The sequence below is a fragment of the Elgaria multicarinata genome, chromosome 2, assembly GCF_023053635.1.
Source record: "Elgaria multicarinata webbii isolate HBS135686 ecotype San Diego chromosome 2, rElgMul1.1.pri, whole genome shotgun sequence".
In the NCBI taxonomy this organism is placed as follows: Eukaryota; Metazoa; Chordata; class Lepidosauria; order Squamata; family Anguidae; genus Elgaria; species Elgaria multicarinata.
Genome location: NC_086172.1, coordinates 139,444,656 through 139,733,013, shown reverse-complemented (window position 1 = coordinate 139,733,013; position 288,358 = coordinate 139,444,656). Strand labels below are relative to the sequence as shown.

At 42.2% G+C, this 288,358-nt stretch overlaps 1 protein-coding gene across 1 annotated transcript; it reads left to right on the top strand.

The window, feature by feature from the left end:
* Positions 1–108,641: 108,641 nt before the first annotated feature.
* LOC134393441 (uncharacterized) lies at positions 108,642–269,509 on the top strand (the record flags this gene model as incomplete). The annotated part of the gene is given in 5 exon segments (XM_063118467.1): positions 108,642–108,771; positions 108,774–109,938; positions 110,071–110,872; positions 268,021–268,042; positions 269,187–269,509. Coding segments are annotated over 5 exon segments (2,442 nt in total), but the record flags the coding sequence as incomplete, so codon positions are not given.
* Between the last annotated feature and the right edge of the window lie 18,849 nt (positions 269,510–288,358).

Genomic DNA, 288,358 nt, shown 5'->3' with positions numbered 1-288,358 from the left:
AGGTAGCTGATTCCATTGTCGCACTGCTCTAACAGTCAGGAAGTTTTTCCTGATGTCCAGCCGGAATCTGGCTTCCTTTAACTTGAGCCCGTTATTCCGTGTCCTGCACTCTGGGAGGATCGAGAAGAGATCCTGGCCCTCCTCTGTGTGACAACCTTTTATGTATTTGAAGAGTGCTATCATGTCTCCCCTCAATCTTCTCTTCTCCAGGCTAAACATGCCCAGTTCTTTCAGTCTCTCTTCATAGGGCTTTTTTTCCAGACCCCTGATCATCCTGGTTGCCCTCCTCTGAACACGCTCCAGCTTGTCTGCGTCCTTCTTGAATTGTGGAGCCCAGAACTGGATGCAATACTCTAGATGAGGCCTAACCAGGGCCGAATAGAGAGGAACCAGTATCTCACGTGATTTGGAAGCTATACTTCTATTAATGCAGCCCAAAATAGCATTGGTCTTTCTTGCAGCCATATCGCACTGTTGGCTCATATTCAGCTTGTGATCTACAACAATTCCAAGATCTTTCTCGTTTGTAGTATTGCTGAGCCAAGTGTCCCCCATCTTGTAACTGTGCATTTGGTTTCTATTTCCTAAATGTAGAACTTGGCATTTATCCCTATTAAATTTCATTCTGTTGTTTTCAGCCCAGCACTCCAGCCTATCAAGATCACTTTGAAGTTTGTTTCTGTCTTCCAGAGTATTAGCTATCCCACCCAATTTTGTGTCATCTGCAAATTTGATCAGTGTTCCCTGCACCTCCTTGTCCAGATCATTAATAAAAATGTTGAAGAGCACTGGGCCCAGGACCGAGCCATGTGGTACCCTACTCGTTGCCTCTCCCCAGTTTGAGAAGGTTCCATTGATAAGTACTATGATTCTATGGACAAGCATCTGTCAGGTATGCTTTAGGATGGATTCCTGCATTGAGCAGGGGGTTGGACTCGATGGCCTTGTAAGCCCCTTCCAACTCTGCTATTCTATGATTCTATGATACTCTTTGAGTCCGATTCTGTAGCCAACTGTGAATCCACCTAATAGATGTTCCACCTAGCCCACTTTCAGCTAGTTTGTTAATCAGAATGTCATGTGGTACTTTGTCAAAAGCTTTGCTGAAGTCAAGATATATGACATCCACAGCATTCCCACAGTCCACAAGGGAGGTTATCCTATCAAAAAATGAGATCAAATTAGTCTGACAGGATTTGTTCCTGACAAATCCATGTTGGCTTCTAGTAATCACTGCATTGATTTCAAGGTGTTTACAGATTGACTTCTTTATAATCTGCTCCAGAATTTTCCCAGGGATGGATGTCAGACTGACTGGTCTGTAGTTCCCAGGTTCCTCCTTTTTGCCCTTTTTGAAGATAGGGACAACGTTAGCCCTCCTCCAGTCGTCCGGCACCTCACCCGTCTTCCATGATTTTGCAAAGATAATAGACAAAGGTTCTGAGAGTACTTCCGCTAGCTCCTTCATTACTCTTGGATGCAGTTCATCGGGCCCTGGAGATTTGAACTCATTCAAGGAAATTAGGTGTTCTTTGACCATTTGTTTATCAATCTCAACTGCAATCCTGCCCCCTCAACTTCTGCTTCACTTTTTCCAGGGGGGTCATAGACCCGCTTTTGGGAGAAGACCAAGGCAAAGTAGGAATTGAGCACTTCAGCCTTTTCTTTGTCGTCTGTTATCAATTTGCCATCCTCATTAAGCAGTTGAACCACCATTTCTTTCCTCTGTCTTTTACTACTCACGTATCTGAAGAAAGCCTTTTTATTGCTTTTAGCATCCCTCGCTAATCTCAGCTCATTCACAGCTTTAGCCTTCCTGACGCCATTTTGGCACTTCTGCGCCACTTGTCTGTACTCTTCTTTTGTAGCCTGGCCTTCCTTCCACTTCCTATATGTATCCCTTTTTGTTTTCAGGTCATCTCTAAGCTTTTTGTGGAGCCACATTGGTTTCCTCTGTTGTCTTCTATCTTTTCTCCTTGTTGGAATTGTTTGTAACTGTGCCTTTAAAATTTCCTTTCTTTAAATACTCCCACCCATCCTGCACTCCTTTTCTCATTAGGCTCACTTGCGATGGGACCTTACTTATCATAGTTCTGAATTTATTAAAATCGTCTTTCCTAAAATCCAGAGTACGTGTATGGCTACACTCAACTTTTGTCTCCTTCATAATCAAGAATTCAAGTATGACGTGGTCACTTTCCCCCAGAGTTCTTGTAACTGCCACTTTATCCACTAAGTCATCCCTATTGGTCAATATCAAGTCAAGGATTGCTGATCTTCTAGTTCCTTCCTCCACTTTCTGTAGGAGAAAGTTATCACCCATACATGTCAGGAATTTCTTGGAAGGGCCGCTTTTGGCAGTAATGGTCTCCCAACAGATATCAGGGTAATTGAAGTCCCCCATCACTACTACATCACACTTCCTTGAAACACTGGCAATTTGTTTCTCAAAAGTTCTCATCTTCTCCTTGATTGGGTGGTCGGTAGTAGACTCCGATCATCATGTTCTTTTTATTCCTTGCCCCATTTATTTTAATCCAAATGCTCTCGATGGGGCTCCCAGTCTGATCCGCCTGTATTTCTGTGCAGGGATAGGTATTTTTAACATATAGTGCAACTCCACCTCCCTTTCTATTTCTTCTGTTCTTTTTGTACAAGTTATATCCTTCAATTGCTATATTCCAGTCATGGTAGTCATCCCACCAAGTTTCAGTTTTACCTATCAAGTCATATTTGCCTTCATGTAATAAGAGTTCAAGTTCATTCTGTTTGTTTCCCATGTTCTTGGCATTAGTATATAGACCTCGAAGACCATGTGTTTTATTGTCTGGCTTTGTTCCTACATTGTTCCTACTATTTTGGGGCACTATTGGAGCTGTTCTCCGTACTGTGGTGCATTGGCCTTCATCCATTGTTGCCTCGAAGTTTATGTCTCCTGCCCCCGTAAGATTCAGTTGAAAGCCCTCCTGATCAAGTTCTTCATGCTGTGGCCGAACACATTATTTCCAGCCCTTGTGAGGTGCAACCCATCTCTTGCCAGCAGTCCATGTTCCAAGTAGCGTAGCCCGTTATACCAGAATTTTACTGGACAGCCCTTCAAAGTAAAGATGCCTTCAAACAGGGAACTGTCCCCTGTAATGTAGAGCACATGGTCACCATCATATAGAATCTTATTGCAGTATTGCAAAGATTAAAAACAATTAGTCACACATATGAAAACACTACTGAGAAGAGTCCAGGAGTAGGCAACTTTTGGGGGCCTGTGGGTACAATTGGCAATTTAAGAAACTGTCCTGGGCACTACCACAAAACGGCTGCCATGGGACATATGGCAAAGAACAAGTGACCTGCCCAAATGACTGGGAACATGGAGGCTGTTGCTGCATGCCTTTCATTTCTGCTTCTTTGCCAAGCGGTGAGCCACTGATGAAGCAGGTAGTGGCAGCTACAACTGGTCCCTCTCTCCACTAATGCTTGCTCCTTTGCACACTCTCTCTGAACCAAAGCGAGAGGTGGCAAGGCTGAAGAGAAAGGGCAAATTGGCAGGACTCTTCAGTGAATCCCCTGATGAGTTGTGAGGCCTTGGCAGGCGCTTGACCTGCCAACCCTTGACTCTGGCCTTGATATAGGCCTCTACGCCTGCATCACAGTTTAATTCCGGTGCAAGATGAAGGGGGGGGGGGCTCTAGGAAAGTTTTTAGGTACATTGCATGTACATAAATGAATTCAAAGATAAATCTCCCAAGGAGTTTTGGCTATTGGGCACTATAGAAATGTAATAAATACAATGAAAATGAAATGAAATATGGCTACTCATTTCTAAAGATCTTGCCAAAAAGCAGCCTGAAATTATCTAGCTCCAAAGGTTAAAAGGTAGGTTTTAAAATAGTCTATTTATACCATACTACGCAATATTCACCCCCAAACAATATAATTTACTTTTGTTTAGAGGCCACATGTTTTTCTTTTAAATAATCTTTTATTCTAAGAGTTGAAGGCTTTGAAGAGTGAATACATTAAATGCATATTTTTTTTCTTTTCTTTTTGCTCCAAACTTTGTTTTACTTGTACACATTCCTTTAAGATGTTACATTTATTGTATCATTGGGACTGAGCCGATCACCAGGAAAATGTTGTGATTGTTATGGCATGCTGTTTTGAAACGTAGACAAAATGCTTACCTGCTTCTAATACCATCCTTAATAGTAAGCATAAGAAGTTGTTTTAGTTGGGGAGGACGGGAAGGGATTCTATCTTAAAAAGCAAAGAGAGAAAGCATTGTGTGCAGGTCACAGCACGTTGCACACTTCCTTTTCACAGGAGTCATTTATCTGGCTATGTTTTGAAAATGTTCCAAGTTGTCTTTTTCTAACTATGCAGAACTTTGTCACTGAAACCGACACCATTGCTTTGCTCCTTGTTGCTGGCCTTTCTCCTTGTTGGGAAACTGAACTGAACTTGGCTCAGGTTACAGGTGATCTTTGGTGTCACGGGACGACAGAGGGAGGCAGCCCCAACAACATTAATGTGTTTTGCTTTTATTTAAAGCACACAGTAGGACAGCTATTTAAACAGCCTTAACTTGATTAACAAAGTGAGCCTATGCCCGTTTACTCACGGGAAAGTTCCACTGTGTTCAGTGGCACTTACTCCCACATAAATGTGAATAGGCTTGCATCCCTGATCCTCAAAACCATTAAGACCTTGCTTCACATAGTCGCAAACATATGAATTCCACACATTAACACTGGAATTTCTTACAGGGCCGACCCTACCATTAGCCAGACTATGGCCATAGCTAGATGGGGCGAAATCCCGGGGTGATCCCCAGGATCGTCTCTGTACATCCACATGACGCACAGGGGATCCCAGGATCAAGGAGGGATGATCCCGGGATCTCAACCACCCCTTTAGGCCTGGTTTTTCTGTGGTCTTGGGCTGAGCCTGAGACCACGGAATATGTGGCTGGATGCTGCAGTTTATCCCGGCTCCTCGTGGTTCCTTGCGAGGAGCTGGGACCCATGCTGCGCCCATCGGGGGGTGGGGTGCGGGGAGCGGGGAAAGTAATTATTTTTTTAAAAATCACTCACCTTTTGTGCACGAGCGTTCGTGCGCTGTTGGCCCTTTAACACACACCCCGCAAAATGGTGGGTGTGACACCTCTTTGTCTGGGGTCATCGCGCACCACGTGTTAATTGAGGGGGAGATCTCGTGATGAAAAAATCATGAGATCTTCACCCCTCCATCCTGCTAGACCACCAGGTGTAGTGAAGGCCACTGGCAGGAGTTGGGAGGCAGGGAATTGCAGAAAGGACAGAGTTGGGAGAACAGAGCTGAGTGTGCGTTGCAACCTACTCTGTACTCCCTAAACTTGCCTGCTGTGGTGTAGGATGCTGTCCCATCAGCAATGATGAACTAAGATTCAAATGTCAGTCTGGCAAGCTTTTCTTGGGCTTTCCCCAGCTTCCTACAGTTTTAACCTGTAGGATTCTAGTTGTTGAGGGGCATATGTCTTGTTCTGCATTTGGAAAAATATCCAAGTGCTGAGAAGTAGAAGATGATGCTTTGCAGTGGGAACGCAGGCAGCTTTGAGCAATACAAGTGAATGTGAGAATTTACTTGAGCCTGCAAACCTATGCATATTTACTTGGGAGTAAGTTGCTTTGAACTCAGTAAACATGCACAGAACTCCACTGTAAATCAGTCATAAGAACATAAGAAATGCCATGCTGGATCAGACCAAGGATCCATCTAGTCCAGCACTCTGTTCACACAGTGGCCAACCAGCTGTTGACCAGGGACCAACAAAGCAGGACACAGTGCAACAGCACCCTCCCACCCATGTTCCCCAGGAACTGGTGTATATAGGCTTACTGCCTTTCATATAGGAATTATACTGGTCCCCAAAAACGTATGTTGAAGAGAATAGTTGAAGAGAATAGTCATTTACATATTTATTCACATTCAGCCAGTGTAGGAAGGGATATGGTCATGGCAGGACCATACTTCTATCTACAGCAGGAATGGGAAACCTTAGGCCCCAGGGGTCAAATTTGACCAGTCCAACCCTTGGGGGTTCCCTAGATGGCCCTATCCCCTTTTCCATCCACTGAAGGTTAGTGGTTTCCCAGCTTTTTCCCATTCTAAAAGGCTGAAATGCCTCTCCTAAGGCTTGCCAGTTGTCACTAGAATCAGCCCATGGCAGAACATTTTGGTCCACAGATGTTCATACTGAAAGGAACGGGTCAAATACTGACATCCTGTTAGATTCAAACTTAGTCTTAAGGGGCATACAAAGCACTCCAAAATAGATTTGTGATAATAGCTTGCTTATCATGGATGGAGAATAACCAGGATGGTATTTCAGTCTAGATGGCAAATATACTGCAACCAGGACTCTGTCTGTAGGAGCTGCTGGAGACATTTGCTTCTGTGTGCAGCTACCCATTGTAACTGCAGTTTGAAACATTTTCCTGGCAGTGAAGGAAATTCGGGATCTGGACTTGTCTCTTCCACCCAAGCTGGCTACTGGGCCCTTCTGGATAGACTTCCTGATTGGGCTCAGACCTAGCATGGGCAACCAGGTCTTCCTAGTTTTGCTGCATCCTTGTGTGTTCCTCCCCTGACTCCTGGCTTGTTCCATCAGCTCTGACTCCTTGGGTCCTTCCTACTTCCTGGCTCACCTCTGACAGCTACTATATCTTAGCCCTGACATGGTTTTTGGGAAGTTCAAAGTGTATTTATTATTATGCTGAAGGACCACTTGTTTTCACTTTTAAAACAAAAGACATTTGCCAAAGAATTGTTCATTGTCCAGAGAAAGAGCTGCCAAAACATGAACAAGCACAGATCTTGGACTGGGTTAAAGAAGAGAGCACATGTGTTGCTTCTTGCATGGGCCCTACAAGATGATCATAGTATAACTATTCCATGTGAATCTGCCCTGTATGAGTTCACCAATTCTGTAGGTGATCCAACATGTGCTTGAGTGACAGGCCACAGGTAGAGTTGACGTTGCTCGGGATGCCAGGAGGAGGGGATTAATAATCACAACTTCAATAAACACTTAAAGATTGCATGTTATATTTTTATGATGTAAGTATGGCAAAGAATGGATTCAGACATTTTACAAGTGTGGAAAACAAGAAGCACAATGACCTCACACTTCCTTTTTTGCAACTCTGTGTAATGTTTGAAGCAAAAGCTAACACATCTGTCCAGCAGAGAGATGTGTCTACCCTCCTCATTTTTGTAGCTCACACCTTTTTCTGTGGGGAAGATGTGGGAGCCCCTGGTTTGGTGGAACTAGAACTGTGGAACTAGGAAGAAACCAGGAACTTATGAAATGCCCCAAACCATTCAAAGACAGCATGCCAATTTCTAATTTTAATTAGGCTTGACAAGTCACATGAGACCATAACTTTAAAGTGTCTTCACGCAGAAATGAAGAAAAGGGAAAGAAGGCAGGCCCATACTTTACTAGATGTTTACATAGGGCAGTATCCAATGTGACACAATTGCTAACATAAATTATACTGCACTAGCATAAAACTCCCTCTAGTGCAACGACAGTATTGCTTGCTGGCATGATAGGTTTCCTCCCAAAACCCATCACACCAGCAAAAGTCATTGGCACTGCACTAGAGGTCATTTACGCTAGTGCAGCATAATTTATGTTAGTGGTTGTGTCACATAGAATACTGCCCATAGCAAATAGCTATGCTAGCTTTACAAGGCACAAAGCATTATGACTTTGAATTAAGGAGACTGAACTATTATGGAAGTCGTGGTACCACTGTTGACCATCCCCCTTTCAAGGCTGCTGTTTCCCATTTTGGAACTTCTCAATGAGCCTACCCCTCAAAAGAACAACGGAGGCCCTCCTGCAAAATCCTAGTTGTCCATGATTAAAACTGAGTAGTGCTACAGTTAGAGTGGTCTTGAATGTTTGAACATTTGGACCAGGAGGAACTGGTTACACCAGCAGCTTAATTTTTTTAATTTCCAACATGTCTCTAGGGTGGTCATTTAGGCACTTTCAAAAAAGAGGACGAATGAGGGCACATATTTGCATAACGTTTAATAATTTAAATAGAAATACAATACATACGACCATAGCAGAGAACACTGTGACCAGATGACCAGTACACCTGCTCAAATAGCTAATTGTCCAGGTGCTAACTGTGGTTCGGCCCCTGCACTTTCTCCCTTCTTATGGTTCCTCATCTTTAAACGGGCTTTGAATCGGAAACCCCTTCAAATAGAGGACTGTCCTCTGACAGCCTTTCAAATACAGGACTGTATTCTGTAAAGTAAGGCCCATGGGCCACTGTATGAAACTGTATGTTCTCCTGAGGTGGAATAAGGTTTTTTTGTTTTTGACATGTATATACCACTGAGTACATACCAAATCCTGCAGCATCACCATTTTGATGCTAAAAAAATAAGTACAAATGTAGGACACTTCAGTCACACTTGCTTCTTCTCACCACCAGTTTGCATGTTCAAATTCATTTGCAGATTTGTACCCAATGATCAGGTCCAGAATAGAGGTGTGCAAGGTTTTGTTTGTTTGTTATTCCATTAATAGAACTTATTTTGTTTTGGTATTTGTATGTATGTATGTATGTATGAAATCAGATTTGTTTCATTATACAGTTGTTACAATCCCATTTGTTGGGTGGTTGACATTTTCATTTCCCAGAATATCTTGGACACTGTGTCATTCTGCAGTACTGGGGGGAATGGAAGTTGCCACAAAAATGGTGGCCGCTACTGGCAGCCATCATTGTCTTAGCAGACTGCGCCATAATGAAGCTATGTCCTGAGCATCCTGAAAACATAAAATGGAGATCACCAGGAGTGACTGCCAAAATCAGAGAAAGAAATGCTATACCAAACCTGACATGCATTTGGCAGGATTTTTTTTTCTTTTTTCTTGCAGAGAATAACTTCTTTTGATACTCCTCACAGCTTTGCTCCCCTTCTAAAAGTGAAACATCACAACAATTGGAAATTAAACAAGTATCAAACTTTTCAGATAAGTCATTCCATCTTATAAGTGAAACAGCTTTTAGTATAAAATCTTTGGGTCCGCCAAGCAACGGAGTGGAGATGTTTATTTTGCGCATGGGTTTTCAGAGGTGGAAAAATGTAATTAGAAGAAAAGTAGGAAAATGCGAGCTGTCTGAGGCATAAAGTGCAGCACTCAGAATAAGACAATTGCCTAAATTCCCTGATTGACAGATGGATGTCACATTAGATGAAAATGATAACAGATTTAGTGGACTGAAGAATAACTTCCTCTTGACGGTGCTCTGACCCTTGACCTAAAACCTGACTCCTGTTAGCTTCACTAACACAGGGTAATTGTCACAGGTGCAGGATAAAAGGAGCCTCTACAGCAGTACCAGTGGTTAGAGGCCTATTTCTTTTGATGACCACAAATGCACTGTTGAGATACAGTCCAGAAGTCCTGACCTTTGTTGGCCTTTCTAGACATTAAAATGTACCCCTGGGAAAGAGGAAACTGTGATTATATATATATATGTCTTGGCTTGGTTCTGGCTGGTGTAAAGAAATATTGAAACTGCGTAATAAGTAAGTATACAAACAGTGTAAAGTGATGGTAAAATAATGTATTTTCATTAACACAAAGCCCTGTTTTTCACACAATTGTAACACAGTTTTAATCGAGAACAGTACTGTGTGCTCAATAGAATTCATGGGTTTTTATAATTATTAGTAAACTATTACCATGTCATATGTTGGAGACGTGCACTGTTCGGAAATGATGCTGTTGTATTTATATGCTAATCACTAGCTTTTGAATAGAAGCAAGTGCTTTGAAATTTACTTAAATTTGGGAAAGGTAGAGGATTGTACCAGTACTTATAAATGACATGGTGACAACTGTGAGACTTCACAAAAGTTTATACCTCCTTCTGTTAGAAAATAAGAGTACATTTTATTCGCTTTCTTCAGCAACATGAATGGGAAATTCAGAAAACAAGAGAGCAACACAATGAGCTATGCAAATATTCTTTATAATAGATGAGTGAATATTACAGGAGAAAACTAAATGACTGTGTATCCCATTAGAGTAAAGTCTATGCAATAGCCTGCCAGTGTTGTTTTCTTTTGATGTGGAAGAATGAATATCATAAGGTGGGGGAAGAGTGAAATGATTGCACATCTCATTAAGCTAATGTTGATGGACTAAGTAACCTGTGTGTGTGTGTGTGTGTGTGTGTGTGTGTGCGATTTCAAACTGTTTTTACAGAAAGGTGGGGAGACAAGATCAAGTTCTTAAAGATCTGGTAACAAATGAAATGGTGCATTCAATTATTGTGTTTGTTGTTGGTGGAATATTGAAATCTTCCAAATATTGATTCACAAAATATGAAGCCACAGAAACAATGCACCAAACACAATAGAGTTGCTGGCATCAAATTTCTGCTGCACTCTGAGAGGCAGTCATGGAAAAGGCATGAATTACGCTAAAATTCGTTGAGGGTTCTTATTAAGGTCATAGGTCCTGCCCTTTGCTTATTATTCACCCACAAATTGCTCTGATGAGTAATATGACACTAAATTGGCATATACAAGCCTTAGGATAATTGCCCAAGGAAAATAAAATGATCAAGTTACCCTTTAAGGCTTTCTGTATAGGTAAGATGACTTCAGTCCACTGTGAAAGGTGCAGTCAAATCTACGTTTCTACTATGACATGCTTGCTTATGATTAAATCATGATAAATATACAGGATTATTTCCATGCAACGTATTGTCACGCAGACTTGCAATAATAATGCTCCCCTTCCCCCAGACTACCATCTTTTCAAATGTGATGAGATCATCAGGTAACAGTGTAAGATATGAAGGCTTTGCATGCTGTGTTGTCAGCACATTAAAAAAAAAGAAATTGCTGGGATAATTAACAACTACCTATTTGTCTGTGGGCTGCATTCATTACGCCGGCACAAATTGGAGGGCTCAAAAATCTGTGCAGTAAAAATTTACTCTTTGTTCAGGAAGTTCCCCTTGGATTTGAGGGAAATTCTGGTTTGCTGTGTCTATTGTAATTGTGACAGGCAGTTGACATGTCTCATAGTCTAAATGTAGTGGCAAGCAGGGGGTGGCACAAATCATGGAGAGGAAAAAAAACTGCCATTCACCCTTGTGCAAAGGAAAGGTGTTCTTCTTAGCATACTCCAACCTATGTTCAGTCTAGAATTGGGTCTCTGAGGTTGAAGGTCAAATCTGTGAGGTCAAAGCTATTTCTTGTCAATCTTCGTTCACTAATGACACATGAATTGGAAATTAGAACAAAGTAAGTAAAGCGAATAGCCAGAAGGTGAGTGTCTGTTTTATTACTCCGAAGAGCTGGGAAATCTGGCCAATTGTTGCCCTATGTGGCTTGAATGACAGTTGTTAAGTTGAAAAAGGGACAGTGTGATGGGAATGCCACTTTAAATCTCAATTACCTCCTCCACTCCAATCAGCTTGGTAGAGCTTTAATGAAGTGCAATTCTCTGTCCTTTTCCTCATACTTCTATCTCTAGAATAAGCCTCACATTCAAGTTTGACAGCAGTACAATCAGTTTTCCATTCATCACTGGCCCTGTTTTAACCCTGCTGAAAAAAGGCCTAATGTACGTAGCAGTGATGGCAATTAGGCAGAAAAGTAATATTAGAAACTGACAAAAGCCTGAGTCTTTTAGCATTACAGGTGTTTTTTTTAGCCCTTTCTAGACATAAAGGAATAGGCAGTGTTGTTAAGTTCCCTTCTTCATGCTTTTCTTAAGCTGAAAGTCCAGCATTTTCAAGATTCAATTAATTAGAGACGTGGCGAGCCAAAGAACAAGGTAAAAGCTATGTTCCTTCTAGCTGAAGATACACATAGTAATTGGCCCCTTATTAAAATGGATATCTTCTGGGTGTATGTTTAATAAGGTTGATAAAAGTCATCATTTCCTCATTAGGAGTCTGGGCTGAAATACCCTGTATGTGTTTATGTTTAGAAAAGATGAGAGAAGCAACATGAAAATATCCATCTTTTTTTTTTTTTAATGCAAGTCTTTAATCCAAAGAACTCTGGGAACCAGAGTTCTGAGATGGAGGGGGAATGGAAAAATATTTTATGTTTCAGTGTGTGTATTACAGAAGGATGGGGAGGTACTCAGGGTAAGCTCAGTTTTCTTGTTGTACCTGGGTGGGCACAATATAAATGCATTTGAGCTCTCTACCCTAGCCATGCCCTCAAATGTTACCATGAGGCTTTTTTTTTGGTAAGAAGGAAATGGCATTAGGGAGGAAAGGTTCCAAAGGACTTGTCCTCTAATATGAGGTATTATGCCTTGTATTTATGTGCCTATAATCTCTCCCCTCCTCCCTCCCCTCCTCCTTCCCTGTAACACGGCTGTACAACCTGCTATATGAAGTCTCGGGTGTTCATATTCAGAAGCAGGGTGCCCAAGCTTCTTGTTGTTGGGGTGTGTGTGTGTGTGTTGAAAGGGGTTATTTTTTACTGGGTTATATGTGCTTCCCTGACAGTTCTTTTTATGCCAATTTTGGAAAAATGTCAGTAAAGGTGTGTGTGTGTTTTGTTTTGTTTGATAGATGATTCCACGAGCACATGTGGTACTGGTGTAAGGATCTTGTTGAAGAGAATGAAAGCTTGGAGGGGGGGGGGAACCAGATGCAGCAATTAGGCGGTTCTTGCAGCTCATTGGGAATGTGACACAAGTGGGTGATAGTGGCTTTCACCTCTTCCACTCCCTTCTCTCCTGCCTTCTTCCTAGAACAATCCCTGTCAGAAACACTCTTTGAAAAAGGCTGCATTAGACAATGGCTCTTCACCCTTATTTTATGCTTTAAGTAGTGGAGCAGAATGCTGTAAGGGGCTGCAAACAAGGAGTAATCTGAGAAAGACGCACAGGCATTGTTATAACTGTGAAAACCAGAAGAACCCCTTTCAAAGCCGTGACTGAAAGTGCTATGAAGACCTTTAGTCCTTTGCACTCTCCCAATCACCAATTAGACAAACATTAACATCAATTAAGCTGTTATACAGCACAGGTTCCATATAATTACCTTAATGGGTTGACGCTTTCTTTAGCAGCAATTTCTTAAACAAACTTCATCTTTTGTGCAACAGGCTAAGAAAATTTTCAGCAGGGAGCATTTCCTTTTGTCACGTTTTCTAAAGAGACAGCTGAATTGTTCTATTTAACAACAAACACCTTCACTAAGGACCCTCGTCCTGTCCTCGTTCCCACCACATTTGACTACCAGGCTCAAAGCTTATTAAGCATCGGAGACAAAAAACACACACAAAAAACCTGACTAGCCAGGGGAGAGCAGACACATGCAGGGAGGGCAACGCACAAAGAGCCTGTGAGCCTGGCACTGGTTTGCAAGCAGACCCTAGGCGAAAGCACCAATTCAATGAGCCGCCTATTTAGTACCCAAAGAGCCAGATCCGTCTTGACTATCAGCACAAAAGAACATGCAATAGAAAAACAGGATCTTGCTCATAAAACAAGACAAATCTGTCTAATTTATTTGAGACCAGTAAGTGCTCATTAAATGCAAGCCACTCGGATTCTTCCTGTTCCTGTATCACCTAATTCTCTTAGACTCCTGACAATGGCAGGCTGATTTTTCCCCCTGTTTAACAAACATTCCGTTGAAATGTACTCAAATACGCAGCTCGATAAACTACCAGCCTTATATCACATCGTGTTTTATTTCATACTAAATCCACAGAGAGGATTTCTCTCTCTCTTTCTCCTTCCCCCTCCTTTTTAAGTGTTGGTGTGAAATTATTTAGGGAGAAGAAGGAGGCAAAAACAATTGTCAAAGAGCAGGCTTTTCAATTATATTTCAAGAGAAAGAATTAATAGCCGAAGGTGCCGGTGAAATGAAAAGAATTGCTTGTCCAGGATAGCGTGCGTGCGTGCTCGTGCGCGTCATGGTAATTCACATATCTATAAAAATTAAAGAGCAATGAACCGCTATCAAAAGCCCACAACAAATTAGGGGGGCAGGAATATATAACTGTCATACAAAGAAATGAAAAACGGTCATACCACTTCAAATGCTTTTTAAATGCCTTTGACTGCTTCTCTGCTACCTTGGAGCCAAGCCTGACTGATTGATCATAACAATATGGTAGCAAGCAGCCAATTCATTTTTTATATATAGAAGGTCATGGTCTGGGCTTTTAGTACCAGTGTTTAGACCATTTAATCTCACCCTGGTGAACTCCAAGCAGCCCTTTGGGTCAAAGGCTCAAGACTACAGAATTAAAAGACAACCATGAATGTAACGTGTTATCTTTAACCTTAGGCGATGGTCACCACTGGCCGAAGCCACAGAGGAATAGCCATTTGTATTCATTGGCCTGAAGTGACACATACTCATAGAAATACACTGATACAAACAAATGGGGGCAAGAGGTCATGGAGAATCAGTTGATACTTTGCCAATTTGGAAACTTAACAGCCATGCATATTTCTCCACAAATCACATCACTTGGCTAAAATTCACAGAATATTCCTCAGCATAAATAAAGTTAATTATATTTATCTTTAAAATACTTTTGATTTCTATGCAGCATGTTTGCTACTTTATTAGTTTTGAACAAATTAAATTATTTATTACTAATGAAGTATTTAAAACTTCATAAGGTTAATTGGATTTCTTTCCATGAGCAATCAGAAAAATCAAACATTTGTTTCTATTGTTTATCGATGTTACATTTCTTTATTATATATCATGGCCTTTGATCCACAATATACTACAATATAAAACTGCATATATCCTAGACTTGCTTCAACAAATTATATTATTTGTAATCACTGTGCAACAAAAATAACCTCAATGTTTATTTCCTTCTTTTAGGTTGAACAACAACGCTCGGGCAAGATCTATACCAAGGAGGATATAACACTTTGAAAACAGTTTGAAAGCAGTAGTCGTGGGACCAAACAGTTGTCAAAACTGTTATAAAGCATTAGTGTAGATCCTGCCTAGGTCTGTTTCTGCTCATTTGTACCCATCATTGCTTTGTGAACACCTGAGTGAACACTTGGGCCAGATTTACACCCAGCAGGATATAGCACTATGAAAGCTGTACGAAAGCAGTATAGAAAAGGCAGGAGCCACACTTCTGCTTTATAGCAGTATTGAAGAGCACTGACAACTGTTGGGGCCCATTGACACATACCATATACTGCTTTCATACCGCTACATCCTGCTTAGTGTGGCTCCTGCCTTTTATATACTGCTTTCATAGTGCTATATCCTGCTTGGTGTAGATTTGGCCTTGGTTTCCTTCTACAACCACCATGCCATGATCCAGAGATGTTTTCATTCTGCAGGCTACAGCACATTACAATGCACAAGGATCTTCCCATTCACTCTGCAAAACTATGTTGTTGGTGCTGCCAGTACTAATTTCCCCATGAGGGAGCGAGGGGGAGGGGAGATCCTGGATTTTGCCTCCGCACAGATACATACTTGATCAGTGCCTTCAAACCTTTCAACGCCAATGTTCTAATGTGTGGTGCATTGCAAGATACTCAGTTTAATTTCCCCCAAACAATACCCTTTTGAATGCATAGGATCCAGATGTATCATTGTGCAGAAAGAAAGAAAGAAAGAAAGAAAGAAAGAAAGAAAGAAAGTAAGAAAGACATTTCCAAGCGTGGTTCCCTCCTGCCCACTTTCATAAGGAACTTCATCTTCAGGTTCAAGCCCCAGCCAGCCATCTTCAGCATGGCTGGATGAAGCAGGTTGGGAGTTGCAGGCCTTTTTTCTGTTTAAACATGCATAAGATTGTGCCCTTACTGACATTAAATAAGGTCATCATATTAAGAAGGCAAATCCAATCAGATCATTTAAGGTTCTGATATAAGCTGGGGTCCAATGTGGTTTAACGTCACTTAGAATTTTTCTGTTATAAATGGCAGCCATTATAAATAGCAGGAAGGGGATTCATTGGGATTGGCCCATGGCATGCCAGGAGAGGCATTTTTTTTTCTTCTTCCGTTCTTCCTGCGGCACAGTACTCCTAAACAACATCACCCTGAAGCTGCTATGATCTCCAGGAGGAAAGTTTCCATTGGTACCAGTGGAAGCTTCCTTCCAGCATTAATAGCTGCATTAGGGGGGTGAAGATGGGGTTTCCAGCAGAGCCATGGTAGGGTTAACCCTATGTCTCGGCATACCATGGCCCAGATCTTGATAGGGAACTCTAGGAGCAGCAATTTACAGTGAAAACAATGCAACATCCAACCATGTATTTAACTTTACAATTTGTATGTACAGCCATTTGGACAGTGATCAAGAGGTTTTTTGGCAAACCCAAGATACAGGGTGCGTTCGGATGACACTTTAGTCCACTGAGTGTGAACAGTCCACTCCACAGATGACCATTTGCATGCTGCACTTGAGCAACATGGAGTAAAGTATGCACACTCTGTGGAGTAGTCATCTCCCCCCCCCCCCCCACACCTCTCCACTCTCCCCACCAAATCACGGTGCTGCTTCCTGCTTACTTTATCGGGGCACTGCCATTCTGTGGGGACAGGCAGAGGGGGGAGGAGAGTTGCAGTGCATGGTGATGCACCATGGTCATTGCCAGAGTGATAGTGGCTGCATCACCTCCCTTGTCATTGGAGGCGATGTGGCTGCCAGTTCTCACTACGGTGGCCATGCAGGGACAGGCAATGGGGACATTGCTCAGTGCTGACATATTCTTTGCCAACAGATGCCCTGACATGCAAGGAGACCATTCTGAAGCCTCTTGCTTCTGCAGCTGCCACATGCAGAGAAACATGTGCCACCCCTGCTGCAGAGGCTTCGGAATGGGCTCCTCACATGTCAGGGCATCAGATCCATCCACCATGAAGGACACATTGGCACTGAGCCATCTAATCCCCTTCCCCGTTGGGGCATGGCAATAGGGAAGTGGGCGGCTATAGCAACACTGCCCCCTTCCCTGTTGCCATGGCCCCAATGGGGAAGGAGGCACACTGCAGTGGTGCAAAGATCCAGCCTGTAGCTGTCATGAGCAGGATAGAGTCTTGTGCATCCCCTCCCCATTTGCTAGAACAGAAGGGGAATCCTTTGCTATATCAGGAGGGATGTAGGGATCAGATGCACAAGCATCCCTCCTGCCACAGCAAAGGATTCCCCTTCTGCTCTAGGGAATGGAGATGGGATATGCAAGAATCTCTCCTGCTCATGACAGCTACAGGATGAATTCTTGCACAACCACCACTGCCCCAATATCGGCAGATCGATTTCTCCCACAGTTTGATGTTACATGTCCAGCCGTGGGAGACATCCTTCACCCCCCCCACCTTGGGAACCATTTGGACATCAGCTCAAGGGGATGGAAGGGGCTCCTTCTATCCTCTCGAGACAATCTTCAGTTGGATCATGGGGGGGGGGCAAGGCACATAGACATCCCTGGGAACATTTGGATGCTGCAATTGGTGATGCCCCACCAAGGGATGGCATGTGCCCATCCCGGGAAGCATGTGGAGATCCCCTGATTGCTCGCCCCACCAAGGACAACTTGTTCGGTGGCAGGACTTTCTGCTGCTCCTGCCTTACAACTCTGTAAACATGGGAAATAATCCACGGAGCCCACAACATGACATGACAATCAATGGTTGTGCAAAGAAACAACTCTGCAAACCATTGGTTATCCCCATTGGTTATTTCATGGAAATAATTAACAGTGGCATGGTTTCCCCCCCCAACAGACGCCACATTAGTCAATGGGGGACTATTTAAGCAACGGTTGCTTAAATAGTCCACTGTTGACTAATGTGTTGTCTGAACTGAGCCACAGTTTCTCCAAACTGATGCTTGCATATATTCCTTTTTTGTTGCTGAAGGCATGTCTAGGATAGAGGGGCTCTGTTTCTTCATATCTCACTTTTGAATTTCACTGGTCAAATAGAGCCATTACATTGCAACCAAGAAGAAACATTTCCCTCAGAAAGGAGATGCTAGAACACTAGTTAACAATAGGATAGGAGCTTTTGAATGGGAAAAATGATAAAAAAGATTAAGGAGCGAAATACAAATGTAGAGGCTGCCTTTTATTATCAGGGGTGCACAGTCTGTGGTTCTGTGGTTGCACATCTGCCCTCAGCCCAAGATAAAAATTCCTTTGCAAGCAATCATTTCAGACGACTGGCAAGAATGATTTGTCCTTCTCCTGGCAGCCTTCTGGGCAGGGAGAGAGAGAGGGAGAGGGAGAGAGAGGGAAAAAACAATGGCAGAAAGAGTGAGGAGAGGTGGCTCTGACCGGCCACCATTGGCTTTGGCCCTGCCCACCTACCAACGGTACACAACCCTACAGTCTGCTCCAAAGGAATGTGGACCTCTGAAATTAATGTTCAATTCAGATCAGCCTCTCCGTATTACTGTCTTAGTACCAACTTCAAATAGCCAAGATGTGGAGAGAGGCCTATTAAATGAAAAAGCTAGCTCTTCTCCCAGACATTTAACAGCATACGTTGAGTTTTAACTGACCCAGAATAGTTGTTTTAAATGGATATTATCTAATCTGTTTTTATGCTTTTCAAGGTTTGAAATTTTTGTATATCGGTTTTTAATGTTCAGTATAATATTCTTTGTAAACCACCCAGAGAGCTTTGGCTATGGGGTGGTATATAAATGTAAATAATAATAATAACAACAACAATAATAGCAGCTGCCATCTTTCTGAACAGGAATGTCATGGCCTGAGATACTGCATGTCCCAAAAGCAATGGGACATGTATATTATCTGGGTCACCATTTTGATGTGTGGGAATGAGCAATGTGCTCTTTTAATAATTTGTCTTTAAACACACACACACATACTAAGAATGTGTGTATGTGTGAGAGAGAAATTATTACAGTTAAATACATTTACCTCTAACAGTTGTTTCTCTCTCTCTCTCTCTCTCTTTGTGTGTGTGTGTGTTTAAAGATAAACCATTAAAAGAGCCCATTTCTCATTTTCAATAGATATTCATAATATAGCAAATATCATTGGAAATGGTTATCAAAACAATATAACTTCATGCTAAGAAAAATGAGAAGAATAAAACAGACAATTGGCAAGATTTCAAAATGGCTAAAATTTAAAACTAGGGGGGAAATAATGAAGGTGCCTAAACAATAACTTTATTTATTTATCTATTCCTATACTGCCCAATAGCCAAAGCTATCTGGGCAGCTCACAAAAATTAAAACATTGGTGGCAGATGAACCTCCCTTAAATGTTGGTCCCAGATGAACCTCTTTTGGGAAGGAGGCTGTTCCATCAATGGGGTGCCATGGACAAAGAGGCCCTCTCTCACATTTAATATCCTTCACCTCTAACAAAGGGGGCAGAGAAATTGGACTCGGCTGACAATCTGAGAGTGCAAGTAGGATGCTATTTGAGAAGACACTCCTTCAGGTTCCTACATCCCAAGCAGTTTGAGGTTTTAAAAGTCAGTGCTAGCATATTTCATTTGCCTTTTAATTCCTTATTAGGATTTATTTATTTATTTATTTATTTATTTATTTATTTATTTATTTCATTTCATTTCATTTCATTTATATACCACCCCATAGGCGAAGCTCTCTGGGCAGTTTACATTTTAGTATTTATGGGAGGTGGTATTTATGTCTTATTAATTTTAATGCTATTACCTGACTGAGCTTTCAGGGCTAATGGCAGGTTACATTAAAAAGTAATAATAATTTTAAAATGGCTTCTTTTGTGCAAGTAAATGTATATCCCGAAAGCCTGAGGTAAAAAAAAAAATGCTCTCACAGATGCTTGAGCATTATAAGTGGCTAATGGCCACCATTGGTCTCCAGAATCAGACGTCTAAAACACGTCTGAATTCTGAAAAATAGTAAGGATTCTTAATTAAATTGGCTAAAATAGCAAGTGATTATGCAATATGAATTCTGTGCTCATTTCTGTCTAGGAATTGATTATATATCTATCTCTCTATATGTATGTATACACACACACACACACACACACACAATAGCTGTCGATCCTTCTCATAAATTAACACCACACTGCTTTAAATCCCATCATGATGCTCATATTTCATTCCCCCTCAATTAAGTCACATATGGACTGAGGCTCTCTCATTTATGTGGGCTGGAAATGGAATATTGCCATGCAAAATGGCACAAACGCTTCACATGGCACACCACCCTCCTTCAGCAGGAAAGGCCAATATATAAATGTATCATGAATAATCTTTGCCTCATCAAATTTAATAATGCAAAGCTGTCACTACACAAATGGCATTATTAGTGTGCTGTGCAAGAAGAAGGTATGTGAATGGAATACCTCAATTTGTTTAGCAATATCATCCTAGAAATCTGTACATCTGCAAAATATTACGCTATATTATGAGTACACAAGCAGCTCGCTGCAAATATGGGCCTCGAGCCTTTCAAATATCCAATTCCCAAAATGATTCTGAATTCCAGAATAAAAATTCCTTCAGTCAATATAAACATATATATGGCAAAGCCTAATGGGAGTAAAGGTAATGTGGGCATTTTCATACCCCTTTCAGAAATGAATATCAGTCAAGCATTGCAACAAGGAGATCTTCCCAATCTATTAAACTCTAAGTTGGTTCAGGTTTTCAATTAACTTTTGGTATTATATGATTGGTGGGGGAGGGGGGAAGAGGGAAGCACTGCAGGTGCCAAAAGAATATTTGCAGGCCTAACACATTTCAGTAATACTTCTTTGGTGGTGGTGGTGGTGGTGGTGGTGGTAATAAATAACATATATAGAGAATAGGATAATCAGAAAATGAAAATGAACACATAATACAATCTTTTGCTAAACAGAATTAAAGGAAAATTGTTTATTTGCTGCTATTATTATTATTATTATTATTATTATTATTATTATTATTATCATTATCATTTATATACCCCCCAAAGTCGAAGCTTTCTGGGCAGCTTTTAACAATTCTTCTGTTAAAAACTAACAGTATTGAATATATATCCAACACAAACAGAGTTTAAAGGACAAAACTTTTAAGAACGAATTGCCAAAATAGTAACACCAGCACAGCTCAATGTTTTTTTACCTCCCCCAGGGCAACATTTCTGATTTGCCTCATGTTTTACATGGACTAGTGATGGAGTAGGAGCTATTTATAGAGCAAAATCAGTGGGGAATGGGCACTGACAATTTAACTAAGGCCTGGGAGGACCTTTGTGGCAGGACAACCAACCCAGGATTCTCAGGCATAGGGTGTTTGTTTGCAGCACTCTTTAACAATAGTCTTGTTTGTTGAGTTGTTTTTATTATGTAAGTGTGTTGATAAAGTTGTGCCCTATTTAATCTCAGCTTGCTGCCCATCTCTTTCTTCCACCCAGCATCTCTGGTTCTATTACTGGGCCTAACAACATGGATGAAGAAGTATTTGTAGTTGTCTTACTACAAGCAATTGTCCTTCCTTTAGAATCAGAGCACTGGTTCTTTATCCATGTTCATTTAGAGCTCCCTCCTGCTGCATGGAGGCTGCTTATCTGTGAGCAACTCTTTAGTAGTTGGTATGTTTAAATGAACCATGTAGATTGGGGACAATCATGTGGTTGTGAGGGAAGAAGAAAGTTCCCAGAAATAAAGACACGGACACCATAGCTTTGGGGAAAATTAGGGCCTCTTTATTTACGCTTGGAGATTCTCACTCCAAGGAATCAAGTTGTTTTATCTACAGGCTCAAGCCTGTACCTCAGGGTGAGCAACTTGGTTGAAAAGCATGGTTGGGAATCCTGGTCCCCTTTCAACTACACTTGAGTGTTTGGTGAGACCTATCAGCGTCATCCCCACCCTGGCTGCAAAGCTGAGTAGATGAGGCAGAAGGTCTCAAAAGGTCTGCAAAGCTCACGAGGAGCAGGACCTCTGATTTGCCAATCACCGTAAAGGTGCCATGTTGCTCACCGTCCCTATTCTGCCTTCCACAATTCCCGCACAAACCCTGCCACAAAAAGGGGCCAAGCCTCTGCTTAGGCCTCTTTGCCCCCACCTGTCCTGAAGAATTCCGACAGGCCCATGGAAAGGTCCTGCAGGAAAATGTCATTTCCTGCATTGGAGAGGTACACCCAGTCTGCTCTGTCCATAGTAATCCTGGGATGAGGGATAGAGAATCCCTACTGGTCCTGAAGAAAGAGCCTAATCTCCCTATTAACTAGTTTAACTAGATTGACCACTGATCCTTGAGTTTCGTCAATACATCAGAGGTGATGGGCTTGCGGTGATCTGTTGTTGGAGGAGCCACTCTGTTCCACCCCTCGAGCATCTTTCTGAGCCTAAAGTCAGACGTGTTATCTATGCAGCCGTTGCTCTTAGAGAGGAAAGACAACCCCGCAAGCTTACCCCGAATGGTGCGCATTGATAATCCTTTCCTGTGTAAAACTACGCAAAATTCCATTAAATGTTCAACTGGCAATGGCCAGGCCTCTTGTAGTTGCTTTGACTTTCTAAATTCACCGAACTCCCTACCTGTATGCAAGTAGGCTGTTTGAGTGCTGGGTGCCAGAGACCTCATGATGGCTTCTGCTGCCTACCCTCTCCAAGATCCCAGAGCCATCTGGGCATGGGATCTGGGCTCGACCTGGCTGTAGTGGCCAATTTCTGGAATCTGGACATCTGGTTACGCAACAAAGCAATTCCATTATTCAGACCCGGAACATGTCTTGCATAAAAGGTAAGGTTAAATTGAAGGCAGCGTGATGTCATTGCCCGTACCATGCACATCACTTGTGGGTTCTTTGATGTCAATGTATTCACAATCCACACGGTGGCTAAGTTATCACACCACAAATGCACCATAGAGTCGGAAAGGAGCTCAGCCCATAGCCAAACTGCAACTATTATGGGGAACAGCTCCAGAAACGTTAGGTCATGACAAATCACACTATTTCTCCACCTCTGTGTCCACTGGCAAGCACACCAGCGTTCCTGGAATATGACACCAAATCCATGGGAACCTGAGGCATCCGAGTGAACCTGAAGCTGCGCCTCCAATAATGCATCCTGCCTCCAGAAAGACACCCTGTTATATTGTGCTAGAAATTCCTCCCATACTGCCAAATCCTCCTGGATTTCTGCAGTCACACAGATACGACGAAGGGGGCATTTTACCCCCTTCATGGCATTACATAAGCGTCTAATAAATGCCCGGCTCGGTGCAACTACCCTGCAAGCAAAATTTAAATGCTCAACCAACACCTGCAACTGTTTAAGGGTAATTTTCCTTGAAGATCGTGTCTGGGAAATTAACTTATGAAGTGAGCTCAATTTGTCCACTGGAAGGCTACATGCTTGTTTGTCAGAATCTAATTGTATGCCTAAAAATGTTAATTTAGTGTTCGGCCCTTCAGTTTTCTCCTTGGCTAGGGGAACACCCAATTCCCCAGTAAGATCCTCAAAGTCCGCCATAGCTCTCTGACACTGGTCAGATTGAGCCTCACCCACAAACAAGAAATCGTCTAAATAGTGGGCCGAACTACACGAACTACTACATGATGCCTCCAGGCCCATTCAAGAAAGGTGCTAAACTTTTCAAACACCGAACAGGAAGTGGCGCAGCCCATTGTTAAGGTGTGGTCCACAAAATACTGTCCTTGAAACGAAAACCCTAACAATTCGAAGTCGTTAGGATGCACAGGGAGAAGGCGGAAGGCAGACTTTATGTCACACTTCCCCATCAGTGCCCCCTTTCCACAGCATCCTACCATACGAATGGCGCTGTCAAAGGAGGTGTAGTGAACCGTGCAAAGTTCATGTGGGATGAAATCATTGACAGATCCCCCATTTGGGAATGACAAGTTGTGGATGAGGCGATATTCCCCCTGGGCCTTCTTAGGCACAATGCCCAGAGGGGATACTCTGAAGTTAGGCAGGGGAGGCTTTGCAAAGGGGCCCAACACCCTGTCTGCCTTCAACTCCTTATCAATCTTAGCCTTTGTCTCAGCTGCAAAATTGGCCACAGATACTTGGTTCCTAGCAAAGGTACATTCACGTTTTCCTAAAGGTATCCTAAAGCCATTGAACAGGAACAGCACGTCCTTCTTACGTGGATATAAATTAAGGATGAATGCCAACACATCCAGTTTAATTGGGCTGGGGCCCTTTTGGTGCAGGGCCTGCTCCATTAGGTTTCTTTCCTGCGAGGGATTCACGGAATCCTTTTGCTCCTTTAAATCTGGGACATCCCGTGAAAGGATGGGCACCACCACACAAGGAGGAGTTGTGTCGGAATCTACATGGATTCCTAGCGCACATTCCTCTAGAGCTGAACTCCCAGCATAACCGGCAGGGTTGAACTGCCTGCCCGGAAGGCCCGCATGTTAAAGTGGAAGCCGCTGGATGGGAAATTATGTGTCCGCTATCCACCCTTTCTCCTGTTATAGCCTTTGCTGGAGCCATGAACTGCATCCATAACTCAGGCTCCCTGATGTCCCATTGGATTTCAGGGTTGAATGCTGCTTTCAACCTGAAAGCCTCATCATAACCCAGCCAGGCAGCTCCTACATGTTCCATGTAAAAGCGAAATATGATGACTAAATATTTTGCTAGCACCACTCCCTTCTCTGGACACTTCTCCTGCACAATAGCCATAAATATTATGAATCCAGCCAGCCAATTATTCCAATTCCGGTCTATCTTTTGTTTCTTCTTCTTTTCCTGGTCCCTATCTTTTTCCTTATCTTTGTCCTTCTCCTCATCACGGAATAACAGGGAGAAAACATCAGTCTATGCCCCTTTCCAATTTTTTTCCTTCGTTGCTGGCAATAGGTAATAGCCTAATGGAATGGACAGCCTTTATACTCAGGCTCCCTCTCACCTTGCGTGGGCTGCGTGTGTGCCTGGCACACATGCAATTTGTGTTTGCTTCCTTTCTGGCTCCTCCCCCTCACAAAGGCTGGCCTGCACCCAAACCATTCCAGATGGGTGCAGATTTCATATCTTTTCCATAGAATTGATACTGTACTAGGAAGGGTGCAAAGAGTAGGGATGGGCAAATGTGTCCATTTTGTTTTCTCCTATATATTCCCACATTATTATTACTATTTTCTCCCACATTATTTTTTTTTTAAAAAAACTTTCTCTTCTGAATTTGATAAAGGACTTTGGAAATTTGAGTAAATTCTTAGCAAAACCAAAACAAAACAAAATCCTGCATGCAATAGGTATAGCTCCTGACCAAATTCAATAGGTATAGCTCCCAGCATGGAGAGAACCATGTTATACCTAACTGCCATATAGCTGTTAAAGATGAGGAGTGCTGTCAGGAAACAAAGAAAGATGTGTGGCAACCCTAATTCAGAAATAACATGGTTGAATACATAGGGATTGAAATCCAGACTTTTAAGAGCTAAGTACTCAAAGCCCTGGACCTGCATGGATGAACCTGTCAGTTTCAGGTTCCCCCACTTCTTACCATCATCATCTCAGGTACTTTTTATCCTAAATATGGAGAACTCCACAAATCTTGTTAAATTCTGATCAAAACTGAAATGAAATTCTCACCCATCCCTAGCTGAGATGCATGTGATTGGTGTCCCCGCTATGTAGCAGCTGCTCATGGATAGCTGACTTTTAACATTTAAGCAACACCCAAAGCATCAAGAAACGTAGGTAATGTTCTGATTGTATTAATGATTCACAATCCCGTTGTCAAGATAATTCTCTACATTCCCACCATTTATCTTTAGTTCTTATCAAGATAGCTTTATTTATGCATCACAATGCCACAAGCTTGTGGCATTTGGTGAACTAATCTATTTGCCACTGTAGCCCCTGCCCTGCCCTGGAAGCCATTGGGTGCACATGGCAGCAGCGCTAGACATCTGGGGCTTTGAAGTGGACCTGAAAAGGCTTCTCTTTCTCTGATCCTCTCTCAGGTTATGAAAGCAAAGGCCTTAGCCTTTGTTGCTGACATTTCCACCCACTTGCCTCAGTTTTAGTGCTTGCTACCGTGCTGGCCAATGAAGGCTTTTATCCATGTTCATAAGTGGCATCGGGGATGTGTGTGAGTGTGTGTATGAGAGAGGGGGGGGGGAAGTAGAGGTGAACCAATACCTCACAGCAATATGTATTGTCATGCATTTGCATGTTTAGTATTTCCACTATAAATTCTAGTTACAGGTGCTGGAGGCACTAGGCCGGATCAATAACAGGAATGTGGATAATAGGGGCAAGCAGCGGTGAGCTCTCTGCTCCTCAGCAGAGATTGCTTTAAGGTCTCTTGAGTGTCACTACACAGCCCAGACCTCGATGACTCTCATGCCTGCCACACATCCAGGTATTGGTTCACGCCTCAGGTAGGACTGTAATTGTTGCTGCTCCCATCAGTGTTTTCCCCAGCATTGGTTAAGTAGTGGTATTGGTCAGCCAGCAGGCTGTCCAATATCTGGATCTGTGCCCTATGCCAATGCCAAACTTGGTGTCCGTTTTGTGTCCATTTTGAACCCGACTTCCGTCTATGTGTATTTCCTGCTCCCCACCCTGCTCCATGCTGTGGGAACAATGAATTGCGTTGGCTTAATTATTAAGCTGTAATGTATGTTCAGTTTAATGTTAGGCTCCAAAATACTGCAATGACAGCTATTTCTGTCAGTGGTAGATCAAAAGAACAGTTAAAATAGTGAAGTCAGCATAAATGCATGTTAAATTCACTCCCAACAGTGGAACATAATTTTAAATAGTTATAGGTTGTGTTCTTTAAACACACACACACACACACTCACACACACACACTCACACTCCAATCAGCTACATTTCAAATAGAAAGGGAAGGGTGTTTTTTCTTTTTCTTTTCTTTTTAAAAATATATATTTTAAAGCTCCTTTCAGAACACTGCAATATTGTACAAAATTTACTGAGAACATCTTCTCTGCAAACCCCTTTGAAATGAATGGAAGCTGTGCATGAACACTGTGGGGCTCTTCAGTGACTCACACTCAATCCAGTCACTATGTGCCAAAGAATTCCCAACTGTTTGGTGTACAGAAACATTAACTTCCATCTAATGAAGAGTATGCTTGCCACTATTTATATTGTGCTTTTAATGATCCTAATTGCATTGTATATGCTTGTTTCATCATTGCTAAGTTTAGTTATTCTACACAATTGTCTGAGCAAAGAAATATGGATTTAAAGGTACCACTTTGTAACATCTGGCCCAAGGGGTGCTTCAGAGAACATGACTGTGACCATGTCACAACCATTAGCGGCCGTCTGAAAATCCATTGCTCTGCCAGGAGACACCCAGCAGAAGGAGTGTTGGAGGTGATCTTTGCCTCTCCGTCATCCTTTCTGATCCTTTTTTAAACTAGATTGCAATTGAGCACATCTAGTGGAGTCACAGGGACTAGGTAGGGAGTGAGACCTGGAAGGCTTCAGGATCCTGGAGATCTCTGACCTTGGGTGAGGAAGCCAATGCAGATCTTTCTGTTGGTACTGCAGGCGGCCATTCAGAGTCAGTGGTATCTAGTAGGGGTGTGATCCGCTCCGATTAGGAGCGTAGAAGCAGTAGTGGATTGGCCTGCTCTGCCTTACCCAGAGGCGGAGTAGGAGCGGACCGCGTGTGTATACCCCCATGAGGTGTCATGGTGCCAAACGTGAGGTTTCTAACTTGAACAGAAAAAAAGTTGTATAATTTTTTAGCTTTCAATGCAAGCCTATGGGGGGGGGGGAAATGGAGCTCCGGATCCGGAGCTCCGAGCGGAGCGGCCCGATCCGGAAAATGGCGGATCTGCAAGTGAAGCGGAGCGGGGGGTCCGTGCACACCCCTAGTATCTCTTACACTAAATGAAGCAGTTCTAGAAGGAAAAAATAGTGACTGACAGACATATGTGCTCACAAAATATTATTACAGAGAAAAGGGAGGAGCTGTGTATTGAGCTGGTTATGGATGCAGTTGAACTTGGAACTGGGGCAGTGGGAATGGGAGGTATCCCCTAAGCAGTCTAATATTAAGTCATTGGACAGCTCTCTCTGTGTTAATCTATGACCGTTTCTACACCTGCATTTTTTCCAGGGATCATTCCGGGATCATCCCTGTGCATGTAAATGACACATGGGGGATCTTGGGAGAAGGCAGGGATGACCCCTCCATTTCTGCGTAGAAAGGGCCTAGATCTTTCTATCCCACTATATTGAATGCTACCTTAGGCTGCAATCTTATACACACTTAACCTGGGAGTAAGTCCCATTAAACTTAATGGGACTTGCTTCTGAATAGACATCCAGTGATTGCACTGTTAATTGTATTCAGCCAGATTTTAATTAGAGATTAAATTAAATTAAACTAGAGATCAGGTTTTTAAAACATAGATAAAGAGAGAGAAATTTGCCTTGACCCTTTAAGATGGAGCAGACTATGAATCTATATAAAATCAAATAGAATAACATAGTCGTGGTCAAAAATGAGATGCAGTTAGGAATGCCATCAGAAGACAGACCAAATATTTTTTGCGATTGTTTAATGTCCCAAGCCCTGAATAAAAGGGCCTCTTGCTGATACCTCATCTGCATGGATTCCTTTTTGTTAGAATTCAAAGTGGCAGCACACCTCCCTCCCTGCCCCAATACTTTAATCAACTGTTGAAGCTTTGGTGAAAGCTCCAAAGTTTAATCCATTAAAAGCCATTCAGAACCAAAACAAACAAACAGAGGTTTAACCACTTCAGTGACAACAGGGCAGAACAAACAAGCAATCTCCTTAGGAAATCCGAGCAATTTGGGGATCAATAGCTTGCACTCTAGGCTCTGATGTGATGAAAGCTAGGAAATCTCTGCCCTAGGCTCTGTTTTGTTTTAAAAAAAATATTGGGCAAAGCAAATGTGATAAGTTAAGGGTGGCATCAGCCATGTAGTCCCAAAGGCAGACTTACGTACTGTCACTGCAAACAATGAAAACAAACTAATTCAAACATCACTTGAAGCTGAAAATGCTCTTTGTTTCTGCTTAATCGGCATGCTTAAAATACTTTTCCAGTTTCTTCTCAAGTGATTGGGGTTTTTTGTTAGTTTTTTCCCCAATTACTAGCAACGTGATACATATGCATGTATATATATGTCATAAAAACTACAAATGTTTCCATGAATGCAAAGCTGCGGTATTCTGCTGAATATTGTAAGTCTTCAATGAGATCCATTTAGGCCACTGTGTGAGTAATCAAATCTTCCATACATTTATATATGGAAGGAAGAAAAATAAACAATTCCCCTTCTTAAGACTAAAAGCTGTCTTTAAAACTATGCATTTGTATATTGTGCTTTGTGGGGTGGGAAATTATCTCACTCCTTTTAGAATGGCTAAAGCTTGAATCATACACATGAGATATTTAGTCTAGGATATATTAAGCCAGGGTGGGATTTGCTTTCTGGTTGTTGTTGTTTTAAATTACTATATACCTTTCAATTGTTCATAGGAACATAGGAACATAAGAACATGTTCATAGGAACATAGAAAGCTGCACTATACTGACTGAGATAATTGGTCCACTAAGCCCAATAGTGTCTACAGCATCTGGCAAATATGGCGCTCCAATATTTCAGGCAGGGATTTTTCCTCTCCTACCTGGAGATGCCAGGGAGTGAGCCTGGGTCCTTCTGCATGCAAACATGGGCTACCACTGAGCTGTGCCCTCTCCCCAGAACAGTTGACATTGGATCAGTCACACACTTGCAGTAAACTCATTGAAATCAATGAGACTTAAGTTAGTCATGACTAATTTAAATCCTATTGACTTCAATGTGCCTGTTCAGACAACACACTAAGGCCTTAGCTAGACCTACCTGATAGTCTGTGATGGAGGAGGGAAGATCTCATGTTGCGATTAACACAAGATCCCTCTTCCGTTTACACATGAGGTGTGACAACCTTAGGAAGAGAAGCGTCGTGCCTGCCATTTTTTAATTTTTAAAGGAAGAGGAGCACACGAAAGCTTGTGCGCTAAAGGTAGGTGCTTTTTTAAAAAATATTTTAATTTCCCCACTCCCCCCACCCTACCCCTGATGGGCGCAGAGCCGGGTCAAACCGTGGCAGTGGGCTACACATTCCGCTGTCTCAGGCTCAGCCCGAGACCGCTGAAAAAGCAGGCCCAAAGTGAAGGGCTTTATTCCAGGACAAGGGAGCGATCATCCCTCCTTGATCCCGGGATCCCCTGTGCATCATGTGGATAACACCAGGTCTAGCTAAGGCCTGAGCCATAGTTAGGCTGCTAACCCCTTTGCAGCAAATGGTTAGTGAGCATGTTTAAACCGTGGTTATGTAGCCACCATGGTTAGGAATGGTTCACACAACACGCTAAGCCATAATGTTTCGCTCAAAATGCTTAAACACCATGACTTAGTGTGTCTTCTGAACAGGGTCAATGTGTGTATTCTAAGTGTGCCTAAGTATAGCTCTAACCCATTGTGTTTCTGATATGCAAAAAAACCCTGACCATTTTTTTCTTCACAACCTCTTTGAGAGAAATCTGTATTTATTTCCAATGGACATAATAGGGAACTGAAGTGATATACCAAAGGGCTATTTCAAGAACACACATCTCAATGGGGGTGGGTGTTTGCACCAGGTCTACACAACGTCCACTCGATTACAATGGCTTGGTTCGGGTTCATTTTTTTTGTAATTTTGCCCTCCCCCCACCCGACTCCAATTCCTTAAAAGTATTTTAAATTGTGGCAAATTCTTTATCTCTATTCATTGTTTGTATTTTTTTATTTCAGTTTCACATTTACACATAATTATAAACCAAGTAGTTCAAGAGGAGTATTATTTATTATTTATACTGCAATGTCAGCTGATTTGTATTTTACCCATGAATTATCTAGAAGCATTAAATTATATACCTTCATAGGTAGTCAACAAGACTCTGTAGAGATTGCCCACAATGTGCCTACGAGTTAATTTGTTTACTGAAGATTTGTCGACTTTATTACATCCCCCCCCCAACACACACACAATACACTAGCTGGATTTGCTAAACGCTGGTTATATAATTTTTGTTTCAAAGAACAGTGAGAATCAGTGGGCCCATTTCTGGAGAGGGTGGGAGGAAATATTGTGTGCCACTGCAATTGAACCAAATAGCACTGGCCATCTGAAGTCTATAAAACTAAGTCAGAAGTGCTTTCAAACACATGTAGCTTGATTGTACATACCAAAAAGAAAAAAAAAAGTGGAACTTAATTTCGATTCATTAGGATGCTAGCTGCATAAGTGAGTTGACAGGCAAGCAGCCCGTGGGTGGCTGCACTGGCAGTGTGTGGGTTTGTATGGAAAACAAGTATGGCACTGTGAACAGTTTGTTTCAGCCTATAGGTACCTGTGTTTAACACATGTTAGGGATCTGGTGAAAACCTTGTCATATGCACCAATATACTGGAGCAAAATCAAACCACCTAGACTCGCCGATGTAGTTTAAGCAAGTGACAGACAATGTCAGTACTGCCGGAACAACAATTGGTACAGACGTCCTTCCCCCCTGGGAGCAATTTGTCCATATGACAAAAATATCCTCCCCAGCTTGGCATAAGGGCCCTTGGCTAACCGAGTGTGGTTCCACAACTGCTATCATTTAATGGGGAAGGAAATGATTGGCAGCTTTCATTATTAATTCAAAATGTGTTATTATATGCAAAATGTATTTTCTGAATCTTCAAACAAGAGCTGTTACATGAAAATAGAGGATTTTGCATATGTGTGAGTAGCAGAGCCTATACAGATTCTATTCTATACCCTACAAAGAACATGACACAAATGCTGATTCCTTCAAATCTGTTTCCCAATGGCTCAGAATTAACATTCCATGTATGTGTGCTATACTTCCCTTAATACTTCATTGAAGTAGTGGCTATGTATCTCTCAGGTATATACTCATTGTTTTAAGAAGAACCTTGTCAGAGATTAGTTCCAAGGCATTCTGTGTACAACACTTAAAGTACAAGCTTCGGTGGCAGTGAACCAAGGAACTTTTGAATGTTCTTTATGATTTTCAGTTCTTTATGATTTATTTTGCATTTGAACTGCTATCACAATGCACACTGGATGAAGTATTGTTGAAAGAGGTGAATATGGCCATTTCTACACCTGCCTCCCCCTGCACACACCCCCCCCCCCCCGGATCATCCCAGGATCATTCCTGTGCATCCAAACGACACACAGGGGATCCCAGGAGAAGGCAGGGACAATCCCTCCATTTTCCTGGGATAATTCTTAGGTGTAGAAAGGGCCTCTGTCCATGTACGTGTTGTATCAAATGTTACAGGCATCAATTCAGCACAAAGTGATGAGACGCTTGATGGGGAACATTTCAAGTAAAATAAATCTAGTGTTAGTCTCAAGTACTGAGTAGCTAGCTGATTTTCTGTGAATGTGTACAGAATATGATAAAAACATATAAACATTCCTTTATTTCAGGGAATCTATATATAGGATATACACTCCTTGGACATAAAGGATGCCTCTCTTTTTTAAAACAACAACAACAACAACCAAAAACAAAAGTTCTTGGCAATAGGAAGACAGACTTATCTCACAGGAAATCTTCATCAGAATTGGAAGAGGTGCTCCTCTTTTAGTGATCGTATAGGGATAGCAGCAAAAGTGATGCAAAACTGTTCATTTTGTGATCCTTGATTGGCTAAGATCATCTATGTCATCTGGATCTATGGAGAGGAAACATTGCCCTCAACTTGAATGGACAACTTTCACCCTTAGCAATGGCAACAAGTTGCTAAACCTGATTGGCTACATAGCATAGTGCCGTCATCATATCATTAGAAATGAAATAGGAAGAATTGGCCCCTGAAGCAACACCAAAGTTTAGGGGAGGGAGAAGTGGCTGTGAACAGTAATAAACAGCAATAAAAAGATGTAGGATTAAAGGGTTTGGGAGGGGACTGAGATTACTACTTTCAAGCTAGAAAGTGAACCTGAAAGACATTTATGTCAGCCTGATTCCACAGAGTTTCCAAGTTCTGAAATGTTGATCTGGCAACCCAAGAGGAATAAGGAACACAAGTGCTGTGTCATAGAAACATTAGGATTTTACTTATTTGGAATTATTTTAGGCCACCTTTAAGGATGCAACCCTACCAAGGGGATGAACAAAATAAAATAAAGAACAGTAAAAATCCATTAAAAATGACTATTACATAAAGGACCAGCTGCCCCAAAACACAAAGCACAAACTGCAAAGAAGGGGCTTGATGACTCCTCGATGAAAGCTTCTTCCAGAGTTGCAGCACCACCAGTGGAAAAGCCCACTCCCTCATACTTACCTGGCAGGTGAAAAGAATCCAACTCCTCTTTGAAGCACTACTGCAATTAACTAGCCCAAGTGAAGCAAGGATTGGACGCATAACTGTGAGTCACAAACTGTTTGCGTGAATGTGTGCCATCCAAGAATCTACATTGCAAATATCATCCTGACTCATTCCCAGAATTCTTTATGTTGAAGTCCTTATTCCTTTCCTTCTCTCTCTCTTGCTTCTTCTTATAATCTTTCTCCTCACTAGTTTCCCTTTGTTTCTGTATTCCCGTGTATAGTCCTGCTTCCTCTAGTGTGTGCTTCCTTGAGTTTTCTAGCTCTACACTTCTTAGCAAATATGTAAGCTCATCATCCATGTATTTTTATGCCCATTTCTCATAGCTCTTTGCAAATACATTATCCATAGAACAACTTTTTTAAAAAAAAATCATGGGATATTTTACAGCAATTATTGGTCAAATAATTTGTAACATGAGTGTAGAAATTCCAATACAATAAGTATTTGGGACTGATTGTTGTCTTGTAAATCACTCAGAGTCTAGTCCCCTATTAGTGCCGGATGGCAGAACTAAGTAATCCCCATTATCATGAATAGCGCTTAAACACACAAATCCCTCCCCTCCAGAGCCTCAAAGAATTGAAATTCATTGAAAAGAATTGCTTTTGCCATCAGGTTGTGCTTTTCTTTCTACACTGCTTTTGACCTATGAAAGATGAGGTAGAGCAACCTAATACTGATAGAAGGAAGAAAAGTCGTCTTATCCTACTTCCACTGAAGACAAGAGGATTTGAAGTTATGGAACACTGATTGCCATTAGAAGTTATTAGAACACTCTGAATTTTTCTCCCTTCTGGAATCTATATGCCTATATAACTCTCTATGTAATAATTAATATTAAAAAAAGAAAAGAAACAGTGACCAAAAGTGGAAGGAGATGTTTGTCCACCCTGAAATCAATATTACTGCTGCTCAAGTAGTTTTGATACGTTGTAGATTTCAGATGCTTCACTTCAAAGGATCCCAGATGGAACTCTGCCTTGCTGCATGCCAAGAAAAGGAAGTTTTACTTTAGTCCACAATGGCTTGATTGGCCTAGTGCAAAAGGTCACCAAAAACTACACATGCCTGCTTGGGGCCAGAGCTTAGCAGGGGGATCCTGCCAAGCAGGATTAAGAGATCTATTCTCTCTTCAGTATGCATGCATAACTCTCCCTAGCATCAAGGGCAGTTATGCATGCATGTTAAGAGAAGAATAGACCCCTAAGTGTGCAACAGGATCTTGCAATGTGTCAGACAGCTTGTTTGACAGGAGAAAACTCAAGTGAAAGAGTGATGAAAAACAAAACAAAAAAAATTTGCAGGGAAAAGAAAAACGCACAAGAGAAAAAGAAGAAAAACAAATATTTATTCCCCCCGCTCAGTTTAAATGACCTAATAGAAACATCATGTATCCTACCTGAAAAATATGAATGCTGACAGTGGATTCAACAATGGTATGGAAATCAGAAATGGACCTCCAGAGAGTATTATGAGAATGTATTCATATATTTCATGAGGAAATACGTGAATCTTTTCTCTCTCCATGTGGGTTCCTAATATTTTATAGTTGGAAAGGCTTCCTACAGTTCCTTTATTTGACTAAGGTGGTTCATGCTTTTGTGTGTGTGTTTAGATAGCCAATCTGATTCAAAGCTATTAGGCCAGGATGCAAAAACCCGCTTGCCCCAAAATTCTGAGAGTGCCTTGGACTGCAAGAAGATCAAACCAGTCCATACTCCAGGAAATAAAGCCAGACTGCTCACTTGAGGGAATGGTATTAAAGGCAAAACTGAAGTACTTTGGCCACATAATGAGAAGACAGGATACCCTGGAGAAGAGGCTGATGCTAGGGAAAGTGGAAGGCAAAAGGAAGAGGGGCCGACCAAGGGCAAGATGGATGGATGATATTCTGGAGGTGACAGACTTGACCTTGGGGAAGCTGGGGGTGGCAACAGCCGACAGAAAGCTCTGGCGTGGGCTGGTCCATGAAGTCACGAAGAGTCGGAAACGACTGAACGAATAAACAACAAAACAAAAGTCTTTAAACAGCTGATTTCCATGTCATTTACAAGCTGCTTTTGAAAATGCCCCCACCCCACCCCCACCCTGCCATTGGGGCTGATAGGAGTTAGTCCAAAATATCTGGAGAGCACCAAGTTGTGGACAGCTGGTGTTAGCAATAGAGGACCAGGGATCCTGTATCTTTAACAGTAGTATTGAAAAGGGAATTTCAGCAGATGTCAGTTAAAGCTGCAGGAGCCCTGCCCTCTTTTGTATCTGGTCACACTAGGCAGGGCTCCTGCAGCTTTAACTGTTGTGATGAAGAGGGAGTTTCACCAGGTGCTGCATGCATACAAATGACACCTGCTGAAATTTCTTTTTCTATACAACTGCTAAAGATGCAGGACCCCTGTCCTCCTTTCCATATGGTTATCCTAAACATATTATGTAGAACAGGTTTGTCTTAATTGTTGGTATTGCTGGTTTCACTGTTGGCTTTTATTGTTCTTAATTGATATTTTATTATGTTTTTGATTTTAGTATTTTAATTGTTTTTATGTATTCTGTTGTTATAAGACACCTTGTGAGGGTTTCCCCCATGCATCGGTAACCTTGTATTTAGATTACTGTAATGTGCTTAATGTGGGGCTACCCTTGTACTTGGTCTGCAGCTGGTGCACAATGCAGAGGGCAGGATGCTGAGTGGGGTGCCTTGCGGAGCACATTTTGCACCAGCATTGAAGCAACTGCACTGCCTACCTATCAGCTACCTAGCCAAGTTCAAGTTATATTGCTGCTGGCATATAAAGCCCTGAATAACTTGGGACCAAGTTATCCAGATGATTGCTGTCCCAGATAACCTGTAGATCACCACTTGGTGGCATTTTGGAAGTGGGACTTCTAAGCAAGGGTGTCCACCTTCTGGAATACCTTCCTCCTACTGTGGCATGTTTTAGGCACCTGTTAAAGACTTGTCTCTCTACACAAGCCTTTCCTGAATTATTGTGCTGACTAGTTAGTTTGTTGAGTACTTATTGCATCTTCAGTGTTGGTTTGAAATATTGAAGAACTATTTTGATGCATTTCCATTTTTGTTTTTGAAAACCCCTTAATTTTTTTAATTTTTTTTTAGAAATGCCAAGCAGTATATGTTGTTTCATCCAAACTGGGAATTGCATTGAGTTTTAACTATGGTTTATCCAAACAAACCAGGGTTAGAAACCACAGTTACACCATGTCTTGTTTGGTCAAACTACAGTTTAAGCTAACCACAATTTGCCCCAGTTCAGGATGAAACAACAAACTGTGATTAGTTGAAAAGTGAAGTGGCTACTAATGCTGCACTAGAGGAGGGGAGGAGCACATGACCCTGATGCTCATTTACATAGCATGAAACAATGGTTTGGGTTGCAATCGTATACTCAATGGGAGGATGTCCCAGGGGCCATAAAATGGAGTCAATCTCCCTCTTCAACTGCAGTGAGGGAGGTCTACAGATGCAAAGGGCAATCTGCCTTCTTGTTGTAGACATGAAGTCCTCTGCTGTCATTGCCATTGTGCTGTCAATTCTTTGACAGTGGTAATAACAAAAAAGGGGGTGTTCTGGGGGGTGTTACGGAAGTGGATCTGGGTGGATCTGCCAAATCCAAAGCCCTCCCATTCCCCTGACTTATCTCTAGAAAAGGGGGAAACATATGCCAGCCCTTATTTCCCTCCTCTCCCACCCCTTTCTGCTTTTGGTGATTCCTCCACCAGGGTTTCTCCATTTCACACCTTCCTTGGATTGCTGTGCTTGCCTCATGTCTCAGTGCAGCTACAGAATCCCAAAGACAGGGCCGGCTGTAGGATAAATAGCATCGTGGGTGAGGAGCACTTTCAACGCCACCCTGTTACTTTGTATAGTTCTTTATAGTAACTGTAGTTAGCAGCTTTTGATAGAATAAACAGTAGGGGTGTGCACAGACCCCCCGCTCCGCCCCACGGGCCGATCCGAAAATTTCAGATCGGCCCGCTCCGCTCCGCCCATACTCCGCTCCTCTTCGCCGCGGAGCTCCAGCTCCGAATCGGAGCTCCGCAGTGGAGGGGAGTGGTGCCAGGTAAGGCCGGGAGAGGAGGGTGGGGGGGGGTTACCGGGCCCTGCCGCCACCCGTGCGGCGACGGCGGCAGAGCCTGGTAAGGGACCAAGGGGGAGGGGGGGCCTTACCTGCCTCCGTCCGTGGTCCGTTGGCTTCTTCAATTGAGCCCGCGGTTCAACCAGGAAGTCTGGGCCGCAAGTGCGGCCCAGACTTCCTGGTTGAACCGCGGGCTCAACTGAAGAAGCCGACGGACTGCGGACGGAGGCAGGTAAGGGAGAGGAGGGGGTTTACCGGGCCCTGCCGCTGTCACCGCATGGGTGACAGTGACAGCGGCAGGGCCCGGTAAACCCCACTTACCTTTCCGGCGGAACTCCGGATCGAGGCCAAGGATCCGCCTTCACCTCGATCCTCTTCGCCACGCTCCGCCGGCCCCCCAATTCTCTTTGCCTCCGCCTTAAGGGGAGGCGAAGCCCCCCGCTCCGCTTCTAATTCGCCGGTCCGATTAGAAGCGGAGCACATCCCTAATAAACAGTGACAAGCTGTGGATAAAACTTGAACTCAAATATTGATCGATGACTATTTACACTCATCAGAATACTGCACTCTGATACACACATGGGAGTGAGGGTAGGATTGAATGGCCAGCTATCAGGCTTAATTTCAACTTCAAGGGGAGTGTGCCAGGGCTGTTTATTAGCCCCTCCCTTGTTTAATTAATATGTGAATGATGTAACACTGGAGCTTAAACAAACAGATTATTATCCAGTTACAGCTCTGTCCCATAAATTATCCATCCTGCTATATGCAGATGATATGGTTTTGCTGTCATATATTCTGATTAGTATGAAGTATTTACTAAAAGATTTTGGTGCAATTTGTCATAAGGAGCACCTTAGTGTAAATTATAACAAGATGGAAGTTGTGGTGTTTAGGGTATGCCCGCCAAAGCATTAATGGTATCTCGATATACAAATAATAGAGGAAGTGAGGCATTTTAATTACCTTGGGGTTTGATTCACTGACAGGGGTAATTGGTCCCATCATATGATGTCCTCTGCTTTGAAGACATCAAGATCCTCACAAGCAGTTTTGTGCTTTACTAGAACTAAAGAGGATAACATGATCACTCCTGCTTTGAGAGTTTTTAGAGGTAAAGTGCTCCCACAGCTGACTTCTGGGGGAGAGGTTTGACAAAAATAAACTATTTGGAAACCACCCAAAATAAATTTCTTAAAACATTGCTTGGCTTACTCTCCTCTACTCCAGAAGGCAATATTAGAGCTGAGAGTGGGACAATGCCGGTACAGTTTTATATTTTCGTAGCTATGTTCATGTTTTATTTTAAACTTTTTAATATGGATTATTTTAGGATACCTAAAAAATGTTTTTTAGAACAATTGAAATCTCACCAACAGACCACCTGGGTAGCGAACTGTGAACAGCAAATGTTATCTTTGGATTTAATGCCCCAGGTTCTCAAGGAATGGCCCTGAGATCAGATTCAGAGACACATAAAGAATAAAGCAGGTGAGTTTTATTCCCAACATGATCTGGAAGTAATTTTAAAATCATCAGTTTCCCCACACCTGTGTTTTTTCAAAATTAACTCATGGATTTGAGCGCTATCTACTGTACATGAGTTATCAGTAGCATCTTTTAGAAAGGCATTTCTGGCATGGTATTTTCAAATATTGCCTTCACAATATTTAGAATTGTAAAATACCTGTACAACAGAAGTTTTGTATATGTGGTGCTCAAGTAGTAGAGGGCCTCTTCCACTATTATATTGTTATCTGCATTCTGAACCTAGGACAAAGTTTATTTTAGGATATACTTGACAGTGATGATTTTATTTATTTATTACATTTATATCCTGCCTTTTTTCTTCCAAGGAACCCAAAGTGGCATACATAATCCTCCTCTCCATTTTATCCACACAACAACAACCCTGTGAGGTAGGTTGGGCTGAGAGTCTGTGACTGGCCCAAAGTCACCCAGTGGGTTTCCATGGCCAAGTGGGGACCAGAACTCGGATCGCGTGACTCCTAGTCCAACACCTTAGCCACTACACCATATTGGTCAAGTTAACGTGATATACTTGCTCTCTGATGCTGACAAATTTGTGACAGAGTTGCAAGTTTTGCAGTGGCTACCCAAAAGTTGAGACGAAGATTCATAGAGGTCAATACAGTGAACTATAATGATGAAATTTAACATGAAATTTTAATGTAGTATTAACCCATATACATTTATGGACTTCTAAATGTAAATTCTTGTTAGTGTCTCTTATTTTAATCCTTTGTATTAAAACTAACTTTTACATATATATGGGTACCTTCTAACGAAAACCTTTTGTTAGTATCTCTTTGTACTTTTAATCCTGTGTATTACAGAGTTTTTGTACACTTATTTGTATTGTTGGCATATGCATTTGTAAAGTTGATATGACTATGATGGTTGAAACAACAAATAAACCACTACTAGTAGCTGTAGTTCTTACAGTACTTGGTAATGTTGACTCAAACATTACCAAAGCAGAGTTGTGTTCTGCTTATTTTTAGAACAAACAGCATTACACTGGAAGTTGAAAAAGAAAATACTTTAAAGCTAATTGATAGAAGTTCATTGTTATAGTTGCTACCCAAACAACCTGTAAAACCTTGGGGTGGAGGTGGAAAAAAGTAAAGACACATTTTGCTTTCTTTTTCCTTAGTTGGATTTAGGCAGTACACTCAACAAACACGGAATCATCAAACTCAGCTTGGCACCTCCTTCACCTTGTCACCTAGGTAAGTGTCTACCTCGCCCACCTCTAAGACTAGCCCTGCTCAAAGAGCCAAGCACAGGGGATGGTCATACACTCTCTAAAAAGCAAAGCCAAGGAAAGCCTATTTCCCTCAGTATTTAACAAAACAGCTTGAGAGGGGTACCCAAGAACTGAAAAAAGAGAGAGTTCTTTTTAGCCATTCCTGAAAATTAATCACGTAGTTTTGCCTCCACTCGTGTTTAGAGCAAGAGTTGTGTCTACAGGTCTAGCTGTATACAGAGCTGCATCTAGACCAACATTCTGGCACATTTTCCAGTACTGAATGTCATGTATTTCCTGTTATGAAAGTCTTGCTTTTGCTGCTATTTTATTTTCTCTTGGTTTATATTTATTGATTCTGTCATTGAGTCAGGCCATAATTTTGTTGTTAGCTACTTTGCATTTCAGGGTATCACATGATGAGGGATACCACCAAAACTCTATATGAGGTCGTTCTTTGGTAAAATCTATTATGCCCATATTTTTATTGAGGTTGGATGGCTACCTAAAGAACTTGGATGGCTGCTAAAGCTTGGATGGATATCTAAGGATGCAACCCTATGTATGTTTAGACAGAGACTGTCTAAACATACAGTCTAAACATACAACAAACATACTGTTGTTGTTTAAAATGGATACTGTTTTATACTGTTGATTTTATATTTTTGATGGTTTTAAATTTTGTATACTTTTTAATGTTCACTGTTTAACTTTTGTAAACCACCCAGAGAGCTTCAGCTATGAGGTGGTATATACATTTAATCAATCAATCAATCAATCAATCAATAATTAAATAAGTCCTATGACTCTCAGCATTCCCCAGCCAGCCATGTTGCTGGGAGTTGTAGGAGTTTTTTTCTGTCTAAACATAGGATTCTGCCTTAAATATCTTGGATCTCAGTGCGATCCTCTGGAGCAGATTTGGAGAGTGCACATGGGAGAAGACCCATTCCACCAGCAGTATCCTTTCACTGGCAGAGTGACAGTTCTGGTCTAACCCAATGTATTTTTGAATGTTATTTTCATTAATGTATACATTTTGTATGTGTACTTTCTCCCTAAGATTGTACACAATTTTTGATTGCAAAATTCAGTGAAGTATGACTTTTGCAGGAGAAGCCATGGTATTGGTTTGAAAGTGGAATTAGTTACATTAACATTAAAATTACATTAACATTAAAACATAGAGACATCTCTCCCATCCCTAATGATGGATACCCTGAAACAAAGTGGAGATTGGGGGCAAAGTCATAACACTGGCAGTGAAAAAAAAAAGTATCTGAAATATATTAAAACCTATAATGATCATAATGCAGTTAAAGAAACCCCGGCATGTTTTCTTTTCTTTTCTTTCTCATTTTTTGCTGAGTTTCTCACGCGTAGCAAACATTTGGAGCTTGAGTTACTGAACATCTTTGAAAGGCCCCATGAAGTGTGAGAATTTCTGAAGGGAATCATTCCATCCAAGTGACTGAGAACATTCCAACTGTGGGGGGTGTCCTAGCCCTTCTTCCATGACCACCTGTTTCTTGGGATTATTTTTATTTGTTTGGGTGTTTTTTTAAACAAAAACTAAAAACTGTGCAAAAAATACAACTTTATTGAAGGCTTCAATTTTGGTAACATATCTTGCCGACCTTTCCCAGTTCTTGTGGAGTGGGGATTGTAGGTTTCTAGGCTACAATGAACTGCTGTTCTATCCTTTTCTCTGATTTTCAAATTAAGCAGTAACAACACCTAATTATTCCTATTAATTAAACTTTCCTCACTCTCTACTGACTCTGATTATTATTTTTGTGTGTGTGTATATATTTTTTTAAATAACTATCCTTGCACTTATGTCATAAAAAATTCTGCCTTTTTCCCTTTTATAATATTTGTATTCAAGACAAACAACAGGAGGTTGAATTCAGGCCATTTAAAAGAAACATCTGCTGACATTTATTCATATGCTACATGTTCCACTTTCATCATTGAATGTAATGATAAACACACATTCCAGTCAATAATGGCAGTTCCCAGCCAAGCTTTACAAATGGTCTCTTTAACACCTAAATTGACAGCTCGGGAGAATTTCAGATAGAAGCTAAATATGGTGCTTTTGGACACTCTTTTCCTAAGTCTAGAATGATTGGAAAGCATTAATGAGAATGTGCGTTGCATACAGGCAAAAACTTGACATGGATGGGTAAATGTTCCAGAACTTACTATTTTATATAGCTTTTTTAAAAAACAGACAAACATTGCACACCAATACACAGAGTATGGGGTAGAGTGCAGTATCTCGAATAAGGGAACATATGGTATTCTCTTAAAGAAAGAAATCTCTGTATATATTAAAATGAAATAAAAATCTGACATCTTATTTAAATGTTAGAAACAAATGTTGCACTTAAATAAAATCGTATTACTTTTTGTTGGCTCTTCACATTATAAAATAATGATGTGAACATAAGCAATAGGATGTTGAACAAAAATTAATTTCTTACCTGTATCCAATTTTGGTATTTCCTTCAAGACTTGTGGAAAATGTAATCAGTTCACACACCATTTAAAAATGAATAGCTTTATAAAGATCTAGCTTTTATGATGAGGATGAAATTAACTGATGTCCTAATTGGATCCCTTAAAAATGTTTTTTGGTACTGCAAATAATGACTTGTCTGAATTTTAATTGATATCCTTTTACATTTTAATACAGGTTGATTAACCTTCTTATAACTGAATCTTACAATAATTTCAAGTCAAGCATAAAAATCACAGCTTTTACCAAACTCCTTCATGTGTGAATAGTTTTTCCTTTCAAAATTCTGGCGTAGTTCAAAACGGGTCATTCACTATTTAACAAGTTTAAAAAAAACAAAACCCTACATGTTTAAAAATAATGAATGCAAAAAAATAATAATTATAGGATCACAAAGTTATCTTGCACAGTATAACAAAAACTATCAGTTGAGGAACACATATTACAGACCTGGAGCTCCCAGATCTGGAAACTTACTAAAATAATGTTAAAGTCATTACTTGAAATGAATTTTAATGCATGGTAAAGTAGCAATGCAGAGTTTTCTAATAATTTTATCTATCTTGGGTATCTACTTGCTAATGTACCAGGAGCTACTGATCATAGCAATCATTATGGATGTACGCTAAACTACTTGGTAAACAGTATAAATACCAATTAATGTGCTCTCATGTTGTTTTCTTTTTTCTTTTTTACACATTTACATCAAAAATTATTTCCAAGATCCTTGAAATTTGGAATGCACAACATGTATTCAGTGATATCAATGACTATCCAGGGAGTACAGCTAGAGTAATTGGCTCTTATAAATCAAATCCATAGTAACATTAAAGCAGAATAATTGCATTTTAAGGCAAAGTTAACAGGCTGGATCCCAATTTAGTCATACTCAGAGGAGACCTACTGAAATCAACAGGACTTAAGTTAGTCATGACCAATGATAGGTCTACTCTAAGTATGACAAAAGTCTGTATCCATAGCTACATTCCTCAATGCATATTTAAATGGGAGTATCTGAATTTAATCTGATTACTGTGCTTTTCAATTTAATTATTATTGGTAATCAATTTAACTGTTATTATCCCAATGTTCCATGCAGGGTAACATGTAAAGGTGAAGGGCAGCATGTAACCACCCACCCCACCCCGATCCTCCTGTACACTCAATTAGAGCATTCCATGTGGTTCAGCAGTTGAGGTGTGATTCTGTGCTTGGGATGAAAGATAAAATGCAATATAGCAAATTACATCATTGGGAAGTAACTCATGCTAGAGTTATACTTTCTACTTCCTTAGTGTGTGTGTGTTCAGACAACATATGCATGGTGACTGAGAATGCAAGGGGAAGGATTGGGATTGCATTGCTCCCTGTCATCCCATTCCTGATCTCCACACATTCCTAATTACTTCTGAACAGTGCATTAACAATGCCTGCAAATATGCAGGATGCAGTTCACATGTGCACAAACGTTGTTAAGACATTATGATCAATGTGCGGTCCTTGTAGAGGGGCCAGTGCAATTCTGATCCCTCCATAGCCACGATAATTCGCCATGTTGATGTTGTCCAAACAAGTCTTACGAAAGACGTTGTTTCCAAATTGCAATGTGCTGGCCAAACTTGACTTGATCGAATGAATGCATTGAATTCAATTACTATTTGAGATTCATTCTATGACCCAGAAGGACAAAGACATAGCAGAAGAAGAATATAGCTGATGCACCAAGTATGCCAGGTTTTGTGGCATGCATGCATGCTTTTAAGCACTCCGAGATGCTGAGGTCTGGACAGATAAATCAAGAGGAAAAGACATTTGGCTGTTTCCAATGGAGGCTTTGTCCAATTGGAAAGCACTTCCACTCAGCCTAGGTGAGGCAATGATTTTTGCTGTTTTCCCTTAACTTCTGCAGGCCTCTTTTTGATGTCCTGTAGTGTTCCAGTAAGTTTCCTACCCCTTTTCAGGGGGCACAGAAGGTTGCAGAAAGTAAGGTATCAGGATATCAGCAATCTAGTGCCCACTTTCTGCACTGGATCTTTGATTAAAGTTTGTACAACTTCATGAAGCAATCAGCTTGTGTAGTGTAATGTGCTAGAAAGCCAGAGAGTATATTTTGTGAAAAGTGAAAGATAACCTATTTCAAGGGCTCCTATCCTAACACTAGGACAGTATTAATACTTGGGTTGTGGTGTTCCTAATACTATTTCTAATGAGTTTTGGAAGAAAATGTCAGAAGCTTGACAGAAGTTTAACATTCAGATTGGAAAGTCTACATTTGACCTCACTGCTAGGGTTACAACTTTTGCTTTTTGTTGGTGCTGAGCCATTGCATTTTGCCTTCCACTTGAACTGAACAGTTTTTCATAGAGCTAAGGACAAAGCATTGTGCATGCACAGGAATAGCTTTTTAAAATACAATGTAAGTTGAAAGTAACTTTAAACAGGTACCCAGAGCTGCCCTTTTGAAGGGCTCTGTCTTTTCTTTTAAAAAAATGCATTACAACATCACATGATTGCAGTGTGGTTAATAAGCCAGAGTGGTTTCTTAACCTCCCTGCATGTGTCTGTTGCATGCCAGGCAGATTTACTTAATAACCCTTGCTGGCATAGCTTGTTGCAATGTCTGAAACTAGAGAAGGTGGATGATTCGGGTGGTTAACAAACCACCCAGAAACCCTAAACAGGCCGTATGTTACTGTGTGATTTGTTAACTACCACAACCATCCATGCTTGCTGGATTCAGACATCACAACAAGATGCACCAGTGAGGGTAATTATGTAAATCTGGTCAGCACACAAGTGGCAGAAGCAGGGCGGTTAACTAGGTTGACCATATGAAAAGGCGTTCGGGGCTCCTGTATTTTTAACAGTTGCATAGAAAAGGGAATTTCAGCAGGTGTCATTTGTATGCATGTCACACCTGGTGAAATTTCCTCTTCATCACCACAGTTAAAGCTGCAGGAGCTATACTAGAGTGACCAGATTTAAAAGAGGGCAGGGCACCTGCAGCTTTAACTGTTGTGATGAAGAGGAAATTTCACCAGGTTCTCCATATATACAAATGACACCTGCTGAAATTCCCTTTTCTATGCAACTGTTAAAGATACAGGAGCCCTGTCCTCCTTTTCATATGGTCACCTTAGGTTAACAAGCTGTCGTGGCTTATTAACCATCCTGTGATGTTGCGAACTGTGTCATGTATTTATCTTTCTGGTTAGCAATTAGACGGCGGAATTCTGGTTAGGCTTGTAAAAATCTGAATAGGTGGCAACTCATAATGGACAGCCTTGCAGATATTATTTGATTTTCGGGATTCAGCTCATTCAGTCTCATTTTCTGCATAAATTTGCCAGATAATTACATATTTCCCCAAATTTATGCAATTTTTTGCACATTTTTCTAATGTGTTCAATTCCCCCCATTACTTTTCATTGATATCATGTAACTTTGTATGGATGTTCCTTAAATATATGCATTTTGTTGACAAGCTCAGAAAAAATAAATAAATTTGGCTTGCATAATAGCTCGGAGCTGTGAATTTGCTAAAATTCTATTAAAATTGCAACAAATTAAATTTCTTAGATTAGTGGCAACCCTTCCTTATATCCACTATGAGAATTACACAGATAAAATATCACCTTCAAATTTAAAGTTAGCTTGTTCGGTTTTGCTGCTAGCTATCAACAACAACAACAAACTATCAGCTACAGTCATACACCAGATATTGGCATAGATCAGAGGAATCCTTTTTTTTTTTTGGTTCTAAATGGTTGGAGACTGGCAGTGCAATACTAGATATTTCTAGCTAGATTTAAGACCCATTGAGTTCAATGGGGCTTATTCCGATGTAAGCGGATATAGGATTGCAGGTAAGGAGAAAATTGAGAGCAGACTAAGAATTCTTATACATGCACAGTTATTAAGCCCCCCACCTGTCCCTCCTATGTGAGACCCTTTGAACTCTTCAATGAACATACATGGCAAGTCAGATTTGCAACAAAGCAGCAGTTCCTAGTGTGACCACTTCCTTTCAAACAAGAGTGGAAGTGAGGGGGAATTTGTTAGAGCTTCCCCCACACTTTGCTAGTGTTTTGTTCCAATTGGGATGTCTGTGTAACAAGTAACATTAAATGCATTGGGTTGTATCAAACACTGGCCAGCTGCCAGCAGAACACAAAACACTGGTGGAACAGTTTTCATCTCCCTCTGGCAGTCCTCCCTCCAGCATCCTTCACAACTGAACCAGAGAATTGTGGGAACATCCGGATCAGATTTGGTAGGGTGACCATATGAAAAAGACAGGACTCCTATATCTTTAACAGTTGTATTGAAAATGGAATTTCAGTAGGTGTAATTTGTATGAATGTAGCACCTGGTGAAATTTCCTCTTCATCACAACAGTTAAAGCTGCAGGAGCCCTGCCCACCGTGTCCAGATGCAATAGAGGGCAGGGCACCTGCAGCTTTAACTATTGTGATGAAGAGGGAATGTCACCAGGTGCTTCAGGCATACAAATGACACCTGCTGAAATTCCATTTTCAATACATCAGTAGAGGATACAGGAGCCCTGTCCACCTTTCCATATGGTCACCCTAAGATTTTGGGGGAGCACATTCAGGGGCTGCATGGTGAGGAGAGCAAGGGAAATCCCTATTGCATGAGCAGATGTCCACTTGCAAGATGTTGCATTTAGGCCATTGGGACTGTGCACCACTCATGATGCCCAGTCCTCAGGGTTGCTCTTTTAAAATAATTAACATTAGAACACTTACGTGCTGGGGCTCTTTCTACTGACATTCTAATAAATGTGCCTAGGTGAGGGGAGGAGTTTGCTGGCATAACACCACTCCTTCCCACATGTACATCCTTGTACCAACAAAGACTGGCACTGTCTCTACAGTGATGGCCATTTTGGCTAGTGCTGATACGGAGCTTTATGTTGCAACCCTAGACACACATATCTGGGAGTACGTCCCATTGAACTCTATGAAAGTTATGGCTGAGTTGACATGCATAAAACGACATTCTCAGGCTGCGATCCAATACACAATTACCTAGGTATATGTTCCATTAAATTCTATGACACTTCTGGTTAGTGTAACAGTCCGGGTGTGGGCAGCTGGGAGTGCAGACTGAGTGCCAGGACCCAGGAGAGCAAAGGTGTACAGAGACTACCACACACACAAGCTGTCTGGGATAGACCGGTTTACTTGTACAACCACGATGTGGCAGGAGCAAGAGGCAGGGGCAAGGTTCCAGCGGCAACCCGGTGGCGGAGACCAGAGTCCAACAGGGCCAGCAGTAGTAGGAAGTCCAGGGTCAAACAAGGGTCTAAAAGCAAGGTCCAACCTGAGTCCAGACAGGGCCAGAAGCAAGGGCATAGTCCAGTGCACAGTCAAAGGTCTGAATAAACAAGGCGGGGCAGAGGCAAGAGCAGTAGCATAGTCCAAAGAGCAGTCTGAGGTCAGGAACAAACAAGGGATAAGGAAGCAGGAGCCAAGTTCCACAGAAACAGTGTTGCTGTGGCAAAAGCTGGAGCCACAATGTTAGTCTTAAATAGCCCTGACTCTAGCTGCTCCCAGCGGCACTGAATTAACCTACCATGAACTGCTGCTGGCCAGGGCCTGAATTCTAACAGCACTCTGCAGCAGAGCAGCCCTTTGAGTGCAGGCCTGGGTCCTGTAAGCACTCAGCAATAGTACCGATCCTGACAGTTAGGCATGTATAGGATTGCACTGTAAATGCATGTTTTTTAATGGACACGAACTCATCCTGTTCATACCACTGTAAATTATTTTCCTTTATCATCCCCCAAGCTTCACTTACTTCTTGATTAAACACATTTCATCAATGTGAGGAGCTCAGAGTAGAAAAACTCAGGGTGCGTCCTGTTTTAGCTCCTGAATTGATTTAAATTGTTTTATATATTTTTCATGCCTTACATTTATTTATTTATTTATTTATTTATTAAATTTATATACCGCCCCATAGCTGAAGCTCTCTGGGTGGTTTACAAAAGTTAAAAACAGTGGACACTGAGGAAAAAAAGTATACAACCATCAAAAAATATAAGAACAACAGTATAAAACAGTATCCATTTTAAACAACAACAGTTCTGGGGTCTATTAAAAAACAAACAAACTTAGTATATGTTGTTAAATGTTGTTAAATGCCTGGGAGAAGAGAAAGGTCTTAACCTGGCACCAAAAAGATAACAATGTTGGCGCCAGGCAAGCCTCATCGGGGAGATCATTCCATAATTGGGGGGCCACCACTGAAAAGGCCCTCTCCCTTGTTTCCATCCTCCGAGCTTCCCTTGGTGTAGGCACTCAGAGGTGGACCTTAAATGTTGAGCGCAGTGTACGGGTAAGTTCATGCCAGGAGAGGCATTCCATCAGATATTGTGGTCCCAAGCCATGTAAGGCTTTATAGGTTAAAACCAGCACCTTGATTTATTTATTGATTTATTGATTTATTTACATTTATATACCGCCCCACAGCCGAAGCTCTCTGGGAGGTTTACAACAATTAAAAATAGTAAACATTAAACGTATACAAAAATTTAAAAAACATAAAAACAGTATAAAAACAACAGTATCCATTTAAAAACAACAATTCTGGGGTCCATTAAAAACAAACTTAATGTTGTTAAATGCTGTTAAAATGCCTGGGAGAAGAGAAAAGTCTTGACCTGGCACCGAAAAGATAACAACGTTGGCGCCAGGCGAGCCTCATCGGGAAGATCATTCCACAGTCGGGGGGCAACCACTGAGAAGGCCCTCTCCCTTGTTGCCATCCTCCGAGCTTCCCTCGGAGTAGGCACTCAGAGGAGGACCTTAGAGGTTGAGCGTAGTGTACGGGTAGGTTCATGTCGGGAGAGGCGTTCCATCAGGTATTGTGGTCCCAAGCCATGTAGGGCTTTATAGGTTAAGACCAGCACCTTGAATTGGGCTCGGAAACATATAGGCAGCCAATGCAAGCGGGCCAGAATCGGCGTTATATGCTCAAACCTCCTTGTTCCAGCTATCAATCTGGCCGCCGCATTTTGCACAAGCTGCAGCTTCCGGACCGTCTTCAAAGGCTGCCCCATGTAGAGGGCATTGCAGTAATCTAATTTGGAAGTTAGAAACGTATAGGAAACGTATAGGCAGCCAATGCAAGCAGGCCAGAATTGGTGTTATGCGTTCGAACCTTCTGATTCCAGTTATCAATCTGGCTGCTGCATTTTGCACAAGCTGCAGCTTCTGAACCATCTTCAAAGGCTTCCCAATATAGAGGGAATTGCAGTAATCTAATCTGGAGGTTACCAGAGCATGGATGACTGAAGCTAGGTGTTAAGGTTGCACCCAAGGAAGCCTCCTCAGATGAGGAGGAGGCAAACTTACAAGAAGTAGAGGGTGTTTCCTCCCCCACAGCTGGACCAGAGACCGGTGCACAGTTGGAAGGGAGTCGTGCAATGGAGGAGGATGCAGGTCCCGTGGAGGAGCCACGGGCCAGTTAGTCGCTTCCTCTGACTGTCTCTCCAGAGGCTGAGTCAGAGACGGAGGTGGTTCAACCACCCAGCCCCCACGAAAGGAGACGTAGGAAAAGGGCAGAACAAATGCAGGTGGTCAGGCGAAGTACGCGCCTGCAGAACAGGAAGGGAAAAGACGCCGACCTGTAGTAGGGGGTTGGGTCAAAGGGTGGAGGAATAAGGAACAGCTGGGATCTGGGTGGGGTCATGCTGGCAGGGCTAGAAAAGGGAAAAACTGACCACTGGTCCAGTGTAGCAAACACCTTTCGTTCCTCCAGTTACTATTGTGTCCCCACGCCTTGCCTCTTGACCGTGACTTTGGATTCCTGACCTGGACCGGCTTGATTGACTCCACTTGAATGTTTATCCCTGGCATTTTGGACGACTGACTTGGCTCTTGATATAGGATTGGACTTGACTTTCGCTTGCTCTTGGCTCCGTGACACCAGCGCCCTCTGTTTGGTTCTTTGACCCGGATCGGTAGGCTTGTGCTTTAGAACTTGTCTCTGGCTAGAACTATTGGACTCTATGTAAAGGACTGTGTTTCTCTTAAACAGCAGCAGTCCCCTCTTGCATTCTTGGCCAGAGATTTATGGCTGAGTAATTGGCAATAAAACACTAAAGCAATAAACCATTTAGCAGAAAGCTTTGACTCGCGGCTGGTCACTGGAAGAGTGTTTGCTGCCCCTAATATATATATATATATATATATATATATATATATATATATATATATATATTAGGGTGACCATATGAAAAGGAGGACAGGGCTCCTGTATCTTTAACAGTTGCATTGGAAAGGGAATTTCAGCAGGCGTCATTTGTATATATGGAGAACCTGGTGAAATTCCCTCTTCATCACCACAGTTAAAGCTGCAGGAGCTATACTAGAGAAGCTAGATTTCTAAGAGGGCAGGGCACCTGCAGCTTTAACTGGTGTGGTGAAGAGGAAATTCCACCAGGTTCTCCATATATACAAATGACACCTGCAGAAATTCCCTTTTCAATGCAACTGTTAAAGATACAGGAGCCCTGTCCTCCTTTTCATATGGTCACCCTAATATATATATATATATATACACACACATATACACACACACACACACACACACACACAAAATGGAGGCAGCGCTTGCAGATGAAAACCAAGTGTTAAGGCAGCAAATTAACCAACTGGCTGCTGTGGTGACGGCTTCGCAAACACAGCTATCGCAGGTACAGCAACAACCCCCTTCACCTCCTCCAGCTCTGGCACCTTCTCGTAAGTGTCCTATCGCCACACCGGAGAAGTTTGATGGCTCACCAGACAAATTTGCAGCCTTTCTGTCACAATGTGAGCTGTACATGCAGCTGCGGCCCCAGGACTTCCCTACAGCTCAAGTTCAGGTGGGGTTCGTGATAAGCCTACTGACAGATGCTGCAGCTAAATGAGCAACTGCTCTGCTATTGCAGAAGAGCCCACTACTCCAAGACTATGGGGAGTTTGTTAAAGAACTTCGGGCTGCATATGAGGACCCGCAAAAGGCAGAAACTGCCAATAGGATAATCCGGCGCCTCCACCAGGGCCAGGATACTGTTGCCACTTATGCCAGTGCATTCCAGTTACTAGCCCAGGATCTCACCTGGAACGAAGCAGCCTTGATGGACCAATTTCAGGAAGGGTTGCACGAGGAAGTCCTGGATGAACTGGCAAGAGTGGACCGGCCTGGGATTTTGAAGGAACTTATCCAGTTGTGTCTACGCATTGATGGGTGCCTAGAAAGTCATAGGGTGGCAAAATAATCCCTCACCCCCCCCCCGATCAGACACCCCTGTAGGTCATGGGCAACCAGCAGTCGTCCCTGCACCAAGTTCCCAGTTTGGGGAAGAGGAGCCTATGCAGCTGGGTGGGGCCTGACCCCACCTCTCGGTGCAAGAAAAGGAACGGCAGGGAGGCTTGTGCCTCTACTGTGGGCAGGAGGGGCATTTTGCTCGAACCTGCCCTGCCAAATGGCCACGACCCATGGTGTTGGGAAACCGGCAACCCCAGCCCTAAAGGGAGTCCTAGGACTGGGGCAGGGATGCAGCCCATCAGCTGAGACTCCAACTCACCACTCTTGTCAGCCACTGGCTCTGCCAGTGACTGTGTGTCAGCCAGACCAATGCCTGGTCCAGACCATGGCCATGGTGGATTCGGGGGCCTCCTGCACATTCATGGACATGGGCTTTGTGCAGCAGCAGGGGTTTCAAGTGTACCCACTTGCCATGCCCCTCAATATTGAGACGATTGATGGGAGGCCTTTGGCGTCGGGTTTGGTGATGCATGAGACCGAGCCCTTATGGATGGAGATCCAGGGACACTGGGAGCAGATTCGGTTTCTGGTGGCAGCCATAGCTCATTTTCCGGTGGTCCTTGCAATGACATAGTTGATGTTACATGACCCCCTCATCACATGGCCCCGGGGGGAGGTCATCTTTGCATCAGACTACTGCAGTTGTCATTGTTGGCCGGGGACAGTGAGTGCCATTCTCGAAGGGCCTCGGGAGGACCCGCTTGAGGGGCTGCCAGCCAAGTACTGGAACTTTGCAGATGTATTCAATAAAAAGGAGGCGGATCACTTGCCACCAATACGATTACACCATCGACTTGCTTCCTGGGACCCGGATACCGGCAGGCCGGATTTATGCCCTATCTGAACCAGAGTTGGCCGCCCTTCAAGACTTCCTGGAAAAGAACCTGAAACGGGGGTTCATTTGGCCATCGACATCCCCAGCAGCTGCACCTGTCCTCTTCGTGAAGACTGAGATGCTGTTAGTAGGTGACTCCGCTGACAGGATGGGGGGTGTTCTACCAGTTCTGGATGGGTTTGCACTCACCCTGAAGGAGCAGGTTCGTAGCTTGGGGGTTCTTTTAGATCCATCATTGTCACTTGAGGCTCAGGTGACCTCAGTGGCACGGAGTGCCTTCTACAAACTCCAGTTGGTGGCCCAGCTACGCCCCTATCTAGACAGGGATAACCTGGCTTCAGTTGTCCATGCTCTGGTAACCTCCAAGTTAGATTACTGCAATGCACTCTACGTAGGGCTACCTTTGAAGATGGTTCGGAAGCTGCAGCTCGTGCAAAATGCAGCGGCCAGATTGATTTCGGGAACCAGAAGGTTCGACCATATAACACCTGCTCTGGTCCGCTTGTACTGGCTGCCTGTATGTTTGTGAGCCCAATTCAAGGTGCTGGTTTTGACCTATAAAGCCTTACATGGCTTGGGACCACAATACCTCATGGAATGCCTCTCCCAACGTGAATATACCCAGTCACTACGTTCAACATCTAAGGTCCTCCTCCGGGTGCCTACTCCAAGAGAAGCTCGGAGTGTGGCAATGAGGGACAGGGCCTTTTCAGTGGTGGCCCCCAGACTATGGAATGATCTCCCTTATGAGGCTCGCCTGGCGCCAACGCTGCTATCTTTCTGGCGCCAGGTTAAGACTTTCCTCTTTGCCCAGGCATATGGCAGCACATCTTAATTACCCACGTTTTAGTTTTTTAATGGTTTTTAATGCTTTATGTGTGTATGTTCTGTGTTTTAGAATTTTAAATTTTGTATACTTGTTTTAATCTTAATTTTAGAATTTCTGTAAACTGCCCAGAGAGCCCTGGCTATGGGAGTGGTATATAAGTGCAATAAATAAATAAATAAATAAATAAATAAGAAGTGTGGTGAACTGAAGCTCTGTAACGACTTTAGAGCTCTTAACCACATTACATGCCAGAACTGCTACCCGCTGCCGCTCATCCCAGAACTCCTGGAACAGCTCCATCATGCCACCATCTACACCAAACTAGATCTATGGGGAGCATATAATTTGGTGCGTGTATGAGCGGGGGATGAGTGGAAGACAGCGTTTCAGACCAGGTACTGCCATTTTGAATATACAGTCATGCCCTTCGGATTGTGCAATGTGCCCACAATTTTTCAGCACTTTATGAATGATATATTCCAGGATTATCTAGGCCGTTTCGTCATTATCTACCTTGACGACATTTTAATTTATTCAGCTAGTCCCCGGGCTCACGAGTCTCATGTGCGAGCAGTGCTGCAAAGATTGTGGGAACACCATCTCTACACCAAATTGGAGAAATGTGCTTTTGATTTAGATATGGTGGACTTCCTGGGGCATCGGATATCACCTAAAGGCATAGACATGGACTCTGCGAAGGTGTTGGCCATCGAGTCCTGGCAACCTCCTCAGAATGTAAAGGAGGTTCAGCGATTTTTGGGGTTTGCCAATTATTACCGCCGTTTCATTCCTGAGTTTGCCCAAGTGGTGGCCCCAATCACGAACTTGCTATGCGGTCAAAAAAAGTTCCAGTGGGGTCCAGAAGCTCAGCAAGCATTTCAATGCCTGAAGGGCCGGTTCACTGCGAAACCCATCTTGCAGCACCCAAATCAGCAGACCCCATTTGTGGTGGAGGCAGATGCATCGGATGTGGCCGTTGGGGCAGTTTTATTGCAGAAGGTGTGGGAGGGGGAGACCCTTTTGCCTTGTGCATTTCATTCCCGCAAACTTACCCCGGCAGAGCAGAAATACACGATTTGGGAAAAGGAACTGCTTGCCATCAAGGATGCGTTTGAAACATGGCATCACCTGCTGGAGGGGGCCTAGTACCCTGTAGAAGTGCAGACGGATCACCAGAATCTGGAGCATTTACAAACAGCACAGAAACTGAATCAGCGTCAGATCCAGTGGGCTCTCTTTTTCTCACGTTTCCATTTCAAGGTGACATATATCCCCAGCTCTCAGAACCGGCAGGTGGATGCACTCTTCAGAAAACTGGAGCATGCAGATTCCAGGCAGGAGGATCCCGCTTCAACTGTGTTACGGCCTGAAAACTTCCTGGCAGCCCTATTGCCACCTACACTGCTTCCTCAACTGCAACAACAACAGGGGCAAGATCAGTTTGCACAAGTGCGTCTACAGGAAGTGGTCAGGGCAGGGGCAAAGAACTCATTGCCTTTTTCAGTGCGGGATGGCATCCTGCTACACTGAAACCAGATGTATATACCCTCAGGACCACTGTGGGCACAGATCATGCGCCAATGCCATGATAGTAGGCCAGCGGGACACTTTGGGCTGTACAAAACCCTTCATCTCTTGACCCAGGAGTTTTGGTGGCTGAGGGTGCATGCTGATGTGGAGTGGTACATACAGTCCTGTGCGACATGCCGCAGGGCGAAGCACCAGACAGGGAGGCCCACGGGGACTTGCCCTCATCGGAAGGGCATACCACCATTCTGGTGGTGGTGGACCTGTTCTCCAAAATGGCCCATTTTATACCATGCACGGGCACCCTGACAGCCAAGGCCTCTGCGGAATTGTTCATTCAGCACATATTCTGTTTGCATGGTTTGCCAGAGGGAATAGTTTTGGATAGAGGTTCTCAATTCACATCCCGTTTCTGGCAGAGCCTGTTTCAACTGCTGGAGGTGAAGTTGTACCTCTCCTCAGCTTTCCACCCACAGTCAGACGGGCAAATGGAGTGCACTAACGCCACCTTAGAGCAATGGGGGGGGGCTTCTATCCCTGGCGGAGTTTGCTTACAATAATTCGCCCCACGCATCCACACAGCAGACACCATTCTTTGCAAATTATGGGTATCACCCATCATTCTTTCCCTCATCAGTGGTCGCCTCCACAGTGCCAGCAGCAGATAACTTCATCCAGGAGCTGCAAGCAGTCCATGCCATGCTGTGGGAACAGTTGGATCGGGCGAAGGAGGCTTATAAGCAAGGGACGGACAGTAGGCGGCAGGAAGGGCCGGTATTGAAAGTGGGGGATCAAGCATGGCTCTCCACCTGGCACCTCCCAGTATCGCAACCCAGCTGGAAGTTGACACCCCGGTTTATTGGTCCATACCGGATCCTTGCCCAGATCAATCCAGTGGCATTTCACCTGCAACTTCCACCATCAATGCACGTCTATCCTGTGTTTCATCATGCATTGTTGGTACCGGTGGTACCAGGACACCCACTTAGAATCCAAAAGAGGCCATCACCTCCAGTGATGGTGGAAGGGGAAGAGGAATATGAGGTGGGAGGGATCCTGGATTCTCGATGTCGCAGGGGACGACTGCAGTACCTGGTGGACTGGAAAGGGTATGGGCCAGAGGAGCGGTCCTGGGAAAATGCTACTCAGGTTCATGCCCCAGACTTAGTCTGCCAGTTTCACCGCTAGTACCCAAGGAAACCACAGCCCCATGGTTTTTCAGGGGAGGACCTTGAGGGGGGGAATAGTGTTAGGGTTGCACCCGAGGAAGCCTCCTCAGATGAGGAGGAGGCAAACTTACAAGAAGTAGAGGGTGTTTCCTCCCCCACAGCTGGACTAGAGACCGGTGCACAGTTGGAAGGGAGTTGAGCAATGGAGGAGGATTCAGGTCCCATGGAGGAGCCACGGGCCAGTCAGTCGCTTCCTCTGCCTGTCTCTCCTGAGGCCGAGTCAGAGACGGAGGTGGTTCGACCACCCAGCCCCCTCAAAAGGAGACGTAGGAAAAGGGCAGAACAAATGCAGGTGGTCAGGCGAAGTATGCGCCTGCAGAACAGGCAGGGAAAAGACGCCGACCTGTAGTAGGGAATTGGGTCAAAGAGTGGAGGAATGAGGCACAGCTGTGATCTGGGTGGGGTCATGCTGGCAGGGCTAGAAAAGGGAAAAACTGACCGCTGGTCTGGTGTAGCAAGCACCTTTCGTTCCTCCGGTTGCTACTGTGTCCCCACGTCTTGCCTCTTGACTGTGACTTTGGATTCCTGACCTGGACCAGCTTGATTGACTCCGCTTGAATGTTTATCCCTGGCTTTTTGGATGACTGACTTGGCTCTTGATATAGGACTGGACTGGACTTTCGCTTGCTCTTGGCTCCGTGACACCAGCACCCTCTGTTTGGTTCTTTGACCCAGATCGGTAGGCTTGCGCTTCAGAACTTGTCTCTGGCTAGAACTATTGGACTCATTGAAAAGGACTGTGTTTCTCTTAAACAGCAGCAGTCCCCTCCTGCATTCTTGGCCAGAGATTTATGGCTGAGTAATTGGCAATAAAACACTAAAGCAATAAACCATTTAGCAGAAAGCTTTGACTCGCGGCTGGTCACTAGAAGAGTGTTTGCTGCCCCATATATATATATATATATATATATATATATATATATATACACACACACACACACACACACACACACACACACAAAATGGAGGCAGCGCTTGCAGATGAAAACCAAGTGTTAAGGCAGCAAATTAACCCTGTCTAGATAGGGGCGTAGCTGGGCCACCAAACATGGGAGATAGATAGCGATAGATCCATTGAGAGTGGTATGCAAATATTTGTAAAATAAATTAAAAATAATGTTCTTGAATGGCACACTTGTTCTTTTTAGCCCCTGATTAGAAGGAGAGGGGAGATGTAGCTGTTTGACATCGGTATGACATGTGATATTATTTGACATTGGTGTATCCCCACTTCCTCCTCTGGTAACACTGCCCTAGTAGTGAGCTATGGCACTTGGGCTTGTAGATGAGAAGGGATGAATGTGAATGAAGATACCAGCGGCTGCCACATGGAACTCCCTACCTCTAGATTAATGTATGTTTTCTAGCCAGAGGGTAATATAATAATATGCACTTCAATTGTTGCTAAATATATGCTTCCCACCCAACCTGAAAGTTTGGGTGGGAAAGCAACGGTTGTGGGTTGGGAGGGGCTGGAAAGGAGCAAGAACTCACGTGGCTCCGGGTGCGAGCCTCGTGTGCTTAGGGCGGCGCCGCGGCTATAAAAGCTGCACCGCCCGAGGCTCGGCCTCTTTTGGTTTTTCGGCTGCCTATCAGGCAGCACAGACGAGGAGGCTCTTCTTTGCAGCCAAAAACAAAGCAGTTTGGAGCGAAATCGGAGGCTTGGCTGCAGCACGGAGGCTCCTCTCATCCCAGCACGGCTTAAGTGGGCGGCAGCAGCGTTTACTCAGAAACAAAGCAGTTTGGAGCAAAGGGGGGAGGCTTGAAGGGCGCAGGGGATTGGGCGAGCTCTTCGCCCGGCCCTTACTAGCCTGGGCTACCCTGTAACACCAATGTTTTTCCCATCCTTTGGGGCGAACTTGCCAAAGTCACTCGTCCCTTTCTTTCCGGTCCCAGCCCCGTTTTTCTTCCAACACCCCCCCTATTGTTTACCACTCCTTTCCCTTATGTCCAGGGTTCATTTAACTCCCTACTTCTGGCCTTTTACCTCGTGCGTGGCCCACGTGGCCCATAAATTCACAGAAGAGTAAAAGAGCAGGGAAGCGCATCTGCCCTGCAGTATTGGGCATTTGTTTGAATGTTTAGAATCATCAATTTTGCTGAAGCTAAGTATGGCAGGGTTTATCGTTGTTTAGTAGTAGATAATTAGAAAGTTTAGTTTCACTTTTGGTTCCTTTTGTATTCTTTGCTTGTTTTACTAGCGTATTTCTGCTTGGGTTTCCATTTTAGCCTGATTTTAGGCTAGTAAATTTTAGCTTAACTTTTACTGCCTGGAATTAATTACATGCAGCTAAAATTATGAATTATAATTGTATTCTTTTAGTTGCACTTCTTGGTTGGCAATTTTAAGTCTGTGGATTGATATTTTAAACTGGTTATTATTGGCTATCTCATTAAATTTTACTTGGTTTAAATTAGGATTAAATTTAATTTATTATTATTATTATTATTATTTTGCTGTTACCATGCCTCCCAAGTAAGGTTGCGGGGGGAGTAGTGGAAAGGGCAAGGCACCTAGTTTGCCTGCAAAGCGCCCTATCCTAGTACCATTGTCATCGTCATCTGACGATGAAGAATCTTTTATTATTATTATTATTATTATTATTATTATTATTATTATTACTATTATTCATTTATAGCACCATCAATGTACAGGGTGCTGTACAGAGTAAAACAGTAAATAGCAAGACCCTGCCGCATAGGCTTACATTCTTGGTCCTTGGTTTTACAACACATTGCTGTTTTGGAAGCAAGACAATGCAGCCCTCAAACAACAACTGAAAGCAAGGTATACGAAATACAGGAGTAATAAGCAGAAGAGTAAAAGAGCTAGTGATTTATCTGTAGTTACTTTTTCAGAACAATCTTCTGTGGTGCAAGCAGCAGACGTCACACAAGACGAGTCAACTTCAGTGCAAGCTTTTGAGGCTTCCCAAGTTACAGAACCTGCAGCGGTGGCCATGTCCACCTTGGCATCATCTGCAAGTCCTCACGTAGTGAGTATCAGTGCACCACAGCAGGTCATACACGTCCACCAGTTGCACTTGGGGGAACGCCTCTGTGGGCCATGAGCCCATTCTGGCCTTTTCTAGACACATTGAGTTAGGAGATACACAGGAATTTGAAACCCCTCTGCAGGCAACCCCAGAAGCATGTGTGTCTGTTTGGCAACCCACACCCACTTCTACCAGGCAAGCAGTTTCTGAGACCCAGACATCTGCAACCCCTATTATTGAATGTGCTGCTCCTGTGCCAATTAGAGCTTTGTAAACTATACAAACTGATTTGGAAATCTATAAAGAGGAGCCAAAGTTTGATCCTTATTCCTCTGCAAAGGGTATAATATCCCTTATAGAGCAATTTCTACACCTATCGGATGTCATCTATTACATGCCACCAAAGAAAGATTTGGAAGGGTGATTTTTTTTTTTTTGATCTGTCTCTCTCTTAATTAGAGAGGAAGAACAGAAAGACAAAGTTAATAACAATGAGAGAAATCAGGAGCGCAGTAAGAAGAGAAAAGTTGAGAGAACCTAGGCCAATTAGTTGGCCGGATATATAATATTCATAAGAGTGGCTTTATTGAAGCACCACGAAAAGGCAACAGTGTTAATTAAATGTTTGGATATAATTTAGATGTTATACTGAATATGTATGCCCAGCATGGCTGGGGTAGGATGAGGCTTTTCAGATTGAAAGCCCAGTTTAACCCAGAAGTTAAATGGGACATGTAAGAGCCAGATTTATGGCTACAATTTATGACCCCAGCTAAACCTATCTCTGGCGAAAGAACGGATAGCGGGCATATTCTGTCACGCCCGGATGGGCCCTTTCAGCATAAAGGGCATGATGAGCAATCGGTTTAACCCCGATTATTGTGCGGGGAGTTTAACTCCAAGGGCACGTGTGCGCGGACACAGTGCAAGTTCAAGTATGAATGCTCTATTTGTGGTGGGGATCACCCATACTCTGGATGTCCCAAGATCAAAGACTCCAAGGGTGGAAGGGAATTATGCCCTAGTAACAAGCCCAATGTATCCAGCCCTGTTACAAAAGGGCCCCAGCCCAATTAAGACCCCGAACTATCCTTAGCTTTACGCGATTATATACCTCAGGATGTCGCGTCTTTTCTTTTCGAGAAGTTTAGGTTTGGCTTTAGAATTCCTTTTCAGGGTCCTCCGATCCCAGTTTCTAAGAATCAGGCTTCCATTAATTCAATGGAGGATCTGGTTCGAGGGGAGGGAATTCTAAAGGAAGTGATTGCTGGTAGGGTTTTAGACCCTTTTGCTCAACCTCCCTTGCCTCGTTCGAGGCTTTCTCACCTGGGCATTGTGCCCAAGAAATCCCCCGAGAGAATATCGATTAATTGCTGGATTTCAGTAAGCAGTCTTGCAGTCTGTCCAGAGATAAGCTAGAATATCTCAAAGACCTCGTAGAAACCATATCCAAGGCCCATAAGATCACTATGAGGCAACTTCAGGAGCTGATAGGCTACCTGAATTTTGCCTACAGAGTGATAGCACCTTGAAAGGCATCGTCCAGGCTATTGTACGATGCGATGAAAGGGGTCAAGCGACCCCTTCATCGCATACAGGTATTGGTTGAAATGAGAGCTGACCTGGTGGTATAGGCGTCTTTTTTGGAACCAATTCAATGGCATTCCTTTTCGAATGCTGACTTTCTTCTAGAAGTTCAGTTACAAGTGCACTCAGATGCGTCGGGGTCATATGGCTTCGGGGTGATCCTTAAGGAACGCTGGTGCGCTCAACAATGGCCAATGAGTTAGAGAGAAGAAGACCTTGCTGGAATTTTTCCTATTGTTATAGCAGTCTGGCAGTGGGCTGACCTCCTTTCCAATTCATCCATACACTTCGGTGTGATAACCAAACCACAGTGCAGGTTGTCAATTCTATTTTCCAAACAAGCGAGTAAGGAGACTAGTCAGAGCTTTTATGCTCCTTTACCTCCAGTTTAATATCACATTTTATGCAAGGCATGTTCCCGGGCTGGATAATAGAATCGCTGATGCCTTGTCGCGCAACCGGATTTCCGGGTTCCCGGAATTGGCCCCAGCAGATGGATAGTTTCCAGATCCCATGCCCAGACACTTGGGGGATCTTGGAGGGACGAAGCGTTGGAAGCCATGAACAGGTCTGTAGCCCCAGGTCCCAGAGCGCTACATGAGCGCGCAGGTAGAGAATTCCACGCTTTTTTGATCTTCTCAGATTTAGCAACTCAATGGCCTATTCCCATGGACCACATAATGCAGTTCCGCGTGGCTTCGCACAGTAGAGGCGTAGCCATCGGGACTTTGAAATGGAAATTGGCATTTTTTGTCATTTGAGGCTAAGACTATGCGGTTCAAGGGCACACAACTCGGACACTAGACTCAAGCGTACGCTTGAGGGCTGGGGCTGGAATTGCTCCAGCCCCTTCCGGCAAACGCAAGCCAAATAACCTCGATATACTGTTGGGACTACGTCAACAGTAGATAGCAATATGTTCATCACCTTATGAGCAGGATTTATTTCATGCCAGTGCCTTGATAATGTTTTTTAGTGTGTTCCGAGTTAGCAAGGTACTGGCATTCTCTATGAAGGACGTGTCTAACAAAGCTTTTCAAATTAAGGACATTCAATTCTTGGGGACAAGATTAGGATTGCCCTTAGGCAATCTAAGATGGATCAGAAAGCTAGAGGCTCTAGTATAATAGCATCTGCTAGATGTTTTGAAATTTGCCCAGTAGCAGCAATGAGAGCCTTGTTTACTAGAAGACTTGGCAGGGCTACCATTCTGACAGGTAGACAAGTCCCCAGTGACCAAGTTCCAGTTTTGGTCTGTAGACAAGAAGGCGTTACAGGCTACGGGACTGGATAATGGCCAATTTGGAACACACTCCTTCCAAATTGGAGCGGCAACTACAGCGGCAGTGGCCGGGATGCCTGAAACAAAGATTGGGGCCATAGGTAGATGGCGTTCCAGAGCCTTCAAGACCTATGTGCGTTACTAATTGGATGTGGAATTAATAGTTTTTCATTTCCACCAGATTTTGAGTCAAGATTTGAACCTCCCCTGATTCTAATGTGAACACAGTGTGGTGTTCTGGGCCAGTCGCAGAGCGTCTCAGACAGACATGGGTCTTTGCTGAGGCTTGGACTGGCAGCCGTCGTTCACTGGGTTGGACGGCGAGGTTGAGATGGGGAGGTCTATTTCATACAAGATTGGAACCTCCCCTGATTCTAATGTGAACACAGTGTGGTGTTCTGGGCCAGTCGCAGAGCATCTCAGCCAGACATGGGTCTTTGCTGAGGCTTGGACTGGCAGCCGTCGTTCACTGGGTTGGACGGCGAGGTTTGAGATGGGGAGGTCTATTTCATACTCTATCACAGTTTGAGGTTAAGTTTGGCTCTCTACAGGTGTTTGTGATTCACCTGGGAGGCAATGATTTAGGCCTTCTAAAAGGAAAGGCCCTGATTACACAGGCTGAAGAGGATTTTGAATATATTTGGAGACGATGGCCACTGTCATGGATCGTCTGGTCTTGCATGTTGCCTCGGCGCCATTGGCGTGAGGGACTTAATATTAAAGGTTTAAATAGGGCGGTTCACAAGGTGAACAGAGAAATTAGAGCGTTTTGTGGGGAAAGTGGGGATGGGTCATCCCGAACCCCGATATTGCACCGGACAGAACAGAGCTTTATAGGGCAGATGGAGTCCACCTTTCCGATGCAGGAAATGATAATTTCCTGCAGGATCTGAGTGTGGGACTGCGGGATTTTTTCCCTGGTTGGTGGGGGAAAGAGGACCTAAGCTGAGGCTTGGTCCCCTTTTGTGGCAGGAAGGTGCGGGAATCTAAACCTAAGACAGGGACGGTGAGCCCACTGGCACCCTTGGCGGTGAGCTGCATAGCCAGAGGACCTGCTCCTCGGGGTTGTGCGGCTTGCGAGTCAGGCTATGGCGTGCAGTTGGAGACCATACTGACTGCATCTACCCACTGTCCCTTATGGCAGTGGGCGGGGGGTGCAGTGGGATGGTCTCTCCACACTCTCAGAGTGTCGTACAGGCAGGGAGCCGGTGAAACGGCTTCTTGCCTGGAGAGTGGCTCGCCCTTTGGCAGGCAGTAGGCCTGAGCAGATGTGAGATTCCCGCACTGTCACACTCAGATCCGGGGAGGGTTGGATTAACAGAATTATTCAATAAAGAGGCCCTAGTTATACCCAATGCTCTGGTGTCTGTGTCTTCTTTCATGCGTCCTCCCTCACCCACAAATATGCTTCCCACCCAACCTGAAAGTTTGGGCGGGAAAGCAACGGTTGTGGGTTGGGAGGGGCTGGAAAGGAGCAAGAACTCACGTGGCTCCGGGTGCGAGCCTCGTGTGCTTAGGGCGGCGCCGCGGCTATAAAAGCTGCACCGCCCGAGGCTCGGCCTCTTTTGGTTTTTCGGCTCCCTCCCTCCCGCCCGTTCCTAGTTTGGGATTAGCCAGCTGCTCCTTTTGGAAGGAGGGTTAAGTAGGAATTTTTCCCACAATGTGGTTTTCGCCTACTTCATACTAGGAGCGTTAGGGCGATCTGGGATATAAGTAGGTTAATTTGTGAGCAGGAAGGTGCGGGAATCTAAACCTAAGACAGGGACGGTGAGCCCACTGGCACCCTTGGCGGTGAGCTGCATAGCCAGAGGACCTGCTCCTCGGGGTTGTGCGGCTTGCGAGTCAGGCTATGGCGTGCAGTTGGAGACCATACTGACTGCATCTACCCACTGTCCCTTATGGCAGTGGGCGGGGGGTGCAGTGGGATGGTCTCTCCACACTCTCAGAGTGTCGTACAGGCAGGGAGCCGGTGAAACGGCTTCTTGCCTGGAGAGTGGCTCGCCCTTTGGCAGGCAGTAGGCCTGAGCAGATGTGAGATTCCCGCACTGTCACACTCAGATCCGGGGAGGGTTGGATTAACAGAATTATTCAATAAAGAGGCCCTAGTTATACCCAATGCTCTGGTGTCTGTGTCTTCTTTCATGCGTCCTCCCTCACCCACAACAATCCAAAACCCACTCGCGTTCCCAAAGACTTTCTAAGACTGCCTTTTCCCAAAGGCGCCGGCCTGGATCCTAAGTTCTTTGGGAGAGGCCCTTCTTTTGAGACCATTGCCTTCAGAGGCACATTTGGTGATGATGCAAAAGAGGGTCTTCTAAGGTGGCTGCTCCTTGGTTGTGGAACTCCTTGCTAAGGGAGGCTAGGTTTGCTCCCTCTCTGCTATCCTTCTGCTGGCAGGCAAATACCTGTTGGTTCATGCAGGACTTTGGCATATAAGTAAGTCTGTTGGGTTGGATGCTGGTTTTACTCTGTTATTATTGTTGTTGTGTTTTTAATTGTTTTAATGTATTTTTTTATTATTGATTCTATCAAATTTAACTTGTGCCTGTAAACTGCCTTGAGTGCATTATTCTGTGTAGAAAAGCGGGTCCAAGCCAAGCAAATAAATAAATAAATAAGCAAAGAGCTTCATAAAATTATACATTGTTAAAGGAATGAAATTCTCCCCCTACTATTGCATCTTCTTTTTCATCTCCAGTCTTCCTTTCCCATCGGACATATTCACTGTTCCTCACTTTCCCCCTCATCTCCCCTATCTGCAGTTGGATGCTTGCATCAAAGTGGATTCTCTGTTCTGTTTGTTTCTACGTGTTGTTGTAGACATCAACAAAATCCTCCAAATTCTATGTTAAAACAACAACAACATTGATTAAATATATCTGAAAACCTGAGAAGGTTCACTGGGAAATTATTTGATGCTAATTTTGGAAGCAAAATTATTTCAGCTCTAACACTTTGTATGTATCTAGCACTTTTCTTCAAAGCAATTAACAAGCATTATAAACATGTTTGAGCCTGAGAAACAGTGGTTTGCCTACAGCTTAATAGGTTGCATTAGGAACAAACCTTTTGCCCATGTGCACAACCCCTTTCCTCCTCCCTCAACAGAATGAGCAGACCACGAAGCCTCTGATTAACCAAAGTATCCTGGTTCATCTGAACCTGGTGTGATTGCTTGCTCTCCAGATGGAGGATTGAAGGGCTGTATATGCAGTCAAAAGACTTATAATGGCCCAAACATGGCCAGTGAGTCTGTGAATGGAATTAGATCTGAATCTAAGATGTCTAGCTCATAGCTTGTGCTCTTAACCAATATGTTCCACCTGCTTTTAACTAGGGTGACCATATGGAAAGGAAGACAGGGCTCCTGTATCTTAAACAGTTGTATTGAACAGGGAATTTCAGCAGGTGTCATTTGTATGCATGTAGTACCTGGTGAAATTCCCTCTTCATCACAACAATTAAAGCTGCAGGAACTATACTAGAGTCACCAGATACAAAAGAGGGCAGGGTTCCTGCAGCTTTTACTGTTGTAATGAAGATGGAGTTTCACCAGGTGCTGCATGCATTCAAATTACACCTGCTGAAATTTCCATTGTTAAAGATATAGGAGTCCAGTCCTCCTTTTCATATGGTCACCCTATTTTAACAATCCACAGTGTTCCTCACAGCAACTTGAATTGCTACTTCCACTTGCCGAGAGTCTAAGAATCTGCTTCAAATGTATTTATGTGATTAGATGTAATGTAATTTGAATGAAGGTGTGGAGACAGATAAGTAAGATGTTAAAAGCTCAGAAAGAAATGGAAATTGATGCCGAAGTGGCTCTGAGAGCTGTTTTGTAGTCCCAGATTAGTCATAATGACAATACCTAACGGAATGCCTCTCCTGACATGAACCTACCTGTACACTATTCTCAACATCTAAAGTCCTCTTCCGGGTGCCTACTCCGAGGGAAGCTTGGAGGTTGGCAACAAGAGAGAGGGCCTTTTCAGTGGTGCCTCCCTAATTATGGAACAATCTCCCCGATGAGGCTCACCTGGTGCCAACATTGTTATCTTTTCGGTGCCAGGTCAAGACTTTTCTCTTCTCCCAGGCATTTAACAGCATATGCTGAATTTTAACTGACCCAGAATAGTTGTTTTTAGAAGTTGTATTGTTAGCTGATGTTCACTGGTGTTTCCAAGATGAAGAAAATAATTCTAGGATGAGTCGGGTTAAGTTGTCAATGTTATGATAAGGCCAGTGATGCCATGAAATATACATTATGCAATTGTTTAAGTCTGCTGTACTGGCTTTGTACATCTGGGTACACCATCTTTTCCTAATTTTTATTTTTTTAAAAAATCTGTCACTCTAAATAAAGTATTGTTGGCGTTCAAGATGATACTTGAATATAACACTCTTCTGTATTAGTGCTGTTCAATTCCAAGGACCTTGTACTACTCTGTGTAGGCTTCTAAATGTCATGGAATATGATGCTAAGCAACAAAGAGCAGAAACAAAGGCTTTTTCTACACCTACGGGTGTAGAGAGAGGGAGAGGGAGCGATCCCGGACTTACCTTCTTCCGGAATCGTCACCCTCAGTCTAAACGGGCCACAAAACATTAAGGGCATCACACCTGTCATGGCCGCCATTTCTTTTAAAGGGACAGAAAAGGTTAGAAAAAAGTCCCAATCCCACTCCCCACCCCACCCCTGAGGGCCCTAGACTCCCCCCATCCTGGCTCCTTCCCTCTGATGACCCCTGGTACTCACAGGGAAGAAAGAAGAAGCCAGGACGGGTGCCCACACTGCTCGTGGTCCTTGGGACTGCATGTAAAACCAGGATAATTGAGGTCTCAGATATCCTGGGGAAATGGAGGGATCATTCTTTCCTGATCCCAGGATCCCCTGTGCATCATTTGGACACACAGGGATGATCCTGGGATGATCCCTCCAAAAAACAATAGTGTAGAAAGGGCCAAGGAAAGTGCACAGGGGTGTTGTAGCAGTGTGCACAATCCACACAAATTACAGCCACAAACTGCTGTAAAGCTTTGCCCTCCCCGCTCCTGGAAAAAATCCAGTGGGCACCCATGGCTCCAAGTTCTGTAAAACAGTTCACAGCTGAACTTTCATTCCAGCTCTAGGGGAAGGAATGGGGAAGAAGACTGCCTGAGCCAGCTTGTAGATTCTATTGCTGCAGAGAGAGACAAAAGAAACTAAAATGAGTTTCTTTTGATCAGATCTTTACAGTGGATATCTGTATAATAAAATGGTAGGAGGGTCTATTATCTTTCCAGATATTTGGTCTTCTAAATGGCTTTAAGGGGTGTGTATAAATTCCTGGAGGAGGGGGCTGTCAATGGCTGCTAGTCCTGATGGCTATGTGCTACCTACAGTGTCAGTTGCTGGAAACATGGGTGGGAGGGTGCTGTGGCACCATGTCCTGCGTTTGGGTCCCTAGTTGACAGCTGGTTGGCCACTGTGTGAACAGAGTGCTGAACTAGATGGGGTCTTGATTCTGACCCAGCATGGCTCTTCTTATGTTCTTCTGTAAATCCCCCATAAGCCTTAACCTGACTTTTCTTTAAAGTTAAAATAATTATGACACCTTCAATTAATTTCACTTTTTAGCTTTATGTGATCCTGAACACCATGGAATCACTTCTGCATTCCTTTGTAGTGCAGTGGGTGGGTAGGGCTTCTATGTTGCCATCAAAGCCATTCTTGAGCTCTAATAATTGCTTCAGATTGCTTTCAGCTGCCTTATAGTTCTGTCTGTGAATTTCTCCCACATCACTATTGAGAACCTGTCCTCCTAACTACTTAACAAGGCACTCGGTCTATGCAAAAATGGTTTCTTTCTGGAGTTGTTTAAACCTTTTACACTGTATTTTGTATTTGTGTTTTTAACCTGTTGGTTGTTTATTATGGTTTTAATTTTTGTGAACCACCCAGAGAGCTTCGGCTATTGGGCAGTATAAAAATGTAATAAATAAATAAATAAATAAATAAATAATAAACTTCCATCAGCCTCTGTGGCACACATTCCTACTTCAACAATGCTCCCCTCAAAAGTTTGAGAATATGTATCTTACAACTGTAGGCAGCTATGATGTATTCTAATGCAGCCTCCCGGCAACCTGGTGCCCTCCAGATGTTTTGGACTTCTGTTGGATCCACCCCTGCCAGAATAGCACCTGGCCAGGAGTACTGGGACCTGTTATCCAAAATGTTTGAAGACTGCCAGTTTGGGAAGATTGTTCTAATAGATTTTTAACTTATCTCCTCCTTGGAATATTTCCCAATGATAGTTTACAAACTGCTGCCCCCCCCCCCCAAAGACTGGTTGTTAATGAAGAAAAAACAAACAAACCAAATATAACTGAATCTTGGTTCATGTCTTGGGTCAAAAGTGTGAAATCAGGGAAGCTTGTACCAAACAAACTTCACTCCTGACCCTTAAAACCAGTATCAATACATTATATTTTCCGAGGACAAACATTATCTTTGTGTGATTACTGCTATAGAGATAAGGCACATTATATGCTGAAGATAGAAGACATATCCCAGAAAATGTTGCTGCAAAAAAAGAAAGAAAAATGTATGGAAAGCTTTATGTACTGTATGTTGTTGACAATTTGATACCCAGCTCTTTTTCACTTTGGTATCTGAGTCATGTGATGCTATGCAAATACTGAACCAGTGCTTGGATTCAGTAATAGGCTGGATGGGGTCTAATAAACTGAATCCTGGCAAGAGGGAAGCACTTTGGGTAGATAGTATTTAACTTTAAAGCCCCAAATGGCTTGGGACACAAATATGTGAAGAAGCATCCTATTCATTTACAGATGCCCTTCTCTGAATGCCTTTCTTAGCAGAGGTAGTTTATGAACCAACAAAGGAGAGGGCCTTTTCTGTGGTGACATCACAACTTTGCAAAATAAGTATGTCTGGTGCCAACATTAAAATCTGTTCAGGGCCAGGATGAGACATGTTTATTTGCCAAGACATTTGCCTTTGCCTACCAGTTTTTTTTTAAAAAAATCATAATTGTGCACAAACGGTCTATCAAAATTCTCTATTTTATTTGTGGGCAGAGAAATTTGGAAGAGAATTTCACCAAATTCCTCCAGCCGGAGAGGAAATGCTCAACTGTTCTTCACAGGAAGAGTTCCTCATTGGCAGGGCTTATAGCACAGCTTCTTTCTTTTGGAGGTAAGGGGTTTTGGGGTATGTCTGTGTATGCTGAAACAACAACAACTGTGTGGGCAGGAAGGGACCCATTTTGCTTCCACTACAATGCAGGTGTGTGTGTGTGTGTGTGTGGGCAGTGCTGCACCTAGCTCCAGGGACGAGGTGGAGGTAGTGCGCTGTCAAAATTTGTCCTCCAATTTCCTGAAAGTTTTCTCCCCTATGAAAGGGTTTCTGCTGTACTGCCTCGTTCTCAGAGTCTTTTATCATTTATTTTTGTGATGTTTCTGAGCTTACCTAATCACTACTAGCCTCCCAAAAAAGCTGTATGGAAGAAATTACTTCATGATGCCTTCCACTGGGCTGTAATTGAAGTTTAAAATACCTGGGAGGCTACAGGCTGCTGGAGAGATAATTATACATGAAAAATAGGGCACTTGTGCCACCTTCTAAGTAAGGTCATCCCAAGAAACCCAAATCCAACCCATGAGAATTTCTCTGAAATTTATTCACCATTGAATTTCTTTTCAAAAACAATTTCTCTTCCATCAAATTGAATGAGAATGGTCATGATAGAAAGTGGGAGAAATTTTCAGCACAATGCTAGTTTTTTTATAATTTGATTTGTTTTAACTGTCATTGATGTTTTATTGTATTTATATACAATATATACTGTCTTGTGTGCCATTTTTGGGGGTAGAAATGTGGGGTACAAATCAAATAATAAAAAAAGACTGTTTAATTTATTCATGCCCTTGTAAATTATGCTGGAATGCATTTGAATGAAGCGTGATTTTAAAATAGTTAGAAAGAAGGAAGATGATTGATAGATAGACAGAGTACCTTATTTGACCAGCCCATTTGATCCTGATTCATTATGGCAAATATCAAAGTCTATTGATGCTGTAGTATTTGGTAAAAAGGTCCCTGCTTGAGCTTTATGTATGAAAGGGGGCAAATATGCTTTTAAATACTACTATTATTACTACTACTACTACTACTAATAATAATAATAAATTTAATTACCCTCCTCTCCCTCTGGATTGATGTGAGGAACAACACCAAACACAGTATAATACATAAAATTAGTTAAAAGAGCATATAAAACCAATACAATATTAAAATAACAATCACAGCATCTTAACATTCTTAGGTTTAAAATTCATCTGGGTAGACCTGCCGGAAGAGACTAGTCTTTACGGCTGTCTTAAACTCAGAGAGAGCTTTAAGCTGAAGAATCTCTTCCAGCAGGCCATTCCACAGTCTGAGGGTGGCAGAAGAAAAGGTCCTCTGGGTAACTGTTGCCAGCCTGATTGTTTGTTTGTTTGTTTGTTGTTTATTTGTTTAATCAACTTTACAGATGCAAAACTCTACAATGCAAAGAAGTAAAATACAAAAAGATAATAAAACGGTTTTCATTAGAACATGCCCACAAATATGTAAAAGTTCATTTTAATACAAAGAATTAAAATAAAAGACACTAAGAATTTACCTTAAAAGGTCCATAAATGTATAAAAGGTAATAATAATAATAATAATAATAATAATAATAATAATAATAATATTTCTTACCCGCCTCTCCAATTGGATCGAGGCGGGGAACAACAGCAAGCATAAAATACATAAAATACTGATTAAAAATATAGTATACAATGTTTTAAAATATCCTAAAAGCATCCTAAAAACATACTAAAAATATCTTAAAATTCTACTGGATAGGCCTGCCCGAAGAGATCAGTCTTGATAGCTTTCTTGAATGCTAAAAACTGTCAAGCTGACTAGTCTCCTGCAGCAGGCTTTTCCACAGTCTGGGAGCAGCAGAAGAGAAGGTCCTCTGGGCAATGGTTGTCAGCCTAGTCTTTGCTGACTGAAGTAGATTAACCTGTTGGTTGTTTTATTACGGTTTTAATTTTTGTGAACCGCCCAGAGAGCTTCAGCTATAGGGCGGAATAAAAATGTAATAAATAAATAAATAAATTCTTCCCAGAGACCTGAGTGTGCGAGGCGCATTGTACGGGAGAAGGCGATCCCGCAGGTAGCCTGGATCCAAACCATGTAGAGCTTTAAAGGTGATAACCAACACTTTATACTTCGCCTGGAAACTAATTGGCACCCAGTGAAAAGATTTTAGTACTGGTGTAATGTGATCACCCCTAGGTGTTCCAGTGACCAACCTGGCTGCCATATTTTGAACTAGTTGACGTTTCCGGACTAGGCACAAAGGTAGCCCTATGTAGAGTGCATTGCAGAAGTTGAACCTTGAAGTTACCAGCATGTGCACTACCGTCTTTAGGTCTTCCATCTCTAGGAAGGGGCGAAGCTAATAGTAGGCACTCCTTGCCATCACATCTATCTGGGCTGTCATTTGGAGCGATGGATCCAGAATCACCCCCAGGTTGTGAACACAGTCTTTCAGGGGGAGTGTAACCCCATCTAGAACTGGTTGACACACCTCCAAACCCAGGTTGTGGCCTTTGACAGCGAGCACCTCCGTCTTGTCTGGATTCAGCTTCAGTTTGTTTTTCCTCATCCAGCCCATTACCGCCTCCAAGCATTCATTCAGAGGAGACACACTATCCTTGGCTGACGCTGTTGACGAAGGCATAGGGAAATATATTTGGGTGTCATCAGCATACTGACAGCATCCCGCCCCATGCCTCCGGATGCTCTCTCCCAGCAGTTTCATGTAGATGTTGAACAGCATTAGGGATAGAATGGCACCTTGTAGTATGCCATTCAGCCGCTCCTTCTTTGAGGAGCAGCTATCCCCAAGCATCACCATCTGGAACTACCTGAGAGGTAGGACCAGAACCACTGGAGCACAGTACCCCCGATTCCCAATTCCCTCAGGCATTCCAGAAGGATACCATGGTCGATGGTATTGAAAGCCACTGAGAGGTCCAAAAGCAACAGCAGGGACACACTTGCCCTGTCAATACTCTTGCAAATATCATCCACTAAGGTGACCATAGTGGTCTCAACTCCATATCCTGTTCTGAAGCCAGTATGAAATGAGTCTAGAAAATCAGTATCATCCAAGACTGCTTGGAGTTGGGAGGCAACTGCCCTCTCAAGCATTTTGCCCCAAAATAGAAGATTTGATACTGCTCTGTAATTATTAGGGTCCAGGTGGTCCAGGGAGGGCTTTTTTAGTTGGCTCTTCTCTGAGAGATTTTATCTGTGAAATGATCATTAAAAGCATCACAGCAAACTATCGAAGGCTCTAAATTGGGTTCAGTGGGGGAAGTGTCCGAGTTAGACCTCTCACCACCCTGAACAGTTCTGCTGCATGCGAATTTGCAGATGCAATGTGTGCAGAAAGAAAGCTTTGTTCACTGCACATATTGCCACCCCATAGGAACGAAGATGTTCTCTATGTTGTGTCTTATCAGATATGAATTGAGTTTTCTGCCATCGGTGCTCTAGTCATCATCCTTCCTGCTTCAACTCCCTGAGATCTTCTGTATACCAGGGTGCCTGGTTAGAAGCAGGTTGGAGAGGATGTTTGGGAGTGATCATGTCAATAGCCCTATTAGGTCTTGATTCCATCTATTGACAAGGACTTCAAAGGATTGTGGATGATACCAGCCATAGAACCCTCTAAGGCTATCTGGAATTCAAGAGGATCCATCAGCCTTCAAGGGTGGACCAACTTAATAGGTCTGCCACCCCTGCAAGAGTGGATAGTAGCCATGATACTAACCCTAACCAGCAAATGATCTGTCCAAGATAACACAGAGGTATTTATCACCTCCACCCACAGATCCATCTGTTCAGAGCTGAAAACAGCATTGAGGGTGTGACCTGCGGAATGTGTGGGTCCAGAGACCAGTTGGGATAGGCCCATATTTGTCATGGATGCCATGAACTCCTGAGCGGCACCTGCCAAACTGGTCTTAAATGGGATGTTGAAGTCCAAAAGCCTGGGTGACTCCAACACCAACTCTGAGACCAGTTCTGTGAGCTCGGCCAGGGAATCTGATAGGTAGCAGGGTGGCCGGTACAGTAACAGAATCCCTAGTATATTCCTGGTTTTCAAACTCAGGTACACACACTCAGTGTGATTCAATTCCCAGACAGGAATTCTGGTCAGGTTGAGATTGTCTTTGTAGACCACATCTACTCTGCCCCTCCCCAGCCCACTTTCCCTCACCTGCTCACTAACACAGTATTATTATTATTTTTTTATTATTTATTTATATAGCACCATCAATGTACAGTACCCAGCTGGGAGGGTCTGGGCCCATGCCAGGTCGGCCTCCTCATTTATAAGGAAGTCATGGTGATATTTGTTTTGTTTTTAACCAACCTGGAATTGCATAGGAGCAAGGAGAGTGTCTGTGGGTGGCCTGGTTTGTTCTCCAAGATCCCCGGAAGGTAAGATAGGTGTTAAATATCTATCTCTCCTTCCCCTTTAATGGCACTTCATCCTGCCATTGCCATATCTCCCTCTGCCCTGAGCAACTCATATTTCCACCCCCTTTCCCTTACACATTATGCTTTATAATTACACAAGACAATACCCACAATAGCAAATACAATACAATACAATATCACACACACACACACACACACACACACACACACACACACACACACACACCAGTAGAGTCAGTCAGGGTCTGGATGCTATTTCATCTCTCTTGTACTTGCTGCCAGATCAGCAGACAGAAGACCTTCTAGGGATGACCGAATCCTGGTTTTCCTCTCTATCCAGCCAGCCTAGTCAGGGAAGATAGGCCAGCAGCAGTCCATCAGGCAGCAGCAGTCCAGGCGGAGGTGGTGGCAGCTGCCACAACCCCCCCCCCCCCACCTGGACAAAGGCCTCTCCCTTCCCCTTCAGGCATTGGCTCTCCCTGGCACCCTGAACCAGCCAGGATATATATCCCCCTCTCAGGAGGGGGACAGATGGAGTCAAGGGCTGGCTGAGCAACAGGTGGAAGCAGTCCCACCTGCAGACAGGCTGACCAGCAGGCAGGCAGAGACAGGGTGCAGCAGATGTTAACCAGAGTCCCTCCTGCCAGCACCTTGGGCTTCTGCAACTAAGTAGCCTCTTGCAGGGCCACACCTCTGGGAGCAACAAGTGGAGGCAGTCTTGCCTGCAGGCAGGCAGAGACTGGTAGGTGCTTACAGGGTGCAGCAGATATTTTGCTTATACTCTTTTGTTTGCAATTATGTGTTGTTTGACAATCTCAAGGAAGTTGCTGCATCTTAACTAACATTACAAACTGAGGAAAGATCATTTCCTTTACAGATGATTGCTTCCCTGTCGTTGGAAAATAATCAGATGCATGTATCTCCCTGAGAATATTTCATGTCTTCTAAATGGCTACAATTTACAGTGTGCTTTGGAAAGTCAGTGTTCTTTGAAGATGCCTTTAATTTAGTTGTTGCTAATTTATTCACACTAATACTGGGGGGGGGGGGCGTGGATACTGCAAAAAATTGCATAACAAAAAACCCTGCATATCTCTGTGTTTTAGCTGGCATGTGGTTCTCCACAGATGGTTTGGGGCTTACTTTGCTGCAAAACAGATGGGCCTCCACTGTCCCTTACCAATCAAAAGAGTACATGAAACGATAGTAATCTCTTCACCTTCTTCATGTCCTCCAATTCATGATATTAAAATTCCTGGAAATATGAGTATCACTTTCTATGGATACTGGAGGAATAATATAGGCAATCCCATGTTTTAGTCAAATTGTAGTGTGGATATGCCAGTTTAAAAATGGTTTGTACTTTTTCTATACAAATGGATAGACAATAAGCACTCATTATATTAAAATTTCTATGGGATCCGTTCCCCTTCTTGAGTTTAGAATGTGGCGGGAGTAGATACTAGAGTAAGAATCAGGGCCAAACTATACATTGTGCTAATCACGTAACATTTTATTTATTTATTAAAACATTTATATCCCACCCTATATCACAAGGATCTCAGGGCAGTGTACACATAAAATCATACACATGTAGCTGAGAATTGTGTTTTGTTTTGCTGTAGTGTAACTATATGCAGTCCATCTCATACTGGGACCAGTGCGCTCTGAGAGCCATTGGCTGGGTTCACAAAACATGTGGTTGAGCGTGGGTTGTTGTTGAAGCATGGTTGTTGTTGTTATTGCTGCTGCTGTTGTTGAACCATGGGTTTACATGTTGTTCAATCCCAGGACATTTTCCACAGGGTGGCTTGGTGTGGCTTATTTTTCTTGATTTTGGGGGGGGGGGCGTGGGGGCATTTGGCCTGTAAGATTAACATAAAGTGTCATTTGGCTCTCAGAAGAGGTTGTGGGTAAAGAGGGCTGTTTTATCCTATGGCACCCTACTGGACATTACATTAGGAAGTGAGGTGGCAGCAGTTGAATTCTTGTTTTGAGACAGCTTGAGATAACAATAAATGGTATGCAACAATGGTATTGAACATCAGACCTGTGGGCCAAACTGGCCCATTAGGGCCCCAAATTTGTCACAATCAGTTCTTCTGGGGTTCACCAGCTGATCACTCAACCTTTTTGGACTCAGTGGCACATTTGGAAAATGAGAAACAGTTGTGGGCACAAGCACAAAATGCCTAATCAATGGATCACAGCTTTGGCATCAACCTGTTGCATCTGTGAATCTTAAGTCATGTCTACACCATGCCTATATCCCGGTGTAGTCCTTGGATCATCCCTGTGCATCCACATGACACACAGGGGATCCTGGGGGCAACCTGGGACTAGCAAGAACTTACCCTGAGGTATCAGGAACTGCGGAAAACCTGACTTTTCTGCGGTTCCAGGACCATCCCACAGAGCACAGCTGTATGGCTGCTGCTCCTGGGTTGTCCTGTCCTCCCTGTGAGTAGCAGGCACTGTAAAATGGGCATGGAGCTGCACGGCGGCAGTCCATGCCCATCGGGGGTGGGGAGCAGGGTTGGGGATTCCCCCCTTACCTTTGGCACTGGAACGTGAATGCACTCCTCTCGTTGTTGTTGTTGTTGCTATAAGAAAAATGATGGCCGCGACATCTTTCTGGGACGTTGCATGGCCGTCTGGACACCCAGGGAAAATCATGCAAGCCAGTAAGTCTGTGATCCTCCCCTTACAGCCTTGTGGTATAGACATGCCCTTAGGCTGTGCCTTATTCAGTCTTTTGGACACTACAACATCTATTTAATGATGGATTGTCTTGATTCAGTGAATTGCTCACAGTGCAATACAGCTAACGTTTCTTTCAAACATATGTTTTGGCAATGCCCAGTTGCTTCTTTGGGGCGGTGTTGAGGGGGAGAGGTTATTACACAGATCTTATTCACTGATATACTTGCTCTTTTAAATTATTTGCCTGTTTTATGGAAATTAACAAATGGTCAGCATCAATGCATTCTCTGCTCCCTTTGACAGTTAAAAGACTGATATTACACCACTGGAAGGATATAATGCAGTGGATTGAGGACTTTATGACACTTACAATATTTGAATGGGTGGCATATTAGATACCACCTTCAAATGGCTACTTATTTTGATATTTGGTCCCCTCTTGTTGTAGCCTATGTATAATTGTTAGAAATTTACATGCATGTCATCTATATTCATTGCTATTGATATATACAAATCCATGTACGTAAATTAAAAAATTAAAAGATTATTTTTTTAATTTTTTTTGTGGGGGTGCCTGAGAGCACCATGTTATTGACCCCTTCACGGGCCCCATTGGAGGTGCCTGCAGGTGTCTATGGGCACCAATGGGGCAGTGCATTGGGGACCCCAGGCCTAACAACTATATTAGCTTGACAATTTTCACCAGGGTATCTCACTAATTTCATTAAACTAGGAATCTGTCTGTTTTGTTTTTCCACACATTTAATTTTCATTTTTTATCACATGTTCTTTCCATTCTGTTTATGAACAAGTTTATGAATTTTGGCTAGTTCTTATTAAAAAAAAACCTGAATAAAATTTTCACATGTTTGCACTGACAATGTGTAGCAGTAGTTAGTGATATTCTCAGCCAGATCCGGCCCTCCCATTAGTCAGAGTGAGGCCATCAATTCCAGTGGTGTAAGGGTGGTGGATCGCGGTGGCCAGCTCCATCCGCCATCTTCGTAGGCATGCACAACATGTTTCATTAGGGTGGGCACCTAGGGAATTTTTTTAAAAAAATGTTTTTAAAAGCGAACATTTATTGAATACTCACTCATAAAGGACATAATTTTATTCATTTATTAAACACTGTACATACTGATGCCTTACTCCACTTTTGGCTTGTCTGTCTATGGGAGGGCCATTGCAGGTGTGTGTGGTGGGGGAATAAGGAGATGCTCCTCAAGCCCCAGCATTGGTGGGACTTTGTGGTGACACTGGCCAGACCAGGGGCTTACAAGGTGATATTAGCCTTCAGGGGGCCTCCTTCTGGCCTCTTTGAAGCACGGCAAAGAGGCTCCCAATGGAGTGATTCCTTTTCACTCCTGTTGCTAGGAGCAATTGTTCTCTCTTAGAGGCAGTGGTTCTTCGGCGTCATGGTGGAGTAGCCAGAGGACCTTTCCTATTGCGTCTGGATCGCCCTCTGGATCCCTACTCAATGCCCCCCTCAATTTGGCGCATATTGCTTGAGACATTAGGGCATGCCTGGGCCTACCCGCACACCTTGTGCAAGCCTATGGCTTTCCTTCCTGCCACAGTTGTTTCTCCCTGCCTTGGCATGCCACCACCACTTGCTTTCCTTTGTTTTGTGTCAGTTCAGGGTCCTGGTGCACTCAGTTGCTGCAGCTGCTTTCAGTCTATCACGAGGAAAAGGGAGTCCTCGTGCTCAAGATGAGAACAGAAGAATAGAAGATAAGAAGAGCCACGCTTATCAGACCAAAGGTCCATCTGGTCCAGTATTCTGTTCACATAGTGGCTATACTTGTGGGATTCCAGCTGCCTGTGGGAGCCCCACAAGTAGGACATGTATGCAATAGCACCTCCTTATCATGTTCCTCAGCAACTGGTGTACATAGGCATCCTGCCTCTGATACTGGAGAATTGTGAGGAACTCCCAGAACAGAGAAGTTACATTTGTTCCCTGCCCCACTTGGTGGTTTGCCCACTACTGAGGTACCAATCTCTCGCACACTCTCTGCCTTCTCCCAAAATGTCAAAGCCCACCACCAGACAGTTGGCTTGTGGTCAGACATGGCACCTGGATTCCCCCCCCCCCATCTCCCCATGGATTGAAGCCGACTTCCCACAGGATTCTAGTGTTTTGTACTGTTTTTAAAAGGAAAAGGTCCCACAAGCTTCAAGTCTGTTGTCTTACACAACAACAACAGCAACAACAAACATATGTAACAAACATCGAAAAAATTGCTTTCTGCGTCAGCAGAAAAGACACCTGAAGGGTAATTCATTCCTCAAAGGGCGAAGTCTTAAACCAGTGCTGAGGAATAGGTAGTATATTGTAGTGCGTTGTATATGCCTGACACGTTGACACAACACACACTTTCAGATTCAGTATGCCCAGACTTCTGCCCCTCCCCCCTGCCCATTTCCTTTTCTTGAGAGTGAGCTTTCTTTTGAGAGTGAGGTTTCTTTCTTCATTCTACGAAATGAAGATAGTCATTTCAGGGCATTGCATTATGGTAATATCGCTGTGGTAATGGTTCATGAATTATACCAGCATACCATTTGTATTTTTTTGCTTTGAAAATTGCAATCCCAGTGCCATTTAACTTGGCTAATGATGTACATTTTTATGACGCACTGGCCTTGTGTAGGAAGGAATTGCATTTTGCTGCAACTAATATTGAGGAAAAAGAGACAAGTTTTTCAGTTCATTTTATGGTGACATTATTTTGTTGGATGCATAGTACACATAGTTCCCTCGATTCACCTGTCTTCACACTGACAGTTTTAAAATTTTTACTGAGCACATATTAAGGGAGACATGTTCTCTCTCTCTCTCTCTCTCTCCATCTATCTATCATTGCAGTTTATCTAGACATTAGTCTTCAATATGTTTTACAAATGTGATGCACTGTATGTACACGGGCTGCCTTTGGAGATGGTTTGGAAGCTGCAGCTTGTGAAAAGTGCAACAACCAGATAAAAGGGTCCAGGAGGTCTGAGTACACAACACCGGTTCTGACTTTCTGAGGCCATAGCTAGACCTAAGGTTTATCCCTGGATCATCCAGGGGTCAAACCTGTTCATCTAGGTGACATACAGGGGATCCAGTGCTCAGGCAGGGGCGAACCCTGGATGATTCCAGGATAAACCTTAGGTCTAGCAGTAGCCTGAGTAAACCTTTAGGAGGCACGAGGAATTACTAGAACACAAGAACAGCCATGTTGGATCAGACCAAAAGCCTATTCAGTCCAACATTCTCTTTGAACATTGACTAACCCAATGCCTATGGGAAGCCCACAAGTAGGCCATGAATACAGGAGCACCATCCTGCTTGTGTTCTCAGCAAATGATACATGGAGGCCTCTGATAATAAAGAAAATAAATTCAGCTTTATAGGATGAACTTCAGTTCTAGCATTAGGAGGGGGAGAAAACCTTCTCCTTTTCCACTTTTTGCATATGACACATAATTTTATGCATCTCAGCCCTAAACAAGACCACCAGCCTTTGGGTGGTATAGAAATATAATAAACAAACATTGCAACTTTCCTTATAGGGGAGTTGCTCTGGCCCCTGGATCATTTTAGTTGCCCGTTTCTGCACCTTTCCCAGCTTATATTTTTGAATTGTAGACACTACACCTTAGAACTGAATACACTAGACCATAGATTTTGCATAAGGCCATTAGGATATTGGCAATTTTATTTTTGGTTCCTTGTCTAGAGGAAACACTAGCTTGTCAAAGCCATGAGATCACTTTTTGGTCTGTTAGGTCGAAGAAAGAAGGCTGACTCTCGGAATTAACAGATCCATTGTTTCTGGTTCATGTCAGTTTCGCCTGTGTTCATAAACTTCTCCTGTCCCAGTTTCACATTGATCTGTGGATTTTTAAAGAAATTGATATTTAAATATACATTTTATTGTATTTTCTCACAACTACACATGCCTATGTTATCTCAAAGCATGCATTTTTATCCTAAAATATGCATTTTGTTTGTACATACCTAGGGTCTCCTACATAGGTCCCATGTGTCCATGGACATCTCACTTGGTGCCTGCCAGGCTCCTTGCCTTTCCTGGTTTTTATTTTATTTCTTAAGATTTTTTACATTAAAAAAATGTAGTACAGTATACTGCAAAGTAAAGTGCTGCTCTCCAGTGCCATCTTTACTGTGATTCAAAAGGCTGGGTTTGTGTTTTGGAGCTTAGCCCCTCCCCCTCCTTTGCCTATTGGGGCTGAAGGGCTGCTTAACACAAGGGTTCAGAGGCCCTTTCAGGCCTGGATGGGTGCAGGAAGGGAGGGAGGGAGGAAGGGAGGGAAAGCACACTTTTCTTTTAGCCTCACCAGTTTGCCTTCTGAGAAATGAGTATTTTGTGACCAGCCCTGCACTCCCCACCGCCCACCATGGTAGCTATTTTATGAATGGCTATCCTCCCAATGGTTGCTATTTTGTGAAAACACCCATGAAAGTCTCTCAAAATTCAAAATGTGCCCATTGACCCCAAGATTTTGTGGACCCCTGGCGTATACAGTGTCCAGATATCCATTCCCCCCCCCCGAACTTTGGAAATTCAGAACACTATGAAATCCGAAGATAACTGCATTCCAAACTACATTAGTCTGTACAAACAGTTTGGGACCAAGTTACTTGAAGGACCACCTTCACCCATATCAGCCTGCCTGCACTTTAAGAGCAGAAACAGAGGCCCTTCTTGTTTACTCACCCGTGAGAGAAACTAGGTGAGTGTCCACATGGGAGAGGCTCTTCTTATCAGTGGCCCCACACCTGTGGAACAAACTCCCATTGGAGGCTTTTAAGAAGGCCTTAAAAATGTTTTATTTTACCGTGGCCTTCTCATGATGAGTACTGTTGTTCTTGGTGATTTTAATGTTAGTTTTTATTGTTTTAACTGCTATTTTAGTTTTTGTAAATTATCCCAAACCAAAGGGAAACCTAACCCAAAATGCATGGAAATTAAACTTTTCAAAGTTTTTAGAAGTTGCTTCCCGGGGGAACTCTTACAACTCCTAATGTGACTAGTATAGAATACCTTTACTACAATGGTCAACGAGCTCGAGCAATTGTCCCCTTTTCCAACTGGACGAGTTTATGACTGCAGAGAGACTAATTTTTTTTTGGAGAGAGGAGTGCAAGTTATTAGGCTATTTGAAAATCTGGCCCAACCTCAGCTGTTACTCCCCTATCTTAAAAGCTGGCTACAAAAATCTGGGCTAGATGTCCCACATTGTAACAAGGATTTCATAATTTAAATTATGGCCCCAATGAGATCCAGGACTTTGCTGGAAATTTAAGTATGAACCAGCTAAGCAGCAGTGCCCAAGGGGTATCTGACGAACAGTTACCCCTGGAAGGAACCTCAAGCAAACATTACTTGCAAGTACCAGTGGAAATAAACCTATTGCCAACACCACTGTTTTGTGGGCCTGAAAGAAAAGTGCCAATGCCAGATGTGGAGAGATTCTCTGAAAGTGCCAACTCAGTGGAAGATTATCCTTCTCAAATCATTAAAAACACTAATCCTCTAGCAGTGAAGGAAGAATGGCTAGTCAACAGATTTCTGGAGAGTCACGAGCTGGGTAGCCCACTCAAAAAGAATCAACAATTACCTGAGAGCAAGGAGCGCGGGCTGAGGACTTCTGCACCATCAGGCAATAGTTGTGCTTTTTTAGGGCCACGAAGCCCTCTGGTCCCCTCAGGGTAATGCACAGACAAATGGAACAATGGTTACACATTCTGTCATGGAATATGGCAGGCTGGGGAAATAAGTTTGTTGATCCCGATTTCATCCCCAATTTACAAACATTTGATCTCTTGTGTCTTCAGGAAACCTGGCTTGGGGGTCTTGAAGATATGGTGTTGTGAGGAGGATGTGCCAGGTAAGGGGAACGCGGCCCAGACAATTAATGGCTGTGCCATGTTCCGGTCCTCCTTGCACCCGCAGGTTTGTTGGTTGCTCTATCAGCCAGCCCTCGGGCCTCCTGATGCTGCTCTTAAATGCCAAATCGGTGCATAATAAGATCTCCCTCATCCACGACTTAATTGTGGATGAGGCAGCCAATCTGGCATGTATAACCGAGACCTGGGTGGGTGAGCAGGGAGGAGTCAGTCTCTCCCAGCTATGCTCACCGGGGTACCTGGTTCAACATCAGGGTAGACCTGAGGGCCGGGGAGCGGGGGTGGGTGGGTTGCTGTAGTCTATAGGAATTCTATCTCCCTCTGCAGGCTCCCTGTCCATGTGACTACTGGTCTGGAGTGTTTGCACCTTGTGTTGGGTCATCGGGACAGATTAGGGATTCTGTTGGTGTACCGCCCACCCTGCTGCTCAACAGACTCCCTAGGTGAGCTGACGGAGATGGTCTCGGCTGCACTGCTGAGATCCCCCAGACTGTTGGTTCTGGGGGATGTCAACATTCATGCCGAGGGTGCCTTATCCGGGGTGGCTCAGGATTTCATGGTCTCCATGACAACCATGGGACTGTCCCAACATGTCATCAGCCCAACACATGTAGCGGGGCACACTCTTGACCTGGTTTTCACAACTGGACATGGAGATGGTGATATGGAAGTGGGGGATCTTACATCAGTCCCTTTGTCATGGTCGGATCACTGCTTGCTGAGGTTTAGACTTACAGCAGCTTTTCCTCTCTGCAAGGGTGGGGGACCTATTAAGATGGTCCGCCCCCGGAGACTAATGGATCCGGATGGTTTCCAAAGGGCTCTGGGGAGTTTTCCGGCTGATAGGGCTGGCTCTCCTGTCGAAACCCTGGTTGATCTGTGGAATGCAGAAATGACCCGGGCGGTTGACAGGATTGCTCCCGAGCGCCCTCTCCTGAGTAGAGCTCATACAGCTCCGTGGTATACCCCAGAGCTGAGAGCGATGAAACAAAATAGGAGAAGGCTTGAGGGCAGGTGGAGACGAACTCCTAGTGGATGCAATCAAATATTGGTAAGTGCCTATAGTAAGGCATATTCAGGGGCACTGAGGGCAGCAAAAAAACAACACTTTGCTGCCAATATTAAATCTTCAATTTGCCGCCCAGCGGAGCTTTTTAGAGTTGTCCGGGGGCTATTACATGCTGGTCCCAAGGACATGGTAGAACCATCTGAGGCCCGCTGAAATGAATTTGCTAGGCACTTCCAGAACAAAATCTTTTGCATCCGCCAGGACTTAGACTCCAGTGTTATAGCAGGTGAATCTAGTGAGGTGTCCAGAGTACAGTCTTGTCCTGTAATCTTGGATGAGTTTCAGTTGGTACAGCTCGAGGATGTGGACAAGGTGCTTGGACAGGTCCGCGCAACCATCTCTGTACTGGATCCTTGCCCCTCTTGGCTAATAAAAGCTAGTAGGGATGGAACAGCCGGCTGGGCCAAGGAAGTGATTAATGCCTCTCTACGAGAGGGAGTGGTCCCAGACCGTCTGAAAGAGGCGGTAGTGAGACCACTCCTGAAGAAAACTTCCTTGGACCTGGAAAATCTTAGTAACTACAGGCCGGTAGCAAATGTTCCATTCCTGGGCAAGGTCCTTGAGCAGGTGGTGGCGGGCCAGCTCCAGACACTCTTGGATGAGACTGATTATCTGGATCCATTTCAGTAGGGTTTCAGGCCTGGCTTTGGCACAGAAACAGCCTTGGCTGCCCTGTATGATGACCTAAGACAGGGGGAGTGTGACTCTGTTGATTCTCCTTGATCTCTCAGCGGCTTTCGATACCATCGACCATGGTATCCTTCTGGAACGTCTGGCTGAGTTGGGAGTGGGGGGCACTGCATTGCAGTGGTTCCGCTCCTACTTGGCAGGTCAGCTCCAGAAGGTGGTGCTTGGGGGACATTGCTCGGCCCTGTGGACTCTCCAGTATGGGGTTCCGCAGGGGTCGGTCTTGTCCCCCATGCTGTTTAACATGTACATGAAACCATTGGGTGCGGTCATCCAGAGTTTTGGAGTGCGCTGTCATCAGTACGCTGATGACACGCAGCTCTACTGCTCCTTTTCATCCTCATCAGGTGTAGCTGTGGATGTGCTGAACCGGTGCTTGGCTGCGACAACAGACTGGATGAGGGCTAATAAACTGAAACTCAGTCCAGACAAGACTGAGATGCTGCTGGTGGGTGGTTCCTCTGATCGGATGGGGGATGTTCAACCAGTTCTGGATGGGGTTGCACTCCCCCTGAAGGAGCAGGTTCATAGCTTGGGCGTTCTCCTAGAACCATCTTTGTCACTTGAGCCTCAGGTGGCCTCCGTGGCACGGAGTGCTTTCTACCAACTTCGGTTGGTGGCCCAGCTACGCCCCTATCTGGACAGGGATAACCTAGCTTCAGTTGTCCATACTTTGGTAACTTCCAAATTAGATTACTGCAATGCCCTCTACATGGGGCAGCCTTTGAAGACGGTCCGGAAGCTGCAGCTTGTGCAAAATGCTGTGGCCTGATTGATAGCTGGAATAGGGAGGTTTGAGCTTATAACACCAATTCTGGCCCACTTGCATTGGCTGCCTGTATGTTTCCGAGCCCAATTCAAGGTGCTGGTCTTAACCTATAAAGCCCTACATGGCTAGGGACCACAATACCTGATGGAACGCCTCTCCCGACATGAACCTACCCGTACACTGCGCTCAACATCTAAGGTCCTCCTCCGAGTGAAGCTCGGAGGATGGCAACAAGGGAGAGGGCCTTCTCAGTGGTTGCCCCCCCCCCCCGACTGTGGAATGATCTTCCCGATGAGGCTCGCCTGGCACCAACATTGTTATCTTTTTGGCACCAGGTCAAGACTTTTCTCTTCTCCCAGGCATTTTAACAGCATTTAACAACGTTAAGTTTGTTTTTAATGGACCCCAGAATTGTTGTTTTTAAATGGATACTGTTGTTTTTATACTGTTTTTATGTTTTTTAATTTTTGTATACTTTTAATGTTTACTATTTTTAATTGTTTAAACTGCCCAGAGAGCTTTAGCTGTGGGGCGGTATGTAAATGTAATAAAATAAATAAATAAATAAATAAATCTACAAGACTTTAAATTCCTTGCCCTGCTTGCTATTAAGATGGGCAGGTATGGTCGTGGAAGTGGAGGCATTGCAATTTTACTCTCAACGGATACACGTATGGATATAACAGATCTGGAACTGTCGGATAGTGGCTATATCCAGTCAGCCCTAGTCAAATCTTTTATGCATAACTCAGTGGTTTGTATGAATGTATATGTTCCCCCTAATTCTACTAGGCATAATGATAACCAACTTTGGCATGAATTGGATTGAGTACTTTATTTGGTTGAAGAAATTTTACCCAATGTGGAGATATTGTTATGTGGAGATTTTAACGCATGACTAGGAAGCAGCAATGAACAGATATGTAAGGTTTTGATGTTAGATGAAGGAATTAATGCTATGCCAGCTAGAAGTTCTTTTGACAAAGTCGTTAACAAAGCTGGGAAAATCTTGTTCTCCCTTATATACAAGCACCATTTATACTGTTTGAATGGAGGGCCTCTAGCTAAGACAGGGGGTCATTTTACCTATTTATCTGGGAGGGGGGCAGTGTGGTGGATGATATCTTTATGGCAGCGGGCCTCTATGCAAAAACTCACACTCTCCCCCTAGATGATCGCGCAGATAGTGACCACTTAGCATTGACAGCTGAGGTTGAATGACCAGGGGGTGGGAAACAGCTTACTGTTCAACATCCCCTACAGGCTACATGTATAGGTGAGAGACACCTCATATGGACCCCAATGTTGATGGAAGAAATAAAGCAGTTATTAGACAGCACGAATATGATGGAGATTAGGGATTTGATTATCAATAATCCTGATAATCCCCTGGGCCTACACCAGTCTTTAGTGGATAATATGCTGCCCTGCCTGGTAAGATCCGGACATTTAAGAACGAACCAACATGAATATTCATGGTTTGATGCCAAAGCCAGGAAAGCCAAGCAAGCTCTGGTAAAATTGGCTTGGTCCTTGAGGAGAGACAAATCAGAGGATAATACTGTAAGGCATCTGATACAGAGGGGAGAATATAAGATGTTATTGAGGTGGAAAAAAGTGAGCTTTGCAACCACCTTTTGGAAGGATTTAGGACAAGCTGCTACAGAACAAAATAGGAAACGATTCTGGCACATGGTGGCCAGGGGCCTAAACGTTTTTAAACCTGCAATAGCAGGACAAATCCCGATGGAAAGGTGAGTGAAACATTTTGGTAATCTGTTTTCAAGCCCAGATACAATTCTGTTGGCTCAAAGCGAACTGGAGGATGGTCTGTCCTTAGATGTACAGAATACCTGGCCCAGTTACAGAAAGGGAAATTATGAGTCTCATTGGTCAATTAACAAGCAGAAGGGCCCCAGGAGGGGACATGTTACCACCCGAAATTTTCCGCCTAAATCCATCTTGGTGGTGGCCAATCTTGGCAGCACTTTTCACATCAATTGACTTAACAGGTATTCTCCCAAGAGGTTGGACATCTAGTATGGTGGTCCCAATATATAAGAAAGGAAACCCGCAGGACCCTAATAACTACCGCCCGATAAGTTTGCTCGACGTCCCTGCCAAACTGTATGCGAGGCACCTATTGGAGAAATTAGAACAATGGGTTGAGGAGTTTCATATCCTCTCTTCATTGCAGGCTGGCTTCTGCAAGGGTCATAGCACAATTGACCAGTGCTTTGTCCTGAATTATCTAATACAAAAGTCTGCAAACAATCCACCAAGGAAGTTGTATGTTACCTTCGTAGACCTCTCCTCCGCTTTTGATTCTACAGACCGACAGAGGTTGTGAAATAAGCTGCAGGCTTTATCAATTGAGAAGCGCCTCCTCTTCCTCATACAGCGCCTATATTCCAATACAGACATTAAAATCTGGTATGGTATAGCAGGCTCCCTTTCTGATTCAGTCTTTACATCAAAAGGAGTCAAGCAAGGCTGCATTTTGGCCCCACTATTATTTAACCTTCATATTAATGATATAACCCAAACATTTTATGCTCCTACCTTTTTCCCTCTGACAATTGGAATGATGAAGGTCCCCGCCTTGCTTTATGCTGATGACATGGCCCTCATCTCATTAACTCTAGTTGGTATGAGGAGATTACTTACACAACTTGGAGTGTATTGCAAATGGGAGGGCCTAATCGTCAACTACAACAAGACTAAGGTTGTGGTATTTGCTAAGAGACGTGTTCGTCACAGATGGACCTTAGACGGACAAGTTATTGAACAGACTTGCTCTTTCAAATACTTGGGCCTTCATTTCTCGGAGAACACCTTGTGGCATGCCCACATTAAAGCAATTTCAACTTCCAGCAGTCAACCTTTTAAGCCCTATTAAAAAGCTGTATTATACAAAGGGACACCACTTAGTCGAACCTACAGTAAAGGTTTACGCTGCCAAGATAATAGCACATCTTTTGTACAGCGCACCTATATGGGGTGTCTACTATAAAAATGAATTAGAACCTATACAGAATATTTTCTTGCACACTCTCTTGGCAGTGGCACATAATATTCGCGGAGCACTATTAAGAACAGAAATAGGCCTTCCCTCCCTGAGAGCCCGGGTACATAAATCTGTTATTCTTTACATGAAAAAGCTCTGTCAGATGCCTGAACAACACCTGGCAAAACGTGCTTTTTGGATTTACAGGATAGGGATGGATGGATGCGCACTGGTAGAAGTTTGATGTCCTCCTACTCACCTCTCTTGGTCACAACCCTACATGATCTATCTATTTGCCAAATCCGTGATCTAATATTTAGTAATGACACTGGGATTGACCTTGAACACGTTAGAAAATGTAAGTTGGCCATATCCTAAGTTTAAGCAGGACCACAAAATGGCTTCATACCTCAAGGAATAAACTTTTTTCTCTGTCAGGCGAGCGTTCTCCCCCCATGCCCATGGACTTCAACAGATGCCCATGGAACTCTTGAAGGGGAGATATGGTAACTGTCCCATAAGTGAGCGTCTATGCATATGCAAAGCAGGCCAAGTTGAAGACCTGGTTCATTATGTCCTTCGCTGCCGCCTTTATAAATCACCATGGATTAAATTCATCCTTCCCTTCCTAAATTCTTTCGAAGGTCACACGGAGGAGTTTAAAATCAGGTGGTTGTTGGCAGATATGGACAACTTTGTAAGCTATAGGGTGGCCCTATTTGCCCTAGCAGCATTAAAGTTAAGGAAAGCTTTTGTGGAGAGTTTGGATTCTGACCTTAGGTAAAGTAGATAATAACACAAAGAGTATGGCATTGATTCAAGATGACGTGTTCTATCGCTGCCTTATTTAGCTTAATGTGTTAATTTATTTTATTGTTTTAACAGTTTTAAACAGATTAATGTTTTAATGTTCTTAATGTTTATGATGTTGTAATAGCCATTGGCTACAAACAATAAAAATGATTCTGATTCTGAGTACTGTTGTTCTTGGTGATTTTAACGTTAGTTTTTATTGTTTTAACTGCTATTTTACTTTGTATGTTTTTATTGCTTTTAATGTTTTAAACTGTTTTTATGTATTTTATTGTTGTAAGCCACCTTGTGAGGGCTTCTGCCCTGAAAAGTGGCCAAGAAATGTTTTAAATAAATAAATAAATAAATAGTATAGGAAGTGCAAATCCAGCTGGTTCACTTTGAAAGAGTGAATTAAATCCTTGAACCTCCCTAGTTGACATCCAAAGTTACACACCAATCAATGCACACTTTAAGACTGTTGCATAGAAAAACAATTGCCAGTTCAGTTCTTTGCATTGTCTAAATTAAGGATGCACAAGTGAGTAAATTACATTTGAATTGCTGTGTCTGAGAGTTAGATATTTTTTGGCATTTGGCATTTCTTTAAAAAAGTGTAATGTTAGGTTACATTTATATGTTATAGGGATATGATATTTTTACTCTGTAAATCACAAAAACAAAAACACACACAAAACATTCTGAATGTTTGTTGAAAACAAGCACAATTGACACAATTTTTTATATGCAGTTGTAAAATTGTATTTCAATTTGAAAATGGCATAGTGACATCTCAGAGTTGAAAATGTAACCACTATTAAAGTAAAATGTCATACAATTTCACTAACTCCCTAAAACAATTTCACTAACTTCCTCCCCATTCTCCAAACAATGTTAAAGATTTGTCTTGTGATTTACAACTCAACCCTATATATGTCTTCTCAATGGGACTTACTCCAGAGTAAATGGTTACAGGATTGCAGCCTTTGGCAATATTTTAAAACAAAGGGGTGTTTTGGGAGATATATTTCTACTAATGACACAAAAGTGTTTCAACAACACACTTTCAAAATTATTTCTCACTAAGAAAGTTTACCTAATCCTGTTTTATCTAAGAATACCTACACACTAATCTCCAGGGACAAATTTAATACTTTGTAACAAAGGGAATATATCCTTTTCAGTTGAATACAGGAATTGTTAGGATACCACATGAGGTATGAATAACATTATAATGCAGCCATTTATTTAATGAAATGGGGGAAAACACAGCTCCGGTTGCAGTGCAAAGATTAGGCCCTTTTTCCTTGGGTTAATTTTTTTGACCCATGCTATATCCCAGGACACCTATGTACTCTTATACTTGGGTCTCCTACCTCTTGTGAAGTAAACATTGAACAAATGTAGGTAAACTAAACATGTTGTTTTAATTGGAGATAGAAATTCTGTTTTAATTGAGTTACCGTGATAGATAGGAGCCAAATAGTAATAAATATCTTTGGCACAGAACACTAATAATTTTCCTGTACCATACCGGTTTATAGAAAGATTTCTCTATTCTTCATTTCACAACAATAAAGTGAAATAAATAGAGAAGAGAAAAATTATTTTATTTATTTATTTTTTTACTCACCAGTTCAAAAGCTGAACAAGTGTATGTACTAATTCCAAATTCAGGGTTCAACGAAGATGCCATTTTAAGTCCCTTGGAATTAATTTTGTCAATGTAAAAATGTATTTATCACAGGAAATACAAAAGCACAGACCAGACATTTTTGTGTAGGGCATGTTTAATCAGAAGCAATTGGAACTTAGTCCCAAGTAACTGTGTATAGGATTGCAGCCTTACGGCACAATCCTATATGTCTGATCAGAAGTAATACCATGGAGTTCAATGGAACATTTTCAGGTAAGTATATATAGGATTGCAGCTGATACCCACATACCTGAAAGTAAGCCCAATTTAATTCAATGAGACTTACTTCTGAGTAGAAATGTATTTATTTGTGATACTTGAATACTGCTTAATATAATACAATCCCTAAGTGGTTCACATATAAACATGAATCCAATTGCACTGTCCATACTCTTTCTTTAGAGCTGGCTAAGGCAACAGTCTATCACCTTAAATTGTTGAAGTTATGGGGGAAATGCTAATTTTAAAATAAATGTATATTGTTGATTACATGTTACATCTGTCCATTTCTCCTAATAGCCTCCTATTTAAGGAAAAAATTGTTTGACATTATTGTAAACACCCTTACCTTTTGGGAAATCCAAAAGATTCTGGAAAATTTACACTCAGTAGTACCACTGACAGAGAGAAAGAGAAGCTGAACTTCTCTTGGTTGTATGTGGGAATGAGAGGAGAGGGTTCAATCCCTGGGACCCGGAGGAGGCTAGTCTTAGTTACATAGTACAAAATCATGGTTTAGTGTTACGTTGAAATGAGGCCAATATCTATGCTACATGTTAGGTGTTTTACTCTTCAGACACAGTGACTGAGTATGATTGATCGCCTGTATCCACAAATATATGTATATGTTTATATTCCTGCTTAATTTCTTTGTGGAGATTTACCAATTGCCATTCCTTCATGCCACTTTGGGCTGCGGCATCTTTGTGGTCAGGCAGGATGGTGGAAAGGGCATGGGAAAGGCAAGAACCGAGGCAGGTGTAGGCATGCTCAGTGGTGGCTCATTTTTGACTGGATGTTCTTGCTCGTATTAATTTTGTTTGAGAAAAAAAGTTGATATTTGCAATGCCCATGTGCTTTTAAATTATATTCCTACAATGTAGGGACTAAGCGATGGGCAGCAAAAGTGGATCCTGAGAACTCTTATAGTCACAGAGACGTAGGGTGCAATGCTGTGCATGTTTAGAGTTCTACAACTTTTCAGGTATATGGACTGCTTAAATTAATGCATATAGTTTAGGTAAGAGTGCTGGATTTCTGTTAATGTCATTGTGAATTAACAGTCTCGTTGTTGTTGTTTCTTTGCTGTTCTTATATTTGCAAGTTAAAAATTAAAGTAAAATTCCCAGGCAGGCAAATTAAAGTTGCACTTCCCCAAGCCACCCATCTTTTATCATTGTCTTGGTACCACAGCTTTCCAGCCTGCAGTTTACAATTTAGGAATAACTTTTTGCTTTGGGGCCAAGTAAGCATTTTTGCCAGTTGTTCAGGTTGGCCTACTGTGACAGGTTCCCCAACCCCACCCCATGGCTTTACACTGTCCACTGGGGTTAGAAGGGTGACTGTGAGAGATGGGAAGTGTGTGTCTAAATCTTCTGATATGTGAGAGAGCATCTTTCCCTATATATGCCTGCCTGAGACTTGAGATCTGTTGGAGGAGCCCTCCTCCGCATCCCACCAACACAAGACATATGCTAGGGGGTTTGTTGTGGCACCCCTAGTGTGGCACCCCAAGTGTGGAATGCCCTCCCCTTGGAGGCCTGACTGGTGCTAACACTGACTTTATTCTGGCACCAAATAGAGACATAGCTTTTTAACAAAGCCTTTGATGGCTAAATTCACCAAGTTTGCACATTGTTTTAACTGTCTTAATTGGTTTCACTGCTTTTAAATTCTAGCTTGATTGATGGTTTAATTTGTTTTCAGTTGGGTATATTTATTGTTTTATATTGTTTGTATAATTTTATCTGTACTCCACCCTGAGATCCTAGTGATATAGGGCAGGATACAAATGTTTTAATAATAGCTAAATATGTTGTTTGGTCATAAGGACAGGGCTACATCAGAAAAATAACACAGACAGGAGAACCTCATTGAATACTCTAAGGCCGTTGCTAGATGAGGCGTTAGCGCGGTGTGAGGCCCGGTTTCCCTCCTGTGCATCCAGATGATGCATAGGGGAATCCGGGGTCAGGCTGTGCTAAAACCTCCCTTAAACCGGCATAAGCGAATTCGCTTATGGCTCGGTTTTTCTGCAGTCCCGGCCTGAGGCCGGGGCTGCAGAACATCTAGCAGGGTCCGTGGCTTTTTGCGGCTGCTTGCTTACTCGCGAGTAGCCAGGAGAAGCCACAGACTGGGCACAGCGCTCATATGAGCGCTGTGCCCATCGGGCCGGGGGGGATCCTGAGGGGGGGGAGATAGGGTCTGCGGGGGAAGGCCGGACCCAGCAGGAGAGAGGGGGGGAGAAGAGCGGGGGACAGGGCATCGGGGATGGCAAGGGGGCGGGAGAAGAAGAGCGGGGGACAGGGCATCGGGGATGGCAAGGGGGCGGGAGAAGATGAGCAGGGGACAGGGCATCGGGGATGGCAAGGGGGCGGGAGAAGAAGAGCGGGGGACAGGGCATTGGGCATGGGGGGAGGACAGCCAAGCGAGCGGGCAGGGGGGGCATCAGGAATTGTGGAGGGGGGGCAGGGGGAGCAGGGGGGCTTTTTTTTTTTTTTTTTTTAAAAAAAACCACTTACCTTCTCCGGCAGCTCTCCAGCGCACATGGCCCCTTTAACTAAAAAAGAAATGGCCAACGCCACGGGGCTTCCCGTTGCCCCTTCGCGTCTTACGTGTAGAAGCCGGCGATGGGGCGCGCTAGCTTTGGCATGCCGGCGCCCCTCCTCCCTGCTGGCTTATCCGGCAGGTCTAGCAAGGCCCTATGTAGGGCTGTGCAAGTTTCAGTTTGGGATTCAGAATTCCGAAGCATGGCGGCCATTTTGTGTAGAGCCCTAGTGTGAAGGGAGAGAAAAGTCCTACAACTTCCAGAGTAGCATCGTCTTCTCATTGGCAATAACGGACTAAGCCTCTGCAGACTGAGTGGTGATGTAGCATTTAGTGAATAATAGTTTTTCTAGTTTGAGCAATGATGTGGAATTTAGAAACAGAAAGTTAAGAAAACTACACACCCTCTTTAGTCTGAGCAATACCAAAACACAACCCACTTCATGCAAATTGCACCCCAAAAAACAACCTACTTTTTAATGAAATGTCATAAATGCATGGAATTCTTGGAAAAGAGAGAGAAAAAGAGAAAAGACATCACCACTCAATCTGCAAAGGTGTAGTCCATTATTGAAAATGAGAAGATAATGCTGCTCTCTGATTGGCTGCAATGCGTGCTGGGAATTGTAGGAATTTCTCTCTCTGTGTGCACAAAATGGCAGATTCTACTTCAGAATTCCCAGTCTGAAGCTTGAACAGCCCTACTCTGAAGCACATTTAAAGTAATGGGGTTTTCCGAAGACATGTCACAGGGTTGTGGAACCCAGGTAGGCAGGGTACAGAACCCCTTTGGGGACAACTTGTCTCACCCACTGTCAAGGGAATCAGGGGTAAGTGACTCAGGAAGTACTCCCTGAACAACTGAAGAGATTTGGCCAGTTGGAAAGGGTAGTAGTTATACTACAATTCATGGCCAAGTATAGTTACTAGATGGAACCTGCATTAGTATTGTCTCATACAGTTTAATGATTGTTAAATCTTCCTGTGATATTAAATAAAGTAGTTAACCTAATGGCACTTGTCTTGTTATTCCTCATCTGGTTGCAATAAGTTGAAATGTCTGTATTTCACTCATTGGTTCAAGTCCATTTATCGTAGAGTAGGCTATATTCTCCCAGACAGGAAAGCAAAATAAAGAACTAACCTTGTTGCTGCTGACACTAAGAAGTGTTTCTAGGTACCTGATGAAAGATGAGAGTTTAAACTTAAAACAGCAATCTTCTTTATCTTGTGGAACTTTGGTTAATAGTGTTGACTGAGTTTAAGCCAATGGTTGTCTGCCTCACTCAGTAAAGAATGTTGGCATAGATGAGATGCAGAAATGAGACATACTCTCTACAGTTATGTATTAATCTTATAAGGAAGTAAGGCTTGGAAATGAATAATTGACTGTGCTTAATATATCGCAGCTTAATATATCACAGCTGAATGGAAATGCCCACAATTTGTGCACGGGTGTATTTATTTGAATATTTATTTGGACTCCCTGTCTTTCCCTCTCTATGTCACAAGGCAATTTACGATCTAAAACTAGAGCTGTCAAATAGCTAAAGAACATTTATTTCATCATTTGTTTCTTGGCTGACAGAATAATGAATAAAACAGAGCATTTGTATGATGCTTTGAAGAATTTAAAGCACCACACATGTATTATATTGTAATGCTTACAACAACCATTGGTTCTGCCATTTGATCCTGCCATGTGCTCATCAGAAGCCACCCATCATTTTGATTTTCCCACAGTGCCCCCAGAACATCTGACATGGCTAATTTGAAACCCTGCAAGAAAATTAACATGGTGAATTGCTTCCCTGCCACTAGACAAGGCCATGGTCAAGGGTGTAAGTGAGCTATGGGCAGGCTATTTATGAGTATAACAATGTCCATATTACAGTTGCGGGGTGGGGGTGGGGGGATGAAAACTGAGAGGGAGTCTCATGCCTAAGATCACCATGTGTGTTCATGCATGGTAATGGTCCCCAGAGACTAAAACTGGGGACTTCCTGATGGTAAAATTGCATATTGTTAAATCCTTAAGGGCACAATCCTATGCATGTTTAGACAGGAAAAAAAACCCTACAACTCTGCTGGTTAGATGGGGCAAGCTGGGAGCTGTAGGACTGATTGCACCCTAATAGGCTTTTTGAGATATTGAAGGCAGGGAGAAATAACTTACAATTTAATAAAATAAAATCAATATGTATTATTAGAAGGAAAGGACAACTAGAGCCAAACTAGCCTGATTACAGCACTCTTGGGTGCCCTACCATGGAAGGACTGGCTTCTCAGTAGTAGTAGTAGCAGCAGCTCCCCAACTACAGAATGCTTTCTCCAGAAACTGGAATCATTTCAGTAGGGCAGTGGTGAGGATTTGTCTTCATCTCTGTTTTGGTAAGGATATACCAAAAACCTGTGAAATTCCATATATATATATATATATATATATATATATATATATATGGGGTAGGGAAGAAACTGAGATTTTGAAAAACAACAACAATCAACAAGTGTAGGAGAAACTGAAACAATGTCCATCCAGACCCAGGGCTTTGAGTGGTTTCTCTGGGTTTGAATCCCTGGGTTTGTATCCCTGTGCATGCATCCATGTTAGTGCTTAAGTAGGGTTGCCACCTCTTTTTTCTGACAGAGTCATCCTCTTAGCAATTATTTGGTAGGCAGGTACATCATGGTCCTGTCCACACTGGAAATAGAGTATCGCTGGTGCTGATGGGCTAGAATTTTGTTTCAGTTCATTTTTGATAAGAATTCACCCAAATTAGCAAACGTCTTCCTAATTGGCAGCGAAAATTTGAATGCAAGAGAATGCAAAGCTGACAGATTCAGCCATTCCTATATTTCAGTACCAGGCAAAGGTTTTCTTCTTTTTCCAGACTTTTAAATCTGACTTGCTTGTTCTCTGCTGGTCATTATGCTATTTGTTTAAATTCTGTTGTGTGGTTTTGAAAATGCTTTTACTGTAATTTTGATTCTTTGTAAGCCACCATGGGAACTCACGTAAAGGTGGGGTAAAACACACACCCTATAATACACAAACAAAGTCTGCAAACAAGTTGTAGTCTGACTAATTAATTTTGCAGTTACATATCTATCAATGGAAAGAGAAACTCTTTCCTGGGGAGGGGGTGTTAATATACATCTTAAAGGGGCATTTAAAATAGGATGCACACAAACTCAATGAAAAGTTAGTGAAATGAATGAAAATGTATAGTGTACTTCAGCTTTTCCTAACCCTAGCATTTTCATATACCTGTAACATTCTTGCTTTGAGAGTCCTGGTTACTGTTTGTAAGGAGGCAGGAATTTAATGAATGATAAAGAAGAGACACAACCCCTTCTAATAAAGGAACATTTACCATGAATGACTTATACAAAGCCACTTCAAAAAAAACTTCAAATCCAAGACTTCTAGAGGAATTTTGACCTTCTCCTTCCAAGTAACCAACTTAGGCAAAGGTCCTAATGAATAGATAAATTTTACATTTGCCCTAGGAGGTCAAAACCTTTATTCTGCCAGAAACTGAATTCCAGTGGCCTAAGTTCTTTACTAGGAATGTATTTGCCTTTTGACATCAGAGTTCAAGCCAAAGTCTATCTGAAAGAAACATCCCGACTCATCCTAACTACATCTTGAAGAAAGTGATTAATTATAAGGTGGTCAGGGGAATTGCCCATGCCATGTCTTCATTTATTAACGTCAAAGTCTTTTAATTGCAGTAGTAGTAGTCATATTGACTTTAAGTGCAGCCAAGGATCACAGCTGCAGTGCTTTCAACATGAACTGCCATCTACTGAAGTTCTGGAGCTCATGCATCTCATTACTACCAGTTCCATCTAATGTCTTCCCCATACGCTATATTCTATGTACACCTAATTCAGCAACTCAAGCTTCCGTTAGGGATGAGAGAACCAGCAAGGCTCAAAGTCATTGGTCTGCCTCATTCCCATTTATTATTACAAGGCCTTCCCCCTCCCCAACTTCAAACAGGAAAAGTATGCATTTGGGTTCACTTTTTTTTTTTAAAAAAAGATCATGCCGAAATATACTCATATCCATTCACTAAAGCATAACAATGCACTTTCCCCACCCCCCCAAACTGCACATTTTGAAAGTGCACATTTTATTTACAATATGCATTTTATGAATGAGCATCGCAAACTTGAGAATGTATAAACTTTGCCTGCAAAATGTGCTTGCATTCACAGGTGCAGATGGGGCAAATTCTGGTCATAAACAAATGGAAATTAAATTCTTGAACATCCCTGCAGGGATATGTTACGTTCAAGCACATAGAATATCCCCTCTGTGAGTGTGAGTGTTTGAGCATAGCAGGAGAGCTGGTTATAGTAGAAGATGTAATTTCAAGACCTCCCTCCCCATCCCACTTTTCTCATGTGTCATGTCTTTTAGAGTCGAACTACATGTTTTAGAGTCAAACTACATGTTACACTAATTACATATTGTGTTGCTGAGTTCTAGTTTCTTTTTACTGTAGAGTACCATGTGCCTGAGCCTGACTCAGATCAAGACCACTGTACACCATAAGGAGAGGATTAAACCTTTCTCTCTCCACTGACAGCAATGGGGGCTTTTTTCTTTTTAATCCAACATCCCTGGGAGGGGATTTTTGAGAAACAAAGGGTTTGAGGGGAAGGTTTAATCCTCCCCTCATGATGTATGGTCATAATCTCGATCAGGGCCACACACTTACTGTAGAGTAAAAAAGAAAGATAAGTCTTAGCTTCATGAACATGTAATTTGAACCGTAGATGTGTGTAATAAACTCTGGGAGTCATTTTGCCTAAAGAGAATTGTAAAGTGCTTTAAACAAATGGACAAAGTCAAACAGAAATGGAACAATCCGTGGGATAGTATTCTCAATGAGATCCAGCATAGTGAAGTGCTGAACACGTTGGATTAGGACTGAGGGAACTGAGGTTCAAATCCCTACAAAAGTCACTGGATGACTTTGAGCTGGTCACTCTCTCTCAGGCTAACCTACCTTACAAGAGATTATTTTGAGGTAAATACGGGGAAGGGGAGAACCATGTCTGGTGCTCCCTTAAAATAAGGGATGGGGTATAAACTAACTAACTGCTGAGTTCTGCAGGAATTGTCTTTAAAAACAACAATACCCTCTTCCCATCTATTTTTTTCTGTTTATAGAAATGTGGCCCTATGGCTTATGTTCAAAGGAATGCTACATTTTGAAGGAGCTTTGTTCTATTTCCAGTAACACCCCTCTGCATTCTCCAAAATATCCCTTCCGAAGAGGGCTACTCCCCTGGAACCACTTTGAAGGGGGGCGGGGCGGCGGCATTTGCAGCTAGTAGGGAAATTGGCAATGCTGTTTGCTTTGTGTATGCAGATGCCTTTCTCTCTCACACAGGATATTAGTAGATCTGCACATCTGCAATCAAGGGAACTCTGATCCTTCTAAAATATTCCATCTTCTAAGCAGTCAAAGCAACGTGAAAAGATTTCACAAGTGCATTGGCAATGTAATTTGGGGGTTCAATCTGTCAGCCTCACGGGCACGGATTAGATACAGTCTGTGATGAAGGCCAAAATTCCTCTGTGACTTCAGCTGCAATTGTTCTAATTCCTGGGAGCCAGAGGGGAATAGTTTTTTAAAAAAATATTTTTATTTTAAAGGTGATTAAAAGTAGCAAAGCTTCCCCTCTCTTAGAGCTGATTCAGCACTGTTTGCACAGCCCCAATCCAAGGATCAAAATTACGCATGCTGGATTAGAAGAGTTAGCTATCGAAACTGCTGAATTTGCAATTTTTGTGTGGGCATGCATTTCTCAAACCAGCAGAGAGGTCCGTAGTCACTGTTTGGTCTCTGTATGCTGAACGAAACAACTAATGGGAGAAGGGCCAGAGGTCAGTGGTAGCAGGGCCAGCCCAAGACACTTTGATGCCTGGGGCGAAGGACAAAATGGCGTGCCTTCCCATTCCATGTACACAATCTGTCTGAAGATGAATCCATCTTCAACCCTATGATAAGGCAAGGTAAAATGAACATACTACTAGCAAACAGATTATGTAGTCCAACAAAACATTTCAACACATTCATAATTAAATTCACACTGCAAGATTATGAGAGTTCCAGTGAGGAGGGAGAAAATAACTTTCATTACTTTTTATTAAAGTATAAATTTTATTCACATTTTTCCTGTGTTACAGGCTCTGCAACTGCTTATTTATCTATTTTGCTATTTCAAAAGTTGTTTTTCTATGTATTCTCCATGGGGTTAAGATTCTATGATTTATTTTTCTCAGCATAAATGAGCATTTAATTTTTGCCAGGAATATTTTTATCAGTTCTATGGATTTAATTCTTCACCCACCGTGGCACTCTGCAGTTCTATTGTCTATAGTAAAAAGGGTACATAACGGAATATGACTTCAACACGAACATAAAGTGGCATATAAACATGCAAGAATGTACCAAGTATCTTGCTGGAACAGACTAAAGGCCTATGTAGCTCAGCATTTTGTTCACCAGCAGCAAGCCAGTGCAGTGTCATGGTTAGAGTGTTGAACTAGAGTCAGGAAATCCAGGTTCTAGTCCCCGGTCAGCCATAGAAGCTCACTGGGTGACTTTGGGACAATCACAGACTCTCAGCCCAGCCTAAGAACATAAAAAGTGCATACTGGATCAGACAAAGGATGTATCTAGTCCAGCACTCCATTCACACAGTGGCCAAACAGCTGTCAAGCAGGAACCCACAAGCAGGACATGGGTGCAACAGCACCCTCCTGCACATGTTCCTTAGCAACTGGTGTATACAGGCTTGCTGCCTCACAGGTTTGTTGTTGTGAGGCTAAAATGGAGAAGATGGAGGATTATGTACACTGCCTTGAGTTCCTTGGAGGAAAAAAAGCGGGATATAAATGCAATAAATAAATAAATAAATAAATAAATACTTGCAGACAATCCTAAGTATATCATGTTCAGCCAGAGCCATATTCAGTTTAGATGGATTTGAAGGACATGTACTTCATTTTTGATAAATCCCAAATCTCTCCAGAGTGGTTGGTGCGGATTCAGGATTTGTCTGAAGCAAATGCACACACCCAATTTGTAGTATTCCTATGTTAGTGATGCAAGTTTATTGAACCATCAACTTAATTTGGCCTAGATCAATACTTGACTGACTATAAAAAAGTTCAATGTGTAGCCGAAAACAGCAAAGTATACAACTCTGTATATAGCTATAGCCTGATAAGTAATTCAACAGCAAGTGTCATCAATGACAGAAACAGAATGTGTTCAGTACTTGGAGAAGTATCTTCTTTCTTACAACAGACTTAAAATGCAAGATGCATTATACCTGTAATGTGCTTCAAATCACATCACATAGAAATTTCAATTAGCATGAAGATTTGATAATCAGTAACACAGACATATGTATATCACACTTTATTGCTCGTCTAGTTTCATGCTTATATAAAAATTAACAGAAAACTTCAGCTTAGGGGAAAATTAGCAATTTTAAAACAAACAAAGTAGGAAAGTGCTCTCCTGAGACTTCATTAAGGCTTTATACATGGTTAGCACAATTAGGCTAGATGAAATCAATATATTATTTACATTGCTTTGCTCAAAGAATTATTATGCTCTATTATTTCAACAATGAAATGCAATTAATAATTTGTCAGATCATTTTTCATGTTTTATTTGAAAATGTTTCAGCATATTTTAGCATATCATTTTTTTTAGAGTAGCAAAAATACTCTAATGTATAACATTAATAAACGGTGATAGACTTTACTATAAATATTGCATCTGTTGCCAAGTTAAGTTACATACAAAACAGAACATTGCAAACAGAAGTTCAGTCATTCTTCTGGTAGTACAGACATGTGCCTTCTGCATTATTTTAAGATATCTTTGCACTCTCTGAACCCTGCACACTAATAGATTAGAGTAGAGGCATCTTGTTTTTACATCACAAGTTTGCTGTGCATTAGAAATTAGCCCCATATTTAGTAGAGGTTAAGGAAGTATGGGAGACCTGTTGAGCACCACTGTTTTTCACTGACAAAAGTAAACCAAACTGCTAACAATCTAAAACACTGTTGTTGGTTTCGGAGAAGCTGTCAAGGAAGTCTAGTTCTCACGCTCAGTGATCCAACAATCCAGTATGTGCAGAGAAGTGGCGTTTGACACCCCTGCCCTGAGGACGATCTATATTTGGGGAGCTGTATACATAGTTTCAGGCATGGACTAAGTTTCCATGATTCCTTCTCCCCCCAAAAAACCAGAGGGATGGAAGAATCACACAAACTAGACCTATGGTTGTAAGCAGATGAGAGCACCAACCTTACATGTACCTTGCTTGTGCAGTGGGGGAAAGGGCACATATGAGCCAGAGATCCTTATCTAGATTAATATGTGAACTGGTCTGAAGATGCAGTATGTGGTGTTGACCACGAATTTGGATGGCTTTAAAAGGGTGTTGGATAAATTCCTGGAGGAGAAGGCTATCAATGGCTACTAGCCCCGATTACTAAGTGCAACCTCCAATAACAGAGGCAATAAGCCTGTATACACTAGTTGCTGGGGGACATAGGTGGGAGGGTGCTGTTGCACTGTGTACTGCTTGTGTGACCCTGGTCAACATCTGGTTGGCCACTGTGTGAACAGAGTGCTGGACTACATGAACCCTTGGTCTGATCCAGCATGGTTCTTCTTATGTTCTTACGACAGAATGAAGCCCACTTCCTCCTGCTGGCCCGCAGCTCTGAAGGAGAGGCAGTATTTGCGGGGCCCTCCCTGGGGTCTGGCAGGCAGCTAGCATGATATGTGCCTGCAAGGGGGGCTGGGGAGAGAGCCAGCGTGGTGGAGTGGCTAGGGTGTTGAACTGGTAGACAGGAGATCTGGGCTCCCGTTCCTACTGGGCCATGAAGCTCACTGGGTGACTTTGGGCCAGTCACAGACTCACAGCCCAACCTACCTTGCAGGTTTGTTGTTGTGAGGATAAAATGGAGAAGAGAAGGATTATGTAAAAATAAATAAATAAATAAAGTTATTTATGGCCCAGCACCCAGTGCATTTTATTTATTTATTTATTTTCTATACTGTCCAATAGCCACATCTCTCTGGGTGGTTCACAAACTCTTTAGACAGTTCATTCTTCTGGTAGTACAGACATGTGTTGTCTGCATTATTTTAAGGTATCTTTGCATTCTCTGAAACCTGCACATTAATAAACTAGGGTAGAGGCATTTTGAATTATCAGCACCCTCCCTGGAGTAAGCTCAATATGGATGCTAGCTGGTTGCATTAGGCATTTTTCTCCAGGATCCAAACTGTCCTGGAGCCTGGGTAGCAACTGACCCTGTTTAGGGGGTGCCATGGTTAAATAGGTGGGGTGATCAGAACTGACATGTGGTACAGGTAGGTTACCTAGGGACTCAATGATCTGGTAAGCATCTGGAGGTACCTGTAAGGTGAGAGGGGAATTAACAGCACTTGCCTCAAAGAACTGTGGGACTCAGTGCAGGAGGAAACCTCCAGTATGGATCACATACCAAGAGTCTTGGGACTTGAGGGGTAGCTATTCAGGAGAGCATCCCTCAACACGTATAGGTGTGGATGGAGGGCAAAGGCAGGCAAAGAGTTGTTCCTGGGTTCAGGACTGGTCCCACAACATGCTGGGATCATAAATTTCCTTAACTTATGAAATATAAAAATGAAGACAGAGAGAAAAATACACTGAATTTATATCTAATTATTGACAGAGGGTCAATAATTACAGACAAACTTTACAGACAAAAATATAGATGAAATCCATCGGCTGGTTCGAGTTTTCTTTATAGTTCTTCATAATAAGCAAATTATATTTAGTCTCTTTTCCATAATTTAAGGAATGGCTTTGATAAATATTGATGCGTATGTCCCTGATTTATCTATAAAATAAAATCATGCTGTATGTTATAAAAATCAGGCATTTTGAATTTGCCTATAGCTGATTTCAGTTGTTACATCAATTTTTCTGCCAAGGCTATTTGCCAAAGCTCTGTGTACCAAGATTTCAATGTTAGGAGTTTTGCAGTTTCCGAACTTTTAGCTATTATCTTGCATGAACACAATTAATTACTTAAATGCCATTTTGGCATTTTGTTCTTTCCATATTATTAAGAGAGATGATGTCGATGTAGCATATATAGTTTGATGTGTAATGTTGCTATTTCTGAGAATATCATGTTACAAAACTGAAACACAACAGGACATGACCAATGCCTTGAATATTTGCTGATTACAATTTCTCCAACATTTTGTAGTGTTTATATTTGTTGTACTTTCCAGACACAGTGGTGTGATATTCCATTGGTATAACAATTTTAATGAATTCTTCTCAAGGTTTGTTGATACAGTTGTCTTTGAGTCATCCATAATTTATCTCTTAAGTTTTGCTCTGTTGTCATCCCAACATTATCTTCCCATACAATTTTCAGTCCATCTGACATATTTGTATTTATTTCAATAAGATGTGAATAAATTTTAGTGACTCTTGCTAAGAATTTAGTAAGACCTGCACAGTTAGAACAGTGTTTATTGTGTTTTGTTTATTGTGTTTCATTTTATTTTAAATATTTCTTGGCTGCCTTTAGGGCAGGAACTCTCCCAAGGCAGTGGGAGGGAGAGATGTAGTATCAAAACACAGAAAAACACTGTAAAAACAGGAGCTAACATTCTACAAATAGCAAGTATGAACATAAAATAAAATTTACAACAGCTAACTGTAGCCACAACCCAGTCCAGTAAAACAAGGCCAGAGCAAACTAGTACAAAGGTAATGCATTTTCAGGGTCTTCTTAAAAGCCTGCAGTGATGAGGCCTGGCAGACATCCTAAGGTTTACCCCAGGGTCGTCCCTGCTTGCTCCCGGGATATCCTGTGTGTCATTTACATGAACAGGGATGACACCTGGACAATCCTGGGATAAACCTTAGGTAGAGTGACCACATGAAAAGGAGGACAAGGCTTCTGTATCTTTAACAGTTGTATTGAGAAAAGGGAATTTCAGCAGGTGTCATTTGTATATATGGAGAACCTGGTGAAATTTCCTCTTCATCACAACAGTTAAAGCTGCAGGTGCCCTGCCCTCTTTTAAATCTGGTCACAGTATAGCTGCAGTATAGCTTTAACTGTTGTGATGAAGAGGAAATTTCACCAGGTGCAACATGCCTACAAAAGGCACCTTCTGAAATTCCCTTTTCTATGCAACTGTTAAAGATACAGGAGCCCTGTCCTCCTTTTCATATGGTCACCCTACCTTAGGTCTAGCTAAGGCCCCAATGGCAATTTATTCCAAAGGTGTGGAGTCACTATGGAAAAGGTCCTCTCTCACATGGTTGCCCAGTAACTACTCTTACTGGTGGGAAATGAGAAGGGCCTCTTTTGCTGATATGGGAGATGGTAGCCCTTAAAGTAATTTGGTCCCAAACATTTAAAGGTCAAAACCAGCACTTTAAATTGGGCTCAGAAACACACTTGTAACACACATATGTGTTATCTGATTGAATTGCCTTGCCCCTACCAATACTCAGGCAGCCACATTCTGCACCAGCTGAAGTTTCTGGACCATCTTCGAAGGCAGCCCCATGTGCAGTGCATTACAGTAGTCTAGCCTGGATATCATTAGTGCATGGATAACTGAGGCGAGGTCTGTCCTTTCCAGATGGGACCACAACTAACCAAAGAATTAATATGAGATGAAGGCAGACCAGTGAAGAGCAGGTTGTAATAGTCATGATGAAAAATAAGAATGAATAAGAGGCTTGGCAGAAGAGACAAATAAAAATGGTCAGATCCTGGTGTGAGGGAACTGGCTGTCATTTCCGGTTATGACCTTAATGAAGGCCGTGTTCTTTGCGCATGCCTGAAGTCCGAGGCAGACATTCCTACCGAACAGGTTTGAACCGGTTGTGCTATGCTGTCAAGATGCGCACGCAATTCCTTTGTGTAAAAGTGTGGGCGTTTCCTCTGCATGAGGGGCGTGTATAAAAAGCCCCTCCTCCCAGTCCCCAGGGCAGCTGCCCGTGGACTCATCCCGGGCTGCTGTTTCGCTAGCGAATAAAGCTATCTGTTTGGACAAGAACATTGGTGTGGACTCCGGTTTCTCCGTGTGGGCTCCAGTTTTTCCGTAACATTCCTGGCGCCCGAACGTGGGGCCGCTTCCTTCAACAAGGAAACCTCACGGAGTATTGGACAGCCTGCCAGGGAGATTTCCCCCACTCCAGCTTGCCTCCTCGCAGCTCCCCCCCAGGCGTCCGCCGACACTCATCGGGAGCGCGCCATCAGCTTGCCTTCGGCTTCGCTGATGCCTGGTGATCTGGAGACGGACCAACCTGAGGGGGCGGCGTGGACGCAGCTGAACCTCTGTGGAAGTTTTGCTACAGATACCTTTCTAACCGGCGCCGGAACTTCAAACAGGCAAGTAACAATGAGCTCTCTGTAATCTGTTTCTGTTCTGTTCAGCCAGCTCCCAGGAGCTGAAGGAGGGGCTGGATCAACCCCTCAGAAGCCGGAATGTTTCTCTCTGTAATCTGTTTCTGTTCTGTTCAGCCGGCTCCCAGGAGCTGAAGGAGGGGCTGGATCAACCCCTCAGAAGCCGGAAGGTTTCTCTGTTTTCTGTTTCTCTGCTGGGCTGGATTTGGGAAAGAGGGTGTTGTCTCTGTGTAATTGGTGTGTGAATGGCAGCCTGATTTCCATAGTTGGCCGTTGGATCCATCAGTCCTCTGGTGCCATTTGGTACCTGGAAATTCCGGCAACGTGGGCTGGCAGCGTGTGATTGTGAACCTATTGTTTCACCAGCTGACTCCCCCACTACCGATAGCCAGTTGGTTCCCCATCTACCCACCTGATTTGTCTGTCTGTCTGGTGAATTTAGAAAGTTAGGATGGGGGGAGGTTCTTCCACTCCATTAGATCTCATGGTAGAGCATTTTGCACAAGTTTTTGATACTTCACAGTGTAATGTTCAAACCATGACTTATAAGTGCCATTGGACTTGGCCGAGCCTAGGCCCCCTTGTGGCCTGGCCGCCACAAGGCACCTTTTCTGAATCCTATATTACCAGAATATATAATTTAGCTATAGTAGAAGGGGGGCCTCTGACTCCAGAAGATATCCCATACATTGAAGGGTGGCTGAAAGTGGCTAAGCTCCCCCCACCATGGGCGAAAAAGATGGTTGAAAAGGTAGCCCTAATAATGATGAACCAGGCGAAGAAAGATAAAAGAATCCAACCCCACCGCCTGAAGCAGCTCACTTACACTGCTTCAAAGGACAAACCAATCATACCTTGTCCTCCAGAAGAACTGCCGCCGCCTTATGTTTCGCCTACGGTGCCCCAGATGAGGCCCCCACCAACAATGCCCACTGTTCAGTTCCGCTACTACAGAAAAGTTGGTGTTGTGTTAAAGTGAAAAAAAAAATTGTCAGTTTATGTTTTCCACCCGGCCCAAGTGAAAAGAGAACGTTTTTTTTGTTTCCCTCCTACGGATCCCCCTTCGCCTCCTCCCTAGTGGTTTTTTTTTGCTTCTCTATGCTTAGCAGCTAGAGATAAGCAGTTTTGTTTCAGTAAAAGTTTTGTTCTCAGTGGAAGTAGTCCAAAGATTTTGAAGACTTTGTGTATTTTGTCTTTCACTAACCTCAGATAATTAGAAATGTAGAACCCCATTTCACGGAAGAAATGTCTTCCATAGCTTTGAAGATTCACTGCCTGAGTTAAAAAGCTCCTTGTAAGCACAAATAGTTTTGCCAACCATTGTGCCAAGATGGGAGAAAGAAAAAGTATGTTGCTAAATGCCAGAAGTATGTAAAAGTATGTGAATACAAGACGTAAAGAAAGATAAGAAGTTGAAACATAGGGGAGGAAGAAAAAGAAAAAAAAAGGAAAGTGTTTGAAGGTTAGTGTACGTGGCATGGTTTTTGACCAGAAGGAAAAGGGGGGTGAAGAAGCCCTGCCTTGAAAAAGTTAGTGAATGGACAATCTTGCGTCCTCTGCTGACGAAGATTGGAAATACTGAATTGCTATATTTTTGTGTGTGTTTTGAACGTTGTGTTCTGAAAATTGCCCAGTGGCTTTTTTTGGGGGGGGGGCAGAGATATTCTAACTTTGGCCTAATAGAACTTTTGAAATGCTTTGAGCCCTGAGCCTGGGCCCTAAATGCAACTACAATTGAAATCTAAAAGCACCCCTGTGTTCTTGCATCAGTATCCTTTGAAATTAGAAGCCAGAAGAAGAACACAGCTATTGCTTTTTAAAAATGGACTTGTGAAATGATTAAAGCAATTAAAAACTCCAGCTTGCATTACTGTGTTTGCAATACCAGCCTCAAGCGTGCTGTGCCAAAAACGTGGCACAGACCAGTGGAGTACAGTGGAAGAAGCTGACACCTGAACCCCACCTGCCAGTCCAGATATGAGATCAACCTCCTTGTGGACCCAAGGCTTGCCTCATTGAATCCTGCCACGTTGATACCTGAACTACAAAGAAGAAGTTCCAGAGCATGACTTGAAGTCTTGCAACTTGGCACCAAACCTCGCCCAGACCTATACGATGACCTCGAGTTGTTTACTGATGGATCCAGCTACAATTGTACAACAAGCAGCTGAACTCGTAGTATGCACAGAAGCCCTGATGCTTGTTTCAGGCAAAAGACTATATTTACTGATTCAAAATATCACATGGACAGATTTGGAAAGAAAGAAGATTTGTGACTGCCTATAGAGCAGTGACCCATGGAGAATTAACAGTTGATCTGTTAGAAGCCCTGATGTTGCCAAAAGAATTGGCTAATTTGTCTACAAACAGCTGCCATAATTGGAGCTAGCCCATTTCTCAGTATTTGAATCCACCTTATGCATAAGAAGACTTGGAATTAGCACAATAACTCAAAGTTTTCAAGAACCCAGAAAGATGGGATTTGTTACCCCTGATGTGCCAAGAATCATCATGACCTCCCTGTTTAAAGACCAGGTGTTTAAAGACCTCACAAGATGGACATTGATCAGACTCTTCAATGACTGAAAGACTTTTTTTTTGAGAACCATGATCAGCCAAGGAATATAAATGCTCAGTGAATTGTTTTTACTGGCTTCATTTGTAAATGCATCAAAAGAAAAGCCCCTGCAGACATGGACTTGTTACCTTTTTTTTTTTTTTTAAGAATCCAGAACACCATCGCCCTGCTCAGACATCTGGAGACTGCAGGTTACCGTGCTAGTCAAGCCAAAGCCCAAATCTGCAAACAAGAAGTGACATATCTGGGCTTTATCATCAAGAAGAACACTCAACTTTTAGCTGCCAGCAGGACCCAGGCAATCAATTGTATACCCCAGCCCCGGAACAAAAAGAATTACGAGTTTTCCTGGGCATGGCAGGGTACTGCCAGATCTGGATCCTGAACTACGCTGCCCTGACACAGTCCCTCTATGAACTCTTGAAACAGAAAGTCCCTGAATCCGGGACCCTAGACTGGACATCTAAAGCAAAAGAGAGCCTCCGGAATCTTAAATCAGCCCTTACCAGTCCACCCGCTCTAGGACTACCTGATATCAGCAAGCCCTTCCACCTCTATGTAGACGAAAAGAAGGGCACAGCCGTGGGCGTTCTGACCCAGAGAGTGGGTTCGTGGAATCGGCCTGTAGCATACCTAAGCAAGAATACTGATCCTGTGAGCAGAGGTTGGCCAGGATGTCTCCGATGTATCGCCGCCGCATGCCTGCCCTTAACTGAAGCCATTAAACTTACCTATGGGCAGCACATAGAAATCACTGCCTCACACTCCATGAAAGCTCTGCTGGAAACCCACGGACCAAAGTGGATGACCAACTCCCGACTTGTCAAATACCGAGCACTGCTGTGTGAGAACCCTAACGTGCAAGTGAATGACTGCGTAGCCCTGAACCCTGCGACTCTGATGCGCTTGCCTGAGCCAGTTATACATGATTGCCAAGAAATAATGGACACCGTCCATTCTAGCAGACCCGACCTAAAAGACAGCCCTGTGCCTGGCAGCATCGTCCTTTTCACTGATGGAAGCAGTTTTGTCCAGCACGGTGTCAGAAAGGCGGGTTACGCCATAGTAACAGAAGATGAGGTCCTAATCGCTGAAGCGCTTCCACCTGGCACGTCCGCTCAGAAAGCTGAACTCTTAGCTTTAATCGCTGCACTAGAATGGGGAAGAGAAAAGAAGATCACGGTCTACACAGATTCAAAATATGCATTTCTTACTCTCCAAGTACACGGAGCATTGTACCGAGAGCGAGGGTTCCTCACAGCCGAAGGAAGAGAAATAGCACATTCACAAGAGATCCAGAGGCTCTTACAAGCTGTATGGCTACCAGAGAAGGTTGCGGTGATTCACTGCAGAGCACACACCGGGAAATCTAACCCAATTGCTCGAGGGAACCAGAGGGCGGATCAGGCTGCCAAAGACGCCGCCAACCAGCCAGTACGAGAAACAAGCCACGCCCTCTTGATTTCCCTGCCACCTCTTGCCATGACGCCTCCGTATAGCCAAGAAGAAGAGAAAGAAGCTGAAGAACATAAATACAGAAAAGAAAAAGGCTTCTACATTTTGCCGGACGGCCGAGTTTGGGTGCCAGAACGTCTTGCCAGAACTGCGGTGTACCACATGCACAGACAATGCCATCTAGGCAAAGAAGCCCTTCGGCATCTGATCGAAAAGACCATGTACATAGACAAGTTAGCCACCCACTGCATGGAAGCTTCCAAAAGATGTGTCACCTGTGCACGAAATAACCCAAAGAAAGGACCTGTGCTTCCCCCAGGCCAGATACTCCGAGGCAGCCGACCCTTTCAAGTTATGCAAATTGACTTCACCCACATGCCGCCAGCTGGAGGCTACAAGGTCGCCCTCGTAGCCGTATGCACGTTCTCGGGATGGGTAGAAGCATGGCCAGTCAGATCAGAAGGGGCAAGAGAAGTAGCGAAACACCTGATCCAAGACCTCATCCCTCGCTATGGCCTGCCCCAGCAGCTGAACTCTGACAATGGACCAGCTTTCCAAGCCGAGCTCACTGAAAAACTTAGCAAAGCACTTCATATAGACTGGAAGCTACACTGTGCTTGGAGACCGCAGAGCAGCGGGGCAGTAGAAAGAGCCAACCAGACCCTGAAACTACACCTTCGCAAAATGTGCGCAGAAACACACTCTAAATGGACTCAGATGCTCCCTGTTGCCTTGCTCCACATGAGGTGCACCCCCCGAAGTAACGGGCTGACTCCATATGAACTAGTCTATGCCAGGCCTCCGCCGCTGCCAGCTACAGTCGAGACCCTGCCACTTCGTGGCGAGATCAACCTTAATCGGATTCTAAAAGAACTGAATCAGACAGTGCTAGAAATGAGCCAGCATACTGAACAGACTCCCTTAGGAATAGTTATCCCTGTTCATGGCTTCAAGCCTGGGGATGAAGTCTGGGTAAAGAGTTATAAAGAAAGCCTGTTAGGGAAGACATGGGACGGGCCATATACCATTATACTGACTACTCCTACTGCTTTAAAGGTCCAAGGGAATTCCAGTTGGATTCATTGGAGCCGAGCAAAATTAGCCGCACCCGAGAGATGGCAGGCCACGAAAGGTGCGGGCCTAAAGCTCACCCTGAGGAAACAGCCCTCACCGCTGGACGCGACGGGAGAAGACTCCTCGGGACCGGCAACCGAGGGAGCGAAATAACTGGGGGCGCTGCATCCCCTCTCAACCTGGAAAGAAGAGGTGGACACCGCCCGAAGCATGTTCTGCCTATTTTGCTCTTCCTTTTGACCCTGAGCATATCATCCCAGAAGTCAAAACTTGATCTCTGCTCCTCTTGTATACAAACAGTGAAACTGCATAACCAAATCAAACAGACTATTATATATCAGAGTAAATTGCAGTGTACTGAGACCAAAACGTCTTGCACTTTCCGTAATGTTTCTTTCTCAGTATGTTCACTGAATAACAAAGTCACATGTTTTGATCCCAGAGAAAATCCTGTTAAATGGCACTTAGAGGTCAGAGATGCTAACAAGCAGGGTACACTATTGCAGAAAATACCCCTTAGAACCCCAAATTCTCCAGCTTCTGTGATCATAGACCCTTGCAAGATCTCCCACTGGCCAGATCAGTGTGGGGATCTCAGCTGGGAGAAGACATACATGCACGAAGACAAATATATATGTCCCTCCACAGACCCGATGCGGTCTACCATCCCCAAACAAGCCAATTGCGATAACAGCTGTCCTTATTGGAACTGTGTATGGTGGGCCACTTATTCAACAACACCCCCCCTCGGTAAAATCCACGCCTCCTTAACCAAAGTGCCAGTCCTCAGTAACTGCAAGGCACAACAGTGCAACTTGGTGAATTTTACCGTTTTTAACCCACAACAGTTCGTGACCACTTTTGGGAACCAATTCGGGCTCCGCATCCATGGACGGGGAGCAGATCCCCTGGGGCGGATTTACCTAAAACTCGCTCAGTTTGTAGAAACAGGCCACACCATACAAGAGCACTTCTTCCAAGACTTTTGGAAAGAAGTCGAACAGCCTTTTGAAGTGCCAGAGATAGCGCGCAACCTCTTTGTCACTTTTGCAGAAACTGTCGCTGCAACGCTGAATGTATCAAATTGTTATGTATGTGGAGGAACCAACCTAGGAGACCAATGGCCTTGGGAAGCCCAAGAATACAATGTCAGCCAGCCGTATAATGAGACCACTGACCCCAACCCCCATAGTCAGTGGATGCTGACAGACACCCTAATTGGAAGGTGGTGCATCCAAAGAATATCTTCCGGGGCTCCCAAGATCGGAGAAACCCCGTGTCAGACCATTACCACGCTGAACCAAACTATCTTGTCCTATTGACCAAATCAAACCGTCATACCTCCTAATCGCCCATGGCCAAGCTCACTTCAGGCCAGGGCTTAGGCTCATGGTTCAATTAGTTTGGTGGGCTAAAAGAGATGATCAGTATTGTTGTTATAAGAATTATGTTATGCTTGCTGTTACCCTGTCTTATGCCAATGATTATACAAAGTTTGAAGGACATGATAGAGCAAATTGCAGATAAACGTACTGCAGTGCATCTAATGGCCTTGCAGGATTACAGGCCAGTCCCTGTCAATGATGACAATCTAGGATAATGATAGCACTCTGTGCCTTCGCTAAGAGTGTATCAAAGGGGGGAATGTGAGGGAACTGGCTGTCATTTCCGGTTATGACCTTAATGAAGGCCGTGTTCTTTGCGCATGCCTGAAGTCCGAGGCAGACATTCCTACCGAACAGGTTTGAACCGGTTGTGCTATGCTGTCAAGATGCGCACGCAATTCCTTTGTGTAAAAGTGTGGGCGTTTCCTCTGCATGAGGGGCGTGTATAAAAAGCCCCTCCTCCCAGTCCCCAGGGCAGCTGCCCGTGGACTCATCCCGGGCTGCTGTTTCGCTAGCGAATAAAGCTATCTGTTTGGACAAGAACATTGGTGTGGACTCCGGTTTCTCCGTGTGGGCTCCAGTTTTTCCGTAACACTGGCAATATTATATAAGAAAAAATGACCCAACTTAGCTGCAGCCTCAATATAAGGAGCAAAGGAAACAGAAGAATTGAAAATGAAGCTAAGATTACGTGCTTCCTAAACCGGATGGAGAGTAACATTATTAACAGTAATGGAAAATGAAAATTGGGGAGAGAACTTGGGAGAAAAAAACAAGCAATTTTGTCTTTGCCATATTGAGTTTCAAATAATAATGAAACATCTAAGCTGTGATATCCAATAGGCATGCCAAAATGTGATCTTGAACATCAGAAGAAAGTTCTGGGGATGAAAAATATAATTGTTTTTCATTGGAATACAAATGATATTGGAGGCCATGAGATCAAATAGGACAACAGTGGACCCAAACTGAGCCCTGTGGAAACCCACCTAAAAGGAGAAAGGAAGAAGACTTTAGCTTTTAGCCTACATGTTAAATGACTGACCCAAGAGGTAAGAAGTAAACCAGTTATAAATGGAATTGCAAAATCAAAGGTCATGAAGGGAATCCAGTAAAAGATAATGATCAACCATGTGAAAGGCCTCCAGAAAGGTCCAGAAGAATAAAAATGGAGTAGATCTTTAGATTTGGCAGTAAGAACATCTTTGAAAGAACTGTCTCAGTGGAATGTAAGGGACAGAAAACATTTTGAAAAGAATATAAAATGGAGTTATAGAAAGAAGGTTGAGGCAACGTGAATAAAGTTTCAGGACTTTCAAAACAAAAGTCTACAAAGAAACAGGATGGTATTTAGAAAGAGAGACCACTTCAAGAGAACACATTTGGAGAATAGGCAAAACCATAGCATGGTTTAAAGACAAAAGAAACGATCGAGAAGACAAGGAAAGATTGATAATATGAATCAAGAAAGGGAAGATAACAGGACTAACATTGACTAAGGGAGAGTTTATCTCTGGATCTTTCTCCTGATGTTCACGATCGTATCTCGGCATGTCTTTCAGATATCTCAGCTTGGTTGCTTCATCGTCGTTTGAAACTTAATATGGAAAAGACTGAATTGCTTGTTTTTCCTCCTAAACCTTCCCCTCATCTCTCATTCTCTCTTACTGTCAATGATGTTACACTTACTCCAGTCAAGGAAGCTCGTAGTCTTGGCTTTATATTTGATTCCTCGCTCTCCTTTATTCCTCATATTGAGGCAGTAGCTAAATCCTGTCGTTTTTTCCTGTATAATATTGCCAGGATTCGATCATTTTTGTCTGTCTCTTCTTCCAAGACTCTTGTTCATGCGTTGGTTATTTCTCGGTTGGACTACTGCAACCTTCTTCTCACTGGCCTTCCTTCTTCTCACATCAGTTCGTTGGTTTCTGTTCACCACTCTGCTGCTAAGATCATCTTCTTGGCTCGCCGCTCTGACCATGTAACTCCACTTCTGAAATCTCTTCATTGGCTTCCAATTTACTTCAGAATCCAATATAAACTTCTCCTGTTGACCTACAAAGCTTTTCACTATCTAGCTCCTTCCTATCTCTCCTCTCTCATCTCACACTATTGCCCCGCTCGTGCTCTTCGCTCCTCTGATGCCATGTTTCTCGCCTGCCCAAGGGCCTCTACTTCCCTTGCTCGGCTTCGTCCATTTTCTTCTGCTGCCCCTTATGCCTGGAATGCTCTACCAGAACATTTGAGAACTACAAGTTCAACCGCAGCTTTTAAAGCTCAGCTAAAAACTTTTCTTTTTCCTAAAGCTTTTAAAACTTGATTTTGTTCTGACTTTATACTGTTAGTTCACCCTACCCAGTGCCTGTTTACCCTACCCTGTGCCTGTTTGCTTTCTCTTCCCCTCCTTATTGTTTTATTATGGTTTTATTAGAATGTAAGCCTATGCGGCAGGGTCTTGCTATTTACTGTTTTACTCTGTACAGCACCATGTACATTGATGGTGCTATATAAATAAATAAATAATAATAATAATAGTTTACACCAGCCATTTATTGTATCACTAATGGGGCACATGGTGTTCACCTGCTCCCATGGTGAACTTGTCTCCACCTCTCAATTTTCCCAGAATAGCCCTGACTGCTTTTGTCATGGTTTTTCTAGTTCTCTCGTTTCTCTCGTGGTGTGCCCCACCCCTTGCAAGGTAGTTGTGATTCACCATGAGTTCCAGGCTCAGCGAACAGCCAATCAGCTGTGCATGGGTATCGGAGGTGTGCAGGAGTGGACCTGTTTGCCATTGCCACATGTTTTGGATGTGTGTCGGTGTGTTTTACTGCTGATTGTGTGTGTGTGTGTTTTAAAATACAAACATATCTCTGAGCAGGAGTACATATTCCATGGAGTTCCTCCCCCCCCCCCCACACACCATGTGTTGCTGCATGTCTGTGCTCGTGCACATGCCTCACAAGTCAGTAAAAAATAAATCTCTGCCCCATAGCCATGTCATCTGCCCAACACTACCCACTTCTGCTGATCCACATGCACAAGCAGCATAATGGGGCAAATGTGATCCCGCAACGACACTCCTGAAATTGCAGTCCACATCAGTGCTGCGTGCCCCATGAGTGCTGATCATGGAAGCCTAGAACATTTGGAAGCATCCCTCTTCCATGCTGAAATGCATGCAGGTGCAGATTAGCCCTAAGAGACAAGAAGGGATGGGATCAAGAGAACAAGTACAAGGATTCGATGAAAACAATACTCTAGATAATTCATCAAACGAGACAAACGAGAACATAGAAAAAGTAGCAGAAGGAACCAGCATTTAAAGAGCAGGTAATGGAAGAGGGGCAGAAGCAGAAGTATCAGAATGAATATTTTGAATTTTGGTATTAAAGAAGGAAGCAAAGTCATGAGCAGAAAGAGAAGGAGGGAGAGAAAAAGAAGGAGCAGGGGGATAACTTCTTTCCACCCCTGATATAGGTAGATATCACAGTGCCATGCCTCCAATCACATTAAGCTACATAATGATATCACAAGGCAAAATTGGAATGAAAGAAATGCTTCCTGACTTTACTGAACAGTTTTGCCCCCATTCACAGACATCCCTGAAGAATCAAGGCTGCAAGAAAAGCAAATGCTATTTTGGGCTGCATTAATAGAAGTATAGCTTCCAAATCATGTGAGGTACTGGTTCCTCTGCATTCGGCCCTGGTTAGGCCTCATCTAGAGTATTGCATCCAGTTCTGGGCTCCACAATTCAAGAAGGACGCAGACAAGCTGGAGCGTGTTCAGAGGAGGGCAACCAGGATGATCAGGGGTCTGGAAAAAAAGCCCTATGAAGAGAGACTGAAAGAACTGGGCATGTTTAGCCTGGAGAAGAGAAGAGTGAAGGGAGACATGATAGCACTCTTCAAATACTTAAAAGGTTGTCACACAGAGGAGGGCCAGGATCTCTTCTCGATCCTCCCAGAGTGCAGGACACGGAATAACGGGCTGAAGTTACAGGAAGCCAGATTCCAGCTGGACATCAGGAAAAACTTCCTGACTGTTAGAGCAGTACAACAATGGAATCAGTTACCTAGGGAGGTTGTGGGCTCTCCCACACTAGAGGCCTTCAAGAGGCAGCTGGACAACCATCTGTCAGGGATGCTTTAGGGTGGATTCCTGCATTGAGCAGGGGGGTGGACTCGATGGCCTTGTAGGCCCCTTCCAACTCTGCTATTCTATGATTCTATGATTCTATGATCATCAGATGAGGAGTGTTAGGTTTCATGGATGTGCTTGTGTATGATGCTTTGTACATGCTCCTGGGACTGTATCTGGAATAAACTCATCATGCCTTAGTCCAATTGAAAGGAACAGGACTCAAATTAGTTTAATTGGAGAGAGGGAGAGTAAAATTTAAAAGGCCTGACAGGCTTAACTAAGGGTCGTAAATAGATCCATGGTCAAAAACAGACAGGGTTCATGGTTTGGAGCAGCAAACAAGGATCATTTGGGCCAGACAGAGGCAGGTAATCTAAGACAATCAGAGGTCAGAGGTCTAAGACAGAAAACAGGAGCTAGTCTTCTTCACACATGCTGCTCAGGCTGAGAAGCAAGTTAACGCCGGGGCTGGTACACCAAAATGGCCCTTGTGGTCAACTGACTAGAAAGCTTAAGAAGACGAGCTCAATAGTGCTATATCCTGGGGCGAACCCCGGGGTCGTCCCTGTGCGTCCACATGACGCACAGGGGATCCCGGGATCAGGGAGCGATTATCCCTGCCCTCCCCTTTGGGCCTGGTTTTTCCACGGTCCCAGGCTGAGCCCGAGACTGTGGAACGTGTGGCCCATTTCCGCGGAGCTAGGAGACGTGCACGGGGCGGGGGTGCAGCACTCCTCAGGAGTGCTGCGCCCATCAGGGTTAGAGTGGGGGGAGTGGGGAAACCAATTTTTTAAAAAAACATCACCTTCAGCGCACAAGTGTTTGTGCACTCTGTGCCCTTTAAAAAATAAAAAATGGCCAGTGCAACACCTGTCTTCCTGAGGTCGTCGCACCTTACGTGTAAATGGGGGCAACATCTCGTGTTAATTCCAACACAAGAGCTCCCCTCCTCTGCCACGGACTTTCAGGTAGGTCTAGCTAAGGCCAGAGTTTTGCAGTATTGAATAGAAATAAGCACAATAACTTGGTAATAGGTTGACTATGGAGAGCAAAATAGAAGGAGGACTTAAAATTAAAACCAAAGTTTCATGCCTAGCTGATAGGGAAAATGCAGACCCTGAGCTCCATCAGATGGGGGAAAATCACGCTTCCCTACCGTTGCTTCTCTGCTCCCGTTTTCATTGCTTGATACTTCCTCTTTCAAAAGAGGAAGTAAACAATGTGCACGTGGCCCATTCAGTGGGCTCTTCTGATTGCGCTGCTTCTCTTGCATACAGCAGGAGATAGCAGCATCTTCTGTTTTAAAAAATATATCGGACTTTCTGGGTGTTTTTTTGTGGTGTGAGGAAGGCCAATGATCAAGTAATGAAACACTCGTCTGATGGAGCTCACTGTCAGTGGAAACAGACTAATCGAGGAGAAAGGCAGTTTGGAAGCAAAGATGAGAAATTCAGCTTTGGACATATTGAGTTTGAGAAAGTGATGAGGCATCCAAGTAGAAATACCGGGCAAGCAATAAGTAACTAAATACAAATAAACGTAGAAAAATTACCTTCAAAGTATCAACTATGGGTTTTTGAATCAATTGCCTCTTTTACCATTTTTTCCCTTTCATCACACTTATTTTTCTTCTTCAATTTGTGTTTTAGTAATGATCTGAGAAAAAAGATATATTGCTATGGGAAACCTAAAAGCTTTTTAGTGAATGATGAAAGTCAAAAAATTGGATTGACAAGTGAACATGTACACTCACCATGTGTCCTGATTTATATCCTTGTTTAACTAACAAATTGGGTTGTCAAAAGAATGGCAGGAAAATCCTATCTAAACATCAATCAGCACAAAGCAATTAATTGGGCGTCGGATGGAACATTAGCACAATTTCAGTACATGCCTGCACATATTATAGATACAATATAATCTCTACTGACATGAAGTTACATGAGGTACAACATTATGACAAAGGTTTTTTTTTTTAAAAAAAGGAGAATTTACATATACATTAATATATTTAGGGTTTTAATTAATATCTTCTAATATTAGTTAAAGTTTAAAGTTTAGGAATATTAAGGCAAACCAAATAAATAAATAAATTAAAACCATTTTTTCTACATTTACTGAGTACTGGATATTTGACCCTTGCTCATTAGGGATGGGAGAACTAGGGATTTTTGCGTGCACTGAGATTTTCTAAAGTCCATTTTGAAGCTTGATTCACCTTGTTCCAGTTTTCATTTATTACCTTTTTTTCTTTTTTGTTCAAGTGGGGCAAAGTGCACATTTTGAATGGGGAAAGTGTGCATTCCTGTGCACATTTCATAAAAGTGTGTATGTTTCCCCCATTGACAACTCCTGTAAATCTCTATACTCAATAGGCAGGGAATGCTGTTAATAACAGGAGTTCCTCCTATTTGTAAAATGGTTGTTTTGCATAAAAAATGGGAGATGAGACAAGACTAGAAGTGGACCACATGGGAAGGAAAGAAAGGGAAAGAACATTGGATATATCTAGAAAATCCTGTGCATGTGTGTGCATGTTTTAAACCATGTCCTTCCAAAACTAGTTGTGACTGACGGCTGTAGCACATGCTTTCTCCCCAAAGGATTCTAATCTGCAAGATAAATGTTGATTGGACATAAGGACATCACAGGGAGGAAGTTCACTGAAATAAGCAGTAACATCATTTAAATATGCGGTAACTCCAAATCAACCTGAAACTCAGTTCTCAACTAGGGTGACCATATGGAAAGGAGGACAGGGCTCCTGTATCCTTAACAGTTGTATAGAAAAGGGAATTTCAGCAGGTGTCATTTGTATGCATTCAGAACTTGGTGAAATTCCCTCTGCAGCTTTAACTGTTGTAAAGAGGGAATTTCACCAGGTGTTGCAGGCATACAAATGACACCTGCTGAAATTCCCTTTTCTAAACCACTGTTAAAGATATATGAGCCCTGTCCTTCTTTCCATATAAACGCCCTAGCTCATCAAGACCAATATTTTCACACTTTAGTCTGTCCAATGTGCATAACCACACAAAGGCTGTGTTAGTTTTGGGCACCCATGGACCAAGCGGCACTGGAAGGCATCTCTCCATCTGCAACATCTCCTTACCCATCTGTACTCAACTGGATTTAGTTAGGGTGACCATATGAAAAGGAGGACAGGGCTCCTATATCTTTAACAGTTGCATAGAAAAGGGAATTTCAGCAGGTGTCATTTGTATATATGGAGAGGAAGTAAGGAAAGGAACCTCTCGGGCAAGCACTGAGTCATTACTGACTCTTGGAGGGACGCCAGCTTTCGTTGACTTTTTCTTGGCAGGCCTTATAGCGGGGTGGTTTGCCGTTGCCTTCCCCGGCCGTTATTACCTTTCCCCCAGCTAACTGGGTATTTATTTTTACCGATCTCGGGAGGATGGAAGGCTGAGTCGACCCGAGCTGGCTGCCTGAAACCAGCTTCCGCTGGGATCGAACTCAGGCCGTGGGGAGAGTTTCAGCTGCAGAAACTGCTGCTTTACTGCTCTGTGCCACACGAGGCTCTTATATATGGAGAACCTGGTGAAATTTCCTCTTCATCACAACAGTTAAAGCTGCAGGAGCTATACTAGAGTGACCAGATTTAAAAGAGGGCAGGGCACTTGAAGCTTTAACTGTTGTGATAAAGAGGAAATTTCACCAGGTTCTCCATATATACAAATGACAGCTGCTGAAATTCCCTTTTCAATACAACTGTTAAAGATACAGGAGCCCTGTCCTCCTTTTCATATGGTCACCCTAATTTAGAGCTAAAGAGGGACTTTATGAAGGATTACACAAAACTGTTGCTTGGATACACTTTAATGGGTTGGGTTAATGAACAGTCACATAGTGGCTGACACATTTTGCCTTACATACACCAGTGAGAGTGAGACCAAAGGCAACAGATAGCTGATCAGATCAGCAGATCTGATCATTCCACCACCTTAAGCCAGAATGCATGCCTTTACTCACTGTGCTGTGGTGAATTTTGTTCTTTCCTCATAATTGCCATACATCAAAAGAAAAAGAGCTGGCAAGTAACTAGTAGCCAGCACTTATGTGCAAAAGAGGGCCAGCCCTACCATTAGGCAGAGTGAGGCAGCTGTGTCAAGTAGCAGGTCTAGGGTATCATGAAATGGCAGCAAATCGATAGTAATTCATTTTATTCCTTTTTTTAATTATTATTACCAGGAAGGGAATGAAGTGCTTGTGGGAATTTTTTCTGCCTCAATTGCCAAAGTAACTTGGCTGGCTGTAGGAACCTTGTACCTTGACTTGGATGGCTGAGGGAACATACATAGATGAATCTGTCAGTTTCAGTTTATCTCCATTTCTCATTTCCCCACTCTTCAGTTCAGTTTATCCAAACCCTGAGAGTTTTTTCAATCTTAAGTTCAGTTCACCTCAAATTGTGAGAATTTTTCGTAAGGGTTTGCATAAAACATGTAGATATTTTTCTCTCTTTTCCCCTCTTTTCCATTTTATTGTGAATTTAACAAAACAAAACAGAAAACATATTGTGAAAATAAAAATGAAAAAGAACAGAAAATTACATTCATAGAAATATCAATATTCCATCAAGTACAACATTCTTTTTAAAAGGGGTTGGGGGATTATGCATAAATTTCAAGAAAAACAGACCATATATCCATATATTTATCTGCTCACGAGTGCCGCCTATATACCACCCATTCAAATGTTGATAACATTGTTAAATTATCAGTCCATGTATTATGGGAGGTGAACATTTATCTTTCAAGTGTACTAATATCATTCTTTTGACTTTCATAAGAGCTCAGAAAATCCATTTGCACTGCCTATTGGTTAATTTCCAAGGAACCAGTAAATAGTTTAAGATGACATACACATCATTCAATATAAAAGAATGTTCCAATACAAAATATTGGAATATTTGGAAGAGGTCCATATTATGACCTCTTCCCCAAAGGAGGCGACTATTGGGCATTGCCAAAACATATGAATAAAAGAAGCATGAGGTGCATTACGTTTCCAACAATTATGCAGATTAGAAAAGCCCTAGTTAAAAAAGCATTGTGGAATCCAATAGACAAGAAACAAGATTTGTTTGCTGACTAAGGCGTAGCCTAAGATCCATAGAAACCTCAAGCACAGATGCTAAAACAACAATCCATTGATTAGGTGAAATAGGATGCTCCAATTCTCCATTCCTGTCTTAGACCCTGGGTATCATATTTATTTACTGATAATAAGTATTTATATACATGGATCGTGGGTCGATATGCCTGTTCAACTGCTATAAGTGTTTCCAGTAACAATGGGACCTCTGAGGCTCTAAAAGCAGCTGGACCAAAGCTGCATTTCAACACGTTTGCAGCTGAAAGTATTGCCATTCAGCCATAGTGGGCAAATTGTATTTAGCACGTAGCTCAGGAAATGTCAAAAACTCATAGTCCAAACTCACTAATTGAGCCAAAGTAAAATTCATCCTGTCTGTCCATGTCCTCCTCAAAAGCATTATCTTTCCAATTTTTGAATTTGGATAATTGACCTGATACTATATGCCACACCTCTCTAACAGCCAAAATTGTGAGAGAGGCTTTATCTGTTCTAATATGTTGAGGGCCTAGTGCCATCCATTTGGGAAGAGGGTCCAAACAGAAGGATTCCAGAACTGACCAAGGTAGAAATTCTAATCGGTCTGGGAAAGTCCAAAATTTGGTGCAAATCAAAAAATAGTCCTGATGGTATAGAAAAAAGTCTGGAAAACTAAACCCAACTTCGTTAATTGGAAGCTGCATCCATTTCAAAAATATTCATGGTGGGGAAGAACCCTAGAAAAAATTACAAAACGAAGCATTATGTTTTTGAAAGTAATTGCCAGGTATTTGTAGAGGAATCCCATGTATAACATAAACCATTCAAGGCATGATATTCAACTTTAGCATGTTAACTTTACCCCCATAAACTCAGCTTTAATGGTGCCAATCTGTGTTGTCTCATGCAAACTCATTAATCAACTTATTCAAGTTTATTTTAATCAATTAAGATATATCTCTGGGAAGAAGTAGGTAATAAAATCAGGGTACCATCGAAATTGCCCAGTAGTGAAAACACTGAGAGAGATATTATCTCCAATTGGCATCAACTCAGACTTTGACTAGTTGAATAACCAGACAAATCACCAAAAGTATTAATCAATTTCATCAAAGCTGGAATATTGTAGATGTCTGGAGTTTAGAAATAAACAATGAAAGATCATCAGCATAAGAATAATTTTAAATTCTTAACCAGTTTGCACAAAAATATGAATACTACTATTCTGTCTAATTGCACAAGCCAGGGGTTCCAAACGTAAATCAAATATCAGTGGGGTAAGTGGACATCCTTTTCTGATACCTTGCCCAAGCACAAAAAAAGCTGACAACCACTTGTTGTCATCACTCTCACTCTTAGTGTTGAATACAAAATTCTAACCCATTTCAAAAATTCCACCTGAAAACCAAAATTACTCAATGTATTATTAAGGCCTTCTCAGCATCCAAAGAGACAATAGCTGTCTGGTCAGTTCTTTCTGAATTTAAAGCTTTCAGATCAGCCACTAACCTCAAATTAACACACCCACCCACCCACCTATGTTTAATAAATTCTACCTGATCTGGTCAGACCAATGTTTTAATGACTTGTTGCAATCTATCAACTATTGCAGTTAGTATTTTAATATCAATGATTATTAGCAAAATAGGTTAGTAATTAACACAATGTGTGGTCCTTGCTAGGCTTAGGAATGACTGTAATGCAAGCATCATTTAATGATGAAGGAACAGAACCTGATTCGAACACATATTTGTAAAGCTGATAAAGCTTTGGAGCTGAAAGACTAGAAAATGTTTTATACAACTCAGTTGGAAACCCTTATTTATAATTGCTTTCATAATTTCTTTGAATCTCAGTGGAGCCATAAGACACTGCCTTTGTGAAGAATCTAAGCATGGGAGGTTAACCTGAGCAAAAAAAGCATTCATTTCCTGGTCCGATATCTTGTTACCCTTACTATACATCTCCATGTAAAATCTTAAAAATTGTAAAATGATATCTATGTGAGAAATATGTATCATGTTATTCTCACCTTTAATTGCACAGATAATATTTCAATGCTTTTGATGTTTAAGATGATGTGCCAAGATTTTATTGGGGCATTCCCATTTTCCCAGTATGCCTGTCACAAGCAAGTCAGGGCAAATTCCGCCTTCTGCGAAAGAATATTATTCAACTCATATTTAACATTCTGCAGCTCCTGATACAATTGTGCCTATGGGTTAATGGCAAACTGGGTTATAATAAATTTCAACTTCTTATTTAAAAACACCTGTTGCACTTTTCTAAGTTTTTTGTTATACCAAGTGTAGGCAATAATTCAAACCCCAATAAAAGCTTTCCTGGCCTCCCATTCCATAGTACAAGAACTGGTGGTGTCCTCATTAATATTAAAATACTCTGACAATTCAGCAGAGATCTGAGATTTAAACATCTCATTCCAAAGAGGAGCATTGAAACTCCAGAGGCCGGGAGGCCTAGGCAGATCAGAGAACTGTAACTCCAAACATACTGGGGCATGGTCTGAAACTACCAATATATCAAACTTGCAAGCCTTTATTTGCTGCAGCAAAGAAGTAGAAACCAGAAAATTATCTAGTCAAAAGTGATTATGATGTACCGGTGAAATAAAAATGTACTCTCTATCACCAGGATACAACGTTCTCGAAACATCAAACCAAATTCAGCCAATAACACTGTTTGGGTCTTGGGAGCGGGCATACTCCTATCCAGCAAAGGATCTAATGTCTCTTTAAAATCCCTGCCCACAATCAGATAATCATAAACCATATCAACTAGGGGTGTGCTCTCCGCCCCAGAATTATCTGGTAACCGCAAACATCCATGGAGCATTCAATCTTCCAGAGCAGAGATTGGCTGCTTCCAAACCCATCATTTAATATCAGAGACGTGCCCGATCGGAGCTTCTAATATCTCTGAAATTATCCAACTGTTTTTCAGGCATCAATGGTCTCTCTCTCTCTCTCTCTCTCTCTCTCTCTCTCTCTCTCTCTCTGTGTGTGTGTGTGTGTGTGTGAATTGAATATCTCCATATTTGGAAGACACTGGACTCATCTACACCTATGAGAGTACAGGGAGGGAGGGAGAAGGATCATGGACTTACCTGCTTTGGAGATCCTACCCCAGCATCTAGATGGCCGTGCGACATCCCGGAAGGGAAGAGGGTCATTGCAGCCACCATTTTTTTTAATTAGGAGGAGCTGGTAGCGCAACTGCACTCTAGTGCTTGTAATTTTAAAAAACAACAAAAACATTTCAGCTGTTCCCCACCCACTCCCAATGGGAAAGGACTGCCCCTGTGTAGCTCCATGCTTGGTTTAAGAGCCCCACAACTTGCGTGGAGGAAGGGAGAAACCAGCAGCAGGTGCCATATCATCCATAATCCTTGGTATGGTCCTGTGACCGTAGGCAAAATCAAGATCTCGGTTATCCTGGGAAAATGGAGGGGTCGTCGCTGCTTGCCCCTGGGGATCCCCTGGACATAATTTGGATGCACAGGGATGATCAAGGGATGACCCTGGGATAAAAGTATGGTGTAGAAATCCCCACTGAGTGAAGTGAAGGGTGGCTTTGATATTGATATCTGTGGCTAACCAATTAGGAATTGCCACAGCACTGTCAGTGAACGGGTTCTCCTCCAATCACAGTGTTCGGGGGAGTTGTAAACAATAACTGGCTGGTGATTCTGACCATGGGGGACGGGAAGAGAAGGAGCACGTTTCTGCTCAGAATCATAGAAGACAATCATCCACATTTCCACAGTGTGAAAGTGCTGCTGGGCTGGCATCATAAGTGAGAAAGCTTCTACCCTTGAGTCAAGCACATGCAGGCTCTTTATTTCAGTTCAGCTATTACTTCTGTTGGCTGGCTGGGCTTCCAGTGCAGGGGGTGGGGGATCCATCCAATAGATCAGGAGGGCACTATGTTGGAGAAGCCTGGAGTAGAAACTTCGACCAGCAGCAGTGGAGCTCTGCAACAGCAAAGTAAAAGATAAAAGGTCCCTCCATAAATGTGCAGGGGTAGATTAACACGTGTGTGTGTGTGCGTGCGTGTGTGTTTATGGGGGATAATGGTTTGAGGGGGGAAATTTAAAAATTCTTTAAAAATCAAGGCATGAATGGATCTGATACAAACTTGGCATGCCTAAAGCGCTATGTAAGAGCTATCATTGTGCCAAGTTTCATCTCCTTATCTTTAAAAATGAAGGATCTGTAAGCATTTGATAATTTCCATTGACTAGAGCGGTTATCCGAAAATGGGCGTTCTCTGATGGGTAATCTGATGGGGCAGAGTAAGGGGAGCCACACTGAAATTGGGGCACAGAATTGCCTCAATGGAGCTCTGGCTTGAATTTTGAGCTGGAGAAAACCCACTTTGCACACCCCTAATATCAACTAGTTTACTAAAACTTTCATGAAACATAGCAGGAGAATCTGGCCAGATCTGTACAGCACCATGTACATTGATGGTGCTATATAAATAAATAAATAAATAAATAATAATAATAATAATAATAATAATAATAATCTACTCCAAGCAGGATATTACACTTTGAAAACGGTATATGTAATGTGTCCTGGACCTGAACAGTTATCAAAAGAATTATAAATCATTATAAAGCAGTAGTGTAGATCTTCCCTCTGTTTTTGGCCCATATACATTAATCACAGCAATTACTTCATCTGTATCTTTCCTAACCAAAATTAAAAAGCAACCATCAGGATCAATAACCATCTATTGCAATGAAAAATAAAGCCATTTATGGATTAAAATCCCTACCCTTTAGACTGCTTTGAAGTATCTCTTAGACAGTGGCGGCACTAGAAAAAAAATTCAGGGGGGGTGCACAGCAGGGGCAAAGTATATTTCTGGGTGGGCAGGGCTGTGCCCCACATATTAAGGACTTCGAAGAAAAATAACGGTATATCTCACACTATAACTGCCATCCTAACCATATATTCTGAAATAAAACATATATTGATTTAGTTTTTTTAATATAGCATGTATTAGCTAGATTCAAATTGCAGTAAGGAAAAAGGCTTTCAAACAAGGTAGTCAGTATATAAGCATTACCTTGACATACAGATTAAACAGAAAGAACACTTTAGAAAACAGTTACTTTTCAACCAGTGCAGGTAGAACCAGGAAGGTAGACTCTTAGTGTAAGGAAAGTAAGAGAAAACGGTGCACCTAGGAAACCCAATGTATGTTGTTGTGTGGTTATATAATGCCTATTTTCTTTGATATGTTCTTTATAAGCATCACTTAATTGCACTTAAAACTGAGCCTCCTTTGGATTTTTTTTTTTTTGGTAACTCTCCCATGCCACCTTACAGGCTTTGTGGACTGCACTTCTGTTATGAAGCTTCAATCCTGAATCATTAGCAGTAGCTTTTTTCGAGTTGTTGTACCCTTTGTGAGTAAATGGATTTTCAGCAGTGCAGGGATCTTTTCCAGAAAATGGCGACAAGCAAAGCAAAACACAGCATTTTGTATTACACTGTATTCTAACCAAGAATAGCATTTGTACCATGTTGTTTATTCGTTCAGTCACTTCCGACTCTTCGTGACTTCATGGACCAGCCCACGCCAGAGCTTTCTGTCGGCTGTCGCCACCCCTAGCTCCCCCAAGGTCAAGTCTGTCACCTCCAGAATATCATCCATCCATCTTGCCCTTGGTCGGCCCCTCTTCCTTTTGCCTTCCACTTTCCCTAGCATCAGTCTCTTCTCCAGGGTATCGTGTCTTCTCATTATGTGGCCAAAGTACTTCAGTTTTGCCCTTAATACCATTCCCTCAAGTGAGCAGTCTGGCTTTATTTCCTGGAGTATGGACTGGTTGGATCTTCTTGCAGTCCAAGGCACTCTCAGAATTTTCCTCCAACACCACAGTTCAAAAGCATCTATCTTCCTTCACTCAGCTTTCCTTATGGTCCAGCTCTTGCAGCCATAGGTTACTACGGGGGAATACCATTGCTTTAACTATGCGGACCTTTGTTGTCAGGGTGGTGTCTCTGCTCTTAACTATTTTATCAAGATTTGTCATTGCTCTCCTCCCAAGAAGTAAACGTCTTCTGATTTCCTGTCTGCAGTCAGCGTCTGCAGTAATCTTTGGGCCCAGAAATACAAAGTCTATCACTGCCTCCACGTTTTCTCCCTCTATTTGCCAGTTATCAATCAAGCTGGTTGCCATAATCTTGGTTTTTTTGAGGTTCAACTGCAACCCAGCTTTTGCACTTTCTTCTTTCACCTTTGTCACCTTTGTACCATGCTGGGTTGAAATATCTCCATGATGATTGGCCATATTTTGTTGATGGATAACTTTTTAGCACTGGCTAAATTGGACTTTCTTCTTGAAACTGTACAATGTCACTTGGACCAGGTAACTTTTTTTTTTTTTAACAAAGGGAGGCATTAGCATCTGGCAAAGCTGAAACACTTTCGTCTTCAGAACTATCTATTTCAGAAATATCAGGCTCACTACTACTGCCAGATAATTCCTCCTCCCAGTGAAGTTCTGGTTCAGTTAGTCTTTCCAAGGAACCCTGTGTTTCTGTGACATCAGACTTTTTCCTGAGTTTTGCTTGGCTTGTGAAGTAGTAGTCTAAAGATCCAAAAGACAATGTTTTCGAAGATGATGCTCCTGATGAAGCTGGGTGGGGTTTTTTTTTATTACAATCTATTGCCTTTGTAACATGTAATAAAAGAAATAAGAGGCATTGAATATGGTGGGATTAATTGATGAGCAAACATTGTGAGTAAATTCTCACAATTTACTCTTGCACTGTGAGTGAATTCTCCCCACCCGCCCCCCATTCGTGTACTAATTCTCTGAGGAGAAAAAGGAAGATGTGGAGAAGGTACAGATTAATTCTTTCCTCCCCCTCTCATTTTTCCTGGCCTACTGTAATGAGACAAAAAGAAAGAGATCCATGGAATAACCAGTGTTCTTCTAGCTGGCTGGCTGCTGGTGCTGGAGTATAGTTTGGAGAACTGCCAAGAATAAGTATAGGCATCAGGGGTTTTAAGTGTGATGCAGTTATGAGTTCCCCCATCCCAAACCTCAGTTACCTAACCCTAATTGCTGGGGCAGAAAGTGGGTTCACTGCACACAGAGCCAAGGGGGGTCACCTCCCTCCCAGAAACCTCTCCAGAATAACACAGAGAAAGCTGTTTGTGGCAAAGCCGACTTATTGAAGCAAGGGGAGGTGGGAAAGGAACAAGCCCATTTCACACACAGGCAAACTGAGCCAGGAGGCCAATAAGAGTCAATTACTGCAAGAGAGAGTGAGTTTGGGTTGCATAATTGCAGCACACTAAGTTCCCAGAGCCAATAGAGAATAGGCTTTTTAAAAAAAGTGTCTTAAAACACACACACACCAATTTATCCAGGGTATGTCACAGCACAGAGAAAGGCATTTATAGACAAGCCTACTTCTCCAACATTTAAATTAAATGCAGATGGGAGACCAGGAAACCCATTTCACACACAGATAAACTGAGGCAGCAGGTATATAGGAGTCAATGGGTGCAAGTGTGAGAGTTTGGGTTACATAATCACATGTTTAAAGGGGAAAAATGTGCTCTATCAAACAGGAGGAATTTAGCCACGAATATGTATAAACCTGCAACATGAAAAGCAAAAAGATTTTTTTTTTAAACCATGTGTTCACAATATAATTGAGATGAATTATGCAGAAAAACAAAATGGATTCTAGGCCCAAACAAACACACACACACACACACACACCAAGCCCAAATAGATTTTTACACAACATGGCAGCCCAGATTTAAATGCATTCCCTATTCAGTCACAACCCCAAGAAAATATTTTTACATGAATGTGATGGGAATGGGTTTTGTTAAAACAAAAGTATTTGTGCTAAGGAAAATGATCCCCTACCCACCCAGAAATGAACAAAGGAGATCAGCAACCAACAGTAGCAAGAAACATTATAAAAAAATAGCAATAAGATCATGTCAGGATGACGATGACGATAGTGTTATTCTTGAAGATGCCTGACCCCGCCCCACCCCGCTCAGACTGAGCTGGCCAGATAGGCAAAGGTTAAACAGCAAACAGTAAAACTTTAGCAGAACTGGGCAAAACAGGCTGATACCAAAAAGCAACATGCCCCAAAACACACACACACACAAAAACAAACACCACCCAACAACAACCAATATATATAAAGGCAATGTGCTGAATATTAAAACCCCCAAAAGCTTTTTGCAACCAGCACAGAAATATTCTACCAACCAGATTCAATTCACAAAAAGGCAAAGGTGGGGTAAATAAAATGTTCCTCAGTGCAGATTTCAATAGCGTATTGAGCATTTTCCTGACAAACAATATTAGGAAGTGCTTTTATAAGGGACAGCAATAATATAAATGGAATGCTAGATTGTTAGCAGACTGTCTTAAGGGAATGAAATGATATCAGTAACTTAAAAGAAAAGAAGAATAATCTTTTAAAATATACCTAATTTAAAAAGGGCACAGTTGGCGGCCACAGGGAAAGCAGAGGCAGCAACCTGGGCCGGTTACTCGTTATCCCATCCTTGTTCCTTCCTCCTCTTCCTTGCTATTTTCTCTTCAGTTGGATCTTGCTCCTGCAGGAAAAGGAGCAAGCAAAAAAGGCGTCGGCAGTGTCTGCTTACTGAGGCTGCTTAGCTTGGCCTGCCTGGCACGAGGTGCTCGCTCTCCTCTTCACTCTTGCGCAGTTGCTCCTTCCTAACCTTCCCACCCTGTCCCACCTCTCTCTAAAACAAGACCCTTCTTCCAGATAATTAATCACCATGACAACGAGGCTTCAAAGCCTCTGCCCAAGTAGTCGCGTAGCAGTGAGCTGACCAAGCAGCCTTGGAACTGGCTCTGGAACTGGATCAAACCCTTGTCCCCACTGCCGCTGACTTCTTGGCCATCCCAGAATGCAGGCAATTATAACAGGAGTCCAAAAAGTGGGGTGGCAACTGGGGTGGCAAGCTCCTTGTTTGGGGGGGCGCTTGCCCCCCTCCACCACCACCCTTGGAACCGCCACTGCTTAGATCAACCTCACCAACCACTCCTTTCTTAGCAGGTACTCATCTTCAGCCATCATGTGAGATTCTTGTAAAAATGCCACATCAACATTTAGCTTCTTTTATCTTTGGAAAGCACTCTTTTCTGCTTCTTTGCATTTTGGAGCCCCTTGGCGTTCCATGTTAAGCATCGAACAAAAGCAAGCTTATTATTTGCCCCTCCCCATAAACAAATCATACCAGTTTTGCAGGGATTACCTATATTTAAATGACAAACTGTGTAAATCCTCAGAACAGTACATAATGGACTGCAAAAGTCAAAAATACGCAAGCTAGTTTTTATCTTGCCCAAATAATAAAATAATTTAAAAATCTAACATAAAAAAACCCAAGATGAAAAAAATCACAATTTCTTAAAAAAATAATGCATTCTTGAATGCAATCTTGCCCAACGCACTCATTTTTGCAAGCAGTTCACATAATATAATGCATTCTGAACACTATGTCCACTGATGTATGCACTTTTTGTGTGATTTTTTTTAAAAAAATGGAGAACTCTTTTGCAAAATCCAGAGAAATGAATGCTTTGAATGTCCAAAATTAGGTAAGTTTGCATTAAAAGGTGAACCTAATTAATTTCTTTACCGCCCCTAAGTGGGGCGCAAAATTGGTTTTCTGCCTCAGGCACCAAAATGTCTTGGACTGGCCCAGGCAGAAGAGCAAGTTAGGATAGATAGGGGCAACATGTCTCCTTCACAGATAAGATACAAAGGCATCATTGAAAGATTTCCTGCAACTGGTTTCTATGAAGGAAAAACACAACGAGGGACTAGGTTAATAGAGTAGATCATCAAAAAGAAAAGAAACAAACACTTTCCCACCTCCTTGTTTCCTAACTGCAGCGTGGCGTCATTTCTTTTCCGCGTACATTCTATCTCTGGATCTTATTCCATGTGGGGAAAAGCAATTGACATGCAAAATCTCTCCTCCTGCGGAGCACTAGTGGCACATATCACTGTGCTGCAATGCAAGTGCAATGTGTCTGGCATACAGGTGTTCCAGTTTGTATTTGCGCCAGGTAACCTGCAAACATGCCATGTAGGAAAGAAGGGAGGGGATAACCACAGTATGTTTTTGTACGGGAGAAGAGAGAAGGACATGGATCCTCCCCAGTGTTTCTTTCTTCAGCCTTATCCTTTGCCAATTAGCATAACAGATGTATGATCTGGGAAGTCTTCCAGATTCAGTTTTAAGAAATTAAACACTGAAGATTGGTTATATTAGGAAGGAGGATTTTGCTCAGTTACAATGTCATAAAGAATACTGAAGATCCATCCTGAGCAAGTTGAGAACTTGGGTAATCACTCCTAAAGGATACAGCAGAAATGTTGGCCTATAAACATATGTCTTTAAACCTGTAAATCTGCTAGCTATTCTGTAGGAATCTGAGTGTGCAAGCAATAAAGGAGGTGTCTGTACATGGCATTGGGGGTCAGCAAGTACTGTCTGAATTTCAGCTTTCAGCACACCACAAAGGAAGTAGCTGTGAGACTGAAGACTGGAGTGCATGGAGTCAGGGTCTGTCTGTCTGTCTGTCTGTCTATCTATATCTGTCTATCTATCTATCTATCTATCTGAGATAACCCAACAAGCATGGGAGAAGCTTTTGGAAATTGGTAATGCTTGGAACACCGTCATTGTTCATTACAGAGCGGTTGATTTTGAAGGGCTATCTGATTACTGTATACCTGGGCAATCTAACCCAGGTCTCCTCTCTCTCTCTCTCTCTCTCTCTCTCTCTCTCTCTCTCTTTTCCTGTCCTGTTGCTCAGTGTTCTCCTGAAAGTGATTTAAAAATAGGGGGCAAAGGAGAGGTCACAGAGGAGATTTGTGTGTGTGTGTGTGTGTGTGTGTGTGTGTGTGTGTGTGTGTGTGTGTAATATTTTAGGCCACTTTTAAGGGTAAAAGGATAAATAGATGGATATATTCGAATGACATAAAGAACACATGAAGAAATCATATACATGTTAATTCAGAAGTAAGTCTATTTGGCTATAATGGACTTTATTCACAGATTAGAGAGGGGCAGTAAAGTACAACGGACTCTGGTTACAGGTTTATTCTGCCCCGTAAAGAGATTATGCAGGCCTGACTACTCATACAGGATTCTTATGCAAAAGTGAGATGATTCCTTCCAATTCACTCACATGACCTACTCATGCTGGGCCTTCTGGATTGTCTCTTAAAAACACACAACTGGTATAGGATTGCTATTTTTGTCTATATTTTTATCCCCCAAACCTAGAACATTCCTATTTGTATGCTGCCAGGTGCTTTTGGGATTAATAGAGACATTCTTCAAGCAGTCTTGTTTCAACCATATCCTTGGTAAACGAGAACAAACTACAGCTTGCTCTTCAATGGAGTAATAAAAATTAAATTTGTCATTTAAAACCAGTAGGTATTCCTATGCTTAAAAATGACACAGTAGAGAGCTAGGGCATATAATATTTTGTTTCTGATAATATGGAAGGCATCCCAGATGTTCAAGTTGTATGTGTGTGTTTTTGTTTTTTCTTTGTTTTGTTTTTACAATAGTTGAAAATGCTGAGCTTGACCTGACTTTCTGCTGAGAATCAGGTAAATAAAGAACACACTGTTTACAGACTGTTTTCTTGTAGAGTTGCTTTCCACAATCTGGTGCCCTCCAGATGTTTTGGATTACAACTCCCAGAATTGCTGACCATTGGTCATGCTGGCTTGGGCAGGTGGGGTTAAAATCCCAAACATCTGGAGAACATCAAGTTGGGAAGGTTGTTCTAGAGGATCATTATCAAAATTTCCCTATATTGCAGTGTTGCCACTGTTGTTACTTCTAGACCAAGTTGCTTTGCAGATAACTATTCATTGGTAATCACTGAATCATTTATCGAAATACATTGAGTTCTGATATGTCCAACAAGATAACAAGTTGAAAATTCCAGAGTTATTTGTGTTCGTCTATATGGAATTCTGTCCCCATATCAGCTTCATGTCTGCCAGAATGTGTGCTCATACTTCCTTCTTTAGCAAATGAGTCAGTTGTCAGCAGGAGGGTACATGTTTCCTTGATTGGCTCTAAAAATTTAAATATGTTATTAATTAATGCATATATTAGGTAAGAAATAATCCTTCCAAGGAATGATGGAAGCACCCTTGTTCAAGCCCCTGAATGCTTGGCTGTCAGCCATGATACCACTTTTCCCAGAGAGAAAATGAGTCCAGAATTAATTCTGTACATTTTCAGTGCAGCTCCTAATATTTATATATTATAGGTATATACTACCCATTATCTCTCTAGTATGTTGAGATCTGGATTCCTATTGGTAGAATAGCATTTTGCCTTCATTTGTATTGATCAGTATCGACTTCCTGTTTATTGGGTGGGAGAGTCCATGTTGACACTATGCCCAAAGACTCCCAGTGGCTTTCTCTACCAGTATGTTGACTGAAATATAGTAAGGTCAAATATGCTCAATATCAGCACATCTTTTTAATGTTTGAATACAGCTTGAACTCTTTGGAGCACTGGGAATGAAACTCCCATCTTCAACTCAGCATGTGATCTCTAAAGATATATATTTTACATTTTCTCTCTTGAAAGGGTAATCGATCCATTATTCTGCAGTGAGAGTTAACATGCCTTTCAAGTACAGAAATTTGCAAGTTTAAGCATAGCTACTACAACAGTCTTGTTTATTGCTTTTTTATTTTTGCACAGCTATTGCTGTAATGACACTGAGAAAATATGTCTGTTTATTGCAGACCAAATAGTTTCCTTAAAACATTCTAAACACATGCAAAAGTTCATGATGCATAATGATTTGACTGTTTTTCTAGGTAGGTGTTCTGTATTTCAGAGGATCCATATGTGTCACAAACAGTGAACAATCAGGAACACGCACTGATTATGATATGATTCTTTTTTGGCAGACTCTTGCTGTTGCTCTGGCAGAACTGCACTGATGTATTAGTCATTTGCATAGAAAAGATCCTAGTGCATGACAGTCATTTATTTGTGGTGCCATCTGCACTTTATTATTATTATTTTTAAGTAACATTTCAGAGTAAAATGTGCCTGCAGTTTATGGATACTTCTTGATTTGGATAGAATCCTATTACTTTTCAACAGTATTTGAATAAAATAACAGACTCATTATGGCAGTGTGTACAAGAAGTAAAGCTTAAGCATTAATTAGGAGAAGGGAGGGTGCTAGAGGAAATGTTGCCATTATCCCATGGATCTCTGAAAAAAAGATCATGCAAAGTTATCTGATAATGGGTTGCAATATCTTTACTTCTCCTTTTTCTTTCCCTTCTCCCATGAAAACTGTGTTTATTTGTCTTCTTTCTAGTAACCATAGTGTTTCACTCACCCAAACCCCAATCTACTTTTTAACTGCCACCACTGTCTATTAATTCTCAGATGCTTGTTTATGCCACCAAACTACTCTGCTTTGCTCCTAGGTATCTCTCATTACCTCCACATTGGGTGGGTGGGTTGGTCGGTCTGCCTGCCTGCCTGCCTGCCTGCCTGCCTGCCTGCCTGCCTTCCTATCTAGGCATAAATGTGGTAGGAGGTCCCCTTGTTCTCTTCTCCCCTGCAGCCCTTCACATACCTTCCAGATTTTGTGGGGGTGGGGGATCAGTGGGAGGGAGAACTGGTTCAACCAGCACTTTCTTTTCCACTGGTGGTCCTTCAGGGTTGGTTTATTCCACTTTACCACCCACACATGGAAACTCAAGAAGGATTACAATTCAATAATGCACGCAACAACAGCAGCAGCAACAACAGCAACAACACAAGCAGCTAATTGCCAAGACACTCTTCATCTACCAGCTAGCAGCATATTTTAATTTCTTAATTCAGTGCAATTTTATAAAGCCCTCTTGAATAACTCGGCTTTCACCCTCTTCCTAAAAATGGAAAAGGTTGAATTTACCTGGAGAGGACATTCCAAAATCTCAAAATCTCTACTCTCATGGTATTAATCTCATGAAATTTAGAGCAAGGCATCTCTACCAGATCACAAATCCCAGTTGGTGTGTATGTGTTTTCTCTAAAGTATTCTGGTCCTAAGGCTTGAATGGTAACTAATTTTCAGCCCCTTTAATTGTGTCCATAAACTAACTCAAAGCCAGATCTACATAAGCCAGATCTTATGAACTTCGGTGATTCATTCCTGATGGAAACCTGTCAGCCACAGATTTCAAAAGAATTTATTAATTATTGCTAATGTCTATAACTGCCTTCAGCAATGGAATTTGTTCAGTTCAGGACCTTCAGAAATACTTCTTCAGAGTTCTCAAAACAATATTACCAAAACAGCAAATTGAACCAATGTTTGAATGACACCACACAGTGAGATAATGCTGCAAATGATGTGTAGGTGGGACATCAACACATCTACTTGTTTAGACTATTTGTACATTGTAGGAAATCTGATTTTAGTAACTGAAGTGGAAAGTATTACATTATGCTGCTAACAAATTCTACCACATTAGAATGGTATATGAAACAGAACAGAAAATTACTTACTCATGATAAGCTCATAATAAGAAATGAAATCCATCTTCTTAAATCTCATTATTTTGATGGGTATGCTAATAATGAGCCGAGTTCCCCACTTAATGGGGAGCAGTGAATTGTGAGGCACGCTGGCCGGCAGCGAAGGGAGAAAGGCTGGTAAAGAGCGGCAGCACAGGCCCAGCAGCAGCATCTCCTTCCCAGGTGGGGACTGTTGAGCCAATTGGCGTGATGACAGGGTGGGGCCAAAAAGGAAGACCCAGCAGAGTGAGATCTCTCCTTTGTTCTGCCTCCACTTCAACTTGAGGTTCCCAAAGGCAGACCTCCCATGCAGTTTCTGGATTGCAGTTTCTGACTTCCCCACTCACCCACTCCAGCTAGTAAGATGTCTTGCAGTGGCAGAAGAAGTCTAGGAAGGCCTACTTAATAGGGCTGGGAAGGAATTTTATCTGCACACCAATTGGCAAAGAATGAGCAGAATTTTTGCCTTCCCCATTGCAAGATTAATTCCATTGCAAATAAGTTGAATGGGACTATCAGTAAATTCTTTGTGGATGCTTCATTTTATAACATTTCTCACAATTTATGTAGGTATGATAGGCAGTGGGTTGGATCCATTGGTGAGGGGGAGCAGGATTGGGCTCCCTGCTCCCCCATGATGAGGATTCCCATAAGAGATCTCAGGGATGTGACGCCAAGACCAGACCAGCATGGGCGCTTCGAGCTGGCCCTGTCCATGGTGGTCACAAGGGGTTCACATTAGCGGTCTGTGCCTTGGTGTGCCCCTGGCCCTTCCAACCACCACCAGTGCTCCTGGCATGCAGCCCAGAGGAATCAGTAAACAGACGGGTGGGCTGATTACAGGATCCACACCCTATGCCACCAACAAGCCTATTCAAGTGAGTCAATAAAGTTGTGTCCAATTGATTGTCCCAGCTATGCCTGTGTGTCCATTTGTTCTCATCCCTTCTCTAGCCGGACCCAATTAAGTGCTGCCCACATAATTGCATTTTGATGCCAACAAAATGCAATTTTGTCTGTCACTTGAATCACTCAACTAAGTACTGCAACAAAATTAGTTGAGAATTATTAGATGCTATCAATATTGATAATTCACAAGAGTCTTCTTTATAAGAGTTTGATAATGTTTTCTTGAACTGACACCTTGGAAATTATATCAAAATCAAGATAAAATTGACCTGTCCAAAAAGATAATGCTTAACTATAGGTTCTGGGTCTAAAAAATGAGGTAATGTATATAGTGAGTAAAAAAAGAGATGCATAAGAATCAAACACCTTAAAGTTCTCCATACTTTACAGACCTCCTCCTTCCCTAATCTCATCTCTGTGGTGTCTCTATTTATTGGAGCAGCCTTGAAATTGTCCACATCCAGAGATCTACACCTTCTGAGTACAATTGAATAGACATTTTCTGGATATATAGGAATGCACATTTGGATGTCAACCATCCACAATGCTTTGCTCTCAATAGGATTTGCATTCAGCAGTGCATCTGATCCACCATTTGGCTCCAACTAGTCATGTGTAACAACACACAACAAGAGCTAGATCAGGAGGATGAATATATTGCCATGTAGTACTGATGGGCAATGAAACAACAATGCAGTGAGGAGAGAAATGCAGTGTCATCCTGGTTTTCCCATACAATGGGAATGTGTTCCTTCTCGTTCCATTATGAAGACAGAGTTACATGTAATTTACAATATGGTGCCATGATATACCACATGATCCCTTACTGACTAGACTCACACAGTGTAGAACTTTTAATTTCTTTAAAAAAAAATGGTGCCAGTGCATGAGCAGATTGGAAAACAATCGCTGCAAATAGGTACAAAATGTGAGAAAGAGTGGAAAGTATGTCTTTATCACAGACTTTCCTTACCACTCCCCAGACAATTTTTGCTTCAAAAATAGGACCACATAAAAATCCATTGCATTTAAAATATTTTAAGTCTTTCAGACTTCAGGAACAGTGAAGGTTACAATTCAAATAAATAAATAAATAAATAAATTCAGTTTTTAATGGGATCTATTTCTGACTACTTTGATGCTTTCACCTTATAAAAATACAGTCTTTTTTCCATGCAATTTCTGTGGCTTAGTTTTATGCTCATCTGCCAAGACGTACTAATTTCTTATGACATACATTTTTCTACTTGTTATTATAACAATAATAGAGAGGATCTCAGAGGGCATTTAAAAATGAATCAAGTCAAAATAGAACCATATTGGGCAGCATAAATCTCTGCAACTTTAAATTAGTGATAAGGAAACCCAGCTCATAAAAATTCAAACAGCATTTTGTAAAACGATTATAAAGCTAGAAGGTTGGGAGTTAGACAGAGAACCCACACAGTAGGAGAGTACAAATGAACACCTACGCAGATGGCGGCTACGAGAACAGAACAGCCACCCTGATATATAATAGAGCGATGCAAAATGAAGTGTCGATTGTAAGTGGTGCTTAACTTTATTAAGCCAAGAGAACTCTATTACTGAAAGTCTGTAGCTAACAAAGAGAAATTACTTTGTTGTAATCATGTTCATGAGCTGTCTTAGGTAGGCAAAGGCTTGTTGTTCATTTCAATTAAACTGTAGCCTTTAAAATGTTAATTAGATGTTACAACCACATGCAATATTGAAGAACCTTCCATTCTTCTTCTTTTTTAAAGTTTCAACTGTTTTCCTGTAAACATTAATTAATTTATTTTGTGGTATTCATAAGCTGCTTTTCCCCTGGATAATAATCACTCATAATCATCACATCAACCATGAAATAAAATAAAATAAAGTAAAATCTTAAAATTCAAGAAACATTTTTCTAAACAATATTAATCAAAATATATGAAATACATGGCTACTGGATAAAACCATATATTAAAGGCAGAAAAACAATTAGCTAAACAAAAGCCTAATCTTGAGAGCCCTAAATAGGGATATTTTAAATTGCCTTCTACATAAAATTTAAAGGAGGGTACTTCAACTTAGGATTTAGTTATTTCCATAACTAAAATGGGAATGTTAATTGCATTAACACAATTAATGTTACATATCTATTCTAGCCCACAAATGCAAATGCCCCCCTCTGCAAATGTTCCACTGTAGCTCCTGTCCCCCATATCTTTGGGCATGTCTATACGGGTCCTTATTCTGGTGATCATCCTGGGATCATCCCTTTGTGTCCACATGATACACAGGGGATCCCAGGGGCATGGAGGGATGATCCTTCCATTTCCCCAGGATAAATGGGATGGCTTTTTTAGCTTGAGACTGCAGGAGGTGTAGGCGGCCATCCCGACTTTATCCAATCTCCTTGCGAGTAAATGCGAGGGGGCGGGTTAGGGCACAGGGCACAGACCTCCATGCCCATCGGGGGTTTGTCATCTTTTCATTGGAGTGCAGGTGTACACCTCTCTCTCATTTTTTTTTAAAATGGCAGCTGCACCATCCTTCCAGCATGTCGCGCAGCTGTCTGGACACCCAAGAAGGATCGTGGAAGCCGGTAAGTCCATGATCCTCCCCCTACAACCTTGTGGTGTAGACATGCCCTATATCTCAAATTGCCCTCCATAGTCCTAACCGCATTGCTGCAACTCCATTCTTATGCCCAGCGCAGACATTCCTACAGAATGGCCTACTCATGAGCATTCTTCACAAAGTTGCCCCCATACACTGACTAAATACATTCAGGGAGAGGTTTTTTAAATTTTATTTATTTATTACATTTATATCATGCCTTCTTTCCTCCAAGGAACCCAACGTGGTGTACATAATCCTCCTCCTTCTCTCCATTTTATCCTCACAACAACCCTGAGAGGTAGATTGGGCTGAGAGTCTGTGACTGGCTTAGTGAGCTTCCATGGCCAAGTGGGGACTAGAACCTGGATCTCCTGACTCCCAGTCCAAGACTCTAACAACTACACCACACTGGCTCTTCCCCTGCCAATTTCATCATCCCAGCATTTAACGCAATGCTTGCCAAGGGAAATTTATTTCAGGAATTCTGAAGAGGAATTGTACAGCTTATGGATCGAAGGCTATGGATGTACAGCTGAAAAGGCTTTTTCTGTGTATACTCTTCCATTAGGAAAGAGAATGTAATTTTTAAAATAAATAAATAAATCATGACACATTGTTAACTGTTTTTCCAATTTGATGGAGCAGTGGGGATGCAGTGGGGGAAATTCAGTGTTGGGCACACTTTATTTTAGCTGCGTTTCTTCCCTGCTTTTCCTTTGCCATACATACTGTTTAAACTATTTCCATGGAAAAAATGGCTTGGTCAAACCAGTGGCAGTATAATGACAGAAACTGTTTAAAATGCATATAAGATGCATTTAATCTATTAAGATGACAAAAGCATACTCCAACGGCAATATTGATACTAGTGCTGAGAACAAATTCAACCAGTCCACTCTCAAAAATAGTTATATTTCTCCCCCACCCTGCATTCAAGCTCTTAACAGCCCAGACACTCAAGAAAACCTTTGGATGACAGTCCATGTTTGTTGACTTGCAGTAGGAATCTAACAACCCAGACATCTACCATGAACATGACTGAAACAAAGTGATTGCAACAGTCTGTATTCATTTTAAATCCTGAATTCTCATGATGCAAAGAGGATTCAGCTTGAGGCAGTTTGATAGTTAAGAAAATAATACTTATCAGTTGTAGCCATAGAGCATTCCACCCAAAGATGAGATTTTACAATCCCTCCAACTACTAGCTAGAGCTATCCAAATTAGCTTCTATTGTCTTCTTTTAAAAATCTAGTATACCACCTAAAATTATCTTCAGCTTTGTTCAAACTGTCTAGTTTGAGGTTCATCAGACAAGCATTTTATCATACGCTCGCTACTGCCCACTTACGGATGTGTGTGCATCCTTTAGATGACAACGTCCACGTCCCAAGCACTTCCCGCTCCTCTCGCTCATTTTTCCATAGCAAAATAGACACATTTTAATCCGGCTTCTTAAAAAAAACAAAAAAATATGGAATGTGCCATTGTTTTCTGCTGTGTGCAGGAAAAGCAGAGCAATAAAAACAGCCTCTGAATGGATCACGTGGCCTTTGTTTATTTCTTTTTACCCCTCCAGGAAGGGTGAAGAAGTGCAGAGAAGCGATGGTAAGGAAACATGATTTCCCCCATGTGATGGCGCTCTTTCCCCCCTTATTTCTGTGTTCCACTCACCAAAGAACCTGTGTGCTTTGCATAAGGGTTGAAATAGATCCATGCAACATTTTAAAAAAATGGGGGATCAATCATTGTTTCTTTGTTTCTTCATCCCAAGAATCCTAGGGACAGCCCTACGTGTAATCTGAACCCATCACAGCACCTAGTACAGCCTACCTTGGATGTCTACTTGCTACATCTTCCTGCATTTCAACTTAAGACTGTAACTAAATGCAAAATCAGCGGCTTCAACATCACCCAGCTCCCCCCACTTCCGAAGACACAAACTTTGTTTACCATCTAGCCTGATGAAAGAATTCAGCAGAAATCAAAAACTTGCCCTGTTTGGTGATATTTTGGCTGGCCTGCTAAAAGGTTTACCACATATGGATTTTAGAGCATTTTAGAGCATTTCTATCATGTCCCCCCTTACTTACTTTACATTCTAATCTTACATTCGGACTTTTTCTCATAGGGGAGTTGCTTGAGCTGTCTAATCATTTTAGTTGCCTATTTCTGTAGCTTTTTAAGCTCTACAATATTCTTTTTGAGATATGGTGACCCAAACTATACACAGTATTCAAAGATCCAGAGGGGTTAGTCATGTTAGGCCCTTTCTACACCTAAGAGTTATCCGAGAAAAATGGAGGGATCGTCCCTGCCTGCTCCTGGGATCCCCTGTGCAGTATTTGGATGCACAGGAACGATCTCGGGATATAGGGCTGGTGTAGACATGCCCCAAGTCTGTTGCAGCAAGAGCAACAAAGTCTTGTGGCACCTTAACAAATTTATTCCGGCATAAGCTTTCTTAGGCCTTAGCTAGACCTACTGTAAAGTCTGGGGGGGGAGGGGAGATCTCGCATTGTAAATAACATGAGATCTCACCCCCGTTTACACGTAAGGCGCAACGACCTCAAGAAGAAAGGCGTCGCACCTGCCATTTTTAATTTTTTTTAAAGGGCCGGCAGCGCACAAGCGCTCGAGTGACACAAAGTAAGTTTTTTTTAATTGATTTCCCTGCTCCCCACCCCACCCTAGCCCTGATGGGTGCAGCTTCCAGCTCTGCGCGAGCCGTGGCAACGGGCCACACCTTCCGTGGTCCCGGGACCATGGAGAAGCGGGCCCAAAGTGTAGGGCTGTATCCTGGGGCCAGGAAGGGATGATCCCTCCCTGATCCCAGGATCTCCTGTCCGCCATCTGGATGCACAGGGATGATCCCGGGGTTCGCCCTGGGATAAAGGCTGGTCTAACTAAGGCTATAGGCCTTAGCTAGACCTAAGGATTATCCCAGGCAAATGGAGGGGTTGTCCCTGTCTGCTCCTGGTATCCCCTGTGTGTCATTTGGATGTACAGGAATGATCCCGGGATATAGGCCTGGTCTAGCCATGGCCTTGGACAATATTGACTTTTCAGATTCAATGAGGTTTGAATAGGCTGAAGGCTTGGAGACTTCTGTGAAAGGAGGGACAGCCTTCTTTTGATGTTAGTAGAAATTGTGTTGCCCCTTGTAAAAGAATATCAAGCAGCACATGTCGTCTATTTGTAAACTTGTTCTTAAGGTGTGGACTATATTGAAGCCAAAGAGAAGAGATTAAACAGAAATATGACACTGGATGGAAGAAGAAAACTCCCCAAATAATGGGTATCTCACTATGAACCAATCTCTGGACCAGCCTTCCTTAACCTAGGGCCCTTCAGATAGTTCGATCAAAATAAATAAATAAACAATCCCCCACATCCCTCATCAAAGACACCTGAGCAGATTTGGCAGTCGTGAGATAACAGGAGAAGTCCTCTTATGGATTGGTAACTGGTTAAAGAATAGAAAGCAGTGATAAAGAATAACTGTTGAGTTCTTGCAATGGGGGAATGTAAACAGGGGAGTCCCCCAAGAATCTGTACTGGGGCTGGTGCTTGTTGACTTGTTTATAAAATATCTGGTAGTAGGGGGTTAGCAGTGAGGTGGCATGTTTTGTGGATTACCCCAATCTGGGGAGGGGGGCTGGGGTTTAAAACAATAAGGCACAGTGAAAGCTCCAAAATGATCTCTCCATATTAGGAGAATAATTATTACAATGGAACATGCAATTCAGTATAAATAAGTGTAAAATGGTGCACACTGAAGCAAAACATCCTAAATTCACATAAACAGTAATGGGACGAACTGTCCATATACACTCATGGGGTGTCCTGGTGGTGAGTGACCAGGAACAGGGTCTTGGGGTTGTTGTGAAAATGTTGTGTATATATTCTGTTTCAAGCCTCTAGGGGGCTTCTGCTGTCTCTGTGAATATCAGTGCAGAACAAAGCAAGTAGGCAAGAAAGCAACAGATCTGCGTAATAAAGAAGTTGCTATAGTGCTGTGTCCAGAAGTTAGGAATGGGATACACAGATATTGCAATGGTGATGAACGTGGTATTGACTCGTATTGTCATTTTAAATGCTTAAATGTTTTAATATTGGAATATATTTAATACATTTTTAACTTTGTATATTTCTATTTATAGGTTTTTAATGTATATGTTTAAATTTTGTAATGCCACCTTGAGGCCCAGCATTGGACAAAAGGCAGGATATAAATGTAATAATAATAATAATAATAATAATAATAATAATAATAATAATAATAATAATAATACTTCTGTAACTGGAATAAGAGCAATCAGGAAAACAGCTGGTAAGTGTGAAACTGGTCTGGTTGGATTATGCAGTAGGCCTGAAGCTTTGTTATAAAGACTAGGCCGAAGCTCAGGCCTAGAGCCGGAGAGTTAGGGAGGCCTGTGAGGTGCAATCTCACAAAATTTACATTTTCAAAATGGGATCTCAGAGCATGTATATGGACACTTTGTTAATACTGTAGAAAACTGGTCCATATATGTGTAACATCTTGAGCAATAAACCACCCCCATGGCCTGTCATATGTTTCAAGGTCCTGGCTGCAGTAGTATCCCATTTCTCCCAGTGGCTGACAGCTGTTATCTTCTCCAATGTTACCACGAAGAGGGTGGACAGGAAGATTGTCCTCACCCTGTGGCGTCATTCTGAAGCCAGTTAGCCTATAAGTGGCACTTTGTGCCCTCACTTTGGGGGGTGGGAGTGTGAGGGAACCGGCTGTCATTCCGGTTATGACCTTACCTCGGAGTAAATGAACCCCGTGCCCCTTTGCGCATGCCTGAGGTCTGAGGCAGACATTCCTGCCCAACAGGTTTGAACAGGTTCTGCCATGCTGCTATAGGTGCGCACGCAATTCCTTTGTGTAAAATGTATGCGCGCGCACGTTCCCTTTGTACGGGGCGTGCGTTCCCTTTGTATGAGGGGCGTGTATAAAAAGCCCCTCCTCCCAGTCCCCAGGGCAGCTGCCCGTGGACTCATCCCGTGCTGCTGTTTCGCTAGCGAATAAAGCTATCTGTTTGAACAAGAACTTTGGTGTGGACTCCAGTTTCTCCATGTGGGCTCCAGTTTTTCCGTAACAGGAGGGGAGAAGGTGGCAACAACCAGCTGCCAGGAGTCTCAAGAGTTCCAGTGAAAAGTTCAACTCCCCTTGTGCTCCCCAAATCCCTGAAATTGACTTCCCAACTTCATGCTCTGTGAATGAGGTGGCAAAATTTGTGAGAATTCAGCTGAGCTTTACAATTGGCCAGAATGCCTGAGAGCAAAGAGAGACCTAAATCAGAGTGACCATATGAAAAGGAGGACAGGGCTCCTGTATCCTGTAACAGTTGCATTGAAAAGAAAATTTCAGCAGGTGTCATTTGTATATATGGGGAAACTGGGGAAATTTCCTCTTCATCACAACAGTTAAAGCTGCAGGTGCCCTGCCCTCTTTTAAATCTGGTCACTCTAGTATAGATCCTGCACGTTTAACTGTTGTGATGAAGAGGGAATTTCACCAGGTTCTCCATATATACAAATGATACCTGCTGAAATTCCCTTTTCTATGCAACTGTTAAAGATACAGGAGCCCTGTCCTCCTTTTCATATGTTCAGCCTACATGCATACACTTCCATGGGCAGAGGCTCAGTGGAGCCATTCAGGTGAATCCATGAAAACAAGAATCGGGAAGAGCAAGGATGGATGAATCTGTTTCTCCCACTTTCCATTTTTTAAAATTCTCAACTTCTTTCCATCTCATTTATGAAGAAATTTGTGTAAGTTCTTATCAAATAATGAACCAAAAGCAATTGTCTCCCATCCCTATGGGAGAGCACATGAGACCCCATTTCCCCTCCTCTGTACATTTATCAGAACATGTAAAAAGGGCTAATCTAGGGTGACCATATGTGGAGGATGAGGCTTCTCTATCTTTAACAGTTGTATAGAAAAGGGAATTTCAGCAGGTGTCATTTGTATGCATGCAGAACCTGGTGAATTTTTTTCTGCATCACAACAATTACAACTGCAGGATCCCTGCCTACAGTGTCCAGAAACAATAGAGGGCAGGGCTCCTGCAGCTTTAACTGTTGTGATGAAGAGGGAATGTCAGCAGGTGCTTCTTGCATACAAATGACACCTGCTGAAATTCCCTTTTCAATACAACAGTTAAAGATACAGAAGCCTTGTCCTCCTCTTCATATGTTCACCCTAGCTAATCTAACAAATATTGTGAAGTGATTGGGCGTATGTGAGTCACCTGATCTCTGACTCTCTCAATAGCACCTCAAGCCTCCTGTGAACTAAGTGACTCTTAGCAGGTAATTAAGTAACTGAGCTATTCTAAGTATTATATGGCAACCGCCACCTCAATATCTTGGTGTTTTGCAGACATCTTTGAAGCTGAAAGAAAAGTCATTGTGCTACTTTTCTCTTTGAAGCAGCTTCAGCTGAGCACTCTTGATTTGTGGAATGTAGGATACAGTTACAGTAACAACGCTCAAGATTTAGCTTTCACTCACATTTCAGGTGACTAAATTTCTTGTCAACTCTTCTACATTTCTTCACGATAATCCTATTTTATTTTATTTTAATTTGTAAGAAGTGCTAATTTCTTCTTCAAACCTTTAGAATGGCTTAAATCACACTGGCACTGTGTGTTTATCTCCTGAGGAACTCTCCCCCCACCCCTGCCAAATAAGGATAGGTAAACTAAAGTTTCTGTTGTTGGTCTTATACATGCTAGCTATGTTAATTTGAGATGTGGGAAGGCTTTAAATCCAGACACATACACACATTATTATTATTAATAATAAACAGGGTAAAATATTATGTCAGTCCCAAGACAATGAATGAGGGTAGGGTGGGGAGCTAATATAAAATGTACACACTTGCCAGCTAGCTTAGCTGGGAACCTTTTTTCCCCCTGTTGATATTGTTTGCATATATTTCTCTTATTACCCAAGCATGTTGTTCTTCAGTTGTTTTTAAATCTATCTCCTCCTTCATCCCTGAAGGGTGTTTTTTTTTTAAGAGTAATCTTTTTTTTCTTCCCTTTTTTTTTTTTTGGTCCAGCTGTATTTCCAGCATACGTTATTTCTTTAATGCTGTCACTTCTCTACAAGTGACTATTAGCCTTTTAAAGGAGTCGTATTTCAAGGATCAGGTGGGAAAGACAGAAGTGTTGGATGCACCTCGCTGCACTGCTGTTCATCCTCAACACTTTGTACAATGTGAGAATGTTTAATAATTCCTACCCAGGCTAGAGATAAAAATCTTGAGTGTCACATCACAAGCGACAGTGCTGGTGTGAGATTTGCAGTAAAACAATATTCCAGCTGTAGCTATCATTTACAGAAATAAAATAGCAGCATAGAGGCTGGGCGGGAAGGGGTGGAGAGCATGGAAAGATAAACATTTTTAGTCGTATAGTAACATTTATGTCAATTCTAATATTAATGGAGCTACCAAAATGCATGTGCTTAACAAAGCATTAAGAATGTAAGGGATCTTATGGCATAGCTCACCTTTTAAGATGTTTTCGAGATCTACTTTTCTTTTTCAACTTATCCAATTAAATGTCTAACTTCTAGTGACATCCAATCCAGGCAAATCACCAAATATAAATAAGCATTCCCCCCTCTTCCAAAATAAAGTACATGGCAACTGTGGGGACAGGAGGCCCTATTTTTCTCCCATTAATCACCAGAAACTTCACACGCATGGAAGGTCTCAGGGGAGATTTCTGGCTGGGAAAAAGATCCTCCCAGCTCCGTTTTAATCAGCCCATCCCATCTGTAATGGCTTTAGAAAATTGTTAATGACATAAAGTGACAGTCGAAGGGCTTTTTGCTCTGTCAGTATAGAGTTTCTATGAGATCTCTAACAAACTACTGCACACAGGCCTCAAAGCTTCTGGAAAATGATCTGGATTACTGAGGAATAAATTTGATATGTCAGCAATCACAACCAGGAACCAAAAAAGAAAAAGCATTCCTTAATGCTGTTCTTTCAAGCTATGAAGGAAAATACTAAGATTTACCTGGCTTAAAGACAAAACATATAAGAGTGCTGCTAATGCTCAGAATATAGGGCAGTTTTATAGAATCTTTAAAGTATACACACATCTGAATAAGAAGTTAAGAACAGATACATAAACAAACCTTTAATAAATCTGCATTACATTTAGGGACTGGCAAATCTGTCAGTTTCAGATTATTTTACTTTCTTATTTTTCCAGTCTTACATTTGGTCCATCATGAATTTTGAAATCTTTTACCATCTTAAATTCAGTTCATTCCAAATGGTGAGATTTCTTTTAAAAGGTGCATGAAATTTGTACAGATCTCTGTGTACATTTCTCTATGGAATTTTGCCTAATGTACACATTTCTTGCAAGCAATTTCCTACCGTAATGTATTTTTAACATTATTTTCACTAAAATATGCATTTATGCATGTTCTTTCCCTTAATATATGCATTTTTGTACAGAGTTTTTGTTTGGAGACCTCAATTGCAAAATTCAAAAAAGTGTAAATTTTAAAGGAAAACGGAGTTTCCATCTGCACATTTGTTTTAAAGTGTGCAATTAGATAAGTTCGTATTAAAATGCAAACCAAACAAATCTCTCCCCAATCCTTACTTTTTGGTTTGTGGGTATCTTTAAGATCACACTCTACTAATTACAATTAACATGCAACAGCACTCTAATGAGTACTGCTGTTTACTAATTTCAATATTCATGGAATGTTCCAATATAAATATGAATCCAAACTTTTCTGACCAGGCAACAATCCCATAATTAACTTTGAAAAAAATTAAATTTGGATGCCAATAATACTAATAATCAGCTCATCCATTTCTAATACATTGTACTTCAATTATTTAATGTACAGAATTGAGAATAATGTTAAGAACCATTGCAGTTCGAAGCACAATTCAATATAGCACTGAAAGATCAAATAGCATAATAACACTCCTGCTATTTTATAAGCTATTAAGTTGAATTCAAGACACAGTTACAATGGAAAAAATTAAATGACTTTAGTGAACTTGCTCATTTATCAGTGAGATCAGTATCTGGCTAACTGCTCTTAGCTTAGTGGGTATATTTGCATCTGTGCATTTGAATTGCTTAGAAGGATTGGATAATAGGTATGTAAATGGAAATTTGCCCAAATTCTGTTCTGCAGAATGAAACAAACTCTTTCCCCTTTTTCAGTTTCCAGAAAATTTGCTCTGTTAATCAAAAACAGTGCAACACATGAAACATTTCCATGAACATAAAGTTAGACAAAATGAAGCTATTCTGCTGAAATGAGGGCTTTAGATATGCAATATGGCTTTTTCATATATGGAAATCAGCTGCACATTTTCTACATGTGATCCATCCCACATCTTGATGTGAACCAGGCCACAGCATCTGCAAAGTGTTGCAGTAATTGTAGTGAGTCTGTGCATGTCGCTATTCTGGGGTTAGGATGACCATATTAAAAGGAGGACAGGGCTCCTGTATCTTTAACAGTTGTATTGAAAGGGGAAGTTCAGCAGGTGTCAGTTGTATATATGGAGAATCTGGTGAAATTTCCTCTTCATCACACTGGTTAAAGCTGCAGGTGCCCTGCCCTCTTTTAAATCTGGTCAATCTAGTATAGCTCCCACAGCTTTAACTACTGTGATGAAGAGGGAATTTCACCAGGTTCTCCATATGTACAAATGACACCTGCTGAAATTCCCTTTTCTATGCAACTCTTAAAGATACAGGAGCCCTGTCCTCCTTTTCATATGGTCACCCTATCTACATTGGGTCTCTTCCATAAGGCCTGGGACACAACTGATGCAGTCCTGTTCTCATTAAGGATTCTCCATATAACTGTATACATAGGAGGGATCCCTGTGTTGCTTCCATGCCAATCCAAATATGTGTAAAAACTTCTGCCCACAAGGATGAGAATGTGTTTAGCAACTCTGCCATAGCAATCAAGTTGATGGGTCAGGTGACACTTGCATGATTGCTGACTGTGATATCAGAGGCACCGATGGAAGGTGAGTAGAAGGCTTTACAGGTACATGGAACATCAATGGAGCAAGCAACTGCATAGGTGGAAACCATCTCACTACTTGAGATGCATGTTAAGGGGTGATGGATTAGTCATTTGATATGTCAGAGGACTGATGCAAACTTAAAGACACACATCTGAAGTTCAGGGACTTGGAGAGCTGAACAGTGCATATGATACCCAAATCAGTTATCCCTAAATGCTGTTAAAGAAAGTTACCTCATTATTGCAATAGACATTTAATTATGGTGAGCCTGTCTACACTGATAGTCAGGAAAATGGGCATTTGTTTTTAGGAAAGAATGAATTATGTGTAACACAAGTTGTCACTAAATTAGTAAAACACTGGGTTGTATTTACTAAGCATGACGCACCATAAAACTGAGGCCCAGTAATAGGTTAACCATGTAAGGCTTGGATCCAGACATACTCACTTAGTAGACCTACTGAAGTCAATGGAACAAGTAATTCATGACTATTTCAACTCCCAGTGATTTCAGTAGGTCTATTCTAAGCATGACTAAGTTTGGATCCAACCCTAGGGACTTCCAGGGGACATATATCTCTTGTTTCTTGCATCAGGCCTTTAGGAGGCAGAGAGGACACAGTCAAGATCAAAATGTATCTATTTTCTTATCGCACAAGAAAGGAGCAGGAGCCATGTTCAAAAGCAAGAACACACCTGAAGCTGAGCAAGCAGGAAAGGCTGATTGAATAAACTCAAAAAAATTGAAGGGGCTGCCTATATTTTTGTACCATTACCACATGTGACTTCTGGACATGTGGAGAACATGGCTTAAGAACAGGTCCATGTTGTTCTGGACAGGTCTTTCAGCATAGGACCTTCATATCCTTGGATCTGCCATGTCATGTCATAAATTCCAGGCCCAGGAAGAATGCAGAGCTATTCCAGAACTCACAGAGGTAGCTCCAGGAAGTTCCTGTTATTAACCACAGAAATAATGTATAGCAGCCTCCCCAACTTGGTGTCCTCCAGATGTGTTGGACTACAGCTCCATGCTGGCTGGGAGATACTGGGAGTTATCATCAAACACATCTGGAGAATACTTGGTTGGGAAAGGCTGCTGTACAGAGAAAGAGTGAAAAGGGAATTTTCAGTTTTCGAATCAGTGAACTTTTCAGAACAGTACTATCGGTCATAGGCATTCCATTTTTTTTCAGTGTATGGTCTAATGCGAAGGTGTGTAATCCCATCCTTGCCTTCTCCCAAAGCACAGTGATTGCCCCCTCTTGCTAAAATGAAGGTAAGCCATCCCTGATTCAACCCTCCTCCTTCCCCTTTCTCCCTCGTTTACAGAAATGAAAACAAAATATGCTATTTTGGGAAACATAGCCAAATTGCCAACCAAGCCTTCTGCAGGGTCCAGATTCAGTTCTGGACACTTCAGAGGGGAGCCTACTTCACTCCAGGAAGCACCAGAAATTTGTTTGTTTATTTATTTACAACATATGTCTATTGCTCCACATCTAAACAGAATGCCAATAAAAACATGGCTGGTCAGTTAAGGAATGCTTCCTGGAACAGAACTGCTTCCAGGAGGCTCCGGAAGCAACATAGTGTCGGTGCCTGCTGATGTCCAGGGGCAGGGAGTTCTAAAGAAAGGGACCACCATGCTGAAGGCTTTTTTCCTGATTGACTCCAATTGGGCCATAGGTCCACATGGAACCACCAGGAGCATGTCCTCTGATGACTCAGTGACCCAGCAGGTTGGTAAGGGAGAAGGCACTCTCTCAAGAAATGCTCCAAAGAGGGGTAATTTGTGTAGCATACGGGATTTGTCCAAATCTGCAGCACATCCCTACACCTTGCCATTGAAAGAGGTAGGTGGGTGAGGTGGGCGGGTCTGTAAGAACATTAAGCATTCATAATGTAGAAATAGAAAACCCGTCCAATGGAAAACAAACTGGCCTCAGACCCTTCTTCCTGATGTGCTAGGTTTATTTTTAATTTGTTGTAAGATTTTTATGCAGTGGAGCATTCAAAAATGGCACATCCCACCTGCAGACTGAAGTGATTCTTTCTACTCTACCACCTCAGGATTAGGTCTAGGTGTTAGTTTTGGTGTGATCAGATGAAGCCAAATACACATGCTTAATTCTTCCACTGAAGAATTAAGTGCCATTGAGTGCTATTTTGGGGTAGAAAGATGGGGTGCAAATCAAATAAAGAAATGACACTTAAAAGTTTGTAGCTGTATCTGGCCCTTATTTATTTATTTAAAAAGTATGCGTCATTTCTCTATTAAAATACCCAAAGTGATGTACAGTGGTTAAAAAAATACAAAACCAAAATGGCCATACATATTGCAATATTACTTAGAAACAGCATGCTTCCTGAATGCGGTAACTTCATCCCTGGAAATGTATCTTTAACAGGAAAGCAATATTAGAAACAAAAGACCAAAACAATGCTTCTGTCCCACCTGCTATGACTAGAATATATTTGGAAATAGATTTTGCACTTGAACATTGAATATGATCAATTTCTTTATCAGCAGTACTTCTCTTGGCCATTTTCCTAAATTACATATTCCATTGCAAAAATTATATTCCATTGCTAAGGCATTAGTCACTATCCACAGTTTGTATTTATATACCAAAAGGGTTTCTTTTGTATGCCATTTAGCTGGACTACTAAAATGCCTTAGGGATAATTAAGTCAATTCTTGAAAGTCTGTATCTGTTCTATTTAAAAAGGTATCCTCTGCATAGAAATGAAGGTGCTTAGGAAATAAAGCTAACATTTATAGTAGGGGTGTGCACGGACCCCCCGCTCCGCTTCACTTCCAGATTCACGATTTTCGGATCAGGCCGCTTCGCCCCGCCCCCGCTCTGCCCATGTCCGCTCCGCTCGGAGCTCCGGATCCGGATCGGAGCTCCGTTTCCCCCCCCCATAGGCTTGCATTGAAAGCTAAAAAAGTAAACAACTTTTTTTCTGTTCAAGTTAGAAACCTCACGTTTGGCACCATGACACCTCATGGGGGTATACACATGCACGCCAAATTTCAAGGGAATCCCATCATCCCCTGATTTTTGGGGAATTTTTGAAAATCGGGCCCCCCATTCACACCCCTTTCCATAGCTCCGTCAATTTGCACGCTAAAAATCTCAAACTTGCCACCATGAGAGCTTATCCAGGGACACACACGCACGCCCAGATTCAAGGCAGTCCCATCATCCCCTGATTTTTGGCGCGGCTCTAACCTCTAACGCACCACCCATAACCCTAATTCACACCCCTTTCGATAGCTCTGTCAATTTGCACGTTAGAAACCTCAAACTTGGCACCATGATAGCTTATCCATGTGTCCATATGGACGCCAAGTTTCAAGGTAATCCCATCATCCCCTGATTTTTGGGGAATTTTTGAAAATCGGGCACCCCATTCAGACCCCTTGGGATAGCTCCGTCAATTTGCATGTTAGAAATTGACATGCAAAACTCGGCACCATGATAGCTTATCCATGTGTCCACATGGATGCCTAGACTCAAGGCAATCCCATCATCCCCTGATTTTTGGCGTGGCTTAACTCACCCCAAATTGTCCCATTCTACAACTATGTCAATTTGCATGTTAGAAACCTCAAACTCAGCACCATGATAGCTTATCCACGTGTCCACATGGACGCCAAGTTTCAAGGCAATCCCATCATCCCCTGATTTTTGGGGAATTTATGAAAATCGGGCACCCCATTCACACCCCTTTTCATAGCTCCGTCAATTTACACGTTAGAAACCTCAAACTTGGCACCATGAAAGCTTATCCATGTGTCCACATGGATGCCCAGACTCAAGGCAATCCCATCATCCCCTGATTTTTGGCGCGGCTTAAACTTTTTAACTCACCCCAAATCAAGTCCCATTCTACAACTACGTCAATTTGCACGTCAGAAACCTATCCTTTGGTCCCATGACAGATTACCCATGTGTCCCCATGGACGTCAAGTTTCAAGGCAATCCCATCATCCCCTGATGTTAGGGGAAGTTTTGAAAATCGGGCACTCCAGTATGTCAGGGATTTAAAGTTGCAATGCAGACAGCTCAATGGGGCCAGTTCAAAGGAAATCCCAACATGCCACGAGATAACCCTAAATCTTCTTCCACATTTGAAAAATGGATTATTGAACTTGATAAAGTCTAAGTGAGCGCAGGAAGGACTTCTCCCCGAGTCAAAGCAAGACACATACACCATCCTTGCAAGGCGGGAAGGGGAGAAGGGAGGGAAGGCAGGCAGGCAGGCAGGCAGCATGCATTGTAGTACCGCAAGGATGGCTTGAGCACTAACGCATAGCAAACCAACCCGTAAGCGGGCGCAAGGAGCAAGTGAGGCAAAGATGGCTGGTTGTTTCTTTCTAAGCCAGCAGTTACGCATTGAGGGGCACAGAGGAGCAAGCGTGCCGGAGGGTGCTGGGCACGAACGGCAAAGCCCATCTCCCAGGCACCAGGCGGGCAGAGAGGCAGGCAGAGCAGGCGAGGAGTCAGTCCTGGCAGATGCCCCACCACAGCAGCACCCCGGGGGAGGCGGGCAGACAGGCAGGCAGGCAGGCAGCGGGCATTTCTGGGGGCACAAGGAAGTGAGGCCAGGATGGCTGGTTTCTAAGACAGCACTGCAGTTAGTCATGCATTGCAAACACAAACCATCCCAGCGAGTCGGTCACCGAGGAGGAGGACAGGCTAGCAGAGGGGCAGGCAGAGTGACATGTCATAGATCTAGTATTGGGGAGGAGTCAGTCCCGGCAGATGCCCCACCACAGTAGCACCCTGGGTGGGCGTTGGAAAACGCCATCTTGTGGGTCCATACTTCCCCCACCCCATGTCCTGCAGAGTTGCCTGCCTAACCCTTGTGGGGATGGGAGATGGAGAGCTTAGAGTGGCAGTGCCAGCAGCAGCAGCAGCAGCAGCAGCAGCAGCCTTCGGCTTTCCCCTGGAACCAGTCGCCTTGCCCACCTCTTTCCCCAGCAAGATCGCCTGGTGCTGCCTCTGAAGATGCATCTTCATGCTGCTGGTTCCATAATGCCCTCTAGATGAACCCCTGCTTAGGGTGAGTTTGCAGTGGCGACAGACAGCAAAGCGGGGATCCGCTCCCAACTCAAAGTGGTCCCACACTATACTTGTCTTTCGCTTCCGTGGTGACACCACCAATTTCCCGCCTGAGCTCTCTGGTGTTGCCACAGAAACAGGGGTGGCAGCGGAAGAGGTGTGGGATGAGACTGGGGAGAGAGCCTCGGCCTGTTGCTGCTCCTCCTCAGCACCCACCACCTCCTCCTCCTCCTCCTGCCCCTCCACTGTGCTGAGAAGAACCTCGTCTAGGAGGTCTGGAGACAGGTCCATCAGCGGGCTCGTGGGCTCAAAGGATAATGAAGGAGTTGGGGATACTCCTCCTCCTCCTCCTCTAATGGCACTGCTGCTCCCACCCTCAAAAAGAGAACGCCGGGCACAAGTTGCAGAAGAGAGTGCCTCTGCCTGCTCCTTCTCCTGCTTCTGTTGCGGAGCAGCCAGCCAAGGAGTTGCCCGTTTGATTTTCACAGCAGGAGAGGCAGCCTGCTTACTGGTGCCAGCCTGACCCTTGCCTTGACCACTGCTTTCAGCATGCCCCGCCACAGACATGCGCCTGCTCCCTCTTCTCATGATGATATTACTAATAATAATATCTATAAGAATATACTAATATTCTACTACTAATATGTATAAGAATAAAATATTAATACTAATAATAATATGTATAAGAATATATACTACTACTAATATGTATAAGAATAAAATATTAATACTAATAATAGTATGTATAAGAATATATGTATAAGAATATAAGAATATGTATTAGAAAATTACTGTATGTAGGGAAATGGGACAAGAAGTGTGTGTATGCTTTGCCCAAACAGGATTTGAAATGCTCAATCAGTGGCTGTTGCACTTCACAAACAGTGCACTGCACACACAGCACGCTCACACAATCACACAGTCACACACAGAGTCCAAGTAACAGAGAAAAGAAATAGAGAATAATTTTTTTTTTGTATTTTTTTGTATTTTTTGGTATATAGAAGGAAGGAAGATGAAACACAGTCAGGCTTTAAGAGAGGGGAGGGGGGGACAACCAAACAAACAAACAAACACTCACTCCAAAGTTTAAAAATAAAGTTTATATTAAATCAAAGTAAGGGAAAAACACAGAGCAAACTAAGCTAAAAGTCAGAAAGAAGCAAACAAACACACACACACGTGCCAAGCTAAATCCTAATCTATCTCCAAAGTCCAAACACAGCAGCATTACCTATAACTAATTCCTCTCTCCACGAACGCCAACCCACAAAGAGACACAAAGCAGAAAGCTCTGAGGGTGCCTCTGCCTTAGTCCCCCCCTCCAACGCTGGGATTGGAGGATGCTTCATGAGGTGATCAATTCTCATCAGGATTGGGAGTTGAATGTGCCTGTCATCGCTTCAAAACAAAAAACCAAAAAAAACCCAAACCGCCGGTTTACCGCGCTGTCCCTGTTTGTTGACCCAATTTTTAAAAAATTCTAGCGCGCGACCCGCATGACGCAGAGAAGTGAGAGTAGTCTCAAAATGACTCCCATCCACGACTGTCTAAGCACAAGAATTTTCAGAACGATAGCTTAAAAAACAACCCAGTTATCCCCGATTCTTTTCCACAATGCAATCCTATGGGCGAAAACCGCCGTTTGATCCGCGCTGTCCCTGTTTGTTGACCCGATTTTTTAAAAAATATAGCACGCGACCCGCACGACGCAGAGAGGTGAGAGTAGTCTCAAAATGACCCCCATCCACGACTGTCTAAGCACAAGAATTTTCAGAACGATAGCTTCAAAAACAACCCAGTTATCTATGGGCGAAATGTTTCAAGATGGCGATCGGAGCGCTCCGCGGAAAGAGAAGCGCTCTGAAAATGGTCGCTTCTCTTCGCCTTGCTTCTAGGGGTCCGCGGTCCGCTTCTACTCTGCCTCTGGGCAAGGCGGAGCAGGCCAATTCGCTCCTGCTTCTGCGCTTCTAATAGGAGCGGAGCACATGCCTAATTTATAGTGGGGAGAATGAGTATAAGACATACGTTTAATTCAAATAAAGATTTCTGTTTCTTTTCTATGCCCATTTCACAAGGACATTTTTCTGTGGTCATCTTGTTATCCTATTTTCCCCCCTTTTACATAATTATTTGGTTCACTTCTCTCAACTACTTGTGTCACTTTGCCAGGAAAACTTTATGCTGTTTTATTCCATGTAATGCTAACAACTGTTTTTTTCCTGGCAGGTCCCTATAATTAACTCTTCTTAACAACTTACTTATTTCCCCTCTATTAAGCAACAGGCTAACCTTCCTCAACTTGATGCTTTCCACATATTTTGGACTGCAACTCCCAGCATTCCTGACTGGCTGGTCCTGATGAAAGTTAGAGTCCAAAACATCTGGAGGGTGCTGGGCTGTGGAAAGGCTGCAACAGACTCAAGAGTTGCTAAGTTGACTCATGAGCATAACACCCCCTACCCACTTTTGCTAAAGATTGACTGGAAAGGGGAGATTCCAGAAGTGGAGACAGCATCAGGCCTTACAGAAGCCCTATTCAAGTGTTTGCTTGAATGTACTGGGACACCTCTTCCATCTCCGTGTGTGCCGGCCCTGTCCCTTCTGTTCAGAACTTGCTATGCTGAACTGGTAAGTTCCCCTTTAGAGAATATCATTACTGGGAAGTCAGTCAGCAAAATAGCAGTACTGAAAGTTTGTACAGTTTTCAAGCTTCACTCCTTGTGCTATAATGATTTCATTGCACAGGATGGGCAAAGCTGTTTCTTTTCTTTCTTTCTTTTTGTCCTTTGATGAAGTGTGATTTTTCTTTTATGCTTTTGATAGTTAAATACATGTTTACAAAGGTCCTTCAATTATGTTCTCTAGGAACTTAATATTCAAGGACAAAAACAGTGAGGCAGATTGTCAGTACCATTTTGGATTTGCATTGCTTAAATTCTAATTTCAGAAGAAACAAAACACTTATTGCATAAGAGAAACAGACAAATCCTAAGTTTCACTATGTCTGGTCAATATCTCTCCACAGGTGGGCATTGCTCTAGTAGAGTAGGAAATAAGAGAATTTGGTTAATATGTTTCTCCAGTCCTATGAAATACTTAATTCTAATGTCTGTTTGGTGGATGTAATCAGTACAATTGCTTTCATTTATCTTTTTAGTCGTTGGGACAACCTTCCCCAACCTTGCATTCTCCTGATGTTTTGGACTACAATTCCTATCATCCATGACCATAGGCCATGTTGAGTGGGACTGATAAGAGTTGTAGTCCAAAACATCTGGAAAGCAGGAGTTAGTGAAGGCTGCTTTAGAATATGCTTTGATGATGATGATGATGATGATGGTGGTGGTGGTGGTGATGTATGAAGGACTTTCTCAAAGGCAATCCTGGTAAATATAGGTGTAGTGTAGTGGTTAAAAGACTGCACAATGAATCAGGAGATTCCTGGTTCAAATCTCACCTCTGCCATGAAGTATTTGGTGGCTGTATTTCGGGAGACACAAATCTATTAGTTTCAGTTTCTCATTTTTCCAAACTTAACTTCGGTTCATCTTGAACTTTGAGAATTTCTCCAGTTTTAGGTTTGCTTTGTCCTGAACATTGAGGGTTTTTTTTGTATGTATGAAAATTCATAAGCATTTTTGTATGCATTTTTTTCTTGATACATGCATTTTTTTGGCAAGCTTTTTCCTTAATATGATGTATTTTGAATGCTATTTTCCCTTATATACAGATTTTGTATGTGTTTTTTTATTGGAGAACTCAACTGTAAAATTTGGAGAAGTGTGAATATAACTGAGTTTTAGTTCACATAGTGGTTTGAAAGTGTGAAATTATGTAATTTACGGCACAATACTATACATACTTAGAGGGAAAATGTCCTACAACTCCCAGCATCCCTCTACCCAGCACTATACAAATGTTAAGTAAAAAAATTCATGCTAAATGTATGACAAAAGCATTCCCTGCTAATAACATTTGCTCTACGGCAAAAATTCTGTAGGAGGCAGAATGATATAATTTAAGTCAAAGGGTAATTTTTCAGCTGCAACAACAAGACATATTGTGGCATATTCCATTTAGCTGAAGGGAAATATAACTGAGGGCAATATCAGTTTTATTTTATTTTTTATGCATGAAGGAATTGTACTCCAGTTTCCTTGTTTGTGTTAAATAGTGAATTTTAGGAAACAATGGCTAGATCTACACCAAGCAGGATATGACACGTTGAAAATGATTTGAAAACTGTATGTGGAGTGTGTCCTGGTCCCCAACAGTTGTCACTACTGTTATAAACCATTTTAAAGCAGTAGTGTAGATCCTGCCAAAGTTTCTCCTTTAGTAAATACATTTGCTCTGACAGCTAAAGATCAGAAAACAACCTTGCTGTTCAAACTGAGGACCCTATCCAGCAAGGGCAATGTGAGCAGAGAGCTCTCCTAGGGCCCTTTGTGTGTGTGTGTGTGGTCAATATAATTTGTGAGTCGGAAGTTCTTTGACCTAGTAGCATCACTCTCTGGTACCTCTAAAGCTCCAAGGTACAATTTGGATGCCATCTTGTTCTTGCTAGAGTCAATAGCAAAACTCACTTTCTGTTAAAGTGAATCTAAGGCCTTAGCTAGACTTACTTCATAGTCCGCGACGGAAGAGGGAAGATCTCGTGTTGTGATTAACGTGAGATCCCTCCTCCATTTAAAAGTGAGCCATGATGACCTCAGGAACAGAGGCGTCACGTCCGCCATTTTTTAGTTTTAAACCTTGTGCGCTAAAGGTAGTTTAAAAAAACCAACAACTAAAGGTAGTTTAAAAAAAACAACCAATTTCCCCACTTCCCCACACCCTACCCCTGATGGGTGCAGTGCTCCCAGCTCCGTGCGAGGAGTCGCATGGAGCTGGGTCAAACCACAGCAATGGGCCACACATTCCCTGGTCTCGGGCTCAGCCTGGGACCATGGAAAAAGCGGTCCCAAAGGGGAGGGCGAGATCCCAGGGCAAGGGAGATTCATCCCTCCCTGATCCCAGGATCCCCTGTGCGTCATTATTATTATTATTATTATTATTATTATTATTATTATTATTATTATTATTTATTTATTTATATAGCACCATCAATGTACATGGTGCTCTACAGATTACACAGTAAATAGCAAGACCCTGCCGCGTAGGCTTACAATCTAATAAAGTTGTAGTAAACAATAAGGAGGGAAAGAGAATGCGAACAGGCACAGGGAAGTGTAAACAGGCACTGGGTAGGGTGAAGCTAAACAGTATAGAGTGAGAACAAACTCAATATTTAAAAGCTATAGGGAACAGAAAGGTTTTTAGCTGAGTTTTGAAAGCTGTGATTGAGTTTGTAGCACAGGGATGATTCCGGTGTTCACCCCGGGATTTCGCCCGGTCTAGCTAAGGCCTAAGTTATTTCGTTCTTGTTAAAACTGTAGTTCCAAGTGATGCCTGAAATGGCCCATAGAACAGTTCTGGAATAATGTTGAAGTTCCAGATGCTTTCATGGGAATTACTATGTGTTTGTGGGAATCACTTTTTTTTTTTTAGTTGATGGATCTGAATGTAATTCTTGCAGGAGGACTTGTTCCTTTTTGACCCATTCCCTTACACGTGTGTATAGATATATGGATGCATTAACAATAGAGTAATTTCAAAATATATTTAGTGCTAAATGTTTTGGCTTCTGTCTTCATCAGTAGCTGTTATGTTAAATGGATACGTAGAGGAGCAGTTTGGAATGCTGAGGGATGAAAATTCCTAAGAAAAGAAAAAGAAAAAGAAATCCAGAGGTGTGAGTGTTAAAAAGCTTATGTATATTTTGGATAGAAGTGTCATCTGACCTATTCCCATTTGAATGGGTCACTTTGAAATAACATCTTTTTTATTTTATTTTTGTTAGCTGCAGTTGTTGTTTTTGAAGATTTTAGGATCACTACCTATACCACCACCTCCTCCTCCTCCTCCTTCTTCAACTAAATAGTGGAAAGCAGGCCCTATACTAAATGGGCAAACTGTACCGGCTAGCCTTGTCAGACTTTACTCTTGTGTGCCAAGAGCAATCATTATTAGGTAATGAAAGAGTGTATAAGAAAGTAGTCGATTATTTATGATAGAAACAAAATGAAACTAATGGGACAAGATTTGAAAGCTGTGATGCATGAAAGGTACTATAGAAGCAGCTTTGGCACCATGACAAATAAAGAGAAAGGCTCAGTGGGAAGCAACAGTGTGAACACGACTACCAAGAAGAAAGAATACATGTACCGACCAAATCCTCGCCATCTGGTGTTTATTTAATACACAATGAAGGTCAAATGGCTACTGATCCTTTCTGCCTTAGTCCACTGACTACAAGAATGGAAGGAATCAATGGGTTTATCAATATGTCTGGAAATACTTCACCATATGATCTGATGGAGTTAATATTATTGGATCAGCATTCACATTAATATTTCAAATGAGGAACTAAGACTTGAAGGAAGGAAAAGTTTGCAGAAAAGATGCATCGCAACTTATTGCATAGTTGTAAAAGAAATTATACAACTGGATCTTTCCTAACCTACCTATGCTTAAAAGGAAGATATATATATTTTATTGCTAACAAGCATATTTACTCATGCCAGCATTTCTTTTTAAATCCCCATCCTTAGTTTTTCTTTCCCTTCTTTTCTTTCCACTAAATTGATTACACACCTATTTTATATAATTATTCCACTGGGATACATTAACTTTGGGTGAAATATGTTTATTAGGCATTATATGTAAACAGCATACGCTATGAGTAAATCTTATGTATATTTAACAGTATTATTTTACATAACATTCTGTTTCCTGCAGCTTCTCCCAGTTGTATACTCTCAGGAAAGGCACTATTCTGTAATGAACATGATGAAATCAAATTTATCAAGCATTGCATGGGAGTTGCACCTGCAGAGTAGAGGAGATCTATCTATCTATCTATCTATCTATCTATCTATCTATCTATCTATCTATCTATCTTAAAAAGGGGGGCACACAGATCTTGCAGTGCCTTTATTGGTCTTGTTTTGCACAGGAATAGAGGAAAGAATTAGATAAATAAAGGGCCAAAATAAACATTATTTTAAATCTGTGTCTAGCAGTTATCTCCCCCCCTCCCCGTCTTCATTTTTGCTCTAAATGAAGCACAGGGCCTCCAATCCAGACCAGGATCCTAGTCTGGGGAGAGGGTACAGAGCTTTTAAAATCTGGATTGGGTCTACTGAGTAAAGAAAAAATGGTGAAGGAAGAGACATAGCTGTTAGACAAGGATTTAAAGTAATGTCTGTTTGGGCCCTAATGGACTTCTTTTAAGAAGAAAGGAGATGTTAGGGGTGCAAACCTATGCTCCCAGGGAGGGCATCTCAGGGGCCAGTGGATACTACAGAATTCCTCCTCTTTGGGCAGAGAGGGGGGTTCTCCTGCAGAGCTTCCACCACCATAGCTGCCCTGCCAGGTTTGTTCTGCCACCAGTCATGGCAAATACGGGGTGTTCTGGGCATGTGTCAGAGGTAGATCAGGGGAGGCTTTGAATCTGCTGGATCCAAAGTCCCCTCATTCCTGGACATGTTCACTATCTCCATCTCATTGGAGGCAATCTCATTGGAGAAATCTTGAACAAATTAAAGAAGTGGGGGAGGGGAGGAAAAAGTCACTCCTCTCCACCTTCCACCCAGAAAGGGCTTAGGATGTGGCAGTTCTTTTGCCTTGGATTCTTCATCTGCCCCCGCCCCTAAAAACCATAAATCTAACCCCCAAATGTAGGGGAATGTTGGGAAAAGAACTTAAATTTACATTGGGAGAATGTAAATTTAATATTTTGCTGTAGGCATATTCAGAACCCATAACAAAACACTGCAGTGTGGAGCGTTTCCTCTTACAGTTAGTTAGATTTGTCCTTCTCCATTATGCTCCATTTAATTCCCAGGTTTCCCTTCCCCTTACCCCATTTATTTAGCATCCCATGGCTACTGAACATACTTAGGCCCTAGCTAGACCTAAGGTTTATCCCGGGATCGTCCCGGGGTCATCCCTGCCTGCTCCCAGGATCCTCCCGGATCCCTGTGTGTTACATGAACAGGGATGACCCCGGGATGATCCCGGGATAAACCTTCAGTCTAGCTAAAGCCTCAGTCTTCATTAGGCTGTTTAGGGGGTTCCCTCTCAGTTTTGGAGGGGGGTTCACCCTAAAGTTATTGGTTTTTGTTGTTGTTGTTTTACTTCTATAAACCTTGAAGTTCCCCCCGAGTGTGGTGATATCTCATGCCTTCCCCCGTACAATCTGCCCCACACACTCAGGTCCTCTGGAAAGAATTTACTCCAGTCAGCAAAAACTAGGCTGACAACCGTTACTCAGAGGACCTTCTCTTCTGCTGCTCCCAGACTGTGGAATGGCCTGCCGGGAGAGATTTGTCAACTTAATAGTCTTGCCAAGTTTAAGAAAGCCTTAAAGACTGATCTCTTCCAGCAGGCCTACCCATATTTTTTTAACATGTCCAATTGTTACTTAAATATTGTATCAGTTTATATGTTTTTAATCGGTTTTATGCATGGTGATTTTGTATTTAATGTGATTTATGGTGATTTTGTATTTAATGCCTTGATCCAGAGGGAGAGGCAGGTAAGAAATAAATATTTTCTTCTGTTCTGTTCTATTCTATTTGACTACATGAGCAATGGCACTCACAACAGAACATTGGAAATAGAGGGAAATAGAAATGAGATCACATGGAAAAAGCTCAAAGTGAACAGTATTGTGTGTATGGTTGGGGGAAAGAGGTGTGGTCAACAGGGACACCCCAGGGGGACAGATTGGCACCGCAGGAGTGTTGGATTTAGCCCCTGGACCAGAGGTTCTCCACCTCTGACATATGGGGACAACCCACAATGATTTCCATGACAGTTATGAAACAACATGATTGAGGTGGGCAAAGTAACACAATAATGAAACTTTTTAGTATCACATGAAAGCAGAGCTATGCAAAATACCTATAACAGATCAATGGTCACAGATAGTGGTCCCTGAGCAGAGGAATCCATGATCTGACATCAGAAGTATTCTTTGGAAGGGCTAAGCTTACTTTTTAATTATTTTTCAATGTATATAGCCCAAATCATCCTGCATAGTTAGCCATTCAGAAAGATTAATCAGATACCAATACCATATGTGTTTTTCCAGAATTTTGGTAAAAGTTTAACCACTCAAAGTTAAGCCGACTTCGTTTTCAGTCATTTCAGACCACAGCTACTGATACCAATGTTTTTTATAAAACAACCACTTGCTAAGAGTAAAAATGGGCTATCAGAGCAATATATCAAGTCACCTATTCATGATCATGGGAATCATTTTGAACACAGAGAGAAACAGAGAGATAATGGCCTTAGCTAGACCTACCTTTTGTTCCGTGAGCGAGGAGGGGAGATCTCGCGTTGGGATTAACACGAGATCTCTCCCATTTACAGGTAAGGCACGACATCCTCAGGAAGAGAAGTGTTGCACCTGCCATTTTTTATTTTTAAAACGACAGCAGTGCACAAACACTTGTGCGCTGAAGGTAAGTTTTTAAAAAAAATTAATTTGGTTTCCCCGCTCCCCCCACCCTAACCCCAATGGGTACAGTGCTCCTGGCTCCGTGCGAGTAATTGCACGGAGCTGGGTCAAGCTGCAGCAACAGGCCACATGTTCCGCAGTCCGTGACCGCAGAAAAAGCGGGCCCAAAGTGTAGGGCTGTATCCAGGGGCAAGGGAGGGATGATCCCGGAATCTGATCCCTGATCCTGGAATCTCCTGTGCATCATGTGGATGCACAGGGACAATCTCGGGGTTCGCCCTGGGATATAGCCTGGTCTAGCTAAGGCCAGAGAAACAGAATCAAAAGTGGGGAGAGCCAGAATCTGTGCTGAGTGTCCACCCTTCCAAACTGCATGTCTGCAAGGGTGCCCCCCCCCAAAAGAAGAGGAAACGCATCGCCAAAAAAAGGACAGAATAGGAAAGAGATTGAAATACAATCTGCACATGTTATTTTTTAAAAATGGACATTTGGAAATAAATGCTATTTAAACACAATACATCTCACAGAGATGTGTATCTGGATTGTGCCTTTTCAGACTACAAATGAGCGCTTTCTGTGGGGAAACTAGCATAGTTGGGAGAAGGCTATTATGTTGAAGATATCATACCATCCAATCATGTGAATTCTGCCCCCACCTCCGGCAGTCTGAAGTGGTATAGCCCTGATGAAAATTTATGTTTTGATGAGGACTAGGCCTATGTTTCTGCCTGAGCTCAACATGGCGTATACCTGCAACAAGTGCAAGCTGGTGGCACTTTTGGAAGAAAAAGTGAGAGGACTTGAGCAGCGAGTGTCCACCCTCCAAGGAATAAGAGAAGTCGAGGAGTTCTTAGACCGAACGGTGGAACTGCAAAAGCAACAAGAAGCACATGAGATTGAAGAACAACAGCCAGCTGAAGCAGAAGTGGAGTATACTGAGGGGAGGGAAGCCAATGAAGAGGAAACTCCCTGGAAAAGAGTGACAGTTAGGAGCAGAAGAATTAGAAGGCATTCTGCACCAGTGGAGCCATTGGAGTTAAGCAACCGCTTTCAGCTTCTGGAGAATGAGACTGAAGGACAGTTTGCAGAGGAGGAAGTACAGGAGACACCATGCAACAGTGACCAAGAGGCAGAAGGTAGGTCAACCAAGAAGAAAAGAGTAGTTGTTGTGGAAGACTCCCTGCTGCGTGGGATTGAAACCCAAGTATGTCGTGAAGACCCATGGACTCACCAGGTGTGCTGTCTCCCTGGAGCACAGATTAGAGATGTGACTGAAGGGTTACCGAAGCTCATAAAGCCCATGGACACATACCCCTTTCTTCTCATCCATGTGGGAACAAATGATGTCACCAAGCAGAGCTACGAAGAAATCATTTCAGACTTTGAAGTTCTGGGAAGGAAACTGAAGAACTTTGGGGCCCAGGTAGTTTTCTCATCCATCCTTCCGGTTCTTGGAAGAGGATTAGAAAGGGAAAGAAAAATACTCTGGATGAACGACTGGCTTCGAAGGTGGTGCCGTCATGAGAGTTTTGGATTCTGGGACCACAGGCTACGCTACTTGGAACATGGATTGCTGGCAAGGGATGGGTTGCACCTCACAAGGGCTGGAAAGAATGATTTCGGCCATAGCATTAAGAACTTGATCAGGAGGGCTTTAAACTGAATCTTACGGGGTGGGAGACGTAAATTTTGAGGCAACAATGGATGAAGGCCAATGCACCACAGTACAGAGAACAGCTCCAACAGTGTCCCAAAATAGTGTCTGCAACAATGTAGGAACAAAGCCAGACTATAAAACACATGGTCTTCGATGTCTATATACTAATGCCCAGAGCATGGGAAACAAACAGAATGAACTTGAACTCTTATTACATGAAGGCAAATACGACTTGATAGGTATAACTGAAACTTGGTGGGATGACTCCCATGACAGGAATATAAAGCAATTGAAGGATATAACTTGTTCAAAAAGAACAGAAGAAATAGAAAGGGAGGTGGAGTTTCACTATATGTTAAAAATACCTATCCCTGCACAGAAATACAGGCGGATGAGATTGGGAGCCCCGTCGAGAGCGTCTGGATTAAAATAAATGGGGCTAGGAATAAAAAGAATATGATAATCGGAGTCTACTACCGACCACCCAATCAAGGAGAAGACGAGGACGAAACTTTTGAGAAACAAATTGCCAGCGTTTCAAGGAAGTGTGATGTAGTAGTGATGGGGGACTTCAATTACCCTGATATCTGTTGGGAGACCATTACTGCCAAAAGCGGCCCTTCCAAGAAATTCCTGACATGTATGGGTGATAACTTTCTCCTACAGAAAGTGGTGGAAGGAACTAGAGGATCAGCAATCCTTGACTTGTTATTGACCAATAGGGATGACTTAGTGGATAAAGTGGCAGTTACGGGAACTCTGGGGGAAAGTGACCACGTCATACTTGAATTCTTGATTATGAAGGAGACAAAAGTCGAGCGTAGCCATACACGTACTCTGGATTTTAGGAAAGCTGATTTTAATAAACTCAGAACTATAATAAGTAAGGTCCCGTGGCAAGGGAGCCTAATGAGAAAAGGAGTGCAGGATGGGTGGGAGTATTTAAAAAAGGAAATTTTAAAGGCACAGTTACAAACAATTCCAACAAGGAGAAAAGATAGAAGACAACAGAGGAAACCAATGTGGCTCCACAAAAAGCTTAGAGATGACCTGAAAACAAAAAGGGATACATATAGTAAGTGGAAGGAAGGCCAGGCTACAAAAGAAGAGTACAGACAAGTGGCGCAGAAGTACCGAAATGGCATCAGGAAGGCTAAAGCTGTGAATGAGCTGAGATTAGCGAGGGATGCTAAAAGCAATAAAAAGGCTTTCTTCAGATACGTGAGTAGTAAAAGACAGAGGAAAGAAATGGTGGTTCAACTGCTTAACGAGGATGGCAAATTGATAACAGACGACAAAGAAAAGGCTGAAGTGCTCAATTCCTACTTTGCCTCGGTCTTCTCCCAAAAGCGGGTCTATGACGCCCCTGGAAAAAGTGAAGCAGAAGTTGAGGGGGCAGGATTGCAGTTTGAGATTGATAAACAAATGGTCAAAGAACACCTAATTTCCTTGAATGAGTTTAAATCTCCAGGGCCCAATGAACTGCATCCAAGAGTAATGAAGGAGCTAGCAGAAGAACTCTCAGAACCTTTGTCTATTATCTTTGCAAAATCATGGAAGACGGGTGAGGTGCCGGACGACTGGAGGAGGGCTAACGTTGTCCCTATCTTCAAAAAGGAGGAACCTGGGAACTACAGACCAGTCAGTCTGACATCCATCCCTGGGAAAATTCTGGAGCAGATTGTAAAGAAGTCAATCTGTAAACCCCTTATTTATTTATTTATTTATTTATTACATTTCTATACCGCCCAATAGCCGGAGCTCTCTGGGCGGTTCACAAAAATTAAAATCAATGCAGTGAAATCTTGAAATCTATACAGTGATTACTAGAAGCCAACATGGATTTGTCAGGAACAAATCCTGTCAGACTAATTTGATCTCATTTTTTGATAGGATAACCTCCCTTGTGAACTGTGGGAATGCTGTGGACGTCATATATCTTGACTTCAGCAAAGCTTTTGACAAAGTACCACATGACATTCTGATTAACAAACTAGCTAAATGTGGGCTAGATGGAACAACTATTAGGTGGATCCACAGTTGGCTACAGAATCGGACTCAAAGAGTACTTATCAATGGAACCTTCTCAAACTGGGGAGAGGCAACGAGTGGGGTTCTGCAGGGCTCAGTCCTGGGCCCAATGCTCTTCAACATTTTTATTAATGATTTGGACGAGGAGGTGCAGGGAACGCTGATCAAATTTGCAGATGACACAAAATTGGGTGGGATAGCTAATACCCTGGAAGACAGAAACAAACTTCAAAGTGATCTTGATAGGCTGGAGTGCTGGGCTGAAAACAACAGAATGAAATTGAATAGGGATAAATGCCAAGTTCTACATTTAGGGAATAGAAACCAAATGCACAGTTACAAGATGGGGGACACTTGGCTCAGCAATACTACAAACGAGAAAGATCTTGGAATTGTTGTAGATCGCAAGCTGAATATGAGCCAACAGTGCAATATGGCTGCAAGAAAGGCAAATGCTATTTTGGGCTGCATTAATAGAAGTATAGCTTCCAAATCACATGAGGTACTGGTTCCTCTCTATTCGGCCCTGGTAGAGTATTGTGTCCAGTTCTGGGCTCCACAATTCAAGAAGGATGCAGACAAGCTGGAGCGTGTTCAGAAGAGGGCAACCAGGATGATCAGGTGTCTAGAAACAAAGCCCTATGAAGAGAGACTGAAAGAACTGGGCATGTTTAGCCTGAAGAAGAGAAGATTGAGGGGAGATATGATAGCACTCTTCAAATACTTAAAAGGTTGTCACACAGAGGAGGGCCAGGATCTCTTCTCGATCCTCCCAGAGTGCAGGACACGGAATAACGGGCTCAAGTTAAAGGAAGCCAGATTCCAGCTGGACATCAGGAAAAACTTCCTGACTGTTAGAGCAGTGCAACGGTGGAATCAGTTACCTAGGGAGGTTGTGGGCTCTCCCACACTAGAGGCCTTCAAGAGGCAGCTGGACAACCATCTGTCAGGGATGCTTTAGGGTGGATTCCTGCATTGAGCAGGGGGTTGGACTCGATGGCCTTGTAGGCCCCTTCCAACTCTGCTATTCTATGATTCTATGATTCTATGCCTCCACCACAGAAGAGCTTATTAAGCTTCTAAAGAGCACAGTTTATAGATAGGTTACAGAGCACAGCCCAGTTTTTAAAAGGCTATTTGTCACACCTAAGCTTGGTTTAAAGGTTTTTTGCAAGTTTATTTTAATAATACCAGGTTTTCCTGAAAATTACAATATCTGCTTGTCGCTTTTATAATAAAACTTGGAGGTACCATAGAGTAGGGGTGAGCAGACTTCAGGCTTGTGAGATCTACATTATTATTATCATCATCATCATCATCATCATCATCATCATCATCCTGTGATCCACCAACCAGACCCAAGTGCAAAATTGTGGCTCCAGCAGGCAAGTTTACACAAAGAATTAAGGATCAGGGTCTATAAGGGCATGTGCTCAGGCCAGGACTCCATGATGATCAGTACCAAAACTCACAAGTCCTTTCACACACAGATCCACTGCTGTTTTCCCCAAGTGCACTTTTTCAGCAACCTAATTATTTTGGTTGGGGAAAAAATAGCTTTTTAGTTGTCTCTATTGTTAGACAATTGTGAGTCAGAACTCTTTGTGACACTACTGCAGAAAGTCATCAAGAGAACTATGAGTAGATCCTTCTGCTCACCCCTAGCATAGAGGATTAGAGGCAACTATTCCTTGCAGACAGGTCTGAACTAAATATTCAGATGTCAGGAAATGCTGGAGTAGTGGAGGGTGGTTGTGTTGAAGCTCCTATTCTATGAGTGTAGCTTGCCCATCGGTATTAGGGACTGGATAATAAATGTGGCCCTTTTGAGGGATGGTTCTTTGTCCAAATGGTAGGCCAAGGATCTCTTTGTACCTGACTTCCATCGTCTATATTCGTCCCATCACTACTGGGCTTGGTAGCTTTTTAATGCCTCAGATTGAATCCTAATTCATGAACTAAGGAGACATATTTAGAAATACAAAATCAAGTTTTAGCTAGAGGCTGAAAACTTGTTCTCAATCCTCCTCTCTCTCTCTATATCCCTTTCTCCCCCTCCCATACTAATATGTGGTAGGAGGCTTCTTTTTATTCTTTTTTCTTTTCTCCCTTAAACTAGCTTATTTTTTTAGGAAAAAATGTAGAATTAATTGTAGCACTTCTATTACTGACAAAAATAGGGGGAACAATGTAGCTGACATTAGAGTGAAAAGAATACATTGCTCTTTGTTATGTAAGAACTTCAAGTTATGTGAGTGATTCAGGAAGGTGAAGTATGTCAGACTGTAGGCAATGGTGAAATACTATGTCAGGTTTTGCCAGTAACTGACACTGAAAAAACATGAAATTAATACTTGTCAGAGGAAAGCTATTTTCTGTATGTTGACATTTATTTAAAATACTTCAAGAACGTTCCATGTTTATATTTAATGTTGATACCCTGTTATTACTCATAGGATCCCAAAGAGTCGAGGAAACTTGTGATAGACCAAAATATGTGCCCATGCTGTCCCAAGATCTGTCATGGATATTGATGAAATAGCTGATGTGGACGTGGGTGGACGTGGTCCAGAAAGAAGACTCATACATACTTAATAAACAATTTATTTATTTATTTATTTATTACATTTCTATACCGCCCAATAGCTGGAGCTCCCTGGGCGGTTCACACCTTATTCACAATAAGTTAATAAGGCTGCAATCTTGTACGCAAACACTCGGGAGTAAGTTCCATTGAACGCAAGGACCTGCTCAGACGACAACTAACACATTGCAGATCGCTCAAAAATGTGATTCACAGTGGGTTAGTGTATCGTGTGTTCCCCTCCCCCATGATGACTGAAATATCCACGCCTAGGCATCCACTGTGGTTACGGTGACATCTTATGTGAACTCTGTGGCTTAAAGCACGGTGCTCCACTGGGGTAATTGTAATCTGCTGATCACGCTAGTCATGGTTTTCCTCCCCCTCCATGGATCATTTACCCTCCCTCCTCCTGTCATCATGTGAATGGGGCCAAAGTAGACATGTGCTGGATTGTCAGTAGTAAATCCAGTGCTGCTGCAAAATGCATTTTCCCCTAAAACCCAAACCAATATTCCAAAGTTTGTGCCTTCACTCTCTGAAAATGCATTGGTGAACATGAATGGCACAAAATTCATCCATCTTCTTGTCAGTCTGAGATTTGGTTTTGGACTAGAGAAAACATATTTTTTTGTGATTGCATTACATTTAAATTCAGATTTCTAGATGCTAGTGTTTTGAGATAACCCTGATAAGATGCCTTTGACTAAGATGTTACGGGCAGACAAATTGTCTTAGGGTAGGTTCATATATCATTAAATTCCTCCATCACACGCATTGGTATGCCACTACATGGGGAAAGCTTAGTATGAACCATGGCAGTGAGGTGGCAGTGATCTCCATGATTGTAGCCACAGTCAAGAACAGTTACAGGGTCATTCTACTTAGAGCGAATGTTTTATACCCACTTTTTCAGACATGGCTGTAGGAATCCCCATGTAAAACTGGATGGAGGAATTTAGCAGTTAAAGACTGGATGGACATTATCTGCAATTCTCAAGATTAGCCAAGAACTCCATATTTACTATGGATGTGCATTGGATTGGGAAAAGTACAAAGCTCAAGCTGTTTGGTCCTGAAGTGAAGAGGGCTTACCTCTGAAGACAACAGAACTGAAGCCACTCCAGGATGCTTCATTATTGACTTATTTTCAAATACAATGCATGATCGTAGACTTCAGCCATTTCTACACCTGCCCTTTTCCCCAGGATTGTCCCAGGATCATCCCTGTGCATCCAAATGATACACAGGGGATCCTGGGAGCAGGCAGGGATGATCCCTCCATTTTCCTTGGATAATCCTTAGGTGCAGAAAGGTCAGTCATGTCTCCAAATAGCATCTTTGATTTCATTTTTTCTAAACACTGATGAGTGGGGGGAAGGGAGTCCAACTGAGTGACTTCTAATTCCAGGTCCACCTTCTAATTCTAGGACACATTTTACCACTGCTTTGACAGAGGAAAGGATGGGGCTGTGAGATGGCCATTCTTCCAATGCCACCATACTTTTCTATGAAAAAGCCTTACACTGGTTTTCAAATATCATTAACTCCCTAACCCTTGCCCCTACCCTATTGAAACTTCAAAGGTTTTTTTTTTCTATTGATCACAACAAGGAACATAGGAGGTAAGTATGCCCTATTTTAGAAACCAGCAACATATCAAAGCTGCTCTTGTGCAAAAGTCCCTGTGGCTATCATTCTGAAATTTTCAACCTTGGCCCAGGGGCATCTAACTATCCCTGCAATTTCCATCCAATTCTGCCAAGAAAAAAAAAGTTATTGGCAATTGGCACATAACAGAAAACCCCCTGCAGTTATTTTTCTAACATTGGGCAAGCATAATCCCTTCCTCAGGGGTACTATGCCTCCAACTATCATCCAAGTATGACCAAAGAAAAAGGGAGTTACATTCATTTTTTTATTTCTCAGTCAATGGGAAGCATGAAGCCCCAGTTTTCTGTTATCTTGACTTGGGTTTGGTACCACATTGAAGCAGATTGACTCTGAGGGCCTTGCTAGACCTGGCCGGATAAGCCGGCAGAGAGGCGGGGCGATGGCGCGCTAACTTCCAACTCTTTGTGACTTCATGGACCAGCCCACACCAAAGCTTTATGTCGGCCGTTGCCACCCCTAGCTCCCCCAAGTGAATTGGGGTCTGAGTCCAGGCAGGGAGTTAGGACTCTCTTCTACTATTTACTAATAAGCCAGAACTGAAGAAGAACATGTAATATAATGCCCCTGGTCATTCCAACATATTTATGGAACCCTCTTTCTAGCGTAGGGTGATCTGAAACAAGCCTAAGGATTTTCTAAGCTACTTTTCCTTAGCTATGGTTTTTTTGTGTCAAAGCTAAGCGGCTGGAGTTTGGGTTGAAAGCTTATTAATTGGCTATGTTTTACACTGAATTGGCTAAGTCAAGTGAGGTCATTTGGCATTCTATTTGTTTGATTGAACTTCTTTTTTATGCAATAACTCCCCATTGATCCTTGAGATACTGAAAATAAATCAGATTATTAAAGCAGCAGCATAAATATCAAATAGAGTTGTGTACAAATGGCCTCTCAAAATTCTCTACCCTATTTGTAGGGACAGAAATTGGAGGAACAATTTCACTAAATTTTTCCAGGGGTAAGGAAAATTCTGCAATAGTTTCTCACAGGTGGGGCTTACCAATGGAAGTATTTCACACACCGCATAGTTAAACTATGGAATTCACTTCCACAAGATGGAGAGATTTGGATGGCTTTAGATAGGGACTGGACAAATTGATGGAGGGGCAGCGGGAAGGCAGCCACCATCACCCACCCACCTTAAAAGGTGAAGAGTATTTTGAGAAAAGTCTGCAAAGTGCCTTATTATTTCTAGGGGGTGGGTAAGAAAAAAAAAATCTCAGGACTTCTGAGAAAAATAGCTCCTGAGAAATTTTGGCTCAGCTCTAGTTGTTATTCTTCAGGGTTCAGCACCTTCCAGGGTATCTTCCAAATGTTAAATTTATGAGGGGTGATTATGGATATGTCTTATTTCTAATGTAGAGGTGCTTATAATACCACCACTTTGCTGAAAGCCCTGAGGCAGATGTGAAGAAAACAGTCCAGTTCCAAGGATGAGATGGAGGTAGTGCTGTTCCAAATTCAGTTCTCAAATTATTCCCTAAATGTTTTCTTCCTCCATGTATGAGGCTTCCATTTTTCTGCCCCATTCGCAGGGTATTTAATAATTTATTTTGCATTTATTTGTGTGGTGTTCTTGACCTGATCACTGTGAGGTAATTGAGGGTGCTGTCTCTGTGTCTTTTTCTTTGAATTATACCTCTCTACATTTCTCTGCAGCTTCCCAGGCTGCCTGCATTTCTTGATCTGAAAGGTCTCTATGGGAGGAATTACCTCATAAATTACCTCATTAAGTCTTTCCCTTGACTTTAATTGAAGTTCAGGAAGTCGAGGAGGCTACAGGCTGCAAGAAAGGTGATCCTACAATGAAGGTCAGGGCATTCGTGCACACTCCTCAGCCACCTCCTACATAAGTAAGCACAAGAACCCTGAACCCAACCCATGAGATGGTTTGTTCTGAAGTGTTGGTATTCTAATTTCTTTTTGAAAGCAATTTCTTTCTATCAAATGAGAACAGTAAAAATATATATGGGGGAACAAGTTTTGGCACAGCATCAGTATCTCTCTTCTCCAAAGGAAACACCCTCCAATGGCTGCCCTAAATTTTCCACTGCTCAGGAAAGAGGACTCAAAAGTGCATGAGACACTCCTGAATTTTCTCTTCCACAGTTTAGCTGCCACTGATAAAGCTAGTGTTCAAATCCTTGAAATAAATGCTGGAGATGAAATTTGCAAATTCAACTTTGCATTGAACTCTTCACTACAAGTTTATTTGTAGAAACCATAGATTATTACAAAAAGTTTAAATAGAGATAGGTCATCACCTTTACAGTTGACAAAAACGGAATTTAAGCATTGAGCTCTTGCAGAAGGCACTGTTTCCACAATGTAGCCCTGTAAGGAAGATAACCTCTTTTTGCTTTTATCTAGCTAAAGCAGTTTCCTGTGTCTTTCCCCCTCCATCCTCTTTTGTTTACTTCCACTTGGCAAGTTGTGCTAATTTGCATGATAAGATACAGCCATATTTTAAAAGACCAAAAGGCCACACACTAGATTTGCTTATTTTGCATAATTTATTCTGCTACTTAGGGCCAAAACAGACATTATTTTAAATTTTTATCTATAAGCTATCTTATTTCTTTTTTTATTCTACACCAGGTGCAGGGGGGCTGATTTGGTTCTTAAAAATCTCCCCTACCCCCACCCCAGATCGGATCCTAATCTGGATTGGGGGCCTTGTGACTACACTAGAGTAAAAAGGGGGGAAAGAAAGAAAAGAAAAAGACATAGCAGCTAAATACAGATTTAAAGTAATACCTGCTTTGGCCATGAGACCCAGATTTTTGAAGAAATTGCTAATATTTGACAGGGAGTGGGAGAAGGGAAGAACAGGGTATGTCAAAGGGGAAGAGAGAGGTTACAAACTGAGAAGTCAAGGACCAGTATTTGTGGAGCATCCTCTTCCTGAGAACCTAGAAATAATTGAGATTTTCAGTATCTTTGATTCACTATTAAACATCATATCTGAGGGGTTATTCTTCAGTGCATGAAAAATATATATTCCTGAACATAATCTTAATATCAGGGGTGGGCAACTGGTGGCCCTCTAGCTGTTTTGGGCTACAACTTCCACCAACCCTAGCCACCATAGTCAGTGGTGAGGAATGATGGGAGTTGTAGGCCAAAACTTTTGGAGTCACAAGTTGCCAACCACTGATCTTCCACAACCAGCTGCCCTTCAGATGTGTTGGACTACAGCTCCGAGCATGCTGGTCCAATGAGTCTTTGGGGATGCCTGAGGAGGGAGGAACCTCAATCCGTGCGTGGATTTGGGCTAGAATTTCTTTTATTCCTATTATTCTATGAATAATGTACATGTGACAACATTGTTTTAGTGTGCTTTCAGGTAATTGTTTCTTCCAAGACCTTTAATCTCTAAGTCTAAATTAAAAACAATGTGCTCTGGTACCATTTAATTTATCCATACAACATAATAGAGTAACTTTACTATATTCTTTTTTCCTTGTTAGTATTGCATGTCTCTCTCAAGTCCATACCTCCTTTACATGATACATTTCATCCCACAGAAAGTGTCCAGCTTCCCTTGCACTAAATACAGTGGTAGTCAGACACAAGTGGGGAAATACTACCAGTCACCACTGATCATGTGGAGTGACCATTAAATGTCTGGTTGATTATTCAAATTTGAGTAGCATAAATGCTGCAACATTTATGGGCGAAAAAGTGCTTTTAGGTAATCCACATTAGCGATTATCACACCAGATTCTTCTTACATCCCCCCTTTATCCTATCAGAAAGAGAGATTACTTAAATGAGGATTCTAAAGGGTTTCCATCCTCATTTATGAAGACATAAATGATACACACACGCGTACATACGCGCCAAGGCTTTTTACTTAAATGTACCTTTTAAATTTACCCTCATCCAGTAATACTGCAGGTAATGCTGTCTTCAAATGTTTAACATAAATGCTGTTTTTGGTGTCCAGTGCAGTAAGGAAATCATTCAAAGAGAGATTTTGAAAGAACTGAGTTTCTTCATTTTGGTTTTGATGCATAACCATGCAGTTCTAAATTATAGATTTGTAGTACTCTCCTCAGGAACATATGAGTAATAGTTTGGATTTTCTGAGAGATTAGCACAGCATGGCAAGATATGTATCAAGGGTGATAAAACTAAGCCATCTTGGAATGACATGCGAGCAGAACATCTTATCCTCAGCAGAAGTGACATCCAAAATGAAGGGACAAAAAGGTTCTTTTTCCTTCCAGGTTCGAATTTTAACTGGTTGTCTTTCCAAAGATACTTTAAAACAACTAAAATGTATTTGGCCTTGACACACCAAACAAAGGTGTTGGGCGTGGGGCAAGTTTCATGCTATTCATATTGTACAACATAATGGGGCAGTTTGCATGCTCAAACAAGCCACCATGGCTCAAATAAGCCATGGTGGCTTGTTTTAATGATAGCATGTGTCAGCCACCACTTCCTAATTACCCACCCAGACATGGCTTGTTGTGTTGTCCGAACTTGGGCAGCATAGCTTATTTGAGAGGGGAACAACCCTCAAATAACCCTATAATTTGAGGATTGTTTCCCCTTCAAAAACATCATGCCATCCAGATTTGGATGACACAATAAGCCACGACTAGGAGGCTAATTAGGGAAATAGCGTCTGGCATGTGCCTACAAGTCATGGTGGCTTAATTTGATCATGGAAAGTTGGTCAATATATAAAGGTATTTTGGTAGTGGGTAGGTTATCTCCAGCTTGGTCAATATAAAAATGGCCTAGTTGCTCTCTGCTTCTGTTTTTACCTATTTTATTTATTTATTTATTTATTACATTTTTATACCGCCCAATAGCCGAAGCTACCTATCAAGAAACCTGTGTGTTTCACTTCTGTGTTTGAGTAAATGGCTGGATTTTATATTTTTACAATGGAGATTTACCATGGTTTGTTTGTTTTCTCTTCCCACCAACCCTTGGCAGGGTCCCAGATATAAGATGAAGCCATCTCAATAACTGATAGAGCCTCATTTGAATGTCACCCCTCCTACTTTCTGTCTTAAGTCTATAACAAAATATAGACTCTATGGCTTTAACAGCAGTCACTTTTATCTCCCCCTGACCTTTTTCTTTCTTTCTTTCTTTTGGGGGCTTTGATTACCATCTTGCCTGATGAAGAGTTCTGAAGAACTCAAAAGCTTGCACCATATTTGGTGATGTTGGAGTTGGCTTAATAAAGGTAGTATGCCAATATGGATTTTAGCATTTTGCTTTTTGAATTTCTCTTCACTTTTAATTTCATTTACATCAGTCATCCTTCTGATAGCTGTTTCCTTCCACAATAAAGGCAACATGGCACCCTACTTTACAGATGATCCCAACATATTCCATGTCCTTCTGTGCCACTCTCCAAGGAAAAGTTTCCAGAGTATGTGGTGCACTGCTCTATACCCCCCCACTCCATGAACCCCTTTTCTCTTCTTTAGCCCCTGGTGTAGGTGAGGAAATATGCCCAAGATTTGCTTTGGTGTGCCTGGGTATTGGCACATCATCAGGAGCAGTATTTCATAATAAACATAGGTGTTGCCAATGTGTAAATGAGTTGAGCCTCACTGTGCTGGTGTGTCCAGTTATGAGGAAATTATTATAATCATTATCATTATTATTATTATTGATAAGGCTAGACTTACAAGACCAAAATGAAACTATTCTAAGACATTTTCACAGTCACCCAACTAGAGTAAATGTTTTTGGTGCACTACACCAATACAATTATTGTGGGTTTTGCTCATCGTTTCACTTCACTTTCTATTCCATCCTTGGTTTGAACTTTCATCTGTCAGCACTTCAAATAATAATAATAATAATAATAATAATAATAATAATAATAATAATAATAATAACAACAACAACAATAATTTTAGCTATTTATAATCCTACCTTTTAAAAAAACTGAATTGGCTTACAGAAGAAAAACAACAAATAAATAATAAAACTACACATAATTAAAAGCATAACAAACAAAATAAGACAAGTAAAGACATACCAGTGTAATAATATATACAGGAACTGATAGAAAAAGCATTCATTTTAAGAAAAGCTTTGTGAACAAGCAGGAAGAGAAGGGTGTGGAGGAGTTTCCTAAAAAGGGAATTTCACATTTGTGGAGCTCCTATCCAAAAGGCCCTGTTCCTGTCACTTAGGATTTTGAGACGGACTACTAATAGGTATGCCAGTCATTCCCCCCGCCCCCATTTGGTATGATGACATTATTTGGACATTGCAGCACAGTGCTGGTCTTCATGAAACTAGGAATTGGGACTAGGGGCAGTGTATGAAGTTGAACATGGAAAATCCAACTTAAAATTCCTATTCTGCCTTGAAGCCCATTAGATACCCTTGCCCAAGTTGATGTTTCTCAGTTTAATTTACTACAGAAAACAGAAACGGATAAAAATCACCTTGCGTGTTGGAGGAGGAACCAGAAAATAAAACACAGACACAAAAGATGGGTTCAACTTGGGCCTCTTTATTTATAACTTGGTAGCAGCATCCCTCCCAGGATCTCCATGTGACTGTGTGGGAATTAATTCCTGACTCAGGCCCCTAGGCCTGTCATGGGCAAGCCACACTCCAAGATAGAAGCCGGTTCCCCGGCTCCTATCTTGTCCGTCACTTTGTAAGTGTGGGGAGACCACCACATTTCACCCCCGCTCACTGCCATAACGACAGCAAGTAGATGAAACTTGAGGGTCTCCAAAGGCACACCATATCCTGACACGTGAGCCGCAGAGCCCTGCGGAGCAGGCCGTCTGGATATGCCAGTCACCGAAAGGGGTGCCAATGTGCTTACCATCCCTATCCAAACTATAGAATTCCCGCACATCCCTGCCACGAATTAACCACGAATTTATTCACCCCTCCTCCTAATACCTCCAGTATGGAGTAGGCAAAAAACCCCGCGGGGGAAAAATTCCTACTCAGCCCCCCTCCAAAGGGAGCGACTGGCTAATCCCATACTAGAAGAGGGAGGGAGGGTGGGTCAGCGACCCGAAAAAGAGGCCGAGGTCTGGTGCGGGCTGCTTATATAGAGCAGCCCCACCCAAGAGCCACACGTGACCGTGTACCCTATGAGAGGGGAGCATTTTATTGCTCCTCCCCAAACGCAACGGCCGGCCTTCCCACCCATACTTAGGCTGGGCGTTGGCTGGGTTTTTGCTAAAAATGCAACAGATACATCACATCTAAAAAAAAACAGATCTGGGCAAGCCTTGTTTTCTCGCTGGATGATATTTCCTGTCACTGCAAACAGACAGGGAGACGGAATGCACTAATGGCACCTTGGAATAGTACCTGTGGTGTTATGTTAACTACCAACAAGGTAACTGGAGGGAGTTACTGCCTTTGTCAGAGTTTGTATTTAATAATACCATTCACTCCTCCACCCAGAAGATATATTTTAATGAAAACTACAGGTATCATTAGGGTGACCATATGGAAAGGAGGGCAGGGCTCCTGTATCTTATCCGGAGATGTGGACTGAGGTGTCATCAATATGCGGATGATACCCAGCTCTACCTTTCCTTTTCATCAAATCCAGGTGAGGCAGTGGCTGTTCTGAACCAGTGCCTGGGCACGGTAATGGACTGGATGAGGACTAACAAACTGAGACTCAATCCAGACAAGATGGAGGTACTGTTAGCGGGCGGTTCATCTGTCCGGCGAGGTGATGTTTTCCCTGTCTTGGACGGGGTTGCACTCTCCCTAAAGGATTGGGGCCGTAGTTTGGGGGTGCTCTTGGATCCAGAACTGTCACTTGAGGCACAGGTGAACTCATAGCCAAAGAGCACCTTTTATCAGCTTAGGTTGATATACCAACTACGCCCTTATCTGGACAGAGATAGCCTAGCTACAGTTATCCATGCTCTGATAACCTCTCGTTTGGATTACTGCAATGCGTTATACATGGGGCTGCCTTTGAAAACGGTCCGGAAGCTTCAGCTGGTACAAAACAGGGCAGCCCATTTACTAACAGGGACTGGCCGGCGAGATCACATTACGCCAGTCCTCTTACAACTTCATTGGCTGCCAGTCCAGGTCCAGGCTCAATTCAAAGTACTGGTATTGACATTTAAAGCCCTAAATGGTTTGGGGCCAGGTTATTTGAAGGAACGCCTCCTCCCATATGTACTTGCCCGGACGTTAAGATCATCTACAGGGGCCCTTCTCCGTGAGCCCCTGCCAAAGGAAGTGAGGCAGGTGGCTACTAGGAGCAGGGCTTTCTCCGCTGTGGCACCCCAGTTGTGGAATGAGCTCCCCAGAGAGGTCTGCCAGGCTCCTACACTGTACTCCTTTCGTCGCCAGCTGAAGACCTTTTTATTCTCTCTGTATTTTAACACTTAATTTTAACTTAACTTAACATGTTGGTTGTTTTATTATGGTTTTAATTTTTGTGAACCGCCCAGAGAGCTTTGGCTATTGGGCGGTATAAAAATGTAATAAATAAATAAATAAATAAATAAATCTTTAATCGTAGTTTAGAAAAGAGAATTTCAGCAGGTGCCATTTTTATGCATGTAGCACCTGGTGAAATTCCTTTTTCATCACAACAGTTAAAGCTGCAGGAGCCCTGACCTCTTTTGTGTCTGGTTACTCTAGCAATAATAATAATAATAATAATAATAATAATAATAATAATAATAATAATAATTTATTTCTTACCCACCTCTCTGTTTGGATCGAGGTGGGGAACAACAGTAAGTATAAAATACATAAACTTTAGCAGCTTTAACTGTTGTGGTGAACAGGGAATTTCACCAGGTGCTGCATGCATACAAATGTCACCTGCTGAAATTCCCTTCTCTATACAACTGTTAAAGATACAGGAGCCCTGTCATCCTTTCCATATGGTCACCCTAGGTATCATCCATTGTTCTTACTGTATCTCCCCAGAGAACCTGCAGCAACAGCCGGAGAGGCTAAACAGACTTACAAACATTTCACAGATTAGAAGTGTCAGCTGCAATGGTTCCCACTGCAGTTTGGGAACCAGGTATAGCTGTCATCTCACCACCTCCCACCATACCGGCCAAGCTGTAGGTTGGATGCCCAGTTTCTGGGTCCCCTTTGTATAACTGCTCAGATCAATCCAGTTGCCTTTCAGTTGCAGTTACCTCCTTCCACGTGGATCCATCCTGTATTCCATTGGTCCCTCACCTATTCTGAGGCCCCTCAGATCTGCTATTACCAGTGCTTGTGGATGGGAAGAAAGAATAACTGGTGACACAGATATTGGACTCTCATTTCAGCATAGGTACCTTCAATACCTCATTGATTGGAAGGGGTAAAGGTCAGAGGAGTGTTTTTGCGAAGATGCTGGTGATATTCATGCCCCATCTCTGGTCTGCTGCTTCAGCATTCAAGGGAAACAGGCACTCCACCTGTGCAGCGGGGGAGGACTAGTTTCATATCCCTGTTGGAATATTCCACAGAAAAGGAAGAACCGGAGGACCAGGAACCCCCTGCAACCAGCAATGCTCAGGACCAGGAGGACCCTGGGCCCTTGGGGCTGACTACCATGAGGAGAACAAGGAACCTGTCGCAGAGTTAGAGGCAGAGAAACCCCCTAGCCCTTGGGGGAAATGCCAACAGAAAAGACAGGAACTCAGAAGAAGTACTAGACTGAGCCGCAGACCTCCTTGTAAGAAAAGGTCTACTCACACAAAAACAGGCTTGCTCACAAGGAGGACCTTTTCAGTTGCAGTCACTAGCAGCTTACAGCTGAAGCTTGGTTGTGGCTCTGACAGCCTGTGCATGAAAATAGCATTGTAAAGCTGAGACCTAACTAAAGACCCTGTTCAGACGACCTGCTAACCCACAGTGATTAAGCATTTTGAGCTAAATACTATGGCTTAGCATGTCATGTGTGAACTATTCCTAATCATGGTGGCTACATAGCCATGGTTTCAACACACTCACTAACCATTTTCTGCAAAAGACTATGGCCTTTGCTAGACCAGGGGTTATACTGGGCTGATACCCGGGAATGCCCCTGTGCATCCAGATGATGCACAGGGGATCCTGAGCTCAGGGAGGGATCAACCCTCCCTGGCCTCAGGATAAAGCCCTACACTTTGGGCCCACCTTGGGCCCACGAGCATGTGGCCTGTTTCCGCGGCTTTTCCCAGCTCCATGCGATTACTAGCGAGTAGCCAGGAGCTGCGCATGGGGCACAGTGCTGCACCCATCGGGACTAGGGTGGGGGAAGCAGGGATTTATTTATTTATTTTAAAAAAACACCTTACCTCGCTGCTCATCCTCTCGTGCAGGATGTTTTTTAAACGTGTTTTTTTTAAAAAAAATGGTGGGCGCTCAACGGCTCTTTTCTTGAGCTCGTCGCAACTCGCGTGTAAACAAGGGCGAAATCTCGCATTATTCATAATGCGAGATCTCCCCTCCTCTCCCCCGGATTTTCACTTAGGTCTAGCAAAGGCCTTAGTGGCCTAACCATGGCTTAGCGTGTTGTCCGAACAGGTCCTGACTCCTTCTGCCTGCTCCTTGTCTTCTGTGTTGCCTTGTGACCTTGTTGCCTGTGACCTGGACTGTTGAGACCTTGCCTTTTCCCTGATCCTTGTTTGTGCTGAACAGCTTGGAACACTTGGACCTTTGAACATGCAACAGCTAGGCTCAGAGTTGGGAAACAGCCTCTTCCAGCCTGTGGAGGCTTGGGTTCCCTCCATAGGCCCCACCGGTGTGCTCTGCTTGTTTTTCACCCTCTATGAGTGGGCAAGGTGAGGGATGAGTGAGGCCAGAGACACACTAGGCTGGTGCTTTCAGGAGTTTGCTTGGCCTGCCAAGTGTGAAAGGTGAGCAAAGAGCAGGATGTCTTTCCTATCGAAAGCACTGGAAAGCTGGTGTTACCAGAGAATGGATGACATCAGGAGTGGGGCCCTAACTATGACATCACAGGTGAGCTCCCACATCCTTATAGTTTCCAGCCTGTGGGGAGTCTAGGTGGCTATCAGTTGACCAAAACCTTTATGATTCCCCACCCCTGCCATTGGCCAATGATAACAATGAGTTCTCCAGCAGTGTCTTCTGAAATCTCCTCTCCAAGAAGGATCAGAGCCACTGTAAGATAGTGCCAACCAAGCAGTCCAGAATGATAGTACCATCTATGGTATCAAAAGCTGCAGAGCAATTCAGCAGAGCCAACAGGGACACACTACCCCTTTCCAAGCAGTCTCTGTCCCATAAGCTAGGGTGACCATATGAAAAGGAGGACAGGGCTCCTGTATCTTTAACAGTTGCATAGAAAAGGGAATTTCAGCAGGTGTCATTTGTATATATGGAGAACCTGGTGAAATTCCCTCTTCATCACAACAGTTAAAGCTACAGGAGCTATACTAGACTGACCAGATTTAAAAGGGGGCAGGGCACCTGTAGCTTCAACTGTTGTGAGGAAGAGGAAATTTCACCAGGTTCCTCATATATACAAATGACACCTGCTGAAATTCCATTTTCAATACAACTGTTAAAGATACAGGAGCCCTGTCCTCCTTTTCATATGGTCACCCTACAATAAAACTATTTCAGAAAAGTTTATCAACCCTCATAGAAAAAAAATGTGTATTTAGAAGGCAAACTTAGCTTAACTCATCTGTGAATCAAATTTTGACTCAATCCAGAATTTTCTAAGAATGTCTAAGAAAGTATTTCATATTTAAATAATAGCAATATGTTTAAAAATAGCAAGATACAGGGCTATTTTGGAAAACACAATATATGTTATTAATTTTAAAAATTATAGATATAGGTAAGATTTCTTTTTCTATAAAGAAATGCTAATCTTTAATTTCCAATCCTGCTGCTTGTGCATTTATGAATGTAATGCACTCACTTTTTTATCATCTTCACCCTAGAAGCTGAGAATAGTTTCCTTTTAGAGTTCCTGAACTGACAAAAATGCCTTTAAAATGGGTAATTAGTGACAAGTGACTAAGAAGGACCTGGTGCTGAGAAGTCGGGCCTAAGCCTCTTGAAGAGTCTTCATATAAACAAGTCAGACCACATCACTCATTATTCCTCTTTTGTTTACTGGGAGAAAAGTTCAAACAATTTAATGAGAGGATTACCCATACTTCAACTCTATTGAAAAAGATTAATTGATATTTTCCTGTTAGGGGTTTAACCACTTGGATTTGGCCTCATATCCCCTATTGTTATTGATGCTGTGATCAGTGGAGCAAAGTTGCTCAAAGGTTAGACAAACTTTGCAGCATAAATTACATGAACTAATTTATGTTAACATCCAAAGGAATGCTCTGAACGGCTCTCTGAGTATGGCATTTAAACAGCGAGAAAAAGGAAGATCCTTTGCTAGCTGAGATCTGTTAGAAGCCTGCATTTATATTAGAATAGTCAGTGCCATATTTATTACAGTGGAGGGGGGATGAATCTTTTAAAATAATATCACATGAACATAGTGAACACATTGCATGGCGATTAGCATCCAGCACCTTTAAATATACTTGCCTGGTGCACAGCCTTACAAATTCTTTTTTAACTGTGTGCGTTGAGGACATATGGCTGCATATTTGGATAACCCTATTTGCATTTTTCAAATGTGTAATATTTTTAACCACTCATTTGGCTTTTGCTTTCAGAAAAGTAGACAGCTAGTGTAACCATTTTGAAGAGGCAGTTTACTTAATTCTTTTCAAAGGACAAGAAGTAGACGGTATTTGTGTTCATAAATCATTTTAGCTTAGATGTTTGTGTTTTTACGTCAGGAAATGTAAACTGATAGCATGATTTAGATAAAGTATGAAGGAGAAGAGCAAAGATTCTCCAAATTGGAGACAGCAGAGACAGCACAGGATGTACCAAAATGAAGAGTCTCTCTCCCCCCCCCCACAAATAATATAGTACAAATGTAACTGAATTTTTTATTCCTATGCATAAACTATAATCTGGAAAGACTGTTGGACAAATGTGTAAAGTGTGAAATAATTTGGGAGAGTAGTAAGATCATAAATAACAAACCTATAGATTTCTATCCTTAAAGCATTTCTATCCTCAAAACATCTCACAATTTTTACAAAGTGGGACAAGGTACTGACATTTTAAAAGTGACGATTTCTAAAAGAAATGGAAAAAACGATAAAATAATTACTTTTAGTGCTTGAGGAAAATAACTAGCAAATCAATATTTATTTTTTTAAATATTTATATCCCACCCTCCATTACCAAATCATAGGGCACTGTAAAATTCATTAAAATGGCAATTCAAATAACAATCTTAAAATTTAAAAAAAAAATCAACAAATGCCTGGATAAAGAGATATGTTATTAGGCAGATCTCCTGCTCAAAAATCCTTAAGTTCCATGATAGCTCAGTCATGAAGCTTAAATATATTACAATTTAGATATTTGTGAAACAAGGGCATAATACATTTCTTGCATGTTCAGTTTTTGTTCTTCCCAATTGGTGACATTTTACAAGTGTGATCAATGATATCTGCTACTTTATCGTAATCATGCAAGGTATACATGTTCCTTGCACTATATGCTAAAATATGCAATAGTTAGTAATATTGTGCACACATTGGGACATATTGGAGATATATTTGGACATATTGCGGGCATATTTGAATATTTCAGTGTCTTTTTAATTGACACGGTATAAGTGTACTTGATTTTCTTCAAAAATCTTCAATCTGCTGCAAGGATATTTTAATGCATGTATTGATGATTATATGTTCATTTTGGCAAAAGGCTTCAGATTAATTAGCAACAGATCGACAATGGAACAAAAGCAAATACAAACATGTGTGCTTCTTCTGATCCTGAACATGGACAACTTTTATTGACCTTAATCTGAGCAAAGGTAGTTAACCTTATTGATTAATTTGAGCCCATGGAAATGGAATGAAAACTGTTTTACCGCAAGACACTAAAGCATGATCCTTGTGTCCGTTCTTTCAGCCTTCTGAACTTAAAAGCACAGCTTAACATTGACCATATTGATCCTCCTAAATAGTTCTGCTATAATAAATATTACATTCTAACTGCAAGTCTCCACAGTCATATTAGGTGATTGGAGAATGGAGCTGTAATCAGAGAAAGTTCTGTGAAAGATAATCTTTCTTTATTCTCCTCCACTGAGGCAGAGATAGGAACCAAGGGACAGCAGTAATTGCTGTCGTTGCTCTTATAAAATCTCTTTCCTCAGTGACCAAGTACCACAGCTAAACAATTTAGCATTTATCCTTTTGAAGGCAGACGTTTTCAGAAATGTACATAAATGCAATTAACTTCAATAGGATTCTTAGTTCCAACCTTTCTAATCAGAACATATATATATATATATATATATATATATATATATATATATATAGTGCATGTAACAAATCTTCCCTTTAAAAGGACAAAGCGACTCATATAAATTGTCTGTATGACTCCATTTCATATAGAATAATCTATACAAATCCATACAGCATTTTCTGTGGTGGTGGGGTGGACGGGAAATTAGATACTGCTAAGTTATTTAGAAAGGTCATCAGATGACTTGTAATTCTCCTCTCTTGTTACTTTAGCTTTTTTCCTCCTCAGGTTTGCAATAACCTTCTTATTAATATCATCCACAATATAAGCATGTATAAGAAGATAGTTAATAAGCTGTAGGATTTCCAAGTGGCAACAGAGTCATGTACTCTAGCAGAGTTTTTTTAAACACACACACACACACACACACGACACACACATCAACAACAACATGCAATTACGTCTTCCTATTTAAAGGCAAGGATTAAACAGAAGGAATACAAGACTTAAACAAAGCAGAAGACAGATGTCCAGAAATTGTCATTAGCTACAGCACACAGATTGTGATTAAATTTTAATGTGGCGTTTAACTTAAGTAAAGATTTTTGCTTATCAGTGGGAAAGAAGCCTAGGGAAAATATTGTTATTGATTTCATTGCTTTAAACGTAACCGATCCTTTAAGTAATTTTTCTTGGTTTCAGTGTCACTTTTGAAATGTCTGCTTGGACTGCAGGAGTCATTAGAGGGCATGTTCATTTAAAATTCTGCATCTAATGCATAAATTGTTCTCCAGTGTCCTCCAAGTTCTATCTATAGAAAACAAAACAAAGCATTTAATCCACTGAGTAACAGCAACACACAATTGTGCATGGTAGGTTATATGAATTGAATGGGACTAGAAATTTCATGATTAATTTCAGGGGTTTCTTTGTGTGTGTTTATTAGTGTTCTGTATATGAGATGAGAAAAATATACCATCTGCATTATATCTATGAAGATTGTAATGACTATTTTAAATAAACTGATCTGGAGAAAGACAGGGAACGCAATAATCTTACATCTATTCTATTTTACCAGGATATTTTTTAAAAAGAAAAGAAACATATTTTAGCTTTCCGATCAAGTATGCATTCAGTATTGTTTGATGAAAAAAATGGCTGTTAATTATGGAGCTATTAGAGACACTATCATGTTCTGATATTTCATAAAATTGGAACTGTAAGTTAAGATGGGTTAGAAGAGCTAATTCAGTTTAGCTTTAACTTATTAGAGTAGATTCCTGCATTGAGCAGGGGGCTGGACTCGATGGCCTTATAGGCCCCTTCCAACTCTGCTATTCTGTGATTCGCATCACTGAACAAATAGAAATGTTAGCCAAAATCCTGAATAACCATGTTGACACCCAATGAAATCAGTTGGATTATGGCTGTTGTGGATGGAATTCACTTTATTATAATATAATAATATAATGACATACTTTAAGATAGATAGATAGATATAGATAGATAAATCAAATACTTTATCTACATAACTAGATTCTGAAGATCTGATGGAATATTAAAACAAGGACATTGGCTCAGGTTTTAACAGTGGTTTCTTTCCCCCACAATGCATGCCAGGGAGATTTGCATAATTACCCTCACTGGTGCAGCTTACCATGTCATATGAACTAGGGATATGGTCCCCTTCTAATCAGACCGGCGAATTAGAAGCGGAGCGGAGGGCTTCGCCTGCCCTTAAGGTGGAGGCGAAGAGGATTGGGGGGCCGGCGGAGCGTGGCAAAGAGGATGGAGGTGAAGGCGGATCCTTCGCCATGATCTGGAGCTCCACCGGAAAGGTAAGTGGGGTTTACTGGGCCCTGCTGCTGTCGCTGTCGCCCATGCGGCGATGGCGGCAGGGCCCGGTAACCCCCCCCCGCTCTCCTCTCCCTTACCTGCCTCCGTCCGCAGTCCGTCGGCTTCTTCAATTGGCAGTATTGCACCAAGGGATCCTTGTTTGAATTGCACATTGCTGGTGATCAGGGCTGGACCAAGATGCTTTGCTCCCAATGGACAATGGCTCCTCCTCCCTCAAGTCATTGTACATAGTACCCTGCTCCTGTTATTTTGGCACACAAGGCAGAACATCCCAGAAGCAACCCCCCACTTCTTTGGAAGTAAAATCCAACATTAATGCATTTAGAGTGCAGTTCTAGAGGATTAATGCTCTCCAGACATAGGGCTCCAATCTTGGAGTCCATCATTTGTCGTATGCTCTGCCAGCCAGTGCCAGGCACAGCAGGAAGAGGAGCAGAGGCTTTTATAGACCCCTGTTCTTGGTATTTTGAGCTGGGCAGCCTCTGAGCCTCTCCAGCTCATCCACTCACCAGGGGGCAGGTCTGGGAGATGGAGAGCCTCATGGGCCTTGCAGGACCACACATCTTTCCATCCCCCCTCCCTGCCTACCAGAATGCCTCCCTTTCAGTCTCTGACCTCTTCTCAGAAGCCATTGTGGTGCTTTCTGCAGGGGCTGGGATGGCTTGGTGGTGCAGAAGGGGTGGTGGTGGAATCTTCTGTCAGATTTCCCCCTCCAGAGGTTGTAGCTGTGTCTACAGCCTTTGGAAGAGAAATCTGCTATATTACTCTCTGAATAACTAACAAATATTTGTTAGTTAACAAATTATGTTAAATTGTCCTGTGGATAAGTGGTTGCCGAGTCCATGAGTTAGGCTTATTGTGTGTCCTGGATAGGGTTACACTCCATCTGAAAGAATAGATCCACAACCTGAAGTTACTCCTGTATCTATTTCTGTCACAGGAGGCCCAAGTAGCCTTCTATCAGCTTGACCTACTACTCCAACTATGGCTTCTCCTGGACAGCCTGGGCACAGTGATATAGGTGATAGTAATCTCAGTAAGGATGCTGTGAGTGCCTGACTAGGACTGGGAGACTGGCAGACACACCCCCCCGCCGCATTCTCCCCTCCCCAACCCAGTTGGGTGCTCCTTTCATGTGCGCAGACTCCCACCTGAGCATTCACAAGGCCCCAGTGAGTATTTGGAAGCAGCCTGCCAAAATTGTACACTTCCCTTTTCCTGCATAACAGGAGAATTATTCAATTTCCGGAGCCTCTGTAAATTGTGTATGCCCCCTTCTACCCATGCCAATGGCAGCCTTAAAGGGCCCATTTGCTACTGGGCCAGATATAAGGTTTTGTTATTGGTATATAGGGCCCTAAGCAAGCTAGGATCAAGATATCTGAAAGTCATCTCCTTTACTAGCCTGCCCAGTCACTGAGGGCATTGGCTGAGATGCTCCTAGTAGTCCCACGTGGACCGGCAGTCTGTATAAAGTCTGCTCAGAGTACAGCTTTTAGTGTACTGGCTCCCTTTCTGTGGAATTCCCTGCCAGTTGATTTCAGTCAGGTGCCAACTTTGCTTTGTTTTTGGAGACAGCTAATGCATTTTTATTTAAACAAGCTTTCACCAAATGACTAGCCATGGTTTTATTGGTAAAACTTGGTTTAAAATATTTGTATTCTTTTGTATTTCGACTGGTTTTTTTTTTTTTTACTGTTTACTGCACAGGAATCTCTTTCAGCCCAGAGGAGTTTATACATTTTGTAAATAAATCAACAGAATTTGATGCCTTTTCATGAAATGAAAAAAAATGGCTGCTTGAGGGGCACCTCATTCTGCCTAGTGACAGGGCTGAACTTACGTGGCGATCTCTTGATGTAGTGTGCCTGCCACTTTAGAGAAACCCCTTCTGCCAAGGAAGCTGTGGTATAGGATGGGGTGGGAATGAACAAGAATGTAGCAACCACATGAACATGCAATATCCAGTCAGGTCCCGGGGTAAGTGACAGGAAGGTCCTGGGAAGTTACTGTTAAAGAGATCTGAGGTAACTCCTCCACCAGATCTTCTTTTCCTCTATGTTAGTGCAAACACCACATGGCGATGTCAGCTATGTGAATTTAATGGAATTAGAAGTTTCATTTTACGGTATACAAACTCTTCCGCTGGAGGAAGAAATGACCAAGCCTATTATTCTATTCTATGTATTTGAATGCACTCTGAGTCAGAAGTATTATAAATCATATTTTGTTTATATTACTTAATGTTCATTGAATATTCATATTCATATTACAGGGCTGGTACTGCAAACTCTGACTGAAAGCAGGACCCAAACTTTTTAAACTATTGAAGAGAGCTGTTTCTCTAAACTATTTGAGAAGCTTCCATCCACAGTTTCAGGTTCCCAGTTAACTTTTTCCAGGGCCCACCAATTTTAAAGGCAAGTCTGGAAATGATGACTTGTCCCATTGCAGCTACTGCTAGACCTGGTCAATGCCCTGACACAGAGCAGGACCAAGGGTTCCCAAAGAACCTTAGAGGGTTTAACTTTACGATAAATGAATCTTTTATTTGATGTTAGGATTTAAATGTGTCCATGCCAGATAGGGGAGAGACACATGATCCACAGTGGAATCAAATGGGTTTCTGTGAATCCAATCTGCCAATTCCACATTGCACCAGCTTTTCTCAAGTTACACAGATCCTGCGGTTTTTATAAAAAAAAACTTTCAGAATTTTATGCAAATTTAATCATAGAAATATATAATATAAAAACACTGGCCAAATTTTCCCATTTTCTTCATAGGATAAAACATGAAAATGTGCATTTGGGGAGGGAGTTTGCACACTTGGGGGCACACATTTTTGCAAGTGCAAATTTGCACAAATTCAGGAAATTGGGGAAAAAACACACCTGACTCTATGAATGAAAGAAAGGCACATGACCCTAACCCAATGCAGGCAGAACAGATTTTACTGAACCCATACATCCCTAACAGTGGTAGAAACCTATTTTGGATCATTGATGCCAGCAGCCTCAGCAGAAAATATACCTAACAACTGAAACTAGGGTGGCCATGACCTCAATTTTCTGTCCATCTATTTGAGGGGCTATCAGAGGACTGTCTATTTGAAGATGGTCTCTGTTTTAAGAGCTTCCTGGTTTACAGATAGAAAACCATTAGAAGGAAAAGCCAGGATCTTTGAAGTTGCACATCCAAAGTTAGCACCTGGACAGCAGACTGAGCTGGCACTCAGGTCATCTGGTTATTCCCCTCTATAGTAAAACATTTTGAATTTATATTTAACTTATAGAAATTATTTACACAAATACATTACCATGTGCTAATTTTACTCAAGTCTATGGCCTCTTTTGATAATACATTTCCTCTTCTTTGGTGATGTGTCAGTGGCCAACCTAGATGAGAGGCACATTTGGGATGGGAATCATTGAATCAAAGTGCTTTTAAGACATACACACCCACACCCACACCGCAAACAAACATATACACATGATTGGATGTAAAGTTACAAACTTCAGGAGTTTCACAAAGCTTAGAATTTTACCAGCTTTATGCCCCTCAAGAGATATAGTGCACTGCTTTCCTTATCTGGCTTACAAGGTATCCCAGGAGTGTCACAGGCCTTCAGGCACGAAAGCTAAATCCTGACGCAACATCTCACAACTTCATCCTGTTGCTTCTATCACTGTCCATCTCCTTTCAAATCTCATTGCACAGAATAATATAGAAGAGTCAGTTCCTTTTATCCACTCTTAGGCTCATCATTCCTCTTTCCTCCCTCTCTCAAAGCATTGTTTCATATATGCCCAAATGGATTCTTCTTCCATTTGTCTATATAGAGGTCTCAGAAATTCACCAGAACACTTATGCCCAGCTGATTCCCTTTCTATCTTATACTATTAAACTCATGCAAAAGCTTAGGAATCTCTCTGTCCTTCCTGATTCTGCTGAATACATGGGAATGAGCTACGATTTTATTATTGTACAATAGGCGATATGACATTTCTGCTTCCATGTAATGCTGCAATAATGCCTTCTGACATTCTTTTAAGAAGGAGCCTGCAATGGACATTGATCTTACAAAGAAAAACGTTATCTTACATTTAATATTGGGATGTCCACACATTTTTAGTCTCATGGCAAATCATAAACAAACAAACAAACAAATAAAAAATAGGGAGCAGATATGTATGTGGAATAGTTCAGTTGGTAACATGTAGCTTTAATCTGAATATGATCTAATATATAAAATTTTTGTTTCCAAGCCCTGGATTACAAAATTCGTGGAAATTATCTCTCCTTCATAAGGGTATTCAGACCATCCATATTTAAGAGCTAGAATGACCTTCTGAAGTTTGTTCTTGTGTAATTGTTGGCTCTGGAACCATCACTGCTGTACTGTCTGCTTCCACATGGTTATCTAGCCATCTGGATAATGTGTCAACATTAATGTTCCACACCCCCGGATTTCTGTGCTTGCCAGTGAAGTCAAAGTCTTCAATTGCGACAGCCCACCTGCGTTAGCATTCATCCAGTGTTAAGCAATTCCAGTGATTGACACTTGCACCTTCACCATTATCACTGCTGAACTGTTTTGAAGGTTCTTTAGGGGTTTAAAAGAAGGTCAGTATTTGGATTTCTTTTGTAGGAACGTAAAATAGGTTGAAGGCTTTTGTCGTCGAAACAGATTGGAATGTACAGGGTTTCTAAGCTTTATAGAAATCTTGCTGGCTAAAATGGCTTCTTTAGAGGCATGGGGCAGGGTATGAATTCTAAAAAAAACTACTAAAATAAATAAAAAGGTAGTGCCTCACAGTAGCAAAATTTGTTTTTAGTCCTGCCAGCCAATACTATCATTATTCCAGTGGTATTATTCCACTAATATCACTGTTGTTATTTCAGTGAGCCCATTGAAGGTTATATCAAATTAATAGAAAAAGCACCACAAATGAAAAGGGGAGATGTTTAGCTTCTTCAAACAAGTATCAAACAAGTTGGTAAACAGTAAGAGATTAGCAATGTCTACATACTTGTACTACGTACTTGTTTGTGCTTGTACATTTTCTATGTACAAGCGCAAACATGCTTTCTTCTAGGGTTCTGCTCAGTTAATGTACCCAATTGTTCACATATCAGAGTCCCTTGTTTTGCTGTTGCTCAGCATCTTGATATTGTGGGTTATACATATGCACATTTCCTCTCACTTCTTGTGCAAGGGATTCCTCCTCCCCCATTCATTTCCCTAGGTCCCCACTGAGTGAAAGATAACAAAATTCATGCAAACAGTGATGACAGTTGCCATCTGTGTTCTATTACCAATGAAAGGTATCTCTTCTCTTTCCTCTCATCTAACCAAGCTGGTTACTGCCAAGATCCCAAATGATGAACGTTGGGCCTGCCAGTGCTCTGATAGATGACCATAAGGGGCTAGCTTCCACAAGCTCTTAAGAGCTCTATCTATTTGTAAGACATTGAAGAACTCAAGACAATTCCTCAAATTTATGAATGGGAACTGATAAGGAATTGTCTGTGCTGAAATTGGACCACAGCAACCTCACCCTCCCATTGGTCCTTTGTTTCATAAAGCTGTATGTTTGCAACAGATCATACCTGTTGCTTGCTTATGCAGATTTGGAACATGCCTTAAATAGTATTATATTTATTTCCTGGACAACATGTTCTAGCTTGCTTCCTATTTAGACTAAACCATCTTCTGCCAGAATTGTCCCATCTTCTAGTCCATCTCTCTCTGTTCTTGACTGCATCTTTGAAATGAATTAGCCCTATTCATGCATTCCTGGAAGCATGTTTAAACACATGAGGAAGGAGAGCATTCTAGGCCCAGGCCCTTCTGTTATTGCTCTTGTCACACTTTACTCTGGATGGTGACTACATAAAAAGTAGATCTTTATCCATGGAGGCTCTCCACGTGATGCTAATGCTGAACACTGATTCTCCACATGTACAGAGTGATGAGAGTAACAATGGAAGGGGCAGGGCTGGAGTGCTGTTTCTCCTCGTGTGTGTAAATATGCTTCCAGGAATGTCTGAATAGGGCTACTATGGGTTTAGAAATCAGACGCTAAATACCACCCACCCAGCCTCAAGTAGGTAAGTTCTCTTAGGATCCTGTCAAAGGAGAGCTCTGAGGATGGGAATTTGCTCCGCCGAAGGCACTCTCCATAGTAATGAGCCCAGTAGTGCTTACAGAGGTGGACCCCAGCGACAGTGTGGCCTCTGTCCCTAGTTCCAGAGAAGATAGTTTCCTATGCCTTTCTCGTTTTCTACCAAAACCACCATCTTATATTGAATAGCATTTCATCTATCAGGACATGAAGATATTGTGTGGTTTGAGATGCAAGAATTTTGTTTACAAGTATCATTTATGTACAGCAAAATGTGTATATCACAACCCTTCTAATTTATACCATGAACAATGTATGTGGTAAGACCCTGGAACAGGTAGGACCTTGAGGACATTTTAAAATCTAACTATACATCAGAATATAACATATGCTTAATTGCCATCACAATCGTGATTTCCATATGATGCCGCAGTTAAGGAGGGTTTCTCCTTAGTGGCAACATGTTCCTATTCATTCCTTATAACCTTCATGAAACCAGAAAGGTGCTAAGAACATTGAGTTTGGATATGTCTCTAATTTCTTATTTCTAGCAGATCACTTTGTTATTCTAATTTGTTTTATTATAAGAATTCTGCAGTATAACAATATTAGTGATAACACCACATGATATACCACCAGTGTTGTCAACTCCTGCTGAGAATATGCACTAGTAAAGCACCTCATTAGTTCCTAGCAACAGTTCTCACTGAATGGTCTGAAGGAGGTACATTATATAGCAACCCACAGCTAAGCAAAAGAGTCTGGTCAGTGCTTGAATGGGAGAACATCTGGAGTTCCTCTATATGCAGCCTTGAGCTCAGTGAAAGTAAGGTGGGATATAAATGTTGTTGTTTTTTAATTATCCTGGTAAATGGAAACTAATTTCAAAAGGTTATCATTCATAAGAACATAAGAAGAGCCATGCTGGATCAGGACATGGTCCATCTAGTCTAGCATCCTGTTCACACAGTTGCCAACCAGCTGTTGACCCACAAGCAGGAAACAAGTGCAATAGCACCCTCCCACCCAAGTTCCTCACAACTGGTGTACCCAGACTCAGAAAGGTAAGTCCAGCCTTTTAGGCCTCCCTATTTGTGAGGACTTCCTTATGCTGTTACACCTGAGGAGCCTGGTTCCTTTGGGCCTTGAGGTATGTGCAATGTTGCAGGGTAGTGGCGTATCCCTGCAGTGAGTTTGGTAACAAGGGCCAAATGTAAGGTTCATACCTCACCCGTTCTTCAACAGTTAGACTGGTTGTGCATAGTACGGATGTGCACTGCTTCGGGTCCAAACCCCAAATCCAAACCTTTACAGCCATCATAGTTTACAACCATAAATCTAGGAAACGGCAGAACCCTCATCTTTGTTTAAAATGGCAGCCCCTATTGAGGATGGGCTAGCTTAGGTAAGAACCATGGGTGGGTGGGGGCAGCGGTTCTGGGTTAGGGGGATGAGCGGGGAGGAAAGGGAGTTCAATGGTATCCTGGTCAGTCTCACTCCCAGCTTTCCTGACCAGCTGCTTGGTGGCTGCCCAGGAACCCGCAATGGCCAACCCACATCAGGTGTCCGGATTTCACATCAGATCTGGACCTGAAGCGGGTTGGCCTGTTTTGACAGCAGATAAAGAAGACCATTATTTTGTTGTTGTTGCTGTTAATAATAATAATAAAAATCATCATCATCATATCAAGTATTTTAGACTATATTTAATCCTTAATTTGAATTGGGGTTTATTTTATGATGTTGTCTTAACTGAATTTTCTAAGCCACTCTGAGCATGTTTTATTCGAAGGGCAGCATGACATAGACATACAATAATTAATAAATAATCTCTACCTATAAAGCGGAAAGTATGTGTGTGTCACGTATGTCCCAAAATGTTTTCCCACTTCCACATATGGTACTGCCTTAATGCTGTTCACCCAGTCAGGTCTTTGTGTACATGGATCAGAAAAAAATCTAAAAACATGAATTTTGGTGGTTTAAGTATTTTTAAAGAATTTAATAAAAACCTAGATTTACACTTACAACTCCCAGCATGCCTTGGGCAGAACTCCCAGCGTGCCTTGGGTATGAAGCCAGACTTTCTGGCCTTTGGAGGCCATTGTGAAACCTAAAGTCAGTCAACCCAATTCCACATAAAAGGAAACAATCCACATAAATGAGCTGCATCTATTTGTGGTGCCTCCTCCCACCTGCCATGTGTGGTTTTAAAATAATAACTAGATACAACAGTGTGTCTTTGAGAGGCTGAACTCTGGACATGCTCAAAGGGGCACCCCATCCTAATATCGGTTTTGTCAGAAACTGAGGGAAGCACATGAACAGCCTTCACCGTTAAGAGGGAGGGAGGGAGGGAGGGAAGGAGAAAAGGGAAGCACTCTGTCAAGGAGCAGCATCAGCCACGAGAGGAGAAAAGCGCCTCTCAGAGGACATGGGCACCTGAGGGCCGCCAAAGGCATGCTGGGAGGTGTAGTACTGGCATCACTGTCTCTCAGTCCTAACTTGGCCCCCACTAACTGACTTTCCCCAACTGCCACTAACTCCGCCCACCATTCCATTCTAGCCTTAGCTGTCAGTCATTGCTCTTCTGTTTCAATACTAAAGTCAGGCTTTTACATGAAAATCATAAACTTTATTCAGTAACTCTTGTGTCTGTAGGGTTAGTGGTGGGGGAGAAACCCACAGCATAAAAAAATCATATCAAGTTAAAAGGCCTTGGAATAATAATAATAATAATAATAATAATAATAATAATAATAATAATAATAATAATAAAAATTCACTTGGCACTTAAAAGCCATTAATGCAGTCACTAGGCAAGCTTGCCTGGGAAAAAAATCCATAAACAGTGCTACAACTAAGAAGGGCCACTCTCCCATCACACCTCAGATGTGTTCAAAGATGAATACGTTATTCAGGGAGCTAGGTTTGCACCTATAACTCCCAGCATGTACTGGAAGGGAGGGGAAATCTATCAGGCTTTGGCAGCCATCATCTAGAAGTACCTCGCCATCCTGGGCCCGAAGGGAGAGCGCCTGGGGCCGGCTGGAGCAGAAGGGAAGGAGGTTGCAGCTCTGGGCCCATCACCAATGTCAATGACCAAGCTACCCGTGAGTCAGTCAGCCAGCTTCCTCAGAGAGAGAAAGAGAGGGGTGGGGGATGGGGAAGAAACTAATTTAATTTGTTTTAAAGTTACCTAACAGGCCTAGGACTGGCTTACCTTGCAGGGCTGTCGTGAGGGTGAGAGAGGAAAAAAGAAATGAATTTAAATTGTTTAAAGGTTAACTCACAGGCCTAGCACTGCCTGCTACTTTAGGGGGTCCAAGTAGAAACTTGAAATTTGGCACGCTGATAGGTCTGGATGTACAATGTACCAGAAAAATCTAAAAACAATACATTTTGGATTTTAAGTATTTTTTAAAGAATTTAATAAAAAAATGAGGCTTATGGGTACAACTTCCAGCATGCCTTGGGTGGAACTCCCAAGAGTCTTCTCTTGCCACCGAACTATGACTTATGGTCATTACCAGTACAAATTGCTATTATTCATTCAGGACATTCCACAAATAAAATTTCTTCAGCAGGAGATATTGAAAACTGCTTTATGATATTGAAAACTGCTTTATGTTACAAACACTATTCACGGACCCGAGCAACGCCGGGCATATCAGCTAGTAAGTAAATAAATGACCGGTGCTTTTATCGTCGTGCATAGCAAACTATGGCAGATATTTCTTATGCCTTTTTTTTACTATAATGAAATCATGTACCATGATTGAGGGCCTTGCTAGACCTACCTGAAAATCCGGTGGGGAGTCGGGGCAACGGCGTGCTGCAACTAGCGCGCCGTCACCCTTTTCTAGACGTCAACACGCGACAGGGCAAGGGAAAGCCCCGTCACGTGCTCCGGGTTTTCTCCAGTTAAAGGGCCATGTGCGCAGGAGCGCACCGCCAGAAAAGGTAGGTGTTTTTTTAAAAAAATAAAGGCTCCCCCGCTCCCCCTGCCCCTGATTCCCCCCCCCACAATGCCTGATGCCCCCCTGCCTGCTCGCTCGGCCGTCCTCTCCCCGCTCGCCAGGCCCTGTCCCCGTCTGCCATGCCCGTCCCCATCCTTCTTCCCCCCCATCCGCCATGCCCATCCCCAGCCTTCTTCCCCCCCGTCCCCGATGCCCATCCCCTCTCGTCATGCCCTGTCCCCGTCCACCAGGCCTGGCCCCGCTCGTCATACCCTGTCCCCGTCCGCCAGGCCTGGCCCCGCTCGTCATACCCTGTCCCCGTCCGCCAGGCCTGGCCCCGCTCGTCATACCCTGTCCCCGTCCGCCAGGCCTGGCCCCGCTCGTCATGCCCTGTCCCCGTCCGCCAGGCCTGGCCCTGCTCATCATGCCCTGTCCCCGTCCCCGATGTCTGTCCTTCTCCCTCCTCTCTCCTGCCCGGTCCGGTCTTTCCCCCGGCCCCCATCTCCTCCCCCCGTGATTCCCCCCTGGCCCGATGGGCACAGCACTCCAGGAGTGCTGTGCCCAGTCTGTGGCTTCTCCCGGCTACTTGTGAGTAAGTGAGCAGCCGGGAAAAGCCACAGAAGTTGATAGACTTTCCACAGCCCCGGCCTCAGGCCAGGGCTGTGGAAAAACCGGGCCATAAGCGAATCCGCTTATCCCGGGTTAAGGGAGGTGTTAGTATGGCCTGACCCCAGAATCCCCTGTGCGTCATCTGGATGCACAGGAGGGAGACCGGGCCTCACACCGTGCTAACGCCTCGTCTAGCAATGGCCTGACTCTTCTGGAACTATGTTCATGATAAATGAAGAAAAGGTATATCAATCACCAGCCCTATTCCTTTAGCACCTGTAGTACTGGATATGCGCCCCAGACTCAATGATCAGGCAGAGCTTTCTCCTGAGCAAGCCCTACTGTGGGTAAGCCGAAATGGGGCTTGCGTATCAGAATTTCCAGCTCAGTTGTGGGATATATATATTAGATCTCCAGCCCTTCTTTTCTCACTGATGGTCATGCACTTTTCTTCACCGCTATACCTAAATCATTTTTCCTTGCCACACAACAGGATTCTTCTCCATTTCCTATAAGGCTGTATGACTAAATGATCATTATGCAATATGAGAGAATGTGTTTTTTTTTACTATGAGGGATCAAGCTGGTTAGAGCTTTGAAAGCAATCTGTGTTTTTATATTATTTTAACTATATTGCTAAAGGATGCCCAACAGCATATATTTGCTAGGCAGCTCACAAAGAGCGTCATCAGACGAGTGTTTTATAGCACGCTCATTACTGGCCACTCACAGATGTTCATGGGTCCTTTTGACAATGCCGTCCACCTCCTGCATGTCTCCCACTCCTGCTCTTTTTTATGTCAAAAAATAAGACCCGGAAAACCTTTTCTTTTTTTTTACTATAATGAAACGTGCTGCCATTCCCTGCTATGTGCAGGAGAAGCAGCAAGATAAAAACGCCCATTGAATGGGGCACGTGGTCGTTGCTTGCTTCCTCTTTCTTCCCTGTGTGAAGAAAGAGGAAGGTGTTCATCCCTATTGCGGGACAGAAACAAGAGCAAAGCAACAGTAGGGAAATATGATTCCCCACCCCCACCCCTGTCTGATGAGACTCAAAGATTTTAAAGGAATACAACATAATTTTAAAAGACAATATCGAAACTAAGTAGTAGCACCATCAAATATTTCCACTGGCAAAGAAAAATGAAATTCAGGCAGAAAAATGAAATTCAGGCAGAAAAATGAAATTCAGCCAAATTGCTGCAAATATGTAGCAATTTGGCTGAAACTAAGTAGGACTAGATTTGGTCAAGGCCTCGATGGGAGGCTGCCCACAGTCTTACATATGCCGTTTTAAGATCCCACAGTAAAGCAATACATCAATGTAATAAATATAAATAAACATGTTCTCAAATCCAGTTTGGGTGTATCTTCATAGAGCAAAGAACAGGTTCCCTTTCCATCTTCATCAGCCAGTGTGTGTAGCATTTTGGATTAGGGCTGGGGAGACTCAGATTCAAATCCCACATGGCAATGAAGTTCTCCGGGTTACCTTGAGCCAGTCACTAACTCTCGGCCTAACTTACAGGATTCTTGTGAAAACAAAATGGGGGTGGGGTACCACGTACACTACCTTTCAGAACCTTGGAGACAAGGCGGGATATAACTGAAATAAACAAAATAAGATTAAAAATTATAATCAAAATCTGCCATTTGAGAGCCCAATTATTTTTAAAATCACTTTTTAAAAAGCCTGGGTAAATAAAACCCCTCTGGCTCTAAAAAGTTTATAACAAAGGCACCACACCAAGCCTCTCTGGTGGGGCTATTCCATATCTGACGTGCCACTCCTGGGAAGGCCCTCTCCCTGGTAGCCACCTGCCTCACTTCACTTGGCAGGGTCACTTGGAGCAGAACATCTTAAAGTTCAGGTATGTATATGTGAAAGAAGATGATATTTCAAGTAACCTATTTCCATGCCCTTAAAGACTGTAAAGCTGAAGGCCAGCACTTGAATTGAGCCTCAAAATGGATTGGGAGCCAGTGCAGCTCACAAAGCACTGGTGTGATATGATAAAAATGCCCAGCCTCAGGGTCCTTATTTTGGACTGACTGCAGCTTCTGGACAGGTTTCAAAGGTGGGTCCACATACAATGCATCACAGTAGTCTGAACGGGAGGTTACTAGAGCATGAGTAACTGTGAACAGCCTAGCTATGGTCACAGCTGGCATATCAACCAAAGCTGATAAAAGGCACTTAAGAACATAGCTATGCTGGATCAGAAAAATACTCTATCTAGTCCAGCTTCTGTTCACACAATGTCCAAACAGCTACCTGTGGGAAATCCACCATTAAGACATGAATGCAATAGCAACCTCTTGCTCATGTTACCAACATACTGCCACTGATACTGGAGGAAGCATATAACTATCATGAGTAGTACCCATTGATATTTGTCTAATAACCCTTTAAAGCTATCCAAATTGGTGCCATCACTACATCCTATGATAGCGGATTTCATAGTTTAAATGTGCACTGTGTGAAGAAATGCTTCCTTTTATCTCCCATCAATAAGTTTCGTGGGATGACCCCAAGTTCTAGCATTATGAGACAGGGAGAAAAATGTCTCCTTATCCACTTTCTCCACACCATGCATAGTTTCCCCCCCTACATTGTAACTTTTCCTCATTGGGGAATTACTCCAGCCCTTTAACAATTTGCTTGCCCTTTTCTGCACCTTTTCTAATACTCTTTTAGCTGCAATGACCAGAATTGTACACAGTATTCCAAGTGTGGTCACACTGTAGATTTGTATAAGGGGAATGTTATCTTGGCAGTTTTAGTTTTGATTCCTTTCCTAATTATTCCCAACATGGAATTTGCCTTTTTCACAGCAGCTGTACACTGGATCAACATTTTCACTGAGCTGTCTGCCACAACCCCACAATCTCTTTCTTGATCATTGCTACTGGCTCAGATCCCATCAGTTTAAATATGAAGTTGGGATTTTTTCAGGTCACAATTGCCACCTGAGCTTCTAGTGACAATACAAGAATCAAGAACCATCCTAAGACTGCAGAACCGATCCTTTAGGGGGAGAGTAATCACTTCCAGAACAGGTTGAACACTACATCCAGGTGGACAAACCATCCACCAATAACTAGCACCTTGAATTTGGCACAGATGCAAATCAGGATCAAAGGGACATCCCATGAAGCTGATTGGTGGGAGATTCAGGTCAAATAAAAGGATGTACTTCTTCACACAGTGCATAGTTAAAGTATGGAATTTACTACCACAAGATGTAGTGATGGCCACCAATTTGGATGGCTTTAAAAGGGGTTGGATAAATTCCTGGAGGAGAAAGCTATCAATGGCTACTAGCCCTGATGGTTATGTGCTACCTCCACTATCTGAGCTGCTGGGGAACATGGGTGCACTATGTCTTGCTTTGTTGGTCCCTGGTCGATGGCTGGTTGGCCACTATGTGAAGAGAGTGCTGGACTAAATGGCCCCTCTGTCTGATCTAGCATGGCACTTCCTTTGTTCAGTGCAGATGGAACAACATATAATATGCTCTCTGCTGCTTCTTCTCATAGAGTGTTCAGAGATTTCTTAACCAACTGAAGCTTTGGAACAGTGTTCAGGGGAAGGCTCCAAAGATGAATAACAGATGCACAAATGACAGTGATAAGGTCATTTGTGGAGAGAAAGGGCTACAGTCAAGTCACTAAAGCACTCTGGCCACTTATGATACCTGATCATCTACATCACAAAACAGAGTCCTGAACTACAGACAGACTACCACCCTAAGAATGAACACCTCCTCATTCTTAGATGTGCCAAGCAACTTACTTCAACTGTCTTTTCTAGACAATTTATGCAGCCTCAAGGATTCTATATTACTTGTGGGTGAAAGTGAAACTACACTCCAAAATGAAAGACAAGCCTACCCATCAACTGCATATAGTTATTAAATACCATTGAGGAACCTTGCAATACACCACATGTTAATCCTACAGGGTAGAACAAAAGTAACCCAGTATTACTGTTTGAAATCATCCAGTCAGGAAGGAGCACAGTGTGGCATCCCCCAACTCCCAAATGACTCAGAAGAATTTAATGGTCAGTCATATAAATGAGTGACGAGAATAGGAGAATCATCAACATCACTCTGTGTAGACTCTATGGCTTCACTTCAAAACATTGGCCTGAAGATGTCCTGCCTTGCTCAGCTCAGGGTTCCAAGGAGAGCCAATCTTAAGTAGTGGCACTTATTAGAAAGGCAGGGAGTCAATTCTGCTGGAGCAGAGTCAAGCTGTGAAGACCCCTGGGTAGATCTGTGCTAACTGAAGCCCACTCAAGAAGCGCTGATCTCATAGCAACATACAGAGGCCTTCTGATGCTTTATGAAGCCTGGATGATCTGGGCCTGAGTTTAACCCCACCTCTGAGGAGCTGTCCATTTCTTAATGGGTCATTGCCTGATTCTGCAACTGTGGCTCCTCCAGCATGGGGCTGGTGAGGACTGCATTTGGGGTGTGCCTTCTGAGCCTGATGAGTCTGGTAAAGCTATATCCTGAGGCCTGGAAAGTTGCAAAATATCAGATGATGGCTCACTGGTCAATGCCTCCTCCACCTCTGAGTAGCCCTCTAGGACAGCGAATATGACAGACGAAATGTGACTGATAAAATGGCTCCGGAAATATCTGTATGCTTTATGAGTCTTCACTGCATTCTTAGCCCTCTGTAAATTGATATCTCAGAAGACTCCCTTTCTGGAATTAATGCTTTATAGAGTGGCATTGCTATCTCTATAGGCAGCCAAACAGCAGCATGATTTGTGAACTGGCAGCTCTGTTTCCTGAAGAAGGTTCCAAACAGCGGTACAGAGCTGTTGACACTGCATGCTGTTACCTCAAGTACAGCAAAGAAATCTGTGTTGTCTCCGGGCGTTCGTGTAGCTGGAAGGCCAATGTCCCACCCCCTTTCTCAACCCCCGCAAGCAGCTGCTTCCAAAGTAGATGGTACCTCCAACTCAGCATGCTTTGCCACATGGAGTTTTGAAAGCAATTTCCCCTGACACTGGGGATTTTTTTCTCTCCTGTAAGGCGCTGATAGGACTATTTTTATGAGGTGGTTATAATATTTTTGATGGCCTTTTATAAAGAACTTGAGTAGGCATCAATTCTTTTTGTGCCTGTGTGAATAGGATGCTCAATCCTATTTCTCTTTCTCCTGATTATTGGGAAAGCAGCAGGACGAAGATATAAATACAAGTTGAATCTGTTTCTGAAAGCCGGCATATTACATAGCGCTAAATGGTAGTGCTGCTTAAAATTAGATGCTTTCTGTTGCAAATAAGGTTAAAGCGACAAAGGAGCAGGATGTTGCAGGAGTCCTAGGGGCTTCACACAATCATTTCAGGTCAGATACTGTTTTATATGAAAGAACAGCTGTTTATGGCACATTTGTCAATTTAAATTAAATTACAACTTTGGAGATACGAACTTCAAAACTTAAAGAAAGCCATATGATATTATGCATTACATCTTCTGCCCATTAAGGAATCTTAAAGTAAGGTAACCAAAGACAGAAAATACTGGTTCAAATTTCAGCCCACAAGAAGTGTGAATATACCCTCAATTTAATAAAATGTATAATGCAACTTCCTGAGGCTTAAATTTCTTACAATTGCTCTTGGAATGGGCACTTGTTTCCCCATTATTGGCCACTTTAATCTACTTATACCCTAGTTGTCTCATTTAAAGATCACTTTATAGGATGGGGTGATGCCACATTTGAAGTATGTGTTCCATGGGCTGCCTGATGGAACAACACAACAGTTTACATATTTCTGATCATGATCTGAAAAGTGATTTAAAAATCTATACAGGCAATCCAATTGTCTTGAAAAGATACACACACAAGTCTGCTCTGAGGTGGCTAAAATGAAGTAAATCCAGTTTGAGGAGACAGAAAGAAAGCCAAGACTGGAAAGTAAAGATCGTGAAGTAAATGGGTACTTGCAGTGACCAAGTTCGAAAAACCATCTCTCCCAGGAGAAAATTAGAAGAGGGCAAGGAAGACAAGCAATTGGAAAAGTAGAATGTTTGCTCTTTTCTTTCCAGCAGACTGCATTAAATATTCAGCAAAAGCTGGGGGATCAGTTTACATTACTCTTCTTGTTTCTCGTGTATCGGCTGACAGGTGCTGTAAACATACATAGACAAACATGGTCCTATGCTAGCAATGCTCCTATAACTGAGGGCAGGAATACTTTTATTTCCTGCTGCAATTACATTTGCACTTTTAAAGCATCCTAGCTGGTGTGCAAATTCCCTCCCAGACAATGTCTTTTTCTCCTTGCCCTTTTCTGTGCAAGATTAGGATCCCTAAAAGCAGAAAGTCAGAAGGGGGGGTCTTATGATTGCCCCCCAACAACAACTTAATCCCCCTCTTGAAACTCCTGCATTGGTCACATTTTGGCCTGAAACGAGACACAAGAAAATTAGCCAATGCAATGGTCACTGTTATACCTCAAACTCCTCTGCCAGATTGTTCGGGGTGAAGAAGTGCACGGATCATTGCCAAACAGTTGACCTTGGCTAAGAGATGGGAACTGGTCTTTAAAGCATTCACTCATTCATGTTTAAGAGATGTCACAGTAAATAAATTATGACTGTTTACACTTAGCCCTAAGTGTCTTCTTTTTCCACACCATAAGCAGCTATTTGGCTGTGATGCTATCATTCAGAGTGAACTGATCACACAGCAGTTACTTCCCTGCCCCACCCCGACTAAAAATAAATACTTCTGGCTGCCATTTGTTTTGGGTATATATTTTTAAAAAACCAAACCAAACCAGGGAAGGGGGGGAACCAACCCAATCAGGTCTTGCATTGTACTAGACCATGTAAGATTATATCTACTTGTCCTAAACAGCAATTGCATTTAATAAAGGAAGGAACTAGCACTGGTTGTCCCAAGCTAAAATGTCCCATTTGCATTTGGCCTTCTGATAGTCATCTGTGAGTAAAACTGAAAGCATAAGGAAGTCCTCAGTAATAACCTGAAGTTATACCATAATCCTAAACATTGTGTATGCATCGTAAGAGCTGAAACCAGTAAAGCTGACCCTGTATATTTTTATTGCCTCTCTGTTGGATCATATGATATTTAATAATTGGTTCTGGCACCTTATTGCATATTATTATAACGTTGAGATGCAACAGTTTTCTAGAACATATGGGCAACTCAGCCTCCAAACATATAGATGATGCATCCTATGAAGGAGACCTTCTGTCTTGTTTTGTTGAGCTTTGAAAGGTCAGGTAAATTTTGTTATCTAGCTGTGTTTTTAAATTCTTCAGTTGTTTTTGCAATTGTGAAATAAATATGTTAGTGAATGACTTTTTTGGATTCTGTGCTAAATCTGATGTGAATTGTGTTTGTTATGTATGCTTCTGATATTGCAATGTGTGGTATTTTGGGATAGCTGTTTTTTTGTTTTTTGTTATTTTCAACACCTTGAATAAGTACAGGGAAAATTCTTCACTCTTTCAAATAGGGCTTTATGCAACTTTCTTTGACACATTGCATGGTACCAGTTTCTATTACATGTCATCTTCTGATATGAGCCGTGCAGATTGAATGGAGGTACCCTCCAATTCCTTACCCCTATCTGCAGGTGGCAAAGGGACAAGGGATTTTCACAGATTTTGAGTGGGGAGATAAAGCAATATTCTTCAAAAGATTTGATGGTGGGATCTTAGCACAGTTTCAGAAACCCTTTCTTTCTTTCTTTCTTTCTTTCTTTCCTTCCTTCCTTCCTTCCTTCCTTCCTTCCTTCCTTCCCCTTTCCCCATTTATTTATTAATACTTATATGCTTCTTAATATAAGAAAATCCCTAAGTGGTTTACATTAACAAAATGAAAATCACAGCTCAAACTTCATGTTAAAAACAATTTCAGCTACAATAGCCATACTCAATGTTTGTAGCTCCTCTTAGTGAAGCTCTTCTCAGCAATTACCAAATGGTGGCTGCCATTTTGTTTTCCAGATTACTCCAGATGTAGCTCCATGGATAATGGTTGGTGTCAATGTAAAGACTGCTTAAATTCCTCGCACATGGGCAAACCATTCATGAGCAGTATTGCTGATTGGGAAATTTTCTCCACACACTACCACAATGGTTTTGGCTTAATGGAGTGAAAACTCAACTGTTGCTGCTTGGGTATCACTGTTGTCAGAGTCTCAGAGTGTCCTTTCCACATACATTGGTCTTAAGGAAATACTTAAGGGTATGCTGATTGCATGGAGGAACCACATATGATTTGACCTTCTGTGTCATCACTTCTATGCAAGTGCCAACTATTTTTGCAGCTGTGATTGCACTTTGAAGTATCCACTGCCTTCCTGCTTCACTACCTATGAAAACTAGTGCCATTTTAAACTTTGCCCTAACTGCCAAAGTAGTGTTGGGTTCTTTTTTAAAAAAATACTACTCCCTAATATTGCTTTTATATATCTTATTTATTTATTAGTTTCATAATTCACTCTTCTGCTGTGGAACTCTAGCTGGCATGTCAGTGGGTTCTCAGGCAGACTCCCATCTAGGCATTGGACAGATCCAGACCTATTTAATTTCAGCAAGGTTGCTGCACCACATGCCTTCAGCCTATGCTTTTCAAACACTACTATCCTTCCAAGACCTCTTATTTAACATTTTATACATTGGGTTTGTGTCCCGGCCTGAACCACAGGAAATCAGAGCAGCTTTTTATTCATGCAGGATAAGGCTAACAATGACTATGTCATGATGGCTGTATATTACCTCCAGTACCAGGGCAGTTAGCTCAGTATGCCACTTTCTAAAGAATATGAGCAGGAGGGTGCTGACAAACTCATGCCCTGCTTGTGGGTTCCCATGGCCATCTCATTTGCCACTATGCAAAGATAATTCTGAGCTAGAGAGCCCTTTGGTTTGAGCCAGCAGGACTCTTTCTATGTTTTTATCCTTGATGGGTAGGTTCAGAGATAGTCACTTGTCCTAGACCAGCCAGTGAGTCTTATAGCTAGGGATGGGGGGATTTCAGCATCTATGCCCAGTGCTGTAGTCCCTACACCACATCAATTCTTTTGTGGAATATTGTGCTATCACTGTGATCACCAAGGGCTTTGCTAGACCTGCCGGCTTATCCCGGCAGGGAGGCGGGGCCAAGGCGCGCTAACGTTAGCGCGCCTCGCCCAGGGTTCCACACACCGGACGCGCAAGCCCTGCAGCGTCCGGCATTTTTTTTTAGTTTAAAGGGGCCGCGTGTGGCCCGAAGACTCCGGTAAGGTAAGGTTTTTTTAAAAAAATGGGGGGGGGAGGATGGCGGGGGGGAGGATGGCAAGGGGGGAGGGCAAGGGGGGAGGGCGAGTAAGAGAGCACCGCGCGCCGCCGCCCGAGCAAGCAGGCGAGCGGCGCTTGCCCGGGCAAGGCCTGGCATGGGGCGGCATAGCCCGGGCAAGCGCCACTCGCCTGCTTGCTCGGGCGGTGGCACTTGCCCAGGCAATGCCGCCCAATGCCAGCCCTTGCCCGGGCAAGCGCCGTTCGCCTGCTTCCTCGGGCGGCAGCGCGCGGCGCTCTCTCTGTCACCCGCCCTCCCCCCTTGCCACCCCCCCGCCATCCTTCCTGCCCCTCTCTTCCCCCCCCCCCGGGCCGATGGGCACAGCGCTCGTATGAGTGCTGTGCCAGTTCCGTGGCTTTTCGCGGCTACTCGCAAGGCGAGTAGCCGCAAAAAGCCATGGAAGTAGCTAGACTTCCCCCAGCCCCGGCCTGAGGCCGGAGCTGGGGAAAAGGCGCGCCATAAGCGACTTTGCTTATGGCGCGTTGGAGGAGGCCTCACTGCGGCCTGCCACCGGATTCCCCTGTGTGTCATCTGGACGCACAGCAGGGAAACCGGGTCTGAAGGCGCGCTAAGGCCTCGTCTAGGAAGGCTCCAAGCCTCTTAAGCCAGTATAATTGCACCTAAAGCTTTTTAGGCCTATTATAAAGTACAATGTTGCAAGATGTAAGAACCATTTTACTACTGTTCCTAGTAATACTAGTTCTAGTAGGACTATGTTAGGTCACCTAGTAGGACTATGTTAGATCACCTAGGAACCCTATGTACACTGCCTTGAGTTCCATAGAAGAAATACCAGGTATAAACAAACAGAAGTGGTGTAAATATTTTGCGAATTATATTGTCAGTACTGCAATAGTGTTGCACATTGTCCCATATATATAGGAAGGACCACAAAGATGATAGAAAAGGTATCTTACATATCCTCTTGTCACTAAGTTCATCCTTGTTTTCATATGCTTTCATTCTCATGATCTTCATTTATTTTTTGCCTGCATCATATTTTATCAGCCTTGTAGATGGGATCATTAGAACTATTATGACACAGCTGAAATGCCATGGGCAGCATCTGAAAAATTCAAGGGCAAATCCATGGCCTCAGAGTAAAGGGAAGACAGATCTTCTACTTCTCTTTCTGGAGTCCCCAAGCCAGGTTTTGGTGCTGCCCACAAATCCCAAAATCCGACTGAAAAAAATCTCAAAGCTCTCATTTGTTGGAATGGATCTAGGTTGCACCCTTTTCCTCACACTCTTAGATAAGGTTAGCATATTTAGGATGGTAATCTGTGAAAAATAAATACAAGGGTACCTCTTAATTATTTGAAATAGAAAACTAAAGATATGAAAACACCCTGCTTGGAAGCACAAGCATACCAACATTTCACGGCTTGGATCCATACTGGCAACAAATCTCTCTTTATTTTATATTTAATTCTCTCTGAAATCTTGCTTGGCATATATTGAACCAGTAGGTGGAGTGCTTGCTAATAATAATTGAGTGAGCAGAGCTTGATCTTCATATATGCGCAAAGCACTTTTCTTATTATAAACTGCTAAAATCATATTTGCACTCAGCTTTTTCTATTGGTATAATTAGTTGGAAATAATATTACAAGGGCAGAGTTGAAATGCACACAACCTTGTAGAGACATTTTAGAAAACACAGGCAAACAAGGCTCAGGAATGCCAACAGAGCACAGCGAAAACGTCATTCAAAGGAAGACTTTGCAGGGTGGGGTGGGAGTATTCATAAAAAAAAAATGTGGGCAGTAATGTTCCATTACCACCTCCACCCCAGGCTGACACTGAATTAGTTCTCTCCCTATTAAAATGAATTTCACCCTATCAAGAGGATATGCTCTCTGAGCCACTTAAACAGCATTAAATTCTATTTATCAAATGTTCTGTTTGTCTGGAACCTGGTATAAGCCACAATGCAATGTTAGTTTGACGGAATGTTACCCAGGGGACACACACACCAAACAGTATTTTTTTAATGGGCCAACATGGTATAAGAATATGCAAGTGTTCAAATAACATATGCTTAAGGGTGCAATTATCTGAACCTACATATCAGCTTTAGCAGCATCCACAATAGTAAGAGCTTACATCAACGTGGTTGAAGCTCAGGACAGTTAATGGGGGAAATGTATTAGCCTGACCTATACCGAGGGCCTAAATACACACAATGGTAAATGTGCCATCTATGGCATCATGTAAGGGATTTAAAAAATGAATAGTAGGCACTGGGCAGGGGTGTCCTATTTTGAATCAGGACCACAATGATTTGATTCACAGAATCACTGCAGCCCACCATGGGTCATTTAAGCTGTGGTGCATTGTGGCTTATTTGGCCACCGTTTTGAATACTCAAGCTGTGGCGAGCAGGAGCCATGGTTTATTGTGTCATGTGAACCCAGTGAGGGCATCTTATACGAGAGCTAAATAAAACCTTGCATGACCATGGACAATTTTAGTTTTTGTTTAACCCACGCCAGGTTCACATGACGACATAATAAGCTACGGCAACTGCCTGCCACAGCTTGATTGTGTGAACTGGCTCAATGTGTAGGGAGAGGGGTTTAACCCTTCTCTCCCCTGCCACAAACCTGACAAAAAATGCTCCCTGCACTGCAATTAGTGACTAGGGAGAAAGCTCCCATTGGTACCTTTTTGTCACTAATTGCAACACTGCGGTAGGGTGACCATATGAAAAAGAGGACAGGGCTCCTGTATCTCTTACAGTTGTATAGAAAAGAGAATTTCAGCAGGTGTCATTTGTATGCATGCAACACCTGGTGAAATTCCCTCTTCATCACAACAGTTAAAGCTGCAGGTGCCCTGCCCTCTTTTGAATCTGGTCACTCTAGTATGGATCAGATACAAAAGAGGGCAGGGCTCTTGCAGCTTCAACTTCTGTGATGAAAAAGGAATTTCAACAGGTGCTGCATATATACAAATGACACCGGCTGAAATTCCCTTTTCTATACAACTGTTAAAGATACAGGAGCCCTCTCCTCCTTTCCATATGGTCACCCTAAACTGGGGTGATTTTGTCAGGTTTGCTGGATGGGAGGGATGAGTAAAACCTTTCCTCCACATGCACTGAATTTCCAATACAAGACGGATTTCAGCACCCACCCACCCTGATTACTTTAAAAGAAAGAAAGAAAGTCATCATGCATTGCTGCCAGTATTTAGCCATCTAGCCCACTACTGTCCACTTGGATTGATAGCAGCTCTCCAAAATCTCATGTGGGAATCCTGCCTAGCTCTTGTACCTGAGCAGTAACAGAAATGCTTTACTTAGAAATATTGGGGATTGACCCTTACACCATCTTCATGTTTAAGGAACCACCTGTCTCATTCTGAATCTGCCTGATGGTTAAGATCTTCAGGAGAGGCTGTCTTGAGGGGACCCTTCATTACCAACCAAGGCCTGTTTGTCGGGCACCTGTTGCTCCCAAGGTGTGGAATGCACCCCCTCAAGAAGTATGATTGGCCTCCAATCTTTTAGAAAGGGGTGTGTGTGAAGATGCATCATTCTAATTTGTTCTATTTATTTATTACATTTCTAATCCACCCAATAACTAAAGTTCTCTGGGTGGATTACAAACCATTACAAAACTTAAACGTCATATAACAGTCAAAAATATAAAATACAATACAAATATTTCAAAGAATAAAATACAATATAATGCAAAACAATAAAGAGCACAGGAATTGATTAATCCGCCATAATAACCTAGAACTAGGCTGTTTGTATAGTTATTTAAATGTATTACTGTTTTAGGCCAGGTCTACACCTTGTATCAAATTGTTATGAATGTGAACTAAAAAGCAGGAAATAACACCATGAAAGAGGTATATGGAATGTGGATTGTGCCCCAACAGCTATCAGTTGCACTTTAATACCGCTATAAAGCAGTAGTGAAGAAGAACTAGCCATAGTGTTCTTGTGTTTTTATTGTGTTAAGATTTTATTGTTTGAAATTGTTGTACACTGCCTTGGCAGTTCTTTTTAAGCAAATAAGGCAGTATATGCATCTTAATAATAAATAAATAAATAAATAAATAAATAAATAAATAACACTAAATGTATAGCAGGTGCTTTTTCACTGAGCTCCACCCACTTCTGTGGTTCTGTTAGAGCACCTGTTTCACATGTAGAGGAAGGGAAACAATATGTGGGCCTCTCTTGCTTTTCAGGCAACCCTCCACTTCTTTGCTTGTGTGGTCTGGATCAAGCAGCATATGTTTGTGCTAGATTCTGTGTGTCCAATAGCTTCAGCAAACACCGTGCATGGAGGCCACGAAGGACTTTGCCCTGCTCCTTCCAATGAGGTACAATGACTAAGATTGTCATGCAGGAGGAACACCCAGGCCTACTCCTGTCCTGGTTGTGGAACTGGAGTTTTGGGGGTCCCAGAGTTTCTGTGAGGGCAGCAGCCACTCCTATGCACTGCCACATGGTCACCTCTGCCACCAAATCCTCTCAGCTTTGGCCTGCACACCACATCTCATAGAAAGGGGCCCTGCATCCTTATACAGAGTGTATGAAAAGCCATGTAAATGAAGTGCAACTTTATTGTAGCATAAGTGCTATGTGTGTGTGTGTTTTCCAGAGAGTTTTTCCAAATTGGTTCCAAAGTTGTAACTTTATACTTGCTAAGTGCATCACCCTAGATTTATCTACCTCACACCTAAAGATGCTATAGCGACAGTTAGATCTTGTGGGGAGGGGGGGGATCCTGCACTCCATAGAATTGTAAAAGCAAGCATTAAAATGGTGAGAATGAGTAAGTCTTTTTAAGCATTTATTTCAGCATAGGAATTACACTGGTGTGTGTATGAGAGAGAGAGGGTGGGAAGAGGAACAACCTCTCTCTCTCTCTCTCTAAGTCAGAGTCAACTCTAAAGGACAATTTGCTCAACCTTAACACTGCAATTCTATAGCACTTATCTGGGAGTAAGCTCTATTGAACTCAATGGAGCTTCTGAATAAGCATGTATAGGAGCGCACTGTTAAGCTCCCTTGCTAGCCTTCCACAAATCACTATGTCAGAGTCAAATACATAAGAACATAAGAAGCCATTCTGAATCAGACCAAAGGTCAATCTAGTTTAGTCCAGCATTCTGTTCACACCATGGCCAGCTTCTTGTGGGAAACCAGAAGTAGGATATAATTGCAAGAGCATCACCTCACTCATATTCCCCAGCAACTGATACACAGAGTCATACTGCCTCTGATACTAGACTTAATGTAGAGCCATCTTGCCTCCAAAATGAACATTTTCATGCTTTAGCGCATTTTTGCCAGTGTTTTTTTGTTTTTAATTAAATTTATGTAAAATTTCAGAATTATTTTTTAAAAAACAAACAAACACTGGACTGCAAGTCTGTGGAATCTGTGCAACTCATGAAAAGCCACTGTGGAATCTGTGAGTTGGATTCATAGAAATCTGAACTCATTTGATTCCAATGTGGATTTCTCCAGCATCCCTATTTATTATCACTGCGTAGTGGAACGAATGTGGAACGAACAGGGCCAATTCACTGCCTTAAGCAAAAGACAAGATCTTCACTTCCAGCTAACTTAAGGGGCTCAGGGCACCAGTTCTTCCTCCAGTTCACCACCCCTTCTCCCCTTTCTGTGCGTGAGGCAGCTCCCCCACTCTACTTCATGGCAGGGCTGGCTTTGGGCACAAATAAAGCCTCAACACTGCTTCCCACGGTTGTCTAGGAATTCTGTGGAAGGGAAGAATCATTAGTAATCAGGGTGTAATCCAATGAATGTTTAGATAGAAAAAAGTGCTGTCTAAGGAATGCTGGGAATTACAGGGCTTTTTTCTGTCTAAACATGCCTAGGATTGAACCCTTAAAGACTCCACTGAAGATAGAACTACATCTTAAAATGCATGAAGCCACACCATGCTGTGATCTTCATAATATCCTGGAGAATGCAAAGCAGGTCCAAAAGCCATGGGCAAGGCTGCACTTACTCAACCGTTTTTGGCTGTGCCTCCAGAAAACAAACTCTGTGCCAATATAAATTGGAGCTGCAATCTTAGCTAGACAGTTCTCTGGGAGTAGGTCCCATTGAACTGAATAGGGCTTGCTTTGGAGAAGACACGATAACACTGTGAAATAGAAACCTATGTTTAAGATACATAACAGTGCTAGGTTGCTGGGCCTTATTACTGTAACCTGGCAAAGTTATGTCCTTTTGTGTTCTGAGGGCACCATTGGTGGCCTTGCTTTGTATTCTGAGTTTTCCTTTTCAATCATAGGCCATGGCGATGTCTCAAGTAGGAGCCTGGAGGATGTCAGTTATACCCTTGTGCTGGAGCTGTGACAATTTAGCCCATTCTTAACTTCATTGCTGCAAAACGAAGCCATAAAATCAGACAATATGACTTTACCCCACCCATCAGAATCATTGCCCAGTTGTTGTTGTTTTTAAGAAATACCATCTTATATTATCTAATTTAGCGTGCAATTCAATGCCTGGCAGACTAGAGCATGCTGGAGCTTATAGGACTTTTTTTCTGTCTAAATATGCATAGGATTGAACCCTGAGTATATCAGAGCTTCATCCCACATACCTGTTTCCCTCGAATTATCCCCATAGCATAAAGCTGTTGTTTTTAGCTAAATCACACCCCAGGCGGCAGCGCTCCTAATATCCTTTGCATACCAGGAAAAGGGTTTAAGGGGGAGAAATGTAAAAAAATCATTTAAAAATTAACAGATGACCCAATCTGATTCAAATTTGGTATGATTAAAGCCCTCCTTAATATCTATTACTGTGCCAGTTTTGATGTCTTTATCTTTAAAACTTACACAGACGTAAGCATTTGTTTAATTTGTACTTTAAACATATCAAATCCTCCTCCTGCGCCCCCAGTGGCTGCTCGGAGAAAAACAAAAGTTTCACTCCTACAAGGGTAGTAAAATACGTTGTTCTTTTGGCTAGGAAGAAGCACAATTAAAGCAGGATACATGGGAGTGCTTCACAGTCAAAGCAGATTATAAACTGGAAAACTTTGGAGTCCTTTGCATGCAATTCACAGTGATTGCACAGTATAACACTGGTGTGATGAAGCTATCAGCCTGGCATTTCAGTACTTCCTAAATTTGGGAACTTTTTTGATTGTAAATGTTTAGGGTGAATTAAAAACAAAACACCCAGGAAACCTATGCAGAATTATGAAATAAATCCATATAGAGTTGTTGGATTTGTTTGTTTTTTAATGGCATGATATTGTATTTTGACATTCTTCTCCAAGAAAAATAGCGCACGGAAAAGCAGTATTTGTAGAATTTGGTCTTGCATAACGAAAATGAAGTAAGTGAATTTGTCCGTTGAATTCACTGAGCTTTGGGAGAACCTTGGACCAGATCCACACCTCATGTTATTTCAATATAATCCCATCTGGTATAATGCTATATCCCTTTTGGACATTTATATTAGCGCGCACACAACGATAATATGTAATAAAAGACAGGAAACAATGCTAGAAAAGTGCTATATGGAATTCATAGTATACTCCAACAGTTATTGGTGCACTTCAATACTGAGGAAAAGGCTGTAGTGTAGATCTAGCCCAGGTGATGTTAGTAAATGCAGGGTTAAATCCAGAACTTTTATTCTGCCACCGGGTGCATCACCAAGCAGAGTTTTAGTCAGAATATTCCCACTGGTGGAAAGGGGGCGTGTAAGCCACCTTGGGTTCCTTGCAAGAAGAAAAATGTGGGATATAAATGCAATAAAAATTAATACATTAAATAATAATAACCACCTGGCTCTCATTTCATGATCTAAGAAGACTATTTTTGCTGATTCCCCCACCCTTTGCAATGTCAAGCATCACTTTCCCAACTGTTCCATAAAGTTAAGGTCCTACACACCTCCAGAACAGAATTTTGAGGGATGTAGGATGTTACAGGGAAGAGGGGGGAATTGATCAGCCAATGGAAAAGCTCACCTGGGTCAAAAGCTGCCCATTGATGGAAGGAGCACTTCCATCCATGGCAGGCTTTTGTGGGCCTGACCCATTGTCTTTGTAGTTCCATAGTCCTAAGGGACTAGGATTCAGTTTCTCCCCTTCATAGAGTTAGTGTAAAGGTGAATATGGATAGTAATGCTCTTTGTCCAGGCTAATAAGGGAACCACTGTGGTGTAGTGGTTAGAGGGTTGAACTGAGTATCAGGAGATTTGGTTTCTAGTCTCCACTTGGCCATGAAGCTCATTGGATGACATTGTGCCAGTCACTGACTCTCAACCTAACCTACCTCACAGGGTTGTTGTGGGGTTAAATAGAGAGGAAGAGGACCAGGGGGTTGTCTATACTCAGGGAAAGCCCCATGGTGGCTGCAAATCTGTGCTGGGTCAGTTATACGGCGTAGCTGCAGCTTTTTAGCCGCCATGGAGCTTTCCCACGAAGCTGTGCATTGAAAAAGTGGGGGACTTACCCTGACGTTTTCAATAGAAGTGAGTCAGTATGGGTCTTCCACCATCTGATGTCGCTCCGGGGGCGATCCCCCATGGAATTTGATATCTTTATCAAAATTTAGATAGAAATCAAAATTAATTTCAGAGTTATTCAGGAATATATCATTACTCATGGTATAAATGGTTCACCAACTTAATATTTTAAAAGTTACACTGTGCTCTATCAGTCCTTTTATCTAATCACTTTCCCTAAATCAGATGAATATTTTACATAATTTCATAGTGTTTTGTGTAAACTGAGGAGGCGATATAATTAAAATTTAAGCTGTGAATGATACTTTGGAATCCATGGATTGTGTTGGTTGTGTGTGAGCTTTCTATCTTTAAAAACACACACACACAAATCCGTAGCTTCTTAGTGCATTCAATGCTATCTCAAGTAAACAACGTTTTAATTAAATGCTATCTCCAAAATAAGAAAATATCTGTCCAAATATATTGTGTAAATAGCTTTTTAAAAATACATCAGGGAGGGGAGTAGGTCTGCTGTTTACATTGGAGAAAAGCTTCCCTTGTTGCAAATGGGAGCTTCCTTTCCCTTGCAAATAACAGACACATGGTGCCCTGACGTGTACTTGGATTGCAGCATGGCAGGGGCGGGCGTAGTTAAAGCTCCCTCCTCTCTGGCTTTATTCTGTTTAAAACTTAAGGTTTTTATATTAAGTTTTACCATGATATTGTATTTTATGGTTTTAAGTTTTGTGTTGTGACCTTCAGTTAATGGATTGTATAGAAATGCAATAAATAAATACCCTCATACCAGGGTCCCAATCCAGATCAGGCCTGCTATTTGCTTTTTAAAAGCTATTCATACAATTTCTGGCTTGTGTAAATGGCATCCTATGTAATTTGGTCCTTGCTGGAAGTTTGTCATTCATTAAAAAACAAGTGGCAGTTTTTCTTATTTAGTTAAAAGTCCCCATTGCTTCTGCTACTGCAGTGCCTCCCACCCCTGGTAATGAATGCCCCGTGTTATGCAGTAGAGTGCATTGGAAGTAGAGATGTCCGTCATTAGAAATCCATTCCATTTTTGGCTTGATGGAGTTCCCTGGCAGGGAAATGTGGGGAATTTTTGCGTATTTATTTTCAATTGTGCAAATACAGATTTGCATAAATTGAGACTCCAATTTGTGCAAAACTCTATTAAAAAATACAAAAAATATGTGAACTGGCCCAACTCAATCTATATCAGGTTGGACCAGTTTGTGAAAACAGGCCAAAGTCTGGGAGGGGCAGAACCAAGGGAAGCTCCACAAACTCCAAACTCCCCAAATGGACTCCTCTGACATCCCTAATTCGAAGCCAATGTATACCAAGTCAAACAACTTGCCCTTTTATTCATTTATTGAGTTATTTACTGCCCTTCATCAAAATATATTTGGGTATTGAACAATAAATATAATGGTTTTAGCAACTAGATTTCTGCAGCTTTCCCATGTGAGGTGTTCATTGTGGATCAGGCTCTTTCACCTATTCTAATTCCACTGGATAGCTGTTCCATAGTGTCTCAAGAATTCATCATGCATTGGGCCAAAAATAATGATGACAACAACCTTAGGTTGGATTCCAATTTAGGCATGTTCAACTCTGTTGGCTGAAGCAGACTTTCTCTCCCCATTCTCCTCACAGCAGCCCCTCCAGACACAGAGGATCAGAAGACCCTATTAAATGGGGTGAACTGTAGCAGAGGCATATTCTTTCAGTGGCGCCCATTTGCTCATGGAAGGATGATCCTGGTTCCAACCTTTTGTCTAAAATTCTCTGTGTTTTCTACATATTGATATCAACAACAACAACAATTTTATTGCAGTCAATAGACCATTCCCAAAAAGTTACATACAAAAGGACTGAGTGTACATTTAACTATTAAGAGGACAAGTAATCATAGAGGATCTAATAGAAATGGCCAAGTTCAAAAACTTGGCCACTTGCTCGGTGATTGCCTTGTCTGAGCTCTGAAGTAATAGGGACATTAGGAATTCAGTTGGGTGACCAGGAAAAGATTGTAAAATGGAGTTCAGAAGATCATTCCTAGCCCCTTGATAAAATCTACAGAACAGTAACACATGTGATACAGTTTGTACCAAACTGTACAAAAATACCATCTTGGTATTTTAACAAGGACAGCATCTGTTGAGTAGTGGGATTTTATTGTATCTGCTAGGCATGTGCTCCGCTCCGATTAGAAGCGCAGAAGCAGGAGCTAATTGGCCTGCTCCGCCTTGCCCAGAGGCGGAGTAGAAGCGGACCGCGGACCCCTAGAAGCAAGGCGAAGAGAAGCGCCCATTTTCGGAGCGCTTCAGTTTCCGCGGTCCGATCGCCATCTTGAAACATTTCGCCCATAGGATTGCATTGCAGAAAAGAAAGGGGGATAACTGTGTTGTTGTTGAAGCTATCTTTCTGAAAATTCTTGTGCTTGGAGAGTCGTGGATGGGGGTCATTTTGAGACTGCTCTCAGCTCTCTGCGTGCTGCGGTTTGTGTGCTAGAATTTTTTTAAAAACCGGCGGGAAAATACCTTTTCCGAAGGGCTGAGGGGCAGAGTCAACTCCCGGTCATGATCACATGATCACAAAGTTGGAGGAGGGGATAGGCAAAATGGGTAACTTGGGATTCTGGGAACTTCTCTTTCTTAGTCTGAATGGACTTTTCCCAGTGTTTTTTAAAACAGTAGCCCCACCAAATGCACAAACACAACCTGAAATCATATATTAAGCCAATAATAAGAGAGCACTGCTACCCACCCTAACTTTGGGGAAAAACTGAAAAGATGTGGTGCAAGGGGATGAGCTCCCCTAGGGCATCCCATGTGGACGTGCCCCCACTCTCTCCTGTACTTGGAGGGCAATTAGAGCCCTCCAAAGAGAGTAACCCGGTGGAGCAATGCCTATCATGAGTTGAAGTGAGAGCTCTACTCCTCAGCTCTCGTGGTGAAGCAATGGCTTTCATGTGTTGAACTGGCAGCTGCTTGTGTGTCCCTGGGCAGAAAGACAGAAATAGCCTTTTTTAAAAAGTTCTTCTTGTTGTTTATTCAGCAACACTGCTGCTTTTAATTCCACCCCTCCTTTGTTTATTTATTTATTTATTCCATTTTCCTTATGCCCCCAGAAATGTCTGCTGCCTGCCTGCCTTCCCTCTCTCCTCCCCTGCCCGCCTCGCAGGGATGTTGTGTGTGTCTGGCTTTGACTCAGGGGAGAAGTCCTTCCTGCTCTCACTTGGAGTTTTGGAAGTTCCAAATCCATTTTTCAAGTGTGGAAGAAGATTCATATAGGTTTATCTCTTCTCCCCAATCCATGGCATATTGGGATTTCCTTTGAAATGGCCCCATTGAGATGTCTGCAGGTTTAAGCCACGCCAAAAAACAGGGGATGATGGGACTGCCTTGAGTCTTGGCATGCATGTGCATCCCTGGATAAGCTATCATGGTGGCGAGTTTGAGGGTTTTAACATGCAAATTGACGGAGCTATCGAAAGGGGTGTGAATGGGGTGTTGGATTTTCATAAATTCCCCAAAAATCAGGGGATGATGGGACTGCCTTGAGTCTGGGCGTGCGTGTGTGTCCCTGGATAAGCTATCATGGTGGCGAGTTTGAGGTTTTTAACGTGCAAATTGATGGAGCTATTGAAAGGGGTGTGAATGGGGTGTTGGATTTTCATAAATTCCCCCAAAATCAGGGGATGATGGGACTGCCTTGAGTCTGGGCGTGCGTGTGTGTCCCTGGATAAGCTATCATGGTAGTGAGTTTGAGGTTTTTAACGTGCAAATTGACGGAGATATCGAAAGGGGTGTGAATGGGGTGCCCGATTTTCATAAATTCCCCAAAATTCAGGGGATGATGGGATTGCCTTGAGTCTTGGCGTGCATGTGTATACCTCCATGAGGTGTCATGGTGCCAAACGTGAGGTTTCTAACTTTCACAGAAAAAAGTTGTATACTTTTTAGCTTAATGCAAGCCTATGGAGGGGAAACAGAGCTCCAATCCGGATCTGGAGCTCCGCAGCGGAGCGGAGTGGGGGCGGAGCGAAGCGGCCCGATCTGCAAATTGCGGATCTGGAAATGAAGCGGTGCGGGGGGTCCGTGCACACCCCTAGTATCTGCCATCTAAAAGTTTGGAGGGAAGGACGTTAAGTCTGGCTGGTGAGAATGCTCTCCTGTATTTGGGAATTGTAAACCAGCACAGGTAGGGCATCCCGTCTTTGCAAAAGGAAACTGGTAAGCCTAAGGACTGGAGGGAGCATGGATATCATGAAGAGCCAAACAGCACAAATATGTAGTGATTGGTTGGATATAAAAGTCTTACATGACTTTCAATCTTAAAAGTTCATAACTTTCTGCCCCCTACTACCCTGATCAGATTAAGTTTCCATCTTGGCCTAATTTACACCTGCCGTTTATCCCGGGGTGGTCATGAGGTTATCCCTGCTAGTCCAAATGATGCACAGCTGATCCGGGGGATGACCCAGGAATGAGCACTCAGTTCTCCTAGGAGAGCTGGGACTGCTCTTTTTTCCTGTTATTTTCTGCCATCTTGGGACCATCCCAAGCTCCGCTGGTGGAGAGCATTTTCGCTATCTTTGGGATGGTGCTTGGCATTTTTCAGAGCTGAGTTTTGTGTGGTGTGTGTGTGTGTGTGTGTGTGTGTGTGTGTGTGTGTGTGTGTTTTAATAGTCTCACCTTCATGCAGGATCACACCCGCGCAATTGCACAAATGTCTTCTCTTTAAAAAAAGAAAAGAAAAGAAGTCACCCTGGAACATCCCTCTTTACTTCCAGGACAACTTGCTGGCCTTTGTCCCCTGATGATGATCCTGGAAGTGGAAAACTCCATGATTGTCCCTGCCCACTTCCCAAAGGACTACAGGTATAGATGAGCCCTGCATGACAACTCAGATTTACAATGAAACTGGAGTCCATGTTTCTTAGCCATTTATTAGTCAATAAATTACCTCTAAAGCTTGTTATGTGCATGAAATTAAAGTCAATGGATAGCGGAAGGACCATCTATTCAGAGATGAGTCCCACTGTGTTCAGTGGGGCTTATCTTCCGGTAGATGTGTATAGGATTGCAACCAAAGTGTTCAATCCTATGCTTGCGTACTTACTTAGACCTTGAACTCAACGTTTTTGGCTTGTTAAGGCTCCATTTCTGTCTCTTGCTACAATTTCAGCACTTGCTTTTCTCCTCAAAAATCACTAGATAGGTGTACCTTTGAAGAGGAGACGTTTTCCCCACCATGTTCCTTCTATACCATCCACCAATATTTATCCCTTCGTTTCCTGTGAGTGTCATTCTTATGAACACACTTAGCATATTTGTATTCCTCTTTTGAGGGTAGGGGTGGGGAGGGGGGAGTAGCGTGCATACTTTTCTGTCAGTTGTCATTCATTTTACCTTGTTTTGCTTGCTTCAGTATGTTTTTTTCTCCTTAGATTGTGAACTGTGTCATCCCTGCCAATGCGCATTCCTTGCTAGTGGCTCGGTGCAGTAGACTTGACTAAGAAACAGAAAGGAAGTGTTAGCCACCGCTCTCACCAAGATTATATTCTCTCTTAATAGAAGCTGTTGATAGATCCTGCGAGGCTACAACACTTGGGGTGTTGACTTGTAGAATGAAATCCTCTGCACACAAGCACAGCAAAATATTTTGGCGAAAAGTAATTATCGGAAATAGTGACACTAGTAAATTAGTTAACTGCATTTCAGCATGAAGCTTGAGTTACCCCTGCCCGTTCTTGTTCAAGTCCCATCGAAAATCAGCAGTTCGGCTTAATGATGTCACAACATTTGCCAGGCTGTGGGCACTGAAGAGAAGACGTGAAAATGCTCCTACTGAATCAGTTCCCCTCCTCTCACTGAGCACAGTTAAACAGCCCATCTGTCTCACTCACATTGAAACTGTTCTCTTTCAAACATTGTTCTATTATTACCATGGGTGGTTCTCATGCTTGCCTTAATTTTAGCCTATGCTCTCAACCCCCCCCCCCCCTCCAGTTTTGTTTGGAGTTCTCGGAGTCTCATTAAACCCTTCAAAAAATACTGGCACCAAAATGCCATGAGCCATTTCTCCACCAAACCAGAGAGTTGAAATTCAATTCCTGTAGAAACACCTTGATTTAACCAATGCATATATAAATTTGAAAGATATAGATCCCCTACATTTAAATGTAAAAAATAAAATAAAAAACATCATAACAAAGAATCCCCCTCTAAATCCTATCCCCTCCCCAAGTGTGAATTGAAGAGGACTGAGAGACAGATGGGTCTGGAATGATCAAGTTACCTGTTACATCGGCACATCTGCCAGGGCAGTCAATCACTCTGATGTCTCTGACAGGTCAATGGAGCCTGAGCAGAAAAGCTAATGCAAGGAGAAGCAAGGCTGAGGAAGGGTTACCCTCCTTCTTGTCTCTTGGGTTTGACTGGTCTGAAAGCTGTACTTGAATTTGCTCTTGTTAGAAATCTGTCTGACTGTAGCGCCTAGACACTGGGAGATGCCAGTTATGATCTTCCTTTCTTTCTTCTTCTTTTTTTTTAAAGAGGAATGGGTGGGGGATAGTATAGCGAGCAAATATAATTGTGAAATGGATTCCATTAGTGTTCTTGAGCTGTCAGTCAGGGATTTTCAAAATTGTATTTGCTTTACAATTTCAGAGAGAGAGAGAGAGAGAGAGAGAGAGAGAGAGAGAGAGAGAGAGAGAGAGAAGAAATTTAGCAAAATAACATCTTTTAGGATAAACTCTTCCCCAACCAAAAGAAAGGTTTGATGTGAACCATCAGGATAAAAAGAAGAACAAGTAACACCAAGAATATCATGTTTCAAAAGCTAAACATAATGGAGTCCCTGCTCTAGTTTCTCTGTGTTTATATGTTTAAGATTTATCCTTCTATTAATTTGTATTAACCATGTTGTCAGTCTTCTGCTTTCTCCAGCATCTTTATTTTCAGTTCCGCAGTTCTATAAGTGAAGGTTAATTGTCCTGTGAATAGCTTACATTGGGAGGTACTGAGTGGTGGGAAGGGTTTTCACAGCTACAATCAACTTCCAGATTTTACTAACATTTTGCACAAATGTGTTACAATAAGTACAGTGCTAATTGTACTGCTATTTTAGCACATTTGTACCAATGTGGGGTTACGTATGGGACAGTGGTGTCTCAAAATAGCATAACTCCTCCCCCAGCACTAATTAATCAGATGTTAAAATGCAAGATCAAAGAAAGAATCTTTGCTTACTGTAAAAGCCTTGCAGCCATAAGAATCTTCTATTATTATTTTGTAAACCACCCAGAGAGCTTCGGCTATGGGGCAGTATATAAATGTAATAAATAAATAAATAAATTATTATTTTTTAAAATAGAATCCTTAAAAAAAAACCTAATCTGAAAATTGATAAACGAATGTGCACGTTTCAATATATTCACCAACATTATTGGTTGGTTTAATGGAGTTATATTAACCCAAGTTAAAGTGTTAGTAACTATGATTGTAACATTGTATAACTATAATGGAAAAAAATACTGTTCGGGGAAAAGATTCACAATCATTAACAGCAAAGAAAATAGTACTATGACTAGAGATGTTTTGTGCAGAGCAAAAGGATGTAGTGGCTATAAAACAGATACTCTTTGTTATTGCTTGGAAGTACTTCATTTCTGACACCCTCATCTTTAATGTTGGTTTTCAAAGTAAGACAACGTTGTCCTTTTTATTTGCATTCTCTCCTCAGCCTAACCACAAGTGCTCTTGTTACATTTGGCAGCAGATGGTTTGAGATATTAGAACAGAAAATGAGTTAATTATTTGGGTTCAAAATAATAAGATGATCAAATACATGTAACATTCCATGGCACAGCAGAAACTAGGAGACGGGTGGGGGAGAAACCACATTTCATTATAAACAACAGAACTGGCAAATGACAATTGTCGACTGTGTGTGGGGGGGGGGCAAGCAAGAAAGCTTTGAGTACAAAGAAATTATTTCTTTGCAAGTCTAGACCTGCAAAAAGAAATAGCAGTTTCTGTATTTTTCTCCCACCTTCCTGTTGTTGTTGTTGTTGTTGTTACAGTTACACTACAGGGTATTGAATGTAACAAAAAAGGGATCTACCCTTAAAAGCTGAAAGTAAATTTTAAAATGAAAAGAATATTGTGGTTTTTAAATGTTGATATTGTTCAACCCACTTACTGTTCATCAGTAGAAAAAATGCACATATGAGAGAAAAGGGGCAGGGGAACAGAATATTTTTTGTTCCTTTACCTCCTTTTCTCTCCCACACCCATGCTTCCTAACCATGATCTAATTAAGGAGATCCACACAGGAAGCAACTTCTGAGTATGGATCTCCTTAGGTGGGTCAGGAGTAGGCCTAAAACAGTCACACATCTAAATGAGCGTTTCAGCGGAGATGTCTAGTATCAACGTATCTACTTCATATGCATCCCTACGTGCATTCCACTGAAAGCAATGCAGGGCAACTAAGCATCTGTACTCGAATGGGTGTGCAGATGTGCCTCCTATTTATGCTGGCTGCTGACCCAACTAAGGAGATCCCTGCTTGGAAGCCTATTTCCCAGCACAGATCTCCCTAGCTGGATTGGGGCACCTTGTTTGACAGAGCAGATTCCCAGAACATCCATTGCAACTTCTCTGTTCAGCAAGAAAGCACCCAATCAAAGCAGAGTGGCTGCAGTGGCTCTTTGGGGCCAGCTGCCCCTGCCTTGCAGTGCCAGCTAGGGAGTGTCCCGTTCAGGAAGGACTGCTATAGAGCCACTTTAATCCCAGCAATGGCAACCGCTGGAGTGGGCTCCAGATTGCAGGCTTTCCCCACCTGATCCCACTACCTTCCTGAGAAGGTGATCAGGTGGGAAACATTCACAGGACTGGCCTTACCTATGTGGTTCCAGAATTCACACACGGGCTGCAGCTACATGGGATGACATCATGGGTAAGTGGCTGCACGTGTGAAGGGGAACTGAGCTATACCCAACCAAAGGCAGGGTTGCAGCCTCTGCTATTACGCAGGGCTGTCTTCCATTCCAGGCATGACAGCATGTCCGGAGCTACAGCCTGCATTGAAGCATGTGAGAAAGCCTATCCGCTTTGGAGCTCTTCGAGTGCACTGACTGCAGTACACGGAGCTCTGGATTGTCATGTTGGAATGTTACTTTGCTGTATTTTGAAGGCAACAGCAGAAAAAGGTTATAAAACTATCAATACTACCTTCTGATCATATTAAGCCATGCCAATTCTGCCACCATAGATGGAAGATGGGGGGGGCAGTTTTGGCAGCTCACCCAGATGTATGCCTTAGCTCCCCCGTACCCATTCCCATCCTGAGCTGGCAACCCAGTGGCAGCAACACTTTCTTGTTGATGGGCTCCCTGTCTGTCTCACCTTGTTGCCTTCTCCCAAATGTATCAAAGAGTGAGCAAGCAGAGAGGCAGCCAACCCAGGCCTCACGCTCCAGCAGGCATCATATACACCCACGTGTTGCTCTGCTCATGTGATGTACACTGGTGCCACAATTGCTACATTGCAACATTGGTTTGACTAGGCAGAGAGCAGGTGCCTAGTGGCACAGTGTAGGGTGACCATATGGAAAGGAAGACAGGGCTACTGTATCTTTAACAGTTGTACAGAAAAGGGAATTTCAGCAAGTATCATCTGTATGCATGCAGCGCCTGGTGAAATTCCCTCTTCATCACAACAGTTAAAGGTATAGGAGCCCTGCCCTCTTTCGTATCTGGTCACTCTCATGGCTCCTACTGCTTTATCTGTTGTGATGAAGAGGGAATTTCACCAGGTGCTGCATGTATTCAAATGACACCTGCTGAAATTCCCTTTTCTATACAACTGTTAAAGATACAGGAGCCCTGTCCTCCTTTTCATATGGTCACCCTAGAGTGTGCAGGCAGCATCAAAGTGTAGCCTACTCTGCTACACGGAGCATTTACACTTACCTGACCATGCTGGGAGTTATAGAATTTTTTCAATCTAAACATACATAGGATTTACCTTAAGTGAACTCAGTGTGGCTTACTTGTGAGTAGACATGTACAGGTCTGCACTGCTAATGCCTTCCCTATTACCAACCTGCCTGACCACTGCCTCGTTCCATGTGGTTCTGTGGCCTGATTAGAATCCACCAGGAGAAGGACCTTTAGTGTAGTGGCCCCTTCTCTGTGGAACTCTCTGCCCCTGGAGGTCAGGCAGGCACCAACACTAGCCTGCTTCCGGCGCCTCCTGAAAACAACTCTGTTCTGAGAAGCCTTCCTCAACTGACTAGCCACTGCTTTTTCTAGCTCTTTTGTGTTTAAATTGAATCATTTTAAGTTGCTTTTTAAATCTTCTTTCTTTTACTATTTATACCTACATTACTGCTCTGGAAGCTGTGTTAGATAATTGAGCAGTATATAAATATCGTTAATAATAATAATAATAAGCAGCAGCAGCAGAAAAGTCCCATTAATTTCAATGGTACTCAAGTGCACTTATATTTGATGAATTGTGCTTATTATGTTGTGCATCACCAGCAAAGCAATGGACAGCATCAATATTTAATTTATTTATTATTTGTTTATTTAATTAATTTTTATTCCTCACCTCAGCCAAAAAGGCTCCTGGAGTGGCTTACAATTGATCAGTAAAGAAGACAGTCCCTGCCCTCAGGCTTACATTCTAAAATAGACATGACACACAAGGAAAAGGGGATGGGGAGGGAAGAGGGAGTAAATGAAAAGCAATTATGGAGACTGTTCAGGCTGGTGGGAAGGCCCTGCTCTGCCCTCTCACCTTCCAATGGAGGGGCAGACCAACATCTTCTTCTTCCCCACAGGGTGAAGATGACAGTTAGCCTTGTTGGGGGGGGGGGGTTCCAACTGAAGCCTGCTCCTGATTCCCTCACTGCTGCTTCCCCACAGGATCAAATAACTGTAAAAATAATGCCTTGTTACTTTGCCTAGTAAATTAAATTTCAGTTGAGAACACCAATAAAAAAGACCATAACTGGTATATTTTGCCCAAACAGAAATGTTGAAGGCGCCATGACGATGTGGCATTATATTGTACATCTTTAAAATGGCCATTTGTCTCAGGAAGCAATGAAATCTGAGATTTGTTAGAAAGCTTTGGCAGTAAGATGATGATATGATTTAGCGCAGGGATGGGCAACTTGTGGCCCTGCAAGTGTTTCAGCCTGCAACTCCCATCAGTCCTAGCCAGCATAGCCAATGGTGAAGGATGATGGGAGTTGTTTTTATGTATTGTTGTAAGCCGCCTTGAGAGATTACAAATGCTTGAAATAATAAGAAACATTTTAAATAATAAATAAATGACATTCACCCACCCATAATTTACGCCACAAATTGGCCACCCCTGCTTTAGCACAACTTAAATTAATCCTGCAATTAATCAGAACCCCTGAGTTTCCATCAATGTTTGAAACAGAGCCAAACACCTTGGGTTATTAGTATTTTCAAAACAAGTACAACCATATTTCTCTGTCTCTGTAGGCTCTGATTATTAAATTACTTTTTCTTTAATCCAAAACTTTCCCCAAGGAATCTCAAGGTGGTATGCATGGTTGCCATTCCTAGTGGGATTTTGCTGTAAGCAAATGTCTTTTTGCATTAACTATGACTTAGAGTAATTAAGTTTGTGTAATAACACCATGTTTGATTTTATCTCTTCAATCTGCAAATGTGGGCTTTTTCATTTGCCCAACAACAGCTCTTTCTGTCCCCTCTCCTTTGTTTGTTTGTTGACTTAACATCCAGCTTTGATCAACCCAAAAGCTTGCCCTTCTTTGTGAGCTTTTAGCTGATCCTACCCTAATGTTTCATTTGGATATTTGTAGCAATGACGTTCAAAAGGTTATAATGTCGTCCATTTTAGGGGCAGATTCTGGGGAGATACCATTGCAGCAAATGACAACAAAGAGTCTTCAAAGGCTAACAAATATATTATGGAGCAAGGCTTTGCGGACTCTAGTCCATTAAAGTTTACACCACATTACATTTGGTAATCTTAAGGGTACTACAGGAATCTTTGTTGTTTTACAGACAGCAGAGCAAGGCTTGAATTAAAGCTGAATTCTTGACCAGATACCATCCACTGGGCTCATTGATTTTCAAGTTCCTTCTCCTGGTCTATTTGTGGCTTAGCAATACTATTGATTCTAGAGAGTTCTAGCTTTTCAGCTAATTTTGTTTAGAAAGAAAAATGCTGAAAGAGCACAGTTGCGCTGCTAAATATTCTATGGCTGAAAATGAAATAGATACCAGGAAAGCCATTCTTGATTGGTCTAAAACGAATCTGAATATACTAATTTGAATATTTGCTAATATTTTAATATGCTGACTCAAATATGCTAATGGACAGTTTGAAGTATAAAAAAAACCCTGACTATCTGAATTCCCATTGACCTCAATGGAACTTATTTACAGGCAAGGTTGTTTAGGAAGACAAGGTAACCATACAATCATTCAGCTGGAAGACATCAATGAACTATCCAGTCCAATCCCTTAAGTAGGGATGGACGGATCTGGCCATTTTAATTTCTCTCGGTTTCTTATTTTTCTAACCTTAAATTTGGTTCATTTTGAACTTTGAGAATTTTTGCAAGTAATTTGTCTATTGTGATGAATTTTGAACATTATTTTCATAGTGTGCATATTTTTGTGTGCATTTTTAATTGCAAGATGCCATTGCAAAATTCAAAGAAGTGCTAAATTTTGCAATGGCGTCCTGCAATTAAATCAATTGTTTTAAATGTTAGCTGTTTTTTGTTTTTAAATTTTGTATATTGATTTTTAATGTTCAGTCTTTTTACTCTAATCTTTTTAAACTTTGCGAACCGCCCAGAAAGCTTTGGTTATGGGGTTGTATATAAATGTAATAAATAAATAAATAAATAAAGTGAAGGGTAACTGAGTTTCTGTTCACATAGTGGTTTGAATGTATGAAATTAGGTAAATTCAGATTAAAATGAAAATCTAACAAATTTCTCACCCATCCCTACCCCTAAGATAAGTTAGGATATCTTATACCATGTGTATTTCAGTATGATCTTTCTCTGGAAATCTCCAAGTTATGTACCCCATGTTCTCCTTAGGCAGAATATTCTTTGCTTGTCATATAGCTGGTTGGTTCTACCCAGTGATTAAACCAAGTCTGCATCCCTGCACACCAACTGATGTTCTCTAGAAGTTTGATTTCCAGTAAACCCACATCCCATAACTAGAAATATTATGTCAGCAGTCAAAAGATGGGATGTTGATGTACTGGCTAAAAGAAGGCTTTCTCTGATTTAGCATGTCAAGTTTCTGAAGATTGACTAGAGCAGAGAATGAAATAATTTCCAATTATTGTAACAATGGGTGAATCCAGCTCTATTCAAATCCAGGTGAACTTTACTATTGGCTTCAGTGGGAGATCTTAATTTTATTTATTTAAACTTGGTTTCAGGCCATCTTTAAGGGGAAAAAACCCTAAAACAGGTTCTAAACTGATTTCTAAACTGATTTCAACCTATAAATCTGCATCACCAGCCTTAGAGTCCTCAAACTACACCCAGAATACTTCTCATTGTGAAGCCACCATGCTTTGGAGGTCAGCTCAAGAGGCATCCACGATAACCCTTTGTTGGTCTCCAAAATGCTTCTTTCCCATCATTTGCTAGTCAGGTTTGCTGGTAGAGGGAGACATATTTAGCTACTTTATTTGTGTGTGTGCTATGATTTTGCATGCATTAAAGCACAGCGCATCTCCAAAAAACAATTAATATTGATTTAAAAAGGGGTTGGGGAATGTTTCAATATTGCTGCACGCTTGATTCACCGTCTGCCTTTCAATGGAGTGAAAAGTCATCCAAAACAACATATTGTTTCAAAGCCTCCCCGGCTGACATTGCTGCTTCTTTCCTCACTGCCTTTTCTGCCATTCGTTCCACAGGAAGGACTGATCATGTCCGTCAGTGATACAGGCAGCAAAAAAGCCCCAACTTGATACTGTGCCGGTATGCTTTAGCAGAGCTATTTTTAATATTTCCTTGTAACTGATTTGTAAGTGAATTGTGCTTAGGCAGTGTCAGAACTTTCCTGTCAGCTACTTTAACAGCAAAGAGATAGCTTGATGAATAATTCATTGTAGGCAATTTTCTCCTAGTCACTGAGTCATCAATCACAGTTGCCTAAAGAGCCTTGAATTGGCCAGCAGAGTTCTATTCACAGGTAGTGTGATTTCAGGGGAAAGGAGCCACATTCATTCTGACAGGTCAGATAGCAATAGGTAATGGAAGGTGTCTCCCATTCAGACTGCTAATGAGGCACCAAAAAAAAAAAAAAAAGGAAGAAAAAAATCTGTACACTGTTTTCAATTTCCTTTTTGTTTTTCTCTGCCTCCCTCTCTGCCTCCCTTCCCCCCCCTCTCTCTTCAAAATATCACTCAGAATTGTAGCCATCGGGTAGTTTTGCCAAACAAAGGTGCAGTTGGATGAAAAACCAGTGTAAATATTTGCACATTTTTTTTCTGGCAGAAATCCTCCTCTGAAAAGAAGCTCTTCAAAAGGGAAAAGTGATTTGATACATGATTGCATGCATTTACCCATGTAATTGAAATAATGAGAGATGATTGCTTTGAGCTAATAGTCATAAGTTACTGGTCTTTTTGTTTAATCCAACCATCAGCTGTCAAGAGCCTCGCAGGAGCACTGAGGAAGATGCACCAAGGATATCATTTGCATCACCTCAGACTGTAATTTTGTTGTGTGTTTTTCCACCCAGCGCTGATACAAGCGTCAGATTCTATACAAATCTCCCTGGAGCATAAGCGCTTTAGTGTTGTTTTGATAGGAGAAAAGAGAAAAGGAGCACGTATATGCCTACTCCTCGTCGCTTAAATGCTCTCATGATCACAAATAAAATAAAAGCACCTTTTTTTGGGGGGGGGGAGGGCAGACTTTGTGCAATTGTTAAAAACTAATTTTACATCACAGTCAAGGTATGTCTTTTTGCTTGGGGGGGGGGGAGAAGCCCTCTCATCTGAGCACAATTTTCAAATATATACCTCTTCGATCATGCTGCTTATTGTTCCAGTTGACAGATACCTTTGTGGTGTATTCTACATCACCCATTAATTCCCTAAGCACTACCTATTGTATTAATACCAGCTGTCTATGACTATTCAACCAGCACAAGAAAACAGGCAAAAACAATAGTGCAGTGATGAGTCATAATTTTCATAGTCTTGCTTAATAAGGAGGTGTGAAAAATGTTTTCTAAATATTGTAGCTCTGCTGTTGTCTATATGTGATTATAATGTTTATGCAAGCAACACAAAACAATGTGTACACAATCAACATCTGGTTCCCCAGATTCCTCTGAAGAGAGCAATTCAGGGAAGATTTATTGAGCTCTGTGCAGAATGGACCAGATTCTGATAACCCAGCTTGCAAGAAATTATTATTATTATTATTATTATTATTATTATTATTATTATTAGAATTTAGAATGCATCTCAATATGATGGAAGAAGCCAGAGAATTAAAGTTAAAATATATTTGACATTTGTAACAACTATTCAATACTAAAGAAAGATACCTGGTGGGGAAAACTATTTGTAGCTATGCATATGAAGGATGAATGACATATTCACCATTCATATGTGACCAAGGGGAGAGGGACTTCTTGGTTGTGCCCCCATCCTGACTCTGGAATGGGCTCCTCATAGAGGCCCGTCCCGTGCCAGCATTGTCATCCGTTTGGCACCAGGTTAAGACTGCCCTCTACTCCCAGACATTTAATGGCATATGATGGAGGCATTCATGCCAATCATCTAAACAGGTATAGTATTTTATTGAAACTATTTTTAGCTGCCTAAATTGTGTTAAATTTTGGATATTTAAAATGTTATACTGTACTTTCTGCTGTATTTTTAATGCTGTATTACATTGTCATCAGTTGTTTTAAACCGCCCAGAGAGCTTCAGCTGTTGGGCACTACAGAAATGAAATTAATAATAATTGTAATAATAATAATAATAATAATAACAACAACAACAACAACAATGTTCTTTTCAATAATAATAATAATAATAATAATAATAATAATAAATGCTAATATTGCTTTCTAAGCAACTATATTTTCCACTCTTTAGCACCAATCTTCCTGAAATTTCAAGGCAACGCAAATATTATTCCAATATAACTAGCCAGGGAACCTATGGATTAACTAATGTTTCAGAAGCAGGAATCATACTTTGCACTACTGAAATATCACCATAAATGTCTTCATTAAATTATGACTGACAGATGTTTAGAAAGGACACAGAGTATGCCATAGTATGTGTTGGTTATGTCTATAAACATGAATTGCTATGTACTTTAAGGGAAGTTATGGGAAGTCACCTATGCGTGTTATGTGCGAGAGGCAACAAAAGAATTAGCAATATTCCAGTAAAGCCAGGAGCATGACAAGCAGAAGTTAAGCACTGTACAAAGTTTCTTAATTACAACAGGGAGAAAGCTAAGAACATATTGGATACTTCCATTGAAATCAACTTTAAAATGCTGGGTATTCCTCCGTGGCCCATTTCACCTCCAGTCCTGTCTACACTTACCATCTGAGTTTGCTATTAGAGAGATTGATGTAACATAGGGTTGTTATGATGAACATTTGCAAAGTCAACAAAATAGAAAGACCGAGGGCTTGTTCAGACAACACACTAAGCCATTGTTAGGCTGCTACACTTTAGCAGCAAGTGGTTAGTGAATGTGTTTAAACTGTGATTATGTAACCACCATGGTTAGGAATGGTTCACATGACACACTACATCATGGTTCACACAATATGCTAAACCATAATGTTTACCTCAAAATGCTTAACTACTGTGGTTTAGCGTGTCATCTGAACAGGGTTAGAGTCAGACAGAAAGCAAAAGTAGGTCTTGGATTATGGGCTTGCGCAATAAACTGAGACTCAATCCAGACAAGATGGAGGTGCTGTTAGCAGGTGGCTTGCCTGTCCGGCTAGGTGATGTTCACCCTGTTCTGGATGGGGTTGCACTCCCCCTAAAGGATCAGGTTCGTATTTTAGTGGTGGTCTTGGATCCAGAGCTGTCAATTGAGGCACAGGTGAACTCAGTGGCAAAGAGCACCTTTTATCGGCTTAGGCTGATATACCAACTGCACCCTTATCTGGACGGAGATAGCCTAGCTACAGTTATCCATGCTCTGATAACCTCTCGTTTGGATTACTGCAATGCGTTATACGTGGGGCTGCCTTTGAAAACAGTCCGGAAACTTCAACTGGTACAAAACAGGGCAGCACGGTTACTAACAGGGACTGGCCGACGAGACCACATCACACCAGTCCTTTTCCAGCTTCATCGGCTGCCAGTCCAGGTCCGGGCCCAATTCAAAGTGCTGGTATTAACATTTAAAGCCCTAAACGGCTTGGGGCCAGGCTATCTGAAGGAACACCTCCTCCCATATGTACCTCCCTAAGGTCATCCTCAGGGGTCCTTCTCCATGAGCCCATGCCAAAGGAAGTAAGGCAGGTGGCTACCAGGAGGAGGGCCTTTTCTGCTGTGGCACCCTGGCTGTGGCATGAGCTCCCTAAAGAGGTTCGCTTGGCACCTACTCTACATTATATTCTTTTAGATGCCAGGTGAAGACCTTTTTATTCTCCCTGTATTTTAACAATCTATAAATTAATTTTAACTTTGCTGTTTTAAATTTGTATTTTAAATTTATATTTTTGCATTGCTGCTGTTTTTATCTTGGTTGTGCTTTTATATTGTATTTTATATTATGGTTTTATACTATTGTTTTGTTTTGAATTGTCTTAAATTTGTAAACCGCCCAGAGAGCTTCAGCTATTGGGCGGTATAGAAATGCAATAAATAAATAAATAAATAAATTCCTGTTCCTTCTTCCCTCTTGAAAGTATTTCTTGATGGTCAGGGCGCCCTTAGGAAAGGCCCAGGATGTTGAGGTAGGATGGGGAAATCAACAAAAATAGAATGAAGGGAACTTGTGTGAGCAGATTAGTGAAAGGAAGTGAATAGGGTGGCTACCAGGAGGAGGGCCTTTTCTGCTGTGGCACCCTGACTGTGGAATGAGCTTCCCAGAGAGTTTCGCCTGGCACCTATGACATAGTCTTTCCAACTCCAGGTAAAGAACTTTTTATTTTCCCAGTATTTAACATTATACCATCCTAGTCTTTTAACTTTTTCTTTTAAACCTGTATTTTAAATTTATTTATTTATTTATTTATTATTTTATTACATTTATATACCACCCCACTGCTGAAGCTCTCTGAGCGGTTCACAGAAGCTAAAAACAGTAAACATTAAAAGTATACAAAATTTAAAAACCATCAGAGAATTAAAAACAACAGTATAAAAACAGCAGCATCCATTTAAAACAAAAGTTCTGGGGTCCACTAAAACATAAACTTAGCGTTGTTCAAAGAGAAAAGTCTTGACCTGGTGCCTGAAAGATAACAATGTTGGTGCCAGGCGAGCTTCATTGGGGAGAGCATTCCACAGTCGGGGGGCCACCACCAAAAAGACCCTCTCCCTTGTTGCCATCCTCCGAGCTTCCCTCAGAGTAGACACTTGGAGGAGGACCTTAGATGTGGAGCACAGTGTATGGGTAGGTTCATGTCGGGAGAGGCGTTCCATCAGGTATTGTGGTCCCAAGCCATGTAGAGCTTTATAGGTTAAAACCAGCACCTTGAATTGGGCTTGGAAATGTATAGGCAGCCAATGCAAGCAGGCCAGAATCGGTGTTATATGCTCAGACCTCACTGCACCAGCTATCGACCTGGTCACTGCATTTTGCACAAGCTGCAGCTTCCGAACCATCTTCAAAGGCTGCCCCATGTAGAGGGCATTGCAGTAATCTAATTTGGAGGTTACCAGAGTATGGACAACTGAAGCTAGGTTATCCCTGTCCAGATAGGGGCGAAGCTGGGCCACCAACCAGAGTTGGTAGAAAGCACTCCGTCCCACCGAGGCCACCTGAGCCTCAAGAAACAGAGATGGTTCTAAGAGAACCCCCAAGCTACAAACCTGCTCCTTCAGGGGGAGTGCAACCCCATCCAGAACTGGTTGAACACCCCCCATCCAGTCAGAGGAACCACCCACCAGCAGCATCTCAGTCTTGTCTGGATTGAGTTTCAGTTTATTAGCTCTCATCCAGTCCATTGTCGTGGCCAGGCACTGGTTCAGCACATCCACAGCCCCACCTGATGAAGATGAAAAGAAGAAGTAGAGCTGCGTGTCATCAGCGTACTGATGACAACGCACTCCAAAACTCTGGATGGCCATACCCAACGGTTTCATGTATATGTTAAACAGCATGGGGGACAAGACCGACCCCTGCGGAACCCCATACTGGAGAATCCACAGGGCTGAGCAATGCTCCCCAAGCACCACCTTCTGAAGCCGATGCACCAAGTAGGAATGGACCAACTGCAATGCAGTGCCTCCCACTCCCAACTCAGACAGATGCTCCAGAAGGATTCCATCCAGAAGGATACCAGAAGGAGTGGTTTCAGTGCAGTGCTGCTCAATTTTATTCTGTTTGTACTTTTATATTGTGGTTTAAATGTTATACTTAAGTTGTATTTTATGGTTTTAATTTTTGTGAACCACCCAGAGAGCTTCGGCTGTTGGGTGGTATAGAAACGTAATAAATAAATAAATTCAGGCAAGCTGCCTCCACATGGTTTTCTCTGAGTCCCTCTTCACACTGCACCCCGACTCCACACTCTATGCCTTTTCTGGGCATCTCCAGACCCTCAGGAGAAGCTGGGGGAATATAGGGAGCTACAGCAGGAGAAGAGGTGCAAGAAAGCTCTAAGAAAGCACCAGCGAATGAGTGACTTCTGTATCCAAGCCTATGTAGACATTACATATTTTTGTGAGACTAATGTATATCAGGGCTATCAGTCACCGAAATGAAGAAACATTACAACACAATCCTATGATTACTCAGATGGATGTCCCACGGAGTTCAATGAGGCTTGCTGTCAAGTAAGCATACATGGGATGGCACACCAGGTCAGGACAGGGAGAACCCATGGCACTGCCAAATCCCAAACCTTGCTGGGCTCATAGTAGCAGGGCAGAAGGGGGAGGGGCTTGGTAGGAGGACAATGTAGGTGAGCTCCAGGGCTGATGTATTTCTCCCCCCCACCCATTCAGAGGACATCTTTGGATCCAATACATCCCTGGCACACACCATTTTCCAGAGCAAGGTGGCACATGAAACGGCTTGCAAAGGCAGAGCTCCCTCTTTACCCACAGACCTTCCTCTCCAGGGGCACCGAGCAGGACCACTTCTATGATATGGCCTCTGGGATGCCCTCCCAGGGACCATAGGATTGCAGCCTTAATCAATTAGGGCACAATTCTATCCAGATGCCAGTCAGCCTCTGAACTCAGAGGCTGAGGGGCATCCTAAGCAGAGTGCTGGAGCACAGAGCTGATCTTCACCTCTGTGCTCCTCCCACTCTGCATTTTTGCTAGACAGGCTTTTTCACCCATCTAGCTGGGGCTCTGTGGAGAGGGAGAGAAGGGAGGGAAGGAGATTGGGGAGGCCAGAGGATTCTTCATCAGATGGCCTCCTCAGTCCCCTCCCTGCCCACAGAACCACTCCCTTTCTCTCTTCTCAGAGGCAGTCAGCACTGTTCTCTCCACACAGAGCTCAGATTGCTACGTCCAAGATCAGAGAGCTGTCTCCAACCTGAGATCCAGGAATCTCAAAAGACTTATGGCCCTCCAGACCCCATCTAGGGGCCATTGGATTGCTCCCTCCATCACATACATTTTCATTGATTAAATCTATATTGTTGCATATGAATCAACAAATTCAATAGATTTTAAGAAGAATAATTAGGCACACTTTTAGAAGACGATTTCTCTTCTTTTAGAGAGAAGGCAGCATGCCTCTTCCAAAATGGGGCCTGTCTTCTTTCTTTCTTTCTTTCTTTCTTTCTTTCTTTCTTTCTTTCTTTCTTTATTACATTTTTATACCGCCCAATAGCCGAAGCTCTCTGGGCGGTTCACAAAAAACCGCAGGGGTCTTCTGCACTTTTTATATTAATAATAAAAATAAGGTATTACCCAATAATGTATGAGCCCCTTTTTTTGGTTCAACAAAGCGGCACAAGTGATTTATCTAACCAATTTTGACTAAGCCCTAATGTATATGCATCTGAAGTGAATAACAACTGAAATCCACAGAGCAACTGAGAAGTTAGTAATAATAGTATTTATGAAGACTTATGAGTGTTTCTAAAAACTAACTCCACATAGGCTCCAAAGAAAAGCAAACACCTTTTTATATTTCTATATGTCAAGCCTTCAGAAAAGATGTGGGGGATTTGTCAGCATTTCCCCTTTGGGGCTACTAAGACTCGAAAACAATGATAACCCGCTGAAGCCAATCTTCTTACTGAAAGATGGGATTAGGAGGCAATGTTGAAATTGTCAGTTAGTAAAGCGGTTGACTTAACACTGCATGATAGCACCTCGTCCCAAAGTGAAAAGTGGTATTTTTGTGCCAAGCTAAGGCAAAAGGACAATGAGCTAAGAAAAGGGTTGGGGTTATAGAATGGAAGGTGACAAGTTATCTCTTCTCTGATCCAAGGAAGGTGATCTGTGTGTGGAAGCAGGTTCCCCAGGCAGATCTGATTTTGGGGTGCACTCCTGCATAAGCCCCAAAGTGCTGAAGGTCGCAAAGGAGGCAGGAATGGCAAGTCTCAACTGCAGAGAAGAAAAAATTCAATTTTCTGCATACAGGAAGCTCAGAGATATTTATTTTATTGACAATATTTATATACCGCTCCCCACTGAAAATTTCAGAGCGGTGTACAAGATAAAATAAAATAAAAGCAGAATAAAACACTTTAAATAGTTTTTAAAAGAAGCGAAATGTACAGTGAACCGTGGCTGGTCCTTAAGGAAAGGCTTCCTGGAATAATGACGTTTTCATATATGATTTCATCATCCCGGTATGTATAAATCAGCCTTTCAAAACCTGGTGTCCTCTGAACCATGCTGGCTGGGGATGATATGAGTTATAGTCCAATACATCTGGAGGGCCCTAAGTTTTCCCTAACTCTCATTAACGCTGAATGTTTCTTAGAACCTGGGAAATCCCTAAATTTAGCTTTTCTCTGAATGGCTTGATATTTGTTATATTGAACAGTAACACATGTATATCCTCCTGCTCTCTCTCACTCTGTGTGTGTGTGTGTGTGTATGTGTGTGTGTGTGTGTTACTTAAAACACACATGTACAGACATGCTAAGCCTAGACAGAACCTTTTAAAGGGAATTAAAAACACACAACATCAGTACCAACCAGTAATGCAGATTTGGCTTGGCATAATTGAGAATGATGCCTGGAGGAGGTGGGTGGGGAATCTGTAATATCACAAGTTCCTGACACACTGGAACCAGACAGGTAGAGAAGGTAACATAAGAAGGTATAGGTTAACATTGAAAGTTGCATTATTCCAAGTTGGACCTGTACTAAATCCTGGATGGCAACTGCTTAGTATTAAATCCAGGGTTGCCTCTCCTCTTGATGGTTCCATGACCAACTATTCTAGGGCATTAAAAAAAATCTAACATCATTGTCATGATTGGAACATACATTTATCCAGTCAACGTGGAGATAATTGAAGCCACCCATTATTACAACAGTTCCTCATTTGGAGGTCTCCTTGATTTCATTTTCCATCTCAATATTATCCAGAGCGTTCAGTTTCTAAGAGATAATAGCACGTTCCTACTACCAAATTAAATTTGTATCCTGATATTGTCACTCATGGTACTTCTCTGGAGGAGTCTTATGTTATGACCTCTTTGATGTACCAAGCAACACCTCCTCCAGTATGCCCTCCCCTGTACTTCCTATAGAGTTTATATCCTTATCCCAATGGATCTCTGCATTGCACCAGGTTCCATAATGCCCATACCTAGGTTCTCCTTTAAAATCAGGCACTCCAACTCTCCCATTTTGGACCAGAGGCTTTTAGATTTAGCATATAAACACGTACACATGGCACCACTTCCCAGATGTCTCTGGCATGTGCATCTTCTGCTATGGCACTTAGGCCTCTTTGACTGGCTATCATGTTTCACCACAAGGTAATGGCCTGTTTCTTCCTCATCTCCATTTGGACAAACAGAAACATTTTTGGTTTCATCCTATAGGCTTTCACCTGGGCTTCAGTTTAAAAGCTGTTCTGCCACCTTTTTATGTTTAGTAGACTGGTTTCATTTTGGTTCAAGTGATGCTGGTCCCTCTTGCCCCCAAACATTCCACAGTGACTACCAAATCTGAAGCCCTCCTCCCTACACCTCCATCTCATCCACACTTTGAGACTCTTCAGCTTCACCTATCTAGCAGGCCTTTGGAGCTCTTCACAATCCCTTTGTGTTTTAACAACCTTAAATAATTTGGTGTCATCAGCAAACTTGGCCTACCTACCTAGCAAAATAAATTTGGCTTCTAGCATCTCATGACTCCATTTCCCCATACCATTGGTACCAACCTGAACTCTAAGTCCAGGTGGTGGTCCCTTAACTCCCGTGCTAGGTCCCAGTCCTTACTGGATCTCCCGTGCTTACTTTAGGGTAAGTAAAAAAGAAAAACATTGCTCCAACTATATCTTAAGAACATAAGAAGAGTCATGCTGGATCAGACAAAAGGTCCATCTAATCCAGCATTCTGTTCACACAGTGGCCAACCGGCCACTACACCTTATGGAATTAAATCCCATAGTTTAACTTTTGCTTAATTTTTTTTTTGGGGGGGGTGAGTGGGTGAGGGTGGATGCCATTCCTCTCTCCCTGCACAATGCCCTGGAATGATGCTAGGAATGGGGCATTGTGGATGATGTAAAATGGAGCCAGGATGCCAACATAGTTGCTGCTGTTGCTGCTTGCAGTGGCAGTACCAAAAGCATTTAAATACACACACACACAAAACCTTATGAGAAAAGAGAAAAGCTATGATAAACCCTTCCAATAAGAACATAAGAACTTCTTGTTCTTCTTGTTTTTGACATTTCTACTGCCCCATAACCAAAGTGTTCTGGGTGGTTTACAAAAGACATAAGAATAGGGCCCATCAAGTCCAGCATTCTTTTCATGCAGTGGCCAAACAGCTGCCCACAGGAAACCCATAAAAGGGACCTGAATGCAACAGCACTCTTCCACCCAGGTTCCCCAGCAACTGCTGTACATAGACATCCTGCCTCTAATACTGGAGGTAGCATTTAGCCATCAGGACTAGTAGCCATTGATATGCTTCTCCTTCAGGAATTCATCAAATCCACTTTTAAAGCCATCTAAATTGTTCCCCACCACTACATTTTGTCATAATGGATTGCATTGTATGTGCTGTGTAGAGAAGTACTGCCTTTTATCTGTCCTGAATCTCTGTTATAAACTGTTTTAAAGCAGTAACATAGATCCTGCCTAGGCAAATCTGATGGTTTTGCTTTTCCCCACATTTGAATTTGTGACTCTTCCAGTTCTTTCTGCCTCCAAAATGAAGAACTTCATGAAGTTTGGTAAATTCTTATAAAAAATGAACTGAAACAATATTCTCACCCATCTGCACCAGCCAAAGTCAATAGGTACAGCTGTTCCCAGCATAGACAGGGCCATGATGTCCCTGCCTGTGATAGAGCTCTGAAACATGAAAAGCCCATCAGAAAAGAGATGGCAACCCTACTTCCAACACTAATATGGTTTGAATACACAGTGCTTCAAACACAGACTAAGCATTCAAAGCCCTGGGGCCTGTGTGGATGAATCTGTCTAGTTTCTCCAGATGATGATGATTGTTATCTCAAGTTCTTTCCATCTGAAAACTTTGCAAATTTTGGGAAATGCTCACCTCTCCATAGATGACAAGAGTTAAGACCAAGGGTTCATAGTAAAGCTGGGTTATCTGAAATGATTTAAAGGAAGAGTTACCTACATGCTTTGGTAACGCAATCCAACTCTAGAAAGTGTTTTGGCCTGCTTTGTGTGCCTGTCTTCCCAGCTTTATACTGAACAGGAGGAAGCAATACCATTTTATTTAGTTGCACATGAAACCAAAGCACTTTGATATGCTTCTTTCTCAGTTTTATTTATTATTTGACCTAATGACTCCTTGCCTTTGAGATGTAAGGCTACAATGGGAGCTCATTTTTTTCTCATTGTAAGAATAGATAGACAATAGTTTTTCCCATCTGAAGAACAAAATACTTAAAAATAATAATAAAGTATGTCATTTTTTCCCCCAAAGAGAAAGAGCCTTGTTGTTTTAAAATTATATATGTGAAGATGAAAATAAAGTGACTATTCATTGTACTATCTAAATGGACTATCTTTGTGCAAAAAAAGGGGGGATCGTTTCTCATTTTCACAACTACATTGACTAAAAGGCACAGTTACCTAGCAACATTCATTGTGTTTATAACCTTTCATCCAATCTGAGCTCACAGATGTGCTTCTGAAGCTAATATACATACATCACACAGCCCCTCCTGCTTTGATGAGCTATACGAGCAGTATTAAGCAGATTATGAAATGCTTTCTATATAAACAAATTAAAGAAAATGAATACAAATTCCTTATTCATTGGCAAAGTCTTTCTTAAAAATGTGCAGTATGTTGTCAGGCACTTAAAAACAGCCTGCAGTAAGTTGAGCTTGCTGCTAAGTACAAGGAAATTCTGGAAGTACGGCCATATTATGCTCACATTATCACTAATCCAATTCCTTGTTGGACTCTTGATAACATCTTATTCTTGCTTGTGTGTGTGTGTGTGTGTGTGTGTGTGTGTGTGTGTGTATTAATTACAAGCCACAGCTTATATATATTAACAATTCTTTAGTTAATGGGTTGGATCCACATTCTGCCCTCCTTGAGACAAGGGCCTTCCCTCTGAGTTTTGGGGGTCCCCCCACACTGCAGCTCACCCCACTCAGCACAGTCTCCTGACTCCCTGTGAAGCGTTTTGCAATGGGCCAGAGAGGCTGCAGTTGGAAGGAAGGGATAGAAAAGTGGCAATAGTTTGTGTCATCTGAGCAGAGCTGAGCATCCACGATGCCTACCGGAGCGTGTGGCCTGGCCTGGCCTGGCTGCATCTCTGCCAATGGTATGTAGGACACCCAGGTATCCTACTTTACATAGGACAAAATGCTATTTGAAAGAGGACAGTCCTCTACAGGAACATGTCCTCTGTCTAGGGGAAGTTTGGTTTGAACTCAAAGAAACAAAATTCCTGAGCAGTGAACAATGGAAGTGTGTGTGTGTGTGTGTGTGTGTGTGTGTGTGTGTGTTAAAATTCAACAGAATTACTGTAAATTAATTTATTATGCCAATAAAACCATGGCTCATCTTTTGATCAAGGAGGGCTTGCTTAAATAAAACTGTCTTTGTTTGTTGTTTATCCGTTCAGTCGCTTCCGACTCTTCGTGACTTCATGGACCAGCCCACGCCAGAGCTTTCTGTCGTCCGTTGCCACCCCTAGCTCCCGCAAGGTCAAGTCTGTCACCTCCAGAATATCATCCATCCATCTTGCCCTTGGTCGGCCCCTCTTCCTTTTGCCTTCCACTTTCCCTAGCATCAGCATCTTCTCCAGGGTATCCTGTCTTCTTATTATGTGGCCAAAGTACTTCAGTTTAGCAGATCGCAAAAGCAAAGCAACATTGAAGTTGCCCATCAGCAGTTAGTCCCTGGACAGAAGAATAAGGACCTGGTCAGTCTTCTCCACTGTGTTGAGATTTATTGTATTTCTGTTTAAATTATAGTTATTATTTCTAAGTTTGCATCTATAGATATAAATCAGCATAAGTAAATGTTATGCAAATTGGTGTCCTTTATGTCTTTTTTTGTGATGTATTTCTCCTCCTTCTTTTTTTGGGGGGGAGTGATGTATAAGTAGGGATGACAGTCATTTTCAAATCCAGCCCTTTTTGGACCCGACAGATTCCTGCTGCCCACCCAGCTCGGCTTGCATTCGTGAGCCGAGCCACGGGTCTTCCCGAAATCGAGGAACATTTCTCAGGGGTTTGCATTATTAGAAAGTTGCACAAATTACAGCCAGAATTTGTGCAAATTACATAAATTGCGGCTGCAACTTTCTATTCACAAGAGGGGGGAAACCACCCTGAAAATCCATGAGCTGGCCTGACTTGGATGTAGATCGAATCAGGCCAGCTTGTGGGGAAGTGAGCTGAAGTGCAGCAGGCCAGGCTGATGAATGCTCAGTGAGCTCTACCCTCAGATGGATTCCTCCAACATCCCTATGAATAATAATAATAATAATAACAATAATAATAATAATAATAATAATTTATTACCCGCCTCTCCCTCTGGATCAAGGCAGGGAACAACACCAAATACAGTATAATACATAAAATTAGTTAAAAGAGCATATAAAACCAATACAATATTAAAATAACAATCACAGCATCTTAAAATTCTTCAGTTTAAGTGCCACTCTGTCTGTGATACATTGGATGAAGGCAAGAAAGGCAGTGAGCCCTTTGCCATCGACAACATGCCTGCCTGCCACGGAGGTGCTGGCTCACAAGGATAGGAACAGCCAGAGAGACTCACGAGGAATGGTTGGGGGGATGGGGATATTGCCATCACCACCCACTCCCTGAGGCTGCCAAATAGTAGGGCTGGCCTTGCCCAAAGATCTGTTTCACATCTGTGATTAAAACTCAATCAGATAAGAAAAGAACTATATTCAAACCAGCAGTTTCTAAACTGAACCAAAGAGGAGATATTTTGTCCAAAAATAAGCAGCAAATCTATTACAGCAGGCTTGAAATGACTCAGCCCCTGAATGAAAGCAGCCCAGATTCACTGAGCCATTCAGCGCCCAGAGCTGATTTCTTGGATTTCCTTTTTTCAGTTGTAAGGGTACAGAGAAAGATTATTTCTTTTTTGAGTGCTGCTGTAATGGCATGGACCTTTTAAAATGACCTTCTTGTGCTTTCAACACCTGCCTTCCTTCCACTTTAGATTTGCTGTAAACCAAAGTCCTATTCTAATGAATCCATGAGCAGCCAGGCTGATGACGGCTAAGGTCGTGCTGTTGTTCCACAGTTAAGATAACCCATCATCAGGATGACTGCCAAGCTTTGATTGTTTATCCCTCAGAAAGATGCAGTAGCAGCTGATCCCATAAGGGCCAAACTATGATTTAATCTATGATTTAGAAATAGTGCAAAGCAATTGCCAGGGGAGCTTGGCCATGTGCCCTACTTTACAGAGGACAATCCTCTGTTTGAAGGGCTGCTCAGTTAGCTCCTCAATTGCAGACTGAGCAGACACAGAGGTCTAGTTCCCATCTTCTCAACTACAGTGAGATGTATTGCACTTGTGTATAAATTATAGTGGTCACTCTAAGTTTGCACTTCTACGTATAAATGAGCATGTGCAAATGTTCTGCAAATTGGTGTTCTCTTTTGTCATGGTTTGGTGATGCATCTCCTCTCTTTTTCTTTTCCCTCTCTTTTTCATGATGTGAAAGTGGTTCCCCTATGCAGGGGACACCAAACTACACAGTGGCAAAATAGGGCTTAACTCCTTCACCTGTGTAGTTTCCATAATAAAGTCTCCAACCTGCCCCCCGGGACTGCCATTAGCCTCAATGGGTAAAAACGAAAGACCAAGTAGGGCCAGTAGCTGCTTTCCGAGTGAGTGAGTGAGTGTGTGTGTGTGTATGTGTGCATGTGTGATCAGTTAAATGGTTTGGGGCAAAAGTTAATCCCCCCACACACACACACTTGTATAACACTGGTTAAATTCCCCCCTGCCTTTGCTACTTGGGATGTCGGAGAAATCTGCAACAGAACCAAATGAGTTCGGATTTTTATGAGTCCGTCCCACAGGTTCCACAGTGGCCCAGCTTCTCCCCCATTGGGCAGATTCTGCAGACTTGTGAAAGTTTTTTAACGTTTGAGAATTTTTTTGTGCAATTGTCGTCGTAGAAAAATATGCACGCACATGCACATACACACACACACACAAAGCCAAAAATGTCCATTTCTCCCATGAACTAAAGTGTGAAAATGTTATTTGGGGTGGGGATTTGTGTATTGGTACATGTGCTAATTTGCACAAATTCAAAAACAAAAATATCTGATTCCGTTGATGAGTGGATGCTGGAATGAAAGGTGCCTGCCAAACTATGAAACAGAGATGGAACAGATTTTACATAATCTGTTTATCCTTACATGCTATCTGCTTTTAAAGTGTTTAAAACAGCAGCAGCAACAGCAGCAGCAACAGCAACAACAACAACAACAACAACAACAACAACAACACACAGACACACAAAACCATTGGGTGATCCAGTCACGGATCTCTGATATCTTGTGTACTGTGGTCCTCCTCAGTAGCACAGGAAGACAGGAGTCCATAGTGATCCAACCATATAAACTGAGTCTTAATGACTCAGTTTGCACATCACAACAGCAATTTGTGGGTTGTTTTAAGAGCCACACACCTCCCATTTCTGCTTTTAATTAATTTTTCATAATGTCCAAACTCGGAAGTTCTATGTTGTTTATGGTTTAAACAACCCAGAGTTAACCCAATGAAAAACTATGGGCAATTGTTAGGTTCAATCCTTCTCAGAGACCCTTCCATTTGCCCACTTGTGAAAGCAATTAGATGGGTGATCACATGTGAGAGGGCCTTCTCTACTGCAGTAGCCCCACACCTTTGGAACAAGCTGCCACTGGAGGTCTGCCATGCTCCGTCATTGCAGGCTTTTAAGAAGAGCTTGAAAACATATTATTTTATCGTGACCTTCTCTTGATATGACCGCTGTTGTTTTTTATTTATTTATTTATTGCATTTTTATACCGCTCAATAGCCAAAGCTCTCTGGGCAGTTCACAATGTTGCTGTTACTTTTATTGTTGCTTTTATTGTTGCTTTTATTGCTATTTCATTGTATTTATGATTTTACTGCTTTTAATATTTTAACCATTTTATATATTTTATTGCTGTAAGCCATCTTGGGAGGGCTTTGGCTCTGAAAGGTGGCCAAGAAATGTTTTAAATAAAATCAATCATTAATTAATTAAGGCTAGGTTGTTTAACTATAAACAACCCAGACATTCCAGGTTCAGATGTCATGAAACAACCCAGGAAGAGGGTTTGTGCACACTGCTCAATACTACAATTTCTGGGTTAAATAACACAGGAATTGCCATTGTGATGTGCGAACTGGATCAGTGACTTCAATCATTGGAAGAAGCAGGCAAACAATGACATGAAAGTTGACCCTGCCCTCCTGCACACATACAGGGAGAAATGCAAGGCCAGGACTGATGTTTTATTTTACTTTTTGGAGGCCTGATCTTTTTGATTTTTCTGACAAGACGACCACAACTTATCGGTTGAAGTACACATATCATTGCATAAACTCCCTGAAAAACGTTACTAAATCATCTAGGGAGGACATTTGACTTGTGAGTGAGCGAGCACTTTTCATAAATGGTTAGATATTCTTATGGCAGTGGGAGATAAATAGCCAGAGGGCTTTGTGGAAATAGGACACAAGACTGTGTACTGCATTCCTCAAGCCCCATTCTCCCCCACCTTCCTCCCCATTATTCAGAACTGGTGCATCTCTCATCTCCTGTAAAAGGTCTAATCATCATAGAGCTTATCCACATGGCATGGGCAACCTGTGGCTCCCCATATGTCATTGGACCCCCAACTCCCATTAGCTCTAGTGAGTGTGGTCAATGGTCATGGATGATGGGAGCTGGGAGTCCAACATCTTCTGGAGAGCCACAGGTTGATCACCCCTTCTGCCGGGGAGTCGATCATTGTCTGCACTCTTGGCAGAGCCCTCTTACCTGAGGACACTCTACATTTAGGGGCCTAAATGTCTTCCGAGTATTTATTCTTGGAGCCTATTAATCTGGTTATCTCTCCCCTCCACCCAACCCGGCTCCAAGATGATGATGTGGGAGGTTATCATTATTATGGAAATCAGGAGGAAAAGGAAAACACATTCTTTTTATTAGCATTTTAATAGCTTCCTTAAATATAATAATGTTGGGGTTTTTTTAAGACTTTGTGCTAGTAGTCAGGAGGAAAAACTATTTTCTAGCAGGTTATTCTACTGAGAGGCATAACAATTGCTGTTATATATCTTAGCAATCTTCCAATAAATAATATAAGAGTGTTGTTTGCATTTATCAAAGTGATCCTTAGGCAAATACCCATGTGGGAAAGAAAACTTGCATATTTATAACTGTACATTTACATATAACTGCACATAAAATATGCCATTCCTTTTTAAAATACTTCTTTAGAATTTCCATTAAAATCATCTTGTAATTATGCTAAAGATACAAAGCTCACAAAGATTTATGCCAAGCATTATCCAAAGAAATGTTCTACGATTGCAAGGGCATTGCTCTGCAAGAATTCTTAAGTTCCAATTCCTGTTCACTGGAGAAGGAAAAATAGACAGTCACAAACTCTCTGATCAGGCCAAAGACATAGACATGCATGCAACTTTAAGCAGGTGAATAATTCCACTTTGACCATGAATTATGTCAATTGGGGAAAGCAGACTATAAGAAATATACAGTGTGACAAAATACAAGCATGACCTCTGGAGCAGAGGTTATACCACTGCCTCTGGGAAGCATGTGAATTTCGACGTACATTTCTTGTGTGTTTGCGCTGCTCCATTCATTTCAACAGAAGAGTAGACTGTTGAAAGGAAAGGAAGGAATTCATACACTTTTGAATGGGTGATTCCTGGTAAGTGATGCTGGGAGGTGAGGATGTCGACCAGAGATGCAGTACTTGGTGTGTGTGTGTTTTTCGTTTTTCTTTTTTTGTCAATGCTGAATTATTTTATTGTTGGAATCATACAAAGTGCTGATTAAACCTACATGATTTGGGACTGCCATAAAAGGAAATGATGGTTAAGTAGAGTAGACTGAGATTCTGATTAAATATAAGGGGAAACGTCCTGAAGGAAAGATCTGTACAACAGTGAAACAGTCTACCTATGGAAGTTGTAGGTTCTCCAACTCTGGAGGTTTTTAAGAAGAGGTTGGACAGCCACCTCCCATGGATAGCTTAACTGGTTTTCCTGCACATTGCAGAGGGTTAGACTAGATGATCCTTGTAGTTCCTTTCAACTCAACAATGCTAGGATTCTATGAAAAGCCTGCCTGGGTTTTAAATCTTCGGTGTAAGCCCTTCTTCTTTTTTCTCCAACATCTGAAGTGCCTTCAGCAGAACTTGAAAGAGTGGTTGCTCCCAAGCTCTAGGACTTCTTGCCAATGGAGGCCATTTGCCCCCTTCACTTATGACCTTGCACTGGCAGGCAAATATGTCTTTATTCAGGCATGCCTTTGACAGCATAATCTGATTGTTGTGGCCTGCTATTCAATTGGTTGATTTTTTTTATAGGTTTGCTTGATTTTATGGATGTTTTATGTTATGGTTATTATTTGTATTTTACTGTTAGTTGCCTTGATCACCATTTGGTGTAAATGTTGGATACAAAGACCTGACATAACTTTTCTACCCAAGGTGGTTTCAGAATTCCATCTGAATCAAGATATTATTCTTCCTGCGTTTTTTCCTTCTCCATCATCACAGATGGAGATTACTCTTCATACAATGGACGTACGAAGGACCTTAGCTTTTTATAAACAGCGTACAGAACCTTTTCGCAAGTCACCCCATTTATTTGTCTCCTACTCTGGTCAACATAAGGGCATGCCTATTTCGTCGCAACGACTTGCACGATGGATCGTTGAGACTATCAAGCTGGCATACCAACTTGCCAAACTCCCTCTGGACTCAAATGTCCAAGCTCATTCTACAAGGGCGATGGCCACTTCGACAGCCTTCGGCAAGGGCATTTCCATCCCTGAACTTTGCCGCGCTGCGACTTGGTCAAAACCATAGACTTTCGTGAAGCATTATCGCTTGGACACGAGAGCGAGAGCCGACTGCTCTTTTGGGAGATCGGTTCTTTCATCGATACTGACATAAGGACACCGACCCACCTCCGGTAAGTCAGCTCGCTAATCTCCCATTTTGTGTGATGCACAGAGACCACGAAGAAGAAATGCAGGTTGCTTACCTGTAACCGTAGTTCTTCAAGTGGTCATCTGTGCAGTCACACAACTCACCCTACCATCCCCACTTCGGTGTAATACGTATAGTAACTTATGTCTTTCTTAATAACATATATATATATATATATATATATATATATATATATATATATATGGGTAGTTACCCTAGGGATATAGTAGCATTGTTTTGACAAAACTTTATTTCGGTATCGACACCTTCATCGATACTAACATTTAATACTACTGGAAGGACACTGGGTTCGGCATCGATGTCTCCATCGATGCCGGCAGCTTTTATTTTTGCTCGGTTTCGAGGCCACAATGTCGTTCTCCATGAACTGAGCTTCTGAGCGGGAACCCCTCAGCTTGCGCATGCGCACTCCGCGCGTGGGGGAGGGGTTCCCGCCAAAAACGCCTCAGCTATAGAAGTTTTTTCCCGATCGAGACTCCGCGCAGGCACAGAGCCCATTTTGTGTGACTGCACAGATGACCACTCGAAGAACTACGGTTACAGGTAAGCAACCTGCATTTCTTCCTTCCCACCACACCACCATTGTCCAGGCCAGAGTGAGAGGCAGGTGCACAAGCAGGGTGAAGTGATGAAGGGGAGGAGCAATTCCAGGGGCTCTTGTCAGTGGGCCCTCAGCAGTTGCCCAACTATGCCTATCCTTGACACTGGCCCCAATCTGAGGGCAAATCCCACTCTGATACATCCTCTGAATTCCAAGATGATGAATTCAGGTGCCTGGGTCATGACAGATGTGAACTTTGTGGACTGGGGAAAAAATCAGCTCACTAAAGTAGGGACCATTCAGAGTCTCAAAACTTTTCTCCAGCCCCTGAGTAAAATCTGAGCCAGAGAAGAATTCCTGGTTTCCCAAGTTCCCTGCCCTCCTGATCCCCAAACATCTTGTCTTCCATTCCTCCCACCCCCAAACCCCTTCCCTCCTCCCTTTAAAGATTTACTGAGCAGTGGTGGAAGAAGCAGCAGTATGTGAGGAGAGAGAAAGAGGGAGGTCTGTCTCTTCCATTCTCCTTCTTGGTGTCATGGTGCTGCTTCTGGGGGAGAGACGCTATGCCATCAAGGGTGAGTTATTCCACCTGCTCCCCTACCTGCCCCCCCACACCTGGGGACTTTAAAAGCGAGGGTGGAGCTGACGTTTGGGAGACACTGCTTCAGAAGGAGAGATGCTATTCCAACCATGTTATTTTTTTCTTATCTGTTCTGTTTTGCTGTAAACTTGCATTTCGTACATTTTTGAATATTTTTGTGATATTGTCGTTTAGTATATTATTAAATATTGTTGTGTATTGTTGCATATTTTTTGTGATATTTCTTCTGTAAACTTGCACTTAGTAGAGTCGAATGGATTATTGCATTTATTTTATTGTAAACTGCTGAACTACTTTATTTTATGTACAGCACTTTGTAATAAAGCACATTATTATTATTATTATTATTATTATTATTATTATTATTATTATTATTTTGCCAGTAGTCCTTGATAAAACTGCATGTTCCATGGGCCTCCAGGTTTCACCTTGCTGTAGGATGTTTATTTCCATTATGGGTATGGGAAGGAAGTACTCCACTCAATCCAGTATGAGGAAGAGAGAGAGAGAGAGAGAGAGAGAGAGAGAGAGAGAGAGAGATCACCAATCTCTATTCATTTATGCAAAGTCCCTTATCTTGACCCACAACTTCGCATTTTGTCAAACCATTTAGCATACCAGCCAGTCAAATTAGTCTAGCAAGGAAATTTGTCATGAGATATTCTCCATTTACTACCTCACTATGATGAGTTGAGGCAATAACAGTCTCTTCAGAAACACATTGTGCTGAACAAATTTCAAAAACATTTGGAAGATTAAACCCTAATAAGCTATAATTATATGCACTGTGCTGAGAGCAAAGATGAGCATGAACAAAAGGACTATTACACCTCAACAATAAAAGGAATTTAAGAACATACTATGACTGCAATACAACCAACTTTAGTTTAAAAATTATCAACAGACTATAATGCATTGCCAGATAAACATTAGTTCTTTAAATGAAACAACTTTTTGGGGGATAATGGCATTTAACTGTAGCAACACCAAGCCAATATTTTAACTGTAGCAACACCAGTTAATATTTCTTACACACACAGGTTGGATCCTGATTTAGTCATGCTTTGAGTAGTCCTGTTGAAATCAATGGGACTTACCTTAGTCATGTCTTATTTGTCTCACTGATTTCAATGGGTCTAACCATTTACCCATTATTCAAGCTGGATCCTATCTATCTATGTGGAAAAGTCTTGTTCCATTTTAAACAGCGGACATATTCTTAACATGCACTCATCCTGAAAGATTCAGTTCTGGGAGTGTTCACAGTATGATTCAGGCGTTTCCACTAAGTTGGAATCTGATGGTTTGGCCAGGAGGAGGAATAGAGAAGGAAACGGTAAACCCTCAGGACCCAGTCAGCACTGCCTGGATTCCACTTTCCTAAAGAGTAAAAGATAAATGGGGGACTGTACCAAAATGGAAGGGAGAATGAGAGAGGGGGAACCTCAACAATGCTGAGAAAACAGTTTAGTGTTGCAAGCCCAATGCATATTCCTTAGGTTGCAACTCTTCTTACAGCATTCTTTGACGGAGCAATATTTGTCTCCTGTGAAGCTATTCTCCTTCACAGGATGCCCTTTTCACAGGAGTTGGATATGTGGCACCTAAGAGAGGAGGTTCTCCAAACAGTACCCGGACTGTGGAACTCCTCCCCACCCCCAATACACAGGTGGTGCTGGGTTTTATAAGCTTTAAGTGCCAGCTACACTTTCCTCTCTTTTCTTTTGCTGCATTCTGCAGTTGTGTTATTGATTGGTTACCATTCTCCCGTTTGATTATGCTTTTTGTCAATGTTGCCTTATTTTACTGTGTTTTATTACTTATCCTGCTTTGAGATCATTTTATCATGAAAAGTGGAAAAGACATTTTTTTAAAATAAATGAATACGGGTACAATCCTATGCATGTTTAGACAGAAAAAAGTCCAACCCAGTATGCCCAGCGAGCCATGTTTACAATCTGCTGGCTGGGGCATGCTGGGAGTTGTAGGACATTTTTTCCATCTAAATAGGCATAGGATTGCACCCTAAGTGCCTTTCACATCTAAAACAATAATGTGAAGGATGCATATCATTATCTGTCTCACCTTAGCCATGTCTGATTTGCAGGTAAACATGGCCTCAGGAGTGGGGGTAATTGGAGTCATTGCATTGCCACACTGAAGAATTGAAAGACTAAAAAAATAAAAAAGCTCTAAAATTGTGAAATCACAGATTCCATTTAAGACTGAGTATTTTTAAAAACAGGAAAGTTTCTGATGGGTTCCCTCCCCCACATACAAACCTGACCCACATGGATCATCCCTGGAGATATTCCCTGACTCAGGATGGTTTTTTTCAAAATCACCGCCATCCTTATTACATGGAAGTCATCCTGAGAGTTTCATTCCCATGAGCATGGCAGGGGGTTTAAAGAGGGCAAAAGGTAACATACAACAACATATTCCTATGCATGTTTAGACAGGCTGAGAGTTGTAGGACTTTTTCTGTGTAAACATGCATAGGATTGCACCCTTAAGGAAGTTCTTTTTCATTTAAGAAATGTATTTATCAATTCATTCCACAGATTTCTTTCAGGTTGGAATGTTTCCACAAGACACTGTATAGGAAGAGAGACTATAACACATGAAAACATAATCAGAACACTAATAAATACATCAAATCACAATTTCAAAAACCATCAATTTAAATACCAGCAGGAGCTAAAGCTCCTTTCCCCCCACCCTCGCAGCCTAGTACATTAATCAAAGGTAGTGTGGGCTAAAAATGTCTCCAGGAGTCTGGCAGTGATGAGGCGAAACATATTTCATCCAAAGTAGGCAAAAGCTTCTGAACTTAAAGAAGAATTGCTCTTAATCAATACACATTTTTCTAATGCTAAGAACTCATAGGCACCAAAACACATCGATACCTGACCTTGCTGGCAGAGAAATTGAGATAAAGGGTTTTTAAAAACTACTACTACTGATGATAATAATAATAATAATACTGTGTTAATTGACAAATGTATTGCCCAGATATTATCATCAGCAACTGCACTGTGAATGACCATTGTTAATAAAGTGATTGTCACTGTCAGTACTTACTGCATTGAAGTCCCCTCTGACTTCCCTCTTTACAATTCTCCCTCTCTCCCGCCAACCGTAGAGGTGTTTGTACAACATACTAAATGTGTGTTCATACTGTATGTACATTAGGGCTGTCAGAGAACTCAACAATGGATTCAAATAAGCTGGGATTTCTATAAATCCAATTTGTGGATTCCACCCAACAACAACACTGATTCCATCAACGAGCAGATGGAACAGATGGAACGGATTTAAGAAAATCTGTACAACCTTAACGTATGAACACTAATTCAGGTGGTGTATATGTGTTCATACCTGATTTATACCCAGGTACTTGTATCGTATAGAACAAGTATGCAGGGTATAGAACAAATGTACAGCTGTCCCTGGGTTGAATGAACACAGATATGACTGTGTGAACTGGTGAACACATGTTTGCTTTATGTTCCCATGTAAATTTTAGCAGGATGCCTGGATCTCAATCCCTTTGGCCTTCTTTTGGAGGTGTTATTGTTTAAATATTTGTTTTGTTTTTAATTTTTTAATATTTGTTTTGTACACTGCCTTGAGGGCCTTATGGCGAAAAGGGTGTTCTATAAACATTTTGATGAATAAATATGCATGTTCCTTTGTATTTTGGAAATCCCTGTATATGATAAGTCAATGATGTTTGTTTTTTCTTTAAATAGAGAAATTGGTCATCATCCAAATATATCTTCCTAAGATTTATAATAATCTACAGCCATTACCATCCAACTCTAATTTTTAATAAAAGTACTCCCTCATTATGATATTCCATTCTATTAAATATAATTGTTCATTCAAAAAAAAATGTTCCCATCTGTTGTTTTTGTCTGTGCACTTTCTCTCTTTGAATCATTTGCCCTTCTGTTGTGCCAAAAATAATTGTACTTAAACTAGCTTCGTAGTGAAATGATTGTGTAACTAACCGCATTGGAATCTCTAACAAAAAAAAATACCCCCCCCCACAAACCTCTACCGTTCTTAATTCTATTGTTTTGTTATCTAGCTACAAAGAAGGTATTGAGCTGAGTCTCTGTGCATTCATAGCACAGGTGCGGTTTCTCACATTTCAGGTGTGAAGAATAACTTAAGATAATAACATAAAAAGAGAGAGAACTATATCCTTTAAAAAATATTAGCAACTTCCCTGCTTCGTTGCAATGCATTTACTTTTATAAAATGTCAGTCTTAGATTGCAACTCAAGAAGACTTCCTTAGTGTTACCAAGGCATCATCCCCAAATATTAGTGCTCCTGAAGTCAGTAGGCAGTAATTAAGATCTCAAACAGAAAGAACAGAGTCCTTGAAAATATATGAGTTAAGGCTTCTCAGAGTCATGCAATGTTATATTAGAAATTTCTGCATGTGGATAGGATGGGGCAAGCTTGGGTTGGCAGTAATATGTAGGTGTTTTCAGATGACACAATAAACCACGTGTTAATAGTCAACTCCACAGTTGACTGTTTAGGATGTATTCCCCACACGACATGTTAATAATCAACTGTGGGTTGACTATTAACTATAACTGTGGGTTGACTAGTTCACCAATTGCCCACCCCCCCTCTGTCCTCCCACCAAATAGCAGCACTGGATCCCCCTTGTGATCTTTGTCTCTGCGACTGACAGCTCTCAAAACGCAAGGTGGAGGGAGGGGGGAGAGAGAGAGAGAGAGAGAGAGAGAGAGAGAGAGAGAGAGAGAGAGAGAGAGAGAGATCCCTACAGGGAGCTGGGGAAGGGCCCTGTTTCTTCTGTGGTGCCAGACATCGGCAAGGCTGGGAGGGGTTGCCCGAACCCACTTTCACCCTGCCCCCATGCCTGGCACCCTTGTTTCCTCAGAAGAAATGGGGCAAAGCTCAGAAGAAACAGGGTGAGTGGGGGAGGAGGAAGGGTCTTAAAGAACCATTTCCCAGCAGAATGCCCCTTTGTGCCACCCACAAGGATCTCCCCACTGGGGCACCCCTTCCCTCCCCCGCCCCAAATATCCCTACCTCCAAGTAAGCCATTTCCCACAGATCAGAGGAAAAGGATTTCTCCCATGGCTTGACTTTTAAACATCCCTGATTGGGGTGCCGCGATCAGCAGCTATACACATGTTCCCAGGGACCAGCAGGTCCTGTCCCTCAGTGGGGCACTACAATTGGCAGCTGCCTTCACCAAGCCACCCTCCTTTTCCGTGCCCAGTAAGTTCTTCTCCCTCCCTGTGTGCCTCCAACTGCTGCACATTTAGTTTACCAGCAATTCACAACTCTGCCCACAGCAACGGAGAGAGGGAGTGGAGATTTTGGTTCCTTCCCCTCTTTCCTGTTACCACTTCTTCACTCAGAGAGGGTAAGCAAACAGACAATGAAAACAAGGAACCACAGGAATTGGCACTGGGGTGAAAGGGAATACACATTTGCACAAAAATTGCACATGCTATTTTATATAGAGAAGGACAAATTTAGAAACAGTTAATCTAATTTAAATGCAAATGCAATACATCTAACCATAGTAAGGGAAAATACTTATTTATTTGTTTGTTTGTTTGTTTGTTTGTTTATTTCATTATAGCCGAAGCTCTCTGGGAGGTTCATAACAATTAAAACCATAAAATTCAACATGATAAAATTCGACGCGATAAAATGCAATGTAAAAGTTCAAAAGTTCAGAATTACAGTACAAAATAAAAGCTAGCAGGAGTGCAAGGATTTAAAATACAGTAATGTATTCAAAAACAACAGAAACTGAAAGATTAAAATGCTTGGGAAAATAAGATCTTATAAGAAAGACCACAACATAGATGCCAGGTGAGCCTCTCTGGGGAGCTCATTCTACAACTGGAGTGCCATAACAGAAAAAGCCCTCTTCTTTGTAGCCACCCACTTCACTTCCTTTGGTGGTGGTGGTGGTGGTGGTGGTGGGCTTCTGGAGAACGGTCTCTGAAGATGATCTTAGGGTCACATAGGACAGTCTTCTGTAAATAGTAGGACACATAACCATCCTACATTGGCTAGACTTTCTTGTGGGTATCTATGTGAATGAAAGATATTCTCAATGCTCAAGGCAAGACCAGCCAAGTGAATTCAACTGGGGATGGCTCAGAGTGGGGGTGCTTGGGAATTTCCCATGAATAGATGGCCAGCCAATATTGCAGGGGGAGACCTCCTGGACTAGATGTATATTTACTTTGATCTGTCACTTCTTATTTTCCTATAACACATCCTAAGTGTGGTCAGGGAGGAGTGCGGTAGCTGATCTACTGACTTGCAGGCTCATACTTGCCAGAGCAAAAATGTGGATGGGTGTAGGTGTTTAGTCTGGTGGATGCCACCCAATAATTTCTCTGAACCCTGCCTTAAATCCCAAATCTCCTTCTAGTCCCCTGGACCTCAAGAGGAAAGGACGCAGCAGATGGAGCAGGACTCCAAGAATCGTCATAGCAAACATTCGGTTGCCATAAGGCAGAAGGTTGTCATGACAGCCTTCCCCAACCTGGTGCCCAATCCCTCCAGGTCTTTTGGACTATACATCCCATCACCACCAGTCAGCATGGGCAATTATCATGGATGATAGTATCTGTGTTCAAAAACATCTGGGGGCAGCAGTTTGGGGAAGGCTGCTCTATTGTGATGTATATTCAAGGCTGCTGGCTGAATAACTCCCTTCCAGCCATTGCCCCTAACTCAGACAGGGTGGGGTGGGGTTGTATTGCTCCAATAGTCTTCAAAGCTGTTGGACAAGACTCAAACTCACTGTTAGTCTTTCAAATCCATAACTTTTTGTCTACTGGGTCTTTTGTCCTGTTTAATTAGTGTCAGATGCATCATTCCCTAATTTTCAGGAAATTGCCTGTTTGGCCATAGGAATCTTTTGAACCGTGCCAGTTGACTTAACCATTCTATATTATTTAAGCCTTGACTTCCTGCTTTGTTTTTATTTGGGGTTACACAAAACTTTTGTGATTCAATTATGTCATGCTTAGGTAGCTGCCACGCTGAGCCGGAGCACCGTTTCATTCCCTTACTTTTGACTTTTGGTTCCTTTTGACCAGAGCATCTCTGTTTTCAAAACCCCAGGATTCTAAAGTTTAGTTTCACGCTGCTACAGAGGAGCTCATTAAGCTAGTAAGGGCAACTGTCCTTTGGAATTATGCAACGAGCTTACCCCAAAGACAGAAAGAACATGTGGTTTGTGGAATAAAGCTCATTAATTCCTCACCTGACTTCTAGTGAAGATAAAAATGGGGTGGGAGAAGAAGAAAAAGAAAGAAAGAAAGGTATCTTACCCTTTTCCCCTTTACAACTCTCCTCTTCTTCAAATCACAGCAAGCTGTTTGTCACTGTTTTAAAAAGTAATTTAAAACATGTTTAAAACTCCGCAGCTCAAATGCCATATTGCTAAGTGTCTTTTTGTAAAAAATAATAATAATAAAAAAATGATCTACATCTCTGAAGTCGCATACGCATGTGATGTAGTTGTTGCCATGGTAACTATATTCTTTATTGAACTGCAGAGTAAATAGCTGTGCACAATATTTGAAACTTATTAGCTCATAATTTACAGGCGTTGCAGTACCTTGCCTCCCCCCATCTCATCTCCCAGATTTGTTTTTAATTTATAATGTAGACATTCTAGTAATTTGCATGCCACAAAGCCATACTTGGGAGGAGGGGATTTCACTGTCTCCAGCAGCACAATTTTGAGAAGCCAACAGGAATTCAAAAGAAAGAGAGAGCTACGTTCAAATACAGAATGATAATAATAATAATAATAATAATAATAATAATAATAAAGCTTCCACTTGGTTTAATAGGTAAGCATTCTTCATATAACTCTAGCCATAAAACTCATACCAGACACAAGCCAATAAAGGTACAATCCTGTGCATGTCTAGACAGGAAAAAGTCCTACAACTCCCAGCATTCCCTAGCCAACTGGGAATGCTGGGAGTTGTAGGACTTCCCCCCCCTAAACATGTGTAGGATTGTGTCTTAATTAGATTCACTGTTTTAAAGAGCCCAGTTCCTTAACGGCTGATGCCTGCATCTGCTCATAGTTACTGATTCTGTCCCTGCTCAAGGTCAGTGCCATGTCCCTAGCAAACAAATGGGTTGTCTGAATTATATGTGGAACTGACCCCCATGAGGAGCTGCACTCATACAGTTGCATTTCAGGACATATATTTTGTGATTATTTATTTATTATTTTTACCCCACCCTTTAACCCAAAAGGCTCTCAAGGCAGCTTATAAAAACATTTCAAATAAATATACAGATAAATCCCAAAGAACAAGACTTTCAATTTTGCAGTTGCACTGGCAATATACCTTTACAGTACAATCCTATACCTACATACACATAACTAAGCACCACTGAATTCAGTGGGGGTTATTCCCAGATAAGTGGGTAGAGGACTGCAGCCTTGTTCTAGTTCAAAAAGGCAAGTTAACACTGCACAAATAACCACACTGCTGTGATCACATCGGAGAAATGTTAGTGTAAACTGGGCACTAAAAGTGCTTGAAATAGCAGCACTGGGCTCTTATCTATGCATTTTCTGATATATATAATTTTCCTTAAAAAATGTGTTATTAATCTTATGGCCACAAAGCCAAAGATTGTTTCACAATCCCTAGTGGAAATAATAACAACAACAACAACAACAACAACAACAACAACAACATAAAATGGTGCCGAACTGAATTGTTGTGAGTTTTACTTTTTGGTGTCAAAAACCGTGCAAGGATAAACTAGATAAAGAAAATGGCCGGGCCAAGTGAGAATCCACTAGTTGGTAACATTATTCTCCTTGGGGATGCGGGGAGGGCAAATGAATGGCTGAGGCCACTCTCATGTGACAAATAATTCATCTGAAGCCACCCTGCATGCCATGCGACTGGGACTAGTGTACAATCTTGTGTGTTGCATCTTGGCTGTGTTCCAGACCACATGCTTAGGTACCATTTTAATCAATAGGGTTTAAGCATGCGTAACTGTGGCCTGGATTGCTGCCAAGAGCACTGCCAACCCTGCAAAGGTTCGAAGAATAGCTACGTCTCAACATCCCCACCTCCCACCCAACAGCACTTGTTTTGTTTGATTAGGGCCAGATCTACAGCAAGCAGAATATGACACTTTGAAAACGGTTTGAAAACTGTATGTGGTATGTGTCCTGGTCCCCAACAGTTGTCACTACTGATATAAACTGTTTTAAAGCAGTAGTGTAGATCCTGCCCAGGACAGTGAAGAGCTTCCCCTAATACTGGTCCACAAAGTACTTATGCCAGAGTCCTTTGTTGCTTCTGTTGTTTTTAACGTTTTCCCTGGGATATGTACCAGCCCCCATCTACTTGCAGTTCTGACGATGTATGTTTATTGCAGTCTTGTGCTGGTACAACACTTGCCATGTCTCATCCTCACTATTTATTTTCTGGCTCAGTAAATCTCAGGTTGAAGTTCTTCATTCTAAGGAAATCAATTGAAATTAGAACTGGTGTTCAACCCATTTAGGCAGGAGTCACTTCCACTGATTTCAATGGAATTGGTTCATCACAACATATAATCTCATTACTATGCAGCTGTAAAACTTGTCATGTATAGGGATGTAGGGATTCTGTTAAATCCATTCCATGTTTCATGGATCATCAAATGCCTTTTCTTCTGTCATTTGCTTATTAAAGGATTTGGATTTTTTTTTAACAGAATGTTGTTCTACTTGCACTAATTCACAGCGCTAACTCACGGTACTGCGAATTCACACTTGCACAAATGCTAATGTGGATTAACTAATGCAGATTTGCACAAGTGCAATTAGTGCAAATGCCCCCCCTCCCAACCAAGTGATAAAAACAGACTGAGGAATCCGCACGACTCAGAAAAAGCCTGTCCGCTGCAAAATCTGCATGTCGGAATTATAGAAATCCAAACTAGGGATGTCGCAGGAGTCTGCCCGGGGAGGGGGCGAGTCTGATGGACTCCCACATGTCCGGCCTCCTAGACCCAAGTGGTCAAGCAACAATTCACTTGTTGACCCGCTTGTCAAGTGCCCCGCATCTCAGTGGGAGTCCGGCAGCTGACCGTTCTACTAGTGAGCCACCGTTGATGCACAACAATGGCAATTCAGGGATTTCCAGGAAGGTCATATTGTGTAAACACCAGCAATTAAGGTGCAGTTCCCACAGCATTACAGATGGGAATGGAGCATAGTACATACTTGCAGGCCAAACACAGCATTAAGTGCCACTTTTCATGAGCATTTGTTATGTTTGGGACAAGGCTGGCCCAAGACATTTTGCTGCATGAGGCAAAACAGCAAATGGTGCCCCGACCCAATCTGAGTAATGGTAAAAGGCTGATCAAGTTATTTTGGTAGTTGAAACAGAAAATGCCACCACCAACCACCACCACCACCACAAAATCAACTACCGTATTTCTTCGATTGTAAGACGCCATCAATTGTAAGACGCACACTAATTTCAGTACCACCAACAGAAAAAAGGCTTTGATTCTAAGAAATAATAAACGCACCCACGATTCTAAGACGCACCCCGTTTTTAGAGATGTTTATATGGGAGGGGGGAAGTGCATCTTAGAATTGAAGAAATACAGTATTTCTTTTCTTTTCATGATACTCCCTTTCATGTCTGAAGTGGCCATCTCTCACTCTGCCTAATGATAGAGTCTGCCATGTTTGGGCCTGATGAATTCTTCCTCTGCCCATATAGAATTCTGAATTAGGTAGGCATATGGCAAAGAAAAGTGATGAGGATCAATTTATACAAGGTAAACTCCTCAGGAGCTTTTTTGATAAAAGACTATAATTCAACACACACAATCAAGTGTTGTCCTCAGAATAAATTAGCTAGATAGATTAAAAAACTGATATAAAAACCTGGATTTCATCTTGAGAGCTATTAAGCAATGGTAACCAAAGCAGTGATCCTAAGAAACGTGCTAGGAAGTAAGTGACATTAACATTTGGTTGGACTTCTTTATAAGAAAATAGGTATATGACTGAAATGTCATGAGGAACATTCATGAAGATCATATTGTACTTAATGTAAGAAAAAGTGTCACTGGGGAATGCAACTCATCCATCAAAACAAGTCTCCCTGCAACAATGGTCAATTCAGGATGATGATGATGATGATGATGATGATGATGATGATGATTTCAAAAGGCCAACTTTAAGGATCCTTAAAGGATGTTGCAGTAGAGAAGCCAAAAGGCAAACATTGGTACTAGGATTGGGGCATTAAACTGCCCCCACCCCATTTTGGAATGTAAAAAAATATTAATCTTTTTCTAATATGGTACCCATAATTGCTTTCTCAAGTCAAAATCAATCAAATTGAGTTTGTTGTCAACTCTAACTCTTAACAGGTATCTCATATTCTGCATTTCAGAATATATATCCAGGTTTCTTGGAAAGGGACAAGTTTTCTGTCCTGCCCCAACAGTCTTGCCAAGGTGTAGTATATTTATTTTGAGACATAAAACTCAGTGAGAGCCTTCAAGAATCAGACTGACCTTATTTGCATAGGTCTGCATTTGGTTCCATTTTTTGGTAGTGCTAGAGTGTAATGGAACCCAAGAATCAGAATTATCTAGACAAATCAATGGAAGAAAAGGCTAGTCATAATGGCTATATATTACCTCCAGTAATGGAGGCAGTATGCGTCTCAGTATCCGTTGCTGGGGAAATGAGCAGGAGGGTGCTGTTGTGTTCATGGCCTGTTTCTAGGCTTCCCATGGCCATTTGGTTGACCATGTGGGAGCAGACTACCTAGGCCTTTGATTAGATCCAGCAGGTGAAGGGGTAATCCTTATATTGCTCCTGTGCCCTCACTGGCTATGTCCCCCAAAGGCAAGATCTGACTATTTCAGATCACTGATCCTCCCCGTAAATGACATTCCACATGGCCTGCAGCCCTTCCCAGCTGGCTGCCACAGTGCTTCCTTTCCCCAGCAGAGCCAGGATAGGAGAAAGAGGATCAGGAGCTGTCACTGAATACAGCCACTGCTGCTGCTTTCAGGGGTCCTCCTAGACTGTGAGGCCCTAGGCCTGTGCCCCTGGTGGTACCACTGATTAAAGAACCAGGGGTATAATTGCAACTATTAAAACCAGTGTTAAAATTAGTACAGGACAGAAGTTGTGTCTTTCTTTTTGCTGATCAGATTGTTTTGGGAAGATAAAATTAAGGTTTTGTTCATACAATAAGGTAGGCATCTGGTAGCCATGGGAAAGTTTTCGCTCTCAGTCTGTTGCAGATTGGTCATGAGTATTGTTTACTACCCACAGCAATTAGCTTTGATATCCTTATTTTAGGTGTCTTTTTCTAGTGTTCCTAGTGCCATGCTGAAAGGTGAATATTGCACATGGCAGCAGAGGCACATATTGCCATGGGTTGGGAGCCAACATGTACAGGCTTCTACACTTGTCCTGTGAACACCCATTGCTTCTGTGAAGATGCCATGACACACCATGAAAGTTCACACTGCACTTTTATTTTGTGCAAATTGGGGTACTTTCAGAACTTTGGCCCTCTAAATTAAACTGTGTTCATCAAACGTTTCTTGAGTGACAATTTCTGTGGCATAATATTTCTCCGTGCATTTTTGGTTTGAAAGATATATTCAACAAAATTGGAAACAGCTGTGCTAGAAAACTACTTTCTCTTCCATTTATAGTTTTCTAGCCCAATATTAACTTCAGTCTTTTAGTATGAAACTACTTTCTTCTTCCCCACATCCAGATGTTTAGGGAGTTCTTAAATAATCTTCAGCAAAATTGCCAAAACCAACAAAAAGTCTGAACATGTAAATTCAATATATTGTTTCATACTCATCATGGCCTTTTCTGCATTAATGCCAATCCTCATCAGATTTCAGATGTACTTTGCTTGACACAACTACAAAATAGTACTCTGAGTCATCGCTCATTCTGGGCTGGACTCTTTTAAAGTTATTTTTCATCAGATGCTTTCTGGAATTCTAAAAATGTCCATGTATTTCTTTAGACACTTTACCACACACCAAAATGGACTGATTACCATGCCACTTTATGTTAATTTGGACAATCTATCAAGGTTCTTTTGCCTTTATTCAAGGCATCGATTTAAGTACAGTATTATATAAAACAATAATTAGCTGCTTAGGGTTGAGCAAATACTTCTTCTCAAAGGCTAACTTGAGCTGGAGTTATCTCTAAAACAATGGGAGGCAGGGGCATTGCTTGGCACTTAAACAATTTGGGGGCCAGGTCCATAGGATATAAATCTGTATGAAAGCGGCATTTGACAGCAAATTAATTTCTCATCCAAATCATCTTTAATATATATATATTTCATCATCCTAGATCAGTAGTTCCTCTTCAATTACAATTTGTAAGATTTAACTGTCCTATTCCCACCTCTCTCTGTCTCCACTCCATGCAATTAAGCTTCCCCTCCATGCAATTAAGCTTGAAATGAAAGCTTCCATTGGCACAGATGGAAGATTTTTTTCTATGCTTAATTGCCATGCAGGAGGGAGGATTGTTTTGGGGGTTCACAGCATACAGGTAGGGGAGGGCTAACCCTTCTCAGCTGGGATCCCCCTGGAAATCCCCCCTGTAATTCAATTAAGCTCAGGAAAAAAAGAAACATTGACACCAATGGGAGATTTTCATGTAAGGTGTGTGTGTGTGTGTGTGTGTGTGTGTGTGTGTGCGTGCACATATGTGGGTGTGTTGGTGGAGGGGGTGTCCTAGCATGTGGGAAGGGGGTTAACCCTTGCCTCCTCGGCGGCAATCCCTCTTGCTCCCTGCATGGCAGTGGATGCTGGTAGCTCCAATTTTGGAGGGGCTACGAATCCATTCTGGGCATTAGTCAGAAACAGCCCAAACTCTAAAGGAGCCATCCAAGGTGCTGAGCCTATTTGGGGGGAGCCAGAGTTCAGCACCTTGGCTAGCTCCTTTAGAGCTCTCGTTGGTTCTGACTGAAACCCGGGACAAATTCACAGACCCACTGAAATCAAAGCCACCAGCGTCCACTGCTGCATGGCAATTAAGCTAAGAAAATAATGTTCCATTGGTAACAATCAGTCTGGGAAATTGATCTGCAGTAGGAGGAGCTAAAAATATCAGCAAATTTCTTTTGAGAAATTTCAGCTTAGTTCATACTGCATAAAACGAGATTGTTGGTTCAAACTGATGCATGAAGGAATCCACAGCTAAGAGAAGAGGGCTGAAAAGAGCAGGGCCCAAGTCCATTGCTTCCTTCAAACATATTAAACTAATATTAGGCTGTTTAAACTGGATCCATGGTTGAAAATCTCAGACCTATTCATGCATGGTGAAATGGGGAGCCATTTCAACAAATATGGTCCAGGCTGGATGGTTAAATTTTCCAACAGAGTTTCCTTTTTCCCCAAAAGGAAATTCATAGAAAATATTTCATAAGATTCTTTCTGAGATGTTATGACCCAGATAGACAAATGATTGATTGATAGATAAATAGATAAAATAGAGAAATACATATATTTCTTTACCAATTATACTGTTGCCTAGTAAACTATAATCAATGAGTCCCAAAGATCAAAATAATAATAATAATAATAATAATAATAATAATAATAATAATAATAATAATAATAATAATATCCGGCCTTTTGCTCAATACTGGGCCTCAAAGCGGCCTTACAAAATTGTAATTGAAAACATATACATTTTAAAACCTATGAAAAGAAATATACAAAAGTGTGTATATGTGTGTGTGTGTGTGTGTGTGTGTGTATATCATATATATATTCCAATATAAAAACATTAAAACTTTTAAAATACACAACAATTTTACAAGTCTTTAACATTTATTTTATTTTATTTATTACATTTCTATACCGCCCAATAGCCGAAGCTCTCTGGTTCACAAAAATTAAAACCATAATAAAACAACCAACAGGTTAAAAGCACAAATATAAAATATTGTATAAAAAGCACAACCAGGATAAAACCATGCAGCAAAATTGATATAAGATTAAAATACAGAGTTAGAACAGTAAAATTTAAATTTAAGTTAAAATTAAGTGTTAAAATACAGATGCCCAAATTATTCACCAAAGGCCTGCCGGAACAAAGACGTTTTTGCTGGCTTCTAAAAGCAAATCGAGGAAGGAGCCAGTCTAGCTTCCCCAGGAAGAGAGTTCCAGAGCACTGAAGCAGCCACCGAGAATGCAGATTCATAACTTCCTAATCTGAAAGTGCTTGTTCAGGCACTGAAATTTTAAAGAAGCTGCTTTAAATTTATCAAGTTCCATGTTGGTGCGTCAATTCATATGCAACTCCCAAATACTGAAGCCATACCGTCAGGCTAACTGGTCATTTTTCAGCCAAGCTGAGTACTTTTAAGCCCTTCTGATTTTAATTGGTCAGAGTTAAGACAATGACCTATTGCATGGTTGTGATAGGCCACTCACTGAAGTTCTGAAGGTCAATTATATGACATCGTCAACAACCAGGATGTCTCCCATGGTATCCTTGGAAATCCTGTTATGAAAAGAACCACTTTTAAAGTGGTAATAGCTGGGAAGCAGCAGGAACTTCCACCACTGGATCACATTATCTTAATGGAACTGAATGGAGTATTCAATTCCAAGCACATGGTCACCCCTCTCCTCCCATTTAATGCAGCCTGTAACAACTGCATCAAAGAACCAGTAAGAACAAAAGCCCTGGGTAAACAAAACAATTTCCCTTAATGTAGAGACTCTCCTAGATTTTCGTTTTCCAGTACAATACAACCAGTAATACTTTCCTTCTTCTTTAGAGTCACCCTTCTTTGTATTGTCTTGTATTTAAAGAATAAATGTTTCATGTAAGTATAATCATTAAGCAAAAATTGGATAAATTAATAGTTACATATAAAAATAAATAAAACATAATTAAAGATTTGTACCAAGCCTTGTTTTACGATGGATCACATTACTGTGCATATAATTCAAGAAAACTTTCCCATATTAATTGACATTTATTTTATTTTTGTAATTTGGTGTAATATACCTTTTCACCAGGTAATGAAATCAATGGTATTTGGGACTTTATTTGTTTTTCAGTGCTGTTGAATAATATGCTTAGCTGATGGTATGCCATTATTAAGCCATGCTTCATGCCTTTCTGCCAAGTCCCAATTGCCCAGAACGTATCCCACTAAGGCATGGGCATCTTTTACATTGAATGAAGTTTCCCGAGAACCATGTTAATCCTTGTTAGGCCCTCAAGCCAGAAAGGCATCACTGTTGGGTACCTCCAACATTTATCATATTGTGAGATGCCCAGGTATTTGGATAATTCTTGTGTTCAATGTGGGTTGTATAAAAACTTTTGCTGTATAAGCTCCTGCCAGTGGGAGGGTTTTCCAATGGGAGAGCTTTAATTTAGATAGGAAGGACTCGTCCCCATGCATGTTCAGAAGAAAAAAGTCCTACAACTCCTGGCATTTCCTAGCCATGACTGGGGAATGTTGGGGGCTGTAGGATCCCCCCTCCTGTCTAAACGTGTATAGGATTGTGCCCTAACTCTGTATTCAATTTCATACTCAGGGAGTCTATGTGCAGAGCAAGGGTATTTCAAACTAAGCCATACAGGTATTTGTTGGCCTGCAACAATTTAACAAATTAACAGTTAAATTTAACAATGTTTTCCACTCATATATATTAACAAGATGCTTTTGTGATACAGTAGAATACCTTGTCTTCCACACAGCAGTTAGATTGGAAAGACTGTTTCCTTCCATACTAATAGAAATATTCACTTGGATGTTCTCTCTGATTTTAAATGATTTCCCCCCATGGAAACAAAACTAAGCACAGTGTTGTTCCAAGAGCTTTCATGGTTATAAATAAACCTCTTACCTGATATATGATAGCTGCCTAAAATCATTTAATCAGGGCTTTCATTTTACTTTTTTTTAATAAATACGATGTGGTATGTAAAATCTCAGTTCTCTTAGTAATAAAAACAAGAACAAAGTAGATAAACAATGAAATTGAGACGCCTGGTATAAAGTAGGACCACAAGGAACACAATGAAGTATTTTGAATTGGACTGACAGCAATGTTTGAGAAATAACATAGAAGAAACATTATCCAAGCATAGGAGACTCTGAGAACTCAGAGGCACTTTTTTGCCTAATACTACTGAAATATTATTCCAAGAGTGACTTCCCATAACATTTTATCCCCTATCAGGACATAACGTTTGTAATTCCCCTGCAATGGAGTGCCACTTATGGTTTTCTGAAGAGTTCAACATGTTCAAATTAGGGATAGACAAATCTGTCAAGTTAAATTTCGCTGTGTTTCTCAATCTGGATGCCTTTAAAAGGCAGTTGGATAAATTCCTGGGGAAAGCTATCAATGGCTACTAGTCCTGATGGCTGGGTGCTAGCTACAGTATCAGAGGCAGTAAAACATGTATACACCAGTAGCTGGGGAACATGGGCGAGAGGGTGCTGTCCTGCTTTGTAGGTCCCTGGTTGGCAGCTAGTTGGCCGCTGTGTGAAGAGAGTGCTGGACTAGATGGACCTTTGGTCTGATCCAGCAGGGCACTTCTTATGTTCTTATTAAGTTCATTCCATCCCATTTTGGGTGAGGGTGGCATGACGAGAAGTGGGGTGCAGCCATTGGCTGCGTTTGTTCGGCACCACTTGCACTGGGAGGGGATTAACAAGCGATATAAGCTGCCTCACCCCTTTTTTGCTGCGCAGCTGCTCTTGGCTGCGCGGTTTATAAGCAACAGCGGCGTGCTCAGCTGGTGCTTGCTCATGAGGAGCACGAGGCGCAGCTGCAGCCTCCTACCTTGATCAGCCTTGTCTCTCATCTCTGCGACGGAGCAGCACAATATCAACGGCCCTGGGCCGCAGGTTTGCTGGGCAGATCAGCTGGTCCTCCCCGCGGCTGTGTGGGCCACGGTCTTCCCCGCGCTGACGGCACCTGGAAAAGGCCGCGGGTCGGGATAGAGGGGCTTGCGGACTCGAAAGGCGCCATTTACGACCAAGCGCAGAGTATGCCAGGGGCTCAGACTGTGTAGGGCTGCGAGGCACCCAGCAGGAGGGCGGACGGCGTTCACAATGGCGGCGGCGCCCGTGCCTACGGCCTCCCTGCTCTGCGCGAGAGTGTGGAGCGTGCCAGGGGCGCAAGGGAAGCAGCCGCAAGAGTCGGGTGTGGGGCGCGCGGTCACTAGGCCAGCTTGCCTGGGAAAAAGAAATCCATAAACAGAGTGCTACAGCTAAGGCCTGCTCTCCCACCACATCTCAGTCAGTGTTCAAAGATTCACACATTACTCTGGGACCTAGGCTTATGCCTATAACTCCCAGCATGCCTTGGGTGGGAAGGAAGATTTCTCTGGCTTTGGTGGCCATCATCTGGAAGTAGCTTGCCGTCCTGCGCCTGAAGGGAGAGTGGCTGGGCTGGCTGCCTCAGTTACTAGACACCATCGGGAGCAGAAGGGAAGGAGGTCATAGCTCTGGGCCCGTCACTGATGGCAAGCTACCCATGAGTCAGCCAGCCAGCTCCGTCAAGGTCTACCTACAGGCACCAATTGCACAGTGTAGTGTGGAATGGCGCAGCCAGACTTCACTTCCCAAGAGCCTCAGTGGCAAGACTCCTATTGGGCAAGTTGGGCACCATAGCAAAAAGCATGCCAGAAGTTGTAGTTTTTGTTTTCTGTGGGGGACGAGGAAAATCATGGTGACAGCTTCAAGGCAACCCTGGCCATGCATTGATGGAGTGGGGGGGGGGAATCTACACTACTCCTTTAAAGTGCTTTAAAGTGCTTTATAACAGTTTTGACAACTGTTGGGGCCCAGGACACACTGCATATACAGTTTTCAAAACGTTTTCAAAGTGCTTTAAAGCGCTTTAAAAGCAGTAGTGTAGATCCCCCCAGAGACAGAAAGAAACAAATCTAACTCATTTTAAAGTTACCTCATAGGCCTAAGCACTGGCCTACCTTGCAGGGTTGTTGTGAGGATGAGATAGTGGAAGAAAAGAAATGAATTTAATTCGTTTAAAAGTTAACTCACAGGTCCACGGCTTTAAGATTATTACCTTACAGACATATTTCTTAGGGTGCCTGAGCAAAGCCAGGCATATCAGCTGGTTAGATCTAATTGATAATCCTTGAGCTATTTACTGTGTAGTAGCTACCAATGATTCATTGGCAGAATTGTGTCAGGAATGGACTTGACTCTGAGTCCAATCTAGTAGCTTACCAGTACACCATATACTAAGGATAAAAGAAGCTGGCCTTTCAGGTCCATCAGGGGAATGATGGCATCACCTCCTAGGGACATCCTTGGTTGATTTTATTCACTGATGATAATCAGAAATTTGGCCCAAGCTCCACAATAAATGAGAGGCCACTGAGGGCTCCCCTGCTGTGCCCTAGGGCAAGGGTGCAGAACCTCTGGCTCAGGGGCCAAACCTGGGGTCCCAATCTGGCCCTCTGGGATTCCTCAGGGGGCCTCATTCCCTTACCATGACTCCACACCTTTCCCTTGACCACAGATAATTTGGTGGCTTCCCAGCTTTTGTGTAGTTTCACCTCCCCACAATTCTAAATGCTGAAATACCTCTTCTAAGGCTTAGTTTGTGACAGGAAGACCTTTAAACTAAAATATGCAGATATTTTTTAGACCCTGGCCCTTTTCCTTTGTCCCTACCCACCACTCAAATGCAGCTCCTGAAACCTTGAGCCCTCAGATTGAAAGCGGTTCAACATTTCTGCCTTAAAGTCTCCTGTGGTACCCCAGAATAACACTGTCAGTGAGCCACAAATGGTTCAGAGGTGGTGCCTATTTAGCATCTCAGGAACTGGCCTTGGCTTTAGGAAAATGGAGATATCCCACAAGCTCTAGAATTTTGCCAGAACCAAGGGGCATTTTCAGTCAGAGTCTGTTCAGTTAAGAAAAGTGTTGGACATGGAGCAGTTGTGGGCACATCAGGACTCTCCAGTCCAGCTCCTGCATTTCCTGCAAGGTTCCAGCTCTTATTTCTCAAAGATTCTTGCCTCAGGACAATCTGCAGCTCTGCTACAGACTTCAGTACTTAACTCCCTCACTATCTGCCCAGTGCTCTGGGAGCAGAGTCCTTGAACTTTGACTCCAGTGTACATTAATTGAAGCTAGATAATTAATATCTAATTATTAATTAATTAATAAAAAAATAAAATAAAAAAGTGGGGGGGGAAAAAGAAAAACATAAAGAGAAAAAAACCACACAAAACCACCACCAAACAAAAGCAAAAAAACCCCCAAAAGATTACTTTCCCTTAAGACATACTCATATAGTTGTGTACCTTCAGAGAGGACACAACAAAGCAAAGGCAATTCTACTATAATCAAAAAGGAAAAAAACCAAAGCAGAAATCGACAATATGGATGGAAAGGAGTCCCTAGAGGTGGTGACCTGCAAAGGGTGTGCAATGTTCGTATTTCTGCCTGAGCTCAACATGGCGTATACCTGCAGCAAGTGCAAGCTGGTGGCACTTTTGGAAGAAAAAGTGAGAGGACTTGAGCAGCGAGTGTCCACCCTCCAAGGAATAAGAGAAGTCGACGAGTTCTTAGACCGAACGGTGGAACTGCAACAGCAACAAGAAGCACATGAGATTGAAGAACATCAGCCAGCTGAAGCAGAAGTAGAGTATGCTGAGGGGAGGAAAGCCAATGAAGAGGAAACTCCCTGGAAAAGAGTGACAGTTAGGAGAGGAGGAATTAGAGGGCGTTCTGCACCGGTGGAGCCATTGCAGTTAAGCAACTGCTTTCAGCTTCTGGAGAATGAGACTGAAGGACAGTTTGCAGAGGAAGAAGTACAGGAGACACCATGCAACAGTGACCAAGAGACAGAAGGTAGGTCAACCAAGAAGAAGAGAAGAGTAGTCATTGTGGGAGACTCCCTGCTGCGTGGGATTGAAACCCAAGTATGTCGTGAAGACCCATGGACTCGCCAGGTGTGCTGTCTCCCTGGAGCACAGATTAGAGATGTGACTGAAGGGTTACCGAAGCTCATAAAGCCCACGGACACATACCCCTTTCTTCTCATCCATGTGGGAACAAATGATGTCGCCAAGAAATCATTTCAGACTTTGAAGTTCTGGGAAGGAAACTGAAGAACTTTGGGGCCCAGGTAGTTTTCTCATCCATCCTCCCAGTTCTTGGAAGAGGATTAGAAAGGGAAAGAAAAATACTCTGGATGAACGCTGGCTTCAAAGGTGGTGCCGTTGTGAGAGTTTTGGTTTCTGGGACTACAGGCTACGCTACTTGGAACATGGACTGCTGGCAAGGGATGGGTTGCACCTCACAAGGGCTGGAAAGAATGAGGTCGGCCACAGCATGAAGAACTTGATCAGGAGGGCTTTAAACTGAATCTTACGGGGGTGGGAGACGTAAATTTTGAGGCAACAATGGATGAAGGCCAATGCACCACAGTACAGAGAACAGCTCCAACAGTGTCCCAAAATAGTGTCTGCAACAAGGTAGGAACAAAGCCAGACTATAAAACATATGGTCTTTGATGTCTATATACTAATGCCCAGAGCATGGGAAACAAACAGAATGAACTTGAACTCTTATTACATGAAGGCAAATACGACTTGATAGGTATAACTGAAACTTGGTGGGATGACTCCCATGACTGGAATATAGCAATTGAAGGATATAACTTGTTCAAAAAGAACAGAAGAAATAGAAAGGGAGGTGGAGTTGCACTATATGTTAAAAATACCTATCCCTGCACAGAAATACAGGCGGATGAGATTGGGAGCCCCGTCGAGAGCGTCTGGATTAAAATAAATGGGGCTAGGAATAAAAAGAATATGATAATCGGAGTCTACTACCGACCACCCAATCAACGAGAAGACGACGACGAAACTTTTGAGAAACAAATTGCCAGTGTTTCAAAGAAGTGTGATGTAGTAGTGATGGGGGACTTCAGTTACCCTGGTATCTGTTGGGAGACCATTACTGCCAAAAGTGGCCCTTCCAAGAAATTCCTGACATGTATGGGTGATCACTTTCTCCTACAGAAAGTGGTGGAAGGAACTAGAGGATCGGCAATCCTTGACTTGTTATTGACCAATAGGGATGACTTATTGGATAAAGTGGTAGTTACGGGAACTCTGGGGGAAAGTGACCACGTCATACTTGAATTCTTGATGATGAAGGAGACAAAAGTTGAGTGTAGCCATACACGTACTCTGGATTTTAGGAAAGCTGATTTTAATAAACTCAGAACTATAATAAGTAAGGTCCCGTGGCAAGGGAGCCTAAAGAGAAAAGGAGTGCAGGATGGGTGGGAGTATCTAAAAAATGAAATTTTAAAGGCACAGTTACAAACAATTCCAACAAGGAGAAAAGATAGAAGACAACAGAGGAAACCAATGTGGCTCCACAAAAAGCTTATTGATGAACTGAAAACAAAAAGGATACATATAGGAAGTGGAAGGAAGGCCAGGCTACAAAAGAAGAGTACAGACAAGTGGCGCAGAAGTGCCGAAATGGCGTCAGGAAGGCTAAAGCTGTGAATGAGCTGAGATTAGCGAGGGATACTAAAAGCAATAAAAAGGCTTTCTTCAGATACGTGAGTAGTAAAAGACAGAGGAAAGAAATGGTGGTTCAACTGCTTAATGAGGATGGCAAATGGATAACAGATGACAAAGAAAAGGCTGAAGTGCTCAATTCCTACTTTGCCTCGGTCTTCTCCCAAAAGCGGGTCTATGACCCCCCTGGAAAAAGTGAAGCAGAAGTTGAGGGGGCAGGATTGCAGTTTGAGATTGATAAACAAATGGTCAAAGAACACCTAATTTCCTTGAATGAGTTCAAATCTCCAGGGCCCGATGAACTGCATCCAAGAGTAATGAAGGAGCTAGCGGAAGTACTCTCAGAACCTTTGTCTATTATCTTTGCAAAATCATGGAAGACGGGTGAGGTGCCGGACGACTGGAGGAGGGCTAACGTTATCCCTATCTTCAAAAAGGGCAAAAAGGAGGAACCTGGGAACTACAGACCAGTCAGTCTGACATCCATCCCTGGGAAAATTCTGGAGCAGATTATAAAGAAGTCAATCTGTAAACACCTTGAAATCAATGCAGTGATTACTAGAAGCCAACATGGATTTGTCAGGAACAAATCCTGTCAGACTAATTTGATCTCATTTTTTGATAGGATAACCTCCCTTGTGGACTGTGGGAATGCTGTGGATGTCATATATCTTGACTTCAGCAAAGCTTTTGACAAAGTACCACATGACATTCTGATTAACAAACTAGCTAAAAGTGGGCTAGATGGAACAACTATTAGGTGGATCCACAGTTGGCTACAGAATCAGACTCAAAGAGTACTTATCAATGGAACCTTCTCAAACTGGGGAGAGGCAACGAGTGGGGTGCCACAGGGCTCAGTCCCGGGCCCAGTGCTCTTCAACATTTTTATTAATGATTTGGACGAGGAGGTGCAGGGAACGCTGATCAAATTTGCAGATGACACAAAATTGGGTGGGATAGCTAATACCCTGGAAGACAGAAACAAACTTCAAAGTGATCTTGATAGGCTGGAGTGCTGGGCTGAAAACAACAGAATGAAATTGAATAGGGATAAATGCCAAGTTCTACATTTAGGAAATAGAAACCAAATGCACAGTTACAAGATGGGAGACACTTGGCTCAGCAATACTACAAACGAGAAAGATCTTGGAATTGTTGTAGATCGCCAACAGTGCGATATGGCTGCAAGAAAGGCAAATGCTATTTTGGGCTGCATTAATAGAAGTATAGCTTCCAAATCACGTGATGTACTGGTTCCTCTCTATTCGGCCCTGGTTAGGCCTCATCTAGAGTATTGCGTCCAGTTCTGGGCTCCACAATTCAAGAAGGACGCAGACAAGCTGGAGCGTGTTCAGAGGAGGGCAACCAGGATGATCAGGGGTCTGGAAACAAAGCCCTATGAAGAGAGACTGAAAGAACTGGGCATGTTTAGCCTGAAGAAGAGAAGATTGAGGGGAGACATGATAGCACTCCTCAAATACTTAAAAGGTTGTCACACAGAGGAGGGCCAGGATCTCTTCTCGATCCTCCCAGAGTGCAGGACACGGAATAATGGGCTCAAGTTAAAGGAAGCCAGATTCCGGCTGGACATCAGGAAAAACTTCCTGACTGTAAGAGCAGTGCGACGGTGGAATCAGCTACCTAGGGAGGTTGTGGGCTCTCCCACACTAGAGGCATTCAAGAGGCAGCTGGACAGGGATGCTTTAGGGTGGATTCCTGCATTGAGCAGGGGGTTGGACTCGATGGCCTTGTAGGCCCCTTCCAACTCTGCTATTCTATGATTCTATGATTAATAGACTGAGGACTAGGCAGGCAGATGACAATTCACTTCCTAGTCAAGGACTGGAGTTAAGTGGCATGCCCTAAATAAGGCAACATTTCATCATTATTCTTATTCTAAGCCACAGCTTCTTGACACAATGAGAAACCAAGGTATACACACAAGAGGAGCCCTGTCCTTTTATATTCTTCTGAGTAGGGATATAAATAATGTTAAAGTAAAGTACAGATTCCTACTGACTTCACCAGGATTTCACAATAAATAACTTTGAATGAGGTGACAATTTTCCTATCAATTGAAATTGTAGTAAAATTACAGTAACAAAGTCAACCTGGCAGAATTGTGCAAAAATATCTATAACGTATTCCAAAACATAGCCCTTTTTGGCACAGAGTTTATGTGCTTAGTGCAATACATAAACGAGTCCTCCCCAAGCCCTTTTCCAGGAAAATGAAAGAAATTAAGGACCCCAGAGGAGGAAATTAAGGAGGAAATAAAGTATGTGGAGAAATTCTTATATACACTCTGTGGGTAGGTTACATAGAATCCTGCCGAAATGATGCCCTTTTCAGTTCCATTGGAGAGGTTTAAACATGCACTCAGCCATGGGGCAGATGTTGATAGCCTCTCCAGATGTAGACAGACTACAACTTCCATCAGCCCAAGCTAGTTAGACGACAATTGCAACTGGATCTGAAAATCTTAATTTGATGTCATCCATGCCAATTAAATCCATGTTAAAAACGATTAAGCAGAAGTAGAACTAAAAGTTAGGTACAACTAAGCTTGTATTGTTCTGAAGTTGCATTTTCAGTTTTATGCAGAATTAATAAATTGATTAATTAAATTTATACCCCAGCTTTCTAACCAAAAAATGGCCCTGAAGGTGGCTAAGATGCCTTTTAATAATGTGCTGCTTTTAATTATGTATTAGTTTTGACTGTTTTAATTATATGTATTTTATGGCGTTTGCATTTGTATTGTACCCCGTCTCGATTCGGAGGGAGAGGCGAGTAACAAAAAATATATATTAGTAGTAGTAGTATTAATGATGAAGACAACATTTAAAATCAAAACACAATTAAACATCACATAACTATATTAAAACACAACTAAAAAATCCCAACAATAAAAGAATAAAAACAGCACCAAATCCAAACCAGCTTAAATGGCAAAGGTCTGTTTGAACAAAAACATCTTTGCTCATTGGCAGAAAAACAGCAAAAATGAAGCCAATTTAGCCACCTTCAGCAGGGAGTTCCAGAGAGTGGAAATAGCCACTGAGAAGGCCCTCTCCCATGTTCCCACTAAGTGTATGTATGATAGCAGTATCACTGAGAGAATCTACCCACATCAATGATCCTAAAATCAGACCAGGCTGGTATGGGAGAAGGTAGCCTGGTCCCAAGTTGTATAGGGCTTTATAGTTCATAACCAGCAGGGTTTTTTCCACATAATATGAAACCAGATTTTTAAATGGGCAGGCAAATTTCAGCTTCCAGAAATTCAGTATTTTCAAAGTAAATATTGTGCTGCACAATCCTATGCATGGAGAGAGATATTTAACTTTTTTTTTGCAGTCAGCAAGCATAGCACCAATTTACAGTTCACTGTTATTAAGGGTGTGCACGGACCCCCCGCTCTGCCCTGCGGGCCGATCCGAAAATTTCGGATCGGCCCGCTCCGCTCCGCTCCGCCCATACTCCGCTCCTCTTCACCGCGGAGCTCTGGCTCCGAATCGGAGCTCCGCAGTGGAGGGGAGTGGCGCCAGGTAAGGCCGGGAGAGGAGGGTGGGGGGGTTACCGGGCCCTGTGCGGCGACGGCGGCAGAGCCTGATAAGGGACCAAGGGGGAGGGGGGCCTTACCTGCCTCCGTCTGCGGTCCTTCGGCTTCTTCAATTGTGCGGCCCAGACTTCCTGGTTGAATCGCGGGCTCAATTGAAGAAGCCGACGGACTGCAGACGGAGGCAGGTAATGGAGAGGAGGGGGGTGACAGCGGCAGGGCCCGGTAAACCCCACTTACCTTTCCTGCGGAGCTCCGGATCGACGTGAAGGATCCGCCTTCACCTCGATCCTCTTCGCCACGCTCCGCCGGCCCCCCAATCCTCTTTGCCTCTGCCTTAAGGGGAGGCGAAGCACCCCGCTCCGCTTCTAATTCGCCGGTCCGATTAGAAGCGGAGCACATCCCTAACTGTTATATGATAAAATAGAATATTATTGTAGAGTCAAGAACAAAATCAGTGCTGGATGATGTAATAGTTAGGCCGATGTCGTACATTAATGTCTGGGCTATTTATCCTGCCACCAATTGCAAATGGTGGATTAGGTAAAATAATATAATATATTGAATTTCTGGACTGAATGCCAGAAGGCTCTTGAGTCTTGAGCGTTGACAAAGGCATTAGAAGCGATATACTGCAATTATTGATTTAGTCTTCTTGATATTTTCAGTCCAAAAAGAAGGTGACCATAACATCAGCCATGTAAGGGTTGTGTTCCTTTTTTTTTTACAAGACTATCTGGCTCATTGCAGTTGAGTTGGCTCATCACTTCAATATGGCTGTGTCAATTCAGCTATAAAGTGTAATCAAAAATTCTTTGAGTAGCATGCTGAAAATTTTGGACCAGCATTAAGGGCCTCTCCCCTGTCAGCTGAAAAGACTTTGAGATGCTCATTAAATGCAATACACTCCACCCACATTATATCAGCACTCTAGGCAGACAAGAAAAGGTGTTAACAAGGGTAATTAGAGTGGGTTTGATGGAGTTAGAAGCTAAGGTATAGTCAGTAGTCTTCTACTATAGCTAGTGATTCAGGAGCCAGCCTTATAATGAACCTGAGTGTAGGTCTGATCTTTTTTTAGAAGTGTGAAAACTGAAAATGCATTTTGCAATAGCTTAAGTGCCAAAGTGAGCATTGTTAGAATTAGACCACAACTAAATCATTCTCATGCTGCCACATATAGTTACACCAAATTACCCAAACTTACAAAATACAATCTAGAGGAAAGAATTTTCCTTGTTCTCAGACCCTGACCAGATTATAGGCAACAGTAATTCTGTGACTTAGAATGCACAATGTTGTAAAATTGTCAAAGTCTGAGAAAATCTACTGCTGTTTCTTAACATTTATTTAGTGCCTCCAGTGGATCCAACAAAAATGTGGCACAGAACTTGCTCAGATGCTGCCTAAGCCTGCCTTCCCCAACATGTTACCCTCCAGCTTTTTTGGACTGCAACATCTATCTATCAGCCTCAGCCAGCATGACCAATGGGCAGGGATGGTGGGAGTTATAGTACAAAACTTTTGGAGGGCATCATGTTGGGAAAGGTTGGTTCAAGCTGTAAAGGAGAGCGTGCAGCGTACCAGCCAGTTCCTATTGGATTTAGCACGGATCCCGGGCACAGACACTCACAAGCTCACCAAGTGAGGTTTAAGACCTTTTTATTCAGATTAAGGGTAGGGATACATGGGACAATATCATAAAAGCATGCATAACATAAGAACCTAGTAACAGGTAAACAGTAAAACTTAACTCTAATATATCTTACGCCAACATAGAGCACATTGTTTTCGTCACACGCTCTTCTCACCAGCTGACAACCACCACCCCTTTTGTCTGAGGCAGGAATGTTTTATACTTTCTCTTCCTCGCTCCTACCCCCTCCCTCCGGCTTTGTTCTTCAAACTGTCCTCACACCTTTCAGCTGGGTTGCCTAATCGCTCAAGGCCAGTTGACAGATATGGCCGGGATGGCACCGGTCTCTTCTCCCCCAGCCAGATGTCATCCTCCCTTTGGCATTCTTATCATCCTATGAAACCATAAAAATTAATTAAAATGACCTTGTTCCCAGACTACAATGTTGGCAGGGGCCCGCGGAGAAGGACCCGTGAGGATGACCTTAGGGTCCGGGGAGGTACATATGGGAGGAGGCGTTCCTTCAGGGTTGGCCCCAAGCCGTTTAGCGCTTTAAATGTTAATACCAGCACTTCGAATCGGGCCCAGACCTGGACTGGCAGCCAATGAAGCTGGAAAAGGACTGGCATGATGTGGTCTCATTGGCCAGTCCCTGTTAGTAACCATGCTAACGGTCACTAGTGCCAATGTGCATTAGCACAAGTCTGGATATTTGCACAAAAACAAAAAACGGTCCTCAAGCCTCTGGAATCCACATGACTCGAGGGGAAAAGCTGATCCACTCCAGAATCCTCAGGTCAGATGCATAGAAATCCTCACTCATTTCAATCAGTTATGGATTTCTCCAACATCCCTATCCCTGACACTTCGTACTGCATACAAAACAGGTTCTGTAGCACTGAGCTATGGTCCCTCGCATATGGGACAACCAATGATTTACAATAAGTAAAAAAGGTTTGGAAAGGATAATCATGGAGTTCCAGATAAATGAAGGAATTCCAATCAGTATAAAATATGGGATGTTGTATAGATGTAGAATATTCCAAGATATAAGAAAGTAAGCATAGAGATGCTAAGTATACCTGTATAAGGAAGCAAACCCAGTGAGATTTAGAATGGCTTCAGATGTTCTACCGTATATATATAATGGGAAGTGCTAGTGCCTCACATTTACTGTTCTTTAGAAAATAAGAACCATGCTGGATCATCTATTTGAAAGGGTTATACCATAACAGGTGGCCTAAATGTATGCAGAATACCTTGAACATTATAGAGCACTATAGGTTTGTCTATTATTATAAAACCTATTAAACTAGCACATGTACTTGGGTTAATCTTTTGTAAACTACCCAGAGAGCTTCGGCTATGGGCTATATAATAATATCTAGTCCAGCATTCTGTTCACACAGTGACCAACTACATGCTTATGGAAAGCCCACAAGAAAGACATGAGTGAAACAGCAACCTCACACCTGTGTTCTCAAGCAACTGGCATTGAGAAGCATACTGGAGTTAATGTATAGCCATCATGACCTAGCGCTATTGATAGCCTCCATGAATTGGTCTCATCTCCCTTTTAAAGCCATCCATAAGCTTATCTTGGGATGGTGAATTCTATTGTTCAGCTATGTGCTGTGGGAAGAAGTACTTCCTTTGTCTCTTCTGAATTTTCCTCCATTCAGATTTACCAGGTGACTCCCCAGGTTCTAGTTTAATGGGAAGAGGGGGATGAGCATCTGTCTATCTACTTTCTCCACACCCTGCATAAATTTAACTACATCTATCATTTTACCTTTTACTTTTCTCTCCCCCCCCAAGCTAGAAAGCCCCAGACATTTGTAACCTTTCCGCATAGGTGAGTTGCTCCAGCCCTTTGATAATTTTGGCTGCCCTTTTCTGAACCATTTCCAGCACTACAATAACCTTCTTGAAGTGCAGTGACCAGAAGTGTTCACTGTATTCCAAGAGTGGTCACACAATAGAACTGTATAAATTAATTGTTTGGATTATTTTCCTTTTTTCAAAGTAGCTGCATAATGGGATGATCTTTTCATCATCATCACTTCAAGATTCCTTTCCTGGTCAGTCACTGCATGAAGTTAGGACTCCCCCCACCCCCCAAAGTGCATCACTTTAACACTAGTTTGCAGTGAACTGCATTTGCTAGTTTACTGCCCATTTCCCTAGTTTAGAGAGATCCATTTGGGGCCCTTTGCCCTCCAATTTTGTTTAATCATGCTAAATAATATGATGCCAACACTTCGACCACCTCACCTCACCCCTAACTCCATATCCTTTATGAACAAGTTAAAATCGTGCCCCAATACAGATCCTTAGGGGAACTCGCTGCTTCTATGCCTCCACTGCAAGAAGCGTCCATTCTGCTTTCTGTTCTTTAACCAGTTACTGATCCATAAGAGGGGTATCTCCTATCATCCCATGACTGATCAGTTTGTTCAGAAGTCTTTAATGAGAAACTTTGTCAAAAGTCTTTTGAAAGTCGAAGTAAACAATGTCTGCTGGCTCACCCCTATTCATATGCTTGTTGATACTCAAAGAACTTTAAAATGTTAGTGAGATAGAACGTACAATTGCAGAAGTCATGTTCTCCCAGAATCACTGACTATTGGCCATGCTGACTGGGGATGGAGGTGAAGTTCAAAACTTGTGGAGGGTACCAGGTTGAGGAGGGCTGCTTTACAATTTACAAATCCATCCTTAGGTCCTGCTTCCATGATGGCGGCATGGCCAATAGATCTAGCAGCTTTGCCATGGGTTGAAACTGCCACTGGTTGGTTATTTCCCCATGGTAACTCCTCTGAGTGGTTGCTGAAACAGGTCTTCTATGTTACATGATGAAGATCAGGTTAGTAGACAGTTAATCTCTTACAAATCTACACTTAAACAAGTCGTATGTCACATTTATTTCTTGAGATACATATTTTCAGCTTAATTTTAAATTAGCTTTAAAGTGCTTCTATTTTAAGGGTTTGACATTAGCGGCAAAAGATTGCTGATAATTATATTTTTTTACTCAATGTACAGATAATTTATTCTGAGATGAAATATTGAAAATAAGTTTTAATAATAAAAAACCTCTTTGGTCAGATTTGTGCCAGAGTACTAAGTATCAATAGCTTATGTTCTCTGGTGAATTGTTGCTGAACATGATGATTATTACAGACTCATGAATGAACCTGGCTTTTCACAGGCTGGAGTAGCCCATAGTTTGGTACAACAAAACCTTTAAGTAAAGTTATGCAGCTGTCAGAGTTGGACACATGGTGTGTGCCCATCTCATCAGAGTGACAACATACCCACCATCATTCCTAAGCACATCCCCTGCCTTGGTGTACCCCTTTAGCCTCCTGAGAGAGAGAGCTGTCCACTCCGCTGCCCCACAGTTGTGGGAGAGGCAGCTCAGACTACTTGGACAATTTCCCCTTAGCTTCAAAGTGTGTAGACCTCAAAGCTATGCAGTGGTTAGGCAAGTCTGTCACCCTGGTGGCTGAACATGGTATTTATTTATTTATTTATTTATTTATTATTAAAATGTATTAAACATTTGTATCCCACCCTATATCACTAGGATCTCAGAGTGGCATACAGATAAAATCATACAAACAATATAAAATAATAAATATACACAGCTAAAAGCAAATTAAACCATTAATCAAGCTAAAACCAGTATAGAATTTAAAAGCAGTAAAAACCAATTAAAATAATTAAAACTACGTGCAAGCTTGGTGAATTTAGCCATCAAAGTCTTTGTTAAAAAGTCATGTCTTAACTTGGCACCAAAATGAAGCTGGTGCCAGTGCCAGTCGGGCCTCCAAGGGGAGGGCATTGTAGGCTTCAACCCAATGATCACATTAAAATTAATGCATTTTAAAAACCAAATAACTCTGCAGTGTGCACTCTTAGGGCCTCCTTAGTATGCATGCCAGATTTCAGATGCCTAGATTTCACCATCTTGGAATGGTGGTGCTGACAGACAGACACATATCTGTTATACAGTACTGATGTAATGTGCATTGTTGAAAAGAATTCATTGGATTTCATAAGAGTGCTATTCCTATTTATCTGAATATGCTGACTGTAAGTGATTCGTAACAGATGTGATGAGTTCTGTGTGTGTTCTGAGATAATTGTGAGTAATGAACTATATTCTTGGAGATGGAGGGAGGCTGCCACGAATGTGTTGTTCAAGTGCTGGAAGCAGCACGTAGCTTAGAGATACTTTCATCTGGGTGTTACTGGTGTTAGTGGCAGACCTGGTTACATTAAGAAAACTAGGAACAGTGATATGATTACTTCTAAATCTTAAAATAAGGTAATCCACAAGAGTTAGAAGATTGCCCAGATCCTGGGAGAACGAGACGCCTACCCAACATGATTACCTAAGCTCTGCAAACTATGTTTGCCAGATTGGTAACTATAAGATCTTAATGACTGCTTTGTTGGTTGAGAGGAACAGAACTTTAATTTTTCTAAAGAGTATGCAATCACGATTTCTATTATACTTCTAATCATCCTAATTGCACTGTATGTAATAATGTGTTTAGCTTATTTTATCATTGCATAAATTTGTTATCTGTTTGAACAATAAATGTATATTTTGTAGTACCATTTTGTGTTACTTGGCTTAAGGAAAGTTTCAGGCACCACTACCCATATACTTTACTCCTTGAAGCCTAAAACACATGGTAAAGATTTGCAAATCTGTCACTGAGTGGAATCTGTCCTTTAAAGCCATTATATTCTCTCTTGATCTGGTGAATCTCAAATACACCTGTTCAAGTGTGGGAAACAAGTTAGTCGGATGGAGCGGGAAAGAATTACCCATCTCACACCCTCTCATATTATTATAGAGGATAGAAGGACTGCTGGGTTAGTAAGGATTTGAAAACTGTAAATGTGGCATTACTAAACATGTTACATTTCTGTCTAGATAATATTTGTATTACTTGAGCAGTAAGACCTTCAAATGATGTAGCAAATATGGATTGATCGATTAATTAATTAATTGCTTAACTGTTACCTTTGAAACTTATTTCTAATAAAATAATAATTTTATATATTTTTATGTTTAAATTTGAAGGCTATTTTTAGTCTTTGGATCCTAGTTTAATATCAAGGGGATTTTAAGTCCGCTGGTGTCAGGGTGTGTTTACAAGTCAGTAGTAGTTTAGTCATCAGTCATCAGGGAGGCGAGGCCTCCATAGGAGTGATGATGCACAGAGAGTGCTATGGCAGTGGAGGATGGATGCATCAGATGAAGGAGAACCATGTTAGACATCTACCTGCTATTTCCCTTTCCAGCCCAGCCTCAATAATACCAGTGGCCCTGGAAGTGCTGCTAAGTGAATGCCAGGCTGGGCAATGGAAAGGTCATTACTATCTATGTTCTTGTCAAGGAAGAACATGCCAACCTCCACTGTATAACTGAAATCTGGCTGGAAAAAAAGTTGAGGTTTACCCATCTGCCAGATGCATCTGCCTCAGTACCAAGTACAGCACCACACATATCTTGAGGAGCAGGGAGTAGAGGTTGATGTGGGCCACAGCTAGACCTAAGGTTTATCCTGGGATCATCCAGGGTTCGCCCCTGCCTGAGCACAGGATCCCCTGTGTGTCACCTAGATGAACAGGTTTGACCCCTGGATGATCCAGGGATAAACCTTAGGTCTAGCTATGGCCGTGGTCTATTAAGATGCTCAGATTCCCCATCCAGCGTTTTTGAGTGTTTTTACCTTGCAATGGGATCTCAAGGCAAAATTGGGATTCTGTTTGTATACTGACCACTCCATAGTTTAACAGTCTCACTGCCTGAGCTAACTGAGCTGGTTTCAGAGGTGGTATTGAGTACCTCAAGGCTTTTGTCTGGTGGGGCTTCAACATCCAGAGGCTTTGGAAACAGGTGTGATGAATGAGAAGTACTGTGGGATTGAAAGTCTTCAGATCCAGCATCACTATTTACTTTTGCCATCTGTTACTTTTTTCCTTTTCTTTTTTTTTACTTTTATCAGGTTAGTCTGCTTTGTTAGATTGCAATTCTCTCTAGGGAGAACCTTGGATCTGTTAAACATACCGTGGTTACATCCAGACTAGACAAATCTGCTGTTTTTTAAAGTTGTGCCATTCAACTTTTGAGCTGTTGCTTAATTTTATTTATTGTTAAATGTGTGTGTGTGTGTGTTGCTGGTTTTAGTTGCTATAAATATGCTTTAATGATTGGTTGTTTTATGCTTTTTATATTATATTTATATATTGTAAGCTTTGATTGACTCCTTTTTTGGAAGGGAAAAGCAGGCATAAATTTCCCTCAGATGCCTCTAACCCTGAATCATTGTTCAGTTTGGGGGTCATGTTATTGTATTCCTATTAAAGATTCCCTTTCACCCCAAATGTAAGTGGATGAAATTTTATTCTAGTTAAAGCCAAAGATAAGATATTATAAACTGAAGTAAACACACACACACACACACACACACACACACCAACTATTTCTTTTCACATATTTATATAGGTATCCAAGCTGAAATAGTGGCTGCCTTGCCACAATCGGGTTGCAAAATATAAGCATTCATATACATGAGGCAAGTAATCATTAGCTTGTGGTGAACATAAACTTTTGAATTAAAAATATTTTGAAACATTTTCAGCATCAGTCAACAAATTCAACTACCATTCAGTCAACCATAGAGCAATGTTTCATGTCCTATCAAATCATGATGCCTTACTATTCAGTTTGATATTTGTTAGTGCTGTGCCAAATGCTGCCCCCTATTTTCAAGATTTTTCTCTCTTCCTGTGAAAGAGGCATTATTTTTTCTGTTCCTTTCGCAGGGAAGGGGAGAATTTCAAATGATTTTCTCATTGAGGAAGGATACAAGGTTTCCACTTATCTCTTTAAGTGTAGCAGGTGGTCGAGGGTTTCTTCTACTACTACTACTGCTACTTTAAAATCACCCTGGGCAACTCCGATGAGACCATGAAACATGGGGTGCTCTCATAGGCATAGAGTAAGACCTGTCCCACTGTGGAAGGTTCTCCATAAAGAGTCCCGTAGTTCTGCACAGGGTGTTTTTAAAGTTAATTTTTTTTCTGCCACCTCTACTTAAAAGGGTCAACAGAACCACTCCCTCCCTCCCCAATAAAATAATTTAAAATTCTCTCCCAGCCCTTTTCACCAAAGTTTTAATCCCCCCCCACACACACACACATGAATAACCAAAAATGGAAGAATTGAAATATTTGGAACAGCACTTATGCTGGTGTAGATATGCATGCTTATGGTGGCACACATAATGACATGCAGTAATGTGGTTACCATGAAACTCTACACTTAGCAAATAAGGCACACTCAGGCTTTTATGTTGTATGGCAATTGCCTTCCCATTGAGTTTGTATCTCTCTGTTGTGGAGGCATGCATCTGTCGTAACCAAAGGGAATGGTCAAAATAGGATACTGCATGTATAAGTGTATAGTCTCAGCTCCAGTTGCACCATTCCTATGTTTAGTTCAGTACTACAAAATAGCTTTGCAAATCCCTGCTCAATAGCTACGATAATTCCTGCAATATGACCCATGCCACTATGATACACTGTCACAAGGCACTATGCTTTTATGAGGTTCTTGGACAGCTCAAGGGTGACAGTTTTATTTTTTTATTTATTTACAACATAGTTGACTTCTCTATATTCAATGCTCAAAGTGGCAGCCAGTTCAAATTAAAAATCATAAAGCAACGAGAAAATGGATCAGGGCAGAAGAATAGTCAACCCAGCAGGCCCAAACCCTGCTGGAATGGAAAAGTCTACACCAGGGGAAGGCAATGTGGTACCTGAGGGGACCATTGACCTCAGGCACCTTTCTTGGCATGCGCCAAAGTGTGCTACCCCTCCAAAATTTTTTTATTAATTATAATATTAAGTAACTATTTTTAACTGGCAGCTGGGATCATTTCAAAGCAAAGTGAGGGCCTCTGGGAAGGGAGTTCCAGAGCATGGGCCTAGCCACTGTGAAGGCCTTCTCCCACGTTCCTACCAAAGGCATCTCATATGTTGGCAGGATGCAGAGGAGATCTTAATACATGGACAAGTTCATATTGAACAAGGATATTCCTTCAGTTTCCTGATGCCACAGGTTGTACTTTGGTTTTGCATTCATTGTAGTATTTCCTAAATGTCTATCTGATGACACTGGAGCCAATGTTGTCTTTGGGCATATATTTTTGGCCCTCGAAAAGACATTTGGGGCATTCCTTTTGGTGATTAAATGACAGCCAAACCCATTTGCAAGCTGCCAGTCACAAGGAGCCTTAAGACTTTCTCACACATTAGTATAGTTATGATAATACCAAAATACCATATTGTCAGCTTTCACACTGGATTAATGCATTTGGCTTATTATGGGTGTAACTGTCAATGTCTATGATGAACTGAGAAGTTTGAGTGACATATAAGATGGCAGTATCCTCTATATTCTTGTAAATGGCTTCCTATATTATCTCTAGGCCTTAACATAAAGAAAATAAACAGAAATCTACAACATTTCACTGAGATCAAATGTGCTTCAAGTAGCAACAGGATAGCACTGTATTACGTATCACAGAAAAGCTTTCACCTATTCAGCCTGCCTTGTGTAATTCAATGCTGGCTTAAGACAGGGATAACCTGACAACTGCAGTTCCAGACAGGAATCTCTTAAGTATTTCTTGACAGTTCTTACCCATGAGCAATCTGTTTGCACAGGAAATATAATTTCGTGGGGGAAACACCAGTTTCCTCTTCTGTTCATTCATTGGAAAGGAAAGGAAAACAAATTAGTTGCCACTTGTTTCACTGAAACATTTGGAGAGGTCTATAGATTTATTACATAGGGCAGAAGTGGACAATTGCAGATGGTTGAGAGGACATTTCTGGCCCCAAACCCTTCCCCACGGGCTCCACTTCGCAGGGTGCTGTATCGTCTTCATGGTGCCCCCCAAGTTTTATTAAAAGTGAGGAAAAAACCAGTTTGCTGCTGAAATCACACTGTAGTGCTAAATTTAACCCCTTGGTGCTCCTTATTTGCTACTGATGCTATAGTCATCATCATCTCTCTTTTCTCACTTGTGGCGGTTTTTCTAGATGGACA